This window comes from Gorilla gorilla, chromosome 8 (genome assembly GCF_029281585.2).
Source record: "Gorilla gorilla gorilla isolate KB3781 chromosome 8, NHGRI_mGorGor1-v2.1_pri, whole genome shotgun sequence".
In the NCBI taxonomy this organism is placed as follows: Eukaryota; Metazoa; Chordata; class Mammalia; order Primates; family Hominidae; genus Gorilla; species Gorilla gorilla.
In genome coordinates, this window is record NC_073232.2 from 54639561 (window position 1) to 54917229 (window position 277669).

The window sequence follows — 277669 nt, forward strand, 5'->3', positions numbered from 1 at the left end:
AGTAATTTTTAATTGACGATTTTGCATTAGAAATTCTCTTTGCTGCTAAATTTGCCTGTGAGATTTCTTCCCAGTAGATTCTTGCCTCATACACATGACTAACCTGGAAGCAGCCATGTTAGTGACTTCATCCTCTTCAGGAGTGGGCATGTAACTCAAATAACCCAATCCCTTCCATAGAATGTTAGGACTTGAAAGAGAACAGATTGCAGGTAACGCCTACCTTGGTAACTGAAGGTTTAGGATAGGGAACCAGGGAACTGTCAACAACCATGAAGAGAAAAAGCAATGTCCAATAAAGGCATGATATAACCTGCAGAGGGAAGATGAAATGGGGAATTAGAGGGAAACTAATGGAATTTTAGTCTTTTGCTGAGCCCCAGCCACAGCCTTGCCATTCTTGCAGTTATGTCATATCAATAAAGTCTTCCTTTGGCTTCAGCCACTTCATGTCAAGATTCTGACACTTGTACCTGAAAGATTTCTGACTAATTCGCCATTTTTCCCTATAAATCCTCCTTACTTAGTCTTTTCCTGCTCTTTATTTCCAAATTCAAGTTGCATCTCCCTTGAGACAATCTATCTATATTTTGTTAAACAGTGAACCAAAAGAACCCAGATCAGATATCATAGAATTTTATGTTCAAAAGTATGTATTTATTAAACTTATAGCATTAAGAATCACTCAAAACAAAAGGCCTTCAGTTAAAATTTAAAGGTGTTTTCGTAACAGCATATGACACAAGAGTAATCACTGAAAACATGTTTTCAATTGATCCAATTACATTTCTTATTAAACTCGATATGAATTTTCAATTGGTAAGTTTTGATTTTCTTTCCAACCACAATCCCTAACATTTGTCTAGTCTTTAAAATTTTACAATGTCTTTCCCATTTGTTATGTTTGAGGCTCTCAACAACCATATGAAATGTAGAATAGCTATTATTTGCATTTTTATACTGCTCCTGTTAGGCTAATTGCTACAATTCATAATCCGAAAAGCTCAGTGACTCAAAACAATAGAAGTTTGATTTTTGCTGATGTGGAGTCTGCAAAATCCAGGGAGCTCTCAGATGCCCTTGTGACATCACCATCTTCAATACCAACATAGCAAGAGAGAAGAGCAGGGGAAGGCACGTCAGATAGCCAGCCTCCACATCCCATTGGCCAGAAATAGTCACGTGGCCTTGGCTAAGCTGCAGGGAAGGATAAATGTAGTTGAACAGCAGCTTCCCAGAAACAAATCCACAGTATGGAAGAAAGCATGGATTTAAGTTGCCAACTCTGTCATAATTTTATAAGGGAGGACACTGACAATCACACAGAGCGAGAACTGCAACAGACCAGTTACTCCAGTCCAGGTCTTTCATATTTTAGATGATTTCCACTCACAGTGGCATGCATGTAAAGTTGACATTGAGTTACCCATACTGCTTTCCTTCTTCTCACTCCATTCATTTAGCTTTTCTTTAGATACCCTTTTTAAAAAGTCAGTTATTTTAGAATTTATTTTTCTGATTTTCTTTCTCACTCTTGTCTTGCCCCACCACATTCACCACACTATCTCTGTTTGTGCACTTATTAGTATTTATCTATCTGTACTGTATTTCACAAAGATCTGTATTCCCTAATGGAACATGAGCACTTTGAAAGCAATCTTACTGCTTTAGGTATTTGGTACACGAAAGGTGATCAGTAAATGTTTGGTGACTCGGGAAACACTTTCTTCACATCTCAGTTTATTCAACACCTTGATCTGTCTCTCTCATAGATTAGATTTCATTTTTCCTGTATTAATAGGGAAGATCCAAACCAGGGAGCCAGAGCACACATTTCAGATATAAAAATGTAAGTTTGCATTCTTCTATATTTATCCCACTTTATTGTCATTCTTGTTCAGTAGCAGGAACAGTCCCCCTTTTAAAAATGTTTGTTTAATCCTACCATTCAGCAGCCTTGAGAGTCAAGGTCCCTGTATCAGCTCTGAATTGATGGTTGGATGAGCTTTAAATCTTTGTGTTTTTTGACACTGTGCTGAGACAAACTCTTTGATTCAGGAAAACTGCATACTCCATGGAATAAAACTGCAGCAATTAATCAAATATTTAATTATATTGTAACAGAACACAGTTATCAAGCTTTTAACTAACAATAGTAAAGAGTCCCCAGTGACATAGCCAACAGAAGACACTAAGACACAAAAGGCTATTAAAATCTCAGTTCTTGCCGTCTCGGTGGAGATATGCACGAGTGTTTAGTACGGATCAACACCAAAAGGCTAACAATTTGACAGCCAAGCCGTTGAGACAAGTCCTTTCCCTTGGAGATTGCTTATTCCAGAGGTTCCCAATCACTGGTCTAGACTGACCTGGCAAATTTTTACTGCCTTGCACACCCTGAAGCAAAGCTCCTCATTCCCTTTTCCCTCTTGTCTCCTTTCTCACCCATAGAGTTATGGTCAAAAATCTAGATAGCATAATCCTGACAGTTTGCAGAGCGATGTCTTGAAAAGCATGCAACAACAAAACCATCAGAAACAATCCTACCACTCTACTTTTGACTAATTGAAAATCAATTCAGAATCTAAAAACTAATGTGAAACATTAATTTTGTGTTCTTATTACATGCACCTTACATGGTATCTAGATGTCTCCTCTTCTTGATCTCTTTCCCTCCTTTTCTACCTCTTAGCTTTAAACCTAAAGTTCTGGTTTATTCTACTGCTGTCTTTCTGTCCAAGGACATAGAAGCAGGTTCCTTTCCCCTCCTGCTGGTAAGGCAAGGCTGGAAATGGATATTCTTTAGACTGGAGTTCATGTAAGATAATTCAATTTCTCTCTCAGTAACATTGAGATGGGTTTAAAAAACTCTTCATAGCAGTGTGAGTATGGGGAGAAACAAAAGTGACAAGGGAACAGAGAGTCTCACTCTGCCACAAAAGTTTACCTACACACCACAGTCTGGGATGGGAAACAATTGGTCTATCCAACATAACTTTTTCTCACACATACAGCCCACACCCACTTTTCCAGACCAAAAAGAATTATTTCTGCTTTCCAGTAAATGTGTCAAGAGCTGTCTATCAGTGACAAAGTTCAGATTTAAGGTGAAGGTTTAACTCTCATGAGGCCAAAACTGAAAAACTCTGTGGTGGTTAACTTATTTTTACATTATATTTATGGAGTTGGAAAGGGACATTAACTGGGTTCCTAGTACATGCATGGTGGTGTAAAAAGTCTTATGAAATAAAAACAGAATCAAACTTCACTTCTTGCTTTTTAATCTAGAAGGAGAAAGAAGAAATATCAACATCTTTACATACCTTTGGTAACTCTTCATTTTCTATATAAAGTCCAGACTCCGTAGCACAGTATGATGGAGTGGATTATCATTTCAATTCTTCACTCCTTTTCTATTAAAAAAAATAATGTATCTGCACCCTTAGCCATCTGATTTTCAGTCCCACCTGGTAGAATGAGAAAAAAATACACAACGCTACACTCAACCTGGTCATGTGGCTTGCTTTGAGCAGAAGAATGTGGATGGAAGAGAGTGTGACACTTCTAAACAGAGAGTTTAAGAGGCATTGCTTGCACCCTGAAGCTTAAGCCCCTACCACAAAAACAACACATCCCATATGTTGGCTCTTCCTTTAGCTTGGGTCTGGGAATGAGAAGGCACATGAAACCAAGTCAAGCTGAGACAAATCAAACCAAGTCAAGCCCAGCAAGGGCCAGCAAAAGCCTGAGTGCCTTATGTAACATGAGCAATAAATAAATATCTCTTGTAGTAAGTTACTATAACTTTGTAGTTGCTTATTGCTGCAGCAAAAGCTAACTAATACATATAGTGTCAAAAAATTCACAATCCATCCCCAGCATACCTTCTCAGTTGCACCTGACACCCTTCCACCCTCTACAAACTATGTTTCAGCCAAATGTGCTATTTCCTAAATGTACGCTGTGCCTGTCCTCCTCTATGGCTTGGCTCATGTAGATCCCCTGGCCTAGAATATACATGTTCTAGTGGAAAGAGCAGAGGCTTTGGAGTCTAATAAGCCAGGTTTTCAAATCAAGACCATCACTGTATTAACTGTGAGGTGCTGTACAGATTACTGAACTTCTCAATCTCAATAGCCCTGTCTGTGTGGATTTGGGGGAGATTAGGAAAAAAAAGCATAGACTATAAAATCAGACCAACTCATATTCTCTGCTAATCATTATTTTGAGCCAATTAATTTGAGCCTCAGTCTCATAATCTGTAAAATCATGATCATGGGGTGGTTAGGATGATTAAATTGCATGAAGTTGGGAGATCAAATAGCATAGCACTTGACACTCAGAAGGTCCTAATTAAATTTTTATTGATGGAAAACTTAAACAAATAAGTAAAGTAACAATCCAACAGAATAAAAGATACCATAAAGCAGTTTTAAAATAATTTTTAGATTAATAGATATGCATTTTCTAAATCGTGCTTCATAGAACATTAGTTTTGCTCAAGATATTAAAATGTGTTTCTCCAGAAACGTGTTCTATGGTTAAATAAGTTTAGAAAACCCTGCATAAAATATCTCCCTTTAGAGATTTATAAATGTACATTAACAATTAAAGGTTTTGAGAAGTCATGTGATAAAGAATCCTATTTAAATTAATTCAGTACTTCCAAAATTACTTGATCACTCCAACCTTCCCCTCATATTGCAACACTTATTACCATCTGCTGGGCTACAATATTTTTTAGGACATGGTTTGTGTCTTAGGCTTCGTGGGCTACCATAACAAAATACCATAGACTGGGTGGATTCACCATAAGCAATTTATTTTCTCACAGTTCTGGAGGTTGGAAGTTCAAAAGTAAGTTGCCAGTGTGGTAAGTTTCTGGTGAGGGCTCTTTTTCTGACTTGCAGATGGCTGTCTTTTCACTATGCCTCTACATGATGACAAAGAAAGATCTCTCTCTCTCTCTCTCTCGCTTCCTTTTCTCATAAGGCCACAAATCTTACAAGATTAATACCCCACCCTTAGGACCTAATATAACCCTAATTAACTCCTAAAAGTCCTGTCTCCATATACAGTCAACTTGGGCATAAGGGCTTCAACATATGAGTTTGTAGGGGTGGAGAGAGGGGGATGCAATTCAGTTCATAGCAGTTTGGAAAATGCTGGTAAAACATGGAGTATAATGTTTAACAGGGACTCTTTTACTGAGAAGGTAGGATTTAAATTAGTGTGGGCCCAAGGGGAAATTTAGCAAGTTATTTGAGGGATCTGTAAAATGGTCTATTTTAAGCTGTTGCCCTCATCAAATTTCAGGAGTATGAGCAATTTACTGATTCAGGATGAGTAGATAGGATAGGAGTATTTCATGGCTAAAACCTCCAACATTAAAAATCAGATGTGTTCATTCACTTCTCTGCCTATGTATGTCCTTCCACCAACTTCCAACATTGCCCTACTAAGACATTAGGGAGAAAGATTTACACCATGATAATTATTTTGAAGGCTACCAAACACAGAAAGAGAAAGAAATGAAAAGTAAATTTTATTCTCACCTTTTTGGCTCAAACCAACTTCCTGCCAAGAAATCTTCTGTTTAAAGGGCATGAATTTGGGGAAATGGTCACATAAATGAACTTGAATAAAGGGCAGATAACTCAGCTCCATGGATTAAGGCCCAAGAACTAAGGCAACTAGGATCATCGGTAGCCTCCCTCCATAAATGGTTAACTTGATTAACTCCAATGCTTCCTTTTTTCACACATCATGGTGTAGAAATAAAGCAGGAACTGGAATTAATTATGTCACAAAGCTATTGCATCTCATTTGGTGCTAGATCTCTGTTTTTTTTCAAGCCATCCATTTTTTTTTAATAATGGGAAGAAGCTTGTTTGTTTTAAGCTTACACAGCTTAAGAGAACATTCTAGTACAAATTAACTTAATGTGCTATGAACATATACAGAATTGAAAATGCAAATGTTCACAGGAACAAGCATGGCAAATGCAAATGAATATAATTGGTCAAAAGTACAAATGGTAGGGAGTGGTGGGAATAGTAGCAAACTGGCAGTATGTGCTTCGTCTAAAGGGCCCTTCCTACTCCAGATTTCTAGCCAATATTACCTTGTAAATATGTAAACTTAGTGCTGCCACATCTCCTGATTTTTCAAGTAAAGCTTGAAATCTGGATTTTTATGTGAAATATTCTAACTTTTAAATGTTGGCAACCAATTAGACATTTTTAGACTCTCTCTATACAGATATAAATATAGTCCTGCCCCTGACACGTATACATATACACATGCACGCACATTTGCAGGACAAGTCCAGCCCACAGGTCACCACTTTTTAACCTGTGCCATAGGCAGTAAATACTTACTAATTGAAGACATCAAAACTATCCTAGAATACACTGCTTCTCCCTTCAGTTGAGGAATACATCAGTCCTGGTATTTTCAGACCAGCAGCTGGGATTGTCGGAATGATACAACATTGGTTTTCATCTTTGTTCTATAAAGAGAATTGGCCGCTAAGATTTATGGAAATGACTGAGAGAAGTTGCCATCAAATGTCATTTCTTCTCTGTTATACAAATACTTCATAAAGATCCCTAGTTAAGATGTCATTATAGATGAAATAGGTGTGGACTTTCACCACCTGATTAAATGTCAAATTGGAAACATTACTACCCTTCCCATACTTATGATTAATATTATATTACTTCAAGATGTTGACATTAAGTCATGCATAAAAAGTTATGCACATAATATTATGTCATTAGGATTTAATTGCAAGATGCATTACATATAAAACCCATACCTCAAATAACTAACATGGTTTTTGTTTGTGTATTTTTTCTCCGGGATGGATGACTATCACTCTTAGGAGAAGATACCTCAAGAGCAAAGAAGAAAGCTGATGTCAAATTTCAGAGGATTTGTGAAATTCTGGTTTTTCTATGGAAAGCTGTGTTTCTTGCATTCCTTGTCCAATTCTATACCTCACCTGTCTCCCACCCAAAAAGAAAACAAGATTCAGGGCGTTGACAAGGTATGTTCTGTTCATTTCTTAAAGGATCAACTTTTGGACCATCTTCCCCATCCCTCTTTACTGGGAAGGTAGGAATCTTTTCCTCCCCTGCCGGTTGTACGACCCTCACCCACATCCTAGTTTCTCTGCCTGCTACAGGCATCCATTTGGCCAAGAGACTTGCCCCAGGCTAAATAATTAGATCTTTTTACCCCCATAATTGAAGTGGGATCTAAGAAACAGTCTGAGCTTTTCTTTTAAATAGAGGAGATGTGAAATGGGCACCTGTGATGTGGCTACCTTCCACCAGCCTAAGAAATAGCAAAGAGTAATGCAGAGAGATGGAGCAATCCTTTGAGACAGGGAGAAAGTTCTGGGAACTGCTGTTCATGTTTCTAAATGCATTCTACTGCCTGTCAGCATTCATGCTGTTGGGCTCTTTGTGACAACTCTATACCCTTAAAACAAATACTCCTCTTCCTTTCATAAGCCAGTTCAAATCTGTTATCAAGAACTGATGAGTTCAACAGCAATTCTCTTTTGCAAACCTTATCAAGTTCAATCCAAGACATTGTATAATATAAAAACTAAACAACTTTTTTTACCTCAAAATGGCTGGCTGGAAAATGAAACTCATGGTGTCTCTTTAGAGGTGTCCATCCAAATTTAGTCAAGTTTTTATGGAGAAAGTAAGAAGAAACATGACATGATGAATCTTTCATTGAAATGGGGACCTCCTTAGGCAGAGCACAGTCGGTACAAACATAAAGCTGCCTCTTTTTCTGTTTTCTTCCAGAGAAGTGAGAGACCATAGCAAAAGTGCAGGCAGAGTGGTTGGGTCCGCCTACAACTGGGTCAACTGAAACTTGCAAAACAAGGTAGTAAAGCAGGATTCATTCCATTTAAGGGCATCATTGTTACTGAGTACCAAAATCTGATGGCAAAACCTTGCTATGATTTATTCCACAGAAGAGGGTCTCTGCCTGGTTCTGGGCCTAAACCCCACCCCCACCTCCACCATAGCTTTATAGTTTTACTTTTAATTTCACCCAGCTCAACTCCTAGCTTTATAATGACTTTAACTGTTCAATATTTAATGAACCAATTAATTAAATAACATTTATAATTCCGTAGGACAGTGGTTCGCATATTTTAGTGTGCAACAGAATTACCAGGGGAGCTTGTTAAAAACTCCAGGCACCCACCAACCCAGAGATTCTGATTCAGTGTGTCTGAAGTGTGGAGCAGGGATTTTATTTTTAACAGTCATTCCTGCTGCATCTGATTTTGGTGATCAGTTGACAACATTCTGGGACACACTACTCTAGAAATATAGAATTATAAGACTACATGCTCTGGAGGTGGTAATGAAAGCTGGCAAGATGTTACAAACTCCTGGTTTGTTACTAAATAGCTGTGTGTTTGGGGGCAAGTTATTAAATGCCCCAAGACTCAGTTTTCTTATCTGTAAAAAGAGAAAAATAATAATATCTAAGTCATGGGGTTGCTGTGGACATTAAGTGAGATAGCATAGCTAAAGTTCATATTCCAATCTGCCCTGCTTAAGAATCTTGCTAATTCAAGATGCCTCCTGCCATCAGCCAGCAGTTCAAGAGCAACGCGGGAAAAGGGTCAGGCTCTGCTAAAAGAACCACGGAAAGTTCCAGAAAAGCACATATGCATCCCAGTTTATCTGTGGACTGGGGAAGAAAGGGGCACTAGAGTAGTGTAAGCTAAAATAGTGTCATGAGTGGGAGATGTTCACCCATACATCACTCACCTCAGGGGATGAGAGGCAGTACTATGCAAAGGTAAACGAGGATGATCACTGCTACCAAGGTGACCCCAAGAAAATCCCTTTGGGATGAGTGACACTTTCCAACCTAAATGATCCTGTACCTGGCATCATTTGCAGTGTATATACATAGATGTTACAGTCTTATATTTAGAAAAAAATGGGTAGCTGGTGGCCGCTGACCTTCGCTGGCCCAGGGTGACCACCTTAAATCAAGAGCTTGCTATAACACAGCTGAGCTTAGCGATTTTAATGAGAAATCTAGTCCTGCTGGATTACTGTTCCTGGGACACATCTTGTCAGCAATTCCTCAGGAAATTATTCAACCATCCCCAATTGCAAAGAAACAGATGGCGTGCTGGAAAAAAAAAATACTCTGAAGTGTATGCGCTGGTAAAAAGCAAATTTAAGGACACAAAGGCCAACACTGAAACAAATACTAAAAGTACTTTTTCCCTCAGAAAAATGGTCTTGCAGATATTTTTGTTTTCCCTCCCCTTTTAAACTGTGAACTGTGCCAGTCATCAGCTTGAATACGCAATGGAGAGATTTGTTTGACATTTCAGAGCCATTTAACAGAGACAGCTTGTTTTAATAATATAGAATAATACTGATCAAATGTTCTCATGGAAGATCAAGTTTTAAAATTTGTATTAATGCCCTGCTTTCTTTCTTCTAATATCCTTTAACCAAGACTCTTGGATCACACTCTATTATGCCAACTGCCCATTAAGAAATGCTGAACTATTATTAAAAATTATCATGGCACCTGAGAAAATAGCAGTGTAACCCTCATGAATATTAAATCTTTTCATAATGATCGGTGTTATTACCATGAATACTAAATGTTATGAATTCATTGCAAATTCATAATGCCTAGTGTGAACACTTGGCCTGTAACCAGAAAGTCTGAATTATATTTGGCAAATGTTTGAATCAATTTTAGTTATAAAACCAGAAAAAGAAAAATGGATAAAATTTTTGGTCTTCAGTCTCAGACGCCAGTGGGTCTTAGGACTCTTGCAAAAGGAATGCCAGTTGCAATTTTCAAACATTTCATGTCAGTGTTTAAATCTTTTTCAGAATTCCCATTCCTACTTAATTATATCCCAGAGAAGAAGAGTTGGAGCGTTATTCGGAATGAGAGACTAGCACATTCAGCTCTTAGTCTTTGACAGTACTTAATGGCATTAACTTTGAGAGTTTAGTACTACAGCATAGCATGGAAGTGATTATGACCCTAGAAGAAACTTGCAAAAAATAATCTTGACAAAGCCTGCAATTATTACAAACAAAGCCAACTTTTGGTCCTTACACCTCCCACTGAAGCAAGCATCAACAAGTTTTGCTCCAATAACTGAAATGCACAGCTACACAAAAACAAATATAAGGAGCGTTTGTTGTGATTGACTGATCGCAAACCTTTGACCATGTGTTTTTATAATCACATGACATTCAGGCAAATAAAACTGAATGATTGATTCTCAAGACATTCCAAGAGCAGAGTAACAAACGGCGGCTCTGGCAAATGGATCTTAATGGAAATCTGATGGGAAAGTGGATCTCTCTCACGGGGGTTCCTGCTCAAAAACTGTTGGATGGTTTACAATAAACTGAAAATCTACATTTCATGAGCATCCCTTAATGGAATCCCATACAGTTATCTTTAATAAGTAGGTCTCCCCATTCATGTTGTGTGATCAAAACTCATAACAGCCAGATTTTTGAGTTTGCATTCATGCAAAGGAGCTCAAATTCAAATTCTCTCCTTGAAAAATACATTTCAAAATCCATAGATATCCAATACGTTCAGCATCCTTCAGGGGTTAAAAGCATGTACAATATAGATTTTAAGTACTATAATTTTATCTGAATTAGTTTAAGTGCCATCTGTAATTTTATTGAAAATATCCTAAAATATTCTTTAGGAATTAGAAAAGGTTTTGATTGATGGACAGATTTAAGCATCTCATAATTTCCTAAAACATTTTCTCACAGTCCTTAGCACTAATTCTTTAAGGTGATGAGAAATAGGAGACAGATGCTAATTTTGCCTCCGGGAATTTCTATGAAGTTATAGGATGGCACTGAAACTGCAAAACAGCAGGATTTAACTAAACAGAACATCAATCAGTAAAGAACAGTATGGTGTGCCTGGAATCCATTCAGAACTTCCTCAGGGCAGATTCCAAGATATTTTTTTCCCTCTAAATTTTAAGTCTCATAAGTAATGTCTTAACATTCTTCCAGTAATTTCTTACATTATACAATCACGGCCAACCAGGTGGCTCCCACGAATTACTAAGCTAACAGTACACTAGCAGGAATTATTGGGCTCTTCAGAATAATTACCCTGCATTCTTCTTAAATTTATCCAGATTCCTTTAGCATCCTCTGAATCCCTTTGGTTTCAACAACACTTTCTCAACAGTTTCAGAAGTTCTTCATAGTCTGAAAGTCCCAGAGTAGAAGCACAGGTAAAAATTTTTCATAAGTTCCCAGAGAATCAGGAATAACATTTCTAAGTTCAAAAATAGCAAATGTGAGGACACAAAGGCCAATGCTGACACAAATACTAAAAGTACTTTACTTATCAAGGCTAACAAACTGCGTGAAATTTTAAAGCGGTACCATGGGGAAAGAAAAATTTCAAAATCCCAGTTTACATGAATTCAGATGAAAGAGTATGTTAGAAGGAATAAAAGGATCTGATTTTGATTCCTGAGTCTTTCATGTAAAGTGAAAGATTACTTGACTTTTCTGGGTCTCTGCCTTTATCTGTAAAATGGGGATAAATAATTACATACCTTGCAGGATTGTTGTGAGAATTAAATGAAAAATCATTTGTAAAGCATTTAGCACAATGGCAGACACGGAAATTTGGCTTAATAAACATTTATTTTCCCTAGGATTAGAGGGTCCTCTCATAAGTGTTCTTTTTCTGTATTCTTATAGAGGGCTGGGACAGGGACAGCCATTTTTGTTAATCTCCTTTTTATAAAGCCCCCTCATTAAATGATAGCTTCTCTTCTTTATCAGAAATTGCGGACTGCAAGGAATAGATACTCATTTAAACTAAGCTCAAATAAAGCAGGGAGATTGGAAGGATATGGGGAAAGTGCAAGGAAAGGTCTTTGATGACTTAGGAACACAAATGTCGTGTGACCAAGGCAACTGCTCTGCTTCTCTCTGTCTTTCCCTCTGAAGCCAATTGGTCTCTCTTCCCTGCTTCTCTTTTCTTGTCTCCTTTCCTCGCCTGTGTCACTTTGAGGGCTCTTCTTATTAATCAGGAAAGCATGTGGCTGAAAATATACCCTGTCCCAGCCCTATTACTACGTGGTAGCTGCATGTAAGCATGCACCTTCTTATGAGTACACACTCAGAGTCTTTAACATCAGACTTGCAAGACAAACAATACGGCTTGTCTCTGGCAAACTGAGTTGATCTCTATTCTGATAGATTGTGACAGGAGGGGGAAACAGAAGAAGCAGCTATTCAGACCCATCCCTTCAGCAAGGGCTATGACTCGGGGCAGTTCCCAAGGAAGAAAGTGTAAATTAGGGATGCAACCCAAAGAAGGTCAACTCAGCTTCTCAATAAGATGTTATCTTTGGCTTTGTTTCTTACGCATCAAGAGCCCGGAGACATTGGTAAAGCTGCAGCACAGTGCTGTTGGTCAATGAGCATGCATAGTTGTCATGTCTCTCAAAAACTAAGATCATGAACAACTTTGAAAGTCTGGCCCTAAACAACTGCAAAGCAGGTTCACGTTGCACTGATTATCCCTTCAGCCCATTCATCTTGGGTAGTAATTTCTACCAGTTTCGTGAGTGAGATGGAATACTCACAAAACGAGTTGAGTGAAATAACTTTATTACTCACAGGTAGGCAACAAGGGACAGTAGAAGCCAATGATTTAAGACAAGCCAGTTTTCCAAGGCTCAGGAAAACTACACGGGGCAGATGGAATCTTGTCTGTGCATTCCACATATCATACTTCAGCTGAGGGACCCTGAAAAGTAGCCCACTCTGAGTTATATACCCCAGGATTATGTGACACGCTGAGCTACAGTGTGTAAAATGTCTTGTTCTGGGAGGGACAGAAACAAAGCCCAGGGTGTTTTCAGCCAATTTATCTTTATATTGAGACATTGCATTCCCAGCACATTCTACAGTTTTTCTTGAGAACTATAAATGAGGAAGGAAAAGGAAGTGGGTCAGTCCAAGGCTATTCAGATAACTGTCCCACAACAACCACGGAAATTCTCAAGCAGCTCCAAAATTAGAAAATAGCGCTAAGTCTATTGCCTTTCCCATTTCTTCTCTCACCCATTGTAAATATGTCTAGTCACTCCCACACATATATTACACACAGTCACCCCCTTGCACAGGTGTACCCACAATTCACAGTCCGTAATGAAGCCTTCTCTTCCTCCCTTAACCAAGCATTTTAAATCCCTCTCCTTCTTTCCAACTACTTTACTTAACATTTCTTCTATTCTTCCTTCATTTTCCAGTTTTTCAGCCCTCAATTCCATCCAGAACTAAATTGGGATCTGTATAGAATACTAAAATCAAGTTATAGTAGCTAAGTTTTATTGATAGATGATGTCTAAGGGATAATAGGGATAAAATAGATGTTACCTTGCTTCATTTGTTCTAAATCAAATTTACTCTTGTGCTAAGCCCCTCACTAATCAGAGAGTTAATAAATTGAATCTTAGACATGCAAGTGTTCTTTGTAAAAGTTTATGGAAAATTATGACACAACTATTTATGAATTTCAAATTTTTTTGCACCAAAATAAACTCATACTAACTTGTTATAACATGTCTAAATAGGATTTAGTTTGAAGCACTATGAAGGATAAGAAATCGCTTTGAAAAGAGACCCTATCATAGCAACATTAATTCTGCTAAAATTAAAGCAGAGGTAAACATCAAGTTTATAAGGAAGCTTGGGTGGAAGAATGGTGAAATTGTTGGTGCTTCACAGTTTATGAGGACAATGATCCAAAGAAATCAGCTTACAAATGGATATGCCATTTTAACAAAGAACAAGATAATGGTGAAGATAAAGCCCTCAGTGACAAACCACCTACATCAGTTTGTGAGAAAAAAATGCATCCTGTTTGTGCCCTAATTGAAGAGGACCAACAATAAATAGCACAAACAATAGCCAACACCACAGACATTTCAATTCGTTCAGTGTGCACAATTCTGACTGGAAAATTTAAGTTGAGCAAAATTTCCACTTGATTAATGCCAAAACCATTCCACCAAGATTAGCTTCATAAAAAGAGCAGAGCTTTCAATGGAAATTTTAAACAAGTGGGATCAAGATTCTTAACCATTTCTTCAAAGAATTGTAGCAGGAGATGAAATGTGACTTTACTAGAACAATCCTGAAGACAAAGCACAATCAAAGTAATGGCTACCAACAGATGGAAGTGATCCAGTCAAGAGCAAAGGTTAAGGCAACAGTTCTGTGGGATGCTCAAGGCATTTTGCTTGTTGACTTTCTGGAGGGCCAAATAACAATAACATCTGTTTATTGTGAGAGTGTTTTGAGGAAGTTAGCCAAAGATTTAGCAGAAAAATGCCTGGGAAAACCTTCTCCACCATGACAATGTTCCTGCTCATTCCTCTCATCAAACAAGGACAATTTTGTGAGAGTTTCAGTAAGAAATAATTTAGCATCCCCCTTATAGTCCTTATTTGGTACCTTCTGTTTTTGTTTTCTAATCCTAAAAAAATCTGTAAAAGGCACCCATTTTTCTGCAGTTAATAATGTGTAAAAGACTTTATTGACATGGTGAAATTCCCATGACCCTCAGTTCTTTAGGGATGGACTGATATCATCACTTCTAAAAGCGTCTTGAATTGATGAAGCTTATGTTGAGAAATAAAGTTTACATTTTTGGTTTTTATCTTTTAATTACATTCTCCATGAACCTTCTGAAATCCTCTTATATTTAGGGAGTTCTCCTTCTCTCTAGGGAGTTATTCAGTAGAGCCAGAGGGTATATCCAATCTTTAAATTGGTGAAAGAGGACTCTTTTCTTCAAACCATCATGACTGTCTTTGAGATGCTTGTTAGCCAGGGTACACACATTCATACACAAACACACACATTCACACATAAATACATAGACACACTCTAGGCTCTCTGAAGGCAAGTGTTTCTCCCTATGTCTTGCTAAGCTTGGGCATGGGACATTTTGCCCTGGCTGGGATGCAGTGGAGAGATTTTTTTCAAGTATTTATGTGAACATGCCCACCTGGAGTATCTAGAAGGTAGCCAACCTTGAATAGGAGTGAGGAAATCCAGTTCTCTCCTTTCCGGGTCAAACCACATCTCCTTTTTCTGATGTTCTGAGACCTATTCCCTTTTAGGCAATCCATTCCCTCAGTGAATTTATATTTTCAAAAACATAAAAGTGGTAATTTCCCCCTGAGGGCACAAAATGCCCAACTTCTGGCACTCTCAGCTTGGTCGCTCTGTGGAAGTTAAAAACAAAAAAAAAAAAAGAGAAAAATAACCCTCATTTATTTTCCAACTCTCTTGTAACTGTGAGAACAAAACAGATATTAATATTACGTGTCTTAGCAACTCCTTATAAGTGAAACTTTTAAAATGACTATGTTCTGGGCCTCTTCCCAAGCTGCTGATTACAGGGGTATTTTCCCAGAAGCTGAAGGTGAGCATTTTGACCATTTAGTTGGTCTGTAAGGGGTCATGGAAAGGAGATATTTCTACTGTCTCCAACACTGGTAAAGAGGCCAGTGCCTTCAGGCAGCTAGAGCAGAGTGGTGACTGCACAGATGTTCTAATGTGCCCCTCCATTTCTTTTTTTTTTTTTTTATACTTTAAGTTCTAGGGTACATGCGCACAATGTGCAGGTTTGTTACATATGTATACATGTGCCATATTGGTGTGCTGCACCCATTAACTCATCATTTACATTAGGTATATCTCCTAATGCTATCCCTCCCCCATCCCCCCACCCCACAACAGGCCCCAATGCATAATGTTCCCCTTACTGTGTCCAAGTGTTCTCATTGTTCAATTCCCACCTATGAGTGAGAACATGCAGTGTTTGGTTTTTTGTCCTTGTGATAGTTTGCTAAGAATGATGGTTTCCAGCTTCATCCATGTCCCTACAAAAGACATGAACTCATCCTTTTTTATGGCTGTATATGTGCCACATTTTCTTAATCCAGTCTATCATTGATGGACATTTGGGTTGGTTCCAAGTCTTTGCTATTGTGAATAAACATACGTGTGCATGTGTCTTTATAGCAGCATGATTTATAATCCTTTGGGTATATACCCAGTAATGGGATGGCTGGGTCAAATGGTATTTCTAGTTCTAGATCCTTGAGGAATCGCCACGGTGCCCCTCCATTTATCTATTAACCAGGAATAATACTACGTATGGCTGTTGTAAGAATTGAGTGTGGTAACACTTGAAAGTGTAACTCATACCATGTTGTGCAGGAGTTGACCTAAGAGTAATGCCGGCAGGGTATTTAATGATATTACAGAGGAAGTTTCTTATGCTGTACAATCAGGAAGCCACTGTCTCCTTGAACTCCAAGAACTATCTTTCTGCAAGAGAGTTTTAAAACACCCACCCTTGAATAGTTGCAGGTCGCAATGAATGCTAATCAGTGCAGAAAAAACGTAAGGCTAAAGCAAAAGCTAAAGACCACCTAAAATAAGAGATGGGCTCCACAGTTCAGCAATAAAGCTGGAGCCAGCATTTTTCAAAGAATATCATCCACCTGCCTTCCACCCTCCTCACTGTCTCTCATCAGTGTCCGGGGAGATAATGTTCACATGTGAAAGTACATGAGCTCATCTGTTGGGGTACTTGGGGCAAAAGTAAGCTTTTTTGTGTAAAAACAGGTTTGGGAAGCAAGAAAAAGTTTCTTTTTCTTTTTTTTTTTTAAGTGAAGTTCTTGGATGCAGTAGAAAAGAAATGAAGGAAAAGAGATGTCTTATCACATGACACATGTATGGGAAGGTAAGGCCAAGAACGGGCAGCTAGATAGTATTTGCTGAGCCAACCTGAGTAAAGTTAGAGGGCCTTTAACAGGAGAGCCTGGAGGTCAGGGTGGAATGGAAGATCAGGGAGGGGAATCATACTCAAACACTATAGATAAATGCAAAGCTTTCATTAAGAATAGTGATTTTAACGCTACTGATAAAATACTGCTAACGTATCTGGCTTTTTGTTGCTGGGCATTATTTGAAGCATTTTAATACTTTACTACATTTAATCTCACAATACCCTGTGAAGTAGTTCTATTGTTATGGATAGCACAGCTAGGAAGTGGCAGAGCTGGAACTAGAATATAAGAGGTCTGACTTCACAGTCCAAATGCAGACATGGTCCTTTTTAGATGTACAGAACTCCTTCGGGTATTTTACATATTATAACTCACTCAGTACACTTAGCCACCCTATTACATAAATGCTATTAAAAACCAATTATGTATCTACAGATATTCATGGGAAAAGTACACTACCCAAAGATTATATTTTGGTCACATATGTAAGGAAAACCTAATAACATTCAGAAATTAGTTGTATGAGCCCTGAAGCATGAAGCAAAAATCCTAGGTCAGACCATCTTCTGAGGACGACCTGGACTAGACTGGCACAAGGGCTAGTAGTACAGATTACTAGCATAATCTGTAGAATTATGCTTTCTACAGATTATCACCAAATCCTCTATGAAGATGAATCTGAGACTCAAATCACCATGAAAGAGCATTTATTAAGTACTCCATTAGATATAAGAGAAATTCACTTAACGTATATGACATATATATACATATATGTAGATATATAGATAGATGAATAGGTATCTACAGATAGATACAGACTTATAGGTATCTATAGAAAGATATAAATATATACAAAACACCTGGATCAAGCTAGAAATCCACGTAAGCAGCACATTCTTATAGAATTCAATCTGAGTTCTGAGCAGTTATAAACCAAAAACAACAGCAACACACACACAAATACCCAGCACAGTATCTAAAGCAGGTAGGAGATAAACAAACTAACATTTATTGAGAGCTTAATTCCATGTGAAGAAAACTTTAGGCACTTCATTCTAACTGGTTTAAATTGTTACTTACACAAAAGTGTATCTATTTAAATCTAAGAAATTTTCTTTCAAGACCATCGGCTGGCTTTCCAGGGGCCAAAAATGAATGGCAAAAAAACTACTGAAATTAAGGTATTTTAAGAAGACATAACTCTATGTCAAGGTGTAGCTTAAAAGTGGTAGAGGAGAGAGGATGATGTGCCTTAATGGGGAGAAGGTTTCAGGCATCCCAGCACAAGGAACATGTTGCAAAATTCTGCTTTGGCCAAAGAGACTCAGAACCACACCGGCATTATGGTGACAGACTGTAAGCGCCTCAATAGTGTCAACAGGAGACTAGAGCATTGCTGAGACAGAACTGGGGTATTCTACCTGAATTGGCATGCACAGACCTTCACATTGTCAAGAATGTGCTGGAAGAAAGAAAAACAAAGATCAGAGAAATAGAGTGATGCTCAAAGAAATGGCAACAGAAGAACATCTCTGTGGCAAGGCAATGATGTGCCCTGACAGCTCAAACTTTGGGGTTTTCAGATGCAAATTTCAAAAGGAAATGGCCACCCTTTCAGCTGAGCTGATGGTGAATAATTACTTCCTGTCTATACTTATGCTCAAATTAGATGGTTTTTAAAATATTACGCTGACAGGCAGGTCTCATAGCAATCATCATTCAATATTTTGATGAACAATTTTCTCTGAACATCATGACTACTGCACTGGCCTGTCTTTCTTATGTCACATGGAATCGAAGTGAAGGGAACTAATGTGGAAGTGAATTATTTGACCCACCAGGTGAGCATATAAAGAATACCTTTGCAGAGTCAATCATAAAAGTAAGGTTTTTTTTCTTACCTTTCAGTTCTTAAACAAAGTGAGGGGCCTCTCAAAGAGGCAAATGGTCTGAGACTGCCTGCTGTTTGGAGAATGAAGGCAAGGTAGTGAAAGAAGCTGGAGATGCTGTAGTACTAGATCTTGATTTGAATCCTGACTCTATCATTGAACCAGCATTGATGTTCTTGGCAAAGTGACTTTTCTGGGCTTCTGTTTTCCTTCCTGCTTAACAAGTAGTTTTATCTATTTCACAGGGTTTTGTGAAGAGTTCGAATCTAAACATATTTGAGTGTGACTTTCACTGTCTCCAGAAGGTTTACCTGGGGATCGCATTGCCAAGCCTGCAACATACATCATATGAAAACTGTGCCTATCAGTTCCAATGTCAATAATGAAATATGAAGAGATTGCTTTACAAATCATTCATTTTTCTAAGCATTTGTTCACTTAATTTTTAAAATTCCATCTTACAATTCCTACAACTTGTAATGCTAAAATGTTCTTCCCTATTTTAAAAATAATACAGTGCATAAAACCTGTGTAAAATACTCTATGCATATCTGAGGTCTCATAGGAAGAGACACTTGACAAAATCTACTTTTACCTTACAAAACTTCATTTGTGCAGACAACTAAATACTGCTCTCTCTAGATTTTGATCACTGGATTTATTAAGTGATGTATCTGAAAGAATAAGATTGTTCACTGGATGTATAATGATTTATATTAATAAATAATATATAGCATTAATAAGTAGTTAAAAATTATCAAGATATATTGGAAAGGCATATGTTATACTAGATACCTAGTAATATATGTAAAGTATCTAGTACAGTAGTGGCATAAAGTGAACACTTAGAAAATGATAGCTGGCATCAATGAGTGTCCTATAGAAGTTAATAGTCAAAACAAAGTGCTAGTCTGCTCACTTGGAATATGCTTTGCCTTTTGTAAATAGCAGCAGCCTACATCCTGAAGGAAATGATCTTATCTTAATGTGAGAGCATTTAACTTTTAAAGGGCTATTAGAAGATCCACTATAATAATTGTGCACATTTTGGGGTCCCTAATTATCTTTTTAGGCAACTTTGATGTTTCTCAGCGTTTCAAAGTCTCAGTCAGTATATACTAGTGCATTTTCTTTGTCTTACAATCTATTAAAAATACTAGAATCTGTTATTTTGTTATTAAAAACATCACTTTACCTCTGACCACCTATTTTTGCTGTGCAACATACATCATAATTGTCAGCTATTGCTTTTCTGAATGCATCAATTGAATAGAATTTGTGACTGTGAAGGTCTGAATCACAATCCACCACCTTTCAAAAGCAACAAATCTCTTGTCACTCTCAATCAAAAGTTATATCCTCCTTCCTCTTCTAGGGTAATACTTGGTAGCCTGATGCTATATGAAACCGATGCACCTATTAACTCTTGTATTGTATGCCTCTTGCTAGGATATTGATAGCCTCTAATTCTTCTGAACTTACAGTCCAGAAAATTTCTTAGATGAAATTGTAGCAGGGGCTTATATCTCAATATGGCATCAGCGTTTATCTCCTCTCTCTTTTGGGACACCATCATACTGATACTAAAGGAACAGCAACAACGGCAACAAAGAGAATGAGAGTGAAATCATCTGTAATCAAGACATTTCATAAAATTTTTATAAGACAGAAAAACAGACAGATGAGTCTGAAGACTGTTGGAGAAAGACGGAGAAGGCCATAACCAAGAATACTAGTTAAGTGGATTGCAATCTGTAAGAGAACAAATATGATGGAGGACAGATTCAAAGCATAGGCTTGAAAAGAGAAGAGTTAATTGAAAGCCTATGGATGGAATTGTCAACACTCTTTCTCTCATCTACCCAGGCAGAGCACTCTGAAGTGAGATATATGTATCCTTTCCCCTGGGGGTTGGGAAAGGAGTGTCCTCTGGATATGTTGAATAAATTATCTGTGAAGAGGTAGGGCAGTCAGTGAAGGAATGAGCAACATGGAGCAAATCTCTCGTCATTCTGGTATTTAGGAGTCCCAATGCACAATCTCTGGTTTCCTATCATCTCTTCCATAATTGATTCCTTCCCCTTCAACAAGTCATATTCACATACACAGGGCTTATGGTCAGTTTTTTAATGCCACCAATGATGAGATTTGAGAAAAAGCTGAAACATGCACAATAAAGGCAATAGACAAAAGTGACTGAAGATAAAATAGAAGTAAAGGGGGAGAGAGTGACTTGGTCTTCAAAGAGAACGTTGAGAAGATATTGCAACCATAAGCCAAAAAGAGGGTACCATGACAAAAGTACAAAGACAAAAGAAGACTCTTAGAAATCCAAAATTTCTCAAATTTTGAAAAATTAATAGACATATTGTAATAGTAAATTAAGCAAATCTTCCAAGTAGAACAAAGACATTGAGATGGAAAATACTGTTATATCCTGTTTAAATAATATAAATTATCCTTATTTTAAATTTTTAGAATCATCTTGTAGGCAAAGTACAAAATGCTTTACTATAATTACTGAACAGAATGTATACATTTCCAGCCTTACCAAGAACGGAATAGATGAAGGGAGGATGAATGTGGAAGAAGTGTAGGAACATGGATGCCATTATCTTCATAATAAGAAATCAGTAGATACCGTCAATTATAATGGAACAAGAAATGATGATGCAATATTGTTGAGTGGTGCAAAAATGACTTGTGAAGGACCTATGTGTACCTTTGGATAGAGGTGAGGATGAGACTATAAAGGTCAGTATTATTAAGCTAAATAAATCCTTATCTACTGTTAGTAGACAGAATAGTGATAAATTAAGAAAAATAAATTTGGAAACAGCAATATGAAAATTTTTATATGAAGAAATGGAAAAAAACACATGAATAGACAAAAGCAGAGATAATGATAAGTAGTTATCTCTGAGAAGTGGAAATGGAGTAAGGAAATTACCGGAAGGCAAGAATTACGGCTTTTCCTTCTATGTGTTTCTATACTATTTGATCTTTTAAACCACGAGCATTAAATAAAATATATACTATTATTTCATTTTAACGCAAATGTTAAGAAACCAAATAGCCTCCATAGGCCTCAATCTCAGACCATTTGAGGGGCTATCTCTGTCCTTTTGTATTTCTTTGGTGGCTGTTCAATTGCCTCAGCATTTTAACATCATGGGAGTCGTCTTTCAGCCGTTCCAAACCTCCTTAGCAACCATCTTCTACCTATTTCACAGAGTGATCTATTTCTGAATTAAAAATAAAGTGGTAGAGAGAAACCAGAGGAAATAATCTCATTTTACCTGCAGAGTCCGATATGCTCAGGAAGTATTTTAGTACTTAACCTTTGAAAATATGCTTAGTTTATTACAAAGGAAGTAAATTCTTGATTATTTAGAATTCAGTGTTGTAGAACCCTCGGAAACTAACCAGAATTGTTGCTGTTGCTGCTGCTGTTATTGTTGTTGTTTTGTTGCATTTTACCCCTAAGAAGAAAGGAAATATGCATGTACACATCTCACTCCACTTCCAATCTAGTGCAAATACTAAGTTCCTAAGCATACCAGTATCATTTCATTTCAATCTTCCTTGACTCACTGAGGTTCAGAAAGGTGACTCTGTGGAACTGAGGGACTTTTTTCTGCTTCTTTGTATCTTTTAATATTTTTCTGATTGTGTATAATATAGACATATTATCTTCGGCATTTTAAAAGAAAATAAAAGTCATCAGGGAAAAACTCCAATGAAAACTTGAGAGATCTCAATTATGAAAGGAAGAGGGATGCATTTTAATTACATACAACATATTTATAAGACAAGAAAGGAAGTGCCTACATTTCGAATTTGACTCACATGGTTAGACAGCTTTCTAAAAGAAATTCTAATCAAGGAGCTCAATATCGGTCTCACTCTTTACTGAGCTTGGAAACTGCAAAACACTCTCTCACCATAATTTTATTCTTCATTTTCATGCAGTTCCTTGTCAGAAAATTTCTTTCTTCCAGTATTTTCTGTATTGGATGGGTTTCTTTACATATTATAAAACTAATACATGCTCAATGCAGAAATCCTGGAAAATACTGAAAAGCAAAAAGTGAAAATGACTCATTATTCTACTACCTGGAGACTACCATTATTAACAGTTTGGTGAATATCTTCCAAGTTCTTTTAATATGTATATAATTTTATACAAAAATATGCATATATTGCACATGTAATTTGGTAGCCTGCTTAGCAAATTATTGTAAACACTCTAAATATATTTCTCCAATATATTTTTTAAGACATGAGATCTCACTCTGTCACCAAGGTTGGAATGCAGTGGCATAATCACAGTTCACTGCAGTCTCAAACTCCTAGGCTCAAGGAATCATCCCATCTCAGCCTCCAAAGTAACTGGGAACATAAGTACATGCCACAGAAGTCTGTTAACTTTTAAAATTCTTTGTGGAGGTAAGGTCTTGCTATTTTGCCCAGGCCGGTTCTCAAAAAAAAAATTCTATTTTTCACAGAATATTCCATCTGGTGTCTGTTTTACACTTTTCTCAACCAATCCTTTATTGTTGGATGTTTCAGATGTTTCCAGTTTCTGACTATGATCATGAGTACATTCATAAATGTATTCATACATACATCAATCATTATACACATCTCTGAGAATTTCTTCTGTATGAATCATTAAATAAGAAATTGCAGGATCAAAGATTATACATATTTTTAAGTCTTTCTTAAAATGTATTACTTACATTACACAATTGGACATAAAACATTCCTCAGCAAATGCAAAAGAATAGAAATCTATCAAACAGGCTCTCAGACCACAGTGCAATAAAAATAGAAATCAAGACTAAAAAAGACTAAAAAAAATCACTCAAAGTCATGCATTTATATAACTTTGGGGTAAATAATGAAATTAATGCAGAAATAGAAAGTTCTTTGGAACTAATGAGAACAAGGATACGACATACCAGACTCTCTGGGTCACAGCTAAGGCAATGTTAAGGGGAAAATTTATAACACCAAATGGTTACATCAAAAAGTTAGAATGATCTCAAATTAACAACCTAACATCACAACTAAAGGAATAGGGAAACAAGAGCAAATCAACTCTGAAACTAGCAGAAGACAAGAAATAATGAAAATCACAGCTGAACTGAAAGAGATTGAGACATGAAAAGCCATTCAAAAGACCAATGAATGGCTTTTTGAAAAAAATTAATAAGATCAATAGGTCACTAGCTAGATTAATAAAGAAGAAAAGAAAGAAGATCAAAATACGCACTATCAGAAATGACAAAGTATATGTTACCACTAACCCCACAGAAATACAAATAACCATCAGCGACTACTGTAAACAGCTTTAAGCACACAAACTAGGAAACCAAGAAGAGACGGATAAATTCCTGGACACATACACCCTCCCAAGACTGAGCTAGGAAGAAATTAAATCCCTGAATAGACCAATAACAAGCTCCAAAATTGAATAAGTAATAAAGAGTCTACCAACCAAAAAAAGCCCAGAACCAGACGGATTTATAGTCAAATTCTACAAGATGTACAAAGAAGTGCTGGTACTATTCCTACTGAAACTATTCCCAAAGATTGAGGAGGAGGGACTTCTCCCCAGCTCATTCTATGAGGCCAGCATCATCTTGATACCAAAACCTGGCAGAGACACAACAAAAACAAAACTTAAGGCCAATATCCTTGATGAACATTGTTGCAAAGCTCCTCAACAAAATACTTGCAAACTGAATCCAGCAGCATACCAAAAGGCTAATCCACCATGATCAAGTAGGCTTTATCCCTGGAATGCAAGGTTGATTCAACGTATGCAAATCAATAAATGTGATTCATCACAGAAACGGAACTAAAGACAAAAATCACATGATTATTTCAATAGATGCAGAAAAGGCTTTCGATAAAGTTCAACACCCTTTTATGTTAAAAATTTTCAAGAAACTAGGTATTGAAGAAACATATTTCAAAATAATAAGAGATAAACCCACAGCCAACATGGTACTGAATGGGCAAAAGCTGGAAGCATTTCCCTCAAAAACTGGCATAAGTCAAAGATCCTCTCTCGCACCACTCCCATTTAACATAGTAGTGGAAGTTCTGGGCAGAGAAATCAGGCAAAAGAAAGAAATAAATGGCATCCAAATGGGAAGGGAGAATGTCAAATTATCCCTGTTTGCAGATGACATGATTCTATAACTAGAAAACCCCATAGTGTTAACCCAAAGCCTCCCTCAGCTGATAAAAAAACTTTAGCAAAGTTTCAGGATACAAAATCAATGTACAAAAGTCACTAGCATTCCAATGCATCACCAACAGTCAAGCTGAGAGCCAAATCAGAAAAGCTCCCCATTCACAATTGCCACAAAAAGAATAAAATACCTCCGAATACAGTCAACCAGGGAGGTGAAAGGTCTGTACAATGAGAATTACAAAATACTGCTCAAAGAAATCAGAGATGACACAAACAAATAAAAAAAAATTCCATGCTCATTGATAGAAAGAATCAATATCATTAAAATGGCCATATTGACCAAAGCAATTTACAGATTCCATGCTATTCCTGTCAAACTACTGATGACATTCTTCACAGAACTGGAAGAAAACAATTTTAAAATTCATGTGGAATAGCTAAGGCAATGCTAAGCAAAAAGAACAAAGCTGGTGACATCACATTACTTGACTTCAAACTATATTACAGGGCTACAGTAACCAAAACAGCATGGTATGGTATAAAAACAGACACATAGACCAATGGAAAAAAATAGAGAGCCCAGAAATAGGACTGCACACCTACAACCATCTGATCTTTGATAAAGCTGACAAAAACAAGCAATGGGGAAAGTACTCTCTGTTCAATAAATGGTACTGGGATAATTGGCTAGCCATATGCAGAAGATTGAAGCTGGACCCCTTCCTTACACCATACACAAAAATCAACTTAAGATGGATTAAAGACTTAAATGTGAAGCCCCAAATTATAAAAACTCTGGAAGGCAACCTAGGCAATTCCCTTCTGGATACAGGAATTGGAGAAGATTTCATGATGAAGACATCAAAAGCAATCACAACAAAAGCAAAAATTGACAAATGGGATCTAATTAAACTTAAGAGCTTCTGCACAGAAAAAGAAACTATCAACAGAATAATAAACAAAATGAGAGAAAATATTGGCAAACTATGCATCTGACAAAGGTCTAATATCCCACATCTATAAGGAACTTAAACAAATTTACAAGAAAAAAACAATCTCAATAAGAAGTGGGCAAAGGACATGAACAAACACTTTTTAAAAGAAGACATACATATATCCAAAAAACATGTGAATAAATGTTCAACATCACTAATCATTAGAGAAATGTAAATCAAAATCACAATGAGATATCATCTCTTACCTGTCAGAATGGCTATTTTTAAAAAGTAAAAAAATAACAGATGCTTGGCAAGGTTGCAGAGAAAAGGGAACACTTACACACTGTTGGTGGGAGTGTAAGTTTCAACCATGTGGAAAGAAGCGTGATGATCCCTCAAAGAGCTAAAAAAAGAACTACCATTTGACCCAGCAATTCCATTAGTGGGTATATACCCTAAGGAATTGATATCATTCTACCATAAAGACACGTGCACACACATGTTCATTGAAGCTCTATTCACAATAGCAAAGACATGGAACCAACGTAAATGCTCATCAGTGGAAGACAGGATTTAAAAAATGTGGTACCTCATGTACCCTTGAGCCTAAAATAAAAGTTAAAAAAGAAAGAAAAAAAAAGTTAAAAAAAAAAGAAAATATGTGGGGATAAGATTAAGTACAGAAATAGAGGAATTGGTATTGAAGAAGTGGAATAATATTTTGTCTTCTGAAATGGAAAGAAAAAAGATTAAACATTGCTATTGGGCTATATTCAGAGTTGTAGAGGCAGGAAGTTGATGAGTTTTTATCAATAATCAACTAAAATTTTCCGTTAAAATGTAAAGTAAATTTTTTGTTGGAAGAAAACAAAAGATTTTCTCTTGTAGCATTTTGAGATCTATAAAATAAAGTACTGGAAGTAAATATATCAAAATATTTGCACTGGACTTTGGGTAATGAGATTACGAGTGATTTTGTTGTTTAGCCTTTGCAGAATTTCCCAGACTTTCTTCAATAATCACATATTATTTCTTAACTTAAATTTGTCAGCATTTAAAATAAAAAATATAAACATTAGTATGTGTAGTATATATGATGTCAGCCAATCTATTTCCACATTTAACTTCCCCTTTTGTCTTAATCTAACCTACCCATGGATCTTTGATTACATTACGTTCTGCCTCAACCCAACTCAATCTCTGTCCAGCCATTGGACAGAGACCAGCAAACAGCTGTTTACCCAGGGAAACCAATTCATAGCCTTACCTCAGCCAATCCAGTTCTCTAGAGTGAGATATAGAGACTGCCATCCATTGTTGGTAGGTTCTGGAGCTAAAAAGTCATGTATGTGGAGCAGCATTACCTAGAAATAAAGGAAGCTGGTCTGCAGAGAGAAATGGAGGGGTGTTTCTAGAAAGGCAGAAACACAGGACCATGTGGCTTTAGAAAGACACAGAGACAGATACTACAATTCCCAATTTCTGGTTCCCAGGCCTGTCCCCATGAGCCCTGGGGGTTATTTCTTTCCAGTCATACATAATGTTTATGAGACAGCCAGTTGTATCCTTACTTCCACCCCCCAAAATTACATACATATATATATATACACACACACACATATATTTGAGTTTTGGAACCACAAACTGCTCACTTGAACAACATATGACCACTCACTTCATAAGAAGTTTGGTGTAATACTGACGTTCTAAACCGAAAGGTGCAAACCTGCAAACCTCCATCATTTTCTGCTTGGTCATATCATGTTTTTATGAATCTGGACAAGCATTTATATATGAGGAGATTTTACATAAGATCTGGATCTTCATCTTTTTTGAAAAAAAATTTCCTAGATGGAGCATCACTGAGCCCACATTTCTGCGTGACCTAAATTGGGCACTTTTTGAGCAGTTGCTGACCCTTTGGGGTATAACATGTCACCTTCAGTTCACATCCTGCACCACCCAGGTGGTACTTGCTTTGTTATTTTCCCTGCCCAGCTGTGTTCCTGTCCTTTACCTTTTAGGCCTCCATAGGAGTTAAGTTCCCCACCCTCTCTTCCAAAAGATCTACTCTGAATTTTTTCCCTCTCCTTCGCGTGCTTCTAAAGTTCGGATTCCTGGGTTCTTCATAAGAGATTACAGGCAATCTCGCTCCATCGCCTGTATTTTCACCAGAGCACCACTTTTTAACTGAAGTTAATGGCTTGTCATTAAAAGGTGATGTTGGTGCACCCAAGGAACAAGACATTTCATTTGCCTCAGCAGTATATCCATGGCAAAAGATAAAAGCTAGAAAAATCAAACACTTCCTCATTTCTCCAGAAAACCTTTCTTTTACTAAACTAAAAATACCTCCTTTGGAATATCTTTTATTTTTTCTGCAGAGTGAATCTTTGTCACCACATTATTATCCCAAATCCCAAACACAAGCCATGAGGTTGGAGGTTCTGATGAAGGATTCAATCTGAACATTAAAAGTACTAAACCTCAATTATGAAATTGCCTGGCTTAAAGAACTAATGAGATATGCATTTTTTTTTTTTTTTTGGCCCTGAGAACCTGTTTTGAAGAAGCAAACAATGTGCCATGAATTTCCCTGCTTCAGATGGGAGCAGTGCATGCTGGCCTTGAGCATTGGCTGGCCCGAAGCCCTCTTCACGCTTTAATGTCCTTGGAATAAACCAAGGGCAATATGGATTAATGAGGGGAACTCACAGGAGATCTTAATCTCCAAAGTCTTGAAAATCTGAAGTCTTGGCATCTATTAAACCTCAGAGGAAAACTTTTTGTTAAGAATGGATACTTTTTGAAGACTATGTGTAAAGAAGCAGATTATTTCTTTTACTCTCAAGTTTTTGAAAGCTTTTGATCTGAACCATTGACATCTTTCATAAGGAGCCCAATCCTTGGCCAGCTAGCACATTTGGGAGGATAGTCTTTGCTCTTAAGATCTGAGTGAACTTCTCCAGCTTACCACTTGAGAGCAGGAGATCAAACCCAGAATTGAATGTAGTTTAGGCTAGTGAAGAATGTCCCACCTTTGGCTGGGTACGGTGGCTCACGCCTGTAATCCCATCACTTTGGGAGGCTGAGGCGGACAGATCACGAGGTCAGGAGATCGAGACCATCCTGGCTGACACGATGAAACGCCGTGTCTACAAAAAATGCAAAAAAAAATAATTAGCTGGGCATGGTGGCACATGCCTGTGGTCCCAGCTACTCGGGAGGCTGAGGCAGGAGAATTGCTTGAACCTGGGAGGCGGAGGTTGCAGTGAGCCAAGATCATGCCACTGCACTCCAGTCTGGGCAACAGAGTGACAATCTGTCTCAAAAAAAAAAAAAAAGAAAAGAAAGAAAGAAAGAAACGAAAAAAAAAGAATGTCCCACCTTCTATCTATAAAGCCACACCTCTATGAGGTAGGAGGAAAAGGCATCCACTATGCCACTGCCTTCCATTAGTCAAGGTAACATATTTCTTGGCAGAAATATTCATAGTTGTGAATTTCAAACACAGTCAAAGTAGAGATTCAGCCTAGGCTTAACTGTAGTCAATATGACCCATCTTGTAATCAGGTTATTTTAATATTTTGTTAACAATAAAAATAATATGGATTGTGTATATTTATCCAATTCACCATTTTGAGTCTCAAGCAGACACAAGGAAAGATTGGCGAACTGATCCAGCAACGTACAGTCACCCTCAACAAGAATATTAGATGTTAACATACCTGACTTGAAGCTATAATTAAATGTACATCTGAAAGCTACTGCACAAGAATCTGGAGGGAATCAGACCCTTTCATTCTTTACTGACACCTTAACATTCTACACTGAATATGGAATATCTCTGCTTGTATTCATCACTATCGAGATTTGCACAGAGCTTTAAATTATAACTTCATTTGCATAACCATAGGCTTGTTGCTAGGTATTTGTCTCATTTTTAGCAAAGTGAGAAATTAGGGACTCCAGTAGATAAAGAAGAAAGAGCCAAGAGCCCCCTAGGATATAGCCCTGTGATTTCTGCCTGGTAACAACTATGGACACCCAAGACAACTGGATACAGCTTAGGTCTCCACTGAAGTTCAAACCCCAGAATTCCAGCTTCACCCCACAAAGAAAGAAGTTTCCATTTTTAGGAAGGAACATTTATAATGAAATGTGAAGCATGTTTTATTAGCAGTAAAGACCTCAGTGATAAGCAGTTGATTAAGTCAGTTTCTGATTTGCCGGTTTGCTAGAAAACAATGTTAACTAACAAAATAGAAAACAGATATTTAAAAAATATATATGTATCACTGTTTCTTCCCTAGACATACTCCTTCCTTCATGAAACATTAGATATTGGGGGAGATTAAATAATAAAATGCCATAATGTCTCACTTAACAGAAACAGAATAGTAAGTTACAGGTAAATGAATTTTCGAAATAACTGAAATTTACCGCATTAAGCATCAACTTCTTAGAAATACATCAGATAGAGAAATAAATTTTAAATTACATATATTACAAAAATATAAATTACAACTTTATAAGGTTAATACATGTTATATAATTATATACATACAAATTACAAATTTATGACTTATTTTTTACCATTTAAAGCAGAAGGTATTGACTGTGGCTACTTCTTGATAACACGGGCTCCCTAATCAGGACCATGTATCTCTGTGGCACTCTCAGTATCCTAATATTTTCATTCATTCATTTTGATTTGGCTTTTTATAGTTCTTTACTTTCCTTTTTATTTTCAGCTGTTCAGCATTATTTCAGTCTGATGGTTCTAAGAATCTTTCTCAGCCACCCCAAATGCTCTTGTTCTGAATCGTTAGTTTTGAATCCTGTTCTGAATCCTTAGTTCTATCTAATCTGCTATGTACAAGTAGACTAAATGTTAGGGAGCATGTGTATGTGTGTGTGTGTGTTTGTGTGTGTGTCTGTGTGTCATAGGATTGCAAATCAGCCTTTAAGGACTCTTCCAAGAGTAAAGTCAGGAGTTTTAGTGACTGGGCATGATAGCCACACTTTAGATGGCTCAGAGTTCCCTTTTTTTCCCCTGGCTCTTAGCTAAGCTCCCAATAGTCGATGTGGCTGATTAAGTGGCATTCTGATAAATGAGGTATCAATGGGCCATGATAGTACATAAATTCTTTTCAACTGAAGCTTTAAGTACACAATTCAACTTTCAAGACCAACTCATTTCCATCCCCACATTGTGCAGCCTTGATGTGCGATGTAAATAAAATATTATTGAGCATAAACATCACTTAACACATAAAGAGCAAAGTATTAATTTTGGGATCATAAATGTTTGGAAAGAGAAAAAAAAGGCAGCATATTGAAAAAAAAAAGGCAGCATATTAGCAAACACTCTTCTGATGAATCCTCAAAGAATTATACCAGTCACATGCTTCAGAGTCCCAGGAGGAGCTTGTTGGCTTGTTCACGCCTGTCTGTGGGCCCCAGCTGGAGACTCTGCTTCTGAAGGTCAAGGAGAAACAGTGCCTCCATGAGTTTTTTAATTTTCACAGTTAATTCTGACCATTGTAAACCACAAGAAATGAACCCTCCACATTCTCACCCCAGGGTACTCCTTGTCTCTCTGCATGCTATTATTTTTCTCCTTTCTCTCCTCTTCATCTCCAACTCCGTTGTCCATTTCATCCCCTTTCTATTATATTTCTTGTTCCTTCTGCCCTTGCAGATAGCAGAGGCTCCCATGCTCTCTTCAAGAACTGTGAGATCTTTTGGTTTACTAAGGCACTGATCTATGTTCTAAACTTTTTTTTGCTCAAAATTAATATATTCTAATATTCCTTGCCTTCCCCACCCACATTGCTCTTTAGTAATTATTTCCTCCTGCTTTTTGTTATAATGAATGATTTTTTTCCCGTCAATATCCCCAATACATTTAAATTCATTGAGAACAAGCATTATTTCTTACTCACATTGATATCTTCCATAACACCTACTAAACAGTAGTCATTAGATCTATATACATATACATATACATGTAAATATAAACATATATTTAATTAAATTGATGCTATTAATATACAGTAATAATAATTATATTAATATACTACTTTTATGTGTTGTTTCCAAAGCACTTCAATATTCATTATCTTAATTTAAGTATATAGCAAGCCAATGGTTTTAATGGAAACAAAATAGGCATTTATTATTTTGCTTGCCCAGCATTCATTTACTTTTCTTCTGACACCAATACTCTGATTTCCTCTGAAAAATAATCTCTACCCTACTTTTATTCCAAGTGTTAGATGTGGCACTAACTCCTGCCCTGAATCCAGAAATAGTCAAGTGATGGATGTCTGATCTATCAGAGCACTGCATTCCCTGGACTGTAGTGATTGTTTCAGGGATGAACATCAGGTCCAAAAAAGAAACAAAGGGATTAAATTCTGGGACTTTTGTAAAATTGTCAGTAACACAAAATAGCTCATTTCTAATTGGTGTTACTGTGATTTTTAGAATGTAAGCCAACTTGGCAGTGTAAAGAAAGAACCAACAAGGAGAACAGCAGAACTGAGGGAAGGAGAAAATACAATTGACTCTTGATGACATCATTTGAACCCCATGATCCAGCCATACCTAAAGCCTGCATAGAACATTCATTGCTTTATGAAAACCAATACATTTCCTTTCACCATGAAGCCTTTTGAATAGGTTTTCTCCACTTAAAAAAGGAGTCCTGACTAATCCAAAACTAATATCCCTGAAGATTAAAATTGTCCCAAGATCCATCTAAAATCATGTAATTAGCCCTCTCAGGATCAGAATCAGTTCTTAACTAGTGCTTTTTCAGATACCCTTCTCTCACTCATGGACTTTAAACTGCAAAAGGTTTTGAGGACCATGCTAGATTTTTCCTCTCCTCCAATGCACCCCATACTATTACTTCTCTTTGACATAGTGTTATAAAATACCAACGTCCCTTGGCAACATTCAAGGAGAGTCAGAAAACAACTTTCAAAATAAGTTAGTCAGTGGAGTTTTGAAAAAGTCAATTTCTTTGTATATAACCAGACGTGAGACTGCTAGATAGTATGGTAGTTCTTTATCTGCATTCCCATGTTTATTGCAGCAATATTTATGATAGCCAAGAAACGTACTCAACCTATGTGTCCATCAACAGATGAATAAAAAAAAGTGTCATATATACACAATGAAATACTGTTCAGCCATAAAAAAGAATGCAATCCTGTAATTCACAGCAACATGGGTGAGCCTGGGAACATTATGTTAAGTGAAATAAGCCAGACACAGAAAGATAAATACCATATGTTCTCACTCATATGTGGAAGCTAAAAAAGTTGATCTCATGGAAGTAGAGAATAGAATAGTGGTTACTAGAGGCTGAGAAGGGTAGGAGGAAGTGAGCATAGGGAAGTGTTGGTTAACGAATACAAAATTACAGCTAGATAGGAGGAAGAAGTCTAGGGTTCTATGGCACTACAGGGTGACTATAGTTAACAATAACTTAACTGTATGTTTTCACATAGCTAGAAGAGAGGATATTTAATATTTTCAACACAAAGAAATGATAAATGTTTGAGGCAGTGGTAATGCTAATAATCCTGATCTGATCATTACACATTGTATACATACATTGAAATACCACACTGTACCCCATAAATATGAACAATTATTATGTGCCAATTAAAAATAAATTTTAGGCCAGATGAAGCGACTCATGCCTATAATCCCAGGACTTTGGGAGGCCGAGGCAGGAGGATCACTTGAGCCTAGGAGTTCAAGACCAGCCTGGGCAACATAGTGAGACCCCCCCCCCCGCCCCAATCTATACAAAAATAAAAAATAAAATAATAATTTTTTAAAAGTCCACTGTTGCCACAAATTTATTTTACACAGTTAAAATGAGTCTACCAAATATTGACAGCTTTCACAATTTTACTTATCCATAGTATGGGTGAATACAATCAGCCATGTTTCTTTCTATAGTTTCCTTCTGATCCCACATGTTAACACATGATTTGATCTTTCCCTCCAGATCCAGGAAAGTCACTGTACCATGTGATAAGAATAGAAATTATTCAAGCAGAATAGATTTTTTAAAATATCATGAACTGAGACAAAGGAATGAAATTGATCAAACCCTGCCTATGTGGCATGACTAAATAATTCAACAGCAGATAGTTCTGGCAATTCGGCCGGCTCACAGTAGTTAAGAGTTTAACATCTCTGCCCCAGGCAGAAAGAGGCTTGCTTCAGCTGCTTCAACAATGCGTATCTGATATCAGCCCAAAATATTGGTCACTGTGTACTCATCTGTCTTCTTTCATAAAACAGAACCTACTGAAACAAGGAGAAAGGAAAACAAACCTGGAGGCTCTTGTGACATGCTGGCTGCCATAGCTGATAGGAATAGGAACTGTCCTCCCACTGGGTAAAAGGTCAAGTCAGGCTTGTCAGTCTTTATTCACCTGTGAAGCTGAAGAGGTAATCAATCTTGGGGGATTACTTTTGTTTGCTGTTTGCCCACAGTACATACACACACACACACACACACACACACACACACACACACACACACACACACACAGAGGAAGTCCTCATTATTGGTGGATTTACAGATTCTGTATTTGCAAATTTGCCGATGTGATAAAATCTGTCACTCCAAAATCAATTACTGTGATGTTTTCATAGACATACTCAGAATGAGAAAAAATTTTAGTTGCCTATGCAGTCCCAACCGAGGTGAACAAGGCCACAACACTTTGTCTTCTTGTTTCAGCTCTCATACTGCTACCAAGCATCCTTTCCACAGTCTATTCAGTGCCATGTTTTTCTCATTTTTTTGTGCTTTTTGGTGGTGATTTCACTGTTTAAAATGGCCCCCAACTGCAGTGCTGAAGTGCTGTCTACTGTTCCTGAGTGCAAGAAGGCTGTGATGTTCCTGACAGAGAAAACGTGTGTTAGATAAATTTCCTTTAAACATGAGTTACAGTGCTGTTGGCTGTGAGTTCAAGGCAAATGAATCAAAATATATATTAAATAAATAATCACATAAAACAAGGTTACGTATTGAGCAGTTGGTAAGAATGAATATTGTGAGCCCACAGGGAATCTAACTGTATAATTTTCCTAGAAGTAATGGTTCAGTATTTCATACTCAGTATTTACAGTTACCATACAGAATGTAACTACTTTGAGTAAAGAGACTTGACCGTACAAACATATATAATATGCATATGTGAATGTATATACACATTTTTTCTTTTCTTATATATTTATTTACTTGACAGATAAAAATGGTTTATAATTGGCTGCGCACAGTAGCTCATGTCCTTAATCCCAGCATTTTGGAAGGCCAAGGCAGGAGGATTCCTCGAGGCCAGTAGTTAGAGACCAACCTGGACAACATAATGAGACACCCTCTCTACTGAAAAAAAAAATAGCCGGGCATGGTGGTGTGCGTTTGTAGTCCCAGCTACTCAGAAGGCTGAGGTGGGAGGATCACTTGAGCCCGGGAGGTCAAGGCTGCAGTGAGCCGTGATCATATCACTGCACTCCAGCTTGGGTGGCAGAGCAAGAACCTGTCTCAAAAAGTAAAAAAGAGATTTTGAAAAATTGTATATAATTATCATGTATAACATGTTGTTTTGAAATGTGTATATATTGTGGAATGGCTAAATTGAGCTAATTAACATATGCATTACCTCACATATCTATTATTTTTTGTGGTGAAAACACTTAAAATCTACCTTCAAGATTACAGTAAATTATTATTAACTATAGTCACCATATATACATAGATCTTTAATTGGCATCATGTACAGGCAGACTTTCATTCAAATTCCCATTTCTTAGGAGAAATGCTACACTATCCTTTCTGTATTTAACATGACATTCCAAAAATAGAGCTGTGGTCAGAAAACTCAGGGTCTACTCCATCCAGTGCCAGCAGATAAGAGGTTATAAAATACTCAGTGTGGGACAATCTTGACGAGGGTATGAAAAATGAAAGATCTGACTTTGAACCAGTCAATCACTGCTTCTGTTATTTGTCCCAGTAATGATATTCACTGGGGAACCATGGAAACTGTTTATCTGAGAAATAACAAGAAGGTACAAGTTCTACCATGCTCCCTTTCTCTGGACCTGATCCTAACCTCTGAATCTCCTTCACCACATGTGGCAATTACGGTGGGATCTTTTCGCCCGCTCCCTACCTCCCAAGTTTAAGTGAGGCATTGATTTTTCTATCAAATCTAAGAGATTATAGTCATATTGACCAGAGTTTTATTGTCAGCCTCATAACCACAAACCCATATGGCACACCTGCTAGGGAATGCGTGGTGCAAGGCAGTTTGAGGCAATACAGAGAAGTTCAACATAGGGTTAGTATTTTCAGAAATCATACAATGATCACAGGAAAAAAGCGGATATAAAATTCCAATTTTAAACTTTTGAGGACCTTAATTAATTTGATGTTTATGTGAGCTAATTCAGAGTTCCCATTAAAATAATTGAAAGAGCAGTAGCAGGTCCAATGTCATGACTCAGGCAGAAAGTAGAGTCATGCGCTGATTAGCCATGTTTTGGTTAATGACAGACAGGGTATTCAATGAGGGTTCCATAAGATTATAATGGAGCTGAAATATTCATATTATCTAGTGATATCATAGTCGTCCTCACATCATCATAGAGCAACAAATTACTCATGCATTTGTGGTGCTGCTGGTGTGAATAAAACTGCAGTGCCAGTCCTATACAAGTCTACATACGTATAGTTATTTTTTATTTTATTCTGCTTTAAGTTCTGGGATACAAGTGCAGAACATGTAGGTTTGTTACATAGGTATACATGTGGCATGGTGGTTTTCTGCACCTGTCAACCTATCCTCTAGGTTTTAAGCCTAGATGTAGGTTTTAATGCTCTCCCTCCCCTTGCCCCCAACCCCCAACAGGCCTCGGTGTGTGATGTTCCCCTCCCTGTGTCCATGTGTTCTCATTGTTCAACTCCCACTTATGAGTGAGAGCATGCAGTGTTCATTTTTCTGTTCCCGCGTTAGTTTACCACATACAATTATGTATAGTACGTAATAGTTGATAATGATAACAAACAACTATATTACTGGTTTATGTATTTGCTATACTTTTTAATTATTATCTTAGAGTGTACTCCTTCTGCTTAAAAAAAGAAATGTTAACTGTAAACCAGCCTCAGGCTGGTCCTCGAGGAAATATTCCAGAAGAAGGCATTGTTATCATAGGAGATGACAACTCCATGAGTGTTATTGTCCCTGAAGACCTTCCAGTGGGACAAGATGTGGAGGTGGAAGACAGTGATATGGATAACCCTGACCAGGGTAGCCCTAGGCTAATGTGTGAATTTGTGTCTTAGTTTTTAACAAAAACGTTTAAAAAGTTAAAAAATAAGTAAATAATTTTTAAAATAGAGAAAAGCTCATAGCATGAGGACATAAAGAAAATATTTTTGTGCAGCTGTACAGTGTGTTTGTGGGTTTTTTTTTTTTTTTTTTTTTTTTTGAGATGGAGTCTCGCTCTGTCGCCAGGTTGGAGTGCAGTGGTGCGATTTTGGCTCATCACAACCTCCACCTCCCAGGTTTCAGCAATTCTCCTGCCTCAGCACCCTGAGTAGCTGGGACTACAGGTGCGCACCACCATGCCCAACCAATTTTTGTATTTTTAGTAGAGACCGGGTTTCACCATGTTGGCCAGGATGGTATCAATCTCTTGACCTCGTGATCCGCCCACCTTGGGCTCCCAAAGTGCTGGGATTACAGGTGTGAGCCACCGCGCCTGCCCTGTGTTTGTGTTTTAAGTCAAGTGCTATTACAAAAGAGTCAAAAAGTTTAACAAAATTTAAAAGCTTATAAAGTAAAAAAAAAGTTACAGTAACTAAGATTCACTTATGATTGAAGAAAGAAAAGATTTTATAAATTTAGTGTAGACTAAATGGTTAGAAAGCCTACAGTAATGAACAGTAATGTTCTAACCCTTCATTTTCACTCACCACTCACTCACTCACTGACCCAGTGTAACTTCCAGTCCTGCAAACTCCATTCAAGGTATGTGTCCTGTGTAGCTGTACCCTTTTTTTAAATCTTTTATATCATATTTTTACCATACCTTTTCTTTATTTAGATGTGTTTATAAACACAAACACTTACCATTGTGTTACAATTATCTGCAATATTCAGTACAGTAACATGTTGTATGGTTTTATAGTCTAGAAGCAATAGGCTATACTCTATAGCCTAGGTCAGTAGTAGACTACACACTATCTAGGTTTGTCTAAGTACTCTCTATGATGTCCACACAATGGTGAAATTGCCTAAGGATGCATTTACCTGAATGTAATCTCACCATTAAGTGATGCGTGACTATATTAGCACGTAAGCCTTGTGAGATAGAGTGTACTATTTTATTTTTTATTTGTTTACTTTTCTTTCAGTGGTAATTATGTGGAATGCTAACAAGGGAGCGCAATACATTGTTGTTGAATTAAATGGAAGGTGTCTGATATTTGGTGATATCATCCTAACCCAAAGCTCTGGCCTTAGACAAATATTGACGGTTATAAATCAATTTTTTTTTTTTTGAAACGGAGTCTCACTTTGTCTCCCAGGCTGGAGAGCAGTGGCACGATCTCAGCTCACTGCAACCTCCGCCTCCCAGGTTCAAGCTGTTCTGTCTCAGCCTCCTGAGTAGCTGGGTTTACAGGCGCCCACCGCCATGCCCAGCTAATTTTTTTGTATTTTAGTAGAGGCGGGGTTTCACCATGTTCCCTAGGCTGGTCTCAAACTCCTGAGCTCACGAAATCCACCCGCCTCGGCCTCCCAAAGTGCTAAGATTACAGGCGTGAGCCACCGCGCCCAGCCTTAAATCCATACTGCTTTTTTCCAAATTGCTTGAAATGCTTAAGAAAAACAAATCTTGAATCCCAGCACTTTGGGAGGCCAAGGCGGGCGGATCACGAGATCAGGAGATAGAGACCATCCTGGCTAACACGGTGAAACCCCGTCTCTACTAAAAATACAAAAAATTAGCCGGGCGTGGTGGCGGGCGCCTGTAGTCCCAGCTACTGGGAAAGCTGAGGCAGGAGAATGGCGTGAACCCGGGAGGCAGAGCCTGCAGTTGCAGTGAGCCAAGATTGCGCCACTGCACTCCAGCCTGAGGGACAGAGTGAGAGTCTGTCTCAAAAAAAAAAAAAAAAAGATAAAGAAAAACAAATCTACTGCACAAGTGTCCCCTGAACATGATATGAATATGATAGAAGGAATGAACACAGATAGACAAGGAAGGAGAGAGAGAGATAGGATATCGGTAAAGGGAGGCAAGTTGGAAGACAAGCACCGAAGCTTTATTAGGCTCTGGTAATGTTGCAGCTAGTTTAGAGTATACCAGCCAGAACATCCAGCTAAACATTATGGATTGAACATGTGCATTTACTTTCATTTTTCTCCCCAAATCTATTACAAATAATTATAGACACACGAACTTAGCAGTTCACAAGTTTTTCTTCCTTGCTCATAAACTTTAAAACCTTTTTTAAGTTCCTCATTCCTTATCAGTAAGAGAAAAATTAGAATTACCAAGTAAATAAGAAAGTTCTCTAACATAAAAAGAGGGTGGAAAATACATTAAAAATGACCATCAAAGATGAAAAGATACAAAAATATTATCATAAGAAAACTTAGAAAATTATCATTATAGCATCAGAGAAACGAGTAGATATTGAAACTGAAACAAAGTAAAGATCACAGGAAAAAAAATAGAAGGTAGAAAATTATTAAATTAATAATTTATACCAAATTCCTAGAACTGAAAGACAAAAGTTTCCAGATTTGTTGGACTAACCTAGTACCCAGTATAATGAAAAAGACCAATTGAAGACCCATCACCAGTACACAAGCAATAAAAACTGCTAGAATGAAAAACTGTCATATAGAAGGAATCAGGAGACAAACCAGTATCAGACATTTTAATGCCAACACTAGAAGCTAAAACCAAAAGACAAAATGTCTTCAAAATTCAGAGATCAGAGTGATTTCCAAAATTTTGTACTGCTATGGTTTGGATATGGTGTGTTTGCCCCCACTAAGTCTCATGTTGAAATTTGATCCCCAGTGTTGGAGATGGGGCCTAATGGAAGGTGTGTGGGGTCATGCAGGAGGATGCCTCATGGATGTCCTAGTGCCATTCTTGCTGTAATGGGTGCCTTCTCACCCTATTAGTTCCCAGGAGAGCTGCTTATTAAAAAGAGCCTGGCCTGTCCTCCACCCTTTTGCTTCCATTCTTGCCATGTGATCTCTGCACACACTTGCCATGAGTGGAAGCAGCCTGAGTGCCTCACTCGAAGCAGATGCTGGCACTGCACTTCTTGTACAGCCTGCAGAACCATGAGCCAAATTAACTTCTTTTCTTTATAAATTACTCAGCCTCAGATATGCCTTTATAGCAACACAAATGGACTACGACATTGACATGGTTTTGCTGTGTCCCCACCCAAATCTCATCTGAATTGCAGCTTCCATAATTCCCATGTGTCATGGGGGAGACCTGGTGGGAGGTAATTGAATCATGGGGACAGGTTTTTCCCATGTTCTTGTGATAGTGAGTAAGTCTCATGAGATCTGATGGTTTTATAAAGAGAGGTTTCTTACACAAGCTCTCTCTTGCCTGCCAGTTTGTAATATGTGCCTTTCGCCTTCCTCCATGATTGTGAGGCCTCCCCAGCCATGTGGAACTGTGAGTCAATTAAACCTCTTTTCTTTATAAATTACCCAGTCTTAGGTACATCTTTATTAGCAGTGTGAGGACAAACTAATACAGACATATATCTAGCCAAGTTATCAGTAAGTGTGGAGATAAAGACTTTTTAAGCATGGGAGACCTCAAAACCTTTATCATCTATGCCCCCATACTCTAAAAGATGCAGGACAACGTTCTCCACCAAAAGGAATATATTAACCAAAAAAGAGAAAGACACAGAAACAAGGAAACTCAGGATCCCACATAAGAGAGAGGCAAAGCAAGTCCTAAGATGGTAATGAAGTCCCAAGGTGACCCCTGTGCCCAAGCTCAGAAAGCACAAATCTAGACTGGAGCATGAGCAAAGAAGGCTCCCCAGAAGTTCCCTCTACAAAAAAATAAATTAAAACAGATATATCACCTCATATGTTCCAATGTATTCAGAGTTATTTAAATATGACAGAGACTGGAATACATTTTTTCGAACATAAAATTAAGGATTGGACTAGCAGATCTCTAAGTCTTTTTCACCTCAAACAACCTATGATCTATAACCCGTGACCCTGCATTCTTGCAAGATAAAATTCATATTTTAGAGCCAAGGTCAAAGATGTATGGTTCATGCACTTACCCGGGAAAAGAGCCAAACAATAATATTAAGAAAAACATTTTATTTATATGAGGATTTTAAAAGTGAGCTATTTAGCCATATAAGCTCTGCTTCCTCCAGTCAAACCACAGCCCATTTCCCCACCTTCTTTCATGCACAGATTCCTTTTCAAGCAGTTTTATCATATGTACTAATCAGGGTTCCCAGAAAGAGGGCTGTAAATAGACCACAAGAAATACCTTTACTAATACTGGAATCTCCCATGGACAGACACACTGGTCTGCAGACTAAGAGAATTTAAGGATTAGGAAGCCACTTAAGTATAAGACTCTCATTAGCCAATTTATCCTTCCATTTGCTAATGACCAAAAATAAAACTTTAAATATGTGTGAAGGGTTCTAAGTAACTAGAAATATAAGTCTATTTCCTTAGAAATCATTTTTTTCTCTTTAGCTTCCATATAATCCCAGTTATGAAGATTGGTTCACACATTTCATATCTAGCAGAAATGAATGCCCGACCTTAGCAGTAAGTATAAAAACAGACAAGAAAACTCTTCTTTCTTTTCACTTTCCACTCATTTCTAGCTTCATTTCCACTCTAGTTGTTGTCCTTAGCTGTACCTTTCCTGTTGCAGCCTTGGCCTGATCCTACTTGCCACACTTTCTCCAACCTCCCCACTATCTTTAGTCTGTCTTTGTCCTCAGATCCCCTCTCCTTCCGGGATGATCTCCAACCCTGCTGCTCCTTATGCCAAACCACTGGGGAAGCACCATCAACAAGTCTTAGTGACAAGGACATTGGTCAAGGGCAACCTGTTCAGACGTTTCAGGAAATCAGGACAAAAACCCAGTCAATCCTGGGGTTCCCTTCATACTTCAATACTGTCACCAAGAAAACACAATGCAAATTGCACGTAATCTGAAGAATCAGGAAACCCAGGAATGCACAGGGCACTCAAAAGGTAAATGACCACATATGCCTTGGGTTTAGGGAGATATTCATCTGAAGATGTATTTGCAAGATGTCACGTCTGCATTAAAGCTGTAAATTCTTAAATCTGTCTAAACTAGGATTCTTAATGTCAGGGGGAGGCACCTTCTGCTTTGAGTGTTTGCAGTAGACTAAGGTACAACACAACAGCCTGAAAGTGTTCATGCAGACAGCAGAAGGAACAATTCATTACATTGGAAGAAGCTAATCCTTCTAGATAAGTATACCTTTGTATATAAAACTTACATTTAAAGAAAAAAAAAAGTTAAAGTCCATGAGAGGAATTGCAAATTCACCTGCTTACGGGTAATTTGTCAGGAGGTAACAGAAATGACTGGCTATGGGCATGTGTTATGAATGGGAATGGGGGAACCATAGGGTATTAGAGGGGAAAGATCCTATATAGGAGCAGTTGCTGCTTAGCTCCAGCCATTTGCTGTCATGCAATAACATAAGCCTAGTATCAACCTCTGTTTCACTCTTTAATTGTAAAATTTCCCAGATTTTAAAATGCTACAAAGGAAAAAAAAATCTGTAAACTTGCACCAATCTAACCTGTTACATTTTAGAGAGTCATGCAAATTTTTATCTTTCCCAGCCAAACGGCTCAACAAATGAGCGGCATCAGTAAGGTTTAGATAACCCTCTTGGCAACATTTCCAAATTTCAAATACTTCAAATGTGACCTCTGGCTCTTTACACATGCCCTTCTCTCTCATCGACGTCAGCGGGAGTTAAGAATTTATCAGATCAATTATATCAAGATTTTCAAATGTCAGATCTTCTTTTTATCTACCCTATAGCAAACACATTTATTTCATAATCCTTTGAAATATGGGATTTCAGCCTAAACAAAGAACATTGAATTGTTTCTATTTAAGAAAATATTTATATTAATCAGAGGCCAAAAGAGACTTATGTGAGTTGACCAACGATCAGTTCTTTGTGAGTTGCATTAAAAACGTTTGACATCAAGTTAGGTAAAAGTGTCAGGAAGTATTCTTAAAGCTTGGCTGCTCAGGAAGGATTTAGGGATGTGAGTGTTCAGTTGAGCATTAGGACATTATTGGTGTTTTTCCCCAGCAAGTGTTTGGCGGATACTGTTTCCTCAGGATATGATTGTCCAATTTCTTCTTTAAATTTAAGCTAGTATTTTTATTAGGGCACATGGATTAGAGAGGATCCATGTGCCCTGATAAAAAGAGAAATTGCTTGGCAAAAGATAAAATTCAAACACTAAGCAACATCTTAAATTGAATTGCCTTGAAATAACCTTACAACAAGGTTATAAAAGTTTAAAACAATTTAAGGGTCAAAAGCTCTGAATCCCATGGCATTTCTAATTAGCAAAATTCAGTTCATAGAGGGGAACTAAGCTCTCAAAATTAAATCCAGCTGACACTCCCAACGCTCCTAACTAGTACACCTGACTGAGCCATGGTCTCCGTTTTCTCTATAAGACATTTGACTGATGTTACAATGAACAATTACACTTAGTAAGTTATTTTCTAGAATGTCTACTCACGGGTTTTATGCTTACAATGAGTTGCTTACATTTTTCTCAAGTCAGTTTATGCCAGTTTACTTACTATTAGAATTACACAATTAAATACACACAGACTGAGGAAATATGAATGTGGAAAGAGAGACTGGTTTCTATAAAAACCTAGTTGAGTATATTAGAAAGAGTTCATAAAAGCAAGTTTGAAAGAAAATTAATCAATAAGATGTGGGTGAGATATCCATGAAAGAGTAGGATACATTTGTAAAACTTTAGACAGACTCTGCTTTCAGACAGCTTTACAATGGTCTTTAACTTCAAGTTCTGCTCTTAATAAATGGGAACTAGTAGAAACAGTAGAAAATGTATTGTGGGTATAATTTATACAAGAAAGATGAGTGAGCATTCCAATCAGTGCACCTACACTCAAAGGAAAGGCACTGGCTTTTCATCAGAAAAAATTGACAAATAACATAAATACTTAAAATATGTGTATCTTATTTTCACGAATCTCTTTTCAATTACTGACAAATTTATCCACCAATGGCAATCACATTAGATAAGAGAGCTGCTACTATGGACATTTCAAATAAACCTTATGTTTAATCTAAACAAGGTAATATTTCTACCAAATGTATGATGTTTTAAACGCTTGTCAACATAGAAATTATCTCCTCAACATACAATCATGTCAACCTACTGCAAAGTTTACATTGCAGCGGACTAAAATCAAGGTAATGCCTATGGAAAATTCTCCATTGTGAGGTGGCTTTTTACTCCACGATCTCATGAAAACTTTTATGTTTACAACTAATACAAATTGATTAAATGACTTTATATTTCTAAAATAACTCTGTTATAGAAATCTCTGAAATACTAATAATTAGGGCAAAATTTCAAGATTTGGTCATCATTAGTAATATTATGTACCAGACACTTTGCTAAACACTATCCAAGTTTGTATGTTTGTTTTGCACAGCACTTATTTTATACATGAGAAAATTAAGTTCCAGAGATAATAAAAAGTTGTTCATGGTCGCTGTGTGTGACGTATGGGGCAGAGCCAGAGCTTGGCCTTCAGTCTCTTGAGCTCTAAAGCTGGTGCTTATTATCGTTATGATGTTATCAGGAGTTCCACAGAATATGCCTCTTTGATGTTACTCAACTAAAGGCCCCTAGATTCTTTAGGCTATCCAGATTTTATCTTTAAAAGTTACCGCATACAGTTTTGAAATCACTGGTTGTAATGTGTAATTACATAATTTTAAAATACTAGATAATTCTTCACAAAATTTCTTCAGAACACAAAGGTATTCATACTCATTATTAATAAGAAGTACTTCCAGGGAAGGATATAAAGAGAATAATTCTGGGATTTTATTTTAATTCGTTTATCCACACATCTACTCTGGGCCTTATGCTCAGCACCGAGAACACAAAGGTGTCTAAGACATTGTCACTGGATTTAAGAAACACATGGTCTGAGTGAGGAAGAGACAATGAAGTAGTTGTAACATAATCTGACAGCAGTTCTAATGGAGATTCCATAGTAAATGCAGTAGAAACTAGGAGATAGTGAATGTGCAGGAGGGTCACCTAGGCAGGGGTAGCTGACACCTCCCACAGAGAGGAGTCTTTTGTCACCGACATTCTTTCAGTTGCTGGTACCTGATGCTAAGAAGAAGCAGATGATTTTACTCAATTTTGATATTAACTTTCTACAGAGTGCATTTACTACTTGCCGTCTCTACAGAATGAATTCACTACTGCCCGCACCCAGGTGGAGCATTCCCACCACGCTGCCCTCTCTACCCTAGGGCGCCACTGTGAATTTGAAGTAGGTCTTGCCAAATAGCAAAAATGGGGACAGTCATTTTAGGCAGAGAGAGAAGTCCTATATTTGAATAGGCATGGTAGTATGAAAAAACAACTAGGCAGGGCAAGAAATTTGTTATACCTAAGCACAGGATACAAGGAACCAAATTACTGTAAGGATAACCGAAAGTCAAGCCTGAATCTTAGCGGACTGGCTCAGGAATCTGGATCTTATCTTATAGGCAATGGGCAGACTGGGTGGTCTGATGTCTCTAGAGTCCTAAGTTTAGCTCTTGGCTCTGCCATTTAGCTACCACACAATCTCAACCTGTGAACCTATTGAACCAAGGAAATGACATAAGGCCTACCTCATAGTGTGGTTGTGTGGATTAAGGGAGATGATGAATGCTGAATACCCTGTTTGGTACTTGGAAATGAGTGGACAACACACATGAGCTTATTGAAGGAGTTTAAACAAAAGAATGATGTAATTGGATCGGTGACTTAGGGAAAAAAGACACTCTGGCAACAGTGTGGAGTCAGGAAGATAAAAAAGAGATTTATTTTTGCAAAACTACAAGTAAGGAATGGGGAACGTCTGAATTCTAGGGAACATTAGTGGTACTTGAAGCAGGCAATAGGTTCTAGGGATATTTGGGGCAGAAAGGGTGGACTAAATACGAAGGAGGGAAGAGCTGTTTTATTAGCAAACTAATAATCAAAATGATTCACGTAATGTGTGTGTGTGTGTGTGTGTGTGTGTGTATAAATGATTTCTTCTACATTAAACTCATTTATTTTTACATCTGGGTTGGGAATCAACTATACCAAATCCAGTTCCGATTCAGCGCTGGCTCGCTCTATGACCTGTGCCTCAATTTCTTCATTCATAAATATGAACAAAATGTTCATTCTACCCACACATAGGATTTTGAGAGGAATGAGGAACTGTATTAACAATAATTGCAAGTTCTATAATAGGTATTGAATTAATAAGAGTGCAGTTGTCCATGGTTATATACAATGTTTTGGAGGAAAAAGTTAATAGGAGCTCTATGCTATTTATTGCAACTTTTCTTTAAGTCTCAGATTATTTTGAAATAAAAAGTTAAAACAATGATAAAGGTGTGAATACATCTGAAACCCATGTGTGAATCTTAATAGCTGTCATCAGACATGCGGTTTGCGGAGAAATGGGCCTATTCAAGCTGAGTTTAAATGATGTTCCCCTGGTGGATTGAACGACTGCCCAGTGACACACTGACTCTTGGAAGCTCCCTTTTGGCAGCTTGCTGAAATTTGCTCTTGCCAAACATTTCTTTCTTTTCATGTAAGAATGACAGTAAACAGCCAATTCAAACAAGAACTGTTTGGCTTGTTTTAAAGAAGCCTTTGGAAAACTGCTTTGAGTTGCCATTTGTCATTGCCACCAAATCCTGGGGAAGTGGGGGGTGAAACTGCAGTGTCATTCCTCAGCCCATCTCCAGGAGCTTTTCTTATTTGTTCTTTCACACAGATCAGAAGGTCCATGTGGAATCTTCTTGTAACCGAAATCGCCGGCGCAAGAAGGGCAGATGAACATTTTTTAATTGAAAAGTAATACTGTTTAGCAGCTTCCATTTCCCTTTGAACAGAAGACTTTTTTGAAGTTTTGATTAATAGGGCACATTAGTCAGAAAATAAGATTTATGTGTGTGTTCTACCATGCTGAGGTTATAGGTATGAGCACAGAAAAAAAATAAAAATAGTTGCTGCCTATTGCATGTTTATAATATGTCAGCTACTGGGCTATGGATTTTCCACATATAGTATTGCTTTGTTTCCTTCTAATAAACAAACAAGCAAACAAAAATACTTTACTAAAAGGTAAACAGGAGTTTAGCATGAAGCAACTTACTAAGAGTCTCTACTTTTAAACTCTTAGACTAAGTAGACTCTTTTATTTCAGAACAGTTATTCTTATCTAACACAATATGCAGCAACTAGTTGGGGTAGATATGAGTTGTACTTAACGTAAGAAAATAAATACATACAAACAGCCTTCATCGAAGTCATCTATCATTGCTGTGAAACTACTTCAGATGAGCCCATCTTACAATCACCCACTCCCCCATCCAACAACAGGAAAAATATTTTAAAGCACCAGCACTGACTGAAGCAGAGCCTCTCCCAGCAACATAATCACTGGATTACAATTCTCCTCACACACATGTGCAAAGGAAGGTCTTTCGAATAGAGCAAATACTTCATTAAATACTCAATTAAAGCCATTTCCAGAACGTAAAAGAATGTGATTTAGGTCACACACATGATGTCAGAACTATGGGTTGAATCTCATCAATGCAATGAAGCAGAAGAAAATAAGATTGAAACCCGTTGTTTGGCTTCATGTAGCTAAAACAACTGCCTGATTAACTAAATTTTTCTCTTTCAAACCCGTTGTCATGGTACTGTGCAGAGAGAATCTTAGACAGAGCCTGCAGAAAACAAAAAATTTGTGACATCTTGCCCTGACCCTTATTTTGCAATTATATTAGGGCTGTCATTCTGGGATGACGTAAAATCACTACAGTCTCTTAAAAAATCTCAGAAATTCAGGAGAAAATAGTCAAGGCATCAGTTCAAGGCCATATTTTAAATTATTTTAAAGATGGCTTTATTATTTTCAAATATTGTGTACATTTGAAACTCAGATATATGTGAGTACTAAAAATAAATCCAATTAAGAAAATGAAAAAATGACAAAAGGCATCTATTATAAAGTAATATATCAAAAATATACAGTTATTTCAGTACCCAGACATCGATTGCTTTACTCTGGGATAAATGAACTTCAGGTCAGGCGCAATGGCTCATGCCTGTAATACTAGCACTTAGGGAGGCCAAGGTGGGAGGATTGTTTGAGCCCAGGATTTGGAGACCAGCTTGGGGAACATAGCAAGACTCTGTCTCTGTGAAAAATTTAAAAATTAGCCAGATGTGATGGCAGGTGCTTGTAGTCCTATTTACTCAGGAGGCTAAGGTGGGAGGATGACTTGAGCCCAGGAATTGGAGGTTACAGTGAACTATAATCACATCACTGTGTTCCAGCCTAGGCCACAGAGTGAGACCGTGTCTCAGAAAAAAAAAAAAAAAAAAGACACTTTTACTCAAACAAAATTACAGTAATGATGAGAGTCATTAATGTTTATTGGACATTTAGAGCATGACAGAAGTTTTACATGTATTTTCTCACTTAATCTCACTATAGCAATTTGACATAGGGTCTAAGGTGATGATATTTTACAAATGAAGAAGCTGAGATTGAAGAGAGTAAGACTCCTGTCCAAGATCACACAACTAGCAGTGGTGGGGCCCCTGTCCACTAGATGTCATGGCCTAAAGCCTTAACTCCACCCCGAACCACCTCTAAATGAGCACACTCTAAATTGATGGGTGTCATGGATATAGAGAGGGGAATGACAGACAATGGAGACTAGGAACGGTGACGAGGTGGGAGGGGGGTGGATGATAAGACATTATTTAATGAGTACCCTGTATGTTATTCGGGTGATGGATATTCTAAAAGCCTTGAGTTGATCACTACACAATCTATGCATGTAACAAAATTGCACTTGTATCCTGTAGATTTATATAAATAAAAACAAGTAAACTGGTGGGTATCCTGAGCTGATTCTTCTCAGTTAAGTTTCTCATCCATCTTCAGCCCCTCTTTCCAATCTTACTAAAACTAGAGGGCTCTTTTCAAATAAAGACTCCATGAATGATAATCAATTAATAAGTTTAAAATGTAAAAGCAAAGCTCGAAATCTAAAGCAGCTAAGCTGAAATGCCTAACTCAAAATAAAGGCATTTTACTTCAACAAAAAATTTCAGGATTTTAATCTGCTTTCTCCATTGTTAAGAGACACATTTTTTCCTTGTTCACTGAAACTATTAAAGTGAAGTATTTGGGTGATGGGCACACTAGAAGCCTAAACCTCACCATTACACAATATATCCATGTAACAAACCTGCGCATATACCCCCTGAATCTATAAAAATAAAAAAAAACTTCATAAAAATCTTGTTTAAAAGACAGGAAAAAAGAACACAGTTAATAATTTCTCTCCACCTTGTTTTCTTATTTTGTAGAATAGTAACAATAAAACATAATTTTTTATAAAAAAAGAAGTCTTTAATGAATAGAATTCTTTTTGTTGTTGTTGCTTTACACAGAAAATTTCTAGAAAACTTCACCTTTCTTTGTTCTCTGGGTTACATTATTATAGAGACCATAAGCATGCGTTTATGAGGGTGACAATCTTTCTTGCAAAAGAATGGAGCAGCAAGTCTGTGGGAAATATTAGAAAACATAACTACTTAAACTCAAAAAGAATAACAAAGAATAATTTTTCTCTAAGCCAAGAAAATTCTCATTCTTTAGGATCCACATTCAACTTGATACTTTCTGTAATATATTTTAGCCAGTGCCTTGGAGATGTGGGTAGCGACTGTGGAAGTCTCTCTTTAGTCTCCTTCCCCAGACCCTGCACAGCGAAGATGGCAGTAATCCCATGCCGTCCCATGCTCTGAAGATGCAAATAGACACCAAAAGAGAATTAAATCAGAACACACACTGCTGCCCAGGAACTGTGTTTTTTGCCCCTAGAGGTTCAAAAGTGGAAGATTGACAAAATATGCACCGTGTTTCCGTTGGCAGAAGTGACAACTCATTATTTTAGAACACAATTCCTAATGTTCATAACTTAACAATAAAAGGAAACGGGCAATAATTCCTCATCTGTAATGTGTTTGACAGACCATGACTCTGATTTCCCCTCCCCACTGGATTATTAAGTAGAAAGTCAATATGAATACGCAATAGAGTTGTATCATTCTTTTTTTTTTTTTTTTTTTTGGCAAACTGGTCTTTGCTCCTAATTCCCAGCAGTATCAATTAACAACGCATAATTTTATAATAGAATGCTTGAAAGTACCGGGCTGGTGCTGTAAAAATTAATTGTCTTGAGCTGATTTCCTGTAGACACCATTAATCAATATTATGCCACCTCACAAGCAGCTGCTCGCCTTCTTCCCAGTGATTCAAGAGAGGAAGGAATGTGAATAAGGTGGTCACATGGTCTACAGGTATGTGGGTGACATTTGAATTCTTAACATCTTAGAATATACAATCCTAGCAAGAAAGTGAATATTTTGGTTTTTAAAGCTGTTAGCTAAAGTTCTTAAGAAGTTCTCAGAGTGGACCAGGCGCAGTGGCTCACGCCTGTAATCCAGCGCTTTGGGAGGCCGAGGCGGGTGGATCACGAGGTCAGGAGTTTGAGACCAGCCTGGCCAACACAGAGAAATCCCGTCTCTACTAAAAATACAAAATTAGCTGGGCGTGATGGTGCATGCCTCTAATCTCAGCTACTCAGGAGGCTGAGGCAGGAGAATTGCTTGAACCCCAGAGGCGGAGGTTGTGGTGAGCCAAGGTCATCACGCCATTGCTCTCCAGCCTGGGCAACAAGAGTGAAACTCCATCTCAAAACACAACAACAACAACAACAAAAACAAAAACAAGTTCTCAGAGTGATCTAGATTAAATGACTGAATTAAACAAGGTATGAAGAAAGACTTCTCATAACAATGGGAACTAAAATTTGGTCATTTATTGATGCCAAACTCTGGAAGTTATGCACAAATATGTCAAGAAGTGCTGCATACAATCATTTGGTATATTCAGAAATAAAATGATGCAGTGTATATCACAGAGGATTTCTTTAACTCTCTATATCAGCATGAGTATTTGAAAAGGGCATTCACTATAGAATGAGAAAACATGAATTCCATGGCCCTGCCACCTTCTATGGGGCCACCTACATTCCATAAGACAATGTAGAAACTAATGTTGCCCCTTTCTGGATGAAGATTTTCTCATCTATATTCAGATGGAAGATGGGGGTAATTTCTAAAGCTCTAATTCCTTGATTTGAAAACAAAGGGTTTAGAGTGATTCACACAAGCTTGGTCTCAACCAAATCTTTTCACACATATTCGCCCAGCAAATATGGAATACCTGGGCATGCTAGTTTTCCAGGCCTGTGCTGCCCAGTGCTGCAGCTATGACACACATGTCACTATTGAGATGTGCTGTGTCAAATACACATCAGATTGCAAACAGTCAGTATTTTAAAAAAGAATGCACAATATCTCCATAATTTTATATTGATGACATGTGGATATGCTATTATTTGAGATATATGATTAAACAAAATGTGTCATCAAAATGCATTTTCCTTGTTTTCTTTACTGTTTGTAAGGATTCTTCTGCTATTGGACAGCCCTGATCTAGCTCCCTGCTGCTTAGCAGCAAGTGAAACAGACAAGCCCTCTCTCTTAAAGGGCTTGCACTTGAATGGAAGGAGAAAAGAATAAACAAGCAAGTAAATAATTAATTTTAGATAGCAGTGCTATGAAGATTACAAAATATTAAATAGTGCCAGAATACTTTTCTTTAGATAGAACAGTCAGGATAGATCTTTCGCCAGGTGACATTTAAGCTGAGACCTGAATGATAAGTCATGGCAGCTCTACAGAGATCTGGGAAAAGAATGCCCCGGGAGGCAAGAAAAGTAAGCCCAGAAGCCTTGAGGTGGTTGTGGAAGCAGACTTAGGATGTTTGTTTTTACTGGGCCATTAAATGTTTACATTTGTAACACAACCTTTATCAGAAGAATTATTTAGACTCCATAAGGTATTCATGGGGAAGTAAAAATTGTTTTAGAAAGTCTCATATATATTACCTCTTCATGACTCTTTCTATATATAAAATTGTGGTGACCATTATACAGATGAAGAAATTAAAGCTCAGAGCCACTTAGGGACCTGTCCAAGGATGTCCAACGTGGAAGAGAAGTGGGGATTGAAGCCCCCATCGTCACCCCTTGGATCCAGGGCTCTTTCCTTCTGGCTGCCCTCTTTTATCTTCACCCAAAGTATACAGAGTACATAAGAAAGATCTCCCAGCAAATGGGTGATATCTTTGCCATTCTTTTCCTGGCCTGTTGTTTATTGCTCAGTGGCTCACAGAAGAAGGAGAAGTGGGTTTGGAAAAATACAATCACCACCATCAAATACTTGACAAATTGGGGACGCATATTTGCCCTCAGGTCGTACAATTATTACAACACTGTTCATTTGCAGAAACGAAGGAAGAAACTCTTAGTCCCTTTTCTCCTTCCTCTCCTTTTAATTATTGAATGTGAATCTTATCCATTACGCTTGTTAGATGCCATAGCAAGCTTTGTCATTTGTGGTTCAAGATGGCCTTAGAGAGACAGCTGATCGGTGCAGATCCGAAAAACAAAGAAACCTGGGTTTGAGTCATCTCAGCACCACCACTTACAGCCTGTATGATCTCAAACTACATAACCTTGACAATGTAAGTCTCTGTTTCTTCAGCTGTAAAAAGGCCACAAAAGTACCTGCCCGTAGGGTAGTTGTGAGGGTTAAATTAGAGGATCTGGAGAAAGTACCCAGCCCAGAAGCCCATGGCAACCCCTCAATAAATAAATGCTGCTCAATTCTAAGTATGAACATACTTCCAAGGCTGCTTTTTGGAAGCAAGTAGGTTGTCCTTAAGGCTGTATATGAGGTTCAAGGGAGCTTTAGTATCTCCTTCCCCAGGTTACCTCCTTGCCTTATTTACTGATGTGTCAGAATGGAGGCGAGAGGGCAATTTTTCCAATTTCTTCTTCTGGAATTCTGCAAACTCTTTTGGAAAACCCTTAAGCATCATCTTAGCTCTAGTGCACAGATCTAGGATCCCAAACTTACAAAGGACTCCAAAAATCTAGTACAGCGTCCTGTTATGCACAAGTATGTCCTTAAGATAGCCTTTTCTCATGGAGTGACACAGATTGCAGGGAGTGTGCTGGAAGGCCCATTTGCTTCTCAGTGGATATCTGTTTAGCTCTGAGGAGCATACACAAACTCCAGTTTGCTTAGAATTTGGACCTTATATTTTAAGTAGAATATCTAGCCTGAATTTCCAGTTTGCAACTTTGACATCAAAGACATGGAACTATCATTTCTTCTGAAGGCAGTTGCTCTTCTAGTTTGTGTGTCCACTTTTTTCATTTATCTTTCCCTCTAATGCCTCCACACAATTGGCCCCAAGATGAGTCATACCATTGAGAGATCATTTAGCTAAAGCCTCCTATCAGAGATATTCCTTAAAAGGTAGAGTTCTGGAATACTTAGGAGGTGCTCAATGGGCCTGACTTAGACCATTAACCTTTCCAGTCTTCCTGCTAGCCAGCTAAGAGTTTTCTGCCATTCTTCATCTTTATGTCCAGATAAAGTACCTTAAAATGATTTGCAAGGACATCCAAAAGAAGGCATGGATGGCAAAGAGAAGATAGGATGGAATTTAGAACAAGAAGGGATCTTAGGTTCATCTACTCCAACTTCAGCATTTGTCTGTGAAGGAAATGAGACCCAGACAGATGATGACTTGTCCAGTAACACTCCGCTCACAGCTCAGGAGCACACCCCAAATCCCATGACTTCCAAGCTAATGTTCTTTTCCACTATCCAATTTACCAGCCCCAGGAATAGCTCAGACTCTTATCCTAAGACTATTCTCCAGCTGTCCATGTCACAAAAATTTGGAAGCCTCAGCACTGTGAACTGAAAGGACCACTGCCCTTAGTGTGAGGAGATGGAGAGTCAAATCGAGCTCTGTCATCCCAGGAAGTAACCAGCAACCTCTCTGAGCTCCTGTTTTCCTGATACCTACCTAGCAGGTATCAACTGGGGCTTATACCTGCCTTTGCTGCTTCTCTGAATTGTTATGAAAATCAAATGCTACAAGGAATGTGAACTTGCTGTGAGAAGTGTTAAGTGTACTTATTCTCAAATTCCACTGACCTAAAAGGCAGAGAGCTCTGGATGCCTGAAGGGAAGGGATACAGCATCTGCCAAGAATGCCACCATCCTAACAGACATGGAACTAAGGCAAATGGCAGCTTTGGGGAGGGAGGAACACCAGGAGGGGGAAGGAAGAAGGAAAAGGCCTATGATACATGGTGTTATTAGGATGACTAACTATCCCAGTTATCCTGGTTTCAGCACTGAAAGCCCCATGTCCCAGGAAACTCCTCAGTTCCAAGCAAACCAGGATGGTTGGTCACCATAAAATAAAATACTTTGTAAGACCCTACAGTTTTACTCACTTGGTCATTATAATCACTTACAGGACATTAAAAATATTTTAACTTAAGAATTATTCAATAGCTGTGAATTTTATATTACTTCCTCTTCTCTGAGTTCAAGAATGTGAGGCAAACCTAGGTTAAGATTTTTTAAATACATTTTTCTGCATCTGATGGCCACTGGTTTATCTCCCACCTGATAGAACACTGTAAACAGCAGCAAAACAACAGCAAAGTAGAATGAGCAAGTAAAGATCAGGGTAAGAAGATTAGAAAACATCAAAGAATACTACTGATAGCCATTCTGTTCTACCCAATGAACTACCACCTTGCATCTTGGTTGTCTGTGTACAAAGGTTAAGAAGCTTGTCAAAGCTCAATATCCAACGTGTTATTTAATCTTACATTCCCTTCCCTCTCTACTCTTCTAAAGCCCACCGAGATTCGCAGTTGCCGAGTCCCAAAAACACAGAATATCTCTAACATCTATTGTTAAGTGTGCACTTTCAAAATGAAAGGCAGTAAAAGGTATTGTTTCAACTCTATTTATTCCAATTGGCTTTTCTGGTCAAGGCCCTTAGCGTATGATTTCTCTTGGCCAAGACTGGAAAGAGTGTCATATTCAATATTCTAAACTATTCATCCCAAGTTCTGAATTAGGAACGGGCAGTCTGCCTGAATATATACCAATTCTAAAATCTATTCCAAAGAGGTAATTTTGCAGTGGGAAGAATAACTTTTTTATAACTGTGTGCAGAAAGCGTACCAAGAAAACTGAAGGGCTTTGGAAAACTTCTGGTGTGCAACCACATTTCTAATTTTCACCAAAATATTTATTCTGGTTCCTCTTCTCTCTAGAGCAGATTTTTGAACATATGGCTTGAGGACATTTTCTCTATCTTTCTGTCTCCCTCACCACCTTGTATTTCAGTTTTGTAAGTAGAGACGTATATGAAAATGATGTGTGCTTTTTTTCCTTCAAAATATGGGAAAAATTAGAAAATAAAATATACTAACAAGTGGCATTCCTAAAGAACCTATACGAAATGCTTGCAATGAATGCTATTGCCATACAAGCTATAGGGAGCATTTTAGATTTTGTCCGATGTTATTCTCACCATGATTTTTTTAGATCATATACAATTATGCCCATGTGGAACTAAAAATAGGTTTAAATTCTGATGAGGTACAAAAGCAGGATAAAATGGCAGGCATGGTACACTGACTAAAATAATCAATAGTACCCCATAGTTCTGAACTTTCAAATGTCCTTGAGAAAAAATGTTCTGTATATGTCAGAGTGAATTATTGCGGCGGATGACTAAGGGGGTCAAAGAGGGCCCTATTTGCCTATATAAATATCTGATGAATTCAAAAGACCACAAAAAAGACATCATTTGTCTTTAAAAATAAATCCAGTAATTTGTGCACTACACATTCCATCATCAGGCGTTAGTTTGTGATGTGCCTTGAAAAAAGATGTTCTACTATATTTTATCTTTTTTAATACCCTATTTGTGACTGATTTCTCTGAAGTCCTATACACAGTCTGGGCTTGTGTATCTCTGTGTCTCTCTCTTTGCAATCTCATATTCACAGCACTGGCTATGTAATGAGAGTATTTACTATATAAAAAGTCTTAAGGATTCTGCAAATATTAACTTAATAAATTTAGTTAATGTCAAGAATAGTTGATACTATTCTTATCCCCATTATACAGAAGAGGAAATCAAGCCCTGAGAAGTTAAGGGACTTGCCCAAGATCACAGACTGAATGCCAGAACCATGATTCAAACCCAGATATTTGCTGCTCATACTCCAGATACCCTCTTGTTTTCCAGTCCTTTGATCCCTTAGAGGCTTTCGCCAACCTGGTGACTTTGTACACGGTCTCTTTGCCTGCAGAACCCTTCCCTGCTGGTATCTTCTCATCTTTTCACTCAGAGCCTAAATGCTGCCTCCTTAGGAGGCATTCCTTTTACCCCATTTAAAGTTAAGCATCTCTTCCCTGTAATTCTCTCTCTCTGTTCCTTACTTGTACCTTTCACATAAAATAGGGCATAATTTGTAATTATTTTTTACCTTAGTCAGCTTGTTTGTTTCTCTCAGACTCCTGCACTAGAATATTCTTTTTTTTAAATTTTGTTTTCTTGAGACAGGGTCTTGCTCTGTTATCCAGGCTGGTGTGCAGTGGCGTGATCACGGCTCACTGCAGCCTCGACTTCCCTGGCTCAAGCAATCCTCCCACCTCAGCCACCTGAGTAGCTGAGACTGCAAATGCACACCACAACTCCTGGCTAATTTTTTTTAAAAAATTTTTGTAGAGACTGGGTCTCACTATGCTGTCTAGGCTGGTCTCAAATTCCTGGGCTCAAGCAATCCTCCCACCTTGGCTTCCCAAAGTGCTGGGATTACAGGTGTGAGCCACCACAGAATATTCTTTACACAGGTACATTGCCTGCCTTGCTCACTGCATTATCCCCAGCACTGAGTGCAGTACCTGGCTCATAATAGGAGTCCACTTATATTGAATGAATGAATGAGTATTAAAGAACTCTCTACATAGTCTGGACAGATCACCTACTTGAGGCAACTATCATGCTAAACTGAAGCTGTGTTCAGATTTTGGTTCAGGAAATGAGGTTCTGGATCAGGGTCATTTAGAGAACATGACTCCAGCATATTCCATGAAGCTGGGTCCAATCTGAAGATTTTGTAGATATCCATCTTCCTGCAAACGGCAATAGTCATGTTACAGTACCCTGCATCAAATGCCAAATGCTGCCTGGACATGCACGAAGCAACTGGTAAATTCAAACCTAGAAGTAACAAGGCTGGGCTGGAAGGGAGCCAGTCTTGCAGCCCCTGTCTTCTTGTGATGCCTGCAGATATATGTTTCTGCCTCCAATTCTAATTTCTATATAAAGCCCACCTAAAAGTTTGGTAGTGTACAGACAATTAGGTCCTCAGCTATTCCCCTCAACCTCGGAATGAAGGTAAGACTAAGAAGTCTTACTTTTGAAAGCATTATCACATAATTATCTTATCTGTGCTTCCAAATGGAATAGCAGCTAGTCCAAAGACTTATGTTGGGCAGAAATTACTGCCCCTAATTACTGGCAATGTAGGCCTTGTCTAAGATCAGAGGTTCCTTTTACCTGGCTTCCCATCCAGCTTGAAGAGGAAAAGTGTCCTCAAGTGAAAGCTCTGTTTGCTCTCACAGCATCCTCCAAAGCTATGCCATCACTTTGCCAGGGCAAAAGCTAGTTTAATCCGAACGCGACATTGATCAACCAGTGACTGTCTCAGCCAGGGGTCTGACAGGAAACAGATGGGACTCTCAGACTGGGTAATTTGAAGAGAAGTTAATAAAGGAATTGTTTATAAAATTGTGGGCAGAATCTAAGGAAACAAAAGAAGAGATATTGCAGCATTACATGTCCAGCAATAACAGAAAGCTATTACCACCCCTAGAAATGAAAAGACAAGAGGAACCTGTGGTTACCAGAACCAGAATCCAGGGTAATTAGCTGTGGGGAGTAGCTGCATGAAGATGACCATCTACAAGGAGTTGTGGCCCTCAGAAGAGGGATGCGACAGCTTCTGGCAGCAGTGGCAAGGGGGAAGCAGGAGAATAAATACCCTCACCTCTTCCTAATAATACCACCCATGATCCAGCTCATCTGGAATCCAAAGGGTAAGGGATCCCTTTTTGGGAAACAGAACAGGGTAGAAAAAGGTGAAGAGAGGATTGAGGGGGTGAGGAAGCAATATGAAGTTATTCAGCATAGTGACCCCTCAAGATACTGGGTGAGCAGCCTAGTGAGGGTGACCAACTAGTCCTAGTTTGCCCTAGAATCTACTGGTTTAGCATTGAAAACCTTATACACCAGAAACCTTCTCAGTTGTGGACAAAATGAGAAGACTTCTAATCGTAAGCATAGCTCAGTTGATTCCTCCAACATGGATTGGGAATGCCAGTGGCCAGCCCATTGTGGCTCCCCACTAGACCCGGAAGAAGCCAAGCTGCAGGAAGAAGCCGCATAAACATAAGTCGCTGACATGAGTCGCCCCACTACGAGAGGCCTCTATAGATCCTCTCTGCATGCACAGAGTAAAGCAGTGAGAACCTTGGGCCAGAAATTGGGGAACAAGTCTCCCAAGGCTGCCTCTGCCATGTATTGGTGTGTTACCTGAGCCTCTGCTTCTCTGCTGAGTCTTCAGCTGCAAAATGAAAGGGTGCAACTGGATCAGCATTTACAAAAGTACCTGCTACAAAGCACAGAAATTGACAAAAGAATTCCGTGTTTAAATACCTATAAAGAAGTCTGCATACTGTCTCCTTCTCTTGGAGACACTCAGAGGGCATTGACATCCTATGGTTTTTGAAAAGTCATGTGGTAAAGAAAAGTCATGTGGTTTAAATTAGCTGAACCCCATGACGTGACCACACATCTTTGCCCCGCAAAGTCACACCTCACAGCATTACACAGAAGTGGTGTTCCGCAGAATGGGCTTTGGAAAATGCTGGAGAAGGTGACCCCTGTTGTCTCTTCCAGCTCTGGTGTTTTGTGACTCTGTGACCAATAGTAAGTTGGAAAGTGTAGGATATATGTGACGAAAAGTCAAGTAATGGCATTATCATCTTGTGTTAACTGACACTACTTATACAATTACAGCAAGACCCACAATTCATGATGGACTTCTTGGTTGCTGGATTAACAACCATAGAGAGCAGGGAAAAAGTCTTTTTGGATAAAATAGCTGAAATTCATCCAAATTTCTTTTTTAAATTAGGCTAGAGGTTACTGAGAATTCACAAGAACCTATTAATTGCCTTCCCAGAATCATGATTGTGACAAGAGGTTCATACCAGATGCTCCTAAATATAATGAGACTAATTTGTAAATGTTCTCATAACGCACTAATTCTGAAGGAGCTCGCTGTCAGGGAAAAGTTTCTCCTGACCTCAGTTAATGACCTCCTTACATCGTGAAGCATAAAGATTGATAGATCTTGTAATTTTATCCCTGTTAATTTAACTGCAGATGCTATTCTTGGGCAACTTGGTGATCACAAGATTTGAAATATTGATAAGAGTCTATAGGACAGCAGTAAAGAAATAGCGGTTTTTAACAGACTGTGAAGGAACGTACAGCTTGTTAAAGAAAACTGGCTGTAGCTCAAAAATGCATGGGAAACTGACAGAGTGGGAAGCATTTAAGATAGAGTCAAGGAAGTAAACCATAAAATTTATATTTATGAAGCCAGGAATGCCAAATGAGCAACAGGAACCGATGTGGCTGAGTGTGGAAGAGAAGACATAGACAGCAGCAGGGAAGCAAGGAATATTAGAAAAATAAAAATCACATGTTTACTGTAATATTTCACCACCTCCAAATGTGCAGTTCAGAATTGTTGACAATATTCCCGACTTGGAGGCAGCTCTGCCTGGAAGAGTGATAGACTACACTGCATCCAAGCCACCCAAGCACCTGGGAAGGGTATTTACTGGTGGTCCCTACATTACCTCTGGACCAGCTCCCCTCATTCTGCCACCACCCTGGCTCCCGGGACATCTGTATATTGGAACACCCAGCTGTCACATTAGGAAATTCAGCCGCACAACCTTCTGAGCTGTGATAGATAAACAGCCTTTGTGAGAAGAAAGCCTCAGAGTATAAGGAAATGCACTTTCTGTACAGAATACATTTCTTCTAAGTGTTGTCAGGTGATGCTGTTGTTCTCTTTAAGCTGTAACTTGCCCTTGAAATAGAGAGGGACTGCAGCTGACTGGCCAAGAAAGGAAATACCTAACAATCATCAGTTAAATTATCTGCCCCTCTGCTTAGAGGTACAGTATTATCTCTGTCTCAGAGATGAGGACACCAAAACAGACAGGCAAAGCCTGAGGACCAGGCAGTGAGCTATAGGCAGTCATCGTTGTAGCCAAGAGGGAAAGAATCTGTAAGTTTGCATGATTTCCTCTGAAGTCTTTATCCCTAGAACTTGAAAAAGAGAATAAATAAATAAAAAATGGTACATTGAGCTCTTCTTACATCTTATGTTACCTGTTTCTTGTGAATATGGGAAGGAAATGTGAGGAAAGAAAAGTGGAAGAGGACTTATAAACAAATTTGGAGGAGAAGGGGAAGAGAGAGTTGGTATTAAAATCGAATGGTCAAACTGGTGGAAGCATGGGTTCCGTGGAGAACCCTGTCATTGGAACTCTTTGGAAAAAGGCAAGAAACTCTGAAGTGGTGGAGATCTGCTCAGAAATGAAGACATAGAATGGCGTCTGCAATTAGGCACCATAACACCAAAGGGCAAAAATATTGGACTGAAAGTCCAGGGAGCCTGAGTTCTAATCTCAATCCTGCTCCCCTCAAGAGCTACGTGATCATAGCATATCTCTGAGGTTGTTTGCCAAGGAATGGACGTTCGCTCCTTCTTCTGTCTCTGACCTCGACCTCTGTTCATAGCTAAAATGTATTTAAGCCAAATGGCCAAGCAGAACTGAGCTTCTCCAAAGTCTCCCTTCAGGCCGGACACAGTGGCTTACGCCTGTAATCCTAGCACTTTGGGAGGCCGAGGCAGATGGATTACTTGAGCCCAGGAGTTTGAGACCAGCCTGGGCAACATGGCGAAATCCTGTCTCTACTAAAAATACAGAAACTGAGGTGGGAGGATCACCTGAGCCTGGGGAGGTCAAGGCTACAGTGAGCCGTGATTGCGCCACTGCACTCCAGCCTGGGCAACATGGTGACACGGCTTCTCAAAAAACAAAAACAATGAAAGTCTTCCTTCAGATAGCTGACAAATCAGCTTCCTATGGCTTCTGCTAGCCAGCAGCTATACTCAGCAGTATGATAAGCCCCCTGGATCTTAACTGATGTTCTTCATTTTCCCAGATTTTCTGAAATAACTGAGCTCCTGCCTGTCTGCTGTGCCTTTAGGGACACAAGTTGCCTGAGAATGACCCAGGGTGAGAGTGCTCACACAGCTTGAAGAATCAAGACCACAATGCTACAACATCCACCACTCCTATAATGGAATCCAAACATCCACTCCATGTACCAGAACTCACAATAAATAAAATTGATAGACTGTTTTTGTCAATCTGTTTTCTTTGAGTTATGAATGTCTTGGATTCAATATTAGAGGTTTCCTTTGTTCCTTTGTAAAAGACATTGCCTGACAAGCACAGAGAAAAGTATAGTGACATGTTTTTATAGAACTTATCACCAAAGCCTTATTATGAAGCTTGAAGCATTAAGTTTTTGAATATATATTTTAAATAAATAGAAAAGTAATGATGGGCTCCCAACAATTGTAAAATTAGAGGTTCCAACATTATTCTAACAGATGGCATCCTGCTTTGTGCTATCGTGTTTGAGTTAGCAACAGCCTTCATTATACAGAGATATTCTTCATTGTATGATCTTCATAATAGGGATTAAGGAAAGGATATAAATGCAGTAATTTCGCAGATCTTATTGTTGGAAAGTGCTCATTTACTTCTAACTTGCAGCATGACTCTGTTGCTTAAAAAATGTTTTCCTGCTGTTTTTTAGCAGCAGGGAGAATACAACACATTGTTGTTAAGGTTGTTGATTCTAACCAGCTTTAATTAGGTATAAAAACCCATAAAGAATCAATAAATACTTTGTGTTTTTCTAAAGAGCATTCAAGGGTGGGTACTGTTAATGTGTTCATTGTGTCCAAACAATATTAGCCCAAGAGAAATAATGAGGAAAAACTTGACTAGAAAATGGAAAATATGTTAGTAATGCTTTCCATGCAATAAAACATTTCAAGTCAATAATTGCTTACTACTTACAGGCTGGCACAATATTTTTAAAATTCCCTTACGTAACTAGCCATCGATGTTTAATAAGATTTCTGCACAAATATTATATAGTTCCTAATAGAACTGTTAGCTGTTCATGGCAACTGTCCATCCTGAGGCTATTCCTGTCAACTAGCCTTAGCCACCCCACACGCATTCCCTCATTTAAAAAAAATGCTACCAGCCAGGCGCAGTGGCTCACACTGGTAATCCTAGCACTTTGGAAGGCCAAGGTCAGAGAATCACTTGAACCTGGGAGTTTGAGACTAGCCTGGGCAACATAGTGGAACCCCACCTCTATTTAATTTTTTTTTAATGTTGTGGCTTCTTCAGATCTATCTCAAGATTCCACATTGACCCTACAAGGGCTAGTGCAATGCAATGACCATGTTAGGTTTTCAATAAATGCTTCTTGTATAGAAATAAATTCTCTCAAATTGTTTGTAGTGAAGCTGGATTCTTAGAAATATTATCTGTGGATACTGGACCAAGACAATAAATAATATTTTTTAAATACTTTTTATTAAATTTTTTGTAGAGACAGGTCCTCACTCTTGCCCAGGCTGGTCTTGAACTCCTGGCCTCCAGTTATCCTCCTGCCTTGGCCTCCCAAAGTACTAGGATTACAGGTGTGAGGCACTACTCCCAGCCCAAAAGAATCATTTTTAGTGTCACAGATTCTTTTGCAAATTTGATGAAAGTAATGAACTCTCTTCCCAGAAAAATCTACATGTACACATACACATTTGATATTACATCAATTTTAGGTAATACACCTTTTAAAGTACTTAATTCCAGATTAAGAATTCCTGTACATCCAAAGCAATAAAATGATCATGGAAATGCTGGTAATACACATGACATCAATTTTAGTGGTGTATACGAGACTGGATCTGAGCAAACAATGACGAAATTCTTTATAGTGTTTGACAAAGATTCTCTCCTTGACCAAACTTTAGCCAGGCTCCTTTGAGCTCTCTTCTGAACTAGGCTTCAACCTTGGCCAATAAAGACTTGAACACACTCTAGTATCATTTCTAACAGCTGGAAGCCATATCCGTTAATGACCCTAGGGATGACCCTAGCCCTGCTTAAAGTGCCTGCCTGAGAAAACTCAAGACTGCCCAAAGCATTTACTATTTTTTCCAGCCACCATGTAGATATAAGTCCTGTCTCCAAAGTCTCTGGGGTGGAGAAGCAGGGAAAGAACTGTAACTTGGATAAGCTACAATTACCGAGCCCAAAGGGAATGAACATGGACCAACCTCATGCAGCTTTTTATAATTTTTCACTTCCCTCCCTACTCCCTCATTGTTCCTTTAAAATCCCCAGTCACCCCTGTACAAATTGAAATTGAGTTCAGTTCAGGCTAGGTACTTTTCCCTGTTATAATAGCTATTGCTGATAAATATCTATACTTACCACTTTAAGAAGTTATCCAGTCTTGCTTATTTTTGACAGTTATATAATTCAATTTTTAAGAACATCCAATATATGTATATTACAGAGCATTTGCATGTGAGGGCTGATTATTTGCTTCTCAAAAGACTTTTTCAGTCTACCAAAGACAGTAAAGATCTTGAAGACAGGAGGTCAGTGTCTTTGAATCCACAGCCTCTGCCACATAGTTGGCATTCAGTGCTTGTTATGTTTGTTGGATGAATATATGGTTTTCTTGCAGTTTCTGAAAATAGTTATGCTTCATTTAAGAGTTTGCTTTTAGGTCATTAAATGCTTGCACAGAAGTGCAAAAAGCCTTTGTCAATAGGAGGTTACTCAGAAAAGAAGATAAAGAGTCTCTCAAGTTGTAATGTGAGTCAATGGGAAAAGTGATTTACTTTACAAAAATGAAATTTACACAAAACTAGAGCATAAATCAAGATCTTCTCTCTCTCATGAATAATTTGAGTCACCTAGTAAAATTCATAGCCTTTGTCATGAAACCAATCTAAAGCCCTATTCCAATTGAGTATATATCCTCTGTTGAAGCTAGCACAAAGCCTGATGCAGAAAACTTGTTTGAATTGCAGAAAATTTTTTCTGGAGTAAGGGACACAAGCTCTTTAAATATCAAGGATTTTTTGTTTTGCTTTGCTTTTTAGCTCTTTGCTGAGGCAAATTTTGATATGTGCTAAATCACTGTCACAAACAATTCTCTTTATGTGACGGTAATACATAGCTAATAGTCTTTCCAACTAAAAAAGCAAGTGGCATATTGAGGAGGGTTACTTCACTCTTCTGGAAATAGTAGCAAATTCCAACCTTCTGATTAGGGAAAAATATCCATAAGGGAGAATTTTACTTACTCCAAGCAGGAACACCTTATTAGGGTACAATCCCTTTACTGACAAACCCCTCAGCTTTTAGGTGCCAAACTGATTATCCAGGAATTTAGCATATTCATTTGTTAGCACTGCCATAACAAAATACCTCTGATTGGGTGGCTTAAACAACAGAAATTTATTTTCCACAGTTCTCGAAGCTGAACATCCAAGATCAAGGCATTAGCGGGTTTGGTTTCTCCTGTGGTCTCTCTGCTTGGCTTGTGGATGGCTGCCCTCTTTCTGCCTCTTCACATAGTCACCCTTTTGTGCACCCACATCCCTGGTGTCTCTCTGTGCATCCTAATCTCCTGTTCTTAAAAGGACACCCGGCTGGGCACGGTGGCTCATGCCTGTAATCCCAGTGTTTCCAGAATTGGTGGGTTCTTGGTCTCACTGACTTCAAGAATGAAGCCACCGACCCTCGCGGTGAGTGTTGCCGTGAGTGTTACAGTTCTAAAAGGCGGCGTGTCTGGAGTTCGTTCCTTCTGATGTTCGGACGTGTTCGAAGTTTCTTCCTTCTGGTGGGTTCGTGGTCTCGCTGGCTTCAGGAGTGAAGCTGCAGACCTTCGTGGTGAGTGTTACAGCTCTTAGGGCAGCGCGTCCAGAGTTGTTCATTTCTCCCAGTGGGTTCGTGGTCTCACTGGCCTCAGGAGTGAAGCTGCAGACCTTCGCAGTGAGTGTTACAGTTCATAAATGCAGTGTGGACCCAAAGAGTGAGCAGTAGCAACATTTATTGCAAAGAGCGAAAGAACAAAGCTTCCACAGTGTTGAAGGGGACCCAAGCAGGTTGCCACTGCTGTCTGCGGTAGCCTGCTTTTATTCTCTTATCTGGCCCCACCCACATCCTGCTGACTGTTCCATTTTACAGAGAGCCCATTGGTCTGTTTTACAGAGAGCTGATTGGTCCGTTTTGACAGGGTGCCGATTGGTGCATTTACAATCCCTGAGCTAGACACAAAAGTTCTCCAGGTCCCCACTAGATTAACTAGATACAGAGTGTCATTTGGTGCATTCACAAACCCTGAGCTAGACACAGGGTGCTGATTGGTGTGTTTACAAACCTTGAGCTAGATACAGAGTGCTGATTGGTGTATTTACAATCCCTTAGCTAGACATAAAGATTATCCAAAGCCCCACCAGACTCAGGAGCCCAGCTGGCTTCACCCAGTGGATCCCGCACCAGGGCTGCAGGTGGAACTGCCTGCCAGTCCAGCACCGTGCACCCGCACTCCTCAGCCCTTGGGCAGTTGATGGGACTGGGTACTGTGGAGCAGGGGGTGGTGCTCATAGGGGAGGCTCCCGCGGTGCCGGAGACCACGGTGGGGGGCGGGGGGAGCTCAGGCATGGCAGGCTGCAGGTCCCGAGCCCTGCCCTGTGGGGAGGCAGTTAAGGCCCTGCGAGAAATCGAGCACAGCAGCTGCTGGCCCAGGTGCTAAGCCCCTCACTGCCTGGGGCCGCTCTGAGTGTGGGGCCCGCCGGGCCCATGCCCACCCGGAATTCTAGCTGGCCCTCAAGCACCACGCCACAGTGCCGGTTCCCACCCGTGCCTCTCCCTCCACACCTCCCCGCAGGCTGAGGGAGCCGGCTCCAGCCTCGGCCATCCCAGGAAGGGGCTCCCGCAGTGCAGCGGCAGGCTGAAGGGCTCCTCAAGCACAGCCACAGTGGGCACCGAGGCCAAGGAGGCGCCAAGAGCCTGCGAGGGCTGCCAGCATGCTGTCCCCTCTCACCAGCACTTTGGGAGGCTGAGGTATCACGAAGTCAGGAGTTTGAAACCAGCCTGGCCAAGATGGTGAAACCTCATGTCTACTAAAAATACAAAATTAGCCAGGTGCAGTGGTGGGCACCTGTAATCCCAGCTACTCAGGAGGCTGAGGCAGGAGAATCACTCCAACCCAGGAGGCAGAGGTTGCAATGAGCTGAGATTGTGCCACTGCACTCCAGCCTGGGCCACAGAGCAAGACTCCGTCTCAAAAAAAAAATAAAAAAAAAGACACCCATTTGGTTGTATTAGGGCCCCACTGTAACTTTCTCATTTTAACTCAATGACCTCTTTAAGGACCTTATCTACAAATACAGTTACATTCTGAGTTACTGAGCATTAGAAGTTCAACATTATGAATTGTGGTTGGGGTTTGGGGCACAATTTGTTGCACAACACTTAGAAATCCAGGAATTTGAGTTTGCCTTCTCATGTTCCTGTCAGCACTGACACCACTGGCTAAATCTATTCTCCTAAGGTCAGGCTTAGACTCCCATGACTTCTGTGTAGCTTCTCTGATCCCATGGCCCATGCTGTCTGTGATGCCATTGTGAGAGACAGGACCAGCTGGATTTCCTAGACTGACTAAGAATTCCTAAGCCTAGCTGGGGAAGGTGACCGCGCACCCACCTTTAAACACGGGGCTTGTAACTCAGCTCACACCTGACCAATCAGGTAGTAAAGAAGGCTCACTAAAATACAAATTAGGCTAAAGCAGGAGATAAAGAAACAGTCAAATCATATATCACCTGAGAGCACAGGGGGAGGGACAGTGATCGGGATGTAAATCCATGCATTCGAGCAGGGAGCAGCAACCCCCTTTGGGTCCCCTCCCATTTTATGGGAGTTCTGTTTTCACTCTATTAAATCTTGCAACTGCACACTCTTCTGGTCCGTGTCTGTTACAGCTCAAGCTGAGCTTTCACTCGCCATCCACCACTGCTGTTTGCCGCCATCGCAGACCTGCCACTGACTTCCACCCCTCCGGATCTGGCAGGATGTCTTCTGTGCTCCTGATCCAGCAAGGCGCCCATTGCTGCTCCCAACCGGGCTAAAGGCTCACCATTGTTCCTGCGTGGCTAAGTGCCTGGGTTCTCCTAATCGAGCTGAACACTAGTCGCTGGGTTCCACGGTTCTCTTCTGTGACCCACGGCTTCTAATAGAGCTATAACACTCACCACATGGCCCAAGGTTCCATTCCTTGGAATCCATGAAGCCAAGAACCCCAGGTCAGAGAACAAGAGGCTTGCCACCATCTTGGAAGCAGCCCACCACCATCTCAGGAGCTCTAAGAACAAGGACCCTCCCAGTAACATTTTGGTGACCATGAAGGGGCAGCCAAAGTGGTGAGTAATATTGGACCACTTTTACTTGCTATTCTGTCCTATCCCTACCATGCAAAGGTCTGACCAGACCTGGAACTGGAACTCCCTTCAGGACAGGACGATAGATGGTTGCTCCCAGGTGATTGAGAAAAAAACCACAATGGGTATTCACTAATTGATAGGGAGACTCTTGTGGAAGCAGAATTAGGAGAATTGCCAAATAATTGGTCTGCTCAAACACTGGAGCTGTTTGCACTCAGCCAAGCCTTAAACTACTTAAAGAATCAAAAAACTCTGTCTCAATCCTGACTCAAAAGGTTACCTACACCCTCTCTGAAACGAATTTGCATAAGAACTGTTGTTTGCGGGAATGCATCTTAATGGGGCAACTGGGTTGTTATGAAATACTCCGGAACCCACCCCAGCTCTAGGACTCACCACTGAGCACAAAGGCAATGTTGGGCACGCTGGTAAAGGACCACTGGAGTCCAGCAGCCCAGACCCCTTTCTTTGTGGTCAAGGAAGGTGGGAAAAAGGGTGCAGGACTGCTACATAGGTGAGTGTAACTAATCCGATAAGCAGAGGTCCATGGGTGGTTATGCACCGTGGAAAGGAATAAGCATTAGGACCATAGAGGATGCTCTAGGACTAATGCTCATCGGAAAATGACTAGGGGTGCTGGCATCCCTGTGATTTTTTGTTGTTGTTTTTTTGTTTTGTTTTGTTTTTTTGTTTTTTTTCAGATGGGAAGCTTTCCCCTAAGGCAAACGCCCCTAAGAGGTATTCTGGAGAATTTGGCCCAGTCAGAGTGTATGTACCTTTTTCCCTGTCAGACTTAAAGCAAATTAAAATAGGCCTAGGTAAATTCTCAAATAACCCTGATGGCTATATTGACATTTTACCAGGGTTAGGACAAAACTTTAATCTGACATGAGAGATATAATGTTACTGCTAGATCAGACACTAACCCCAAATAAGAGAAGTGCCACCATAACTGCAGCCCGCGAGTTTGGTGATCTCTGGTATCTCAGTCAGGTCAATGATAGGATGACAACAGAGGAAAGAGAATGATTCCCCACAGGCCAGCAGGCAGTTCCCAATGTAGACCCTCACTGGAACGCAGAATCAGAACATGGAGATTAGTGCAGCAGACATTTGCTAACTTGCGTGCTAGAAGGACTAAGGAAAACTAAGAAGAAGCCTATGAATTATTCAATGATGTCCACTATAACACAGGAAAAGGAAGAAAATCCTACTGCCTTTCTGGACAGACTAAGAGAGGCATTGAGGAAGCATACCTCTCTGTCACCTGACTCTATTGAAGGCCAACTAATTTTAAAGGATAAGTTTATCACTCAGTCAGCTGCAGACATTAAAGAAAAACTTCAAAAGTCCACCTTAGGCCCAGAGCAAAACTTAAAAACTCTATTGAGCTTGGCAACCTCTGTTTTTCATAATAGAGATCAGGAGGAGCAGGCGGAACGGGACAAATGAGGTAAGAAAAAGGCCACCACTTTAGTCATGGCCCTCAGGCAAGCAGACTTTGGAGGCTCTGGAACGCGGAAAGGCTGGGTAAATCGAACGCCTAATAGGGCTTGCTTCCAGTGCGGTCTCCAAGGACACTTTAAAAAAGATTGTCCGAATAGAAATAAGCCACCCCCTCGTCCATGCCCCTTATGTCAAGGGAATCACTGGAAGGCCCATTGCCCCAGGGGATGAAGGTCCTCTGAGTCAGAAGCCACTAACCAGATGATCCAGCAGCAGGACAGAGGGTGCCCGGGGCAAGCGCCAGCCCATGCCATCACCCTCACAGAGCCCCGGGTATGCTTGACCATTGAGGGCCAGGAGGTTAACTGTCTCCTGGACATTGTCGTGGCCTTCTTAGTCTTACTCTCCTGTCCTGGACAACTGTCCTCCAGATCTGTCACTATCTGAGGGGTCCTAGGACAGCCAGTCACTAGATACTTCTCCCAGCCACTAAGTTGTAACTGGGGAACTTTACTCTTTTCACATGCTTTTCTAATTATGCCTGAAAGCCCCACTCCCTTGTTAGGGAGAAACATTCTAGCAAAAATAGGGGCCATTATACACCTGAACACAGGAGAAGGAACACCCGTTTATTGTTCCCTGCTTGAGGAAGGAATTAATCCTGAAGTCTGGGCAACAGAAGGACAATATGAACGAGCAAAGAATGCCTGTCCTGTTCAAGTTAAACTAAAGGATTCCACCTCCTTTCCCCACCAAAGGCAGTACCCCCTTAGACCTGAGGCCCAACAAGGACTCCAAAAGATTGTTAAGGACCTAAAAGCCCAAGGCCTAGTAAAACCATGCAGTAGCCCCTGTGATACTCCAGTTTTAGGAGTACAGAAACCTAATGGACAGTGGAGGTTAGTGCAAGATCTCAGTATTATCAGTGAGGCCATTGTCCCTCTATACCAAGCTGTACCTAACCTTTACACTCTGCTTTCCTAAATACCAGAGGAAGGAGAGTGGTTTACAGTCCTGGACCTTAAGGATGCCTTTTCCTGCATCCTGTACATCCTGACTCTCAATTCTTCTTTGCCTTTGAAGATCCTTTGAACCCCATATCTCAACTCACCTGGTCCACGGATAGCCCCCATCTAATTGTCCAGGCATTAGCCCAAGACTTGAGCCAGTTTTCATACCTGGACACTCTTGTCCTTTGGTACGTGGATGATTTACTTTTAGCCACCCATTCAGAAACCTTGTGCCATCAAGCCACCCAAGCACTCTTAAATTTCCTTGCCACCTGTGGCTACAAGATTTCCAAAACAAAGGTTCAGCTCTGCTCACAGCAGGTTAAATACTTAGGGCTAAAAGTATCCAAAGGCACCAGGGCCCTCAGTAAGGAATGTATCCAGCCTATACTGGCTTATCCTTATCCCAAAACCTTAAAGCAACTAAGAGGGTTCCATGGCATAACAGGCTTCTGCCGAGTATGGATTCCCAGGTACGGCGAAATAGCCAGGCCATTGTATACACTAATTAAGGAAACTCAGAAAGCCAATACCCATTTAGTAAGATGGACACCTGAAGCAGAAGCAGCTTTCCGGGCCCTAAAGAAGGCCCTAACCCAAGCCCCAGTGTTAAGCTTGCCGACGGGGCAAGACTTTTCTTTGTATGTCACAGAAAAAAACAGGAATAGCTCTAGGAGTCCTTACACAGGTCCAAGACACCAGCTTGCAACCTGTGGCATACCTAAGTAAGGAAAATGATGTAACGGCAAAGAGTTGGCCTCATTGTTTAAGGGTAGTGGCAGCAATAGCAGTCTTAGTATCTGAAGCAGTTAAAATAATACAGGGAAGAGATCTTACTGTGTGGACATCTCATGATGTAAATGGCATACTCACTGCTAAAGGAGACTTGTTGCTGTCAGGCAAACGTTTGCTTAAATATCAGGCTCTATTACTTAAAGGGCCAGTGCTGTGACTGCACACTTGTGCGACTCTTAACCCAGCCACATTTCTTCCAAACGATAAAGAAAAGATAGAACATAACTGTCGACAGGTGATTGCTCAAACCTACACCACTCGAGGGGACCTTCTAGAGGTTCTCTTGACTGATCCCAACCTCAACTTGTATACTAATGGAAGTTCCTTGTAGAAAAAGGACTTTGAAAAGCAGGGTATGCAGTGGTCAGTAATAATGGAATACTTGAAAGTAATCCCCTCACTCCAGGAACTAGCACTCAGCTGGCAGAACTAATAGCCCTCACTAGGGCACTAGAATTAGGAGAAGAAAAAAGGATAAATATATATACAGACTCTAAGTATGCTTACCAACTTCTCCATGACCACGCAGCAATATGGAGAGAAAGGGAATTCCTAATTTCAGAGGGAACACCTATCAAACATCGGGAAGCCATTAGGAGATTATTCTTGGCTGTACAGAAACCTAAAGAGATGGCAGTCTTATACTGCTGGGGTCATCAGAAAGGAAAGCAAAGGGAAATAGAAGGGAACTACCAAGCGGATATTGAAGCCAAAAGAGCCACAAGGCTGGACCCTCCATTAGAAATGCTTATAGAAGGACCCCTGGTATGGAGTAATCCCCTCAAGGAAACCAAGCTCCAGTACTCAACAGGAGAAATAGATTGGGGAACCTCACAAGGACATAGTTTCTCCTCTAGGGATGGCTAGCCACTGAAGAAGGAAAAATAGTTTTGCCTGCAGCTAACCAATGGAAATTACTTAAAACGCTTCACCAAACCTTTCACTCTCACTGCACCTCCTCCATGCCGCTGTACTACCAGTAGCTCCCCTTACCAAGAGCTTCTATGGAGAAATGTGGCTTCCCAGAAATATTGATGCCCCATTGTATAGGAGTTTTTCTAAAGGAAACCCCACTTTCACTGCCCACACTCATATGCCCCTGCACTTCAGGCCATACATTTCAATCCCTGTATCTTTAACCTCCTTGTTAAGTTTGTCTCTTCCAGAATTGAAGCTGTAAAACTACAAATGGTTCTTCAAATGGAGCCCCAGATGCAGTCCATGACTAAGCTCTACTGTGGACGCCTGGACTGGCCTGCTAGCCCATGCTCCGATATTAATGACATGGAAGGCACCCCTCCCGAGGAAATTTCAACAGCATGACCCCTACTATGCCCCAATTCAGCAGGAAGCTGTTAAAAGCGGTCATTGGCCAACCTCCCCAACAGCTCTTGGGTTTTCCTGTTGAGAGGGGGGACTGAGAGACAGGACTAGCTGGATTTCCTAGGCCGACTAAGAATTCCTAAGCCTAGCTGGGGAAGGTGACCACACCCGCCTTTAAACACGGGGCTTGTAACTCAGCTGACACCCAACCAATCAGGTAGTAAAGAGGGCTCACTAAAATACAAATTAGGCTAAAGCAGGAGGTAAAGAAACAGTCAAGTCATATATCGCCTGAGAGCACAGGAGGAAGGACAGTGATCAGGATGTAAACCCAGGCATTCGAGCAGGGAGTGGCAACCCCCTTTGGGTCCCCTCCCATTTTATGGGAGCCCTGTTTTCACTCTATTAAATCTTGCAACTGCACACTCTTCTGGTTCATGTTTGTTACAGATCAAGCTGAGCTTTCACTTGCCATCCACCACTGCTGTTTGCTGTCATGGCAGACCCACCACTGACTTCCACCCCTCCGTATCTGGCAGGATGTCTGCTGTGCTCCTGATCCAGCGAGGCGCCCATTGCCGCTCCCGATCGGGCTAAAGTCTCACCATTGTTCCTGCATGACTAAGTGCCTGGGTTCTCCTAATGGAGCTGAACACTAGTCGCTGGGTTCCACGGTTCTCTTCCGTGACCCATGGCTTCTAACAGAGCTATAACACTCACTGCATGGCCCAAGGTTCCATTCCTTGGAATCCGTGAGGCCAAGAACCCCAGGTCAGACTACAAGAGGCCTGCTGCCATCTTGGGAGCAGCCTGCCATCATCTTGGGAGCTCTAAGAACAAGGACCGACCCTACCCCCCCAGTAACAATTGCATAGTTACTTCTGCCAAAGTAATCAAGGTCCAAGAAAGGGTATTCTATATAGAATTCTGAGTGACTTGCTTGTCACTTTTGAGTGTGTGTGTACTCTTCTTAATATGGAAAACAAACCTCCCATCCCTTGTTTGAATTTAAACATCAATAAATTAATGACAATAATTCCACTTACATTTATGTAGAGCTCTACAGCTCTTTAAAGAGAACTATGGAGGAAAGTTGAGCAAAAGATACTGAGAAAGAACAGCCAGGCAGAAAGTAAGAGAACACTAAGAGAATGATATCAAAAGACAAATGAAGAAGGAGAATCAAATATTGCATAGATGGCTTTAGGGATGTGGACCAATAAAAGGTTACAGAGTTTGGAAATTAAGAAATCATTGATGATCTTAAGAACAATTTCAGTGGAGGGGAGTGAAATGTTGGATGCCAAATACATTTGGTTGAGAATTTAATGAGTAGCTAATCAGAATAATAAGTATTAGACAATATCTTCAAGACATAAAAAGATACAGAGAGAAATAAAATAGTAAATAGCTTGAAGGGTGACAACTGGAGCACAGAGTGGAAAGAAATTAGTTGAAAGGATGGGTGAACATTGAATGAGGTCATAGGCCTAGGATGAGGAGGAAATATAAAGAAATTTACTGAGAATTAGATAAGAAAGAATATGAAAAATGAAGCAAAGTTTGGGAAGAAGAAAGGCCATCCAAGGGATAAAGCACATATAAGAAAATCCTGGAATGCAGTATTGAAGACAATAAGGAAGAAAGTCCACACCCTTTCTTAATAGGGCCTGTCAGGGAAGAATGATTGTCAGCATAGCTAAAAGGAAACATATCTAAGGCTCTCCTGGGGTGGGTAACACCCGGCCATTTTAGCAGTTCCCATTCAATGCCCATTTGAGATGATACATGACATGTTTCAGAAGGCAACTTAGAAAAGGAGGCCTTTTGGGAACTGAGCAAGTTTTTAAAAATCATTTTGCTGAAAAATCAATTAAGCAAAGAATCAATTCACCAAATTTATCAATTCATTAAAAATGTTTTTCTCTTAACTATTTACAAGTTTACAGCAATTAGTATTGAATGAGATTCAGCTGATTTTTGAAGATTGGGGGAAGTTTTGGTTGACTAGTTATTTTTTGTTCTTCACACTACCATTTTAAGGAATATTTACTCTGTTAAAAACTAAGTATATTATGTCGTGCTTTATGTATACTTCAATACCAGTAATCAAAATTTCAGTGCTTCCTATGGAGTTTTTATTATACTGACTCAAATATACACTGAATAAGGCATATAATATCAGATTATACTGATTCAAATATATTTTACTTATTTTTTGCCTTGCTCACCCTTTGCTATATGTAAGACTCTTTTGCCAATATATCAAGTGGAATAACTCAGTAATACTGTTATTATAGCAATTAGTGGCCAAAATTTAACTTATGTACATCCCTTAGCTGTGTCACTTGGGCTGTTTGTGGCTGTGGAAGAGGCAAGTTTGAGATTTGCTGCAAGAGTACCTGGGGCAGCATCAGCCATAAGGTCACTGGGGGACCCATGATTTCAAGGATAGAATGTGTAATCAGCTTCCCAGAAAACCAGGACACCAGGTTACTAAAGCCCAGAAAAGACCGGAGCTGGAGTGACTCGTGGAGCACTGTTAGCTAACATATTATTTGATCTCTACATCATAATTTTGTTTTTAGATGTAATATACTTTAAATTTAAAGTCCTAACCACACGATCCTTTATAATAATCCCATCTGAGCAGGCTCACTTTCTTTTTCCTTCTTTGAATGGCTTCAACCTTTCCTTTCTCTGCCACTGTCAACAAGTCTATGCCTTCAGATGCTTTCTGTAGTAGCATCAACATCTTTTCCTAAAAGACTGATATCAGAATAAGTGAATGCCAAAATCAATTTTATTTGGGCCAGAAATAAACCTCTTTAATGAGAGAATAACAAATTGGATTATATAAGCATATTTGTAGAGACCTTTGGGGATGGAAAAGGGTACCTGCTGGCCCATTCGTTTTGAGCATTGGCCCCATGAGGAAGCTGGTGCATGGCCTGAGTCATTTTGCTGGGTCACACTCACAAAGTCAGCCACAAAGTAAGTAGGCAGGGCAGCTGTCCACAATGCTTGGAAAACTGGAGTTGGATTTCCCGTGCTTAAGTTCTGGTCAGTAATAAGTTCAGCTCACTTATTAGTAAATATTCAGCAAATGATTTAATCTCTCTCTGCCTTTTTTTTTTTCATTCATGAAACTAGGTGAGAATTCAGTGAGTTTACATGTGTGTGTATGCGTGTGTTTGTGTGTGTGTGTATTTCATGCTTATGTGTGTGGTACATAATAGACACTGAATACATTTTAGTTGTTTTGTGCATACTGGAAAACAGCTTAGACTCACACTTTACTTTGTAAGTTCTTCCCTTGTTGTTTTGCATGAGGTAAGCCTAAAAAGTGGAAATTAAGTTAAATGCTATTATTTTTCTGATATAGGATTTATTTATTCATTCAAGAAATATTTATTGAAGGCATACCACATGTCATGCTTTGTGTTGAATGTATAATGAAATAATAGAGGAAAATAATTATAGTGTCTACCCTCGAGGAGTTTACTGTCTAGTAGGGAGGAGCTCAAACCATAAATAAAGTGCAGTTAGAATGCATGAGGTGAATGATGTGAAGGAAAAGAACAGATGTAAAACAAATGTAAAATGCAAAGCTTCCATCAGTTTAAACCTGTGCTTATGATAGTGGCAATTGGAATTACTGCTGGCAAGAATACAGGTACTTTATTCTCCTCTTCACTAAAGAATATCCTAGTAGAAAATTAATCATGTCCAGAGTTAGTCTCTTATATAATACATTTGTATCTCTAGATGCTGAGATTGTTATAGTAGGCTTCACTTATATCACCGAAGAGTTAGCTATTAAGCAGTGAATCTTTCCTCAAAAGGAAAATACAGATTGAAAGAGAAGTAGGTAATATGTACCATGAGAGAGGATGCACTTTGAAAGAGGGAGAGAGGAAATTGAGGAGAGGGTGGAAAGTCTCCCTCAGACTCCTCTCCAGGCTAAGTCTCCTCCATCCGAGCCATTTTTTTTTCCTTTTTTTTGAGACAGAGTCTCACTCAGTTACCCAGGCTGAAGTGCAGTGGCGTTATCTCGGCTCACTGCAACTTCCGCCTCCCAAGTAGCTGGGATTACAGGCATGCCACGCCACACCCAGCTAATTTTTGTATTTTTAGTAGAGATGGAGTTTCACCATGTTGGCCAGGCTGGTCTCAAACTCCTGACCTCAGGTGATCCACCAGCCTCAGCCTCCCAAAGTGCTGGGATTACAGGCATGAGCCACCGTGCCCAGCCTGGAGCCATTTTTCTGTGCTATGTTTATGTCCTCATGGACACCAAAGAGGGCTGAAAAGTGTACTCCTTTAAAGGGTCTTGGGTTCCTCCACACCTCTGACTCCTTCCAGTTTGGGCTTCACAGAGATAACATGACAAGGGAGGCATAGATCCCTTGGACATACTGGTGACAGGTTTTTCCATTCCCAAAGGAGACCTAGATTTGCACCAGCAGCATTTGTGACCAGTTGTTTCAATTTGCCTGGAACTGAGATGTTTCCTAGAATGTGAGACATTCAGTGCTAAAACTGGGATGATCCCAGGCTAATCAAGATAGTTGGCCACCCTGATGGCAGAGAAGTCTCACGAAAGCAGATAACCTGATCTGCTTTACGCTCTGGAGCATCTCCATTTTGGGGCCCCTAGTAATGGAGTGTGGTGGTTAAATATGGGGGATTTGGGGATCAGAAAACATGCATCTAAATCTGCCTTTCACCTACAAGCTGTGTAACTGTAAGCATTTTACTGTATCTTTCTGAGCCTCTATTTCCTCACCTGTAAAATCATGACATACTTCGCAGGTTTTTGTAAGGATTAAGTAAATAATGAGTGCAAAGTGTTCCACACACCACCTGACACACCACACTGTCAGCACATTCTGTGTGTTAGTCATTAATTTTACTACTTTGGTAGACCTTCAGCAAATATCTGTTACTTGGCTCTATCATGTTTCTGACAGTTACAAATGCTTCTTTCCCTGGAATTTGGGGGTTAGGGAGTAATGAATATGACACCCCCATTGCCTACCGCTATAGACTGAATGCTTATGTTATGTTCCCCCAAAATTCACATGTTGAAATGCTAACCCAAAATACGATGGTATTAAGAAGTGAAGCCTTTGGAAGGTGATTAAGTCATGACAGTGGAGCCTCCAAGAATGGGATTAATACCCTCATAAAAGAAACCCCAGAGAGCTTCCTTGCTTCTTCTGCTATGTGATGACTCAGTGAGAAGACAGCCGTCTATAAACTAGGAATCAAGCCCTCGCTAGACATGGAATCTGCCAGCACCTTGATCTTGGACTTCTCATCCTTCAGAACTGAGAAAAATACATTTCTTTTGTTTATAAGCCACCCATTCTATGGTATTTTGTTAGAGCAGCCCAGATGGACTAAGACACCCACTCTCCCCAACCCAGACTACCTCACATCACAGCTATGATCATGCCTTCCTACATTCTTTGGAAACTCAGTCATATCCCCTTGGTGTCTCCGTATCTCACCGAGGAGTGTCTTGAGCAGAATACTTCATTGTCCCAGCAACAGACAGAGTCACATTCTCTCCACCTCTCCTTCATCCTGGGACCACCTCCCCAGGAAGACAGGGCTACCTCATACTCATTATTATTGTTAGCGTGGAAAATATTTGGCTGATTCAGCCAGGATTCAGGGGGTAAGCAGAAAGGAGAGGAGCACACTGTGCTCTTTCAAGGGTGTAGGGAAACGTATAGCCAGAAGCCAGGTCACAATCTGTCAGGAGAGAGAGGTTGGGTTTCACTGGGCAGCAGGTTGGCTTTGAACCAAACCCCAAATAATCAATATGGCAAAGGGCTCACTGTATAAATGAAACAGCAACATATATTATATAAAAAGTAAGTCCAGCAAGGAAGCATTTTAGCTTCCCAAGTAAAAAGATTTCTGGACTCCCAAGGAAAAGCTTAGGAGGTATAGAATGAAAGATTTGGGAAAAGCACAGAAAATGCATTAATGCTACTATGATTTTAAAAGAGTAGGGGATTTCTTGGAGCATTTTAAAACTACACTCAGTAACCCCACCAAAATTCTGAGACACCCCCTTTGAAACATCCCCTCCAACACACATGCACATGTCCCATGAAAATCTCTAGAACTGTGATATGTGATTATCCATGGAGTGTGTCTCATCCTCACATCCATGATGCCAGTGGGGAAGCAAGACTGAGACTTCATGGCTGGTGAATAGAGCACTGGGCTAGGAGACCAGAGATCTTCATTTCAACCCAATCCATTTGTGACAGTGGCAAATCAACCACTTCTTTGTGCTTCAGCTGCTCCAGCAGTAAAAGGATCACAGCCATTTCTGTTCATTTCTCCTGCAGAGGGTACTTGTAAAAGGGAATAAGATCTCATGTGTGGAGACACTCTTCAGAAGATGAGAATGTGTGCATACCTTATATTATTAATAATAAAAATTGGATTCAAAAATTCTGCCTAGACACTTTTGTCAAACGGCCAGGCGTGTGTAATTCCTCTGTAATGATACCAGTTATTTGTACTACCTAGTCTTTGGAAATTTGAAGGTACTTTTTTAAGCAACAGGAGATCACTATATAATCACTTTATACTAAATATCGTAGAAAGAATTTATTACATTCTTTTTATAATAGAAAGAATATACTATATTCTATAGTATAGAAAGTAGTAAAGAATACTACTTTCTACTATATATAGTAGAAGAATATACTACTTTCTACTACATATATATATATATACTATATTCTTTCTACTATAGATTGCTATATAAGCACTTCCCACTGAATATTTCCAATATGATCTTTGTTCAAGGGAGTTTTAACGTTTTTAAAATAACAAGTTAGAGCTTTATAATAGATATTAAAGAAGTTTCATCTTATAGCATATGTTATATGTTTATTCTTCCTTTATAAAACATTTAGTTCACATGGAGAGAAACAAGTGGTTTCTGACTATAAAACATATTGAAAAACACAACCATCTTCAGATGGTGTATGTTGGATAAATAACAATCATGGGAGTCACCAACTACTGTGGATACAAATATATTTTTTGAGTCATGCTGGCTATTAGACAGTGGTAACACCAATGAACAGAATGAAAAATTTTACCCTAAGCTGACTATTGAAGTGTTGCTTATAATACTGCCCATTCATTCTCCATGTAATTAGTCACATTGCTAGTTTTGATAAAAGAACTTAGTTTCCCATATCTTTTCTGATTTCTTGGGTATTGAACAGTGTTCTATGAAGGGATAAGGACAGAATCTGATATCAATTCCACTTGTGATTTGAAACCTTGTGCACATCAAAACCACACTTGGAATAGGTGGAGCCATATTCTGAGTCTTTTATACACCTATCCGTTCAGTTATATCAAGTAAATATTGCCATTAGTAAAAAGTACACACTGTTTTCTGAATCACTGTGCCTGATGGCATTCTTTTGTAAGAATGTCAGCAGCCTAGGATCCATATCTTGACCTTTCAGAGCAAGAGCCCAACTTACCACCTGACTGTGCTACTTAGACTTAACTACCTACTCAAGTCCATGTTCCTGAATGGTTTCCTCCTCTGAGTCTAAGACCAGACAGAATCAATGATCAATTAGTAATTGACAGAGCTCCATATTCACAAGCTGAGTACTAACTTTGGCTATGTGGATTTTGATTTGGCTCCTCTCTGAGATACAAGATACTGTTTCTACTTTCAAGAAAATTACAACCTCCTGGGGAAGTCAACACAAATACTTGGAAAGTTAAATAACCATGCAAAATATAATAACGAGGTTGCAGTGCAAAAAATATCAAAGGACAGTAACAGGTTAAGTGTTAAGTGAACAATATTGAGATCAGTAGTTTGCAAACTGTGCTCCAGGTAACCCCAAGTGTTGGGGTGGGAGTAGGGTAGCTCTCAAAGCTGCACAGAAAATAAGAGAAGTATCAAATACATCGAGTTTCAGCCCAATCCCACATCCTGGCTTCCACCTCCACCACGGTCACTCTCAGGTTTTTTTGGTTGTTTTTTTAATTTTACTTTCTATAGTGGATCTTCACACACACAATTTCATATCAGAAAAGGACCTTGAATTTATTTTTTGAGCCACAGATATATTTTTAAATGCTATAAGTTTCAAAATTACATAGTATAATCACTATGATCTGTTGTGGTGTAAGATTTCTTAGTGAAGGAGCAGTGAAGACTCTGCAGATGTAGATGATTTGTGTAGTTAGAAAGGTTCCAGTTAAATGATTTCATAGAAATAATAACAATAAAATAAGAAGGGTGACTTAAGAGGCATCATCTTGGAGAAAAGTCAAATCAAAATCCACACTGTCATCATTTTATAGGAGAAATCCATGTACAAATACATGTATAAATATATTTCTCTAGGAAAACTCGAGGAGAAAGAGAAGTTTCCTAGTAAATGAACAGAGATTTGACTGGCCCAACAAAGAGCCTGTGTGGGTGCAGTTCCTGGCTCAGCTAAGGCAAACATGACAGCTAGATCAGTTTCCGAAAGGACGAACAGGTGTCCTGGCTTGCCAAAAACCACTGGAATGGCAAAATAGGAAAATTGGGTCTTCTCTCAAAAACGTTTTACTCTTGAATTGAGTAGGCACCCTCCAGACAGAAAGGTAAGCCGAGGACACTCTATGAGGCACCATTTCTCTCTTCAGCTGACATCAGGACCTAGGAACAAATAGAATATCAATTCTGCTGTCATTGACTGAAGAGACAGAATGGGAAGAAGTCAAATTCATTCCTCTCAGCATTTGCAGTCAATAACAATGGAATTCATGTGTATTATTTGAGCATAGGTAATGTGTTGTTCCATTATACAAATAGAGCAAAATAATATACCAAGTTATCATCGGTATTTGTTATGGACCACATGTTTTTGTTCCTCCAAAATTCATATGTTGAATACCCATTCCCCAATGCCATATTATTTGAAGGTAGGGCCTTTGGAAGGTGAAGCCATCATGCTGGGATTAGTGTCCTCATAAGAAAAAGGATAGAACAGCTATCTACAAGCCAGGAAGAGGATCCTTATCAGAACCCAACCATCCTGGCACCCTGATCTCAGACTTTCATCCTCCAGAACTGTTAGAAATAAATGCTTATTGTCTGAGCTAACCATTCTATGGTAACTTGTTACAGCAGCCCGAGCTGACAAAGACAGCGAGCATTCTTGGGCTGCAAGCACAAAACAGAAAATGCATAATTTAAGGCAAAAAAAGAAGAAAAATAGAAGAATGCAAGAGTTTCTTGTAGAATTAAAGATGATGACCAACCAAACCTCAGAAAGGACAAGAATAGCGCTGAGATTTGGGGAATCTCAGCCACAGAAGCCTGACAATCTCCTCTCTAGCAAGAAATCCAGGCCATCAGCGATCATCCTTAGAGGGTATTGATCATGTGCCCTTGTGGATCATACTCATCTACTGAGAACTCTTAAGGCAAAGGAACATAGGTTATAATGAGCTCTTTGTGTAACTTCTTTAAAAAATTGCTCTTTCTAATTAATTGTTAGACTGTGAGCAAAGCCAAAGACCCCTAGTGGCCACAGTAAAGGCCCACAGCGGTTGCAGCAAACAGTGCCTAGAGCCCAGAAGAAATTTGCTCTGTCCTGGTATGGAAGCACAAAGAGGGAATCTGGGTCAGGAGGCAGGCAGTTCCTGATAGTCAAAGAAAAAGATGAGAATATTATTAAATATAGTGTGAATACATAAAATGTAACAACACTTGAAACCAAATAGCAACTCTCTCCTTGAAAAAAAAACTATATTGCTTTCTTGGGAAGCATATATCTAAAATTATAATTCAGATTGCTTTAGGTTCCACTCAGAAACATTTTGTTAAAAGATTGCCTTACATCAGATTTGAAAAACATAAGCAGACTTTTACCAAATATAGACACAAGGATCATAAACTGAAAATAGAAACCATAAGACAGACTCTGGAAAGGAAGGGAATATTGACATTGTATTATACTTGGCAGTAAAAAAATAGAAATCCGTAGTGATTTACAACCTTTACATAAGAATAAAGAATTAACTGAAAAAATATTCAAACTATCAGAAATAGTAAGACACTTTTTAGCAATAAGTAAGAAAGAAGATTTATTTAACTTTGGAGGGGGTTGGCAGAAAAGGACTAAAATGAGAAACAATAATATTACATATTAACTTTGTTCTTAAACATCCACATTTAATGTATCAACTTTGGCTGTTGTTATATGCCTTGGCAATTCAATAAAGTTACTGAAATGGAAAATTGAAAAATTTTATTGTGATTTTTCCAATTTCTCCACTAGTGGAATAGTTTAATAATAAACCATTGCATATGCTTACAGCATTCTCATTAAAATGAGTGAGCTATCATTTTTCTTTCTATTCTTAGTTATCAGCAACTTTATTTACCAGTGTGTATTAAGTAGAACACAAAGCTCAGCTAACCGTTTTTGGAGGTACCTTTTGAACAAGCAACTATTATCTGCCGAGAAGACATCGAGTTTTTAAGCTGGAAGGAGCCCTAATAGTTTTATATTATATATGTCACATTATAAATGAGGAAATTGAGGCTCAGTGAGATTTAGTAACCTGTCCTAAGTCAACAGCTACTCGAGGGCAGAGATGTCACGCTTCCAGACTGTCTTATTACAATAACTATCCTAGAGTCCTAATATTTTTCCTCTATCAGCTGTTGAATATAGGCCTACAGATTCCTGTGTGGCAAAAGGAGAAAAAGGTCAAGAAAAAGAAGACAAAGACATCCTTAATTTATTAAGAGCCTACTTTAGCCTTATCACAGGGAATTGTAGTTTGAAAAAAAACAATTCCATTTGTATTCACCTCTGACTAGGCATGGAAATTTTCCTATTGGATTTATAAAACTGTCCCCAGTTTTTACATTTTTTAACATTCTACAAAATGTCTCTCGGCATTCACATCAGATTCATGCAGAATATTGATGACTCTCTAATTTGTAAGACAATATCTTCATAGAGTTGCATTAATTCCTTTGTTGGTCTTTGCAGAGTAAGTCTATTTCTAATCTGGTACCTGCTATTAAGCTGCTCATATCACTAATTTATTTTCCTTTAAAATAGCCATTTAGGCATGCTTTCTTTGGCTCAGACTCTACATAAAACATTTATGTTAACTATTAACCCTCCTGAGGCAGTGGGCTTGATCAGAAGAGGAATGGCTTGGAACTGAAAGAGCCAAAGGTGGATCCAACTTTCAGTTCAGTTGCCAATAACCCATGTGACATTGAGCAAATCATTTATCTTCTCTGAACATTTTGTCTTGTGTAAAATGAAGAAGGTCAATTTTATGACCCCTAAGATTTAAATCTCTGTATTTCTAAATTGATTATTTTTAAGCCAAGCCTAACAACAATTATTATGCTTGTACCCTAAACTTACATCCCATTTGCCCCTATATACCTGGTTCATATTTCAGCTCTAGCACTGAGACAAGGAAATAAAATACAATATAGTGTGATGTCTCTGTTACTACACTATGAACCCCATGAAAGTTTAACTCATTTTTATAGGCTCAATGCCTGGCAGAGCAGATTTTCTATAAATGTTTGATGTATGGACGAATAAAGGAATTATTGCTACAACGTAATAGTAAGAAGAGCTTAAGTGTATGAGTTTACATTATCTCTGTAAATAGCCCAGAGATCATAATCCTGAATCTTATCAGAAGAACTAGCACTTACATATAATTTTGCCTGTTCACAGCATAATGGACTTCACAGTACATCTCTTAGAGCTTGATCTCTTCCTGCCTGATCACATACTCTTAACCTTCCTTCTTGACCATAAGCTTTTTGAGAACAAGATCTGTGTGCCTGATTAATCCTACAGTTGCATACCTATTCAAAGCACTTATGAAGTCTTCCACCAATTTTAACTGATTAAGTGAATTTAAAATAGTGGTCAAATAAAATAAATGATGTATTTGTAACAAAGTACTTTTTTCAGGGAAAAAGGTTTGGAACAAGTTATCAGTGACGATAAAATTCTGACTTGTTACCCTTTCACTCTATATTAATCTCAAATTTTCATCTCTGAAAAGAAATCATTTATTCCTGGTTACTTTATTTTTCCTTCATATATGGTCAGTTCATAATGAATGTATCCAATAAGGTCTCACAGAGCAGAGAAAGCATGAAGCCTGTGAAATTTCAGTTGTGATTCCAAAAAATAGTCTTAATAGAATTGTATTTTCATGTTTTCATTTTATATAAAATGCAGTGTTGTGGCATAAGCATTTCTCCTGACTTGCATGCAAATTATCTCTGTGTTGCTTCAATAGAGTCTTTGTCAAATGTTAATAGTCCACTACTCTGCATGCTATGAAAGAATAGCACAATATTGAGTCCCAGTGAGATGTCTTGCCCTCTCTTGACTTACCATGTGATTCCATTTTCTTAAAGAAAATGTCTTTTTATTTTCAGGCGTGTCTATTTCTCTGGTCGAGGGTTGTTTTTCCTACATGCAGTTCTTTTTTCAGGCAACATAAGTTCCTTGAGTGCTATCTCCTAGCTTTCACAAATTTGCAATTCCATATTGGCATAAACAATCTATATTAACATATATATAATGTTAATATTTTCTAACTCACTTTTAAATAGTTACCACAATTCTAATTATGCTATTAATCCATTATAATTAGACTCATTATTACAAATATGATTTGTTAGTAGGGATCTTCATTATTGTAAGCAATATTTTATATTACTGTTATAAATGCTACCAGTAAACCACAATTGTTAGAAACATCCTTAATGTATTTAATATTTGTTTTATCAGGTCCCTCATAATCAACATGGACATATTTATGTCTATATAAACTTCAAAAGAACCAAATGATCTTTTACTCCTTAAAAGTTCCTGACATGTTAATAAAAATAATAGCTAAGATTTATTGAGTTCTTGCCATGTGTCAGTTACTCTTCCAACACTAAATGCATTAAGGTAGACTACCTCATCAATGTTCACAAAGTTGCTAGGAGGTAGAAGTTTCAATTACCCTCATTTTACAGAGAAGAAAACTGAGGCTTAGACAGGTTAAATAATTACACAAACATTTAAACTAATAAGTGATAGAGGTAGAAGTCAAACCCATACCCTTTCATTCCATGTTACTGTGCTTTGAGGGTGAGGATGAATCTGCCTATTTTGGAAGTTATCCATCATACTTCTTGTATCTGCATAATTATTTCTCTAAACTCAAGTTTGCATATCATTTTAAAATTCTGTCATAAAACCAAAAGTATGTAGAGTGCAAATTGAAATCTTTGCAATAGAAATTATAGGCTATCAAAAATATAATGAATTATTATTACTGAGAAATTAGCAAATAGAGTAAATCAAATAGGAGCATAATGTAAGTATTATATAATTATCAGCATAGTTTCCTAACTGTGAATTTGCTAGTGTTGACTGATTAATTTTAAAGTGAATAAGCTTATTCACTGTGTACCTTGGAAGCGTTTTCTCTTTAGTGTGTAAGGTTTAAAGTTTAATTTCTTTTCACAGAGATTAATCAAAGGTTTTCTAGCCGCCAAAAGATAATAAAGCAAAAAGATTAAAAGTAAATTTAACCACAAAGGTTTTGATAGCACCACATTACATTCCATCCATTTCAGGAATTGATTTTTGTAAAGAAGCAAATATATAAAATCTGATATTCATTGTTTCCTTTATTATTTTCCATTTGCTGTAGTCCAATTAGTATCATATTCATGAGGATTATGTGCATAAAATAAGTATGAAACTATTTTCTCTCTGAAAGTTTAAAAACCTATGAGCCTTTTAGAAAATATGACTAACATATTATCTTAATAAAGATAGCTTACAATTCAGGAATACTTCCTGGTTCACTATCTGAAACCAAAACTATATGACATTTAGCCAAAATACTCCTTGCTTTAATTTTGCTTTATGAAAATTAAAAAATTTAAATATTTACACTGGGGAGCAAATTAAGTTACTTGAGAATATAAAGATTTCACCCAAATAGACTTTAGAGCAAAACAATGCATTATCGTCTATTTCAAAACCACTGTTCTAGTCACGCATCAAAAACTTACCGAAGGTTTATCATATTCAAGACCCTATGAGGCATACTCTATGGGATATGCCTTCAGAGAGCTCATCTTTTAGACTATTTTGTTTATTTTGTTTGTTTTCGTTATGAAAATAATAAAACAGACATCGCTTCCACAGCAGCTAGATTTAAGAAAGGTTAAATATTTATTAGCTTATTGTTATTATGTAAAAATCCAGTAGACATATCAACAACTCCATTTTTCACTTAGAATTCTGTACACCCAAGCCTTCTGAGACATATGGCACTACAAACATTTCTGGTTTGCCAAACCGTCCATTAAGACTGCCCTTCAATTGAAATAGAAATGATACTTATGTACAAGGGTGATTTTACAGGAGTACATTTTTAAGAATTGTATTGCTTTTTTAAAGAAATGGAAGGTGAAGGAGAACAGGGATAACGTGCTAAGTGGTTATGAACTAGTGGACTATAGGAGACACAGCTGGATCCAATGCTAGTTTTTCCCCCTACCAGATACATAGACTTAGATGTGTTTTTCTCATCCATAAATAGACATAATTGTACTATTGCCCTAATAGAGTTTTTGGGAGAATTAGATGATGTAATTGAAGCACTTAATACAATGATAGGAACAAAGAACTTATTCAATAAATGGTAGTCATCTTCATAATTATTGGAAATGAAGTAACCTGGAGAGGAAGAGGTAATATGTCATTTTTCAGGGATGCCGTAACAATAATTTTTTTTTTTTTTGGGATGGAGTCTTGCTCTTGTCACCCAGGCTGGAGTGCAATGGCACGATCTCGGCTCACTGCAACCTCCAACTCCAGGATTGAAGTGATTCTCCTGCCTCAGCCTCCCAAGTAGCAGGGATTACAGGCGCCCACCACCACACCTGGCTAATTTTTGTATTTTTTTAGTAGAGATGGGGTTTCACCATGTTGGCCAGGCTGGTCTCAAACTCCTGACCTCCTGATCCACCCGCCTCGGCCTCCCAAAGTGACAACAATTTTTAAAACTGCAACAACAAGAATTTACATCACTATCTATACTTCCTTGGTATATTATTGTAAAGCAACTAAGTTTGGGTTGGGCTGAAGAATGAAGTGCAATTCCTTCATGATTAGTGATTTTGAGGGCCTTTTCATGTGTCTGCTGGCCATTTATATGTAAATTAGTATAGCCATTAAGGAAAACAGTATCGAGTTTCCTCAAAAAATTAAAAACACAACTACCATTTGATCCAGCAATCCTACTTTTGGGCATATGTTCAAAGGAAATAAAATCAGAATCTCAAAGAGATATCTGCATTCCCATGATCATTGCAGCATTATTCACAACAGCCAGAAACATCGTAAGCATCCATTGAGGGACAAACAAAGAAAATGTGAAATATATATAAAACACAATATCACTCAACCATTAAAAAAAAGAAGGAAAGCTTGCCATTTTTGACAACATAGATGAACCTAGAGGACATTATACTAAGTGAAATAAGCTAGACACAAAAAGACAAATAATGTATGATCTCATTTATGTGTGGAATGTAAAGAAGTCAAATTCATGGAAGCAGAGAGTAGAATGATGGTTGCCCAAGTCCAGGAAGAGGGAGAAACAGGGAGATGTTGGTCAAAGGGTTCACGTTTTCAGTTATAAGTTTTAGGAATCTAATATACAGCATGATGACTGTAATTAATCATACCATATTGTATACTTGAAATTTGCTAAGATAGTAGATCTTGAGTGTTCTCAAAAATAAAGGTAACTGTGAGGTGATAGATGTGTTAATTAGATTCATTGTGATAATTATTTATTGACATATATATCAAATCATCACATTTTTTCTTAAATATATAAAATTCTTATTTGTCAATTATATCTCAATAAACCTGGGAAAAAATAAACTTCACGCATCTTTTATTACTATAAGCCACGTAGTTAAGAGATGTGAAATGAGTAGTTGACCTAAGGAAGAACCACATGTTCTGTAGAAACTGGGGATAATTAACTTGTTAAATAATTCACTAAAAGTAACCATTGGTCATGTTGTGAACCCTTTGGTCATGGTTGAAAAGGTTATGTAAAACAGTGATGCTTACAATACAAAATTCTGTGTATAAAATTCCTTGCTTGAGCTCAAAGATCCCATTATAAGACCCAGATTAGTTACACCAATGCAAAAAGGTAAAATAAGGGAAATGGCAATGTTCTAGTTATTTTTCTACCTAATATTAACTATAAAGATGAATCATAGAAAATTGCTTTTGGTAATAAAAAATAATTAAATAACGGTAATTTCATAAGGCAAACTAATAGTTTGGCTGGGCTTCTTCATGACATAGTCTGAGTTCAGCATAGCATTGCAAGTCTACATCACAGACCAGAATAACTTAAATCTATTCTTGTAGAGGCCATTGCCCAAGTGAAGAGGTTAGACAAAATAGCAAAGAACCAATTTTCTGAAGGAAGCTGAAGAACGTAAGTATAATAACATTATGAAAATGTAGTTGGCTATGTCAAATCTGCTATAAGAATGTATTTTCTTTAAAGCAATCCTTGCACAATCCTTAGACTGTCAATTATCCTCAAGTGGCCAATAATCCAATTCTACTGGTTATAAACTTGTATGCGTGTCAAACCCTCTTTTTGAATAATTTTGAGCTCTGAGCTAAATCCTTTGCTTTAAAAAATTAATTTGAGGAATGATAGACATAGCTAGCCTATATATTTCAGGTTCCTAGCTCCTTCCACAGCACATGGAAAACCTCACTTCCCAATGCACTTGCAGTTAGGCAGGACCACGGGGCCGAGTTCTGTCCAGCGAAATGTGAGCAGGGCTGAAAAACTGAAAAGGCCCATATAGCCCCCTTTCTTCACTGTAACAACCAAGGAAGCCTTGAATTGAGATTTTGAGTTTACAGAGAAACAAAATCAAAAGACCTTAAATTGCCAAGTCACCTTGTGGAAGACAACTGAAGAATCATTCAAATCCCCTGGGTCTGCATGAGGAAGAAATTAACTTTTATTGTGTAAAGGCATTGAGAGATTGGAGTTGTTTGTTACCTCATAATAACCTAATCTATCCTGACTACAACTAACTTCAAAAACATACAGGGCCCAAACAACTGGTAATTCCTCAAATACTCTGCTTATTACTAGGCTATTAAAGAAATGCATATAAAAAGAATATTGAATGGAACTACAGTAAAATGACATCAGAAATTAGAATATAATCTTTTTAATTTTTTAATTCTTCAAATTTTCTCTACTTCAGAGAGTTGTTTAAAAAATTAAAAACAGAAAATTTAAACATCCCTCCCCACAGCATATGCCCTCTTTCCAGAAAAGTCTTGGATGTGTAGGTGTTTGGTTTTGTTTGTTTGTTTTCATCTTAAGGAAGAGTTAGTTAGGGTTGGAGACTGAAAATTTGCAACTGGGACCTGAAATTTGAGATCTAAAATCTTCAATCCTCAATTTTATAAAAATGTGTCTAGAGAGGATTGGATTAAAGCCTTTGGAGAACCAAGCCCTGGAGATATTTTGTTTGGCCCTGATCCCTCTATCTATATGTAATTCAATATGGCAAAGCAAAGTCATAAATATGAGTAAGGAATTCTAACCAAGTTTAGATGTTTTTTCCTATAACTACACTGTTGTTCCTTATTTCTCTTTCTTTTTTTTTTAAACCATCAAAGATTAAACTGTTTTCAAAAGAGATTTTTTTGTCCATTATTTTGCTATAGCCCTAAGCACTGTGACTATATAACTTAGAACAAACTACCATCAAGTGATCAAATAAGGTTTGTGTAGTCACTAAATTTCAGTATGAAATTGAGAAGAGTCATATACATATAAAAGAGGATAGTTTACCTCACAGAATAATCAAATTAGGCTCTTCTTAGTTATTTAGAACAAGATTGATAAAATATCCAAAATAGTTTCAAAAATCAACAAACAAAGTAATGTAAGTTTCACCTATACAGAATCAGTTTCTAGCCTTGCTTCTGGAGTTTTAAGCCAAATAGAGCTACTCATGTGCAATCCTGTCAATAAAAATGGACTAAATCCCACTAGCAAACACTGTCTTCAGTGTTCTCCCTTTCCTTCATCCTTGCTTCTTGCTCTCACCTACTCTACCCAAATTCTGAACTTTGGATGTTTGCACTTTTGAACTTAAACAAAAAGAATTTGTTCTCTGGTTTTTATGCCCTGGCATGCCTCAGGATTCTCAGTGTACATGGCCTGCAGCCCATCCTGTTCTGCTACTGTTTTGCAGAAAAACTATTATAGCTACTATTTAGTGAGCAATTGCTATATACTAGGCATGTGCTGAACACTTAATATATCATCACCTCAAAATAATATCCACCGTAGCCTGATTGATGAGTATTTTTACCATATTATCATGATTGGGGCAGCGAAGAAACTTGAGAAAATTAAATGGCAAGAGACCAGGATTTGATCACAGATCTCAATTCTATACTTTTAACTACTACTTACATCATTTCTGCCACCATATTTTCATTAAAAATATATACTTACCAAGCACCTACTATGTTCTAGGTTCTGTGCTAAATAATGATTATAGAGATGTGAACATATAGAAAGGGTCTCTAGTTTCATGGCAATTGCATTTTAATGGAGATTATCTCATAATATGTAAATAAATAAATAATCCCATTTTCAAAATTGGCTTTTAAAAATAGGTTAAAGTGATGTGGAAGGACTGGAGGGGTATGTGGCCACATTAGATGGGTAGGGAGGAAAGGAACATTGAGAAGGAAACAGTCATTTGAAATTTTGGGCTCTGAACATTCCAGAGAGAATTACAAGTTTACAGATGCAAGGTCAAAAGTGAGCAAGCTATCTTCAAGAAATGAAAAGTCATCTAGTATCACCAAACTTAGTGATAAGAGAGTAGATAGAGTTAGAGTTGGTCCTACAGGGCCTTGCCAGCTATGCTGAGAGAATTTAATTCTAGGTGCAATGGGAGCCACATTTTAAGGAGGGAAGTGGCATAACTGTAACATAATTTTTTAAGTATAGGTAATGCATCCTTTTTAATAATGGAGAGAGGCGCAAGAAAGATATAAAAGTATAAGGTAAAAAGACCAAAGCACGAAAGCCTAAAAACAAACAGATTTTTGTACCCTTAGCAATCCGTTCTATCCTAGGAAATAATGGGGTAAGTGGGAGACGAAGGATCAGATTTTAATTTACTAATATTTAATGATATTAAGATATCTGGCAGTCATCTCTTCAAGCTTGGATATCCTCTCAAGGTCAAATACTTGCTCTCATATTGGCACTCTAACATTATGGTTTCAGAATTCCAGGTACTCCCTGCAATAAATTCCAAGGTCTACAGTTTCTACTCACAAAGCATGTTATAGGTGGAAAATGAATACATTACTACCATAAAATAATTTATTAGGCATTGCATATTGAGAAAGCAAAACAGACAGAATCCTTATAATCAAAGACTTATCTTCTTTTATGGGATGAAAAAAGTTGGTGCCCACATGTACAAAATCCACCTGGACAGAGTTTATAGAGATGTCATTTTACTATTCAATGTTTTCTTTTGTAATAAAACTCAGAAGGCATAGTACTGTAAAAATATGTATTTTTTAAACTCTGAGACTTTGTTAATAAGAAAATGAAATGAATCTTCTGCACAATCCATGGGAATTTGGTTTCAGAATTTACAAGTCACCTTTGTAACAACTACAAATAAATTTCCAAATTCCTTTCAGACATACACCATCCTATTGCAGCTTCCAAGGCTGAGAAAAAAAAAAAAACTATCAAAGTTAAGAAGATAAGACTACAACCAAACCTTAACATTTTTTTTCTTTAATCCATGGCATAAAATCTCATATTAACTAGCCTATGAGGAATATCATGAGAAATAACTATCAAGCTTAAAATCCGGAGTCTGGAGCCAGAAATTCAAATGTAGAGGGAAAACACAGGAACTAAGGTGACTTCCAGAATAAATATGAGTGTCCTAGAAGTAACAAAGAAAAATATTCAGTGTATTTTAACAACTAAACTGCAGGGTAACTTCATGCCCCTGGGAAAAAGAAAATCTTTATTTTTTCATAAAAGAATAAAGAACACACACATTTTGAGAACAATAAAAGCTGTAACTATGGAAAGGCCATCTGGGCAACTAGATTATCTCTGCAATACACTCTTCACTATTCTATTTAGTCGTATTTTAAGTACCTCAGTAAATTAGGTTTCCATTCACTCTCCTTAAAAATTTTCTACCAAACCATTAGGTATTATTGCTAAGCAGTAACCAATAATCCCTACCAACTAGTTTAAAGTATGCCGCATGCCTAGGTCTTACTGATATTCTTATTTCTATTTTTTTTCACTAGGACCATCTTATCAAAATAATGTTTTTTGTAAAGGTTAAAGTTCTAATCAGGAAAATAGAAGCTGGCAGCGGCTTAGCAGTGAGTTAATTTCTAAGACTCCAAGGAGAAAAATAAAATAACCTATAAGGTCTCCTCTCATTTTGTATTAGTTGTAAAATAAACAAAATCTAGGAGAGATCCCTTTTCCTTCGTGGGCACCTTTTGGGGTTGGGATATTTGGGCAACTGGAATTCCCTGGGCTGCCTAACACACCTATGTATGAGCACAGTGAGGCACAGCCGAAGACCTCCCACTTTCTCTAACTCATACTTGACAAGAAAAACAACGTTCTCATCAAGCTCACTCTGCAGCAGCGTGTCGCAGTAGAAAATACGCAGAATGAGAAGTCAGAAAGCTTGATATCTAGTCTCAGTTCTGCCAGGATCCAGTGGTTTGACCATGAGCAAGCCCCTTGGGCATCTCGAAACTCAGCATCTTCATTCACACAGTGAACTGTAGCCAAGGATCCCTCCAACCTCAAAATTTTATGATATGATGATACTCAGCTAAGAAACTAGAACTAGACAGTCCTAATTAAAATATTATGCCAATAGTTACACAATCCATGTGGCTGAATATGAAAATGTAAAAATTCATGCTGCCAATGAACATGTAAAATTTTAGAGTGGGAAGAAGGGAGTTTTTGAAAGCTTGAAAAAGTAGGACAAACCTTTCTTGTATGTGAGAAGGAACAGTGAGAAGAATTTGACCATGTATGAATATTACTTCAAATCTCAAGTCCTATGGGTACATTCCATTGTAAGAGAAAAATCAACAAATTTAAAGAAGATGGGTGAATCTCAAGTCATATTATTATCATCCGTAAGAATTCAAAACTGAAAAACCCCTAAATAGATCTCAAACTTCTTTTATTTGGCAAATTAAATTTCCTCTCCAAATATCATGGTAAATTAACAAACTTTCTTCTCTTCTCATTTTTCTTGAAATTGAGAAATGATTAAAAGGCATAGGAGAGAAGAAAGATATAGAAGGGTGCTGAATCATCCATACCCTTAGCAGATATCCTGTAATTAAAATGTTGGATTTGGGCTGGGCACGGTGGCTCACGTCTGTAATCCCAGCACTTTGAGAGGCTGAGGTGGGCAGATCGCTTGAGGCCAGGAGTTCAAGACCAGCCTGGCCAACATGATGAAACCCCGTTTCTACCAAAAATACAAAAATTAGCTGTGCCTGTAGTCCCAGCTGCTCCGGATGCTGAGGCATGAGAATCTCTGGAACCTGGGAGGCAGCGATTACAGTGAACCATCACACCACTGCACTCTAGCCTGGTCAACAGAATAAGACTCTGTCTCACCAAAAAAAAAAAAAAAAAAAAAAAGTTGGATTTGTTTGTTCTTCTCCTTCAAGACCAGGGTTTTGTGTTCTAATAAATTATTTTACCCCTGTATATGTAAATCCGTGGTTTCCAAACTTTTACAATACTACATCAGTTAGAAATGTTCATTATATGTCCCCAATATTTATTTATTTGTTAACTTAATAATAAGATTGCTTATTTATTACACACACCATTGTACATTATAAAACATACACACAAGTAAATTTGAAAAATCATTTAATGATTAAACATATCATATTTATTAATATTTTGCTTGCCACAATGTTTCATATTATCATTGGCATTGGCCTATGCCTCGAAATACAATAAATATATTCAAGGCAAGGTTCATCATTAATAAAAGTAAATGTAAACCTATATCTCAGTGGAAGGGAGGAGCTGACTTCTTGTAAGTCTGAATTAGATAGATCATCAGTGTTGCTAACCTCTCCCATTAGGCTAAGAATACAGTAGGAAATCTGTCAACTGCACTGATTTCCTGTTGTTGCTTAAACTTATATTATTAGTATTGTCTTCTCTGCAGAAATCCTTGTAAACCACTTTTCTATTCTGATACTTCTACTTGGTTAAAATTGGAAAATAGAATCTTCAGTTCCTTAAGTGAACATACATACACATCAATAAGAGGCAACACAGTGGAAATGAAAGAAGTGTAAAGACCACATGGTAGCCCCTCCATACTGTGACCCTCCCAATATTTCCTCAGGATATCTCTGAAAGGGAGGACAAGAGACCAGCTGACCTCTGGGCAAATAAGGGCACCAATTTCAATCTGTTTATTGCACATTTGCAGAGGCTTAGTTTCTTTTATAATAAAAAATGTAAGTGGAAGCTCTAATACTTATTCCTCATGGCCTACTTTGGAGACCAAGAGTAAAAACAGTTGTGGTAGGTAGCTGTAGCTGTTATTGGAAGCATTTGATATTTTGCTTGAATAGCAACAGGTCATGGCTATGTTCTAGGCACCCAGCTGCATGTGACTCCTTCACTGTGATCAGTTGGGAACTTTCATAGAGCATTTTTTTTCCCTATTGTAACTAGATAATTCTTTCTCCTCTGAGCTTCAAGCATTCATGACTTTAGAAAAAATAACAAAAAAAGCTGTAAAAGGTATTCGTTCATCTTGAACACCTATTGTACTCTCAGGTTAAGATAAGAGTATTCTTGAAGCCTCAATTATTCTGAGAAGTGCTGCAAAGGGTTATTTACTGGTTAAAGGTCACACCATTACACCTTTCAATTGCACGAGTGATCCTGAAATGATTTGTGACACAATGTGTGTGTAGATTCTATCTAAACTCCTTGTTTCTTTTGTACTATATTCTTTGTAATTTGTCTTAGTCTGCTTGGGCTGCCATAACAAAATATCATACACTGGGTGGCTTACATGACAGAAATTTGTTTCTCACTGTTCTGGAGGTTGGAAAGTCCAAGATCAAAGTGCCAGCTGATTCAGTTTGGGCTCCCTTCCTGGCTTGCAAGTGACTACCTTCCCAGTATCAGCTCTCACCACCTTTCCTCAGTGTATGCATATGAAGAGAGGGAGTGAGTGCTCAGATGTCTCTCCTCATAAGGACACCAATACTATCAGATCAGGGCCCAGTTACTTCCTTAAAGGCCCTGTCTCCAAATACAGTCATATTTGGGGATTAGGGTTTCAACACATGAATCTTGTGGTAACACAAACCTCCATTCTATAATATAATTTATATGCTTGCTTTCAACAAATATTTATTGAATGCTTTCTATGTTCCTGGCACTATACCCAAGTTGCTGTTCTCACTGTAGGGGGAAAACAGCAGACAATGCACACACACATGTTAACTTATGTATTAAAAGGGAAACTAAATTAATTAAGGAGACAAAGAATGAGGAGGTTGAGAAAGGGGGCTATTTGTAGAATGGGTGGTGACGGATTGCTTCTCCAATAGCAGACATGGGAGTAGACATCTGATGTAACTAAGGAGCAAGACTCTAAATATTTACAGGAAGAGTTCTAGCTCAAAGGTCAAGAGACAGGAGAATGAGGTTGAAAGAGCAAAAGAAAGCCAGAGAACCTGTGACAAGATGTAGGAGAGGACAGTGGTGGAGAAGGAGGTAAGAGAGGTGAAGTGGCAAGCAGGTAAGGCCTTGACAGACAGGGTCCTGTTGTATTGTATTCTGAGAGCAATAGAAAGCCATTGAGGGTTGTTTTTTTTTTTTTTTGAGTAGAGGACTGACAAGAATTATGATATATACTTTCAAAAACTGTCGCATTAAATGCTATCTGGATAACAGACTATGGGGCAAGACTAAGAGCAGAAAGACAAGTTTAGAGGCTTTTTCGCAAATCCAAGTAAACAATGCTAGTTTGGAAGAGAGTGGACCTAGGATTTGAAATACCTTTGGAAGATGGAGGTATCAGGATTTCCTAATGGATTAGATATGGGATATGAAAGAAAGGATAACAACAACATCAAAATCTTTGCTGGCTTGAAATAATACCACCGGGTGCGGTAGCTCACACCTGTAATCCCAGCACTTTGGGAGGCCAAGGCTGGTGGATCACTTGAGGCCAGGAGTTTGAGATCAGCCTAGCTATCTTGGGGAAACCCCATCTCTACTAAAAAATATGAAAATTAGCTGGGCATGGTCATGTGCCAGCAGCTTTGTCTCTCTTGAACCTGAGAGGCGGAGGTTGCAGTGAGCTGAGATCATGCTACTGCACTCCAGCCTGGGTGACAGAGTAAGACCCTGTATCAGAAAAAAAAAAAAAAGAAAAAAAAATAATTCTAGGGTTCAAATCAAAAGAGGAATCTAAAATTAAAACCATGTAGAGGCTGTGCTCTCCTACCACTCCATTTCTCCACACACAACTTTTCAAAGGTGCAATTGGTCATTTTTGTACTTGTCTGTTTAGCAGATGTCTCCTCTCTCATTAGAATGTAAGCTCCTAATGTCTATCTGGTTCCCCCTTATATTACCTGCACCATGCTCAATGCCAACCATTTGCTGAGCCCTCATTACATTCTTTAAAGAATGAATGGGACCAGCCGGAAGAGGTGGCTCACACCAGTAATCCTAGCATTTTGGGAGGCCAAGGCAGGCGGATCACCTGAAGTCAGGAGTTCGAGACCAGCCTGACCAACATGGTAAAACCCTGTCTCTACTAAAAATACAAAAAATTAGGGGAGCGTGGTGGTGCATGCCTGTAATCCCAGCTACTTGGGAGGCTGGGGCAGGAGAATCACTTGGACCCAGGAGACAGAGGTTGCAGTGAGCAGAGACGGCCACTGCACTCCAGCCTGGGCAACAGAGCTAGATTCCATCTCAAAAAAAAAAAAAAAAAAAAAAAAAAGACTAAATGGGACCAGGTGTGGTGACTCATACATGTAATCCCAGCACTTTGGCGGGCCAAGTTGGAGGATGGCTTGAGGGTGGAAGTTCAAGGTTATAGTGAGCTATGATAGTGTCACTGCAGTCCAGCCTGGGCCACAGAGTGAGACCTTGTCTCTAAAAAGGAAAAGAAAATGAGTGAGACCTTGTCTCTAAAAAAGAAAAGAAAAAGGTCACTTCCAAGATGGCTGAATAGGAACAGGTCTGGTCTACAGCTCCCAGTGAGATCAACACAGAAGATGGGTGATTTCTGCATTTCCAACTGAGGTACTTGGTTCATTTCACTGGCACTTGTTGGACAGTGGGTGCAGCCCACGGAGGGTGAGCCAAAGCAGGGTGGTGCGTAACCTCACCCAGGAAGTGCAAGGGGTCAGGGGATTTCCTTTTCCTAGCCAAGGGAAGCTGTGAGTGACTGTACCTCTAGGAATGGCACACTTCTGCCCAAATACTACACTTTTCCCATGGTCTTCACAACCAGCAGACCAGGAGATTCCCTCCCATGCTTGGTTCGGCAGGTTCCATGCCCACAGAACCTTGCTCACAGCTAGCACAGCAGTCTAAGATCAACCTGGGACACTGGAGCTTGTGGGGGAGGGGTGTCCACCATTGCTGAGGCTTGAGTAGGGGGTTCTATGCTCAGAGTGTAAACAAAGTGGCAGGGAAGCTCAAATTGGGCAGTGCCCACCACAGTTCAGTAAGGCCTACTGCCCCTCTAGATTCTACTTCTGGAGGCAGGGCATATATGAACAAAAGTCAGCAGACAGCTTCTGCAGACTTAAACATCCCTGCCTGACAGCTCTGAAGAGAGCAGTGATTCTCCCAGCACAGCGTTCGAGATCTGAGAACAGACAGACTGCCTCCTCAAGTGGGTCCCTGACTCCCATGTAGCCTGACTGGGAGACACCTCCCAGTAGGGGCTGACAGACACCTTATACAGGTGGGTGCCCCTCCGGGACAAAGCTTCCAGAGGAAGGATTGGGCAGCAATATTCGCTGTTCTACAGCCTCTGCTGGTGATACCCCGGCAGACAACGTCTGGAGTGGAGCTCCAGCAAACTCCAACAGACCTGCAGCTGAGGGGCCTGTCTGTTAGAGGGAAAACTAACAAGCAGAAGGAATACCATCAACATCAACAAAAAGGACATCCACACCAAAACTCCATGTGTAGGTCACCAACATCAAAGACCAAAGGTAGATAAAACCACAAAGATGAGGAGAAACCAGAGCAGAAAGGCTGAAAATTCCAAAAACCAGAATGCCTCTTCTCATCCAAAGAAACACAGCTCCTCACCAGCAAGGGAGCAAAGCTGCATGGAGAATGAGTTTGACGAGTTGACAGAAGTAGGCTTCAGAAGGTCAGTAATAACAATAACTAAAGGAGCATCTTCTAACCATTCTAACCCATCACAAGGAAGTTTAAAACCTTGAAAAAAGGTTAGACGAATGGCTAACTAGAATAACCAGTGTAGAGAAGAGCTTAAATGACCTGATGGAGCTGAAAACCACAGTACGAGAACTGCGTGAAGCATACACAAGCTTCAATAGCCAATTTGATCAACTAGAAGAAAGGGTATCAGTGATTGAGGATCAAATTAATGAAATAAAGAGAGAAGACAAGATTAAAAATAAAAGAGTGAAAAGAAACGAACAAAGCCTCCAAGAAATATGGGACTATGTGAAAAGACCAAATCTACGTTTGATTGGTGTACCTGAAAGTGATGGGGAGAATGGAACCAAGTTAGAAAACACTCTTCAGGATATTATCCAGGAGAACTTCCCCAACCTAGCAAGGCAGGCCAACATTCAAATTCAGAAAATACAGAGAACACCACAAACATACTCCTTGAGAACAGCAACCTCAAGACACCTAATTGTCAGATTCACCAAGACTGAAATGAAGAAAGGAATGTTGAGGGAAGCCAGAGAGAAAGGTCAGGTTACCCACAAAGGGAAGCCTATCAGACTAACAGTGGACCTCTCAGCAGAAACCCTACAAGCCAGAAAAGGGTGGGGGCCAATATTCAACATTCTTAAAGAAAAGAATTTTCAACCCAGAATTTCATATCCAGCCAAACTAAGCTTCATAAGTGAAGGAGAAATAAAATCCCATACAGACAAGCAAATGCTGAGAGATTTTTGTCACCACCCAGCCTGCCTTATAGGAGCTCCTGAAGGAAGCACTAAACATGGAAGGGAACAAACGGTACCAGGCACTGCAAAAACATGCCAAATTGTAAAGACCATTGACGCTATAAAGAAACTGTATCAATTAACGGGTGACGTAACCAGCTGGCATCGTGATGGCAGGATCAAATTCACACATAACAATATTAACCTTAAATGTGAGTGGGCTAAATGCCCCAATTAAAAGACACAGACTGGCAAGTTTGTTGGAGAGGCAAGACCCATCGGTGTGCTGTATTCAGGAGACCCATCTCACATGCAAAGACACACATAGGCTCAAGATGAAGGGATGGGGGAAGATCTGCCGAGCAAGTGGAAGGCAGAGGAAAGCAGGGGTTGCAATCCTGCTCTCTGATAGAATAGACTTTGAACCAACAAAGATCAAAAGAGACAGGGAAGGCCATTACGTAATAATAAAGGGATCAACTCAACAAGAAGAGCTACCTATTCTAAGTATGTATGCATCCAATACAGGAGCACCCAGGTAAGGTCATGAAGCAAGTTCTTAGAGACCTACAAAGAGACTTAGACTCCCACACAATAATAATGGGAGACTTTGGCACCCCACTGTCAATATTGGACAGATCAATGAGACGGAGAATTGGCAGGGATGTTCGGGACTTGTACTCAGCTCTGGACCAGGCAGACCTGATAGACATCTACAGAACTCTCCACCCCAAATCAACAGAATATACATTCTTATCAGCACCACATCACACTTATTCTAAAATTGACCAAATGGTTGGAGGTAGAAAACTCCTCAGCATATGTAAAAGAATAGAAATCACGACAAACTGTCTCTCAGACCACAGTGCAATCAAATTGGAACACAGGGTTGAGAAACTCACTCAAAACTGAACAACTACATGGAAACTGAACAACCTGCTCCTGAGTGACTATTGGGTAAATAATGAAATGAAGGCAGAGGTGAAGATGTTCTTTGAGATCAATGAGAACAAAGACACAATGCACCAGAATCTCTGGGATGCATTTAAAGGAGTGTGTAGAGGGAAATTTGTAGCACTAAATGCCCACATGAGAAAGCAGGAAAGATCTAAAATCAACACCCTGGCATCACAATTAAAAGAACTAGAGAGGCAAGAGCAGACAAATTCCAAAGCTAGCAGAACATAAGAAATAGCTAAGATCAAAGCAGAACTGAGGGAGCCAGAGACACACAAACACACAAAAAAAACCCTTCAAAAAAATCAATGAATCTAGGAGCTGGTTTTTTGAAAAGATCAACAGGATAGATAGACTGCTAGTAAAACTAATAAAGAAGAAAAGAGGGAAGACTCAAATAGATGCAATAAAAACTGATAAAGGGGATATCATCACCAATCCCACAGAAATACAAACTACCATCAGAGAATACTATAAACACCTCTATGCAAATAAACTAGAAAATCTAGAAGAAACAGATAAATTCCTGGACACATACACCCTCCCAAGACTAAACCAGGAAGAAGTTGAATCTCTGAATAGACCAATAACAGGTTCCAACAAAACAGTCCAGGACCAGACGGATTCATAGCCGAATTCTACCAGAGGTACAAAGAATAGCTGGTACCATTCCTTCTGAAACTATTCCAATCTATAGAAAAAGAGAGAATCCACTCTAACTCATTTTATGAGGCCAGCAACATCCTGATACTAAAGCTTGGCAGAGACACAACAAAAAAAGAGAATTTTAGGCTAATATCCCTGATGAACATCGATGCAGAAATCCTCAATAAAATACTGGCAAACTGAATTCAGCACCACATCAAAAAGCTTATCCATCACGATCAAGTCAGCTTCATCCCTGGGATGCAGGCTGGTTAAACATACACAAATCAATAAACATGGTCCATCACATAAACAGAACCAATGACAAAAACCAGACGATTATCTCAATAGATGCAGAAAAGGCCTTCAACAAAATTCAACAGCCTTCCATGCTAAAAACTCTCAATAAATTAGGTATTGAAGGAATGTATCTCAAAATAATAACAGCTATTGATGACAAATCCATAGGCAATATCATACTGAATGGGCAAAAACTGGAAGCACTCCCTTTGAAAACCAGCACAAGACAAGGATGCCCTCTCTCACCACTCCTATTCAACATAGTATTGGAAGTTCTGGCCAGGGCAATCATGCAAGATAAAGAGATAAAAAGTGTTCAATTAGAAAAAGAGGAAATCAAATTGTCCCTGTTTGCAGATGACATGATTGTATATTTAGAAAACCTCATCGTCTCAGCCCAAAATCTCCTTAAGCTGATAAGCAACTTCAGCAAAGTCTCAGGATACAAAATAAATGTGCAAAAATCACAAGCATTCCTATACACCAAGAACAGACAGAGAGCCAAATCATGAGTGAACTCCCATTCACAATTACTACAAAGAGAATAAAATACCTAGGAATCCAACTTACAAGGGATGTGAAGGACTTCTTCAAGGAGAACTACAAACAACTGCTCAACAAAATAAAAGACGACACAAACAAATGGAAGAACATCCCATGCTCATGGATAGGAAGTGAAAATGACCATACTTCCCAAGGTAATTTATAGATTCAATACTATCCCCATCAAGCTACCAGTGACTTTCTTCACAGAATTGGAAAAAACTACTTTAAAGTTCATATGGAACTGAAAAAGAGCCCACATTGCCAAGACAATCCTAAGCAAAAAGAAAAAGCTGGAGGCATCACGCTACCTGACTCCAAACTATACTACAAGGCTACAGTAACTAAAACAGCATGGTACTGGTACCAAAACAGAGATATAGACCAATGAAACAGAACAAAGGCATCAGAAATAACACCACACATCTACAACCATCTGATCTTTGACAAACCTGACAAAAACACTATTTAATAAACGGTGCTGGGAAAACTGGCTAGCCATATGTAGAAAGCTGAAACTGGATCCCTTCCTTATACCTTACACAAAAATTAACTCGAGATGGATTAAAAACTTAAATGTAAGACCTAAAGCCATAAAATCCCTAGAAGAAAACCTAGGCAATACCATTCAGGACATAGGCATGGGCAAAGACTTCATGACTGAAACACCAAAAGCAATGGCAACAAAAGTCAAATAGACAAATGGGGTCTAATTAAACTAAAAAGCTTCTGCACAGCAAAAGAAAATATCATCAGAGTGACCAGGCAACCTACAAAATTGAGAAAAATTTTGCAGTCTATCCATCTGACAAAGCGCTAATATCAGAATCTACAAATAACTTAAACAAATATACAAGAAAAAAACAAACAACCCCATCAAAAAGTGGGCAAAGGATATGAACAGACACTTCTCAAAAGAAGACATTTATGCTGCCAATAGACATGAAAAAATGCTCATCATCACTGGCCATCAGAGAAATGCAAATCAAAACCATAATGCGATACCATCTCACACCAGTCAGAATGGCGATCATTAAAAAGTCAGGAAACAACAGATGCTGGAGAGGATGTGGAGAAATAGGAATGCTTTTACACTGTTGGTGGGAGTGTAAATTAGTTCAACCATTGTAGAAGACAGTGTGGTGATTCCTCAAGGGTCTAGAACTAGAAAGACCATTTGACCCTGTAATCCCATAACTGGGTATATACCCAAAGGATTATAAATCATGCTACTATAAAGACACATGCACATGTATGTTTATTGCGGCACTATTCACAATAGCAAAGACTTGGAACCAACCCAAATGTCCATCAATAATAGACTGGATTAAGAAAATGTGGCACATATACACCATGGAATACTATGCAGCCATAAAAAAGGATGAGTTCATGTCCTTTGCAGGGACATGGATGAAGCTGGAAACCGTCATTCTCAGCAAACTAACACAGGAACAGAAAACCAAACACCGCATGTTCTCACTCATAAGTGGAAGCTGAACAACGAGAATACAGGGACACAGGGAGGGGAACATCACACACCAGGGCCTGTTGGGTGGTGGTGGGCTGCGGGAGGGATAGCATTTGGAGAAATACCTAATGTAAGTGATGAGTTGGTGGGTGCAGCAAACCAACATGGCACATGTATACCTATGTAACAAACCAGCAGGTTGTGCACATGTACCCTAGAATTTAAAGTATTATAATAAGAAGAAGAAGAAGAAGAAAAGAAATGAAGAATGAATGGATGTCCAAAGCTTTGAGCAATCTTTAAATTATATCTTATTAGAAAGAGAAACAGTTGAAGGAAATAGAGATACTGAAAAGGAAATAATTCATTAAATGGCAACTAGGACTATAAAGGTTCTGTTTTCTAGCATAACCATTTGTATAAACTCCAAGACAAAACCAATTTTACTACTTCAAAGAGTTGTTGGTTCTCCTATACTATCAGCTCGTTTCGTTCGTTCTTCTGTCAGTAGAGTTTTACCCTGGTCTGACATCCCAGCTATATCATACTTTTAATCTACTTAATTCTTAGAAAAGCATTATTTCTGCTAAAAATAATAGCTATCTCTAGCCCTTCATTACGCAAGCTCATGCAAAAAAAATGGTAAAACTGAAGTTAGGTGTACAGATAATTTTCTAATCTTATTTCCAATGATTGCAGACTGCCTCTCCCATAAAGTTTTACACCAGCTGTTAAAAGCTCTTCAAACTGATTTTGTTGCATCTTATTTTTACCTCTCCTTAATATCAAAGGGAAAATGAAAAAGAAGAGTAAAAAGACCAAAAGTTCTGGAGATGAGGAAGTGCAGGATAGTGATTGGCCTAGATCATCTTGACCACTGGAAGGTCTGAACTATTCAAAGGTGACCACACTTAGAGCTTAGTGCACAGCAAACGTATAAATGTGCGGGTTTCTAATATTAATTGTTTATTTAAAAATTAAGTTCCTTACACCCTGTCGCTGACATGTCACTAGCTTGGGGCCTCCAAAGGCGAACGTGCAGAAGGTTGCAGTAAGGATGGAGAGTCTCTATGTGAACGACACGACAGGACCATGTGTAACGACTATGTAACGACAGGACCATTAGTAAACGACTAAGCCATGTGTGATTTGTGATGTCAGCAGAACCCCCTGATGGAATCCTTGAGTTTCCATCAGTTGGCTAGAGAACGTCCCTATAAGAAAAGGCTGACCCTTGACATCGCCAGAAACTTTCCCCAGACTTGGCGTCCACTTGCAGGAGATGCCCCCGCAAGTCCCAGAGGTGGGTGGGTCCCGGGGAGGCCTCCAGGAAGGGCGGCCCCTCGGGCCCTGAGCGGAGAATGGCGAGGCCGCAGGCACTGGGGCCACAGGGGCCGAGTCCAAAGACCGGGGTCCCAGTAGGAGCCCCACGCGCCAGCGGGTGACAGCCCTGGGGGGCGGGGGGAGGCGGCCCAGGGCTCCCGGGACCGCCTAGGCGTTGGGGCCCCGCCCGCAGGACTGTCCGGCAGGCCGCGAGGATGGGGAGGGACCCGTGGTCCCCGCCCCGCAGGGCGGCGGCTGCCGGGCCGGGAGCGAGGTGGCGGAACGGGGACTGTGGCCCGGGATGCAGGCAGGGGAAACGGCCGAGGTGGGAGAGGGCGGGGTCGGCGGGGCGGGGTCGGCGCTGTCCCGGCGGCTTTACAAAGCCCGCGCCAGCCTCGGCCGCCCGGCGGGACCCAGGGCCGCCGCGGGAGCTTCCAGCGTCCCCAGGTAGCGCGGGCGTCGCGGGGCGTGGCGGGGCGGGAGCGCGCCCGGGAGGAGCCGCGCCAGGGTGGGCGGGATTATGGGGGGTCTCTCTGCCCACCCGCAGTCCCCACATCCGCAGGCTCATGGGGACGCGAGAGCTTGGAGCATCCCTTTGCACCCTTGAAAGGAGGGTGACCTGGTTACCTTTCGCTGACCTCCTCACAGCTAGCCCAGCTGCTCTGACAAAGCACAGGGCCCCAGAGGGTGCTTGCTTCCAGAATACTTTGGGTGTCTTGAGCACCCTCCTAACCTAAGCGTCCCCCAGCACACACACACACACACACACACACACGCGCGCGCGCGCGCACTCACACACACACACACACACACACACACACACACACACTGGCGGAGGCGGGGGTGGCCAGAGGGATTAGAGAAAGAAAGTCACTGTCAGTCAGAAAAAATAAGAATCTGGGCTGGACGTGCCACACTGGGGTCTTCTGAAAGCAGGCGCAGCATCTGCAGCTCCTCATGCCCGGCCCTAAGGTGATGCGGGATTGATTTTTCTTGGTTTGTTAGCTGTGAAAGCCCCGGGCTGTAAATAGGTTTGGGTCAAGAACTAGACTTTGATTTATTGAGGCTTGCTTTGCCCTGCTATGCCACACCTTGTGGTATCTGGAGATGGGGTATTTTGGAGCACTCATACAAAGTTTGAACTGGTATTCAAGTGAGCTTGAATACTCACTTGATTTTTAACACTTGGGAATTAAAAAAAAATGAAGATATACATTCTCTTAGTTTAAATTGAGTTTTATTTTTCAATACACATGCATGTATTTTAAGAGAAGTAATCACTGGTGATGTCACTCAAATAATGAGTCCAGCAGGTGTGGCATTGTTAGAATTTGAATTCGAAACTAAGTTTACCGTATAGTTTTAGAGAAATTAACTGCTTCTTTATGTGCCTTTTTATGCGCTGTGTTACTGAGAGGTGTGTGTGCTGAGAATCCTGTCGCATCATCTTGCTCTTGGTGAGAAGGTCTCCCCTGGTGTTGGCCACCAGATCTGGGAAAAAACCAAAAATATATATTTTTTATTACTAGTGTTTCAGTGTGTGCAACTCTGCTTCTTGGGCCGCTAGCCTTAGTCTCTGGTGAGAAGAAGTAGGTATCAAAAATGTGCCCTAGACACATTTGGGAGCAAGGAGGAAGGCTGTAGATTTCTTTTTCCCCATTAAAGTTTTCATGTATTGGCAATTTAAACCCCAAAGCATTGTTTACCACCTGTCAGATGCACTCGGAAGTGTAAGGATTAACTAATAAAAGATTTGTAAAATGCTTCCTGAGTCTAAAATTCTATAAATATGCTAAATAGTAATAATCCACCCATTGTTAAATTTATGTAGCTGCTTATGCCATGCATGTAAGATGATTTAGATGCATGTTTCCTGTCAATTAAACAATGAGTTTGGAGCAAAATAACGAGTTCAATTCACATCCTATGAAACTTTGAAATAAAATTTCTCCCATAAAGCAACAGCAGAGAATCATAAAATAAGCTGCATTTCAAAAAGCTGTATATGAAATGGCATTTACCTTATGGTTGGGTGAAGAGGGACCCAGTGAACTTCTGAAACTAAGAAATATTCAGCCCTGGTTCATGTGTGTCTGAACCATAAACATTCCCTAACAGGGAGGGCATGCAGGTTTTTGTGGAATAGCCTCATAGCTTTCCAGTCTAATCCATGAAATATGCCTCTTGGCATTTTAAGGTTGAATTCAACCTGTGGTTTTGTTCACAGACAATGAAGAAAATCTGTATAGTTACTTGGATTAATTATTGATTCCTCCAATATCATGGGCTTGGTTTTGAAGCATCCTTAACACCAGCTATCATTTTAATATCCTGCAGATAATTGGTTTGTTCCCAGTTGATTTAGTGGCATATTAACATTTTTCTCTTAGCATGGTTTGAATAACAAAGTGTGTCGTTCTTCTGTTTACTGACATCCTAGAGTAAAACCCGTTTCTTATATGCTACTTTTAAGTATAAATACTGATACAAGGGATCTTTTTTGTTGTTGTTTTAGGTAGACAACTCTAGATTTACCACTAGCAGGTTAAGCTGTGACCTTAATGAAGTTGGGGATGTCTTTTTTTTGACACTTGTCCATTTTAGTGGACTTTTCTTTTCATTTCCTCCACTAAAATTTGGATGCGCAGTTGCTAAATAGGCTCCATTCCAGTATTCTACAACCTTCCCTCTGCCGCCACTCCTCCTTTATCCAAGTAACTTAACCTCTGCTCTACTTTGTCTTGATTTGACAACAAGTTGGTACAGGTGAAAGTGCACTAGGTGAAAAATAAAAGAGCTTGCATTTCCGGAGCAGCTGTGATATACTAGGCACTGTGCCACAATATCTCATTAAATTCTTGTAATAATCTGGTGAGGCAGGAGTTGTCTGTGTTTCACAGAAAAGAAAACTGAGGCTCAAAGAAGCTTTCATGCCCAAGGATGAGCAGTTTATGAATAGAAAAGCCAGGATTTGAACCACTACAGTCTGGTACTTCCTGCTGTGTTGCAGTCTCTAAGAAGAGTTCACATTCTGCACTGAAGTGTGGAAGAGTTCTTCTATTAATTAGCCATTTGACCTCAGAGAAGTCCTTTAAACCCTCTGGGCCTCTGGTTTCCTTTCACTAGCTTTGGATTAAATTATCTCTCAGAGATAGAAGAGACAGTTCCAGGATTTTGGATGCCAAGCACATAAGCTATTTCTCCCACAGGATCCCATAATATGCTCTCCCTTCCCCTTTTTCCACCCCCTTCCTTCCTGTTTTTCTTCTTTCCTTCCTTTAGGTCTAAGTAAATTGCACTTCCTCTAGGAGGCTTCTTCTGAGCACCTTTCTGTTCTTCTCCATCTCAGCCCTCAGTTATCCCTCACGGAGCCAATTACAAACCGAAGTCTCTTATTTATATTTGTTTAATATGACTGTTGTTTTTATCTTCTTCCCCATCACTCCTTACTTCCCCATCAGAATGTAGGCTGCATAGGCCAGAAATCTATTTTCTGACTTTTTTCATTACTGTATTCCCAGGGCCTAGCACAGTGATGAATAGCACATAGTTGTTGGTCTGTAAGTATGTTTGAATAAGTAATTATCTCTTATAAAAGACATGCGTGAATGGCTAATATATTGTCCCTTCCTTGGGAAAGCCTAAATGAAGCATCATTGATCTTACAGTGTTAGAGAGGGCGAGCCTGAATTATGAATGGAGATCTGAGTACCATAATGGAGACGACAGGGCCGCCCTCAGACACACAGGACAAATGGACACACTGCACCTAGTACAACCCCATATTTTACGGCAGAGGAAACTGAAGCTGAGAATGATAATAGAAATTTAGGTCTAGACAATACCTTAGAGATCAGCTAATAGTCTAAGCCATTGTTTTATTGATGAGCAAACTGAAGCCCCCAAAACAGACCATAAACTATAGAACCTAAGCCTTCTGACTTATAAACCAGCATTCTTTTCACTCAGATCAAAAATAGTGAGGACCACCCAGTCAACAGCAGTAAGGAGCTTTGGACAATGATGCTTTCTTTCAGAAATTCAAAAGAGCCTTAGGTTGCTCAGACCAATCCTGAGTAGCAGCATTAGAACATCTTAGTATGTATAGCCTATTTTTAAATTTCTTCTGGTCTCTATAAACTTCGGTGACACATTTACTATTTTAATAATCCATCAAGCAGCCTTTTAATACTTATCATTAGTTTACCAATTCTATTTAAATGCTTGGACAGTCCAAATAGAAAATTTACAGGGCTGAGCATTTAACACTGGTGTGATAGATTAAAGATACATTTAAAAGATGATTGCTAGTTTGAACCTCAAAATATTGATGGCTTATCTTTAAGCACCAAAATGTTAACTTTTCTTCTCTAACATAGACAGCAATCCTTGCTAAAGTATTACATTTTATAAACAAACAGTTCTTAAAGTTTAGAGGGCATAAAAATCATCTGGAAGGCTTTTTAAAATCACAGATTGCTTGGAGCCATTCTGCACAGTTCTGAATTAATAGGTTTGAGATTGCACCCACACAACTGCATTTTGACAAATATCTTTGGTGATTTCTCAATCAAATGGTCCGAAGATCTCATTTTGAGATCCAATCACAATTTTGATATCTTTTTAATTTCCCCAGATTCTTCCTAAGAGGATATTTTTAAAAAAGATATTTTGGGAGGAACTCAGTGTGTTTGAATCCAGCTAATAGCAGAGATGATTAAAATTGTTTGCTAGGTATGATGACATTTGTTTCATTGTAGCAAAAGCCGTGTGTGTGTGTGTGTGTGTGTGTGTGTGTGTGTGTGTGTGTGTATGTGTGTGTGTGTACATAACCATGCTGTGGCTACTAGACTTGATATTGGTTCAAATCAAGCATGTTCAAAAATGTTTCTATTGGACCACAAAAATAAATTGATAAGTAGTAATAAGAGTTGAGTGTTAAGTTTCATGAGGAAATAGTGAAGTCCCTTGTTCTCCAGATGGTTACATTCTGTACAGCTGAGAGATAAGATTAATATCCACAAAACATTCAGGATAAGTTTGCAAATCAAATACAGGATGCCTAGTTAAATCTGGATTTCAAATACACAACAAATCATGTTTTAGTAAAATTGTGTCTCCCGTATAATATTTTTATTTGCTAAATCTGGCATTCCTGATCAGAGAACATTAGTGTTCAGTGTCATTAGTTTCTAGAAGTAAGGGTGCTGAGTGGTGGTTGTTAAGCTTAATGAAATTGATAAAAGCTCTGGACGTGCTCCTGAGAAAAATGCCCCCATGGCACATTCCAACAGTCCTCGCATAACCATCCCTTGGGTTCCAGGCTGCCGAAGCTCTCAGGGACATCAGGTCATCTACAGTGGGGGACATCAGGTCATCTACAATGGTGGACAGCGAGGTTAATTCCTCAGGCTATTTTCTCTGGGTTGGAAAGGTCTGGAAGGTGACTGTGAAAAGTATAGTTGAACTAGGCCTTAAAGAGCAGTAGAATTTAGCTGGATTGTGGGTGGGAAGACATCTGAAGCTTTGAAAGGAGACAGATTCCCTCAGGCCTTGAGGGTATTTAGTTCAGAATAGTGATAAATCAGCTTGGGCAGGTAAAAAAAAGAACTGAATTGTGGACAGTCTTAAGTTCTGAAGGGTTTAGACTGCCCATGTTGGAAAATAAAGAGTCTTCATTGATATGTAAGTGGGGAGAACATGATCAAACTAAAGGAAAGAATAAGAAAAATCATAGGAAGCCCAAGCTCCAGAGTCAATCAACCTGGTACGAGCTCCTCCATTTACGAGCTATGAGTTCTTTGACTTGTGAGCAACTTCTGTGAGTCCCCATCTCTTGAGTTGTGAATTGGGAATAATAATGGAAGCTACTAATGGGGTTGTTGTGAGAATAAAATGAAGTTGTTTGGTGCTTAGCACAGTGTGTGATACTGCATAAATATTCAATTAATGGTGCATAAATACTATGATATGCTCCTGCTGCCCCTAATATTGTTCAAGAAAGGCAAGTCTCAGCAACCTGCTTGAACCTGATTTTTTTTTTATTTTGGGGGAAGTGAAAAAAAGAGGAAAATGATTGATTTCTGGATTTGAATATAGCTTTAAAATCTCCCTTTTCCAAGTTGAAATTGCATTAACAAAAAACAATAAGGGCAGAAACAAGTGAGCAAAATGCTGTGTGTACTTCTGAGATTTTTTAAATAAGTACATTCAACCCTTTATTATTTCTCCTAAGAGGAAATATTATGGATAATTCAAATAATTTACTCTGATCCAAATAAACATTTTAAAATTGTATGTGTTATGCTTAATAGCAGGTTTGCCATCTTTTTTGGCCAATATTTAAATTAATCAGCGTGTGAGTGTTGTTCCCCAAAGCCTTTTAAACAGTAAGATAAAATGAGGTTATCAGAGATAATTTGCAAAGCAGCCAGGTTTCCCTTGAGTAGGTAATAAGGCTGACCACTAATTTTGGAAATGATATCTTGGGTGCTCTGGAGCCAGACTGCTTAGGTTCCAATCTCTGATGGTTCCTCCCCCAGGCCAGTCATTTTGCTTCTCTAAACCTCAGTTTCTTCCTATAGGTAAAATAAAAGTAGTAACATCCCTTCCTCAAAGGTATGTGCACTGAGTCCTCAGTAAGGTGCCTGGTACACAGTAAGCATTTGCCAGCATGTAAGAATTTCCCAGCATGGAATTTTGTGACCAAAGCAATATAGTCCTCTTACTGGTATAATATTTTCTTTAATATACTCATAAATAATTTAGTTCAAGAAAGCATCTAATAATGTGGGAGCTATTTATGATCTTTAGTCACAGCTTAATGTATTGATGTACGCAGCCAGGGTTGTTTAGACCATTTTCCAAGCCATGGAGTACAATGTTACTCCATGGCTTGGAAAATTTGAAAGAATTTTTAGCCGCATCTTTCATTATGTGCTTTGTTTTTTGTTTTGTTTTGTTTTGTTTTGTTTTTTTACTTATCTATCTTCAACTGTGACAGGGTGATTGGTGCCTTTCTAAAGAGCTTTGGGTTTCTTGTGCATTAAAGTGTCTGGGCCCTAGAATTTACTTGGCTCATAAGCTTATGAGATGGAACAATACAAGATTGGTTTAAGGTACATTATAGTTGCATGTATGACAGTTATTTTTTATTTAGTTTATGCTAAGCACCTGGAGAGCATCTCCCACAGTGCCTTAAAGATAGTAGACTCAAATATTTATTGAATGAATTTAATGTATAATAAAATGCATTGCATTTTTTTTCCTGAGGATATCTTTCCCTCACATTAGAAAATCTAACTTTTAAAAAAAAGAGAAGGGAAACATCATGCAGATATTTCAAGACTGAAGTATTATGGAAAATGTGAACTTGGAGATCTACCATTTGTATTTTCTGGAAGTGCTATCATTTTCACAAGCCTTTTTCTCCCATAGGGTCTTTGCATTATTAGCTGTTACGTTTCTCTGGAATATTCTTCCCTCAGATGGTGCTTGGCCCAGATAAGATGTCACTTCCTCAGAGAAGTCCTCCCTGACCACCTAATCTCACTCACTTTCTATTACATCACTTTGTTTTATTTATTGTAGTATATTACCATTTGATTATTTCATTTTTTTAATTGCTTATCCTCATCCTTACTGGACTAGAAGTACCCTGAGGTCAGAGGTCAAGCCTGCATGTTTACTGTTGTCTTCCCAGGATCTATTATAGTGCCAGGCATTTCATAGATACTCAACAAATATTTTGTCAATTCGTTGAATTAATAAAGATCAGGATATGGTTTTTTAGTGTTATCCTAACACATAGCAATAATTTCTAATCTTTTGAGTCACATTTACCTTTCAGAATTGGATTAAAATTTTGAAACTCCTCCTCAATGAAAATTTACATACACAATTTTTTGCATATAATTTAAGTTCATGGATCTCAGGCTAAAAACCTCAGCTCTAAAAGTGTATATACAAATATTAAGAAAATCTAATTGCACTATTGAGCTAAATGTCATCAAAAATTAATTACTACAAAAGAATTATAAATTTTAATGCTCATATTTTTACAGTAATCAAGTACATGTTGCCTTTGGAGAATTTTGCAACCCTCCAGAGGAATAAAAAAAGACTACCTATAAATGGTATATATTTTATTTATATGCTGGAAAGGATTTAGGGCCTACAGAAAAAGGCTAATAAAATATATACCGTACAGCAATATAAAATGTATTTCAAATAGGTAAGAAAAAATGAGTCAAAGGAAAAAAATAAGGCTAAGAACATAAGATAGGGCCATGAGAGAGATTCATACTCAAAATTTATGCCATGAAATTCAACACTCTTGCTAGAAGATAGTAACAAATTTTGTTCTCAGTTTTTGAGCAGGCAATGCAAAGGAGAAAAAAATCAGTTATGCCTTGCAGAGGGTCATATTTTATATATACTTACACATGAATATATGCATATGTATATAATAGAAACTACCTCTTAAAAGAAGAAAGCTTGAGTATTGTAATAAGGAATAAAGAGATATATTTCTGGTGTTTTGTTTTTGGCATGTGCCCTTGTAGCTGAGCCTGAAATAACCCATTAAAAAATGCTTTAAAATGACTAGCACTTTGAATGTTTATAATTAAGGTTTTATGGCTTATTATAATTTTTGTCAGCAGTAGACCTTTGGAAGGAGGCCTCATTACACCAGTAAGAAGAGATGGAGCTGGTGCAATGAAGACAATGGGTTTTCTCCATTTTCTTACAGCTCCTCTTTTCACCTAACCAAGCAGAGAGACACGTCCCCTCCATCATTCCACCATTTCCATTGTTACACACTATTTAATAAAATGCCCAAAGCCGTTGTTCTCTTCTTAAAGAGGCATGCACCTAAGACATTGACTAAAGCAAGTTATTCCTGCTAACCTTAGTTTCCTTGGATAGGAGTCTATCTGGGACTTCTACGCTTTCTTCCTTTGAGAGAGCAAATACAATAACTAGCTTCTTTAGAACATTATGTGGATTTGTGGCATTCTCTGAGGGGCTATAAATGGATCACATTGACAGCTTTATTTGTCATTCTTAAATGGAATGTGTTTTTTTCCCTTTGTGTTAGATCAAAATCAGATGGCATTTCTTATTTCAATGTGGAATGTTTTTACTCTCATAATTGCAAAAGTGCATTCATAACTGATACTATTCTAATTTACAAAATTTGTGTTTCATGATTTGGGGGCATGAGAAAAATGTGACTGAGGGAAAACATCTTATGCAACATTTGAGTTTCGCCTATTTATTGAGATCCTGATACAGTTGCTAGAATTCTGTCACCATATGGAAGCAGAGACAATTATATTGCATTTGATGACATAAATTTTAGAAGCTAAGATATAAAAAGGCATATCCAGCAGAATATCTACAATCCAGAGACTTAGGCGTTTTTGAAATATCTTCCCTCCTTTGTGTCCCCTCCAGCATGTCTGTGGACTTTGTCCTTCATTCCTCCCCTTGCAATGACTCCTATTCAATATATACAGTAGCAAAAATGAAGATAATAGGATTGGAAAATACTACCTTCATATCTTAGCACATCTTATATCATATATCTTATGTCATAAAACCAGTTGCATCTGCTCAGGTGAAATGTTTCATTCAAAAACCTCTATTATTCCCATTCACCCACTACTAAGCGTGAATGAGAAGGGAAACCTTCCTACTTTCATTTCTTATATCCATTCAAGGCTTTCAATGCTCTTGTGACTGACCCCAGTTCTGTGCAAAATGTACCCCAGGATTTAAAAATCCTGAGTTGGATTTTTAAATGCCAGCCTAGGGATACATGTTTCTCACTGAATTTATGTCTTTTCATACTGATTTCACACACTCACACTTTCAAAAAAGTTGTCTTTATTGATAATCTACTATGTGTTAGACACCGAATTGCATCAGATACTCTCTGCCTCCATTTAGCCTATGGACTAGAAGGGGAAGACAGACAATAAAAGAATGACACACATGAATATGGAACCGAAACTGTTCTAAGTGCTACAAAAGAGAGATAGAAGGTTCTGTAAAATGAGATCCAAATGATGCACAGGCATCAACTAGACCGGGCATACACGCAGAAGGCATGCTACATGTTGAAGTCCTCTAGAAGGAGACAGAACAGGCAGCATGAAAGACTGAGGGAAGGTCGGGCGCGGTGGCTCATGCCTGTAATCCCAGCACTTTGGGAGGCTGAGGCGGGTGGATCACAAGGTCAGGAGTTTGAGACCAGCCTGGCCAACATGGTGAAACCCCGTCTCTACTAAAAAAATACAAAAATTAGCCGGGCATGGTGGCATGCGCTTGTAATCCCAGCTGCTCAGGAGGCTGAGGCAGGAGAATTGCTTGAACCCAGGAGGCAGAGGTTGCAGTGAGCCAGGATTGCACCACTGTACTCCAGCCTGCGTGACAGAGCAAGATTCTGTCTCAAAAAAAAAAAAAAAAAGTACTGAGGGAAGGCCACACTGTCTGGAGTGCAGAAGAGGAGTGAACTGCTTAAGTCTGGAGATGTCATCAGGTCCATCACCATGGGAGCCTTTTTAGCCATATCAAGAAATATGCCTTCATCCTAGGACCAGTGAGAAGATTGAGGATTTTTGTTGTTTTTGGTTTTTTTGGTGGGGGTGTGGGGAGTGCTGTAGTTAGTTACATCATCAATTTTACATTTTGAAAATATATTTCTGGCTACCATGTGGAATATGGGTTGGCAAGGGGGAAAAGTATGCAGATCAGTGAAATATTTCAGTAGAGAGATAGTGATACCCTGGCCTAAAGGAGAAGGATGAGGTGTCAGTGACTTCCAAAAGGTGAATGGATTCAAGAGATATGTAGGAGGTAAAATTGACAGGCCACCTTCTGTGATATCTATGTGCACCCCATGAGGAAGTGTCAGGGAACAATGGTGGAGGAACATGTGTGTGAAAACAGATGCTAAGTTCAGTGTTGGATGTGTTGAGTTTGAGATGTCTTGAGACATCACGGGAGACAGCAGACAGACATTGGATTATGGTTGTGGGGCTTGTCAGAGATATAAACTTCTGACTCATTGTGACATTCATAGGTCTGGAGGCAGATAAGATTGCTTAGAGAAAGATAATGAAGCAAGTTATAGAAGAAAACACTGAGACCAAAATGCCTGGAGGAAATCAAACCCATAATGGCCCAGTAGTGAAAGATGAGCCCACAGAGGATGGAAGAATAGCAAAAGAAACAGAAGGAAACGCAGGGATTCCTGGGTCATGGGGGGCAGAGGAGCAAGGGTTCTAGAAAAGTAGCAGTGGTCAGCTGAGTTGAAAGAAGACTGAGAAATGTGTGTTTTATTGAGCACGGATGGAGAATACTGGTCAGGAGATAATTATTTTTGAATTAAAATAAAGAGAAATTGCTAAGTGATATGTACAGGAAATACAGTTGTAACTGGTTCTGTCTGTCGTCCTGCCTGTTTAAGAGTATTTTACATGTTCACGTCTTGCATCTGTCTCAAAAAGATTCTTGGGGAGTAGACAAGATAGAAAGAAAAATCATTGGCCTATTGGTGACCACTAGAAAGAGAGAGAAACTAGGATGGAGTTTGAGCATAGAACAGTCTGAGGTTGGCCGGGCACGGTGGCTGACGCCTGTAATCCCAACATTTTGGGAGGCCGAGGTGGGCAGATCACGAGGTCAGGAGATCAAGACCATCCTGGCTAACATGGTGAAACCCCGTCTCTACTAAAAAATACAAAAAATTAGCCAGGCGTGGTGGCGGGCGCCTGTAGTCCCAGCTACTCGGGAGGCTGAGGCAGGAGAATGGCGTGAACTCAGGAGGCGGAGCTTGCAGTGAGCCAAGATCGTGCCACTGCACTCCAGGCTAGGCGACAGAGCGAGACTCCGTCTCAAAAAAAAAAAAAAAGAACAGTCTGAGGTTCTGAAGTCTGAATTGGAGAGAAAAGATTGAACCTGCATACCAAGAGTATTGTATGAGCATAGCCCCACCTGTTTCTCCCATCAGTGGTGCTCCTACAGCCAGGGTAAATAAATGTCACGAAGCAGTGCTGGCTTGCCTCTCCCACCTGCTTGCATTGCTGTGTGGGGAGAGAGCAGGGGTGGAGGGAGCCTGGGACATCACAGAGCACATGTCTGGGGACTTCCCTGAGCTACAGCCTCAGTTTTCCTTCCTGCTTCTGCTTCAGCACCAAAGTTGGAACCCCACCCAGAGTAGGGGCAAAGTGGACCTCACTGTCTCAGCACAGGAAACAAGGTGCTAAGGCAGAGGTTAGACTGAACTGCTGTGAGCTGTCACTGGGAGGTAAGAGAAGAAAGATGAGTGTCTATGATTATTTGCAGTAGTTTGCCTATGAAGAGGAAGTGAGAGATTAGCGGGCAACTGGAGAGAGATAAGGCTGAGTAAACATTTATTCGTTCAACAATTATCAACGTATCTTATATGTACTAGGCATTAGGACTAGGACAGGCACCAGGAAGACATTTTCCGTCCCTCATGGAAAATCTACCATAAAATATACTTACGCCATGAAATAAATTCATGTGATAATCTCAAATGCATTTTGTAATCTGATGCCTTAAAACAAGTGCAACATTTTTCCTCAGATTTAAATACTTACTTGATTTTTATAAAACAGTCAAATTTGTGTTTTAAGAAAGAAAAAACACATCAACTTCTACTTTTTTCTCTCTCTCATTTTCTCTTTTCATTCTTTTTGTCTTTCAAATCAGACAGTCTTGCTGTTGTCACTTATTATTAAAAAATATTTTCTAAAATGGTGTCCTTAACCCAGTGTTCAGAGCCTTTCACAGTGATATTTGACTGAAAAAAAATCCTTTAATCTCCTATAATTTTTAGAGCGTTGAATATTATCCCATGGAAGTTAGAAATGTGAATAAAGCAAGGTTTCCCTAGCTAGACTGTAAACTTCTTGATAGCAAAGGCACTGCTGGGTGTATAGCTATCTAGAATAAAGCCAGAGTACTATAAATGCGACTTTCATAGGAAGGGTACAATTAAGGATCCTTGGTTTGTAGAAGAGGAGGATACAATGAATTCTTAACCAAGGATTCAGGAAGACCCCTGAAGGAGGTGGCATTTAAACTTGCTATTAATTCATGTGTTCTTCACATCACTATTCACAATAGCAAAGACATGGAATCAACCTAGGTGCCCATCAGTGCTGGATTGAATAAAGAAAATGTGGTGTACATACACCATGGTATACTTTGTAGCCATAAAAGTAACAAAATCATGTCCCTTGCGGCAATGTGACTGCAGCTGGAGGCCATCATCCTAAGGGAATTATCACAGAACTGGTAAACCAAATACTGTATATTCTCACTTATGAGTGGGAGCTAAATGTTGGGTACACATGGACATAAAGATGGGAACAACAGACACTGGGGACTACTAGATAGGGAGGGAGGGGCAAGGGCTGAACAACTACCTATTGGGTACTATGCTCACAACCTGGGTAACAGGATAATTTGTACCCCAAACCTCAGCATCACACATTATATCTATGTAACAAACGTGCACATGTATCCCTTGAATATAAAATAAAAGTAGAAATTATATTTTTTAAAAAATAAAATCTTAGTTCTTTGAAATAAATAAATATAACTGTGTGTTAAAAGTTGAGTATTTCAGGCCGGGCGTGATGGCTCACGCCTGCAATCCCAGCACTTTGGGAGGCCGAGGCGGGCAGATCACGAGGTCAGGAGGTCGAGACCATCCTGGCTAACACAGTGAAATCCCATCTCTAATAAAAATACAAAAAAAATTAGCCGGGCGTGGTGGTGGGCACCTGTAGTCCCAGCTACCCGGGAGGCTGAGGCAGGAGAATGGCGTATCCAGGAGGCACAGCTTGCAGTGAGCTGAGATCGCGCCACTGCACTCCATCCTGGGGGACAGAGCGAGACTCGGTCTTAAAAAAAAAAAAAAAAAAAAAAAAAGTTGAGTATTTCAGACAGCAGACAGCTACTAACCAAGGTCTCAGAGGCAGGAAACAACTTTTGTCAGGGGTTAGGGGGTGGAGAGCATTTGATAGTGAGGGGAGATGGTTTAGAATGTCTGCAGAGGTTATGTGGAAAGTGGTAAAACATATTGATCTCAGATCTTGGAAAGCTGTGCTTGAAAAGTTTATCCTGTTGAGGTCTGTTGAAGAGCTGTTAGAAGTTTTCAAGCAAGGGGAGAAGCATGAGGTTTAAGAAAAAGACTAGAAGCACCCGGAAACCTGGGAAATGATGGGAGATTGGAAGCAGGAATGCATTAGATGAGAGGTCATTGCCTACATGGGAGATGGAGGATGGTGGGTGAGTTTCTGAACTATGACAGTGACCTTGGATATGTCAATGGGAAATAGGGCTTTTTGTATGCAAGGTGGCCATAATCTAATCATTGGATATGTGTGTTGTGGGGAGTAAGAGAATGAAGATGATGCCAAGTGTTGAACCAGGGAGAGTGGCAGTGCCACTGATTTTAAGGAACAGGGGGAAAAGGCAAATTCAGGAGAGGATGGGGATGAAGCATCCAAAAAATATAATTTAAGCTCTAGATGTGAATAAAATTGCTGCCAAGTGGAGCACCTTGTGGAAGGCCCACGTTTAAGGGAAGGCAGAAGAGAAGCCAGAAGAAGAAAATTCAGGGGAGTTTCTTGAGATGGGAATTGAGGTTTCAGGGAAGTCAAGAAAAAGATGTGGATTTCAAGGAAGAGGCCTCATGCTGTGATTTGTTTCACTGATATAATCACTAGGTTGTGCCTTTTCTCTTTCTCTTCCTTTCCCTGTGGCACAGCCCCACTGTGCAGCTGTCCGTTTTGTCTCACATCTGGGTCCACACTTCATTTTTGCAGCTCTGCCGTTACTCATTAATGAGCAGCAACTGGCCTGGAGCCACCGGCAATCAACAATTTCCTTCAGAAACTCCTCCTTACTGTTGAGAAAATGACTTAGTAAGGAAGCTGCTTGTGTCTTTGTTAGAGAGGCACAGAAAGGGAGGGGAGCTGGATGATTTGCTAATTGGGAGTTATTGGTTTTGTATTTAAGGTTTCCTGATTCAAGCTTCAGTTTTGTTTCTAGGAATAATACAGTTTTTACAGTGATAATAACTACCTCCAAGCAAAAGTACTGTTTTGCCCTTCAGTTTTTATATTAGGTAGTCAGTCGTACTCATAAAATAGTCCATTTTATCTCAATGCCTCTATTTCAGGTTTTACATGAAAAATTTCTCAATGAATTTTTTATTAGGAGGATAAAATATTTGGTTTCTTTGGAGGAAGTGATATGTTTTCTCCTAAGAATAGGACTTACAGGGTTTCTCCTAAGAATAGGACTTTGTTTTCCTTTCACCTAAATTACCAAGAAATTCAAATCCATATTATAACTTCAATCACTTCAACTGTGTTGACCAGTATATATGGCCTATATATATATTATATATATAATATATATTATATATATATAATATATATAATATATACATTATATATATCTTTTATTTATATTTCATTAATTTCTTGGAAAGCACCTCAAATCCTCAAGGTAAAAAGAAAGTCATGGCATAAATAAATAATTTTACTGTTAACTAAATTCCTTTCCAAACATTATCTCATTTGACTGTCAAAACAGTCCCACTGAGTAACTGGTATTATTACTTCCACCTGGAAGATGAGGGCAGCATCACCAGGAAGTTAAGGACTTAAAGTTCACTCAGATGGAAACTATGAGTGCGATTTGACCCCAGATATTCTGTCTCCAAAGGCAGTAGTCATTTCAGCCTTCTTTGCTCTAACTTTTGTAAGCAGCTAGGAGACTTGTAAATGGCATGTAGTTGGCTGGCATACTTCTCATTCTCATGAGAAATAATCACTGACATGAGAAACTAATATTGTTTGAGTGGTTTTCTTCTTGATAGTGAAACATTCCATGCTTGTATATATCTCTTTCCTAGGTTTTATAATAATCAAGAAGCACATGAAAGAGGCCTCTTCATCAAGCATTCTTGACTAAGTTATGAAAATGGAATTGAAGTTTATTTTCCCCCTTCATATGGTAAGTAACTACTAATTTAGGTAACAGAATTGGCTTTCCCCTTTCTTACAATATTTAACAAAGAAATGGAAAAGCATCTTGTGTAAAGATGGCATGACTTATGAATAATATCTAGATTGTCTTCATTATGTTTCACAAAAAATAGAAATATTTCATTTTTTAGTTCAATTATGGGTTTTATAAATTCTAGTTGAATATATTTTATCTGGTTTAGAATTTGAGTCATTTGGACCTACATATCAGTTTTGATTACTAAAATAACATAACTCTTCTATCCACTTTATACACAGTTAAAATTCTTTAGTGCGTAGCATTTTGTACAGGAAATTGACATGTGGACTCTGAAAAGTCATGGCCATATACAAGGAAGATTTAGAAATGACCAGATTGCTGTGCGTGGCATTTCTCTTTTTCCCAGATGCCTTAGCTTGGAGCATCCGCCCTTTTTGGCCTGGGCACTGAATGTCTTTAATTAGAAAATCTTATTAGAACTAGAGTCATCCCAAGTGAGTAAAATCAGCTTTTGAAAAAAGGTCCACATTATTGAGTTTTTTCCCCAGAGTATTGTGCCTAAAAAACATAGAATTATTTGAAATGGACAGTTTACTCTCCTTTGTCCACCCATAAAATTATTTGTTATTTTCACTCTTCATTGTATTTTATTTTTCTTCATATGTTTATATGTTCTAATGCATATTTAAAAGGAAAACTCTCTGTATGTAGCTGCAAATATTGTAAAATTTCATTTATTCCAGAGAATTAAGATGGTGGGCATATCTGAATTTGTGGGAAAGCTGAATTATAGATAACTCTTAAACAAATGTGGCTTTTATTACCTTTAACTACATATAGTAACTTCAACAAATCATAATAAAGTAGAAGTCCTTAAGGAGACCTGTTATAATAAATCATATGAACATTTTGTTATTAGCATATAGATTGGATGTATGTAGGAACTTGTAAAATGCCTGAGGTTCCTTGAAAATTGTTTATTCTGTGTCTAAAAAGTGTACATAAGACTGAAAATAAATGTTTAAAACACCATGTATTATCCACCTATAAATAATTTACAAAACAAAGTAAATGTCCACCCAGCTCATGAACAAATTATCAAAAGATTTTAAATTTACTGAAGTCCCAAATTAATGAGATATTACCATGTGTGCATAAATAACTTAAAGAATAAAATTTGCTGATCCTTCTCTCATATGGGTATTTGTGCTAATGAACCAGGATCCTATTTACACTATTAGTCCCCAAAGTAATTGCTTATTTGAAGAAGTTCTGTCTTATGGGTTTTCAGTTAATTAAATCTATTTGCATTTTATGCACACATTTCAAATTCTCAAGCCCTATGTTTCATAAGCCAGATTCAAATATGTTCACATAATAATATCTCTCATTAAGGCTGTAGTCTTTCATTTTTAAAGGAACATTCAGAATAGCCATATGCATAAAACACTTATTAATAAAATCCTTTCAATATTTTAGAAAAGTCAATCCATTAGATGTTATTTTTTTAGTTTAAATTTTCCTATTTGTAATGGTGATTACTATGCTGAACAGACTTCCAATCTCTAATGTTTCTGTTAACTTAATTTATTCAATGATTTTTTTCCTTTGATTTTGCATGTCAGTTTTTAACTTCTAATATGCCTTTAGAATTACAAGCACCCTTTACAAGGTACGTGCATATTAACTGGTTGATATTGCCTACCCAATTGGAGCAAATATATGGAGCAAAACGTTTCTAATTTTAATACTGAGGAACAGAGTACAATAATTCAGAAAGTTAGAGAGATTTTAAATGGTATAGTTTTCAGGTAGTTGTCAAATATTTGACCAAGAAGTTGGGAATTAAAGTACGTAAGTGATAAAAATTATAAACGTCTTCATTAGATCCAAACTATGGAAATCTTTCATTGCTATCCTACCTGGGAAGCTTGAAAAAGATACTGAAATTAGGAGGTAGAAGAAGTAGAGGGACAGGCCAGAAGGAAGGAGGGCCGGGAAGCTCTGCAGGGTCCATGCTGTGTAGCAAGGCAAGGCCAGACATTGGGGAAGGTACCCAGGGGCACAATTCGGAAAGCAGGTTTGAAATCTAGTTTTGAAATCATGCCTTACTAAACTATCTTTAGGGGGTTATTACATTCTCACCTATTTCAGTGTTTAGGTGTATTAGAGTGCATCTAGGTGTATTCCTCTTTGCAAAGATGTAAAATGCAAAATCTGAATACATTTAGATTCAAAAATTCCAGCCTAGTATTATATCTGAATCAATAAAGAGTGAAGTATCCAAGAGGAAAAAAGAAAGAAATGATATCCTAAAATCAGGATAAGCATGACACTTATTTTATTCTTTTACATAGAACAATATTGGACAATAATGTGCTTTTGTTCTCATCTTAACAAGGGATTATACTATAACTATAAGAAGAAAAACAATTGTTGATACCCTGAAAAATCATATGTCTTATAATAAGCAAATTTCATTCAGTTAATTGTTATTTATTCATTTAAGCAATGATCTATGTAAAGTGTAATACCAATAGTCTCCTAAGAAGATATCATTTTCACTGGAATCGCCCTAAGGAAGCATTTCTTCTCATTTAGAGAAAGTAGGGATAAAGCACTTGTATTACCATTTGTATGAATTTTTAATACTGAATAAAATATTAGTATTTAGCTTAATATTGATTCCCAACATAATATTCCTCCATAATGGCATGCTAATTGGTTAGAATTAAATCAGACAGATTCAAGAACACTGAGAATAGACCATCTAGCACTTGTAATTTTTTTTCATTAGTTCCCAGAATTCCAGTTAAAATGGAATTAATCTGTCGATTAAAAGACCATGGAACAATAAAAGTTCTGTGCCCTATGTCATGTGCACCGCCTTTCCCTCCCACTGCTCCATGCCCACCATAAGAAGGAGCAGAAGAGGAAAGAGGGCAAATGAAAAGCACATGAAATTCACATGTGAATTTCAACCTCAATGTCATTGTGTTCAAGAGTGAGACAGTCTACATGCATTCTAGCCCTGTAACTTACTATCTGTGAGAACTTAGGCATTTTACATAAGTCTCTGGGAGTCACAATTTCCTCATCAGTAATATTAGTCTAACAGTATCAGCCTCTTAGAGTCATAGAGGAAGTAAAACAGACGTTCCCAATAGGAGGAAATTTTGCCCATCAGGAGGCATTTGGTAATGACTGGAGATCGTTTTGGCTATAACGATTGGAGGGGTTGAGTGTGCTACTGGTATCTAGGGAGGCCAGGGATGCTTGCTAATATCCCTAGATGCATAGGATGGCCCCCAACAACAGAGTCATCTGGCCAAAAAAATCAATGGTATCAAGGTTGAGAAACCCTGGAGTAATGTGAAGTAATATATACAATGAGCACAATGCCTGATACACAATACACCCTCAAAAATATTAGTATAATTATGTTGTTACTGTTGTCATTTGAGAAGGAACTCCACATCACCCAAATGGTATCAGTACTGAGTACGGTCAACAGTTCAGCAAGCCCATCCCAGTACAGTTAGTCACGCCTATCTGCTAAGTTATCTACTTGAAGTGGCCAATATATAGGTGCCTTTAGGAGTAGAGTGACCCACTTAATACTTGACTAGTCTAGAAGGCACATAGATATGATTATAGCAAAGTTCATGGGCCGCCATTTAATTTCTCAGAAAGTAGTCATATAATCTTCTTAGAAACTGGAATAAATAGAAAAAGACAAATAAAAAGTAACTTACAGGCCAGCCGCAGTGGCTCACGCCTGTAATCCCAGCCCTTTGGGAGGCCGAGGCCAGTGGATCACCCGAGTTCAGGAGTTTGACCAGCCTGGCTAACATGGTGCAAACCCATTTCAACTAAAAATACAAAAAATTAGCCAGGCATGGTGGTGCACACCTGTAATCCCACCTACTTGGGAGGCTGAAGCAGGAGAATCACTTGAACCCAGGAGGCAGAGGTTGCAGTGAGCCGAGGTCACACCATTGCACCCCAGCTTGGGCAACAAAAGCGAAACTCCGTGTTAAAAAAAAAAAGTAACTTATAGTACCAAGTGACTGTTAATTTTTTAACTTCTGCTGTTAGTAATGCATCAGGAGTCTCCTGATGATCATGTTTTACTTTATAAAATAAGCTAATATTTGGACAAATGGCTCAGAAATATGGTCTGATTAATATAAGATCTTGATTAATTGGTTATATGATACATGAATATTATCAATTTCAAAACCAGTTGAATGCATCAAAATAGTTTTGACTTGATGCTAAACCATTTTAAGGGGGGAAAAAATCTTGGTTAATGCAAGAGTTTTGAGGTCAGACGTGAGTCTGCATTTCAGCTTTACAACCTTCAAGCTGTGTGACCTTGGATAATTTACCTAATTTCTCTGCACTCAGTTTCTTCGTCTGTTTAATGGGCATAAATTTACCTCGTAGGGCTCTTGAGAGAATTGAGACACAAAATATTTGGCATATATATGAGAAGTGAGTAAATGAAAACAGTTATTATTTTCATCATCTTTATTATTTTGACTCTAAAGTAATTTTGGGGACCTCGCATTGCCTTGGAGTTCTAATTATAGCCTTCTCTTCTCATTGTAAAGAATGATAACTATGATGTTAAGTACTTTTTACTGACAGAGAAACTTCAAATGACATTTGTTACCTCAATAAACAAAAATCTTAGACTCATTTCAAAAAAATGCATTTCTGAAGAAAAAAGAAAACTTACATATCAAACATGGAATTTCCCAGTAAGGATATTTTTAAGGAAATGGCAGATTTCCAAAATTAAAGAATGAATAATGTACACATCTTTCTAGCATATTTTAATATAGTTGATAATCCACTTTTTAATTAGCCACCTAATTATAAACCATTACAAATTTCCCCAGGTGAATGTAGTAACCTACTTCAGAGAGGGAAGTGGCTCTTTGAATGGGCATTCCTACTGTGAAATTTGACACTTTTTCAGTCCCAATTTGTTCTAAACTTACACAGCTCAGGAGAGATGGGAAAGAGCTGTGTTTCATAACCTAATCATTTCTACTGCCAGGAAGGTTGAGTAGAAGGCTAAATTCTAAATTCACCTTTCATCAATGTTTAGATTTTTCCTTTTTCTTTATTCCCCAGAGAAGACCCCACTTTTTATGTGTGTTCCCATCATTCGTATGTTCTAAGTTTGAAAATAAAACATTTACAATTAATCCAAACTCTGGGTTCCTTCATTTTTCTTGGTGGCGTGCTTTCTGCTTAGCTCATGTTTCCCCAACTTAAAACTCTCAGTAAGAAAAGGACTGAAAGGTACCTGAGAAGAGCATCTCAATGTCATAATAGACACTTGTTTAATTCCACAACCCAGACAATGTTAAGGAGGGACATTTTTAATCTATTCCTTAGCATTCAATGCTTGAAGTTCCCAAAGTTTAATCATTTTTTTATCGTATATTCATAGCCTTAGTCAAAAATGTGTTCAACTTACCAATTGGTCCAGTGGACATTTATTGATTTTTGTATTGAATTCTCTCTTCCAGCCAGTTTTAGTTTTGTGTAGTTACAACTCTAATATGTTTGCATTTAATTTTAAACTGTCACCTATCATTAATGTCTTGCTCATATTCATTAAGCTAATGCAAAGCGGAGAGTTGAACTATTAATTTTAATGAATTTAACTGATCACTTTGCTTCCACCCTTGCCTCCTATAGTCTTTTTTCAATAAAGTATAAATCATATAATTTTGCTCCTTGACTCAGAATCCTCCATTGGCTCCCTGTTTCACGCAGAGTCAGCCAGCAGTGACCTGCCTGACCTCACTTCCTTCCGGTTCCTCCCTCTCCCATTCTACTCTATTCTAGCCACCCTGCCAGAACATATAGTATGTTTCTGCCTCATGACCTTTTCACTTGCTGTTTACTCTGTCTGGGACACTTTTCTTCAGTCACACATCCACGACCTGCTCTCTCACTTCCATGAAGTCTTTTGTTCAAATCTCACCTTCTCAATAAGACCTTCACTAACTACCCTTCTAAAAATGTAATCTCTTCCCACACTTCCTAGTTCCCTTTTCTGATTTATTTCTCTCTTTGATACTTGCCAACTTCTGACAAATGATGTAATTCACTCACTGTTACAGTCTTTCTCCCTCATCTAAAACATAAGCTGCAGGCAGGCAATGATTGTTGTTGACTTTCACCAGTGTATCCCAACCATGTACTCCAGTGCCTGGTATTGGTTAAATTGAATTGAAGTCGAATTGCACCCTTATTCACCTCATTTCTTTTCCCTCAGAGCCATAATTTGCCATTCTGCAATATAGTGATTGTATATTCTGGTGTTCTGCCTTTATTATAGTTTGTTTAGGAAAACTTTGATCCCCTTACCCACAGCTAGACTTATGAGATGGAGGGCATGGTTTCATTGTATTTTCTTTTTGACCATTGATAAACTTTAACTAGGTAAGTTTGCATTTTAGCCATATTCCTTTCCTTATTATTTTTCCTATTGGGCAAGACACTGTTATCACCAAAATGGTAAATTTACTGGGATAAATTAGAATCATGATCAAAACACTCCTGGGTAAATTCTTAGGCAAAAAAAGGTAGATACAGATGAAAATAACAAGCTCCACAAGCAATTAAATGAAAAAACAAATGAGGATTAGTTTCCTTTGAACCTAGGCACACTTTTCCTAGCATACATATTCCTAGCATAAATATTAGAGCCTTGAACCTGGTTCGAGAAAATACCTACCTACTGATGACAAGGAAGCCATAAATATAATTTATGACCAAAAATTAGTCACTGTTTATTATTGCTGGTGACACATGATACACAGGGGCTGATTTGGCAGTGTTTCAGACATCTCCAGCCAGCCATTTATCATATCACAGAAGAAGAGGAGGTATTTCTATATTAATGGCCTCTATAAAAGGAAGTGAGTAGAGGAACGTCTGATATGTTTTGTCATTGAGAATCAAAGGGAAATTGACAATGTTAAAAATGTGCTGAGTGGCTTACAGGTTTTGTATAAGTAGTTCTTCAAAATAACAATGCTCTATTAAAAAAAGAAAAAGAAGAAGAAGTAGAAGAAGAAAGGAACTATGTTCTATGTTGCTTGGCTCTCTCTTGTGCCCTTGAATGACATTTCTGGATGCGAGCTGAGAAACAAAAGCTTGATTTATCTCTAGAACCAGCAACATTTTGAGCAGCTTGATAGCCTTGAGACCCTGCTGACTCACAGCCATGCTGCTGTCCCAGCACGGGTTTACACTGCAGATCGTTTTGATACAATACGCAGAGACCCAACATACCCACTCTCACTCCCAACTTAGCATTAATTCTCTATCTCAGTCTATAATGTAGAATAAAACAAAGCCCAAATCATGTTAATAACTTCCACTTGATTGGGAAATGCAAACCCATGTTCCCTTTGTAACTACTATGTCTATGCAAGTGGAGACATAAAGCCCTTTGGGAGAAGACTTTAAATATGGGGTTGGAGATGTGAACAGCCAGGAACTTTGTCTCAGAAACAGTAGGAATAAGCCACTAAAAAGTTGTTTTAACATGGCCAATAACTTCTGTGATGCTTTGCAGAATTCTGAAGACGCCATTAAAAATTAAATAAAAAGCCTCAGCTCAGTTTTGTGTATGCTTCAATAGGCAAAAATATATATTTAATGCAGAGGGTGTTGAATCTGAATTAGTACAAATATTATTAATTTAATGTTCATACTGCATTTTATGGTTTATAAACTGCTTAGCAATAATTTTATACATTTTTCCTCACAGCAGCACTGTAAAATATATCGGCATTTTATTTTCCCATTTTATAGATGAGGCAACCTTTAATAAGTGATCTATTTCTTTCCTGTGCATATCGGTTAACGGGTAAATGATTAATTTATGTCTACATGAACTTCATCATGCAGAGTATTTATTTTAGTGTGAGTTGGTATTTATTTTACCCGCAAAGCATTATAGTATCCAATTATATATGCATGTTTTAAAGGCAGTAAAGCAGCCACCAGTAGTTAATGCAACATTAAGTCAGAGATTTGTAAATCTACATAAATTCTGAGTTAGGGTATTAAATCAACCATCCCTTTTTCACCCCCTTGGTTCATGTGGGTGAGAAATGGTCCTTCTATAAAATGACCACATGGCATCTGGGGATTGGGACAGAAAAGATGTATTGAGATTTACAGAATTTACAATATTAACAGTAAAATAAAGAACCAAGTGGTTTATAATTACATTTGGTGAGAAAAAAGTAAACAAATTTTATCATTTGCCTCTGCCTGTGGAATAGCTTGTGATTGTGAGGCAACTTTTTTGGTCTCTTTCTTCTTTCACTTTCTGCCTTCATTTCTTCCTTTTGTTTTCTTTATTCATTTTTGCATCAGTAAAATTGTTGTCTTAGCTGCTTGTATGGAGGAGCATAAGCAGCCATACATAAGTGACATGTTAAGGTTTCATAAATAGGGCAACACCCCATGAAGCTGTCGTTGGCATTATTTCTCCATATTGCATTATATTATATTGAGCTATAAGTAAAATTGCTTCTTTGAAAGTGTATGGTACTTAAAGGCCAAGGATCTCAAAATGCTCCCTAAGCACTGACTCAGCTAATACACTTCTAATATCAATCTACTACTCTAATCCTACAATTTAGAGAGGAAAAAGCACCAAAAATTTCAGTCATTTTATTCTAAGTCAGAATTTGTTTAATTAGAAACGTGCCTTCTTTCCATGACAATTTATAATATATAATTCTCCTTCATTTACAGATCTCAAGACTCTTAAATTTAGCCAATGAAGCTAAGATTTTAAAAAATTTATTGCAAGGAGTCCCTGCCCTAATTCCACATGCAAAAGTTTCTGATAAAGTCTAAAGATTGGCTTGTTAGCTGAGCTGTCAAAGGCGCAGATGATTTAAAACACATTTTGTGTGTTAAATATTAAACTCTTTCTGAATCCAGAAATTCTCTCTCAAATTTAAAATGTATTTTTGAAACCAAAAAGTACTTACAAATCCAGAAAGTGCTCTTATGTGAATTTAAAGGAAATATTTTTATTATTAAAAATTTTGTACATAGTGAAATATAAAACCCATTACATTAGATCTACCAATAAGACAACATATTATGAGGTAATATTTTTAAATGTGTGATTTCCTATCGGGTCTGTTGGACAATATCTACTCAATTGGGCATAGAAGTTTTAAAAACTGAATCTTTAAAACAAACAAGGGGCATTACTACAGAGGAATGTCACTGAAATATTCGTTTCAGACTTCTTGCATAAAGACTGGCTATAAAAGGAACAAGACGGGGCTGTACTTCAGTATACAGTTTCCTAACTCGGAGTTAGATACACTTGACCTGTGAGTGGGCACTGTAGATTATTTTTATATAATGAAGGCTTTTACTATATGAATATAAATATGGAGATTTCAGTGATCTTACTCTCTGTGATAAAAATAGAAAAGAATATATATATAATATATATACATATAGTCAAAAGAAGCATTTCAAATATTCGAGTACAAATTAAATATATGAAGTACATAAATTTTCTCCTTTAAAAAATCCTTCCAGGTAATAAAATATCCTAATGAAATGCTGTTACTGCTTTCCTTATGTGCCACCGTTGCAATATCTAGTACCCCTGGGCTTTTCCTAGTCCAAGACTTTTTCGATGGCATTTATTATTCCCATTTACATTTATTTGACCCATATTGCAGCTTCTAAATTGGATATATCATTTTCCCCTGAGAATTTCTTGTCCTTACCTAGCCTTACAAGAGAACTGTGAATTTATATCACTTTCTAGTGCAACAATGAACTGACTGGGCAGAGAACCAGATAAGACTCCTCCCTTCCACTTCCTCATTTTCCACCATCCCCTTATAGATCATGAGGTGCAAGTAAGCATCCCATTATTGTAAATGTTGAACTGGGCTTGATTCCCAGGTTCTCAGTTTTGTAATCTCAGAACCCATTATTACAGTGTTTCTGTTTTCATTGATTGTCATCTTTGTATATATTATTCTGTTAGCTTTTGCCAAAATGAAACATTTCGAAGAGAGATGCTTATATGGAAAAACTGAAAAATCATTTTTGTTCCTGCTAAGTAAAAGCACTGTATTCCCTTTCAAAGAGAATTTATGTATAATCAGGTATTCATGATTTTTCAGAACAGCACGTGGAGAATGTTACTGAAACTCCATCTTGCTTCCACATAAAGTCAGCACAGCACTTAGTCAGTTATTACCTAGTATTTCCATGCAAGCGAATAAGTAGCATTTTAGCTTAAAATTTCAGCATTTAGTTTACACATCACTTAAAAACTCTTATGAGTAAACATGCCTATCCATTAGAAATTGTTTTTATTTGATAGTGCAAGTACAGAACAGAGAGAGGCAAAAGGGCAAATGCAGGCAGTGTCTTTCCAACAATTGATAGGACAAGGAGATTCTGGGCCAGGAACACAAGTCTCCGGACCATGTAGCAAATGTGTCCCTGGTGAGAGAAAAATGCATTAGGTTGTCATGGCCTAAAAACACCAGCCATTTACACATTCTGACGAATTCCCCTGATTCTGAACACAGACTAACTTGGTAACCAGTTCATTGATTATGATTCTCCTTCCCATATACTTGGATTTATATCTATATCTATACCTTTAGAGAAAAATACAGCAATCAGTCAATATAGTTCATTAGCTTGATGGACATATTTTTATTGTAAATTAGTATATTGGCATGCTGCTATAAGGAAGCATTTTAATTAATGTGGTTGTTATCAATGAGGTCATTTTAAGATCATACAGCTCTCAGCCACACATACAGAGGTAGAAGTTCCATTTCTGGAACAAGAGATGAGTCATTTCTTATTCACATTTGCTTATAAAAAATACAGTCATCCCCATACATGCCATCATGGTGCCTTCTCTACCCCACAGAAAAGAGAACTAATGTTTGTAAGAAATTACAGTCAGTTTGCCACTATCCTCAGAGAAATAAAGTCTCTTCTGCAGGTTCCTGCAACCGGTAAGTAATTAGAGGCGACATTAAAACTCAGTTCTGACAGACGTCCTTTCAACTAAACTTGTGTCTCTGCCTAGAATCAACTGCTAGCAACATGCCCTGACTAGGAGAAACAGATGAGATTTCTTTGGCTGCTAGAGAATAAACACTGATCATATTGGTTACTTCTTCTAAACAAGTCTAAACTCAAATCCCATGCCCAAGAAATGGGTGTTCTGTACCGACCCCCCAATCTCGATGGATGTGTAGAAAAACCTTGTCTAGTCATTTAGCTATGTATATTTTTTGGAGTCTGATTTTAAAATGAATGACAACACAAAGGCATTTTGTTCGTAGTGAACTTAAGTATTCATTGTATTCTCCTTATCTTGAAATTTGAAAAACAAAGAGAAACGATAGTTATTTTATCAAGCAGTTTGATAGTTTTCTTTCATGTCTATTTATATCTCTTGATTTAGTCAGAGTATGTAATTAGTCATGAACCCAGTTTCCATTATTACATTTTGTCAATTGAAATATTGTTTTGTTTCCAAGTATACATTTATATTATTTACCTATAACTAATTTGAAAATGGTTTTAAACATATGTATTTGAAACTGCTGGAAAGAGGTGTGGCTACACTCTTAACTGATTATAAACTTAGTGATGCACAGGTAAAATATTTTAGATTTGCACCACACACTTTAGATATTAGGAGTATTATATTTCATGTTATGGAGATAGAAAATTCTGATGACTATTTTTTATCCTAAAGAATAACAGACACCAAATGGCATTTATTCAGTCATTTTGATTTAGTTTAATAAGGTCATTCTTCCATCTTCAGGTAAACTATTTGGCCTAAACTACTTCAAACATTAGAACCTTTACTTTGAGAAAAGATCATCATCAAAGATAAAATTGTATCACCTACATCAGGAGCTCATTTCAGTGTTTAGTGTCCTTCCTCACTTTGAAGAAATTCTTCCTAACATATAACTCAAGTCAGCCCCCAAATGGCCCATATGTTCTCTTCTGCAAGTAATGTAATAAATACTTAATTATTTTGCTTATTCTTGATTTTTCATCCTTTTAATGCTCAGTTTGAATCTATGTTCTTTTCCCATTATCCCAGGCCACCAGGTTTCTCCTAGTCTAGTATTGCTTCATGGGCCTTCTGTGTTACTGATGGCATTATCTCAGTTGTTGGTGTTGTTTCTTTTGAATATGAAACTCAACAAGCGTTGCCCTCCTCATTTAGTTCTGATGTTTCTATGATGTAATCCCTAAATTACTTTTTTCAGAATTCCTTCAGAAATGAAGTGGTAATTAAAAACAACAACAAAAAAGAAGGCTGTTAAGAAGGCTCAAATACAGTTTATGCTAAAAATTTTAAAGAAGACGATGGACAATTTTCTCTCTTGGATGCTGTTTTGAATGTAGACAGAAAGATAAACTAAATGACCCCCTGATGATCTCCTAGCTCTGTGATTTTGTAATAATCTTAGCTTGTAACATCTCATTTTCTGCAACCACTAAAATCTTATCTGCCCTGAGATATGTGAGTGTTTAACAGATGAGAACCTTTTGATAGAGGAAAGACGCTGCTTGTTTTCACAGAAGTAATTTTCTTAATAATTGCTTACCTTTATATTTGAGGCAGTCCATACTGAATCCTTAAATCCAGAGAAAATCATAAAAAAAATTAACAGACATACTATATAATGATATGCAATCGGTCCTTGGCTTTTGCCTTTGTTGCCCCGGCATTAGAAATATTTACTTCTATAGTCACGGTTTAAGGATTCATGAACCCCATTTTTTCAAACTAAAATCATTCTTGCTTTCGACACTGCACTTGTTTCTATTTAAATGGGGAGTTTTGTTAACATCAGTGGATATTTTGCCTCCAAGTGAGGCTACCTTCCGAGCAGGGTTGCCATAGAGCAAATTGCATTTGACAAGGCTGTCTGGGGAAGATTTAGCAGTAGTTAGATTAAGCTTGAGCTTGCCATTTAATCCACCACTACTGGTATTGTGTACTAAGCCGATGATCATACTTAGAAGCACAACAATTAGGTTATTAGTTTTCTCTCTTTTTTTCTTTTTTTTTTTTTGTACTTTAAGTTCTGGGATACATGTGCAGAACATACAGGTTTGTTACATAGGTATACACGTGCCATGGTGGTTTGCTGCAACCATCAACCTGTCAACTACATTAGGTATTTCTCCTAATGCTATCCCTCTTCTAGCCCCCCATGCCCCGACAGGCCCCAGTGTGTGATGTTCCCCTCCATGTGTCCATGTGTTCTCATTGTTCATCTCCTACTTATGCATGAGAACATGTGATGTTTGGTTTTCTGTTCCTGTGTTAGTTTGCTGAGAATGATGGTTTCCAGCTTCATCCATGTCCCTGCAAATGACATGAACTCATCCTTTTTATGGCTGCATAGTATTCCATGGTGTATATGTGCCACATTTTCTTTATCCAGTCTATCATGATGGGCATTTGGGTTGGTTCCAAGTCTTTGCTATTGTGAATAGTGCTGCAGTAAACATACATGTGCATGTGTCTATAGTAGAATAATTTATAATCCTTTGGGTATAAACTCAATAATGGGATTGCTGGGTCAAATGGTATTTCTGGTTTTAGATCCTTGAGGAATCGCCACACTGTCTTCCACAATGGTTGAACTAATTTACACTCCCACCAACAATGTAAAAGCATTCCTATTTCTCCACATCCTCTCCAGCACCTGTTGTTTCCTGACTTTTTAATGATTGCCATTCTAACTGGTGTGAGATGGTATCTCATTATGGTTTTGATTTGCATTTCTCTAATGACCAGTGTTGATGAGCTTTTTTTCATGTTTATTGGCTGCATAAATATCTTCTTTTGATAAGTGTCTGTTCATATCCTTTTCCCACTTTTTGATGGGGTTGTTTTATTCTTGTAAATTTGTTTAAGTTCTTTGTAGATTCTGGATATTAGCAGTTTGTCAGATGGATAGATTGCAAAATTTTTCTCCTATTCTGTAGGTTGCCTCCTCACTCTGTTGATAGTTTATTTTGCTGTGCAGAAGCTCTTTAGTTTAGTTAGATCCCTTTTGTCAATTTGGCTTTTGTTGCCATTGCTTTTGGTGTTTTAGTCATGAAGTCTTTGCCCATGCCTGTGTCCTGAATGGTATTGTCAAGGTTTTCTTCTAGGGTTTGTATGGTTTTAGGTCTTATGTTTAAGTCTTTAATCCATCTTGAGTTAATTTTTGTATAAGGTGTAAGGAATGGGTCCAGTTTCAGTTTTCTGCATATGGCTAGCCAGTTTTCCCAACAGCATTTATTAAATAGGGAATCCTTTCCCCATTGCTTGTTTTTGTCAGGTTTGTCAAAGATCAGATGGTTTTAGATGTGTGGCATTATTTCTGAGGCCTCTGTTCTGTTCCATTGGTCTATATATCTGTTTTGGTACCAGTACCATGCTGTTTTGGTTACTGTAGCCTTGTAGTATGGTTTGAAGTCAGGTAGCATGATGCCTCCAGCTTTGTTCTTTTTGCTTAGGATTATCTTGGCTATACAGGCTCTTTTTCAGCTATTTTGGAACCAGTAGAAAATTTTATAAAGAATTTCTACAAATACAAAGTGAAAAAATAGACCTCATATATCAGATGGATAATTTACTTAAATTCAGGTGCTCATGTTATTATTATTAATTACATCAATAATGATAATGATAATGGTAAGAGTGTCCCATAAAAACTAGCTACCCTGAGCTAATCTGTGGCAAAACTTTATACGTATGATTTTCATTGAATCGTCACAAAAGTTCTCTGAAGTTTTACCAAAATAAAAATGGTGAGTTATGCATATATTCTGGGACGTTTTTTCTGATACTGACTTTGACTCTCCATGCATATTTTTACAAGGAGTTGTGTAGCATTCAGTTGATTATTTTTTGTTATTTGGTCCAACTGCAGTTTAGATGATACAGAATGAACATAGAAAACCATAGCATTAATCTTGCACTGTAAAAGCCCTATTTGTATTGTGACAAAAATATAAATGTGAAGTAAGCAGGAAAAAAAAGCTATGTAAGCTCTTTTCTGACCACGGTACTATTAAAAAGTATTTGAGTCTTACGTTGTTTGGTAACGTTTCTATTGTGCTTACTATAAATGCGAAAATAATTATGCTACTGTCCAAAATGATTCTAAAGTTTCATAGTGAACTATTTTTATCAAAAATTTATTAGTTCCTCAGGTAAATGTGAAGCATTGAACTTAATACAATTACCAAGATCTATGAAATACAGAATTAATATTCAATACCAATCTGAATTATATGGATCAGTAAATATTTGATCTAAGGAACTAAAAAGGGAAAATGCATGTTATTATTAATATTCCTGTCTCTTGAATAAATACATGACTTCTGGGTGGAATAGTGAGTTTATATACCTGAAGAGAGTAGGGTTTAGTTATGCTGAATATAAGCTGTGACTACCACTCAAATCACCTAAGCCCCACTGTACTCAAAATTAGGAAGCATTTTTAATATAATAAGCAAAATTGGAATAGACTTGTAACCACAAATAACCTATTTTTTTAATTATAGCATTGACAGAAAAGTTGCTATTAACTATTACAGGCAAACAATCAGTGATCACTATGACATTTTGCTAAATGACAGCAGGCTTCATCCACAGCATTGGATGATGCCCTGACCAGATACAACTGGAGAGTGCACTGGAAATACAGTCTTTGAGTAATGATTTTACCCAGTTGGCCTTCTATGTGTCAATCAAACAGTTGGCCCAGTTTGTCAGTTCTCTCCTTGCTGACATCAGAACTGAAATGGGTTGATGTTTGAAGTCCTATAGTCTTCTCTTAGGTGTCCACCTGAGAATGGAGGAAGGGATTATAAGCCTTATATTCCATTATCATCCAAGGTATTATTATTCTATTTCTTTAAATACTAAAAGCATAGCCTAAAAGTGATCCAAAAAGCTAAGTCATATTATGATGTAATAAATGCCTAGTAAACAACTCTAGAACTGAAGACTCTCAAGATTGAAGGTGACTGCAAAGGTCATAGATGATGATCCTAAACTCTTCTGACAACTGAAGTGATGCTAAAACACACAGACAATAGGACTCTCTTGACCTTCCAAATTCAGGCTGTTCTGATTGATGGAAAATCCTAATTGAGCCATAATGTGTCTCTCTATAAATTCCCCTTACTGGTCCCAGATGTAACCTTTGGGGCTAATGAACTGTTGACTCCCTCTTTGATGCCCTGACAAGCTCCTTTCCAACACTTCACTATTTCTTCTGTTTTCCTTCCTTCAACACCCTACTCACTTTCCCCTGAACATACTCTGATTTTTAATGTTTTACAAACCCAGGGTATTGCAAAAACAGGATAAAGCACAATTAGCAACAGCTCATTCTAAGCACTGTCTTTCTCTTAACACCAAAGTTGCTTTTGTGGCTGCTATATCAGAGTGACACCTGAAATTCCTAAGTGCTTCTCAAATATCTAAGCCAAGTCATATGTGCCCCACCCTGTATCTGCACAGTTGGGTTTAGGCTTTTTGTTTGTTTTGGACCTCCATAGGAGACCTCACATCTATTTCCATTAATGTTACCTCATTAAATTTTTTCCATCTCACCTCAATTTTATTTTCATTTGGAATGTAGACTGAATTCTAATTCTGTCATCTCACTTACTCACTAAGTGAAATCCTAACTTTGCATCAGCTGTAAATTTAACTAGCATACTTATACTTTCTATTTATTCAAATACCTGATTTTTAAAAAATATTGACAATAACGAGAACACGGGCATCAGCATTAGAAATGTCTTTCTAGACTGCCATCCATTGCCATCTCTAGCTGTGACCATTCAACAAACTGCCAACACCCCTGATGTCTCGCTCATATTTTTTCATCTTAGCCCCAAGGATGCCATGTGATGCCTTGGCGAACATCCTGTAGAAATCCAGATACCCTAATAACCACCATTGGTTAACCTAGTAACTCTTTCAGGGAAAGGAAATGATGTTTGTCTACAAGATCTGTTCCTTAGTGAATCATTTGGTGCCCGGCTGTCAGTCTCACCATGGTTTATTTGAGGCTTACTTATATGTAGGTTTTGAGAAACTATCTCCCTCCCCATTTTGAAAATCAGATCCACATTCAACAATCCTTTGCTTGTGTACACCTCTCCTGCTTTCTGCAGCTCCTCAAAGACGGTCAGCAAGGGCTCAGTAGGTTTCATTGATAGCAGGGACCTCAGCTTACTCATTGTCCCTAGCACCCAGCTCTGTGTCTGCAACATAAGAGATATCCTGCTATTTTTAAGAATCAAAACACTAAAAACGTGTTATTTTGGTGCTCATACTCCTGTTTTAAAACATTGAACTAGGAATTACATATGTCTGGAAACAAAATTCATTTACACACTACATTTGAATTTTGAATTGAACAAAGGAACACTCCAACACCTGACCACATGCCACACCCACTTACCACCCTTCCATGTCATCTTTCTGTGGTTTTAAATGACATTCTCTGGGTTTCCAGAAAGATAATTTACATTTCTCCAGAGACACATTGAGCACCAGTTTTCCTGTAGAGGTGCAGATGGAGCTACATTTGAATTGGCTGGTGAAGAGGTAGGAGAGAAAAGCATGGGGCACTGAAGAAAACAAGAGGAAGGCAGAACAGGGTTCAGAGAAGTAGGGTTGTGGGGAGGTTTCCAATTTGGTCCCTCTGTCCTAGGACTGCAGTCCCTCTGCTCCCTTCTTTCCCTCCAGCGCTAAATTCTCCTAGGACCAGACCCCTTTTCTACCAGCATAATGGAACTTCTCCCTTCCTAGTCATCTTAAGTAAATTTAAGCCAGAACAGGGACATTTTGAGTGGAACAACTTCTGAACACAAGTGAAAGGGTAATATGACCAAATCTCACATTTCAATAAAATTCTGGTAATTTATTTGGATTAATCAAAATATAGAAACACCAGCATTGTCTCTTTGCCCTGGGGTTGCAATCATTTCTAAGGAATAAAGAAATGGATACACAGGGACACAGCTCTCACCCCTGAAGGCATTTAGAATGCAAAGTGTCCTCTTACCCTCTCTTTATTCATCTTCTCTTCCCTCTCTGCAATAGTAGTCTATCGTTTCCCTTCCAAACATCATTCTCTCCTTGACATAAACAACAAAAAGAAAAAAATCTTACAGCTCTGTTCTTTTTCTCATCCATCAGGATTGCCATCCTCTCTCAGCTGCCGGTCTGTTTTTTGAGGGAACGATGTGTTCCTTGAACCTGAAAAGCAAAGACTGGACACACTGGCTCACACCTGTAATCCCAGCTACTTTGGAGGCTGAGGTGCAAGAATCGCTTGAACTCAGGAGGTGGAGATTGCGGTGAGCCGAGACAGGGCCATTGCACTCCAGCCTGGGCAACAGAGTGAGACTCTGTCTAAAAAAGAAAAAAGAAAAAAAAAAAAACAGGCAAACAAAGAAAAACCTAAATGTATTCTGCTATATTTTTTTTTCTAATTGGTCTCAGATCATTTGAGAATTTTCCTTTTTACTTGCTATTCCCTTGCCCGGACTACTACTCTTTACCTGGATTTTCACAGGGCCAATGCATACCGTTCAGGTCTCCGACCTAAAGTCAGTGCCTCCTCAAACCCTGACTGCGGTGTCCGAAACAACCATACTGCATCGCTCCCTCACCCCCACCCTGCTTTATTTTTCCCAAAAGCACCATTGTTAACTGGAATTAAAGATGTGCCTTGTTTATTTATAATATTTCTCCCCAAGAACTTTGTCGTGCTTACACTTGTATCCCCAGTGCCTGGCGCAGTGCTGCTATATAGAAGTTTCTTAATAGAACACTTAGACACAAGAAGGGGAACATCACACACTGGGGCCTGTTGTGGGGTGGGGGGAGGGGAGAGGGATAGCATTAGGAGATGTACCTAATGTAAATGACGAGTTAATGGGTGCAGCACACCAACATGACACATGTATACATATGTAACAAACCTGCACGTTGGTGCACATGTACCCTAGAACTTAAAGTATAGTAAAAAAAAAAAAAAGATTAAAAAAAAACCAAAAAAAAAGAAGTTTCTCAATAAATGTGTGTGCTCAATTAATGAAGCAAAATAGATGGTTTAAAGATTATGTAAAGCAGAGCTACACAGAAACTAGAAAGAAGATCACATAATAACCACTGTAGTGGTTTCTTCATTATAGTTTCCAACTTTTTTTTTTTTTTAATTAGAGATAGGGTCTGGCTGTGTTGCCCAAGCTGATCTCAAACTCCTGGCCTCAAGTGATCCTCCCACCTTGGCCTCCCAAAGCGCTGGGATTACAGGGATGAGCTACCACCCCTGGCCTCCAACTGTCTTTCACTTCAGAATTATGTGCAACTACATGGTAGAACTTGCTATTTTAAAGTAACTTTTGCTTTTTTTTTTTAGAATGTAATCAGAATTGCTTTGATCACCTGAAAAGTCACTTTGTAGACAGCTAAAAATATAGACAGATAAACTTGAAAAGAAATTACTCATAATCCTAACATCAGAGAAAACTAATATTAAAAGTTTTTTTGGTATGTTTAGAATTTTTGCAAACATCTCAATCTTTTCAAGACATTATTCCTTTCAAATTCTTATGCTATAGAATTCTTCTAGTCTGTTCTTCGAACTTTAAAAAAATCTGTTCTCATAAATTTGCCATATTTATCTGATTTTTTCAGACCTATCCCCATCATAGTTTTTAAAATTATATATTTATTGTCTGTAAGATTCCTGTTATTTCTGCATGGCCAACCACTTCCCCCGATGAGTTAGAATTTGATTTTTTTTTTTAATATCAGTTCCTCCCTTTATTTCCTCAAATTTTCGAACAATGAAATTGCCAACAAGGCAAGACAATGGCCTATCAGATGTCCTGAGGTTAGCAGAAAATGAATTCTAGGATGGATGGTTAGAGGTTACCATCATAAAAACACTTGTCTCATTTAGTCTTATGACTTTATTCCCCAACTATGGATAGACCATGAGAATTAAGGTAATGGAAAAATCCTGAAGAATTGCCAAGAAACCTGTATTCATTCATTCATTCATTCATTCAGTTATTAATTTTTGAAGACCTATTTTGTGTCAAACATGGAGGCACTTGAAATACTACCTTAGAATCAAAGAGCACATTACTCACAAAAGGCACACCAATTAATTCTCTTACAAATATCTATTGAACACCTACTACATGCCAGGCACCATGCTAGGCACACAAATAGGGAAGAATCATGATACCAACGATACAAACACACTTGAGTTTAAATCTACTACATGCTAGCTTATAAATTGCTGAAGCATTTTTTTCATCTATAGACTGAGGACTTAGTAATAGTCCACTTAAAGGACTATTATGAGACTTTAAAAAACTAAGTCATCCAAGAGTCTAGTGATACAGAGATGAGCAAAATAAATGCTCTATTCTCAAGGTACTAGGAGTTTAGTATATAATATATATAAAACCTAAGCATTTCAATAATACTTATTGAATAGAATTAAATTTAATACATGGCAAAATATGCTGCTATAATATTTGTCTTCTCTACTGAATGGTAAGTTTCTTTGTATATGTACAACCCCTAACATAGTATCTGATAAGTAGTGGCATACTCAACGAATGTTAAATGGTTGAACAAATAGATGCCTTATAAGTAACTCACTCTTCCTGAGTATCACCCTAAAGTTGTGAAATTCTCTGCCAAAGGCAGAGGGTTTATTTCCAGAGACTTCGTTTTAGTATTACTAATTTAAATTCTTCCTTAAGACTTTAGGAATGAAAGAGCAGATTAATTTCTGCCTATAAGGTAGGATTACATTAGATATTATCCCTAATTTTTATAAAGAAGGTTGAAGTTTAATCCACCCTGTAAAAATCACAAGTTGATCTTTGCTCTCCACTTGAAATTATTGAAGCTTCTGTTCCCAGAAATAAGTAACAGTTTGGAAATGTTCGCATACTTTTCTCTGTACAAACTAACTTCATTAAGAAAGACTAAAAGAGCTGGAGTTTCTGGTTTCTGGGGCATTGAAAATGAAAAGCTGAAAGTCTAAACAATGACTAACACATTAGTCATAGTAAGCAGCTGTTTTCTAATAGAACAAGAAATGACATGTTTAAAATGCTGCAGGAAAATTAGGATAGACATAATAAAGAAATTTTTATCTGGCAAGAGTGACTCCAAAGCAGGTGGCCTTAGAAAAGCATGCAGTGTAAAGTTTTTAAGGGTTATACAGCAATCCTTGAAGTAATTGTAATTTTAAAATTGTCTTCCTTAATACAAGTTGATTGGATGAGATGATTTCCCAGTGTCTCAAATTTTTGGCTTGAGAGACTTTGCTTATTTTCCATGTGTCCCCTAGAGGGCAGTGGTGGCTTAAAACCCAGGAGAGGGTTTATAATCAGTTGTATCCTCTCTGGCGCCAACCTTCTCTCCAGCCTCTTTGCTAATTCACCTCACAAATCTGTCTTCTGTCAGCAAATTGGCAGTAACATGTTTATTCCTAAGTACCTAACAAGCAAAACCACTACATATTAGAAAATAACGTTGCATGCATTATATTTTTACAAAGATGGAAAAGAAAAATCTCATTTTGCTAAGATTATATTTTATGTTTGCATGTATTGCCTGCCTTAACACATGCACCAAGGTTGGTAGGTCTTTTTTGTGCATTTTTCATGAATTTGGGGGTAGAGAATGTTGTGAGACAGTGGGGAAAGGTGACAAGATGTGTCAAGGCAAACAAATCAAGGTTTTTTCCCTTCATTTGGAAATTCATTTTGAAACAATCCTTAAGTATTACTGAATGACTACTCACCCAATCATTTATTCACTGAGGAGTTACCTAATAGTCTAAGAACCATTATTAGATGCTATCGTTGGTAATGTGTGGAACAAAGAAAATATTTCAGGGAACTTGTAATTTGGAAAGTGATACTAAATTACTTGATACAGGTATAAGGAAGGATGACACAGGAAGGTATCCAACTTGTGAATTTTAGTAGCAACATAACACAAAAACCATTACTCCTTTTACAAATGCTTTGGATATCTTTTGGAGGACCACAGATCTGAAATATTTTTCCTGTTCCGATGGAACACATGACCTCATGTTTTAAAGGTGATGACTAACCACAGGAAGCTTCCTAGATAGACAAAGGGAGAGCCTGAATATGCATTTTTCTAAGGCAGAGGCTTCTGTTGTAATGTTGCTGTCTAAATATTTTATTCTTCTGAGAAACATTTTTATGCAAAGGGTGCAACTTTCAAAGGAACCTTTTTGCAGGGTTGCCCTAAAAGCCTCTTCTAATACCTGAGAATTTATCTTTCAGGATCTCTTTTATTGTAGTCAGAATATTTGCTGATTAAATTCACTTTCATCATCTGAAATTGGGAGCAAGATACAAACCTCAAGTATGCAAAGAAAAAGATTGATGACATCAAAATTATAATTCAGTCAATACTTCCTGAGCCATTTGGGTTTCTGTATGGAGCGGAGGGCAATGAAAATTACCTACCCATACAGCAATGAGTGGCTTTGAGAACATTCCTGCCATAACTTTTGGTCAAACCAAATGGTGTGGTTTGTTTATGTGATCACTTGTTTATGCAGATTGCTTTGGTTGCAAATTATACATATTTGCAATACTTCTTGGAAGAATTCTGCCATCACATCTGTAGCCGTGGTCTGTATTACAATCAAGACTATTTAGATGTTAGAAAATAGATTTTCAGTCCTAACAACATGGCTGGGGATTATTTATGATATTCTAACTCTAGATTAGGAATGGCATACATTGAAACTGGTAGATATTTTAAGTGGCATTGCTTTGAAGAGTTAAAGTAGTAAAATCACAGTATTGTCAGTGTACAGGTTATGCTTGGGAAACCAGGACTGACTCAGAAAGAAGACAAAATTGTTACGATGGGACCAGAAATCAGAACATTTTAAAAAACTATTTCTACTTCCCCAAAATTGACTGGGCCAGCAGTTTTTTCCAAGATCATGGTAAATTGTTTTAAGACTTTACCGAAGGACAGAAGCTTTAAATACTTCTTAAATGGAAAACTTCTTTAGAGGAAAACAAAATTATGATAAAGACCTAGAAAATTATTTTATACAGAAAAAAATACTATATAATTTGCTTCTTCCTGAAGTATGGAAATTTCCCTAAAAAGCAACAAATATTATTTTGTATAAAGAGCATACTTTATACATAAGATCCAATTTGGACTTTATAAATACTTTCGACTTTATTTTGCATTTGCAATTTGAGACAAACCTGTAAATGGTTACTGTTAAATGATCATTCTTCCTCCCCTGTCATGTCTGCGCACTTGTATTTATTAGTCATTGGGCATATTTTGATATATTATCTATTGTAGGTAAGTATCTCTTTTTCTGTTGGGAAGAGTTATATTGGTGGTCACAGACAACCAGATTATTTTAATTTTAGTTCCAACAAAGAATTACAGACTGCTAGCTGCATATAAACTTTATAATGCATAGACATTTTCTAATTTGTGGCTCATTATGAAAATTTCCACTTACAACGATCCTATCATTGGATCTCAGGTACAAAAAAAAAGCCATTATAAATGGGCCAGGCGCAGTGGCTTAGGCCTGTAATCCCAGCATTTTAAGAGGCCGAGGCCGGCGGATCAATTCAGGTCAGGAGTTTGAGACCAACCTGGCCAACATGGTGAAACCCCATCTCTATTAAAAATACAAAAATTATCCAGGCGTGGTAGTGCATGCCTATAATCCCAGCTACTCAGGAGGCTGGAGCAGGAGAATCATTTGAACCCAGGAGCGGAGGTTGCAGTGAGCCAAGATCACCCCATTGCACTCCAGCCTGGGTGATAGAGGGAAACTCTGTCTCAAAAAAACAAAAAAAACAAAAAAAGGTTATAAATCACCACTGCATTAATAGCATTGCAATAACATATTCATAGAAAAATAACTTATCTTCCTTAGAATGTATAGCTTGTGAAAGCACTTTCATATATACAGCAATGCATTTGAACTTCATGCTAATCCTAGGTGGGTATGGTTAAGTCCCCCCATCTCTAAGAATTTGAGAGGATGGGGGAGCTTCTCAAGGTCACATAGTTTGAAAATTGTTAAGCTGGTTCTCAGACAAGCTTTCATTCTGAATCTAGATCCATGTGACATTCTTATGAGGCTGTATTTACTACATCATTGTATTCATTTTATTGTACAAGGCAGCCTACTTATATGTTGATGTAAAATATTCACAATGGTGTTATTATTGTGTGAATGGCAGTATACTTAATGCACCGGTGTTATTTGCCCCCCTTTTGGAGAGGAGAAAGCAGAGCTTCAGCGAGGTCACATAATACATCCATAATTGTACCGCTAGTAAGCAGTGGAGCCAGGGTTCTAATCCAGATGTGTCCAGCTCTAGGCATACTGTGTCTCATAGTATGTTCTTCCTGAATACAAGGTTTCCTATGTGTTCACAAGGACATTTTTGTGAGCTCTATTTTGAGTGTAATTTGCATGGCATGCCACAGTGCCTCTTGAACATCAACAGAAGACCAACTGAAGTCACCTGGGAAGCCCCAGGGTCCTTTGAGAATGACAGCCCCACACCCCTTTCCTTTGGTTGGTTGAAGGGCTAGAAGAAAAAGAGGGGCTGGGTAAAGCACAGTTGACTCTCTGAGTGCAGTACAGATAGAGTTAGTGAATCCCCATACTTAACCACCCTCCACCCCCACAAACCCCAAGTCAATGAAAAGATAAAGAAGAGCTTTAGAAGGGGAGAGTTTGACAATGACCACAATCCTGCTATCAGCTCTGTGGACATGATGGTGACAAAAAAATCTTCCTGAAGTGGTAATAACAAGCTCATGGATATTAGCAGTGGTAAGCAACAAGGTAGCTGCCAAGAGGCAGCACCCACTGACATCAAAGGGTGCAGGCCAGTAGGGGTAGCTGCCAGGGCAGCCCAAGAGGCTACAGAAAATGCAATCTAGTTGTAACCATTTCAAGTTCCTTACGACTTGGATTATGATCTCCCATAAATAAGAAAGCATCAGATGTATGGTGGGGACATGATCCAAGAGGAATATAACTTAAACCCCACGCAAGAATATGTCCAGTATTAATATTCCATCCAACTAAATAGTTCAAACTCTCAGACAGATACTATGAATATGACTTTCAGATAAAACAGTCATTTATTTGGTACAATATATTATGTTACAAATACAGATTATTAAATTTCTAGTTCTCTAAGGGGGCATTTTGTTCATGTGAGTAGTTTATTTACAACTGGCAAGATCCACATGTCTGACTAGACGTCAGACTCTGTTGTGTTACTTACGTAAACATACTATTTGATTAAATTCGCCAGCATAATCAATAGGGGGTTCTGGTTGTCACATTAATTACATTCTATGGAAATTCTATGGAAGCATCATTTAATTAGATTTTTCACTTAGTACTTAACAGAGTATAAGAAATGTCATCATAGTTTTTTGCACATGGTAATGAAATCATTGGTACATTACCAAGATTAAATCATACAAGAATGTCTACCCTTCTGTTTTCCTCTCTGCTAAAATTATAAAGCTTCTTACAGTACCACCTGTGATGATAGGCAGGATACACAGAATTTCAAAGCTTTCTACAACACCTACCAATCTCCATGTCAGAACAAATTAGTGTTTCCAGCCTACTGTTTATTATTATGGCATTTTAGAGCTTAATAGCTCAATCTTAACATTAATACATCTGCCTTTATTGTGTGTTTAATATGTGCAGTGAATATGTTAAGTGCTCCATTTACATAACTGTATTTAATCTTCAAAGAAACACTTTGAGGTTTCTTTCCCATTATACAGAGGTGGAAACTGAGGCACAGATCACTTAGATGGTAAAGAATAGAGCCAGGATTTACTCAGTTCTGATTCATTCCAAGTCCCATCTAGTTATTTTTTAGTTGCAGAAACAGGCCCAGAGAGATAAAGTGTCTTTCCAAAGTACACATAACTGGAAAGTGGCAGAGACAAAACTAGCACTCAGGTTTTCTGACTCCTGCCTGTTATTTTTATTGCCAGAGCCATCACTATAGGACTGAGAAGTTCAGCTATTTGTTTGTTTGTTTGTTTCATTTTTGTTTCAGCCAATAGCAGCCAGGCTCAGAGACATGTGAGCAACATCCATTAGCACTGCTGCCTGTGATGTGTAGAGCAATCACATTTTTAATGGACTGTGTGTCTGAGTCCTTTCTTGTCCACGTAGCTTTTAAAGTGATCTGGAGTAAATCTATTGCTCGCTTGGCAATCAGTATTTGGCATTGTTCCTCAAATGGTGGAGTTAGATATCTGGATTTTGCTTTCTCCTACATCCCTGGAAACTTTTTCCTGAGAGTGCCATACTGTAGGTCCGTTTTCCAAGAGCAAGAACTGTGACTGTTTCATAAAGAACCTTTCAGTCTAAGCAGCAAATATGTGGCCATGTCTTTCCCTTGCTTTAAACACTCAGATAAGAGTTTGTTTTGTATTTTTTTAGTCACAGATGGGTGTTACATTTTACCAGTTGCTTATTTGTATCTCTTGAACATATGGTTTTCTATTTTACTAATGTGGTGATTTATGACTGATTTTTGAATGTTGAGGCAACTTTGCATTCCTGACCACTTAGTCCTGATGTACTATTGTTTGTATATACTGGGAGGCAGGGCTCACTGGAGACCACCAAAGTAATAGTTTACCAAAATGAAGATGCCACTATATTAATTACAAAAACGAAGTCTTTTTATTTAAATATCCTACTCTGGGCCAGGTGCGGTGCCTCACACCTGTAATCCCAGCACTTTGGGAGTCCTAGGCAGGAGGATCACTTGAGCTGAGGATTTGGAGACCAGCCTGCACAACATGGCAAAATCTCATCGCTACTAAAAGTACAAAAATTTACTGGGCATGGTGGTGCACATCTGTAATCCCAGCTACTCAGGAGACTGAGGTAGGAGGATCACCTCTTCCTAGGCAGTCAAGGCAGTGAACTGTGATCATGCCTCTGTACTCCAGCATGGGCGACCGAGTGAGACCCCTTTTTGAATAAATAAACAAAACAACAACATAAACCCAAAAAGCTTCTACTCTGTCTTCTGTGTTGAAGATGTGGTTGATAGTTGATATTTTGTGAGATTCTCCTGAAAAAAAATGTTTTGGAAATCCATATCTATATAGTGTTTCAATTCCAAGTTTTGCCCTATAGATCCATTTATTCCTACTCTTCAAATAAATAAGAAAAATTTTAACTTCTCTGACCTGTGCAATATTAAGATCCCAAACCTCTTAAAAACTAAAATCTGTCAAGTTCCTTTTGCAAGACGGTTGGCTCAGAAGTTTGGGCTTCTAAAGAAATGAGAGCTTAACATTTTTATATTGGCCATATTTTCAGAAAATTTAGAATCCCATTAGTGTTCTTTGTAACATGCTGTGCTCAAAACTAAATTTTTTCAGGCTTCAACCTTATGCATATAAAAATGGGTTCACCTCAAGTTCCTTATGATTTCTTTCCTTTAGAGGTGCTTGACTTTTCTACCTCCTTTAGTTTGACATTGGCTGTTTTGTGTACTGAGTCTTTTCACCACATGTCCCGAGGACCCAATTACTGGCTTTTTAATGAGATTAACTGTGGGGTCTGTATCTGTTCTGGCAGACACTCACAAGTGGTGTCTGCTCACAGTAAGTCATTCCACTTTTCAGTAATATTGTATTATGGTTGTGAATTTGAGTTTCATTTAGACTTTCAGTTTTAATCCTTGAACTCCCCTTTCTAGGGATGTGGTATTGCACAAGTGACTTAACCTCCCATACCTCAGCTTTCCTGTCCATACAGTGGGAATGGTAAATGAGATACAGTGGGAAAAGCACTGAACAGTGTGTCAGCTATGGAGTGAGCATTCAATAAATATCATTACCATTGGACAAGTTATGGATCTCTTTCAGTTATTCAGAAGCAGGTTATTAAATTTCCAAGTTATCCAAAAACCTTTTTTTTTCTTTTACCACTACTTACTCACTTGGATCTGCCTTTTAGCACTTTCAATATCATTTTAGCATTTGATTCAGATTGGTTGGTTTTGAGGATGGGAGAAGAGGGGAATTTGTATTGACCATAAGGCTTAGTGGTGGCTGCACCACTGCACCAATTTGGGAACCATTTAAGTCCCTCGGAAGACTACAGTCCTGCACCATGTAATGACACTTCAGTCAACTGTGAACAGCACATACGACAGCGGTCCCATAACATTATAATGGAGCTGAAAAATTCTTATTGCCTAGTGACATTACAGCCATCTGAACACCACACATTACTCACATTCTATGATGCTGCTGCTGTAAACAAATGTACAAAGCTGACAGTCATATAAAAGTATAGAACATATTAATACAATTAGGTACAGCACATAGTATTTGATAAGGATAACAAGGGACTCTATTACTGGTTATGTGTTTACTATCCTTTTTGTCGTTATTTTAGAACGTACTCCTGTTTATATGTATTTTAAGTTAAGTGTCAAACAGCCTTAGGCTGGTCTTTCAGGAGGTAGTCCAGAAGAAGGCATTGTTATCATAGGAGAGGACAGCTCCATATATGTTATTGCCCCAGAAGACAAAATTGTTATAAATATAACAAAATGTTTAAATGAAAAATACTTCATCAATCATGATAGCACATTCTTAGTGTTCAAGACAGCGATATGTTCTTTTTTCAAGCTGTAAACAAGTTTGATGCACATATGGGTTCCTGTTTCCCTTGCATTCAAACTCTGGACCCTTCTGAGTATCTGTAACTGACACACTGTAGACCACAAATTTAGATTGAGGGAATGCTTTCTAATACTGAGTCAGCTGCCTTTCTGCTGCCCTAATTACTCTGTTTGATAATAACATGTTCCAGTGGGACAAAATGTGGAGGTGAAAGACAGTGATATTGATGATCCTGACCCTGTGTAAGCCTAGGCTAATGTGTGTGTTTGTGTCCTAGATTTTAACAACAAAAAAAAAGTCTAAAAAGTAAAATCATGAAAATAAAACACTTTTAAAAATAATAAAACTTATACAATAAGGATATAAAGAAGATATTTTTGTACAGCTAAATGTGTTTGTGTTTTAAGCCAAATGTTATTATAAAATAGCCAAAAGGTTTTTAAAAATTAAGCTTACAAAATAAAAAAGTTATAGTAACCTAAGATTAATTTATTAATGAAGAAAGAAAAATATTATCTTATGAATATAGTGTAGCCTGAGAGTACAGTGTTTATAAAGTCTACAGGAATGTGTAGTAATGTCCTAGGCCTTCACATTCACCCACTATTTACTCACTGACTCACCCAGAACAACTTCCAGTCCTGCATGTTCCATTCCTAGTAAATGCCCTATACAGGCATACCATTTTTTTAGTCTTTTATTCATATTTTTACTGTACCTTTTCTGTGTTTAGATACACAAATACTGATCATTGTGTTACAATTGCCTACAGGATTCAATCCAGTAACATGCTGTACAGGTTTGCAGCCTAGAAACAACGGGCTATACCATATAGCCTAGGTGTGTAGTAGGCTATGCCATCTAGGTTTGTGTAAGCACACTGTATGATGTTTGCACAATGATGAAATTGCCTAAGGACATGTTTCTCAGAATCTATCCCTGTTGTTAAGGGATGCATGACTGTATTACCAGACTATTAACAAATGAGGCCCCCTGTAATATTTTTGCAGAATACCACATGATAGTAGTTCAATGTGTTGAGTGAGAAAATTAATAATTAAAAGTTGTTATAAATGTAACAAAATATTTAAATGAAAAATACTTCATCAATCGTGATAGCACATCCTTAGTTTTCAAGATAGTGATATGTTGTTTTTTCAAGCTGTAAACAAGTTTGATGCACATATGGGTTCCTGTTTCCCTTGCATTCAAACTCTGGACCCTTCTGAGTATCTGTAACTGGCACATTGTAGACCACAAATTTAGACTAAGGGAAGGCTTTCTTACACTGAGTCAGCTGCCTCTCTGCTACCCTAATTACTCTGTTTTATAATCAGCATTGCTGGTACACAATAGTCTGGCAATTCAAATGGAAGTATTTGTGCTATGTAATGATAGCTAGCAACTCTCTGTGGTTTGGGATAGCTCAGGACAGATACTCCTTGAATAATTACCCTGCTCAATCATAAGGAAGCATTCTTGTTATATTGCTATGCATGATTGATCCATATCTGTACAGCATTTTTTTGTTATTTACTCTGATGTTCACAAAGTGTGTTCAGTTAACACATGAATTGAATTGTGGCATTTTAAAACCATAAAGAAGGTTCCCCTTGCTGGCCGGGTGTGGTGGTTCACGCCTGTAATCCCAGCACTTTGGGAGGCCGAAGCAGGCGGATCATGAGATCAGGAGTTCAAGACCAGCCTTGCCAACATGGTGAAACCCCATCTACTAAAAATACAAAAATTAGCTGGAAGTGGTGGTGCACGCCTGTAATCCCAGCTACTTAGGAGGCTGAAGCAGGAGGATCGCTTGAACCCAGGAAGCAGAGGTTGCAGTAAGCAGAGATGGCACCACTGCATTCCAGCCTGGGCAACAGAACGAGACTACATCTTAAAAAAAAAAAAAAAAAAAAAAGAAAGAAAGAAAGAAAAGAAAAGATTCCCCTTGTCAAATAAGTATGGGTAGCTCAAGGTGGACTATTTCCCTCTTATAAATGCATAATTTACTTTCACATATAAATGCCCTGAGAACCCTTATTAGAAATTATAATTTTCTTTAAGAAGAGGATAAAATATGAACTATTTCCGAAACTTGACCATTTATGTTAAATAATAAAAGACTATTTCCCTTTTTTTAATAGTTTCACTCAGGGCTGGTACAACAGAACACACTTTGGGAAACGTTACTTGACCAACTTACCTCCTTTTATTTATTAAATTCACTATTTGGGTAATTCCAAAAATCATTTTGTCACATTTCCTTCCATCCAATTTTCCTCCTCTTTCTCATCCTTTTTTTCAAGTAGGTTTCCAGATTTAACAAATAAGAATACGCGACACCACTGACACTTGAATTTTAAACAAACTGAATAATCTCTTGGTACAGGTATGTCCCAAATATTGCATGGGATATTTGAATGTAATGGGGTGTCCTCTATTTTATCTGGCAACCCTAAACCCAAGCCAAATGATAGCCATCAGTGAGTAAATAATAAAACTGTCAGTTTAATTTAATAAGAACATGGAAAGAATTCATTCAGTGCTCATTGAATATGTTTTTAAATATTTCCAAAATAAAAGTGTAAAGCCTTTTTGAGACTGCTATATCTTCTGTATTTTTATAATAATTTCAACATGAAGAGTGTAATAACCCTGGTACTCTGGTCTGTCATAAACTCTTTTACTCCACTCAGAGCACTTTCATTTTACAAAGGAGGAAACTGGACTCAGAGAAGTGACTTGACTTGCCCAAGGAAATTCTCCCACAGGAGCTGATAACTGCCAGGCTTGAGGCATTTTCTACTTTCAAGCCAATGGTCTATATTCTCACCAGGCTAATGTTCATTGTATTTGTAGAGCCAAATAAATAAATAAATAAAACTACACACAAACACTCACACACATACACTTTTTAAAAAGGTAGTGGTTATAATTAGCCAAGTTCACCACTTTCACTGATTAAACCACAATAACATGGAATAGAGTTAAAGTAAATTTAAAGCTTAAAATTACACTGGATATAACTTAATGTTTCTTTTAACAGGACATTTTACTATCTCCCAATATCTCAGTCCCTCATTATTGTGTAGTAGGAAACAGTATAAACTGAAAGTGAATTTCAAAGGGTTTTTCATGTGTCTTTGTGTTTCTATTTATAACAGGATATATATGCTTTTTCTTTTCATCATTAGCCACCTCAACTGTTTTATCGAGAAGAAACATCAAGCCCAGAAATATTACAGTATAAACAAGATACTGTTATGACACTAGACTATACTGTTATCACTGTAATAACAGTATACTGTATACTGTAATTACAGTATAAATGATAATGCTTATAAAAACAACAGGTGTGATAGATTTCTTTCTATAGAAAACAGAACTCCTTATCTTCACAGTACATGGCATATCACCTCTGTTATTAAAAAGAGGAATTGTTCGGATTGAGGTATTGAAAACTGTTAAGACAAAAGTCGCTTAGGTACTACTTTTCGTTTCCTAGGAGTGTCTCATTTGGTATTCATCCCACACAAATGCCACTGTTTCTTCAGGTGCCATGTAACTTCAGAGAAAGGCATGAGACAAGCCGGGCCTTCAGCAAGGATATGGGATTGGCTAAGAATTAAGAAGAAAGAAGCCTCACTTTAGAACTAATGGAATCTTGTGTGTATAGCTTATTCCCCCACTGGATAGATATGGATACTTAAACATTGAGAAATCTTTATTCTCTACTTGAATAGTTGAGAACAAACGATACACTCACGAGGAGGCTAACCTTACCCATGTTGTCCATATATTTAAATGAAATTTTATAATAACTGCATCTGTTGAAATGGGCTGTGTGTTTTTCCGCATGACTTTCCCATTTTATCTCATCAACCTGACCTTGCTGGCACAAGGTACAATCACTGTAGTATCCTGCTTGTTTCATCAGGAAGTGGAGCAATAGTTTAATTTGTTAAGGAAATCCCAAGGAATGAACTAAAGCTTGCATTGTGTGTTTTCCCACAAATTGTGTTTTCTTTGAATTCGTGGTTGTGAGGGCATATCGCTCATCGACACCTGATCCACAAGTATTGGCTGTTTGTCAAGGACCCCGAGAATCCTGAAGTTGTCACATCACAGAGATCAGTTCTCTTCAACTCTACTCAACCTTTAATCTACATGAAACTTTGGGTATATAAAATACTAAGGTAGTTTACCTGAGTTTAATATCAGAATTTAAGATGAGCTGTAGCCCATTAGTCTTTCAAGTATATAGGGTGATGTCATGCATTGTAATCAGCAATACTTTGAATGAATAGGGAAGGGTAAATATGAAATGCTAATTATATGAAAGTAGAATCTTTCTCTGTCACTAGTACCTACTTTAAGATGAATAATACTTTCTAAGTATTTGACCTGTGGCAAGTGACTTGCTCTTTTTGATCCTCGGCTTCCTCATCTATAAAATGGGGATAATAGTGGTGCCTCCTTAAGTCATTGTGAGGAGTTAATGAAAGTGAGTGTAAAAGCATTTGGCTCCATGCCCAACACATAGTGGGTACTTACTAAGTGCTAATTAGTATTATTACAGCTTAAAAAGACAGGTGGTGATCTTGGTGTTTATTATTATCATGTGCACTAGTCCCATACTTGTTTATGACACTGTAATCTTTGTGAAACATTTTTTATGATCTCAAAGTGCCTTTTCATGGGTGATCAGTGTTGACAGTGATCACAGTAGAACAGATAACACCATAAAAGACAGTTTTAAAATTCCAGCTTTAAAATTCCAGCTTTGTCATAAATCATACAGCTGGCCTTTATATATGAGTGATTAAAAGAAATTATAACTAACTCATCTTATAAAAGTTTTATCATGTACCGTTCTTTTTTGGGGGGGTGGGGGGCGGTGACAGAGTCTCGCTCTGTTGTCCAGGCTGGAGTGCAGTGTCATGATCTCAGCTCACTGCAACCTCCGCCTCCTGGGTTCAAGCAATTCTCCTGCCTCAGCCTCCTGAGTAACTGGGATTACAGGCGCCTGCCAGCATGCCCGGCTAATTTTTTGTATTTTTAGTAGAGACGGGGTTTCATCATGTTGACCAGGCTGATCTCAAACTCCTGACCTCAGGCAATCTGCCCGCCTTGGCCTCCCAAATCACTTACCATTATTAACAACCATTGACTATGCACTTTCCTGCCCAAAGTGCCATTCAAAGCACCATGGGGATGGAGAAGCATGAAGCTTCCGTGCCTCTCACCAAATCTTCAAGCTCCTCTAAGATGGATACCGTGACAGGATGTGAGCCTTAGCCTCTGATCCCTGGAATCATCGGCTTATGTTTACAAGCTAAGTGATTGTGCACCTTCAATGCTGATCCTGAAGTGTTTAATGGCTTATGTCACCCACATGTGATGCAGTTAACTACTTGACCATAAAGGGGGAGTTTACCAAATGATAAATTTAGGTCATGTGAAATATTAAAGTAGGCATAAATATTTACAGAGCTAAGGATACTCTGAAATTATGTGCAGAGAGAAGGATATTATTGAGTCAAGCGCAAGAAGTGAGGTCATCTTTGCTTTTAGATTAGGAACCATTATGAAAGGAGTGGTGGTGCCAATTAAGGAAAGCCTCACAATTCAGCTTCTTTCCAGGAACTGATGGGTAGGTCTCCTTCCAGGACACTGGTGTTTCTAAAGCACTTGTATTCCTTTTGAAGTGGTATCTATATACAAGTTAGTGTACTATACACTAAATTACTTCAAAAGCTTTGCATCCACATAGTCAGAAGATCAGGGTTAGATTAAATGACATGTATATTACAGATGCTTGGTATGCAGGAAAATGTGATATGAACATAGGGGAAATTATTTTTCTGAAATAGGGTGTTTGTGTATGTATTTGTAGTCCACTTATTTTCCTAGTTTCTGCATGTAGTTTACCTAACTTGTACAGATGGGAGAAGACACAGCAGTTCCAAGTCAACGGCAGAGCAAAACATTCAAACCTCAAATACTAAACTTTCTACCTCATACAATTTGGTGGAAGCTTTTATGTATAATACTTACAGTCAGCATTTGGGGAGGGAGGAATTGGGGGAATGATACAGTTGCTATATTATTAATCTTTGGCACTCCTAAATCAAATGATACCCTATGCTGCACAGCATTGTTTAAGGGGCCTCATAATGAGCCCATTTTTACACTTACGAGTAGGTATAGAGCTTTACATCTTACAAAACATTTTCCACAAACATTATTTCATTTAGTCCCCTTAAGGACTTTTTGGAAAGTTATTATTCTTGTCCCCATTTGACATGTGGAACTTTGCGGTGTAGTGGGTTAAGGAAGTAGCACAGAATTACATCCTAGTTAGTGAGATGGCCAAAATACAATGCCATTTTCTCTCTCTTTCTTTTACCCTCTGATCCCTTTAATCTTTGTTTCGTTTTTGGTTTTTTAAACTTATTTCATAAAGAGAAAGTTATATGAAACAGGTGGTCAGGCAAGATAGCCTTAAATGTGCTATGACACATAAATGTAATTTATTTTTAATTAGGTTAAGTTGAAATCCAGCATTAACACCTTTTGTAATATTAAGAATGTAGTTCATGAAATAAATTTCTCTCTCAAATGTAGATTTTTTTCCAGTACAAAATCATATTTTTGCTTTTTAAAATGTCAAAGATACACATTATATATTAAATTGTTGTCTTTTTCTTTTCTAGACTTGTGACATACATGCTTTCCAATCTGCTATGCCATGCCTAAACAAAGTCAGACAGATGACCATAAAAACTGTTTGCTACCTCCTCTTATGCATGTTGAGCTAGACCAGTGGAACACCATCTTGGTAGGACAAATTTTGACAGAAAGACTGCAGTTAGAGTTGCAGAATTTGCAAAATCACATTTTTACCAAACTCACCCTACCCCAACAGAAAACCTAATGAATGAATCCACACAGAGAGGACTTTAGGCAAACCTACACAAATAATGTAACATGCTATAAGAAAAGGATACCTTTTGGTCTATTTTCAGTATGTAGCCTACATTTCATTGGTGCCCAGTAAAATAGAAACTGCAATGGAAAAGATACTTTGTCTTCATAGAACTAACAATGAAAAGTACACAGTATCTAATGCTTCTGTCTTTAAACGGGTAATCATAGGAAATGCCAAGAATAGATCCATTAGGTTAGCCTGAGTATTTATCTATAAATTTGTTTCCAAAGTTATGCTTTAAAAAAAAAAAAAAGCTTCACCTGGAAACCACATCAATACCAACAGTCATAACTGGACTGCAAACCTAAGAGTTAATTTCCACCTGTAGCTTTTAGGAAAAAGACATCACTTTTTGGTTGATTCCTACACCAAAACTTGCTCCAATTTTCCCCAGAACAGTGGGAAGAAAATAGGAGCTTTAGAGATCTGAAGAGTTGGTCTGAGTAATACCTGAGATAATTCCCAAATAGTCAAAATCCTGCAGAGCTGGGCTACTCACGCTGAAGGGTCTTTCACTTTTACCCAAGTGCAAAAACTATGAACACACAGATTCATTCAAAGACAGCCCGTGGTATTTGGGACAGAAAGGGTTAGTGATGGTAGGTTATGCCTTGATGTTGACATATCCATGACATGAAAGCTGGGGAAGGGACCCTAGATGGAAGGCTGGACATCATCTTTGTTTGAGATTTGTCTGACTCAGAAGCACCTTGGAGAAGCATCTACTTTAGCAGGAATACTTGAGTGACTGAACGCAATAAGGTATTTTAGGAGAAACAGAGGTCCCAGGAGGTCAAGTCATTTTCTTTATGACCCATCAATACTTAGCATTAATGAAGAGCCTCAGAACAGTCAGTCTTTCCTGTTTGTCATCACTAGCTGGAGCCCAACAGCCTATTAGACCCGTGCTGTCCAGACTGACCTCATTGCTAGAAGCTAACATGTAAAATGATTTGTACAAGGAAGTTGCCACTAAACCACTGCTAAAGGCCAATGCCCAGCCTTCTTATTCTCCTGTGTAGTCCAGAAGTATTTCCTTAAAAGTCAGAAAGTCCATAAGCATAAGCAGTATAAATATGTCACCAGCCTCTTCCTCTTTAGGATGCCAAAAAGTTGTTGGGTGTTATTAAAGCCACTGGCTTAACTGCAAGAATCTACTCCAACAACTGTTTCTCAATATACCTTTCTACCAAACACTTATTCTTTAAAATGGGCCATACATGAGCTTATTCTCTTTCGTGCTTCAAACCTCTGTTAGTACTAGTCCCCAAAATTTCTCTGTAACTCCTGGAACTCATCATCCAGGATAATTTCTCCTAAATAGCCAATGACAGCATCACATGCTGCATCCAGAGCAGAGAGATGGACAGCATGAATCTCTCTTCTTAGGTTAGTCCTGATTGGACAAAGCCACTGCTGTGACCAGCTGCATTGGCCCCAGGAGGCATCTGCACCTGTCACAAGGCTCAGCCTCGGCTACACGTGGCTAAGGTCTCCCTGTTTCTTACCAACCACTGAAATGCAGTCTTATAAAATAAACCTGAAAAGACCCTTTCTATAGGAGTTTTATGTAAGTACTTCTCTTACCTAAGAATGTTCTTGATAAAATTGATGGCAATAGAAATGTTGAACAATATATTTGAGTTGAAAATAGAGTTCCCTTGGGATGGTAGTACTTAATTTGCAATTTGAGAATTCTACCACCCCAGAATGTATTTTTTTAAACTCTTAAAAACTCAACAGTAAAAAGACAGACAATCCAATTATAAAATAGGCAAAAGACTTGAGCAGATATTTCAGCAAAGAGGAGATAAGAGTGGCAAAAAAAGCCAATGAAAATATATTCAACATTATTATTCATTAGGGGAATGCAAAGTAACACTACAATGAGTTGTCTCTACGCAACTATTATAACAAGTGAAACTTTGTAAAAAATGATAATACAAATGCTAGTGAGGATGTGGAGATCTCTCATACATTACTGGTGGAAATGTGAATGGTGCAGCCATTCTGGAAAATGGTTTAGCAGTTTTTTATTTAGCATACGACCTAGCAATTGCATTCTTCAGTATTCATCCCACAGAAATAAAAACTTATGCTCACACAAAACCTATACACAAATGTTTATGGAAGTGTTTTTCATAATATTAATAGCAAAATACTGGAAACTACTCAAATATCCTTCAGTGGGTGAATGGATAAACAAACTCTGATACATCCATGCAATAAAAATTTAATTCAGCAATAATAAGGAATGAACTATTGATACATTCAACACCATGGATGAAATTCAAGAGCATTATGCTTAGTAAAAAAACAAACAAACAAAAAAAGTCAATCTCAAAACATTACATACTTACGTTCCCATTAATGTAACAGTCTCACAATAAAAAAACTCTAGAGATGGAGAACAGATTAATGGTTGGCGATTGGGGGTGCAAATATGAAGGGTAGTATGAGAGGATTCTTTTGTGATAGTGGAACAATTCTATGTCTAGATTGTGGGATTTTTTTTAATCCTATGACTTTGATAAAATATTTGCCATAAAAGCTAGTCAAAACTTTTAAAATCACCTTTGTGCAACAGAAACATGAAAAGTGTTTAAAGATACAATGTTGCTTGAATTCCATTTAGGTACCATTTTTTATGTTTACTTAAAGGAATGGTACTGATTCTATCAGCAAGCAATGATTTGATGAGAAATGGCTTGCAATGAAGAGGACTGATTGCTAGGAGTGAACAGGGTTAATTAACTTTTCCCAAGAAATTTGTACCTGAAAAGAATGTATTTTGTTTAAGCCTTTCAAGATGGAGTCATTTTGCAAAATACTAAGGGAAGTCAGTTTTTTTGTTTGTTTGTTTCTGAGAAGGAGTCTTGCTCTTTCGCCCAGGCTGGAGTGCAGTGGTGCGATCTCGGCTCACTGCAACCTCCGCCTCCCAGGTTCAAGCGATTCTTCTGCCTCAGTCTCCCAAGTAGCTGGGACTACAGGCGTGCGCCACCACGCCCAGCCAATTTCTGTATTTTTAATAGAGACGGGGTTTTCCCATGTGGGCCAGGCTGGTCTCGAACTCCTGACCTCGTGATCCGCCCGCCTCGGCCTCCCAAAGCGCTGGGATTACAGGCGTGAGCCACCCGCCTGGGCCGGGAAGTCAGTTTTATGCCAAGTAAATGATCACTCACCTCTTGGATGTGTTCTTGGAGTAGACACCTGTACTTGACTTTTCACTACCCTCTCTTTCTGATATCAAAGACTAGGGCCTTGGTAACTCCATTTTCAAAGATACTGCCGTGGGAATGGCTTAAACAAATGAGGTTGCCGGTGATAACTTTCCTTGTAAAACCATTGGATTCCACTATTTTCTGGGGTCTCTGGGGGATTCAGAGAGCACCAGGCAAGCCTTTGACTTCAAGAGAATACAAGCAAGTGAGGAAGAGTAGAAATATCCACTGGACTGGAATTCACCTGGGAAGCTTGGCTGGAGGGTAATTCATCAGGAAACTGAAGATGGTTTCCTGGAAGAAACTGAGGGACCAAGAAGTGTGTTTGCTTTTAGAATTTTTTCACGCATCCTGTTTTTTGGGGGGATAAGCCAAAGAAGCATCCCTTATAATAGGATGGACTCTCTTTTCCCAGTCCTTCAGTATCTCAGGAACACATTACCTGAGAACTGGTGAGGCCAAGAATGACATTGTTTCCATCTTTGTATCCCCAGCTCTCTGCACACAGCCTACTCAATAAAGGTTTATTAAATGAATATATTCATTCCTCTGGGTAGCTGAACACAGTTGTGTCTTTATTCCCCAATGATCTCTTTACAGGCTAGGAGTGATGGGTTTTATAAGGCATACTAATTTTAGCAGGCTGACTGAAAGCTCCCTGATGGCAGGGACCCGGTTGTTTGCTTTCACTGTCACCTCCGTAGAGCTTGGCAAGGCACCTGGCATCTTGTCACTCTATAAGCATTTATGCGAATGCATGAAAACTACCCCTGGTTCTGTCCTCAGAACTCACGGTCAGCCTGGAAGAGAGAAAAGTTTCTGTTGAGGAGGCATGGGCTGTCTTGGAAGACCAAGACAGCCCATGGAGGCCACAGTCAATTTCACCTCCTCACTCAGCCATTTGCAGGAGGTTATAAATCACCTCTGCACCCGGGTCGGGGTCAGCGGTCCGTCCCTACGCCCCCTGGGGGGACCCCTCCCGCCAAGTCGCGGAGGAAGGTAACCCAGAGTGGAGGAGCCAGCCAGCACGTGCAGCCGCCCAGGGAGGAGGAGGCTGGGCTAATGCAGCCCTTAGTCAGCAGCTGGGCTCGGTTTTGAAACAAAAGCCAATGTCCTCCCTCGGAGTCCGCGGCCGGTCAGCTCCTAGGGGGAAGAAAGCCATGCTGCCCAGCCGGTTAGTGGCCCAACTTACTTTTCCAGAGCCTGGGACAAAGGGCCAGCAAAGGCACGGGAGTGGGTGGGATGTTGGGGCTGGGGTACGGGGACACAGATGGCCCAGACTTTCCCCTCCCGGCAGCGCGGGGAAAGGGCCGGGGTCTCCCATGCTCTGTGTCGGTTTGTCCCGGGCGATCCGCCTCCGTGCCCGGGCCCGTCGGGTCTGCGTAGAGCCGAGGCACCTTTGCCACCCGTGTCCCAGAGCACAGACACACCAGGCCCCGGTTTCATGAATGAAATCCAATCGTGTGGATATAAATAGCCGCGAAGGCTGCTAACGTCACAGTGCGAGCGGCGGCCGCCACGGCGGCGGAGCGAGGTGCCGGGTGCTCCGTTCCGCCTGGCTGCCCCGCCTGGGAGCGGGGTGGGGGCAGGCGAAGGGGAGGGCTGCGGGTGGAAAGGGGCGAGCCCCTCTCGCCCGGGACTGGGAAGAGCGGCCACGGCGCCGGGCGAGGCGGCAGGGCGAGGCAGTGCCATGCTGCCTTTGTGCAAAGTTGGGCGGCGGGAGGCGCGCCGCGCGCAGGGGCCCCGCACACCCGCGACCGCGCGCAGCCGTGGCTGCTGCTGAGTGGCGGGGGCCCCCCCGCTCCCCCCGGCCCTTGAAGGCGGAGAGAGCTCGCGTCTCGCTCGGCTTCAGGGTAGGTTCTGTGTCGTGAGTGCTCTATGCTATGAAACTTCTCCGAGCAGCCGCTGCGGAGCCCCCACCGCCCCGGCCCCAGCGGGTGGCAAGTGGGGGCCCCGGGCCGTGCCACGCGGCCAGCAGCGCCCCGAGAGAGAGTTGTGGGACCGAGCTGCTAGGGGGGCCTCCCTCGCCTCTCCGAGAGGCCAGGAACCCTCCCATCAGAGGCAAGCACAAGAGATTTCTAGGAGCGCCCGCACAGCCGCACCCCTAACTTGGAGCTGAGAAAATGTACAACAGGCACCCTTAGCAGGCTGGCTGCGCCAGGGAGGGGGTGGTGCCGCGCCGACGAGAAGGCGCTTCCCCTTCGAAGGCCAGTATGGGGAGGCCGGGCGGGGACCGGAGGACCCGGACAGGGGAATACGCTAGCCCCTTTGGCGCTTGCACCCTCTTGAGAGTTGAAGGGCCAGCCCACAGTCGCTCCCCTCCCCTCCCCCGCAACCCCGTGTCTATGGAGTCTGTTGTGAGTTGCTGTGACAACAGGAGGAGCTGCCATGAGGGGCTTGCAGAGCACCTTACCTTGTCTGTGTGTGCTCAGCTTTGGGGAAAACAACCAAGGGGTGATGTGCAGACAGGAGAATCCAGCCCTCTGCCCCCCGAAAAGAAGTGGAAGGCAACTATGTAGAAATATATCATTAGATCCTACTGTTAGCTGCACCGTTTCCATCCCCAGCAGTATCAAACATCTCAACTGAGGAGCAATGTCAATATTTAGACTTGGACAAGCCAGAAAGTTAGAAGGGAGCGCCAAGCACAGGGTTTTGACTTGGCTTTGCACGTTAGCACACAAGCTGTGCCTTTGGAGCTGACTGTACACAATTGCTGGGGGCAAAAATGCATGAAGGTTAATATATACACAGAAGCACCCAGATCTAGGAAAATCTAGGAAGTTGAGACCAGAAGAGTCGCCCTGACTTTGAACTTCCCCATCCTGTGCTGTTCACTGAGCCTTGCTGAACTCCAGCCAGACGCTCAGCTTGAGATTTCACTGGTTTGGGGCTCCCCCACCCCCAACCGCTGTGGTGGTGTACGTTCTACACTAACATACTCTAAACAGAAAAAAAAAAAAATACCGTTATCAGTGGTTTCGTCTTTGTGTAAATCCTCTGACGAGCAGCAGATAGTAAATAGTCAATAGGCTGTGTTTGTTTGGTCTTAGCAAGCCTTAGACCTTTTTAAACATACTCTGGTAAGTTTGTTTACAAACCCTATTTAGAAATTTGGAACTACGTTTCATTTCCAGTAACCTTGTAGATGCCTAAGAGAGTCACTGGTTGCTAGAAAATAAACACAAGCTCTTTTCAGTATAAATAATGTCTGCATTCTGCTCCACAGGTGGAGTGGGCAGTAAATTATTATATTAAACACGGTTTCCTCTGAGATTCCTAAATCATATTTGGACATATTAATGGGAAAAAGGTTTAACCAGTTGATCCCAGTGCAGAAGGCTTTGGAAAATCATTAGGAAGCAGGAATATCATAGTCAATATACTAATTTTACCCATTATTGTTTTCCCAGAGTTTGAAGGTAGTGTAAAATTTTTTAAGTGCATAACACAGGCTGTGTGATCACACAGGTGGAAATAGAAACACATGTAACAGTTTGATGTTATTGGCTCAATAATACAAATTATAAGCTATAGAAATACAACAGGAAAAGCCAAAATTGTTTGGTCTTTTAATTATGATTATATTGTCTAAAAATGCTATTTTGAATAGGATGACCACATCTGTGACTTCTGTATTGTAAAATGCCTGTAAGATTTTCATTGTTATCTATCGGTTTGTGGCCAAATGTTTTTAGGGTTTTGTTTTGTTTTGTTTTGTTTTGTTTTTTGGTATTGTCCCAAGAGCTCAAAAATATATTTTCGCAAATCCTGCAAAATGTTAACCTAGCTATTTCAGGATGTATTTGACCCAAAGAAATGCCACATTAACACTGGCACTTAGCAAAAGTAAAGCAGATTCTTCCCTTTCTCGGGGGGAAAAAAAGAAAACAACGTATGTTGAAAATTTTAGTGGCTCCCCATGTACTCCTGGCAGGCAGTAGAATTTATAAAGTATTTCTCTCTTTTATGTAGGTAAGTCCAGCTGTGAGCAGAGTGTTCTGTTCTTCACTTCCAGCAAGCCAGGTCAGTGTCTTTGTGCAAACCCATGACTATAGGTTGGTAACATCCTGTGTCTAATTTTGAGCATGCATTTCAGAACAGGTTTCTTAATCATTTGTCTTTTAAAAATTTTGTCTTTGACTTTTTTATGGACTCAGTTATGAATGTCATAAGTTCAATGATTATTAAAATTATTGCTTACTCTGGGAGTACAATGGTACAAATATGGGCCTCAAACCAGTTTGTCCTTCATACGACTTTTTATTTTTCACTTTAGGCATCAGAATGGTGCCCGCGGTTGAGAATACTGGGGATCTGGATGCTTGATAATTGAGGGTTTACTTCTATCCTAATCTTAGCACTCTGGGGCTGGAAGAAACTTGATATAGTAATAATTGACTTATTGAGCATGAATCACGGTTCAGGTAATGTGCTGCATTCTTTATGTTAATATTCTTATTCTGCTTCAGAAAGAAAAAAAAAATCTCTGGGAGGTGAAACCACTGTCTTGAGTCCCAAACTATAGGTGAGGAGTTGGAAGTTTAGAGACATTAGATAATATGTTCAATTCTTACTTCTATTAAATGGCACAAATAGGATTTTTAAAAAAGTTTTTGTCTTACTCTAAGACCTAAACTCTCTAGTTGAAAAATTGTTTTCCAGTAGGGAAACTGAAGACAAAGAAGGTTAAGTGACTTGTCTAAAATAGCTTGGTAATTACTAGCACATATAATAACAATGGCCCAGTTGTTGCAAAATAATAAATTCTATTCTCTTAAGTAAATTAGTGAAATTATAAGTATTCTTGTGTACTTTCTGGCATGACACTGTCAAAGATATAAGAAAGTTTTTATTGTGGGGTCTCTGGCCTTGAAGATTTTATGGAAGATTTAAAAGGCAAGATGTTAAACATTCAGGTATGCAACAATAGAGAATAAATCAAGATTATACTTGCCAGAAGGCTGAATTGGGGATCAATGGTACATTTATGAGAAGTTCAGCATTTTCCACTCTGTGGAATTACTTTGCAATTCCATATATGCATGAAAAAAATTTCCAAGCACATTTTTTTGTCTGGATAGATGATTAATCGGTGAGAGTTTGGGAAAGGACAGAATGTAGAATTTCAACCCAACAGGGAGAGATGATGTAGTCATCCAGAACCGCTAAATTGCAGTATCTCAAACTCAAAGATGTTATTGCTTCACAAGCATGGTAACCCAAAATTGTGAGCTGTTTGAATCTGCACAGCATCTTTGAGAAAGCATAATTTGGCATGACATTTAAAAGTACTGGATTTTTCCTGGAACCTCAGTTTGTCTGAAAGGCACCACGTAGATGGATTTGGATACATAATAGATAAATCCTAACCAAAGTCCTGATAACAACCAAATATTAAGCAAGACTTTTTCAGGTTTTGCCTGAATTAACAGCCTCCTCTCTCTTCTGTTCCCCTACTTCCCTTCTCCCCTCTTTCTTTTCGTAGAGTAATTTGTAACAGTTGTTAATCCTTCTTAGCTAATTTTATATAAAGGGGTACTAAAAAATGAAATGAGGAACAAATTATTAAAGCAAACCTTAGGATATCATCTTTTTTAATGTGCTGATAACCCCCACTCAAGCTAATAGCTCTAAAATCTTAATTAGTGAAGATATTTTTTAAGCATTTAAAAGGATATTATAAGCTGTCCTATAACACGTCTGTCCTGTAAAAGTTGTTATGTAATGGATCATTACAAAATAGGTCACATTCTATAACAGCAGTATTATTATTGGGAAGATCCCATTACAGGCCAAGACCTCATCAACATGATTAGTTGTGATAATGGTACATAATAAAAATATCAATAAAGCAACCATAAATCTATAAAGCACTAAAATTATACTTTGAATCATATAATGTTATGAACAAAAGAGATCTAGGAATTAGCGTGGCATCTCTAATAATAATCATTTAGCAATCATTTGTTTTCTCTTTTGAACTTCATAAGGCTTTGGTTAGTATGCATGACTTACCTCTTTAAAAATGGCTGGAAACATTTGAAATTCTGCCATTTTTTGCTCAAGAAAACAGAGAAATGTTTAAAACTTTCTCTTGGTCTTCCTTTTAGAAAACAGGCCGTTCACGTTTCCCTCTGGCTCCATGTTTTAGGGTTTAAAGAGCATAGGTGATTTGAATGTGGTTCTTTTGCTCCTCTTTTCTTCTCTGCCAGGCTTCCCACCAACATCACAACACCAAAACAAAACTTGGAGAGGGAGGGAAAAATGAGTTCCAAAAAGTGTGTGTAGACAAGGGTAGGAGATGGGCGAGTGTGTGGGCAGCAGGGAAGAGGAAAAGGAAAGGGAAAGCTTTTAAGGGAAGGGTCAAGAGGCAGTCACTCCAGTGGATGGGATATTTACAGATTAGTTATTTGTTAGCATCATAATTTTTTTATTTTTAGTTTGTAAACAAATAGAACCCACTTCCTCCTCTTCCTGGCACCTTTTGTTTCTTGTGCCCATAGGACAGAAATTGGAAAATTGGCAAAAAGACGCCAAAAATGATGGATGTGTGAGTATGACTGCCACTTTTTCCAGATGTCCCAGGACACTCCTGTCTTCAGATACTTTCTTGAGCTCTGTCATCAAATACATCAGCATGCCTCTGATCAGGCTTTATCCACTAAAGAACGAATTAGCAAGTTTTACAAAGAAAGCGATGCCAATAGGTCTAGAAGAAAGCAATTACATGTCTCCACTCTGCACCTGAGTTTACTTATTGCATAGACACAGGTTAATGGCAAGTTCCCAGCGTTAATGAGGTTATGATCTCAGGTTCCGTCTCTCTGTGGAGAAATTTCCTTTGAATTGGTACCCAACTGTAGACCAAACTCCTAGTGACTGCTGTGATAACAATAAACTAGCATTTATGCCCCTACTAGATGCCAAACACGTTAACTAAATTACAGCTAATATTCATTATCAATTCCAATTTTACAGAGGCAAGAAATGGAACTCAGAGATTTTAAAGAACTACTAGGAAACAGAGCTTGGATTTGCACCCAACGCTGTCTAAGAACTTGAATATATATTTGCTCTAAACAAACCCCCCCACATAAAAACAACACTTTAAACCATTTCATTCCAGGTTACTCTTGCAGATGTCGGAGTATAGAAGTTATTCTTCTGGGTTTGTTTCTACTTTGTAAATTTTGTATTTAAATTTGAACTAGACAACATTTTTGCCTGGATAAATTGGCTAACTGCTTAGGTCATTTTAAATGTATTTTGATGGAAGTTGTCACAATCTTAAACGGTTGAGTCATAGAGAGTTGAATCATGGAGCCAGGAATGTCCTTATTAAGGATACTTAGCCCAACCTCATGTGGATTGAAAACACTGGCACCCAGAGAAACAACGTAACTTGACTACTCTCATAGTTAATAAGTGACACAGTCTGAACTGAACCCAGGCTTCCAAGTCCCAGCCAGAGCCCAGTTCCATTACATAACACTGCCTGAAAAGTGCCAAGTCTTCTAAATCTTCCAATGTAGCCTGAAATACAACTAGCAAGTATGATATACATCTGAAACCCAAGGTACATCCAGAAATGCTGATAAGAGAATTCCAGTCGTGTAAAGATATGGTGGGTACTAGGAGAAACCTCACTTATCTTCAGTGGTGCTGAGATAAAATAGTCTTTTTCTCTTATTCAAAACATAACACCCTTCTAAGCTGTCTTTGTTACATAAACCCTTCCAAGCTGTCTTTCTTAAGTGATCTGTTCGACGCTTTTTCATTTTGACCAAACTCTGGCATTTCATTAACTATGCAACTTCGGTGAAATATGACCTTACTTTCCTCAACTGTAAAATGGGAACAGCATCCCCTCCCCCCTCATGCATGTAAAGCACATAGTAGGTGCTCAATAAGGGTTAGCTCTCTTCTTAGCCTTCCTAGAATATCTCGAAAGAAAGTCTTTTAACATATTAGGCAGTTGTATCATTTTTGTCTCTAAATTTACTGGAGTCATTTGAATTCTGATATTGTAAGGAATGGTTATAGGAACCTTTTTTTCTTGAGCACAACAGGCCGAGTGGTCTCTCTGGGTTCCAGTGGCCCAGTCTCCATTACACTTGTTTTCTTCACACCCTAAGGTTGCCAAAGTTTACTTGCATTGAATTATTTTATTGCCTTAGTTTCTGCTGCAAACGAATACCAAGCTTCTCTTGCAGATTTGTGGCTCTCATTTTCTTCCAGACACTGTTCCTAAGTAGCTAACGTGTTTTCTACATGGAACTTTGTATCTCAAAGCCACTATTTCCAGCCAGATAACTAAGAAATATTTCCAGAGAATATTATTGCCAGTAGAAAATTTTTGCTTTCAATTTTGAAACGTGAGACTTTCCTACCTTCATTTCAATTCACTGTAGTATTGAGTATTTGAGGTATGCTGCTCCTGTTTTTTCTTTTGTCACGTGTTGCTGACTGATATATTGATAGGAAAAGCATAAACACCACAATTTCCCCATTTCATCTGCAGCACTTGATAACTACCCTGGCCTAAATTACATCACTGGGAAGTGTTTTGTGCACTCCTCTCCCCAGCTGCCACATTTTGTCATGTGGCACTTGCTGCCCTGCTTTGGACTTTTGGAACCGAGTCCTTGCCAACACATCCAATTCATCACATACGCGGAAGAAAGCTACTGCTTTGATATTTTTTTTAAATACGTGTACCTGTTCTTCCTTTTTTAGTAATAATCCAAATGGCCTAGAATAGACTATATTATCCTGGTGGTGCAATTTCACTTTTAGTATTTGGTAAATGCATATTGCAAGATGGATGTCCTTCTTCAAATTTAGAAGTAGCAAGTATATGTCTTTCCCAGTGCTATGAAGTGGCTGAACTGGGGCTAGGTGCTGAGAACTCACCAACTGCTATATTGACCTTAACCTTCTACTAATCTCAAATTGATTATATGTAAGTTTTTATTTTTACCAAGGAATTAATTGCTTTTAGAGCTGTGCTCAAGCTTTCATGTGCATACAACAAAAATGGGCATCTTGTTAAAGTGCAGATTATGATTCAGTAATTCTGGGATGGGGCCTGAGATTATGCATTTCTAACAAGTTCCCCATTGATGCCAGTGCTGCTGTTCCGTGGACCACACTTTGAGTCATGAGGTTCTAAAGAATAGTGGTTACTATATCTTACGCTGAAATTCATGCTTAATAGGCCATAACCACACCACCTTATTTTATTTGCTTGTTTCTTAAATCATAATAGAGTCATGGAATCTTAAGCATAGGAGGGATGTAGGCGGTGATGACCTGGTAAATAAACCAGCTCTCCTGGAAAAAAGTAAAATGCATGTATGTGCATACGCAAATTGACATAAATTTTAATCACATAAAGAATGTGTAGTACACACTTTACGAATAATAATAAACTCTATAATACTTGATATTATAAATTCAATATAGCCAGTTGGGTCTCACAGAATGCCTTTGTTGTTTTTTGCAGAACTCTTCTATCCATAGGCCAACCTATGTTGCAGTTGATTAAGGGATGCAGCTCCCATATAAATGCTGGCAGGTATTTTCCTGTATGTTAATCAGTAAGACAAAAGTGAAACATCAAAGACATACGTCAGAACTCTACTCATTCATCCATGGTGGAAATCACTTCCTTGCTGAACCGGATGATAAATTTTAATACTGAAAGAACATTTTTCAAATGTACTATTCATAGTGTAACACCTACACATATAGCACACTTTAAAGTTTAATCTCCATTATTAACACTGTTAAATTATTTTCTTAGATCTAGAACAATAAAGCAAGCACGGATTGGTAGTGGCTGCTGATTTCTGTGGTGTAAATATTCTCACCATGACCAATTTCAAGCTACTGATGTGGCTGAGCAGAGTTGGAAAGAGATGATGCAGTGTCACACCATTATATTGTACTTTCACCATATAGATAAAATTGGCATGAATAGCCTCAAAATATAGTTAATAGTAAATAGAAATAACTAGAAAGTGATGCATTTTGAGTACTTATTATCTTTGTTTTTAGTGTAGTTTAATTGTAAATTTATATAATTTAATTTTTAATACTGGCACTAATGGGCCTGCAAAATTCCTAAAAATTTAACAACTAGTTCTTGTGGGCTAGTAGGGGCTGGCTTCTGCACAGATCATATAGATCATCTGGTGTAGTGACTCCCAACCTTGCTTTACACTGAAATACCTCAAAGAACTTAGAACCTACAGTTTTAGTAGATCCATGTTAGGGCCCAGGAATCTGAACTAAAAACGTTTTTATTGAAGTATATCTTATATTTTTTAAAAAAAATTATAAGTATATAACAAAAAGTTTTCCTAAATTGAACACACTCACATAACCAGCACCTAAATACAGAAACAGAACATTACCAGCACCCAGAAGCCCTTCTCAAGCCCCTATCCAGCCACTACCCAATCAATGTAACCCTTGTCTTGACTTCTAATACCTTAAATTAGTTTTGCCTGCTTTTGAACTTTGTATAAATGAAATCATATCCTATGTATTCTTTTGTGCCTGGCTTCAATATTATGTTTGTGAGATTCATCCATAATGTATGCAGCAGTACTTCATTCATTTTTAGTAGTGTATAATATTCCATTGTATAAATAGTCTTCAATTTATTGTTTTTAATCCATTTTACTGTTGATGGGTTGTTTCCAGTTGTTGGCTGTTTTGGATAGTGCTGCCAAGAACATTCTTGTACAGATAGCAGTATGCAAAACAAAATAAATCCCCCAGTGAGTCTAATGAGCAGCCAATCTAGACTGCCTTCTCTATATCTTCCCCTCCTCTCTATGTCTCATATAACATGCCCACGGCTGTTGATCCTTTCATGTGAATGTACTTTTAAAACATAAGCAATGAAGCCCATGTGCTTCCATTCATTAAAGTATGTTCTCCTGGCTCTTTACAATACATGTTCACCAGCTCTCTGTTTCATCAAGATATCTGCATTTGTTCTCTCTAAATAGTGATGAGATTTGGCCTCACTTCAGTAAGCATGGGAGAATAATAGACACAGTGGACATGGAGCCAAAGGCTAAATTTGGCAGCTGATCATTAAGGCTCCTGGAAAGAGGCTTCAAGTAAAGGAACTTGTTTCCCTTTGTGTATATCAAACAAAAGTCAACAATGAACCGTTATATCAGATTCTAATATTCTTTAAACTCTATTTATTTGAAGTAGACCAGGGACTCTCTTCTGACATGACTACTGAAATCTCTCAAAGTCTCATGTCTTGATCTGGAAAGATTAGAGAATGTTTTCCCATGGTCTTGTTCCTGTACCTAGCATTCAACAGGTGTATCCTTGTTGCATTGTTCTATGCTGAGGGGCTATGTAGGTTTTGTGGTTGGGCCTATTGACGTATTAGTTCCTTTGATATAAGTAAAGGGAGCTGAATAACCAGGAACTCCAAGATGATATATTGATGAGTGGGACGTCTGCTCAGGATTGAAAAGAAGGTTTCAGGAGCAGCAAGCCTGTTCCCTACCATATGAAAGGCAGTTCACATAAAGTTCTTAAGGTACACAGAGAGAAGGTCAAGAGTAGATGTTAATTTCACATAATGAAGGAAGAATGTTTTCTCACACACGAAGATATTTTATTTCCTTGTTTTCCTAACTCCTTGCCCTCTTTTTTGTAAAATTTCTTTATGTCACAAAGAACACATGTTCACTACAGAAGAGATGGAATATATAGATGAGAAAAATGAAAAAAATTAAAATGAATTATAATCCTATCCTATAAAAAGATGTTGGCATTAATATTTTAGTATATCTCTATCTCAATCTCTTTGTGTGTATTTAGGCACATAATTTTTAAGGAGTGGTGTTATTCTGTAAATTTTTAAATCTTTTTTAATTTAAAGATTGTTCATGAACATCTTAATATAACAATGAGTGTACTCCTATAACACATTTTTGATGGACATATATTAGTTTTTCTTTAATCCATCTCCTGTGTTTGGACTTCTAAAGTTATTTTTGTTTCCACAAATAGTGATATGATGATGAACATTCCTTTTTTTTTTTTTTTGACAGATTCTCACTCTCACCTAGGCTGGAGTGCAATGGCGTGGTCTTGGCTCACTGCAACCTCCGCCTCCTGCCTCAGCCTCCCGACTAGCTTGGACTACAGGCACGTGCCACCACACCCAGCTAATTTTTATATTTTTAGTAGAGACTAAGTTTCACTATGTTGGCCAGGCTGGTCTCGAACTCCTGACCTTGTGATCTGCCTGCCTCAGCCTCCCAAAGTGCTGGGATTACAGGCGTGAGCCACCGCACCCAGCCAATGAACATTCTTTAAATGAAATCTTTTTCTATACATTTATTATTTTTCCAGGAATAAAACCTTAAAATTGGATGAAAGTTATGACATTTTAAAGTCTTTTGCCTTAAAATTTCTAGTCGCACTCCAGACTGGTATCATTTTCCACTTCCACAAACAGTGCTTCATCCTGCTTTTTAAAATTGTACAATCTTTCGTGTAATAATTTCTACCTAAAGTTGGAAGGTATAGGAACATGCCCTGAAAAATACTAGCTAGAAACTATTCATTGTTATTAGCCAATAACTTCAAATAAATAAGAGATCTTAAGAAGTCTGGTTAATTTTCCACCAGCACTTTTGCATTTATGGTCTAACGTTGCTGTGAAAACCTGAAAAAAGTTTCTTGTTTGCCTGAATCAAAGCATAGCCTAGTCCTAACGAGCATATGATAGTCTCATAAATGTTTACATACAATTGCTTGATTGTCATTGTATCAGAAGACCACAGCAGGTGGTCATGCTGCTGCTTCAGAAGCTAACCTGGTAACATCTTTAGAGAATGCTTTCAATGAGTAACTTACTACGGAAGGTAGTGGAGACTTTTCTTCATGAATATGGGTTTTTAAACACCCATAGTCTACAGCCTTGATATTAGCTTTCTCAAATGAGTGCTTAGTATATCTCTATCTCAATCTTTTTGTGTGTATTTAGGCACATAATTTTTAAGGAGTGGTGTTATTCTGTAAATTTTTAAATCTTTTTTAATTTAAAGATGTATAGTGAACATCTTTGCCATCTCTAAAGACTTGACCAATATTTTGATTATTAATTCTTGACAAAGCTTCTCGATCCAGCCCTTAGCTGAGCCCCACCCCCATGAGGACGATAGGGCCTCCAAAATCCATGTGTAGAGTTTCTTGTTTCTTTCTTTTTTTTTTTTTTTACTTTAAGAAAGTATTGAAGTATAACACATAGAGAAATGTATGCAGATCGCAAATGTACAGCTTGATGACTTTTTGCAAACTGAACATACCTATGTAAGTGGCACCTAGATCAAGAACCAGTACACCACCAGTGCCCTACTTCTGGTCACCACCCCACTCCACCCTCAGTGTGTTTGAAACACCTCACATTTTATGTCCAGGGTAAGTCCTTCATTTACAGAATTCTATGTTTGCCTGAACCATTACTTTATATGAGCTAGCTACTGTTAGCTTACATCAAGGTGTCTCCCTTGCCACTGAAAATGTGTAGAAGTCTGCCTAAGTAAAGATTACAACGTTAAATTTGGGCACTGAGTGTACATCAATATTTATGTGTTTGTGATTTCCAGGTACACAAATACATACATGGCATGCATACCAACAAATCTGGAACTACTTTCTTCTTAATGAATGTAAAACTGAATTATGCTATATTGATCTAAGCTTAGAATATCTTTAACTACAATTGATTGCCACAGAATATTTCATGTGCCCTGTTTCCAGTTTTTTAAAATTGCTCATTTCAGTTACCATAAGTATTCCTTTTGAATGCTCAAGATTTCAAAGCCAAGAATTTTTCATCTTCTGTTTGAGATAGAATTGTATGTGTTTGTCCTGAATATCCACAGCTGTCTTTTTATATGGTTCAATTTCTGTGTCTGATACTCAGAAAAACATCATTTTGATTCCTGTGGGGGTTTTTTTATGTGAGAGCTTGAGTCAGAGAAAGAAACAGGTTTAGCAGGCTCTCTATGCTTTATATATACATACAGTTTTGAAAAAACAATTTATGTGTTATCAAAAATCATGTATTATTATTGGGTTGTATAAGTGTACTCTTAGCAAAAGTGACAATCAAGGGTTATACTTAATATACCCATTAGTTTTTTAAAAAGCTAAAACGTCTTTCTCATTATAGAAGTAATATGTCTAAGAATATTTTTCAGCCATAAAAAGTAATGGAGTAGTGAAAGGTGCTACAATATGGATGAAAATTGAAAATACTATGCTAAGTGAAAGAAGACAGACACAATAGGCCACATATTGCATGATTCCATTTATATGAAGTGTCCAGAATAGGAAAATCTGTAGAGACAGAAAGTAGATTCGTGGTTGCCAGAGCTGGGGAGAACGAGAATAAAGAATGACTGCTAGTGGGTACAAGGTTTCTTTGGGGGATAATGGAAATATTCTGGAATTAGATCGCAGGAATGGTTGCACAACCCTGTGAATATCATAAACACCACTGAACTGTATACTTTAAAAGAATGAGATGTGTAGCGTGTGGATTTTATCTCACATTTTTTTTAAAAAGTAAGACGTGCATTGTAGAAAATTTGGAATCAAAAGAAAAGTAGAAAATGGCAGGAGCAAGTTATAGCCTCATTGTCCAGCAACAATTACTGTTGCTTTCTAGTGTATTTCCTTCCCGTTTGTTTTGTTTTTCATGTATTGTTGTTGCAGAGGGAAGACGTCAGTGTTGCTTCCTGTTACATGACAGAGATACAGTTATTAAATGTTAAATAGTCACATATTAAAATCAACCCAACCCCCTTAAAAAAGGGCAGGTCCCAAGAAAGATTCGTTTATTTGTCGGAGGGAATAATGGATGGGAATGCAAATAAGACAAGCAGAGAATGATGGCTAGCCCTGTAAGAAGGGATGAAGAAGAACCTGAAGGGAAGAGATCCCAGGTCCTGAGAGGCAGAAAGACAGATTTGAGCAGTTGCCATGAAAGGTGAGACTCCAGAGGGAAACATTTCAAAGAGACTTTTTTAGGAGGTTCACTGTAAGATGCATAATAGGTGAGGTAAGCCATGCCTCTCTATTCATAAGCAGCTACATGGTTCACAGCTTTCTAAGAATCAGTTTGTGTTTCTTTCTGCTATGTCACTCTGCTAAGACAGTGCTTCATGTGAATGCATGAGGCCCAATTTTATTTGGGTTGCACATACTTATTTACTGTTGTTTCAGTCGAATGTATTTCACATTACTATTCCACACTTTCCCCTCAATAATATCAGCATTTCTCTGGATTATTGCAAACTCATCATAAGCATAACTTCTATGACAATCTTAATAGATAAGACTTACTGATGTTCTCTTGATACCAAGCACAGAGATTGAAATATTTCACAAGCATTATCTAATATAATCTTCACAACAACCCGTGGAAGGAGATAATTATCCCCAGTTCACAGATAAGAATATAGAGGCTCCGACAGATTAATTTGCCTAAAATCACTTAGCAAGTATCTTAATCATTCCCTCACTTGTCATAGGTTGTTTTCATTTTTTTTCTTAAAGATGTGGTAAATATATTTGCTTTTAAAACATTTCCCATTTATAAAATTATTACCTTAGATGGATATATTAGAAAGTATTTTTTTAATTTCCAAGGGTTGAGATTATTTTGTTCATGTTATAGAGCTTTTCCTTTCAACTGTTTCATTTACTTCATTGCAGCCAGAGAATTTGGTTGACAACAATTTACACTTTGAGGGATTTGGGGCCTTATGGCCCAGTATGTGGTCAGCTTTTTAAATGTGCCAAGAACACTTGAAAGAAAGCTGTCTTTTTGTAGGTTTAAAAAATGTGGGATATTTATTAATTTAGCCTTAGTATTTGTTATTCAGATCCTCCATGTGTTGTTTATTTTCACTTTCTTAATCTGACATTGGTTTATTCTGATTTTTTGTTCCATATATTTGTTATTGTTGTGAATTTCTCCTTATACTTAAAAAGTTTTCTTCATTTTATTATATGCTTTTTGGTCTATGAAGGTTCATGTTACTTCTATTATGAATTGGCCTTTTGTAACCTTCTAGATTATCTCTGGCAGATAATTTTTCTATACCATTTTGTATCTAAATTCAAAATAACTATGTAGGATGATCTTACATTTTTATTGGCTTTGGTTTGCATAGTTCTTTAAAGCCTGGGTACCTTTTGTTTGTCTGTTTTTAGTATTTAATTTTCAATTATCTCTAGGTGTTTTCGCTAGTATCTTTGAGCAGTTTCCTTAAGGGAACTTGGGTTTTTGACCTGAGTCTTTGATATCTAAGAACAACTTTATGTTGCTTTCATATAAATATCAGTTTGGCCCAAATCAGAAATGTATTATTATGTCCTTTTTCTTTCAAGAATCTGTTTTTTTAATTTTTCATTTTCAATTATTATGGATGCATGTTAGTTGTCCATATTTATGGGGTACATGTGATATTTTGCTACAAACATAAAATGTGTAATAATCAAATCATGGTAATTGGGTGATATGGTTTAGTTCTGTGTCCCCACCCAAATCTCATATCCAATTGTAATCCCCACATGTTGAAGGAGGGGCCTGGTGGGAGGTGATTGAATCATGGGGGCAAACTTCCCCCTTGCTATTCTCATATTGGAGTTCTCAGGAGATCTGGTTGTTTAAAAGTGTGTAGCACTTACCCCTTTGGTCTCTCTCTCCTGCTGCCATGTGAAGACATGGTTGCTTCCCCTTCACCCTCCACCATGATTGTAAGTTTCCTGAGGCCTCCCAAGCCATGCTTCCTGTACTGCCTGTAGAACTGTGAGTCAGCTACACCTCTTTTCTTTATAAATTACCCATTCTCAATTCTTTATAGCAATGTGAGAACAGACTACTACATTGGGGTTTCCATAACCTCAAGCATTTATCATTTTTTTGTGTTAGAAACATTCCAATTCCACTCTTAGTTATTTTGAACTATACAATAAATTATTGTTAATTTACTATAGTTGCCCCATTGTGCTACCAAACACTAGATCTTACTCCTTCTATGTAATTGTATTTTTTACCCACTAACCATCCCCTTTCTACCCCCTTTCCACTACCCTTTCCAGCCTCTGCTAACCACCATTCTATTATATTCTCTACCTCCATGAGCTCAAATTTTTTGGAGCTCCTGTATATGAGTGAGAACATGAAATATTTGTCTTTTAGTGCCTGGTTTATTTTATTTAACATAATATCCTCCAGTTCCATCCATGTTGTTTCAAACAACAGGATTTCTTATCCATTCATCTGCTGATGGACACAGGTTTATTCCATATCTTGGTTATTGTAAGTAGTGCTGCAATAAACATGGGAATGCAGATATCGCTTTGATGTACTGATTTTCTTTTTTTTGTTTTGGATATATACCCATCAGTGGGATTACTGGATCATAAGATAGTTTGATTTTTAGTTTTTGAGGAACATCCATATTGTTTTCCAAAATGGCTGTGCTAATTTGCATTCTCAGCAACAGCTTGCAAGGGTTCCCCTTTCTGTACATCCTCACCAGCAATCATTATTGCCTTTTTCATAAAAGCCATTTTAACTGCGGTGAGATTATATCTTATTGTAGTTTTCACTTGCATTTCTCTGATGACGAATGATGGTGAGCATTTTTTCATATGTGTTGGCTATTTGTACATCCTTTTCTGAGAAATATCTATGCAGTTCCTTTGCCATTTTTAAATTGGATTTTTTTTCTGTTGAGTTGTTTGAGCTCCTCATATATTCTGGTTATTAATCCCTTGTCAGATGGGTAATTTGCAAATATTTTCTCCCATTCTGTGGATTGTCCCTTTACTTTATTGACCGTTTCCTTTGCTGTGCTTGATGTAATCCCATTTGTCCATTTTTGCTGTGAGATCTCAGGAAATCTTCATCCAGCCCAATGTCCTGGAGTGTTTCCTCAATATTTTCTTATAATCGTTTCATCGTTTGAGGTCTTAGATATAAGTATTTAATCTATTTTGATTTAATTTTTGTATATAGCATGAGACAGGCATCTAGTTTCATTCTTCTGCTTATGGATAGCCAGTTTTCTCAGCATCATTTATTGAAGAGACTGCCTTTTCCCCAATGTATGTTCTCAGCACCTTTGTCAAAAATAAGTTGGCTGTAAATGTGGGAATTTATTTCTGGGTTCTCTATTTTCTTGCATTGGTCAGTGTGTCTGTTTTTATGCCTGTCCCATGCTTTTTTGGTTACTATAGCTTTGTAGTATGATTTGAAGTCAGAAATGTGATGCCTCCAGCTCTATTCTTTTTGCTCAGGACAGCTGTTATGGTTAATACTGAGTGTCAACTTGACTGGATTGAAGGATGCAAAGTGTTGATCCTGGGTGTGTCTGTAAGGGTGTTGCCAAAGGAGATTAACACCTGAGTCAGTTGAATCTGTAGATTGCGTTGGGTGGTATGGGCATTGTAACAATATCGATTCTTCCCATCTATGAACATGGAGTATCTTTCCATTTTTTGTGTCCTCAATGTCTTATAGCTTTCATTGTAGGTAACTTTCACTTCTTTGGTTAAGTTTATTCCTAGGCATTTTGTTTTATTTGTAGCTATGATAAATTGGATTACTTTCTTGATTTCTTTTTCATATTGTTCATTGTTGGCATATAGCAATGCTACTTATTTTAGTATACTGATTTCATATCCTGAAAGTTTACTATTTATCAGTTCTGATAGTTTTTTGTGGGATCTTTAGTGTCTCCTAAATATAAGATATCATCTGCAACCAAGGATAATTTGACTTCTTCCATTACAATTTGAATGTCCTTTATTTCTTTCTCATGTCCAATTGCTCTGACCAGAATTTCTAGTATTATGTTGAATAAAAGTGGTGAAAGTGGGCATGCTAATCTTGTTCCAGATCTTAGAGAAAAGGCTTTCACTTTTTCCTCATTCAGTATGATACTAGCTGCCAGTCTGTTATATATTGCTTTTATTGTGTTGAGATATGTTCCTTCCATACCCAGGTTTTTGGGAATTTTTATCATGAAGGATGTTGAATTTTATTGAATGCTGCTTTGGCATCTATTGAAATGATCATATTGTTTTTTTCCTTCATTCCGTTCAGATGATGTGTCACATTTATTGATTTGCATATGTTGAACCATCCTTACATCCCTGGGATGAATTTCACTTGATCATGATGAATAATCTTTTTAGTGTGTTGTTGAATTTGATTTGCTAGCATTATATTGAGGAATTTTGCATCTATGTGTATTAGATATATTGGCCTGTAGCTTTCTTTCTTTGTTGTGTCTTTGTCTGCTTGTGGTATCAGGATAACACTGGTCTCACAGAATAAGTTTGGAAGTATTCCTTCCTTCTTGATTTTTTGAAATAGCTTGAGTAGGATTGCTATTAATTCTTCTTTAAGTGTTTGGTAGAGTTTAGCAGTGAAGCCATCAGGTCCTGTCCATATTTATTTATTTATTTATTTTGGACAGAGTGTTGCTCTGTTGCCCTGGCTGGAGTGCAGTTGTGCGATCTCAGCTTACTGCAACCCTTGCCTCCCAGGTTCAAGTGAGTCTCCTGCCTCAGCCTCCCGAGTAGCTGAGATTACAGGCATGTGCCACCACACCTGGCTAATATTTGTATTTTTAGTAAAGATGGGGGACGGGGTTTCACCATGTTAGTCCGGCTGGTCTCGAGCTCCTGACCTCAAGTGATCTGCCCGCCTCGGCCCCACAAAGTGCTGGGATTACGGGTGTGAGCCACCACGCCCAACTATGTCCTGGCCATTTATTTGATGGGAGACTTTTTATTGCTGCTTCAATCTGGTTACTTGCTATTGGTCTATTCAGATTTTGTATTTCTTCATGGCTCTTTGTAGGTTGTATATGTCTAGGAATTTGTCCATTTCTTCTAGGTTTTCCAGTTTATTGACATATAGTTATACATAATGGTCTCTAATGATTCTTTGAATTTCAGCAGTATCAGTTATAACATCTCTTTTTTATATGTGATTTTATTTATTTGGGTCTTCTTTTTTTTCTTAGTCTGGCTAAAGATTTGTCCATTTTACTTGTCAAAAAAATTCATTTTGTTGATTTTTTCTATTTTTATCTCAATTTCATTTATTTCTTCTCTGATCTTTATTAATTCTTCTACTAATTTTGGGTTTAGTTTGCTCTTGCTTTTCTAGTTCTTTAAGATATATTATAAGGTTGTTTATTTGAGGTTTTTCTACTTTTTCGATATAGGCATTTATTGCAATAAACTTTCCTCTGAGTACCATTTGTGCAGTGTTCCATAGGTTTTGGAATGTTGTTCGTATTTTCATTTATTTCAATAAGTTTTTAAGGTTTCTTTTTCATTTCTTCAATGACTCAACGTTCATTCAGGAGCATATTAGTCTTTTCTTGCATTGCTATAAAGAAATACCTGAGACTGAATAATTTATAAAGAAAAGAGATTTAATTGGCTCATGGTTTTGCAGTCTTTACATGAAGCATGGTGCTGGCATCTCCTCAGCTTCTGGAGAGGCCTCAGGAAGCTTATAATCATGGTGGAAGGTAAGAGGAGAGCAGGAATGTCACATGGCCAGAGGAGGAGCAAGAGAGAGAGAGAGCATGGGGTAGGGAAGGAGCCACACACTTCTAAATGACCAGGTCTTCTGTGAACTGAGAGCAAGAGTTCACTTATCACCAAGAGGATGGCTCAAGCCATTCATGAGTGATCTATCCCCATAATCTAAACACTTGCCACCAAGCCCCAACTCCAACATTGGGGATTACAATTTAACATGAGATTGGGTCAGGGAAAAGTACCCAAACTATATCTAAGAGCATATTGTTTGATTTCCATGTGTTCATAAAGTTTCCAAAGTTCCTCTTGTTATTGATTTCTAGTTTTATTCCATTGTGGTCAGAAAAGATACTGGATATAATTTTTTAAAAATTTTTTAGACTTGTTTTGTGGCCTAACATATGGTCTATCCTTCGGAATGTTTCATGTGCTAAGGAGAAGAATATGTATTCTGCAACTGTTGGATGAAATGTTCTGTAAATGTCTGTTAGGTCCATTTGGTCTATAGCGCAGACTAAGTCTGATGTTTTTTTCTTGGTTTTCTGTCTAGATGATCTTTCCAGTGCTGAAAGTGGGAAACTGAAGTCCCTGGATCTTACTGTATCAGGGTCTCTCTCTCTCTCTCTTTAGCTCTAATAATATTTGCCTTATATATCTGGATGCTCGAGTGTTGACTGCTATATCCTCTTGCTTAATTGACCCCTTTGTCATTATATAATGACCTTCTTTGTCTCTTTTCACAGTTTTTGTCTTGAAATCTATCTTATCTGATATAAATATAACTAATTCTGCTCTTTTTTGGAGGGTTTTATTTGCGTGGAATACCTTTTTCCATCCTTGAGTCTCTGTTACGTGTTTTTAAAATCGTCTTCAAATAGTGTCTTGGTGAAATTTATAGTCATTCGTATCATTATTTCTTTATGGAGAGGGTTTGTGTCCATTAGTTTTGGAAGACATTTTGATAAGATACAATGGGATTCTTATACAATTTGTTTGTCATTGATATGTAAACATTTTACTGAAAAAAAATACACAGATTTGGAGTCTTCCATTGTTTTTCTCCTCCTTCTTCTCCTCCTTGCTTTTCCCTGCTCCTTCCTCTTTTTTGTAGTGGGAACATTTTGTTCTATTAAATCACACTTCGCTCCTTAGTTCTTCAGGAACACATACTATATTAATCCATTTTCACATGGCTGATAAAGATATACCCAAGACTGGGTAATTTATAGAGAAAATGAGATTTAATGGACTCATGTTCCATGTGGCTGAGGAGGCCTCACAATCATGGTGGAAGGTGAAAGGCAGACAAGGAAAAAAATGAGATCCAAGTGAAAGCAGAAACTCTTTACCAAAACATCAGATCTTGATCTTGTGAGACTTAGTCACTATCCCGAGAACAGTATGGAGTAAACCACCCCCATGATTCAATTATTTCCCACTGGGTCCCTCTCACAACACATGGGAATTAGGGGAGCTACAATTCAGGATGAGATTTGGATGGAGACACAACCAAACCATATCGCATACTATTCAAGAGATTGCATTTTGACAGTCAGTCTCTTTATTGTCTTTGGTCAATCATGAGTAAAGACGAAGAAAGATTGTCTTTACTTCTGTATTTAGAGAGAACTTCTTATGCTTGACCTGTACCTCACTAATTAATTTTACAACATTTTCAAGTCTACTATGTACTATTGCCAGCATGGCTTTCAATTTGGTGACCTTATATTTCATTTGTACTTGGTCTTTATCTTGTCTCATTAACTACTTATAATTTCATTTGCTATTAGTTTATAAATGTACATTATCTTCTTTTACATGATTAAGTACATGAATCAGATGTTTGAAGTTTTTTTTCTGCTGTTTTATATAGCATGTTTATCTAAGTGGAACACCTTTTTTCTGTGCCTTTAGGTAATTGCTTGTACATGTCTATGCTTCAAGGTTTTTAATAGGTCATATGTTGAATGGTCTCTGTTTACACTATCCATACACAAAAGGATTCACAAAGGCCAAGGATTGAAGTATATTCCAAATGCTTGGATAACCATACGCTCTGTGAAAGATCAAGGTAGGGCTCTATGATAGCATCCCAGGAAATCACCCAGTTCCAGAGCAGACAAGCAAAGCTACTCAATATAATGTGAGTTGAGAGAACCTTTGAGGGTGAATTAAGGACAACAGTGAGGAATGTGACCATGGAAGTTATACTAATGTTCAGTCTTAAGAGGCAGCACCCCCTCACCTGACTCCCTCTTGGATTAACCCCACAAGATCAATCAGTTCTATCATAGGGTCAAAACTGAAAGGGTCTGGTTGAGTGGGCTGGAGGAAGCAAAAGCAGAACAGAGAGAATCTTTTTCCATACTTTGTTCTCTCTACCTGGTCCATCCTCAGCAAGGGATGGTCAGCAAGCTTACTCCATGCTGATAGCAGCAGGCTGGTTTCCTGTGGGAGCCACTGGGAAACCTTCTTCCTCCACCCTTCTCTCTTCACCCTGGTCCCAAGTCAGTGTGGCTCTCATTACTCCAGATTATGGGCATCTGTGGTGAAGAATGTCTGCCTACTTCCTTGGCCAATTCTTTTCCCTGTGGACATGGCAGTCTGCTGGTCATCAGTGGTGTTATCATTTGGCTCCATGGAAGTGAATTTGGCAGAAATTCTTCCAGTTTCTGGTATGTGGTTACTTTTCACCCTTAGTTTCTGGTACTGTTGTAGAGGCTCCATACAGACTAAGGCTACTTGCAGTGAGATGATGGTAGAGGAGGGTTCAAGGCATCAGTGCCTTCATTGCCATCTTGCCTTGAAGTGCAGCTAACTGCATTTTGTGATGTGGCTCTTTTGGGCATAGAGTGAACTCGTTTATTCAAGACTCACTTTCATATTAGTTATAAATCATTATCCATATGTAATGGGTACATGTGCCTTCCTTTTTTCCTTTCTTTTCCAGCCAAGTAGTGACTCACCAAAAAGCGCTGAGAATCCCTTGAATTAGGATGTTTAAGTCTAAAAGTGGATGAGAACTTTATGAGACCCTTATATATAAATATTATTAAGATTTATAAATCGGCTCTAGAAACTAGAACAAAATAAACAAGCACTCACTTGTTTTTCTAAATCCAATCCAATCCTAAGCCCCTCCTGCCTGCAATTACTGGGGCTCTCCTCCCCAAAACCACCTTCCCATTTGGTGAAAGGGTGTGGTCCTTGGTCTCTGGTGGCTCCCATGGTTACTGATGCACTTCCTGTTAGGAAGCAATGGTTGGTGCAATGCCATCTGTCAAACTCTGCTCTTGTGATGGGCCACACAGTTGTCCCTCAAGGTGTTCCTCTCACCAACTGCAGGCTTAGCCACACGCTGCTGCTTTCAAGGCCACAGGGCTTAATGATCAGTCACCAGAGATAGCTGCATGCAAGTTCTCTGCCAGCCCCAGGTGGAAGGTTTTCTAAGAAAGGTAGAGTGGCTGTATTTTTATATTCAATTCAACAAATGTTTATTGAAAGCTGCCTATAGGCCAGGCACTGTGGCAAGATTTGAGGATTTAAAGATGAATAACAATTTCTGTTGCCAAAAATTTATAATCTCAGTGGGGTGGAAGTGGAATGCATATAAACATAATAATCAGTATTACAAATCAGAATTTGATAAACCCCCTTAGAGACAGTGTAAAGGAAGGATATTTGCAGTGTGTCTTCTTCCAGAATGTAACTTGAATCTGTACTTGGCTGCATCTCTGCTGATTCTGCCCTGTCAGAGGCACCATCCCTTCTCTCCTGGAGAACTTAGGGTTTCCTCACCATTCCTCTGCCATTGCACCCCTGCCCTCATGACATGTTCTCTGTACATACAGCAGTCTCAGTGATATTGGGGATTCCTTTAAAAAGCAAATCAGGATCAGGCATGGTGGCTAATGCTGGTAATCCCAGCACTTTGGGAGGCCAAGGAAGGAGGATCACCTGAGATCAAGAGTTCAAGACCAGCACGGCCAACATGGTGAAACTCCATCTCTACAAAAATACAAAAATTAGCCAGGCACGATGGTGGGTGCCAGTAATCCCAGCTACTCAGGAGGCTGAGGCAGAGAATCACTTGAACCCAGGAGGCAGAGTTCGCAGTGAGCCATCACGTGATTGCGCTCCAGCTTGGGCAACAAGGCGAGACACTATCTCATAAAAAAAAAAAAAAAGAGCAAATCAGGCCTGTAATCCCAGCATTTTGGGAGGCCAAGGTGGGAGGATCGCTTGAGCTCAGGAGTTCAAGACCACCCTACAGTGAGACCCCCATCTTTACCAAAAATACAAAAAATTAGCCGGGCATGGTGGCACATGCCTGTAGTCCCAGCTACTCAAGAGGCTGAGGTGAGAGGATGGCCTGAGCCCGAGAGGTGGAGGTAGGGGTTGCAGTGAGCCGAGATTGTGCCACTGCACTCTAGCCTGGGTGACAGAGCAAGCCTTGACTCAAAACAAAACAAAACAAAACTTAAAAAAAAAAAAAAGCAAATCAGAACCTACCACACTTCTGCTTAAACACTGCTGTGGCTTCTCACTGCATTTAGAATAAGATCCAAACTCCTAACTATGGCCTGAAAGGCTGAGTATGATCTATCCCCACCTACCTTTCTAACCTTCCGGCTTCCCCACTTCCTATCCCTTGGGCTCTTCAGGCCTGTTTCCTCTCCCATCTCTTGAATGGGCCCTTCTCATTCTCCAGATGGCAGGAATGAGGCCTCTTCAGACAGGTCACCCAGTCTGCCCTTCAGGCTTCCCATCCATTATTTTTTCTCGACATCCTTTGGTTTTTTTCAAGGACCCCCTCAAATTTGTGATGATGTATTTGTCTACCTGTTTGTTTCTTTCCACCTGACTGTGAACCACCGCTGGCTTGCTTTTCACTGTACACCTATAGGCCTGGCACTCATTCAGTGCTTAGCATGTAATTTTTAAATTAAGACTGCCTTAGTCCCTCAGGTGGAGAACAATTTCAGCAGGTGAGTTAAGGGCATGAGGAAAGGGCCTTTGTGCAGAAGTAACGACATAGGCAAATTGTCAAAGGAGAGGTTCCCTGGTGTATTTGTAGAAGAAAGTAGACCCATGTGTCTGAACCCAGTACACAGTTCACTTATGGTGGTTTTGAAATCTGCCCTGGAATTTTCATGCACCTTTTAAATTTTTGGTTTATTTTTTCAAGAAATAAATGAAGTCTTTTCTTTATTTTTTCAATGAGGGCAGTGTTTATTAAGAACAGCACATAAGGTAGAAAAGAAGGTTGGTTTCTAATCTTGGTTCATCTCCCCCACTGATCTTGAGTTTTAAAAGCATAGAGAGCACGATCTTCTGTGGGTCTCCACTGTCAGAGAGCCCTGGTGAGAATCATGAGCGGATGTAGCAAAAAGTGCTTCTTTCATATCAGCAGGTGGTTCTGTAGTATTTGCATCCATAGACTTCTATGCAGCATCCTTTCTGTTACTTACTCTTTTCTTTTTTAATCAAAACAGTCCATTGAAAAAATAATGTTGATTACAACAATGAATTCTGTTGATTTAAATGGTGGAAGGCAATGTTATCCTGGAGATATAATTCTGTGAAGTTTTGATTCAGGGAAGTCCAGCCCAGCCCTTGCATCTCTTTCCCGGCTCTGGGTCTATTCTTTATTCCAGCTGAGATGTTTATTTTATGTATGAAACAGCTCCCACCTACCTACAACTGCTGATTAAAAGCTCAGAATAATGAAATCTGCACAATCGAAACTTGGCTGTTGGCTATAGTTATTATGCAATTTTTAACATTTTCCTTTTGTTCCTGTCAATAATATAAAATTCTCAGTTTTTTATTTCAGGGCTAACTCTTTGAATACACTAAAATTTGTTGCACTAGTATTTTTTAATGGCTGAGCTAAATTACTTCTTAAAGTTCAGATTATATGCTTTTGGGAGGAATAAGAAAATGTAGTGTCCGTGCAATAGCATCATTCAGACTGTCTGTGAACAGCTAAATGGAGATAAGAGTACAAAGGTCCCTCCATGGGCCTTCAATTTTTGTCTTTAAGCAGACTGCTCACCATGCCTTGATAGAAATAGCAAATATAGGGCCAGGAATGTTGGCTCATGCCTGTAATCCCAGCACTTTGGGAGGCCGAGGTGGGTGAATCACCTGAGGTCAGGAGTTCGAGACCAGCCTGATCAACATGGAGAAACCCCGTCTCTACTAAAAATAAAAAAGTAGCCAGGCCTGGTTGCAGATGCCTATAATCCCAGCTACTCGGGAGGCTGAGTCAGGAGAATTGCTTGAACCCAGGAGGTGGAGGTTTGTGGTGAGCCAAGATTGCACTATTGCACTCCAGCCTGGCAACAAGAGTGAAACTCCATCTCAAAAAAAAAAAAAAAAAGGAAAGAAAAGAAATGCAAATATAACAAGAGACATAGTGTAAGTGATAAGATGCAGCATATTCCAATGGCGGGATGATTCACAGCAATTAGGAGACCCCTAGTGGGGTTTCTTAGACAAATGATAACTCTCTTCCTACCCACTCATCTTAATTTCTGAATTTCTAATGTTAGAGGAGTCTTGCACGCTTGCCTGAAATCAATTAGTGGCCCTACACTGAAGTGCGCCTGTCTGAGCAAACAAGTACATCAGCCACAGTGCCCTGAGTTATTGAGTTATGGGGGCAGAACTCTAGAGGTCTTCTAGGTGTCTTGTGAGTGAGGGAGTGGGCATGCGCAGAACTTCCTGGGAATCTCTTTCATAAGAGAGGGACAGAACACCATGAAGGTCATCAAGGCAAAGACTGAAGGTTGGGTTGGGGTACCACCAAAGGAAGGGAAATGATTTGAAGAGGAGACCAGGCTAACTAAGGTCGCATTTGGCTCTGTCCCTATTTTTCCAATGGGTTGCCCTCAGAGAGAGTCACCATTAAATTAGGGGACCTTTGGACCAGAGGGGTAGTCAAGAAAGGCTTTGCAGAAAAGGGGTGTTGTGTAAGCATATATTCCCAGCACTGTAGCAAATAGCTATACCCCACAAACACTTGATGATTCGTTCAGTGTATGAAATGGGCACTTTGAAGGTATAACCACACACACATGCACACAAATTCACAAGCTACCACTCCATGGTTTGTTAATATAGGAAAAAAATGTGTGTATGGATGCGTGTACATTTGTTTTTGTTTGTAATTGCTTCTCCTAGAACTCTTTATTAATACAGAGAAAAAAGTAAATTAATTTATGAGGCGGAGGGTTAGTTAGGAAATCTTTCCAGGGGAGGTGATGTCTGGGTAAGGTTTTAAGGAATGACTAGAATTTGCAAGACAGACAAGGAGTGGAGGAGGGTTGGTAAGAAGGAGTGCTGTGTGTATAGGCACTGAGATAGTGCTACAGGGTGAATGTCTGCCCCTCCCCCAATTCATATGTTGAAGCCCTAACCCCCAATGTGATTGTATTAAGAGGCGGGCTGTTGGAGAGGTAATTAGGTTTGGATAAAGCCATGAGGGTGGAGCCCCATGATGAGATTAGTGCCCTTTTAGGAAGAGGAAGAGACACCAGAGCTTTGTGTCTCTGCCTGTCATGTGAGGACACCACAAGAAGACAGCTGCCTACAAGCCAGGAAGAGAGCCCTCACCAGAACCTAGCCACACCAGCACCCTGCTGTCAGACTTCCAGCCTCCAGAACTGTGAGAAATGAATTTCTGTTGGCTAAGCCACCTAGTCTATGGTATTTTGTTATGGCAGGTGAAGCTGACTAAGGGGGTAGTTAGAAAAGCTTTTTAGAGGGTAGTTAGGAAGGCTTTTGTGACAGAGCTGCCACAGTAGGATATCTGAATAAGGTTTTAAAGAATGAATAGCATTTGCCAGGCAGACAAGGAATGGAGGAGAGTTGGCAAGAAGGAAAGGTGTATATAAAGGTAACAAACAACATTTAGAATTTGAGAAAGCCATTTTGTGTGGCTAAAGTGTGCTACGTTAGTTTCTTATTGCTGCTGTAACAAACTGTCAAAGCTTAGTAGCATAAAACAAAGTTTATTTTCTTATAGTTCTGAAAATCAAAGGTCTGACATGGGTCTCACTGAGCTTGAAGTGTTGGCAGGCTGTGTTACTTTGGGGGCCTTAGGGGAGAATCTGTTGCCTTACCTCTTCTAGCTTCTATGGGTTACATACATTACCTGCCTTGCAGCCCCTTCCTTCATCTTCAAAGCCAGCAGTATAGCATCTTCATATTTCTCTCTGACTCTGATTTCCTGCCTACCTCTTCCGCATTTAAAGGACCATCGTGATTGTGTTACACCCACATAGATAGTCCAGGATAATCTGCTTATGTTAAGGTCAGCTGACTAACAACCTTAATTCCATCTGCAACCCTATTCCCTCATGCCACACAATGGAACATATTCACAGGTTCCGCGGATTCCGTGGACATATTCAGGGAGGCTATTATTCTGCATACCTCATATGCAATGCAAGAAATTGAGGGCGACCGTAAAGAGAAAAGTTGGCATGACCCATCATCCCTAGGTGGAAAAGATCATCCATTCCAAAGGGACCTATCATCTGACATTTAAAAATAAATAGAGGAGTGAAGGTACTGGAGATTTCCCTAAGGTATAATGGGTATGTTTCTGTTGACTATTGGTTCATAAACCCAAAACTTGGTGGCTTAAAACAGTAATGATTTATGATTTCTCATGATTCTGAGGGTTAGCTGGTGATTCCACTGCTGGTTTCACCTGGGCTCATTCATAAACTACATTCAGCTGTAGGATTGGCTGAGCTGGAAGGTCCAAGATGGCTTTGCATTATCCAGCACTTGGTGACAGCCATTGGCGGGGCTGCCTCAGTGGTTTTCAATGTGAATTCTCATCCCCTGCTGGGCTAGGCCACTTTCCTCACATGGCGGATTTGTGGCAGCATTCCAACAGCAAGAAGGTGGAACTGCAGGGCCTCTGGAGACCTAGACTCTAGACCTCACACAGCATCACCTCCACCACATTCTTTTGGGCGAAGCAGTCAGAAGCTTAGCATTAATTCAAGAGGAAGGGAAATAGATTTCACCTCCTGATGGGAGTTGCTGCCGTGGCCTTATTTCATCCAGCACAGGCTGTAAAGGTAGGAGTTTTTGTTCTGAGAGTGGAATTTTGAAATTTGAGATTTCAGAGGCAAAATGTTTCTGGATGACAACAATATCCAGCACGTGTCCAAAAGGATGGATGGCTCAAGTAAAATGTGGTAAAGATCACTGGCACTGAAGGAGAGAAGAAATGGTGAGACTAGGATGTGGGCTGCACCATCCTGTAGGCCCAAGAACACTGTGTGGGCAGGGAGTGTGGAGGAGTGGCTTGAAGTCCAGGAGATGACAGCAATAATAGTGGGCAGGTATAGGATGATCAGACCAGATGGGGTGATTCTGTAGACCATGAAGGGCATGATCACGCTTTTCTAGGTCAGCCTTGTGAGTGGTGGGGACCAGAACCACTCCACCATGCCCTTCACTTCCCCACCTGCACTGTCTTGTTTATTTAACAATTTTTCAAATAAGCTTGTCCCTTCTGACTTCTGAATACTGTGCAAGTGGATTCATCGGGTATTGGTGAAAATATGAAATAACGTTCAAGTCAGTTTTGAGTAAGATGACAGAGCTGCCATAGTAGCAGATTACCAGTGTCCATTCTTTCAGGCTTTTCTTTTTTTTTTTTTCTACCTTCCTTGTCTCCTCAGGTATGTATCTAAGTATGAGAGGGTCTCCACATCGATCAGCAGGATTTATAGTGGTGACATTTATTAATAGTGTTAAATGAATAATACTTATTACTCTCATTCTAGGTAAATAAAAATCAGAAACCAGACAGTCATTATCCAGATGGTCCTAAGAGTACACTCAACCATCAGAATGCTAGATATGAATAAATTAGAGCCTATAACAAGCGGAGAAGGATAAAATTGCATATTTTTATAATTACTACCATAATTTAATGTTTCTTTATGTGTAACAAATGAACAAATGATTTACAACAATGCAACTGTAGCATGAGTAGCATGAGTTTCCATCCTTGGCTGTGATTTCACACTCTCAAAATGCTTTTTAGAGTACCACAGGAGAAATTTCTACTCCAAATAAAAGATTTTCAGTATTTGGAAATTCAGTGAATGCTTCCTGGAAATTCCATATCTGGAGCAAGTGATCTGGGCCCTGAATATTTAACTCTGCCCTGCCTTTTATTTTCCCTTACATATTATCCCTTTTGCACAAGGGTCAGCACCTTCGGCAGTTACTTTGGTCTTGAGCGGACTGCTAGGGATTAGAGGACCCATAGATGTTATTCTCACCTTTGACACAGAAACTCTTCTTAGGACTACTCATGAAATGTGTCTAAAAATAAGTGAAGCAATGATAGTTTTTGTAATCATAGCCTTAATACAAAACTAGAAGGGCTCCTGTTACTCTCAAAGTAACCTTCAGTGAAAGTGACACAGCCATTCCGTCAGTGCTGCTATGATTCAACTTATTTGGGGGATTCCTTCTTGGGGGCTGCTATCAGGGCTGGTTTGCAAGCCTACCAGAAAACTAATTCTGTATTATTAGTGTCCCATTCTCCATTTTTACTAAGTCTAAACATTCTCCCAAATTTTAGGCATCGGCTCTATATGACATTTATCTATCAAAAATAAATAAATAAAAAAAATTCACCCTTAAAAGAGTAAGGTTTCCCACCACTGGGGACATTTAAAGTAATGAACCTCCATTTCCAAAGTTGGGAGACTCCAGCTAGAACCTGTTTTTCTGATTCAGGCTACTACCCCATGCTAATGTAACCAGAAACTTGTCGAAGAGGGTTAGGTATTACCATTTTTATTCTGGAATTGAGAAATGCCTCAGACAAGCATTTTTAACCCATCTTTCCAACTCTATTATCTTCTCATTAACTGTGACCTCCTCCCTGCCCCCTCCACACCCAAAACTTTTTCTGTCTTCTTTGCTTAAGATCAGCTACACCACATCTTGTTTCTGTATTCTTTAATTTTCGGTGAGTTACTGTTTGGTTAATTCTTCCAAGTTGTATCCTTTTTATAGATCTTTGTCATTATTAGGTTTATGAGTTTGCATCTAATTCTGGCCTTCCACCTGACTCAATTTTGTTGTCATCTGAAGGCATTCGTCTTCAGCATCATGATTATAATTTTTGAAACCATCAGTGTGTCAGTTACGGCACTGAGGACTTAATTCATCAGTTCACGTAATCCTCACAACCACCTTAGGAGATGAGTATTTTTATGATACCCACTTAACAGATGAGGAGACTGAGGCTCAGAAAGTACAAACAACTTGCCCAAAGTCCAATGACTGGAAAATGGGGGAGCTAGGATTCAAACTCACATCCTTCTAAGGCAGGGTTTCACAACCTCAGCCCTGTAACATTTGGGGCTGGGTAATTCTTTGTTGTGGGGCATTGTCCTGTGTACAGCAGCAGCGTCTCTGATCTTTTACCCACTAGAAGCAGAACTCTCTCCTCAACCCCCCACCAAGTGACAACCAGACACGTCTCCAGATACTGCAAAGTGTTCCCTGGGATTTGTTTAGGACCTACCAATCTAACACCAAATTCATGCTTTTGCTATGTTATACTGTTAGATGGGTAACTAAGAAAACCATAGAAGTTTAAAACTGAATTTTCAAGAAATCAATTTTAGGAATCACCACGCCTGGCCGATCATCAGAATTGGAGATTTTTAAAGACTCTTTTTCCTCACCCAGGATGTTCAGGATAAGTATGTGTCAGGTGGACAGGTATCTGACTGTTTTAAGCCTCTCCACAGTGTAGGAATTACAGATCCAATCCTAACCTAAGCACACATCTGTTCCTTGAATCACTCTACTCCATTCCTGCCAAATCGTTCTCCAGCCTCAGCTTTAACACCTCCTGTGATGGCGTTACAGTCGACAGTTCCATACCCTTCACTTCTGAGACAGTCCATGTTCCAATAGTCCTAACTGTGAAAAAGAATTCTTCTTAATATTCTTTCTATATATCCTTGTCAATGCCCTTAATCTCATTATCCAAGTTATCATTTTTCTCAATCAGATGAATTAAACAAACACTTGAGTCCCAATTATGTATTAGGCTTTACTCTGAACAGTTTCTTTACCATAGCCATTAAAATCATTACTGACTCCTTAAAAATGACCGCCCACCCACTTTTCTCAGTTTAACAATGGACTTCCATTGCTTGTCAGCCTTTTGGCTAAGATCGAGTGTAGCATCTGTTCTTATTAGTTTAACAATAGACTCCCTCAAAAAGGCAATTACAATTAATTAAAATCTTAAAATCATACATGGCTGGCCTCCTGTCCAGCTGCTACTGGTAAGCAGCCTGCACCCCTGTTTGTGGAGGGTCCTGTCCCTGTGGAGACCAAGCTGGCAGGTGCTTTTTTTCTTCCTCTTGGCCTCTCATCAGCAGCCCTGTTTAAACCTTCTTGGATGGTCTCAGGAAGATTCCAAAGTAACTCTCCTGGTAAAATTATTCTTTGCCATATGTTCCAGATTTCTTGATGAAAACACAGAAGATAATTTTTTTGAATCTTGCTTTATTATGGGCCCTCAAGAATATCTTTTTTATGGCTAGGCATGGTGGCTCATGCCTATAATTCCAGCACTTTGGGAGGCCAAGGTGGGGAGATCACTTGAGATAAGGAGTTTGAGACCAGCTGGCCAACAGGGTAAAACCCCATCTCTACTAAAAATATAAAAATTAGCCGGGCATGGTGGTGGGCACCTGTAATCCCAGCTACTCAGGAGGCTGAGGCAGGCAAATCGCTTGAACCCAGGAGGCGGAAGTTGCAGTGAGTGGAGATTGCACCACTGTGCTTGTGCTGTAGCCTGGGTGACAGCGTGAGATTCCATATACATATATATGTGTGTGTGTGTGTATATATATACACATATATATACACACACATATATATATTTATGAATTATGAATTTGATTAATACAAATAAATGTAAGTTAATTTGATTAAATTTAGACTTAGCAGTTTACTCTTCTTTGACATCAGGTAGTCTTTCAGCCTGCACTTTTGATTATTCTCTAAGTCCCCATAACAGTTTTGAACCTATAGAAAACTGCTTTTCAACAACAGATATTGGCTAATGAGCGATATTGTGATGAAGTAGATGCTAGCATTGCCAAGGCTACCTATTGCCCAATGTTGAAGTTCAGCCCTACAGGTGACTGGACTTGCTAGCAGGCCAACATGAGTATCCAGTAGGCTATAAATGTGTGCCAGCTGTCCCGACAGTGGCTGAATGGAGCTCCAGTAGGCAGGTTGTGTTTAGAGAAAACCAAGGAGAAAATAACAGTTAACGGGAATAAACTGTTTGGGGTCAAAATAACAGTCCCATGTTTTTGTATTTGTGTGAGATATAAAAAGAAAACTTGAGTGTCAATTAGGCTTAGTATGAACTTCCAAACATTCTTTCCTGTGCTTGTGCACCTCCAAGGAAGTGGCTGGACGAAGGCAAAACTCCCTGAACCTCTCACGTCTTTGATTGCTCTGGAAAGCCTTGGTGTCCTTACTGTGGTGTTCACTCTCTTCTTACAGAGTTTTATAAATGGACGCTGACATGGACTACGAAAGACCCAACGTTGAAACTATCAAGTGTGTGGTCGTGGGTGACAATGCCGTGGGGAAGACGCGCTTGATCTGTGCCAGGGCGTGCAACACCACACTCACGCAGTATCAGCTGCTGGCCACCCACGTGCCAACAGTGTGGGCGATTGACCAGTACCGCGTGTGCCAGGAGGTAAGATGCACAGAGTGTCTTCAGCATCCCTAGGGCACATCATTGCTGGTTGCCAGTCTGATTTTTTCTAAAGGAGGAGCGTGGATAAATTACACATTCAAAACAAAACTAACCTTTTTAGTGCCACAAGAGAAAACAAAAGCAAAATGCAAACCGGAGACTGTGGCTCTGGTATCCTGAATGAGGGTTGAGACAGGTGATTCCAGGAAGGGAATTAAGACTTAGCTTAAATCCTGTCAGATAGAATAAGGAAACTTAATGCAAGTGAATTGATGGCACTGAGGGTGCTGACTTGAACACGCTTCTCCTGGGGAACTTCTGACTGACAGCGAGCACAGATGCTCTCTCTCTCTCCTGCAGGTCTTGGAGCGTTCTCGGGATGTTGTTGATGAAGTGAGTGTTTCTCTCAGGCTTTGGGATACTTTTGGTGATCATCACAAAGACAGACGCTTTGCATATGGCAGGTAAACCAAGACTAGTACAGCGTGGTTGAGCTTGAATGCAATTTCCTTTTCAAAACCAGCAGCTGGTTTACAAATCAACAAAAACCACATCATATGGCCTTGAAATGTGCTGGGTTCTGCACTGTGTCTAAGAAAAGGAAAAGAAAAAAAAAAATGGTATTGTTTCCTGATGTCAAGAAAAGAAGCGTGCCCTGCCAATGAGGAAGTACTGTGTTGAAAACAACCAGTGGTCAAGCTGGAAGGTTTGCTAGATTAGGATTCTGTAATACCCTCCAACTGCGGGCTGCTTTGATTGCTGGTTCTCTGAGTAACACTTCACTTGCCTTCTGTTAGAATGTTTTAAGTTATTTTGGCACTTGGTCACCCTACTTCAGAAAGACTGTTTGGTCTTTTCATGACCATATTGGCAGAGTCTAATGTTATTTGCTTTGGATTTTGTGTTATCTGAAAAGTCTATTATTTTTATTAGAAGATCATTTTTAAAAAGAAAGAAAAATATCTCCAAAGTCCTTCGCAAGATATATTTCCAAAATGAACAGAAACACTAATGTTTATTTTTTAAAAAAGGAGAAAAAAATCTAGTAATGGGAAAACTCCTCTAGAAGGACATTAATATGGGTAGGAGCATGGTCAAAGTGCCTTAAAATATTAGCAACCTCTCCTTGCCACCATAACTTAACGTCTCTCTCAATGAATGGGTTATAGCTGTTAAATTCTGGATTAATGGAGACTTTTTTTTGTACCACTTAATTATAAATGAACACATTTCATTTTAAGTGTAGAACGTAGATATCATGGCCTTGTTGTCTCTTCTTAACATCAAACATCATGTCACCTTACAGGATTTCATTAGTTAGGTACTCCAAGCACATGAATTACTCCTTGGTATTGAGATAAGCATTTCTGAAGATTCTTCTATTTCTCCAAGCCAGTAGCTCTCTGAACAGACTTTTATTGTCATTTATCTAAGTGGCCTAAAATAATGAATAAACTGCTGAAAGAGTTTGCCCTATTCCCAGGAATTATTTCACACACTGAAAGAATCTGTGACTTAGACCACTTTCTTTCAAGGGGACTCAGAGAGTTATGGAAGCAAAACACGATTTTAATGTCCCCTTGGTAACAAGGACTTTTGAACTTAATATCCTACATCATAGATAGTTTTCTTTTCCTTGAATTTCCTGGATTTTTTTTTCTTTCTATAATGTTCTTGATTGTTATCTTAGGTGCCATTTTGCTTTTTTTCTTTTGTCCAATTGTTCTACATGTAAAAATAACAATTATAAATGAACCTGCTTGTAACTGCTGGGCAGTCAGGTTTGTAACACCTATGGTTTTGAGGAAGCTTGATTTGATGACTTTAGGCAGTGTAAGGATAAATACAGTAGATTTCAAAGGACTTTTTTATACCCCCACTTCTAAAACAGTGTCATGAAAATGATGAGCCTGATGATGAGTTAATGGAAATATTTGGGTTTAGAATCTAGAGACTATTTCAACAGCTCAGTGGTTTGTTGCCACTAGAAATTTATGCATTTGTCAATACCTGTGAAAAAATAACAGAAAAAAAAGAGAAAACAACAACAATGAAATGTATTCATTTCAAACAATGAAATTTAACATGACCCCTCAGCTTAAAGCTGGTGTGGTGGTAATAAAAGGGCTGCTACATTATCTTGTGAGATTCCTGCATAGCGTTTGTTTAATGGCACGATGGCCTTCGTAGATCCACACTGGGCCCCGTCCAGCTCTCTGACATAGCTGGAGTCATTTTACAATACAACATGCCATACCTGCGTGTGTGTTCCCTCCCAACAAAAATAAGCTGCTCTTTCCTGTGACTCCATCGGTTCAAAGTGCATTGTTCTGCTCCCTTGTCTGTAACATTTGGTTCTGTCAACTGTAACCCATTATCCCTTTGATAGAAACAGGAAGTGCTCCCCCAAGCCAAGTTTGATTCTCTGAGCAACATAGAGGGGCTTCAGGAACACTCCCGTGTTTCTGGCCACGTTCTCCTTAGGGCCTTGCTTTGTGTGCATGTTTGTACCTTGTATTTCCTCTGCCTTTTCCAATTCCTCACAGCGTCCAGGCGTCCTGACACAGACCCCACCTCTAGTTAAAGAATAAAAACCAGAGCTCCTATCTTTTGCACTCCAGCATCTTTCTGTAAATGCTAAATATGTAATATCCCATTGACGTAATGCCAAAAAGTTACATTTTTATGGAAAAAACTGAGAGAAGTAGGAGTTTTTTATTCACTATAGGTCCCTGACCAGTACATTTCCCGGCTCTGAGAGAGCTGTTTAATTTCTTAATGACTTCAAGTTTTACCTTTATATCATTCATGAAGGAGAGGAATCATAATTATAGCTTTTACAAACCTTTTTTGTTTTTGCAAAACTTGTTTGGTTTGCAAACCTGTTTTGTGACTGACATTTTTACTGTACTTAGTGAGAATTACAATTCAGTGGGATGTACTCAGACATAAACTTTGAGGCATGTGAAATACATTCCCTATTCTTGAAAATGTATTTGAAACCTTTTTAAAATAATTAATTTGATTCTTGTGGTGACAGTGAGAGAAGCCAGATTTAAACCAACATGTTTTAGACCTTGCCTTCGGTTTCTTCTGCTTCATAGCAAAAGGTAGTTAATAAGTTGCCCCTCAAACATTCTTTGGCATGGACAAGCTCTAGTTTGCAGAGAGGATTCTGTGGGATGAGGAGTTGTCAGTGGTAGGCAGTTGGCCAACTTGAATTTGCAATGTTCCTGATGTGGTATAACCACAGTGTTGTTGCTCTCTTATGATTTAAATGGAACTATTCTACCCATTTTTTTGCCAATTAGAATAAAAGCTCCAATTTTTCAAAAGCCTACTCTGTGCCAGTCAACACATTAGGTGCTTTGCCAACATTAGTTAATCCTTTCAGGAACTGTAGGAGGCAGAGATGATCTTGGTGCTACCATTGAGTAAAAGGTTGAGTTCTTTTACTACCATAAATTTGCCCAACAAGTGAGTCTCAGAGGCAGATTCAAAGCCACTCTGCCTGACTCCTGGCTCTCACTCTTTCCACTGTGCCAAGCTACCTCAACCTACTGGGACCCTACATTGGTGAGCTGGATTTCTATTTGCTCTTTTGGATTTGTGCAAAGATTGGAACTAGAAGAGATTTCAAAAGGTCATCTGGTTGACCCCATGTCTTCAGGAAGGGAAATCATCCATCTATCCAAAAAAAAGTATTGATAGGAGCCCTTCTATTCCATGGAGATGAAGGAAACAGAGTAGCATGAGTGTTGTAACGCTCTGCACTTTGAAATCTGTCGACCCTCTCTTCTCTGGAGTGAATAACTCCAGCTCTCTTATGGCCTTTTTTCCACCACCTACTTTATATCCACTTTTGGATGAACTTTTGAAGCTCTTTTCTGGATCTTTTAAAATGTCAGGAACAAAACCGTACATAGTAACCATGACTTTGATCAGCTGCTCTTTTTTGGCAAGGAAAGCGCCTCTTCTTAAAGGGATGTCGCTCAACTCAAGAGTTGTCTCCTGGAGCTCTTATAAAAATGAAATGTCCACATTTAGGGACTTAGCACTGAAAATATAGACAAACAGGATGGGCTCTGCCTTTATCAGGAATCTGGCCCTTCAGTCCCTGTATTAGTCAGTTCTTACACTGGTAATAAAGATGTATTTGAGACTAGGTAATTTATAAAGAAAAAGAGGTTTAATGGACTCACAGTTCTGTGTGGCCGGGGAGGCCTCACAATCATGGCAGAAGGCAAAGGAGGAGCAAAGTCACATCTTACATGGTGGCAGGCAAGAGAGAGAGCATGTGCAGGGGAACCGTCCTTTATGAAACCACCAGATCTCATGATACTTATTCACTGTCATGAGAACAGCATGAGAAAGACCTGCCCTCAAGATTCAGTTACCTCCCACTGGGTCCCTCCCACGACATGTGAGAATCATGGGAGCTACAATTCGAGATTTGGGTGGGGACACAGCCAAACCATATCAGTCCCTTTTGTCTAGTGACACATAGGTAAATAATTGCAGATTCTATTGGGTTTTTTTCCCCTAGAAAATTTCCTTCGTTGATCTGTCTGCAGGTCAGAGAAACTTCAGACACTGAATAAAGCCTATGTTGCTGACAGTGATAACAACTACAGTTTAATCAGGGTGCCCCATGCACCAGGCCTGTGCTATGTGTCCTGTACTGCTTCATTCTTGTGGCGAGCCTGCAAAATAGGCTGATTTCACAGTTGGAGAAACAGGCACAAAAAAGAGCCAAGGTCAGACAGCCAGGACAGAGTGCAGCTGGACTTTCCTCTTGAATCTGTCTGACTCCAAAGCCCATATCTTCCCCATCCACCATGTTGTTGTAGTTTGTGTTGATGATGGATGACAAAATTACTTGAAATTTCCTCCTGGTACAGTCTGAATCTTACACAGTACTGTGTGGAACCTGAAGACCAGCACTCACCATCTATTACAAGCTCTGATATTCCAGTGTTTCTCTTAAATTCTTTATTCCACAGCAAATAACTTGATTCTTTATATGCATCCATTAAGTAGCTGAGCATGAGTCCTTTTGCTTTCAGTAAAAATGATACATCCAAGCAAACCTTCTGAGAGTGAATGGGAATCTTGGCATGTTTTCCCCAAATCATTTAACTAAAACATTCAGAACCACTGTACTTGCCCTTATACCCAGCAATTTCTGGGCTTATTTTGAGTCCAGTTAGAACCCATTTATTATATAGTTTATTCTTACACACTGATTTTTCTCAAACGTTGTTGGTTCCTATGAGAAGTAAAGTACATGTTTTAAATGATAACATTAATCAGAGCTATGGTTTCTGTATGTCTAGTTTCATGTTGAAGTTACCTGTAATCAGACATGAATGAACACACCCCATTCTCAATGCACAGTTGAGGCCCTTTAAAAAATTCAGGACTGTGGTGACTGGTGTTTGTATCTTTGCCTGAGATTTGTTGTGCTTGTGTTTTATGGCAAGGGAAAAAGTAAGGATCAGTGAGTGTGTCTAGATAGAGCATTTTGAGTTAGCTCTTAATGTTCATAGCACATTCTAAAGCCTGGGCCAGAAATAACATTGTAATGATGATGTTAGGATGGCAAGCAGCCCGTTGCACAGTGAAACTTCAAGTGGACCAGGAGGTGGACCAGGGCCAGGACTAAGGCATACTGAGGGAGTCACTCGCTTTGGGCATAAAATATAAATAATAATAATCTTAAAAAGACAGGATCACAATTGCTATTTTGTTTTTTTTTTTTTCCTTCTGCCTCAGACACAATATGGCACTGTTACTCATGCTGACTTTATTTAAAATTTTGATACTTTGTCCACCATGGATTTTTTTGCCTTAATTTGAATTTTTTTTTTTTTTTTTGAGAAAGAGTCTCTCACTATTGCCCAGGCTGGTGTGCAGTGGCGCGATCTTGGCTTGCTGAACCTACGTCTCCCAGGTTCAAGTGATTCTCCTGCCTCAGCCTCCCAAGTAGCTAGGATTACAGGTGCCCACCACCACACCCAGCTAATTTTTTGTATTTTTAGTACAGCTGGGGTTTCACTATGTTGGCCAGGGTGGTCTCGAACTCCTGACCTTGTGATCTGCCTGCCTTGGCTTCCTAAAGTGCTGGGATTACAGGTGTGAGCTACCATGCCCAGCCTGAATTTTTTTTTTTTTTTTTTAAGTATTATCTGGATCACTGAAGTTTTTTTGGTACCCTCTTACATTTTGCACTTGAAGAAGTGCTTCATTTTCTTCACTCAAGTACTGGCCCTAATGGCAGACTTTATAAATAGATAGCAAAGTAACTAAGGGAAGAAAGTTAGTAATGCATGTGCTTTTTATGGAAAAGTAATCCAAACCACACTTTTAAATATATGGTACCAAGAGGTCTTGGAAAATTATTACTGGTTGTGTCTTAAAGACATTCAGTTCAGTGTGCTGCTGTAACAAAAAGAACTAAAAATTGCTCAGGTTATAGAAAAAAGTAGAAAGGCATGAAAGAAAAGCAGCAATTTGAACCAAGAGATAGAAATAGTTGTTCCCTAAGAGGTTAGGTTAAAACTGTTAGCTCCCCTATTTGAACAGAGCAGTCATTCGGATGTAAGAGTTCTGGAAGAGGTGAATCAGCCAATTTTAGCCAGTACCTAGAAGACTCTGAGGCAGATGGTCCTCTGGCCCCACTTTGGTAAACACCGTCCTGGAATTTTCTGATACTCGTTACCAAACCTCAGCCAGAAGGGAAGAATTTTTGACGATTAGAGAGAGAGCTTCTGAGTAAGGGACGCCAAGCAAAAAAGAGCACATACTGTGTGATTCCATTTCTGTAACATCCTAGAAAATGCAATCTAATCTATAGTGACAGAAAGTAGATCACTGGTTTCCTAGAGAAGAGGATGGAGGGGAGGGATGGATCACAAAGGAACACAAGGAAATTTTAGGGGTGATGGAAATGTTTGCCATTTTGATCATGTTGATGGTTCATGGGGAATACATATGTCAAAATTAATCAAATTAAACAATAAATATGCAAATTTGGTATATTTCCATTATATCTCAATAAAAATTCTTTAAGAAGAGAAATAGGCCAGGTGCAATGGCTCACACCTATAATCCCAGCACTCTGGGAGGCTGAGGCAGGTGGATCACTTGAGACCAGGTGTTTGAGATCAGCCTGGCCAACATGGTGTAGCCCCATCTCTACTAAAAAAAAAAAAAAAAAAAAAAAAAAATACAAAAAATTAGCCAGGTGTGGTGGCTACTCGGGAGGTTGAGGCGGGAGAATCACCTGAGTGTGGGAGGTGGTGGCTGCAGTGAGCTAGGACTGCACAACTGTACTATAGCCTGGGAAACAGAGCAAGACCCTGTCTCAAAAGAAAAGAAAAGAAAAGAAATATCCTTATGGACAAAGTAGTCTATGATATATGAAGAAAGGTTTGCGTGTTAGACTATATATGTTTTAATTATTTATGGAACTTTAAGTTAGTCTCGTTGAAAACGTAAATCACTATGTGAACTTAAAAAAACGGAACCAGATCCTTAATAGCTGAATATAACCCTGAAACTAACGATGGGACACTGTCATACTGTCACACAAAATCATGCTGGTTCCCTTTTCTCAGAGATAGAACCCTCCTGCCTCAGTGGCTCATAGTCTGACCCAGGGGCCTGTTTCTCAGCCTGTGGTTATGTTTATATCTTTTTCTAACAAGAAACGTTTCACCAGATACCCTGTGATAGCCAAATAGAGAACACCACATTCTGTGAGAGTTTTCCGTTTCTTCATCAAATAGTAACAATTTTGTCTTTTGTAGCTGGTTTGTTCTGGAACTGGTGAACATGGTGGTAATCTCTGGCAGCATGCATGTGAGCTCCATTTTGTACCCAGTCACTCTGACTGGAAATTGGGTGCCGAGTTGAGTGATCAAGTGCGTCCTCTCACTGGGGTTGGTTACTAGACTCATGGGCATGAGACTCCATTCTTATTTGTTTCTCTGGATTGAATCCCAGCCTGCCTTCCCAGCCTCCTGTCTTGGTCCAGACATAACAAAGTATTTGCAGTTCTGTGCCCTTTGTACCCTCCAGGCCCACAAACATGCATTATGTTAGAATTTAGGCCCCTATCCCACCTATTCTCAAGCTAGCTAATCACTACTCATATGCTAAGAACTAGAACAAGTGTTCACGTACTCCTAGAATTCCTCTCTGCACTCTTCCCACCCTCTCTGTCACCTTCGGAATCCAGGTGAGGTGTCTCTCCTTATGTTCCCATAGGACAGCTTTGCAAATCTCTATTGTAGCAATAACTGTATTGCGGGAAAATTGGCTCCTTAATTTTCTCCCATTCCCCTTATCCTATTATCCTAGTATATTTAGGACAGAGATTTTGTCTTTCTATTCTCTGTCCCCGATACGTGGCCTGGTGTCTTGTAGGAGCTTGATCAATGTTAGTTGAATGAGTTGACAAATCTCTCATGTGTTCCAGGATCTTCTAAGGCATAGACAAGGAAATAGTCTTATAACAAATGCCAAATTATTTTACTAAGTTGAATTTTATATATGCCCTTTTATAATAAGAATAACAAGTGATGGATCAACCTGCAGGTGAGGAAGATGGAAAACACTGGTGCTTAGCCTCTCCTTAGTGAATTAGCAAACGGAAAGATCAGCTGCCCCCAGGAGAAAAAGCAGAGAGTCACACTCAGCCACACCCTCAAATCCTCTCTTGTTTTCCCCAAGTTTTTGGACTTGTAAATTTTTTTGGTAATGCCTTTCGTGAATGAGTATTCTTAAACAGTGAATTACTTGTATGAATAATAACGCTTTTCCAATTATAGGTTATTTCTCCTCTGGGTATCATTTTCAAGATCTTTATAAGAATAATTTTTAAGAATAATTATATAGAGAAACATTTTTTAATCCATTTGCCTAAAGATGAGAGCATTAAGTAGAACAATTAAAGGTAGATTATTGCTGTTATGTGATCATCCAAAACAAACAGATACATGTTAGACTACATGCATACAAATAATTCAAAAAATTAAATCTGTGGTGGAAGTTTAGGGATTCTGTACTAAAGAACTCAAGCATAGAATTGCAGTGAAGCTGAATCATCTGGCGCACAGAAAATACATGTACCATTCTCTGTGCCACCCTCAGCCTGCTGTCCCACACTGTCCTTCCCGCTCTGGTACATCTTACAATTCAGTGGGATGTACTCAGACATAAACTTAATACATAAATACATCTTGTATTCTACCCAGAAGGGAAAAACAGAAGAGCTGGGATTCCTATGCCTGACCCAGCCTTGTCCCCAGGATGAAATTGTCCTTGGAAAGCGGAGTGCCAAATGAGATAGCAACAGGGCTTGATTGATGCCTGGGGCTCACCCGTGTGCCAGGGCCAGGAAGGATTTTGGCTGCTGCCCAAGCACCAGTCACATGGCTGGGTTCTTTGTGGCTCAGCCCAGAAAAGCATTGATGGGCCCAAGAGAGTCCACAGGAGTGCGATTAATGAGGCCACTGCAATGGGCAAAGAGAATAAGGAATATATGCATTGTTCAGTACATTAATGTCTTATGTTCTGCGTTCCTTTTGCTTTTTTTCTATTACTGCTTAATAACAGGAAGCTTGACAAGTTGGTCAAATACAACTAAGTGTGTTGACTTTTCATGATGAAAGAAGAAAAGAAAACATCAGTTTGTGATGTGTTTATACTGGAACTTTCTGATGAAGAAATATATTCCAGCCCATACAGTTTTTCCTTTCAAAGTAGGTGGTGAAAAGAAAGAGACTGTTAAATAATTCTCCATATCTTCAGTGGATAATTCTGTTACCTATCTTTCAGCTATTCCATATCAATAAGGACACAGCTGGTAATCCAAAAGGAAAGGATCTGTTGATAAAAGTGTTCTGCCATTCTTATTAAAGTCAACATACAAGATACACTCTTAGTGATTTTTGAAACCATAATTATATTTGTCTGATAATAATTGGCACTTAATGGTTTATAGAACACTTTCACTGATATTTTCCTTAGTGAATCTTAACAACAATTATACCAGTAATTTCTAATATTGGCCATGATTAGACTTTCAAAATTAGTCCACCACTTTATTCTCCCCCAAAAATGCCTCTGCCCTCAGCCTAGAGAGAATAAGTCAGAAGGAGGAAGTTCTGAATTGCAGACACAGAAAGCACATTAGTGAATTCTTTTTTCAATTTATCATCTTGACTATGCTTTTAGTGATTTGCTTGTTTGTTTTGTGTGTTTTTTAAAAAGCAAGATGGTCTGTGCGATAGAGGGCTTTCTTAAGCCTTAATTCTGTTGTAACTTACCTGGAATTAATCCTGAAAGTAACCTGTCCATTTCTTTACATTTCCTTTGCTTCTGGAGATAATCTAATTCCTGGAAGAAATTATTAATGCATTATTATTCTGATGTTATGAAATTATCCAATTACATGGGGTAAAGAGATTTTTTAGAGAAATTCAAATAATTAAAATATATAGAGATTAACCGGTTAACCTCTGCCGTATACCAGAGGTATTACATGGCAGTCTTTCAGCATTAACAGTCTGAAGAACTGTAATGGCTCACATTATATTTTCATTCTTTATTAAAGTTCCAAGTGATTCTCTGACTTACTTTAAGCCTAAATTCATCTCTTTTAGACTTTGAGTCTGCAGACACATTTGTATATGCAGGTTTTACTTTCTGATATCCATAAGGCCTTTTAATTTAATAAAAATTAATTGAGGGCCTGTTTCCTTACACTGTGTGTGCACAATGAGAGAGAAATCAATAGGAACAAGACAAAATCCCTGAAAATGACCTCATAGGATGGTGGAAAAGACAGCTACATAAACCATTACAATTCAGGGTTAACAATGCTGAACTAAAGGTGTCAGTTCCCGGAACAGGGAAGCAAAAATAAATAGCTCACGAAAAAGCTTATCATTATTCTGAACTCTTTTGGTTCACGTCACACATCTGGTCCTCAGGCTATACCTTCAGCGTGTGTATACAGAATGCAGCCACTTCCACCTGTAGGGGACCCCTCCTAGGCTCAGCAGAGTCACCATCCTCTCTCTCGGAATTCTTACCTCTTAACTGGTCCTCTGCTTCTTCCTGCCTTTCTCTCCCTATCCGCTGACCCTCCCAGTCCTCTCCCACTCTTACCTTGCCACCAATTTAGTCCATTCTCATTAAAGCAATGGACTGACACTGTTCAAACATAAATTATATCACTACGTTCTGCTCAAAGACTTCAGTTTCCCCACTCAACTGTGCTCCAGCAGAATGGCATGGTCCCTTCCTCCAGGAGGGCACCACAGGCAGGCTCCTACCTCGGGCCTTTGCTCTGTTTCCTCTTCTGCTAGGTTCTTCCCGCAGATACTGGCATACTGATTCCCTCCCTTCCCCGAGGGCTTCTGGAAATGTCACCTTCTCAGCGAGGCCCTCCCTAGCCACCTCATTTTCAACAGCAATTTTTGCTTCCCAATATCTCTGTCCCCTTTCCCTGCTTTATTTTCTAATTGGCACTTAGAACTACCTGTTTTTAATATTTTTCTTCTTTATTGTCTGTCTTCACTAGAATGTGAACATAATGAGATCAAGTGTGACAAGGACAGCAGTTTGTGTCTTTTACTAATCACTCTATCCCCAATGTCTAGAAGAATGCCTGGTACACAGTAGGTTCTCAGTTACTATTTCTGCAAGAAATGATTAGATGGTTGATGAATAATACTGGATAAGTGACTTGACCATTCCTGATACCTTTACTGATTCAAAGAGAGTTGCCAAGGAGGCTGGGTAGAGTGCTTTTGTCATCGTGGTCAAATGATCGTGCTGGTTTACCCAGTTTGGTCTCAGAAGAGTCAGGGAGGTTAATCCCAGAGACCTCCCATATAGCGCAGTAGCTGACACTGAAGTTTTCTTATGCGTGCAACTTGCCCTCAGAAGAAAACATGAAAAGTATAGGAAGGAAGTTCCTCAGTCATTTAGCTTCAGGGAATGCCAAAGAGGAATGTGAACTCCAGATGGAGTTGAAAGAGAGTTTATTACCACAATTTCACCTTTGTCTGTTTAGCAAGCCTTCTTTACTTCAGTGCCTCCTGCATTCGTTGACCAGGAGTTAAGTAAGACTGTTTAAGCTGTTTCTTTTAATAAATTATTTGTGCTTCACGCAATTTCACATGCATTCAACTTCTGATGATTATGTGAGGTGTAAGAATAAACTAACGGGAATATGATTTGCCAAGTATAGAAAATGAGATTTTGAGTGGAAAATGGCCTGATTTCATTGGATGATAACCCACAACCTTCTTTGGCAAGGCCATGGCCCCCTATGATATTTGTACTATGATGGTAGAACCAACCATTTCTAAGACTCAAGTATTAGGTTGGTGCAAACGTAATTGCGGTTTTTGCCATTGCTTTCAATATTATCTACCTTAGGGTTTGGTGGCATTGCTGGGATGTTGATGTGACTTCCCTGCACTTAAGAGCATGCATTGCTTTGGCCCCACTTTCAGAGGGTGGTGGAAGACTGGTTTAAAATATTGCTTCCTACTAAACATGCAGATACGGGCTTGGAAAAAAATAGTTGCACAAGCTAATCACTCACAAATCTGGATATATTTCAGGATGTTTTGACAGTTTTCCCCACATAACATCTGTACTTAAGAAGCCTCACGCTATTGGTAAAGTATTAACTTGATTTCTCTGCTCACATCCAGGGCACTGCATGGTTCTGCCCTGCTATCCCCAGATCCCCTGCCAGGCGCTCCCCTACAGGCCTCTCCATCCTCCATGAGTATGAGCTTACACGGCCATTCATCTCCTGGTGGTTATGTGCACCATCACTGACAACTCCCTCTGCATCTCATACACACTGGGCTGCTCCCCTACTAAAATTTTCCAAAGCCACGTGTTACACATTCCTTTTTCTCTGCCATGCTCCCAGCTGTTTTGTGCTGTTTTGATCTGTCTGTTTGCATAGCCCTGTCAGACTATATGCATGAAAGATATGTTGTCGACATGAATGGTTTTGAAAATGTTTCTGTAAAGAACCTACCTCAGTTACCAGCAGGGAAAAAGAAGCTTGAAGCCCTGAAGAAGGTCAGACACTCCTACTTGAGTCTTTGCCAGAGGGGGACTCATGCACAGTGACAAAGAAAAGAAGCCCATTAAAATGTGACCACAATGTCTGTCCATATACTGGATATGGGGAGTCTCTCCTAAAAAAATAAGTAATAATAGTCAATGATGACATATAAAGAGGTGGGATCCTACCACGGAACAAAAGAATTTGTACAAATGTACATTGAAAGGAGATACTTCAAGCAGAACTTGGGTAAATATAATTATTAGCGGCCAGGCGCGGTGGCTCATGCCTGTAATCCCAGCTCTTTGTGAAGCCGAGGTGGGAAGATCACAAGGTCAGGAGTTCAAGACCAGCCTGGCCAACATGGTGAAACCCCATCTCTACTAAAAATACAAAAAATTAGCCAGGCATGGTCATGCGCCTGTAATCCCAGCTACTCGGGTGGCTGAGGCAGGAGAGTTGCTTGAACCCGGGAGGTGGAGGTTGCAGTGAGCCGAGATTGAGCCACTTCACTCCAGCCTGGGCAACAGAGCAAGACTCCATCTCAAAAAAAAAATTATATGTATATGTATTTAATTGTTAGCTTATTCTTGGTCACCAAGTGTTAATGTATCAAGAGACCCAACCAGACTCAGACAAACTGGAGAAGGGCGTTTGGCTGTCTCACTCATAGCTTTCTGGAGAACTTGGTGGAGTCCACTGTGCTTCTCATTGCCCGTAAAATTTACCTGATCTGAAGCTTCTAGATAAAAAGATATCTAGAAGCTTCAGAATTATTCTTTCACTTAACCAGGTAAGAAAACCCAAGGCCCACAGCTCCTCAGCTGGATGATAGTGGCAAAATAAATGAGACTAGAAAAGAAAAGTCAAACTAAGAAGACAGTACTTTTGTGATGGGAAAGAATTTAGAAGAAAATTCATTTAACAATAAAAGTTTGTTACTGATTATCAGTTCTTTTCCGACCATGTCTTCAAAGGATGAATCTGGTATTTCAGATTGGAAAAAAAGTTGAGCTTCTGGTTGCTTCTCCGATCTTTTCCCACCAACTCTGCTATATTTGACTGTAGACATTATAAAGATAGTCTCTGAGAACATGTGTGGTATTTTGCTGTTCAAAGTCTAGCTAGGGCCAAGATATGTGGGTAAGATGCACTTTTTTTGGATTTTTTTTTTCCTTTAATCCTCCAACAAAGATTGGTCCCAACTTTGCATGTACTCCTTATGTTATTCAAATTTCCTTGCCAATCTTTCACATGCTATCTTTGGCCAGTGTTCCCCTCGAAAGATAACTGAAAAAAAGAAATGCTTTTTTTTGTTTGTTTAATATCTGAAGTAAAACTGATGCAGCTGAGCTTGGCTTTATCAGCTCAGGCATTTTTGGATGACTTGGTCTCTCTGATTCACTCCCACTCCTCTATGAAACAAGATCTCCAATTGTTTCAACATTTCGATTTATTTCAGATTGTTTTTGATTTGACTAGTCAAAACATTATTTCATGGACGTTATTTGATGTCTTAGTACCCAGCGAAATTTTTATATTGATATTTTCTCCTTAGAAAGAAGAAGTCATTTTTCCCTAAGATATAAACATTCCATGGGCAAGGGCAAGCAACTAAGACCATATATCCTTAAGTCCTTTGTAATTCTGGCTTTCTCTAATAAAACTGTTTAGCCCAGTGAAACATAAAATATTTAATAAAAGTAAGTACAATAAACATTCCAAACTCCTTCCTACCCCTTCTCAGTATTCAGGTTCTGGAGTTTACCATCTCATGTACCCTGTACTCTGCCTCTGCATTCTCGAATTCTTATGCTTTTTACCCCAAATATCTGTAGGACTCCATTTAAATCCTATTTGATTCTTTTTACAGCTGAAACAGGACCCCTGAGGTCATTTCTAGACTAACCCTACTGCCTGATATGTGAGAATGTCCTCATCACACTCACCACTCCCAATTATTTTTAAACTGACTCTTCAAAGTTAAAAAATGTAACAGAGCCATAGAAATAGAAATGCTAGAACTTGCCTGTTTCTTTTTATCTTTCAGAGGAATGGTATTTTTTAAACACAAGCTTATGTCAGACATTGAACAGTCTCCACATGGGAATGAATGTTTTGATTAAAAGTTATTTAATATCTCTAGTTCCTTGGCATTCTGCCTAAAGCTGGAGATATTCTTAGCTGCAGGTCTTGTGCCTTCTTTGACTAGATTAAAAAAAAATGGCTCGAAATCTAGAGGGAATAAATGGCATTCTGAAAATAGTTACTTGATTGTATATGTGTTTATATCACAGAGGATACTGGTGTGTTGAGAATTAGGAATTACAAAAGAATGTTGGTAAGGAGAAATGCATCAAAGCTGCATCTTTCTATAGCTCTGTCACTGCGTCCATTGATTCCTAATGCTTAGCCTTTTGGTTAAACCTGGTTTTAGGGAGCTACGTTCATATGGCAGACCTTAAGAATAGAATTCTGTGTAATCTTTATGTAAAGTTTTCTTAAATTGCATTTGTATTTAGATCAACAAGGGTTTACCACAAGACATTTAAGCATTGTGATACTTAAAATATGATCTTGGGCCGGGCGCGGTGGCTTGCACCTGTAATCCCAGCACTTTGGGAGGCCGAGGTGGGTGGATCACCCGAGGTGGGGAGTTTGAGACCAGCCTGACCAACATGGAGAAACCCCATCTCTACTAAAAATACAAAATTAGCCGGACATGGTGGCACATGCCTGTAATCCCAGCTACTCAGGAGGCTGAATCAGGGGAATTGCTTGAACCCAGGAGGCAGAGGTGGTGGTGAGCTGAGATCATGCCAGTGCACTCCAGCCTGGGCAACAAGAGCAAAACTCCGTCTCAAAAAATAAATAAATAAAAAATAATCTTATTTTTTAACTGCTTTCAGTGTAAAATAATGAGCACAGATTCTCATAGCACCTAAATGTGAATATGAAAAAAAGAAGACCTTTTTTCTGATATACAGATAGAATTTTGACTCAATAAGTTATTTTATCTTCAGAGGTAGTATTGCTCTCAGCACAACCTCTTTTCTTTAACTATCATTATTTTGAGGTGAAATATTTACAGGACATTGAATTGTTTTTCCAGCTTTCCAATGGCATTTCATGCATTTAGATATTGATGTGACATAGTTAGAAGTTGGGCCCTCAGGACCTGTATTGTGTGATGGCATTGTGCTGCTATCATCACAAGATTCCTTTTTTTCCAACCCCCAAGGTCCCGTCTGTACTTGTTTACAGGTCATCTGGATAGCAACTAGTATGTGTTCAATACCATGAGTGTTATCATGGTAACCTTGACAACCAAGCTAGCTCTGATTTCAAAACCTCACATGCTGTATCATAAAATTAGAGAACAGAATTGACATTTAGCTACATGTCTGTCATATAAATTAAGCTCTGAGAATGATTCACCTTAGAGCCATGTGTCTTAATAGGGAAATAGAAGGCACCAATTAGAACTATTTTATACATATTATAACACATTTAGGTGCTGGATATATTTCCTCAATTCTTTTTGTATAATTTCGAATCTCAGATATTCTCATTCTATTCTCACTGTGCCAAAATTCATGGTGGCTTTATTTTATGTTCAGGATGAAGCTTATAGCAGAGTTTCATCAGATACCTGATATAAATAGGATTATGAATAATAGAAAACTCAGCCCGTAAAAAATGTAAAATTCAAAGCATTCTTGGCTTTACTGGATACTGTTATTTATGCTGATTGTAAGTAAGACTGAGCGCAGAATATTTCACTAAGTAAATCAGAATCCCAAAGACAAGACACGTTTCCTTTTCATTTATATATTTATGCATATTTTCACTCATATTATCCCAGCATCCAAAAATCTTGATATCTTTATTCAAGATGATTCTGAACATTCAGATTAATACTTTAAGTCCTAGGTCCTCTCTTATAATTTGGAAATATTTTAATCTCAGGATTTTCTGCTCTATTTGTTGTGGTCTGGTGCAGCTTTTCTGGGATATAAATTTAAAGACACAGCTTGTGAATTACATTTAATGTAAGCACCCTGCAGTTTTCCGCATTGCAAGTGATTATTTTTAGAAATTTTATGGTTGCCTGCATATATTTGTTTGTCTTCATTGATATGTAGGGGGGAAGCTCATTAATGATTTAAAAGGAAGGTGTTTTGATTCATCGACTTGACTCTTCTCATTACATAAACAATAAAGGCAATAAATTAACATCTAATGAAATTGTAAGAGTTTATTTCTGAATTTAGCCACAAGATAGTCTTGAATCCTTGGGCGTAACTTTTCTTATTCTTTGTATCCTTTTGCCTCAGTGTTTTGAAAGTCATCATTCAGCACATTTTAACCTAGAATGATGGTTTATAATTCCTATGAAAGATTCCTTTTAGCAGCTATTTATCAAACACCATAGTTGGACAACTATTTTGTAAAATAGTTCTTTGACTCCTAGAATGGTAAGTTATTATGTAAAAATGGAAGACCCTTATGTCAAAATTTACTATAAAGCAGTTTTTCTTTTCCCCATATACCTGCTTTGTATCTCATGTAACATTTGATAAATCTGCTTCCAATATTTTCTCATATTGTTAGTCATCAATCTAATTCTCGCCTAGTTATATGTTAAATATTACCTTCTTGCCTTACTTAGTAAAGAGTCAAAATTCCTGCAAATTCAGGATTTTTCTTTTCGGAAGCAGATAAGTGGCTATGCTGTCTACATGTGTGCATAAGTGGGAAGAAGGGCAGAAATCCTTCTGTGTATTTGCTGACCCTGTACAGCAAATACTTGTTACATTTTCAGTAATGTTTAAATTGTTTGCTTTATCTCATTGGGATGAGTCATCATCACCTTTATGTTGTTTAAACTGGTGAAAGGTAGTTTGTATTTTCTTTTCTCTTGAAACTATTTCTTGTAATGAAGAGAAATAGTTCAGCATGTTGTGGTTCCAGGACTGAGACAAGTTTGGGTAATCATCTCTACCATAAAATAACTTCATCGGAAACGTCAATGCATCAGCATTCTGCAGTGCAATATGGAAATGAACTGTTAGGCTGTGTTGGTGCTGGAATGTGGGGGCTTATCAGGCTGTTTGCATGACTCCAAGATGTTTTTTAATATCTGGTCTTTTTTTTTTAATTGTGACATGAGATGGCATTAGAAGGATGGGGTTTGGGAGGAACCATAATGGTAAAAGAAAAAAAAATGTTAAAAGGCAATACAAGCTTTTTTTATGATTTCCTTTTAGGTCTGATGTTGTGGTCCTCTGTTTTTCGATTGCTAATCCCAATTCCCTAAATCATGTGAAAAGCATGTGGTATCCAGAAATCAAGCACTTTTGCCCTCGAACACCCGTTATCCTTGTTGGGTGCCAGCTTGATCTCCGCTATGCTGACCTGGAAGCTGTTAATCGAGCCAGGCGCCCGTTAGCAAGGTAAGCCAAGGGACTCAGTGTTTCCCTGTCCTGACCAAGTTAAAATTTACAGGCAGCAGGTGTCTCTGTAGCCTGGTGTTCTGCTCTTCAACACTCCTGGATCCCATCAATCAGCCATGGGTTTTAAGTCAGCCCATAAATCATGAGGAGTGTGCCCTGAGCCCTTCTAACAGGCACCATCATCTCTGGTGTCAGAACTCATTTTTGTCAAATGATTGGACGGCACTTGAAGTAAATTCTCTAATTATGAAAGCGTGTGATTAAAAGCACTTTGAAAAGTATAAAGTATTAGACAAAATGTTGGTTACTCATAATAATGTCATCCTTGAAATTATAATTATTACAATAAAATTAGTTAACACTTAGAGGTATCTGGGCCCCAGAGAACATCAGATTCATACAAACACACATATTGAAGGATTTTTCATCTTCCTTGTATTCCTCAGTCCAACCTGTTACAGTATTTCATTTTCAAGATGACAGTGTCCACTTTTTGAAAATCATTCGGACCTATAGTTGCAAAACAAACAGTTACTACTTTTTAAATGTCTCTAGTGGTTACATTTTTAAGTGTCACAAATGTAAAATACAACTTGAAGGAGAATTTGTTTCACTGTATATAAAATGTCGATATTGATTTTGGTGGGGTGTATTAGTCCATTCTCATGCTGCTAATAAAGAGATAATTGAGACTGATTTATGAAGGAAAGAGGTTTAATTGACTCACAGTTTAGCATGGCTGCGGAGGCCTCAGGAAATTTACAATCATGGCAGAGGGGAAGAAAACACATCCTTCTTCGCATGGCGGCAGGAGAGAGAAGAATGAGAACCGAGCAAAGGGGGATGTCCTTTATAAAACCACCAGATCTCATGAGAACTTCCTCACTATTATGAGAATAGCATGGGGGAACCGCCCCCATGATTCAGTTACCTTTCACCAGGTCCCTCCTGTGACACATGGGGATTATGGGAACTACAATTCAAGATGAGATTTGAGTGGGGACATAGCCAAACCATGTGGAGGGAAATATGTTTCTTTTAAAATGTCAGTTCCCTCAAATCCCCTGTATAAAAACAACTTTTTATGTTTTTTTTATGTTGAACTTTTTGGCTGGAGAGTACTCCTTTTCAAAAAATTTTGATATTAATACCCTCCTCTAGGCTGGGCACAGTGGCTCATGCCTGTAAACCCAACATTTCAGGAGGCCAAGGTGGGAGGATCGCTTGAGGCCAGGATTTTGAAACCAGCCTGGGCAACATAGTGAGACCACGTCTCTAGAAAAATAAAAATAAAAAAAAATCAGCCAGGACTGGTGATGCATGCCTGTGGTTTCAGCTACTTGAGAGGCTGAGGTGGGAGGATCACCTGAACCTGGGAGGACAAGGCTGCAGTGGGCCATGATTGCACCACTTCACTCCAGCCTAGGTGACAGAGCAAGACCCTGTCTCAAAAAAACAAAAAAAAGCAAACAGCAACAACAACAAAAATCCCTTATTTTGACATTTACCTAATAGGCTTATTACAAAATTTTATATTGACACAACTTTTTATGCTCTCCAAGCAATAGTAAATGGTACTTTCTTTAGACAATTTCTGATGTTCTAGGTATGTTTCGCATTAAATTTCTGAAAACACTTTATATTCAGTTTCCACAATCCTTCTGTTCTTCAGTGCATGGACTAGGAATTGAATATTAGGAGCCATGTAGAGGTTAAGAAGTCCACAGTAAATGAGAGACTGTCCTGGCCTCAGCAACTTTCTGTATAAAAATAGGTTATGATAATCAGTCCTCACAATCATGGACTGGAGGAGAGTTGCAGAGCTGTAGAGAACAGTGGAGGGGACAGTGCCTTCTACAGAGCAATTCTAAGATTTTGTGAAGGAGTTAGTATTTGAGCTAAGCCTTGAAGAGTTTCGTCAGTTGGTAAATTTCAAGTCAGTCTTAAGAACAAGGAACACAATGCTCTCAGGAGCGAACTTTTGAGTTAAACCTTCTTCCCTGCACTTCCCTTCCACCTTTGTCAACACTCTATAATTTTCCCTCCTTTTCATCTAAGTCGTCAAATCCAAATTCTATCCAGTGTCATCTTTTTCCTCCTAAGACCAGTGTCTGTCCTATATATTACCTTTGGTGTTAAAGGCCAAATATTTATATAAGAAGGTAAGTTCCTAAGGGTGTGTGTTAGAATCAACACTTTGTGATGAGTGTCACAATAAAGCACTTCCTGCCTGTGTTCTGGAACCCATCTATGCCTTTACCATGGTTATGCCATAACCCCAGCACTGTACTGCGTCTACTGTTTCCAAAGATTTGTCCTCCCAGGGTTTGATTAGGTTGTAAATGGGCCTTGTGTGCCAGCCTAAAGGGTATGGACTTTATTCCAGGGGCTTTGTGAAATCAGAGGAAGTTAAAACAGAACTGCCGCCAGGTCATAGTTGTGTTATGTAAGGACTTTTCTTGCAGCAGTGAGGACTGTGGACTAAAATGTGAGGAGTGGGTGTGAAGAAAGATTAGTTAAGGGGCTAATGCACCAGTCCAAGCAAAAGAAGGCTTGAAGAAGGGATTGGAGGAAAAAAGAAGGCACAGATTTGAAAGAGAATTCACAAATCCAACAGAGAAGAGCTGTAGGAAGTGGATCATTTAACTAGGAGTGGGAAAGTCTTGACTCCAATTGCTTAATAGAGGTCTCTCAGCAGCCTGAAAATGTGACTTCAGACAAACCCTTTAACCTTTCTGCCTCAGTTTCCTCAGAATGTAGAACAGAAATAATACCTCACAGGGCTATTGTGAGGCTTACATGAAAAATGTATATGAATGCATTTTAAAGTTATAAAGTAAAATTAAAGTATAAGATGCTGTTGATAAAGATGAAGGTGATGAAGAGAGTAGTGATAATGGTGATAACAGCTAACATTTATCAGGCACTTACTGTGGACAAAATACTATGCTTAGCATAGCCTTGCTAATAATTTAAACATTTCAATAGTCCTTCAAGATATAATTACTCATTGTTATTATTATTCCTGTCTTACAGATGGAAAAACTAATGTTTAATGAGGTTAAGTAACTTACCCAAGATTAAATAGCTAGTAAAGTGATGATCCTTCAGTTACTGTGGTTACTGCTGACAGCATTTTTTTTTAAAGAAGTAAAACTCTCTCTATTTAGGCACATGGTCATGTAAATGAAAAGTTCTAAGGAATCTACAAAAAAAGCTATCAGAATTAACATATTAATTTAACAAAATAATAGGATAAAAGGTCAATACACAAAAATCAATTTTATTTATATAAACTAAGAAATGAACAATTGGAAAATAAAATTTAAAAACAATGCCATTTATAATAACATAAAAACATGGAATATTTATGGATAAGCTTCACAAATTATGTGCATTGAAACTCTGAAATATTTGAAAGCATTATTTTTTCCTTCAATCATAACTCCTTTATAGTTCAAAGACTTGAGGTGGTGGCAGATTTTTCCAGAGACTAAAAGCCTGACTGGAGTTTTCAGTGTATAGTTCCATTAGGTGCTTAGATAGGCCCTTGTTACTGTTTTTTTCCTAAAACAAGGCTGATTATAATTTTTAAAATGTTCTATTTCAGGCCCATAAAGAGAGGGGATATTTTGCCCCCAGAAAAAGGCCGAGAGGTAGCAAAGGAACTTGGCTTACCATACTATGAAACAAGCGTGTTTGACCAGTTTGGTATCAAGGATGTGTTTGACAATGCAATCCGAGCAGCGCTGATTTCCCGCAGGCACCTGCAATTCTGGAAATCCCACCTAAAGAAAGTCCAGAAACCTTTACTTCAGGCACCCTTCCTACCTCCAAAAGCCCCTCCACCGGTCATCAAAATTCCAGAGTGTCCTTCCATGGGGACAAATGAAGCTGCCTGTTTACTGGACAATCCTCTATGTGCCGATGTTCTGTTCATCCTTCAGGACCAGGAACACATCTTTGCACATCGAATTTACCTCGCTACCTCTTCTTCCAAATTTTATGATCTGTTTTTAATGGAATGTGAAGAATCCCCAAATTGGAGTGAAGGAGCCTGTGAGAAAGAGAAGCAGAGCAGAGATTTCCAGGGGCGGATATTGAGTGTCGACCCAGAGGAAGAAAGGGAGGAGGGCCCGCCTGGGACACCTCAGGCTGACCAGTGGAAGTCTTCAAACAAGAGCCTGGTGGAGGCTCTGGGGCTGGAAGCCGAGGGTGCAGTTCCTGAGACACAGACTTTGGCTGGCTGGAGTAAGGGGTTCATTGGCATGCACAGGGAAATGCAAGTCAACCCCATTTCAAAGCGGGTGGGGCCCATGACTGTGGTCAGGATGGACGCTTCAGTCCAGCCAGGCCCTTTTCGGACCCTGCTCCAGTTTCTTTATACGGGACAACTGGATGAAAAGGAAAAGGATTTGGTGGGCCTGGCTCAGATCGCAGAGGTCCTAGAGATGTTCGATTTGAGGATGATGGTGGAAAACATCATGAACAAGGAAGCCTTCATGAACCAGGAGATTACGAAAGCCTTTCACGTAAGGAAAGCCAATCGGATAAAAGAGTGTCTCAGCAAGGGAACGTTCTCGGGTGAGTGGGCCACGGGGCAGAGCCATTAATACCTTTGATTGTGTTTCATTGAACGTTAGCCAGACATGAGCAGGAGAAAGAAGAACCATAGCTAACATTTATATGTACTTATTTTTTCCCATGTACCTTTCTAAGCTACAGGCATTAACTTCTTTAATCCTCATCAGACTTAAAGGTTAAATATGATTGTCTCCATTTTGCAGGTGGAGAAACCAAGGGACAGAGAGGTTAGGTAATCTGCCCGTGGTCACACCAGCAATAAATGGTAGAGCCAGGATTTGAACCCATGCTCTTGTGGGTATCAAAACCTGTTCCATAAACCACCATGGTACCACACTGCTCCTCAAGAGTGGATCAGGGACCCCAAGCCTATCTCCAGTGGGCTTGTTGCATACAATTCCCCTTCAGAATCTATTCTCTGACCAATTCTATTCTCCATTGACCCTTCAGCACTGACCCATGACAAAAATCAGTGATCTCGAGTCCTGAGGCCACTAAAGTCCTTGAGGCAATTTTGGTGGCCCTCCATCTTCCTACAAGGGGTGTCTCATCTGTTTCCATCCCCTCTCCTTTTCCGTCCTCATGCTCCTTGGCCCTGCACTTCTGTAGTTTTCTTGCACCTCCTTTGCCTTTGATAACTATGCCATATGCTGCCCGCAGCACCCTTTCATAATTGTTAAGCACGCTGGTGGCCCGCATCCAATATGGGTTATTGACCCATGCTTGTACTGTCTTACACTTGGACTATTTTTGTTCTGAAATTGTCCTCTGGGCTGGTGTGTGGGTGTGTGTAATTTCATTGTAAAATGTTGACTTCCTGACTTCTATTTATATGGATACCTCTACCTTTGTCTTTATCTTTTATAATCCCTGCCAGGGCACTACACATTTAGTAAGTGGTTCCTAAAGACTCAGTTCATTCATTTTAAAGCTTATGAGTAGTATTTACTTCAAACACTGGCCATTGTGTTACAGAAATAGTCTTGAAAATTAATGAAAAGAATATGTTACAAACCTACAGTAACTTAAACAGTGAGCTTTAGGTAGAGTTGATTAAATCACCCCCTCCTTACTGGAGAGGCATAATAATCAAATACAATGTGGGAGTCTCAGTTGGATTCTGTTTTTTTTTTTTTTAAAGCTATGAAATACGATTTAGGGATAATTGGAGAAATTTGAATATGAACAATATAGTGGATGATAATAGGGAATTATTTTTAATTTTCTTAGGTGTAATCATAGTATGTTTATTTAGGAGACTGTTGTTATTTTGGGAAAACTTGTGATAAGGTAGTTAGGAGTGAAGTGCCATGCTATCTGTAAAAAAAAAAAAAAAGTCTATACACATATACAAAATTATACAAAAATACACATATAGCCAGGCATGGTGGCTAATTTGCCCACAGTCCCAGCTACTTCAGAGACTGAGACAGTAGGATTGCTGGAACCCGGCAGTTTAAATCCAGCCTGGACAACATAGCCAAACCCCCCCGACATCTCTTAAAAAAAACAGTAATTCGGTTACATTTCGGTATAGCATACGAGTAGAGCATATTATAAATGTAAGGTTTAATTGAGTATTAATAAGTAAAATGGTGTAAATTAAAAATATATGTAAAACAAACATGCCAAAATGTTAACAAGGATAAATGAGTGGTCATCATACTGTTCGTTCCACTGTTTTATATGCTTGAAGTTTTGCATAGTAAGGAGGAAAAAAATTCCCTCCTTTCTGTTACTTCCTGGTTCAGAGAGTTTGTGCCATGACTTTATGTGTGATGGTGTTAAATGCAGCATGCTGCCTTAGGTGGGAGCTGGGTGTGCCAAAGCTCAAAGATGGGGATTGACATAAAATCAGTAAGTAAAGACATGCAAGAGAGAGTAAGGGAGACGCAGTTTGGTGGCTATGGGAGCAGAAGCCTTGGTTGAAGCTCTCAGCAAAGTTGGCTCATGGTTGTGTTTCCTCAATCCCTTGGCAGATGTGACATTTAAATTGGACGATGGAGCCATCAGTGCCCACAAGCCGCTGCTGATCTGTAGCTGTGAGTGGATGGCAGCCATGTTCGGGGGGTCATTTGTGGAAAGTGCCAACAGTGAGGTACGTGCCTTCCTAAAAGCATAGTGGTGTCTTTATGAACGTGTGTGTGCCTGTGTATTTATATAAAGTGGGTAAATAGCCAGATGACTTTAATCTTTAAACTGGCTCCATGAGTGGTCATCATACTGTTAGTCATAATCATAAGGAGCTATTGCTCCTTAGTAGTGCTTGAGGGTTTGCTCACCTTTTTCTTAGATCTGCAGTTTTGAGGAGCTATTGTTTATTGGTCACTGGTGTGGGGCACCTGGGTGCTTTACATGCCATATATCTTTTCATCCTCAGAGCCGTCCTCATCCATGAAGACAAGATCAGCTGTACGTCTTGGCAAATGTCACCAGGCATGGTGCTATCAAAACCAAGTACAAGAGGAGCATGTCTCCCAGTAGTTCAGAAAGGGAAAAGAGTTCTTCAGCCACCTAAGTCCTGGGCTTAGCTATGCCCCTAACCAGACAGGGGACCTTGAGAAGCCGCATTCTTGTGCCTCAACCTCCTCATCTGCAAGCTGAGGGATGCACTAGATTGTCCTTCAGGTTACCATGTGCTACAATACTGTCTAAGGCTCTGCCCTGACTCTGCCTGTGTTGAGGGGATATGAGGGTTTGTTAACTTTAGGGCAACAGTAATGGAGCAAATGTTTACTCCCCTGAACACACCTCTCAAGGTACTTAGGTCTAGCGGAAGCAGCTGCATCACTTATCAGCCACTGGCTCTATCTCTAGAAAAGACATATTCTTAGAGCAGAGCAAACAGCATCTTGGAGACCCTGTATCTTTGTCTTTCTTGTTGTTTTACTTTTAACTGACAAATAATAATAATTGCACATAGTTATGGGGTACATGATGTTTCAATATACATATACTGTGGAATGATCAAATCGGGTTAATTAGCCTATCCATCACCTCAGATGTTTACCATTTGTTTGCGATGAGAACATTTAAAATCCTCTTTTAGCTATTTTGAAATATACGATACATTATTGTCCACCATAGTCACCATACTGTGCAATAGAACACCACAAAAAAATTACAGGTGCATTAGACTATATGCAACTGTGGTCCTAGGTACTTGGGAGACTGAAATGAGAGGAACACTTGAGCCCAGGAGTTCAAAGCTACAGTGAGCTATGATTGTGCCACTGTACTCCACCCCAGGAGACAGAGTGAGACCCTGTCTCTAAAAAAAAAAAAAAGACAAAAAAAAGTACACTAGAATTTATTCCTCCCATCTAAGTGAAACTTTGTATATTTGACAGATGGCTTTCCTTTCCCCATTCACCCCCTAATCCCAGCCTCTGGTAATCACTCTTCTACTCCCTACTTTGGAGTTCAACGTTTTTAGATTCCACATATAAGTGCAATACTGTGATATTTGTCTCTCTGTACCTGGCTTATTTCACTTAACATAATGTCCTTTAGGTTCATCCATGTTGTCTTGAATGACAGAATTTTCCTCTTTTTTAGGGCTGGATAGTATCCCATTGTGTATAAGTACCACATTTTCTTATTCATCCATCTGTTGATGGACAGTTAGGCAGACTCCATATCTTGGCTATTGTGAATAGTGCTACAGTTAACATGGGATTACAGCCTCTTTGTCTTTTTACAAACTGTTGGAAAAGAAAAAAATTCAATTCGAGCACTTCTGACTTTAGGAGTGAGCAAGCATTTTTGTGGAGTTTTGCAAGTATTTTTAACATCTTTTTTAAAAAAGTAAAAATAAAAACATGGGTACACCCATCCAGTTTATTGTCCTAAGAGGCTTGTTTTGCTTGTCTCAGCATCTTTCCAAACTTTTCAAAGAAATGCAAAAAACAATAGCTAACTTTTCACATGAGGCACTAGCACAAGAAATTCGAGCACTCCCATTGTGACCCAGGGGCCTGCATTTGCATCCCCAAGTAGAGAAACAGAATCCTAGAATCACAAGCCTTGGATAGCAGGGGCTGAGAAGATCACTAGGCCACTCTCGTGCATCCATAACAAACTGCAGCTGCTCCTAAACCAACCCCCCAGCAAAAGCCTATCTGCTTTTCAGGGAAAAAATACTAGAGTTATCCTGATGGCCTCTTATGGTGTCTAACAGCCTTTCTAAACCAGGAGACTCTCACCTGTGACTAATGAAAATCTCTCCTGAGCTTGGGTCAAAGGTGTTTTGGAGCATCATTACTGAGACAACTGCAGCACATGGAATCTGCACAGTTACAGGACTGTGGGACTCAAATCTCAACTCCTCCACTTACAAGTGACTTCGGCAAGTGACTTAACCTTTCTTGGCTCTAGTCTCCCGATCTGGAAAACACAGTTATAACCCATACTGTGGTTGTGGGGTGTAAGAGTCATTACTTGCAAAGCAGTTCAGAAGCATTAAATAAATAGTAGCTGCCGCTGGACTTATTCTGATGTTGTTGGTAGTGATGGTATTCTTTACCTCTTGTATCCAGAAAAAAGTTAGGGTAGCCACCAATTTGTAAAACCTCATCCAGTTGGTATTTGACTGACTTCAGCAATCTCTGGAGATAAAGAGCTGGGAGGATTGCTCCCCTTCTTTGTCCGGCTCACTGAAGTGCATGCTGATTGTGCAGCAGAGGACCTGCTATTCACAGAGTAGGGAGAAGTTGATCGGGGTCAGGAACGCAGGCACAAAGGGACACTGTCAGAGCTGACCTCACGAATGCTAATCTCCTTTATCCCTTCCAAGAATGGACTGTAATCGTCTCCAGATTAAAATGTGCAGTAGAGGTGACCAAAACAAAAACTTGGCAGCAAATGTGAATGCACATGTATATGGTTGTTTGATAGCCTCTCCTGGAGGAGGCCACCTGTTTAGCACACCCTGCTGGAGAGATGAGGTCCCTCACCACTTAGAACTGGAGTTGAGGCTAATAGGTTTGTATACATTCAGACCAGCTCAAAAGACAAAGACCATGGAACCAAGCCACTGAAGACCTGTGCCACAATTCCTTTAGCCAGTATATTGAAAATGCAATGAGCTGTCGACATTCTCGCCCCTTCCCGTCCCTTCACTTTATTTCCTGTGTAAACTATAATATAGTCTCAGCTTGACCTTGGGGAAGTGGCTCACTCTAAACCTGTTTCCTCATCTGTAAAATGGGGATAACAAGAGAACCTTTGTCAAAGGGCAGAGAAGGCATGAGAGGACATGTGTAAAGCATTGAATTTGATGCCTAGAACATACAAATGTTCAATAAATGTTAGTGACTATTATGCTAGAGTTTTCTTGTTAAATTCTTTCCATACGGGGTTAAGGGTATTTGTCCCCGGAAGGCTCTAAGTTAAAAAGCCCCCAGTTCCCTTTCTGAACTAGGAAAGTACAATACAGGTGGTTATAGTTGTAGGGGAAAGGCACTCAGTTAATGCTCCATGATTAACATAGGTCCATGTTCACACTTGGGATTTGGCTGTTGTAGGCCACCTTTTTACTTTCTATTATCTTGAGAAAATCTGAAAATCTGATGCCCGCCACCCTCCCACCCCCCACACCATGAAAATCAGCCTTTTTTGGAGAATTAATAAAATTAATGTGCATATCCAGAAAAGAGTGAAATATGCCTATGTCCATTGATTTTAATTTAACTTTTTTGTCATTTAATATTCAGGAAAACATTGTATCTTACTTATATTTTTTCTCATTACTTTTAATGTAGCAGTAAGCATAATTCTCTCCCCAGAGGTACTCAGCAAGTGGTTCATTAAAAATGCATGCCTGGGTTGTTGTAAGCAATGCTTTGGATCTAGGATACTTTCTCATTCTCTATGAGACTGCCTCTAATTATAAGCCTAATAGTCTCAGCTAATCTTCACAATTAAAATTTTAAACCAACTAAACTGCAAGATAGATCATTGTTTAGGGTAGCATTGTATTCTCTTTGATCACTCTTTTTTTTTTTTTTAAGAAAAAAGAAACTATATCCAGCAGGTAGGATAGAAATTTTTTTATTCCATTATTTATGAAGCTTTGCTTATATTATTTTTAAAGTGCTATAAATAAAGGTCTTTCTGTTGTCATGCAGTTAATTATAAATGTTGAAATCACAGAAACAGGCTTTTTAAAAAAATCAGCCATGAGGGGAAAAAATGCATGTTCCAAAAGTGTTCTTAGTTTATTCTAATTTTATGTTTTTTTCTAAAGGTCCCTAATGTTGTTTGCCAAAAAGAGCCATCACTTCAAAAAATGTTAACGTTATATTCAGCAAAAAGAAGATAGCAGGTCATAGGTGATTACAAACATCAGAACACTTTGAGGGCATTGAGGGTGTTTGGGCAGGGCTGCTCACTGGAATCTGTCATCTGCTGCAGCCAGAAATAGTTTCTTTTTATTTAGGATGTTCATTTTGCTATTTCTTCTTTAAGCAATGACTTAGAACACACTCTTGCCAAAAAACGCTAAGGTAATCTGAAGATTTTCAAAACCCAGAGTTTCCGTGAAGAAGAAAAAACTTTTAATAGCATCTATTCCAAATTCCTCCCATGTAACGGATGACGAGACTGAGGGTGAGAGAGGGTGAGAGATGTATCAAAGGTCACACGGCATTTTAGTGATATATCCCTGGGCCTGCCCCAGGCTCTTGCACTATCACGAGAGGCATTGTTTTCGGAAGCACCAGACATCCCCATCTCTGAGAGAGCAGGTCTTAACAGGAAGCTCTGGGACTTGGTATATTAACAATTACTAACATCTTAGAGCACTTAGCGCTTTGTAAAATGTGGATACTTTCACTATTAAAACGGTTCAAATTTTAAAGTTTCACAACTTAACCTTCAATTATCTAAAAAACTATACTAATTGTATTAGTCCATTTTCACGCTGCTAATGAAGACATACCAGAGACAGGGTAATTTATAAAGAAAAAGGTTTAATGGACTCACAGTTCCACATGGCTGGGGAGGCCTCACAATCATGGTGGAAGACAAAAGGCACATCTTACATGGCAGCAGGCAAGAGAGAGAGAACCAAGTGAAAAGGGGAAACCCCTTATAAAATCATCAGATCTCATGAGACTTATTCACTACCACTAGAATAGTCTGGGGGGAACCACCCCCATGATTTAATTATCTCCCATCAGGTCTCTCCCACAACACGTGGGAATTATGGGAGCTATAAATCAAGATGGGATTTGAGTGGGGACACAGCCAAACCATATCATTAATCCAAACATTATTTCATGAAAGAAATGAAATGTTACATGTTCCTACACACAGAAACAAATTTGTATGGATATCTGTAAATAAATCCATTATTTGTGTAAGATAAATGCATATGTATGTAAACATATATGTATGCGAGCATACACGCAGTGTAACTGGTGCTAGATTTAGTTGAATAATTAATTATTCATATGTACATACAGCTGGTTGAAGGGAAGAATAATATTCCAACATCTGTGTATTGCAGATGATCTAGCATGCACAACAGCTACTTTATTTTAAAATAATCCCAGTAATAGTTTCAACTCATTGAGTTCTATTTGTTGTCGAGGTTGTGCTGGAAACCTAAAATGATCATGTTTGTCAAATCGTTTATGGTAATGACTTATGTAACTTATTTATGGAATCATAATTGTCATTTTCACCAACCATGTCTGAAAGTGGGGGATAAATTTCTTATTATTTCTAGGAATTTTTCTAAACCTTCCCTATGATACGTTAAGGGACAGGTCTACCTATCTGAAAGGATATTCCCTCTCTGAGGTGTCTGGTGGCTGCATAGGAGAATAACAAAGAAAGTTTCTATAGCTTAAACAGCTCTGGAGCCACACTGCCAGAGTGCATAAGCCATAAGCACCTTGTAGATTGTGGGGCCATTATACATACATACACTCTCTCTCTCTCTCTCTCTCTCTCTCTCTCTCTCTCTGTCTCTCACTCTCTCTCACTCTCTCTCTCTCTCTCTCTCTCTCTCTCACACACACACACACACACACAGTCATCCCTCAGTGTCTGTGAGGGACTAGTTCCAGGACCACCCCCCCAACTCAGACAGCCAAATCCATGAGTGCTCAAATTCCTCATATAAAATGGCATCGTATTTGCATAGATCTGTGCACATCCTCCTGTATACTTTAACTTATCTGTAGAGTGTTTCTAGTACCTAATACAATGCAAATGCTATGTAAGTAGTTGTTATACTGTACTGTTTAGGGAATAATGACAAGAAAAAAGTCTGTACATGTTCAGAACGGAAGCAGTCATGCCTTTATTTTCCAAATATTTTTGATCTACAGTTGGTCGAATCCACAGATGTGGAACCCACAGATAGAGAAGGCTGGCTCCATGCATGTGTGTGCCTGAGTGTGTGTGTGTGTTTGCGTGCAACTGCATGTGTATGGAGAGAGAGGTGCAATCATACAAAATATATAGATGTAACCATGTTATAAAGATGTAATCATATATAATATATAGATATATATCTTTATATGATGTATAGATGTTTATTAAGTACCAGAATTAAGAAGTTCATAACTGGCCAGTCACAGTGGCTCATGCCTGTAATCCCAGCACTTTGGGAAGCCAAGGCAGGAGGATCACTTGAGGCCAGGAGTTTGAGGCCAGGAGTTTGAGACCAGCCTAGGCAGCATAGCAAGCCTGCCATTTCTACAAAAAAAAAAAAAAAAAAAAATTAATAAAATAAATTAGCTGGGCGTGGTGGCACTGCCTGTAGTCCCAGCTACTAGGGAGGTGGAAGTGGGAGGATTGCTTGAGCCCAGGCCCAAGCTATCATCAAGCCACTGCAGTCCAGCCTGGGCAACAGAGTTAGACCCTGTCTCAAAAAAATTAAAATAAAAAAGAAAGAAAAAGAAGCTCATAATTGTTCATCCTTTTGAAGTAGAATTCTTACAAACCATTAATAAAATATGATGCTTTATTGTTCTGTAACTCAAACCTTTGTTTCCTTGGCATTAAACATTTCCAGCACCACAGAGAAATTCTGAACATACACTTTCGCATCATACTCCCTGGGTTTAAATCCCAGTCACTACTTCCTAGCTCTGTGACCTTGGACACAAGATTTAAATTAACCTCCTTGAACCTCCATTTCCTTTTCTGTAAAATGGCAAAAGTAAGTCCCTTCTCTCTAGGGCAGATATAAGCATCAAATTAAAGAATGTGTGTGGAAATCTTAGTGCAGTGCCTGGTGCATAGGATGCCTTCAATTACGATTAATGTTTATAATTGTCAATGTTCCAAAAATCCAAGTGGTACCATTCCGAACTACTCCAGGGCCTGTCTCATGGAGTTACAGACCTAAAATAAAGAGTAGCTGCTACACAGTGTACATCTCCATTAATCCATGCCCACCTCTACAGCTCTCCACCTCCCAGGCAGTGCCGGCTCTCTGGCGAACTCCAGCATGCATTTATATGGACAACTACAGGCATTCAGGAAGGAGACTGTGGGAATCCTACAAGGGACAGTTCACCTATACCCAGTCATACTCCCCTGGAAGTCCCAAGCAAGGAGTCCTTTGGATTCTCTGAATCTACTGATACCTGATAACGTTCCAGTAGTTCTGAATCCATGTGGTTGTAGTAAAAAATAATGAAGTGTATACGTTGTGTAGTACATTGTAATATATTGTGCATATACTGACAGAATTTCGAAATCAAGCTGGTCACTGTGGCAGCTAGGGTGGTTGCTCATCCTCTCTTTTGACATCTTGGAGAGCTAGGCTCCATCATGTCAGCAACAGTGTGGTTTGCAGCTCCCCCCAACACCTGTCATGTTGCTAGGAGATTTCTTTCCCCACAGTAGAGTATTATAAGGTGCTTGGCATGAGGGCCCCTAATGTCATCATACATTTCCAGTCCATTTGTCTGATTTAGAAGTCCAAATAGTCATTTAAAAATTCCACATCAGGCTGTGTCAGGCAGCTTCACTCTTTTGTCAACTACAAATCAAACCATTATGTTTAAAGTCATAAATACTGAAGGATTCCTATGCACAGCCTCAAAGCAGGTGTCCAACACTCACCAATATCAAGTCACACAGGATATTTATAAGCAGCATAGCCTGAAAATGTGCCCACTCCCTGCTTTCTGCAGCAGAATTTAGCTTTTTGTATAACATTTCAGGTGTATCTCCCGAACATAAACAAGATATCAATGCAAGCAGTATTGGATTATCTCTATACCAAGCAGTTGTCTCCTAACTTGGACCTGGACCCGCTGGAATTAATTGCCTTGGCAAACAGATTTTGCCTGCCACACTTGGTTGCACTTGCAGGTAAGGATGATGACTCAGGGCCATGCAGTGTCTGTCATATTTATCAAAATCACATTTAAATAAAAATATTCTTACAGAGAATAAAAATTGATTTTTTATCACCCAAAATAGGACTGTCTTGTGTAGAATGATATGAATTAATCAAATTGCATCAGACAGCCCAATTCAATTCAACATATATTTCTTAAGCACCCACTCTGTGGTGGGCCCTGTTAGGTGATACAGCTATGAAGGTGAGTAATGCATGACCCCTGCCCTTGAGGCACACGCTCTATGCATGCTGAGTCATTTGTGCACCCCAGAGTTTGAAATAAAACTATTTTGTCAACATTATCTCCATAATAAGTGCACAGACACAGTCTTTAAGAAGGCAGTAGATGCACTGTTTAGGAAAACAGATGACAAAGCCAGATTGCCTAAGATCAAACCCTGACTCCACCATTTACTGACCAGGTGACTTTGTCCTGTAACCTTAGCTCTGTGTCTCAGCTTTCTCGCTCTTTAAAATGGGGCTAATATTATTCAGCTATAGAGCTGTTATGGAGATTAAATGAGTTAAAATATAAAGTCCTTAGAACAGCGTCTGGCACATAGTAAGCATTATGTAAGTGGTTTTCTTAAAGCTATTTTAGAAAATGTTCTGACATTGTCAAGTTCATTTCGGGAGAAAGAGAAAAAAGGGAAACTTGGCTTAACTTCACAAAATCTTATGTATGATTTCTAGATTTGTTCAGTTGGGAAGCTGAAGCAGGTCTGCATAGGATATATGAACTTAAATGCCTCTCTCTGGAATTCAGATCTTCAGCCTCATTCACTTTACACCAGAGGAGTTAAGTTGCAAGCTGGGTGTTTATCACAATGTTTAGTTGATTCCTATTAACCACCAAAGCAGAGATAAACAGTGCATGTCTTGTTCACTGGCCTTTCTTCTGAGTGCCTGAGCATATTAGCTTTCGATAAATATTTGTTGAACAATTGAATGAATGAAGATGAATGTATGAACAAACCAACCAGTCCTATCTGCACTTGACTTTCTGGCAATGTCTTTAGAAAAAATAAAAGATTATTTTCTCTGTCCTCCAGATTTCTACTACACACAACCACCTGGAGATCAAAGTCCTCTCTTTGTCCTACTTCCTCCCCAGTTAGATAGAAAGAGCGAGTTGAGGCATCAATATTAGATTTATTTTTAAAAACTGTTTTTAACCAATATACTTAATAGATCCAAATGAGTGCACTAGTTTTTTAAAATACTCACTCTGGGAGGCTTCCGTGGGCAGTTACTTTTTTCAGAAACATGAGTTCCAAGCCATCTAACTATCCACAGGTTTTATAAATTATTCCTGAGGATACATTTTTATTTATTTTTGAAACTGTCAAATGTAATTTGGAGCCAAATCTGCCCAACAAGGTTTGTGATCAATCTCAGACTAGTACCAGTTTTGCAAATATTAAGTCTGGCAATGAAAACATGGGATTGATTTCTCCATGAAAGTTTTTTTTTTAACTGACCCAAGTAAAGCTTTTTGTGTGAACTCTAGACTTCCATGAACATTTAGTTTAGTTATTAAATGCTATTATTACTGTTATGATTATTTAATATACAGCTTCCCAAGATGATTCCTTTAATCCTTTATAGTATTTGCTTTGTACTGTCTAGTGTAGAGTGTTTAGAACATGGTGTTTAAAAATCAGTTTCTAGAGTGACAATGCTTTGCGAGCCAGTGTTAAATAAATGTCAGGAAATGTAGCAGTTACTTAAAACGACAAAGCCCAGATGACTTCTCTGGGAAATTTAGTTCCAAATAGTTCAATCCAGTTGAGGAGGTTTGTGCCAAAGAAATCATTCCATTCCCGATACTGTATTGACCAGATATAGGCATACTGACCAATAAGCGTGCAGAGCTGGAGCAGAAAGTAAGCATGATTTGGACAATGTGCTGGATTAGAAGAACAAATGCAATGCTACAGATGACATCGATGTCAAAGACCTAGAAATGCTGAGCCGAGGCTGTACCCTCACACGTCAGTCTCAGAGGCAGGTGACAGCCCTTACAAAGGCAAGAGATGGCCTAGCTTCAGCCCATAATGTAAATTCAGCTTGGAAGCCTTGGACTCAAGCTCCCAAGCAGAAATGGCTCTTCCTACTGCATTTTTGTTACTTCTAACTGCAGGTCTCCCCAGTCTTTAGAATCCAAGAGGCTGAACAATATGTTATCCATCTGTAGCTGTTGAGACAGACGTACGCAATCACATTTTTAATTCCTCAAATAGACTCATTCCTCTGTCACTCAACCTCTTCACCATCAGGGGTATTAAGGATTGCAGTGATGTGAGTGGGGAAACTGTCAAACAGGAACGTGTCTAAAGTCTAGAGGACTCTAGGAAGGTGCTAGACTGTTTAGAGCCACTCCATCCAGTAGAACTTTCTGCAGTGATGGAAACATTTCATATCTGGATGGTCCAAACAGTGGCCACATGTGGCTGTTGAGCACTTACTGTGGCTAGCGTGAATGAGGAGCTGAACTTTTAATTTCATTTAATTTTAAGTAATTTAAGTTTAAATAGTCTCGTGTGGCCAGGAGTTATCATCCTGCACAGAACATTGCAGGGCTGGAGGATTCTGGCTATTTCAGAGCCATGAACTAGAGTCCCCAGAGGTGTGGGTGAAGTGGCTGGCACCAGAACCCCAAGTAGTGAAAGACCACACATCAGAGCAGCTTCTGGATTTAATTCAGATGCCTGCCCAGAGCTGTGTCCCACATTTCCTCCCTTCTTAAGTCGTCCCAGACCAACCCTCCAGGCAAGTTACCTCGCTTGCAGGGCGTGGTTTAATGTTCTCCGGCCCCCTCTCTCTTCCCCAGAACAGCATGCCGTTCAGGAGTTGACCAAAGCAGCCATGAGTGGCGTGGGCATTGACGGAGAAGTGCTCTCTTACTTGGAATTGGCTCAGGTTTGTAACAGTTTGCTTTTCACCTTTTAAGTGTGTTCAATCAGTTCATTTAATGCTGATAAAACATTCCATTGTTGCATCTGTCTAAATAAAGATGTCACCACTGAGTCACAGAGGCCCCCTGTGTACACTAAGAAGATCTGAGAGTTTTACCTTTTATGTACCATTCAGCCTGCTGGGCTTCATTTGAATAAACAAAACGGTCCCCACCCCCATGCCAGTCCCATTGTCCCCTAAGGCACCAGCTTCACATGTAGAAAAATCACTTGGGGGAGGTTTTGTCTCTCCTCCTTCTTTGAATTCTTGGACATGTATTTGGCCAAGAAGAGACAGTTTCTGGAATTCCATGAAGCCCCGTAGTGCCTCCCCTGTTAATGAACATCTCATTGCAGCTGTTCTGGAGTTTTCTAAAGTCAGAAGTTGCTAATATTGAGATTGTAATAACATAATCCCAATACAGACTTGCCCTCTTCTTCCAGAGAAGGTCCAAGATTCAGCTTCAGCTTCACCATGGAGTAACTTCCCCAAAGCACAAGCACTTTCCTTATCCACAGGAAATGGGATGACAATTTGCATCCTACCAACCTTACAGATTATTCTGAGAATGAAGTGGGAGAGAATGTTCAAAAGCGAGCACTGAAGAGTGTAAGCCCTCTTACAATGCCAGGTACATCTGCAGAATTATCTAGTCCCTGGCATAGGCTGATTAACAATGAATTTACACTCTGAGGAAACTAAGAATAAATTCCTCAGTCTTTTCTTCAGCCTGTTGGGTTTGGCTTCCTGTGCTCCCTCTTTCTGTTAAGACAATGGCTTACTAAGTCTTAGGTCAGTCCATTTAAATCAATATTTCTCAATCAAAGGAAAGGAGGTGGTTTCAGGGAGAGGAGGTGGCATCCAGCAGGTGCTGCTCAGGCCCTTCCTACTGTGGCCAGAGGAGATTGCTCTGGTGCAAAAGGGGGAAAAGGTGGAATTGAACTTTACAGCGACCTATTCATTTTGACTTAGCATTCAACAAGTATTTGTTATTTTTCTCCCCAAATACCAGGCACCGCCCTAGGCAAAGGCTGTGTACATATAAATGGTAGATCCTCTGCCCCAGGGCAATCATAGGCAAGTAAGGGAAACAGACACAAACACAAATTATTAAAATCCAATTAGGGATTACAGTGAAACTGAGAATAGACATCTAATGCAGTCGAATCAGCAAGCCCCCATCAAAACTGGTTGTTCACACTTGGAATTTGGGGTCTTTTGAAACAGTTCCAGGGGATGGTTTATAACCTGTACTCTCTCCAGCAAGTATTCCTCCTAGAGAAAAATGTAATGATCCAGAATTTCATATTTGGACCATTCACTTGAGGGAATGATTTGCAGTTGTGTCTGTTTGTTGCACTGTGTTCCCACCTTACCCCCATACACACCCACTACAAGGAAATAATATGATTATTGCTAAGCCCTGACAAGCCTTGGAAGGAAGAGCTTAGGATGGATTCTCCCATGCTCATTCATTAGACCCTAACCTAGTGATGTGCTGGTAAGTCAGCTTGGGGGCAAGTGGGACCCCAATCTGTTGCATTTGCCTATTTCTATGATATAAATACTCCCATCGTGGCTGATGATAACATATGAAGTCACTAAACTCAAAGTAGGGAAGAAATGCACACAATTGGCTCTCTCAAGCTGGAACAAACCCACCTGGCAGAACACTGCCCCAGTCTTGTTTTCAGAGAGAAATCTAACAGCAAGAGAAGTTGGAAGCACCAGCTAAAACTGTCTCTGATGTTTGGGTTGTGATTTTCAGTGAGTCTCTTGAGTGGGTTTCTGAGGTCTCTGGCTTTTCTATTGGCCTCACAGTGGAGATATGGGGCCACAGAGGAAGCATGCTGTAGGTTCTAGGGATCCACCTGACCAAAGAAACATCAAGAGCGACAGACAACAGAAGGGAAGTCAGAGAAGGGCACAGACAGAAAGTGAGGGATCGCAGCAGGCCCACCAGGTCTGGGGAGGGAATGGGGGAGTTGATAGTTGATTTTTGAGGATCTAGTCTTTTTTAATCATAACCACCTCAGCTGCCACCTTCCTGAGCGTTGCTTAGAATGGAAGGGTGGAGTATCTGGATCTCTCCACCCTGCCCATACCGCCTGCTCTTCTTATGCAACCAAAGGAGAGGTATAGGACAGTCACACATTCTGCAGTCTCCTCTTTCGGATCTTGGCCCCAGCAAGCTGAGCTCTGACATGCGACACGAAGTATTCCATTGCCGAGGCTTCCTTAAACAGAGATGACATCGCTGCTTTCTGCTGTGGGCTGGTGCCTTCCAGAGGCCACGGTTGTTTAGCACTAGAGGGCCAGGTGGCAGGGGAGGGCGGGAGAGCGAGGCATACTTTAAGCTCGTGATTCGATATTAATTATTTTTGGTGCACCTATGACAGCAGGGAAAGGAGGGGTGTGCCCAGCACTACATTGGCTGGCACTGGAGCCATGGCCAAAGTCAAAACATTGAGGTCAAAACAAGAGGTTTACCGAATTAGTTATATAAGCCCTTCATTTCTTTTCACCCTTAAAATGGCTTCCCCAATTTCTTTGTAGCCCCTCTTTAGAAAATAGTCTTACCCTCCTTTTGCTCACTTTTCTGCAGTTTCACAATGCCCACCAGTTGGCCGCCTGGTGTTTGCACCACATCTGCACCAACTACAACAGTGTATGCTCCAAGTTCCGCAAGGAAATCAAATCAAAATCTGCAGGTGAGACTGTGTGAGGCCCCCATTCATCCAGCTCTCCCCACCTCTCATGGAAGCTTTTATCTTCTATGTCCCTGGAAAGGAACATGGTCAGCAGGCAGCTCATGGATAATTCCTTGAGACTGGCTGGTGGTCACATATTAATGTGAGATGACATAAGGAATTGAAGGCTGGGAATTCTCTTTGGAGAACTTGATGATGAGGGGAGTTGGGTGGGCTAGAGTCCAGGGTGCCCTGTTGCAGAGAGTGCAGAGGTGGTGGGCTTCCCCTTGTTTAGGGAGACAAGCTTAGGAGCAGGCTTAGACTCTGAAATCAGGTGGTCCTGGGTTCAGGTTCTCTGTGCCCAGCTGCATGACTACAGGTAAGAGATTCTTCCTCTCAGAACGTTAGTGTCACCTTTTGCAAATGGCCCTAATCACAGTCTCTGCCGCATCACGTTTTTGAGAGGATATTTGAGAAGCTTTAAGCTAAAGGCCTAGCACATAAAAGGCATCAATGAACCACAGGTCTTATGGTCTGCATCTTTCCTTCACCAGACAACCAGGAATACTTCGAGCGGCACCGCTGGCCCCCTGTGTGGTACCTGAAGGAAGAAGATCACTACCAGCGTGTGAAAAGGGAACGAGAGAAGGAAGATATTGCACTAAATAAGCATCGCTCAAGACGAAAGTGGTGCTTCTGGAATTCATCTCCAGCAGTGGCCTGAAGAGGAAGAGAAAAAAAACAAAAAACAAAAACCAATTGGTAATCTGATCCACCACTTTTCAAAGCACTACTGTAAAATTCGTCTTGTTAGAGATACGACATAGTTCAGGTTTCGGGCACTGACCTTCCTCCACTTTTGTGCATTTATCTTTGTTAGGATCAAAGCACAAGCTCACCATCAATGAGCCTGGACAAAAAGGGAAGCTGACTCTCACTGCATTCCTTAAACTGATATGTATATTTTTTTTGTTAGGAGGCTTAATAAACTTTAGTCTGTTATTTTGTTTCTTTTTATACAAAGAAAAAAAATCCAGCTTTCATGTTTCTGATTCCAAATTGGAAAATATTTTTATATGGTCTGTTGTATTTTGTTGAAATGAAAATACTGTGTATTACTTTATTTTACAGGCCACAATTGACTATGAAGTCACCCTGTGATTCTCTTTGCCCACATGACCACCGAGCATTATTACGTAATTAGAGGGTTATCCTTTTGTTGTGAAAGGAAGGAGGGGACTGAAATCTCCCAAAGTGCAAATTGGAGAGTGTTTAATCTTTGTTCTGTTGAATAACATCGGTGTAATTACAAAGTCAATTCCAAGAATGTGTATTTACAATATTTGCCGTGTTAAGTGCTGGTAATTATATGGTTATATGTGCCATGTAAAATATAGTGATATCAAATATTCTGTTGTTTCCAATGTCTAGTTTCAAGAGGACAATCTTTATAATCATTAGAAGGGCTTATTAAATCCCAGCATTATCCAGGGCAAACTCACTGGTGGACCTGAATACATAAGATACAATTAGTGCGCTGGTGTTCGGATTGCTGTATTAGGGTTTACATCTCTCAGTATTCCTTGAACTTGCCATGCTTCTGCATGCAGATTCTTCACTGACTTGAATTGAGATGGGCAGGGGAAAAGGTCCCTGGACTCCCTCCTGCCGTCTACAGGCTTGTCACATCTCACCACCAGAAACAGGCTTCCTCAGGCTTCTCACCTGTGGCCAACTTCACTTTGTAAGACCCATATTTTTAACTCTTCCCAGGGAAAATTCATGTTGCTGCAGAAGTAGGCTAAGGCAGACCACCCACTTCTGCTGAAATGCATTGGGAGCCTGTGAAAGCACAAAGCTGGAGGCTGGGCGCCTGCGTTCTCCTACACGGAAAGGAATCTAATTCCAAGAGTCTAGGAAATGGTGCTATTGTGAGTTAGTTCTGACTCTTTCTCATTCTGAGTTTTCAGTGTTAAACTAGAAAGTGTGACAGCAGGGGAGCTTTCGTGAGGCAGTCAGTCATTGCTTCTCTGTAAATTAAAATGTTACAGCACACACATACACACACAGAGAGCATTTCAAGGCCACAGCTCCACACCTGCCATGGGATGTTAATGTGGCAGGGGGTGGGGCTCATTCTGTTGGGAGGTCAAGTTACCAGTGCCAAGGACTGTTGATTTTGTTTTTATTTTTATTTTTTCTTCTAGCTTTTCAGAAGATGGAAATGAGACAGTTGAGTCCAAACCCCAATGCTGACAGCCATATGCATTTGAAAATCTATCTAGATTACAGATGGGCATTTGTTACTGGCAGTGGAAACACCAGATAGAAGATCTTAGGAGAGGCCCAGAAATGCATCACCTTGTCATGACAAAAGAGGAGGCAGTAGAGTAGGGATAGTTACAAATGCATCCATCTTAATTTTTTTCAATAGGCTTGTAAATCTTATTAATGGAAGGGGAAAGGAGACAGGAGAGGATAAACGTCAAGATGCAGAAGAATTGACATGTATCCCATCATAAAATGGTAGAAGTTGAGTTTTCAATGAGTAGTCATAGTTGAAATTTTACAACCAAAGCTCCCATTTGATTGTAATCTTGCCAAAATATAATGGACGTATAAATGAACTTGGGGTATAAGCAATAATATCCACTAGTGTTGTTATCAGCTACTGTAACCAAGTGGCTGGTTCATTTGGTTGATGCTGATTATGGCCTTTAACCATGGTGGTTTGTTGTGTGTTTTTTATTTCACAAAAAGCCAATAAAATTGTTTAGCTATAAAATGCCTCCAGTTTTGTTTTAAGGACAGACATCATATTGTGTGTGTGATTTAACAGCTTTTTTTAAACTATAAAAACATTAAGGGTGCCGGGTCATGGGGGCTTGTGCATGCTCCAGTAACAAAGCAGCTTGAATGACTTGTCATTTTTGTATTGGGTATTGTCAGCAGAGATTCCAGTGTCATAATGTAAATGAAGTGCCTGGTGCTTTGCTCTTGGCTAATACAGTATGTCACTAGACATAGTACTGCCTGGGGCCAGAGAGCGGGCTGGGGAGAAACTAGAACTATCCTAAAAGACTTAGTATAATCTGGGTTTGGATAATTTCTGCCAGCAGTTAAGTGATAGGTCTGAGTTGCTGAGTTCATGAAAAGTTTCCTGCAAAGGAGGTCTGAGAAAGCCTTTGTGAAAATGTCTGGACAATTTCTGGACTTCTAGGTAATACAATGTTTACCCAAGCTCAGAGGGAAGAAAGTCTCAGTGAGATGTCATTGACTTTTCTGAGTGACAGGCTACCCATAACTCTATGGGAAGGTGCTGACCACTGTAAGAAATAGCTGTGAAAAGAAAACAATGAGATGTCCAACACATTTCCACCTTTTAGAGGTGGATGGTCCCAATCATGGCACCTTTTACATAAAGTATACCGGTTTCTTCTTACCTTTAGAAAGTCTTGGTCTAAGTTTCTGGGAGTAATGTCTGGCAAATCGTCAGGGATGTCAGCACCCTTATGTTGGCATTCTTTTTCTTTTATACAACTTCAGCAAAGTTTCCTATACTGGCATTTTGAGAACCACAGACCCTACTGGTCTAGCTGGAACTCAAATATTTTCATTATGGACACTCAGAAGCAAAAGTCCAATGTTTCTAAGAGATTTTTTCGTGCTTGCTTCCAATATATGGTACATTAGTTGTCAAAATTCAGTTTTTCATCACTATGACATTGGCTAGGCAGAAGAAATACTACTAGTCAGAGGAAAAAAACAAAGTGAATCTTGAGTTTGGAAACAGTTTTATGAGTTCAGCACTTCTGAATGAATGCTTGCCTGCAAGCTGAAGATTTGCCCGCCCTTTTCATGAATTGGATTTTTTTTAATTGGCACAGAGATAGATAGATGATAGATAGATAGATAGATAGATAGATAGATAGATAGATGATAGACAGATAGATAGATGATAGATAGAGATCTCCTAGTTGGATGTTAGAGGGCAAATAGCAATAATTTCTCTTTTCTAGAAGAATGTGACTATTGCATAAAAGTCATAGAGGTAAAAGTTAGCCAGAGAGAATGCATTTGTGTTGTATGTCTATGTGTGTGTAACCAGAAACAGCATAATGAAGAAAAGGGCAATTTAAAAAGAAAGAAATAAAAAAAGAAGAAAGGGAGGGAGGGAAAGGGCCACTGAGGAAAGACACAGAATTGAATTAAACACTGTGAGCCACAGATATATTATTTATTTCAAAGTGCTAAATTAAGTCGAGAGATTACTGCATATCCCTCGACTTAATTTATTGTATGATGAAGACAGCTTTCTTGAATTTCCAATTAAGAAGCAGGTGATATATGCATCATGAAAGGTTTAGACTTAGAAGTGAAGACACTGGTCTGGCAATACTAGTGACCTCCTTTAAAAGCTACACTTCTGTAGAAGTAATGCTATATCCCTTGGCTGCATTAGAAAATTCTCCCTTGTGCTGACAGTGCTTCTAAATTGGATATTTTTACTTGAGCCACTTAGATGCATAGTTTTTTACTGGGCTAACATACAGGTGCTCATCAGTTAGATATTTATAGACTGTAGTCTATGAAATATGAAAGTAATTTATGAACTGATAACTCTTGGGTGGAAACCAAGCGATCATGCAGTTGCATATCCACAGACATGAAAGAATTATCAACAACAGTAGCAGACGTGAAGCGACTTGCCTCTCCTGTCGTTCAGTTTCCACAGCGACATGGATTTACAACAGAACATAGATGAAATGGGTGCTACCTAAATGTGGCCCCATGCTTCGAAGGAGTATTTAAGTTCTTTGAATATGTTCTCAATCCCAAATACAAGAATGGTTAGATATTACAGGCAATCGATGAGGACAGAACTTGATTCATTTCTTTCCACTTGGAAGCCAACCAAAGTTTGACTATTCTTAAAATTCCCTCCCAATATGATAAAAAATAAATATATCCTTTGATTTGATGATTCATGGTAGTCCCAATTAGGGTGATACTCCCCTGGAAGGTTAAGTTCAACTGTCATGTGAAAAGATACACAACTTCTCTAAGCTTTAGTCATCTAGAAAATGGGAACAGATATCACTGAGTTTTCAGTACAAGTTAAATGAGATGACTTAGGTAAGGCACCCATATACCAAGTACCTTGGACATAATAAGTACTTAGTGAATGGAAGCGAAACACAAATGAAATGGAACCTGTGTGCTCAGCATTTTTGACCTTGGTTTTCAAGGCCAAAACCAAGGCCAAAAATCCAAGAGAGAAGACAATCATGCATGTTGCAGAAGAGAGCAGTGTGGTCTTTTCCTGCCAGTCTCTTCAACCAAATGCTGACCTTGCTGCTTAGTGCTTCATGACAGTGGTTTAACAATTAGAAAATAAGAGCTATGGTAAAGTAAATAATAATAATTACTAATAATAATGGGCTGGAGGGAAAGGTGGGTGGTGGGAGAAAAGAAGAAAGGGTGACCCTTTCTAAGAGAACATTTCCCCTCACTAGGGCCTCCATGTTTTCTATTAAGTAAAGTCAGCCCACTTCAGGGCTGAGCTTGGCTGAACCACTGATTCACTCAGGAGCAATTCGTTTTCATTGCTCCCAATCATTTTTTTCTTGCTTTTCTTGAAGATTGGATGCAAAAAAGTCTAGTTAGCCATGCTTCTCAGTGCTTGTCACATGGTCATCCTCAGTCAACGCAAGGCCCTCTCTTTTTATATTTTCTCTTTCTTCCAAAATACCCACTCCCATCTTCTGTTCAATGTATGTCTTTAAACATGTGGGTTTCTTTATATACAATGTTGTTTCATGTGCATAATTGTTACACAAATGGTGTTACATAGCAAATTTCCTTCTATCTACTTTTCTGACTCCACACTGTTCTGGAAATCCAGCCATTTTACAATGTGTGCATCTAGTCCATGGCTCTCCAGGGCTGCCTAGCCTCCCATAGGCTGCATCCACCCCATGTGGTTCCTCCATTCCACTGGTGATAGAACCACTAGCCAACTCCCATTCCTTGGCGCTACAGTGAGCCTTCTTGTACATGCCCTGGGTCCAGATCTAAAAATGAATTCCAGGCTGGGCACAGTGGCTCACTCCTGCAATCCCAGCACTTTGGGAGACCAAGGCAGTCATATCACTTGAGGTCAGGAGTTTGAGACCAGCCTGGCCAACGTGGTGAAACCCTGTCTCTACTAAAAATACAAAAATTAGCCGGGTGTGGTGGTGCACACCTGTAATCCCAGCTACTCAGGAGGCTGAGGCAGGAAAATTGCTTGGGCCCGGGTGGCAGAGGTTGCAGTAAGCCGAGATAACACCACTGCACTCCAGCCTGGGTGACAGAGCGAGACTATGTCTCAGAAAAAATAAAAATGAATTCCAGGTCCCTCTCCAGATGTACTGAATCAAAGCCTCCCAAGGTGATAGGCATGTGTGGGAAGGGAACACTGAACTCAATGACAAAAATCTTTCCCTACCTTAGCACTAAGACAATATGCAAAGAATCTGAAAGGCTATGGGCCAGCCTGGAGACTGGTTCCTCTGACCAGCAAGAAGAGAAACTAGGTTTAGCTTCCTGCCATCTGAGAGGCTTCAAGAGGCTTCCCTGATTGTGAAAGTTGTTACCTATTACAATGAGTTATTCCATCCCATCTGGCCTTGGCCTTTTGTATCATCTGACCTTCGTGAAAGGCAAGAGGCCAAGATGACTTCTAAAGAGTTCCTTGAATACTAAGATGCCTGTTTTTCTGCATTTAAAAAACTTCCCTAGCTTGATTTAATCATGTCACAATGTATTCAGATAGCAAAGCATCACATTACACACTATAAATATGTACAATTTAATTTGTCAATTATACCTTAATAAAGCAGGAGGAAAAATTCCCTAGTGAGATTGTGCACATGTGTTGAAGGATATCTTGTAATTTTATTTTACATATGAAATCTGAAGGAAAAGTAAGCTTCCAGTACAAATTTTGGAGGTTGTTGAAACTGCCTCTGAAGTCCTGGATAAATTATTCATTGGACATAAAACATCCCTATCTCCTAGTTTCCTGTCCCCCCACAGAGCATGCCACCTAATTAGATGGAGAGTGCTGAAATCACTATGCTTTCTCTCTCAGCCCCTCTCCCATTACCAGGTTTGGACCCCTTTGCAACTGTCACCAAGATATCACTTCTCTTTATACACCTGAGATTTCTTTTAAAATAAGTAGTCAAGCCGGGCACAGTGGCTAAAGCCTGTAATCCCAGCACTTTGGGAAGCCAAGGCAGGCAGATCACTTGAGGCCAGGAGTTCAAGACCAGCCTGGCCAACATGGTAAAACCCCATCTCTATCAAAAGTACAAAAATTAGCTGGGCATGGTGGCAGGCACATGTAATCCTAGCTACTTGGGAGGCTAAGGCAGGAGAATCACTTGAACTGGGGAGGCAGAGGTCGCAGTGAGCCGAGATCCCACTACAGCACTCCAGCCTGGGCAACAGAGTGAGACTCTGTCTCAAAAATAAATAAATAGAAACAGATAAAATAAAATAAGTAGTCATCTGAAATTTTTAACTCTTAGAGAAATGGGCTTAACAATCCAAAAAAGAAAAAAAAGAAAGAAAGAAAAATTAATGTGAACTTTCTCCTCAGCAAATGCTGTTCCGCTGGTTGCTTTTGCTCTTTTTTTGCTTATATTTGCATAGTTACCCCAGTGGCAAGGTCTCAGGCATGTTAAGATGCACTTTTATATGCTCTTTCAGTTTTATTCAAATGTTCCTGTTTTATTCAAATATTTCCATGGCCAACGGGATGGATCAATGCTATAAGTCTTGGCACCACTCTACCAGAGTCCAAAAAACTGACGTGAGACTCATCATAATAATAATAACATTTTTGAGTCTATGTTATGGCCATGCCTTGTGATAAGTGCCTTGTTTGCATTTGTCTCATTTAGTTCCCACAACCATGCCTTATGGGGAGGATAGTGAGTTCCCCAGAAACAGAGCCTGAGGTGAAGATTCCCAAGCAAGTGGTTCACTTAAGAAATGCCCTTCCATGAGACCAGTAAGGAAGGGGGCGACTGGAAAGGGTGAGAAGTCAAGCCAGGAAGCCCCACTCAGTCTGGTCTCAAGGGGTGATCTGGAGTAAAGACTATGCCATAGAGGGGGCTTTTATATTCCTGCATCAGTGGTCGAAGGCTAAGTGCTCAGGCAGTGGAGGGGGAGGGGATAATGGAAACTCCGGGCATTTCAGGCCGGAGGCAGGGAAAGCAGCTGCAGCAGCATACGAGGAGTCCTGCAATGGGAGTCTCCAATGTGGACTCTTAAAGGCAAACCGAAGAACACAGAAGCTGGAAAGGGGCACCCAGACAAGTTTAAAAGGATGCAAGGGACCAGCCAGTGGATCATGCCTGTGGTTCCAGCACTTTGAGAGGCCGAGGTGGGCGGATCACCTGAGGTCAGGAGTTCAAGACCAGCCTGGCCAACATGGTGAAACTCCATCTCTACCAAAACTACAAAAATTAGCCAGGTATGGTGGCAGGCACCTGTAGTCCCAGCTACTCGGGAGGCTGAGGCACGAGAATCACTTGAACGCGGGAGGCAGAGGTCGCATGAGCCAAGATTATGTCACTGCACTCTAGCCTGGGCAACAGGGCAAGACTTCATCTCCAAAAAAAAAAAGCGGATGTGAGGACCCCACGGAGGAGCTCAGATTGATCTGTGCACTAACCACTATTTTGAAAATCTGAGAACAACCTAGACTATTTGATGGGACACACTAATGGAAGTTTCGTGTGCTATCAGCAGACAAAAAATAAATACGGATGAAAAAATTGCATCCTCTGTTGCCGCTGTGTAAAAACAAAAAAAAAACAATTTAAAGACCAAAAAATAAATTCATTGCAATTAATGTCTCAAAGTTATAGAACCTAAAACATAATTATTTGTACTCCCCCCAAATAATGTACATAAGGCTTATTTGAAAGGGCCTCATTAAATTTCCTCTAAATTGTGCAAAACAAATTTCATGATTTACTTGAACCTAAATGAATTTCTGCCACACAGCATTTTATAGATCTACAGCAATTTCTTTCTAAAAAAGGCCAGGATGGCAATTCTAGTTCTCCACCACCCCCACCATCACCCTACACATGCACAGAATCAGTCCAGGAGAAATGAATCAAAAACTAAAAATGGGAGGTAGACTTTTAAAACTTGTATTTAAATACCAACAGCCTGATTTCCATGAGTTTTTCTGCCTGATTTTTATTTCACCCACCATATGACAAAAGAAGAAAGAAGAAAAGAAAGAGGAAAGGGAGAGAGAGAGGAGGGAAGGAAGGAATGAAGGAAGGAAGGGAGGGAGGGAGGGAGGTAGGGAGGGAGGAAAAGAATGAAAGAAAGAAAAGAAAGGAAGAAAGAAAGAGGAAAAGAGGAAGGAAAAAGAAGGAAGGAAGGAAAGGGAAGGAGAGAGAGAAATAGGAAAGAAAGAAAGAAGGAAAAAAAGAAAAGAAAGAAAGAGGAAGTAAAGAGAAATAGGAAAGAAAGAAAGAAGGAAAGAAAGAGAAAAAGAAAGAGGAAGTAAAGAGAAAGAGGAAAGAAAAAAGAAAGAGAAAGAAAGGGAGAAAGGAAAAAGAGAAGGAAGGAAGGAAGGAAAGGGAAGGAGAGAGAGAAATAGGAAAGAAAGAAAAAGGAAAAGAAAGAAAGAAGAAAGAGGAAAGAAAGAAAAAAGAAAGAAAGAGAAAGAAAGGGCGAGAGAGAGAGCCCTTTCTTTCTAAAAGGCTGAGCATGGTGGCTCACACCTATAATCCCAGCACTTTGGGAGGCGGACGTAGGCGGATCACCTGAGGTCAGAAGTTCGAGACCAGCCTGGCCAAAATGGTGAAACCCTATCTCTGCTAAAAATACAAAAATTTGCCAGGCATAGTGGCAGGCACCTGTAGTATCAGCTACTAGAGAGGCTGAGGTGGGAGAATCACTTGTATCCAGGTGGTGAAGGTTTCAGTTAGCCGAGATCACGCCACTGCAGTCCAGCCTGGGTAAAAGGGTGAGACTCCATCTCAATAAAAAGAAAGAAAGAAAGAAAAGAAAAAAAAGAAAAGAAAGAAAGAAAGAGAGAGAGGAAAGAAAGAGAAGGAGAGAGAGAAGAAAGAGAGGAAGGAAGGAAGAAGGGAAAGAAGGAAGGATGGAAGGAAGGAAGGAAGGAAGGAAGGAAGGAAGGAAGGAAGGAAGGAAGGAAGGAAGTAATTGCTTAGAGCCCATGTAGAACCCGACCTGACTCCTAGTTTTAATAAACTAACAAAGACCTTCTCCAGCTCCAACTGCCTAAATTCTAAGCAACCCTGCCAGCTGCAGCAAGGAAAGGCAACATCTTTCCTTGGATCATCTTTCTGGTCTTATTCATGCATTTATGTTGGGAATAAAATGGTTTTATTGACCATTAGATCTTGCAGTTTGCTGGGGGAGGGGAGGGAGAGTAAACATTTGAACTTATTTTAGTGGGTATCTTTTTACGTTCTTTCACAGTTTGGGTGAGTGATGGATACATTGGTAATATGGGTGAATGATGTTTCTATATGTAATAGTAATCTTTGTTGAAACTAGCTCTTTCCAAAAATGGCATTTATCTCTCAGTTTCAACAGGGATGTTCGTCTCGACTAGGCATGTTCCAAAGGAGAAATGATTGCAATCACAACCAATTAGGATCTCTGTCCTGTCTTAAAAACACTCAGCATGAGCGAGGCCTTCAGATGAAAGCCATGAAAAGATTAAGAGGTAGATTCCATTGAAATCTACCCAGGAAGGGAAAGCCTGCCAGGTTAAAGATAATTTCAGATCTCATTTCTCCTAAAACAAACCACCTAATAACAGGCTCATTGATCTTCAAGTCTGGAGAATACATTACAGCTGTCAGTTTCCCCTTCCCACCTTCTCCCTCACCCCAAGCATCTAGGCCTGGCCCTAGAGAAATTCCATTTGACCAATATCGGAACATATGCAAACAGATGATGCAAATGAAGTTCTAGATGTTTTGTGGCAGGATAAACTGAAAACAATTTCCAAATCTTACTGAGGTTCAAACAGAACGTCCTATAACCTAAAATCTCTGCCTTCCCAACTGACTTTCTCATCTTCACCCTATTTTGCAGGGAGGTAACCAGTTCCGTCAGTTCTGGAAATTTCTTCCACCAGTGTGGTGCCAATTATCTACCTCTTATCTTGGGAAGCCTGGTAATCATATCTTGATTCAGCCTTCCTCCTGCCTTGCCAAAGGCTTGATCTGAAAATTATCACAAATAATTTCAATTCATCTAGGACTTTTTGAACTTCTATATGCCAAAAATAGTATGAGACTCAGTCTTTGGCCTCACAGAGCAACTAGTATCTGATTGTACACACCCAAATACCAATACAACAATAAATGAACATACCCAAATTAATGCTATAGACCAGGTATGGAAAATTGGTTTCATCTCATCTACTGACCCAGATCAGTAATGCATGATTGTGTTATGAGGGATTCTGAGGCACAATCCAAGGTAAAGTTTAAGGGCAAAGAGGGCTGAGATTGTACAATAGCATCTGATGTGGCTCTGAGAAAATGAATTAGTGGCATAATTGTCAAGTGTTTATTCATTCACAAATATTTATTGCACTGATACCTGCCTAATATGTGTTGGGCACTTTTCTAGGCACCAATGTTCCTATCATTATGGAGTTTACATTCCTTTGTGGGAGGTGTGCAATGAAAACTAACAAACAAATATGTATTTTTATCAGGTAAGTGCTAGAAAGGGAAAAAAAGAAGAGGATAGAAGATGAGTAAGAATATCATTTTAAACAAAGGTAGTCAGAGATATTCTCTCCAAGGAGGTATTATTTGAATAGAGACCTGAATTAAGAGAATTTGGAGAAGACACAGTGGCGATAGTTGGTCTGTGCTCCACAATGTTTGTAGCCTCAGCTAAGACTTGAAGGCTCTTGGCTGAGACTTCAGCAGGGCTGTTGACTAGAACACCTGTATAAGTCTCGCCACATGAATTAAGTGAAGAAGTGAGTCCAGCAAACAACTAGGAAAATGGCATCTGTAGGCTAAGTATGTGCAAAGACCAGAGTACAAGACCCGACTTAGTATATTAGAGGCTGGTCAAGAAGACCTGTGGCCTGGAGATAAATATGAGCAAGAGGAAGAATGGCAGACATATTTAAGGAGGTAGTCAGGACAAATCATATCAGACAGTTGTTCTCAATCAATGTGCAATGGAATTGCACAGTATGTTTTAAATGTATGGACATCTTGGCACCATCCCATCTGAATTTTTTATTGGCTTTAGGGTCCCCGTTTCCTTTACTGAATATAATATTGTTGCTGCTGCTGCTGTTGTTGATTATAAGGAAATTTCTTTTTTTTTTTTTTTTTTTTTTTTTGAGACAGAGTCCCACTCTGTTGGCCAGGCCAGAGTGCAGTGGCACGATCTTGGCTCACTGCAACCTCCGTCTCCCGGGCTCAAGCAATTCTCCTGCCTCAGCCTCCTGAGTAGCTGGGATTACAGGTGTGTGCCACCACGCCTGGCTAATTTTTGTATTTTTAGTAGAGACAGGGTTTCACCATGTTGGCCAGGCTTGTCTCGAACTCCTGACCTCAGGTAATCAGCCCGCCTCAGCCTCCCAAAGTGCTGGGATTACTGGCATGAGCCACCATGCCTGGCCAGAAATATTCATTTTTTGAACTTTTACTGAACCAAAGACCACTATCTCAAAAAGTTAAATCCCTCTCTGGAGAGTTTATATAAGGATAAGAGAGCATGGCCTTTAAGGTGGTTGTTTCTCACCTGGGAGATATTATAGAGAAACAGCTGGGTTGGTTAGGGCCGATAATCTTCAAATTGTTGAAACTGCTAAATCAGGAGGGTGCTCCACCTGGAGAGGTGACCATCTTAATGACCAAAACCTTGGGTGAGGAGGTCAAAGTTTCTTTTGGTTAAGTGGTCATAGGTCAATGCAAGAACCAGGGAAGAAAGACCAGGCAGTAGTTCTGGCAGTCACATTTCATGTGAAAGAAGACGTCAAATAATAAAGTATGCAGTGGCAGAGTTCTTTCTTGCTCTGAGCCCTGACACCACCCCAGGGACTCTTTTTCTCCCTTAGGACATAAAGTATCCTTCATTGCCTCTCCATCTCCTTTTCATCCTTTCTCCAGTAAAAAGCAAGCTCTAGAAAACCATCAGACTCGGCCGGGCGCGGTGGCTCATGCCTGTAATCCCAGCACTTTGGGAGGCCGAGGCGGGCGGATCACGAGGTCAGGAGATGGAGACCATCCTGGCTAACATGGTGAAACCATGACTCTACTAAAAATACCAAAAATTAGCCGGGCATGGTGGCGGGCACCTGTAGTCCCAGCTACTCGGGAGGCTGAGTCAGGAGAATGGCGTGAACCCGGGAGGTGGAGGTTGCAGTGAGCCAAAATCATGCCACTACACTCCAGCCTGGGCGACAGAACGAGACTCCGTCTCAAAAAAAAAAAAAAGAAAACCATCAGACTCTTTCACTCTAAGGTGTTTTGGCAGGTGGTGGCAACAATATCTCCCATTGCACATGTTCTTCTTACTAGGGGACTTTGACACTCCTCCCATTGAGTTACGGAGTCACTGGCCCTTCCTTTTGAACCTGGATGGATCTTTTCTACTACCTCAAGCAATAGAATATGGTAAAAGGGACACCACATGACTCCCAAGGCTAGATCAAAACTATGCCATGTGCTTCCACTTTCTTCTCCAAGGACACACTCTCAGAATCTAGCTGCCATTCTCTAGGAAAGCCCAAATGAGCCCAGGCGGAGAGACCACACAGAAAGATCCAGTGTAAGTGTTCTTCTAATCAATAGTCTCACTGCGGTCTCAGCCAGAAGCCAGCATCAGTCACCAAATATATGAGTATAGGCACCTGCAAACATTATGGAGTAGAAACAAGCTGGTACTGCTATGTCTTCTCCAAATTTCTGACTAACAGAATCCATGAGAATAATAAAAATGGTTGTTTCATGCCACTAAATTTTGAGATGTTGTGTTATCCAGTGCTATAGTTTGGATAATTGTCTCTTCAAACTTCATATTAAAATGTGATCCCAGTGTTGGAGGTGCAGACCTAACAAGAGGTATTTGGATCATGGGGGTGATGATCCCCCATGAATAGAATGAATAGAATATGCTCTCCCTGGGGGTAGAAGGGTACGAGTGAGTTCTCACTATTAGTTCCTGCAAGAACTGGTTGTTAAAAAGAGCCTGACTCCTCCCCCACTTCTCTCTTGCTCCCTCTCCTGCCATGTGATTTCTGCACACATTGGCTCCCCTTTGCTTTCTGCTATGAGTGGGAGCAGTCTGAGGACCTCACCAGATACAGCTGCTGGTGCTACGCTTGCTATATTTCTTGTGCAGCATGCAGAACCATGAGCCAAATAAACTTCTTTTCTTTATAAATTACCCAGCCTCAGGTATTCTTTTATAGCAACATGAAATAGACTAAGACATCCAGCAATAGTAACTAGAACAAGTATTAATGACTAATGAGGTTTGAAGTGTCTTCCCTTCCCATTGAATAATAATAGGAAACAGTGTAGTTGGTGTAGAAGCTCTTAGAGTCAGGTTTGGGGTTAAATCCTGGCTCAGGCCACTTAATAGCAGTATAAGTGCTGGGGCAGGTGATGATCTCTTGAACCTCTGTTTCTTTACCTGTAAAATGGTATTGGAGGCTGAAGTGAGGGATGAGTATATAAATGAATATGTAAAATAAGCCCTCAATCTCCCCCTTTCCCTGCGCTCCTCTCCCATCCCCACCAGAAGCATGGGAGGGTTCATGGGTTAGTCCTTGCCCCTACACCAGGGCCGTAAAGCTTTGAGTAGTAGCTTCCTCCTCCTTGGATGTCCCACCACAAGGATCTCTTTGAGTTTCTGTCCACTTATATAACCATCTTCTCAGGGGCCCAAAGGGCTGGTGCACAAATAGAAGCAGCCATCTCAGCTTAGAGTTGAAAAGAATTCAGCCTTGAAGTTCTACAATTACACACATCACTGCTTGCTTGTCTATTTCACCATCAAAACAAAGAAGCAGCAACTTGGTCTCCTACATGTCTCCTTCTCTGAAAATTGTCTCTCAGTGATTTCTGGGTAATCTCATTGTTCTGCCTTTGAAGCAGTCCTCTGGCCTGACTGCAGTCCCAGCCACAGTCTGGTGGCTCCTTTTCCCTAATTCTAAGGAGGCTGGATGAGTATGCAGAGGATGCAGGATGGGAAGACACGGCCAGCAGGGACACCAATTAGGAAGCCTCAAAGCAGTGATGGGGGCCAGAAGAAGGGAGTATTGAAGGAAAAAAAGTCCCCCTTTCCCAGGGTAACCTTTCCAAAAACAGGCATCCTGTTTCTTACTATCAAAATCATATATATTCTTGGGCATCTGGCACTATAAAGCTTCAGATGTTCTGCCCTTGGCTTTTACAGATCTCAACAGGAACTGATATTCAGATCATTCAACGTGAATGAGAACAGGACAGATTATGCCTAAGACAGGTGTTAGATTACTCATCCAATAGAATTCCTAGAGCCACCCAATTGTCTGACTTGGAAATATTTTGAGCCCAATCTCTTCACCATAGTATAACTGATATTTTCATCACAAGAGGCACAGCCATTTTAGGAGGGAACCCTCAGCCACCTGTCCATGCTTCAGCAGAGAAGTGTTTTCACACCTGTCTTAGTTGGCTCAGGCTGCTATAACAAATTACCACAGACTGGGTAGCTCAGACAACAAACATTTATTTCTCAGAGTTTTGGCAGTTGATAGCCCAAGATCAGGGAGCCAGTGTGGTAAGGTTCTGGTGAGGGCTGGCTTCCTCGCTTGTAGAAAGCCATCTTCTCCTGGTATCCTCAGCCAGGAGAGAGAAAGAGGAAGCAAGCTCTCCTGTCACTTCTTATAAGGGGACTAATCCCATCATGAAGACTCTACCCTCATGACCTAATTAACTCCCAAAGGCTCCATCTCCAGGTACCATTCCCATTGGAGGTGATTCGGGGGTAGAGGGAGCCACAAATATGCAGTCCATAACAACACTCCCTCCACAATTGTGGATTACTAAAACTACAATTCCAGAGCCCCTCCATATATACTAAGCTTGTCCAACCCGCAATCTTTGGGCTACATGAGGCCCAGGACGGCTTTGAATGCAGCCAACACGCATTCATAAACTTTCTTAAAACACTATGAGATTTTTTTTTTTTTTTGCAATTTTTTAAAGCTCATCAGCTATCGTTAGTGTTAGTATATTTTACGTGTGGCCCAAGACAATTCTTCTTCCAGTGTGGCCCAGTGAAGCCAAAAATTGGACACCCCTGATTTACACTTACTCCTCCCTATGGAGCAGCAGCCAACCTGGTTGGTGTCAGCAGGATACTCACTGGACCAGGTTGCTCAGTTTCTCTCTCCCTTGCCTTGAGGAAGTGCAGAAAGGGCCAGGACTCTCTGGGTTGGGACTTCAAGAGGTAACCCACAGGCTGCTATTCTCTCACAGGCCCTTCTCTATGTACCAGATGTGTGAGAAAGCCCCGGCCCTCCCTGAAGCCAGCTAGGTAGGGATGCTGGGAGCCCACTGTGCCCCAATACCCCGCAGGCAGGGGCTAAGGCCTGGGTTTGAGAGGCAGCAGGAGGCTGTCACTTGGCCCAGGGCCCCAGGCCCAGGTCTCCAATTCACCTTCACCAGAGAGTCCTGAAATTCAGGATTCCAGGGCACCTTACACCACTAGTATCGCTGAAACAGTGATCATGTTTTGGCTGCTTGTATCTTTTCTCCTCCAGCTAGAACCTGAAAGCAGGGAGAGATAACTAGGTGACTTCCAGAGCCCAACCATCTTTTTCTTTTCCACTTACTATGACCCTAACACTGTCCTTACAAGACCCTGGTGCTAACCCTGCTTTGAGTGGGGAGAGGGAGGCTCCAGGAGGATACATCATTTACACAAGGTTACAAAGTTAGCAAGCGGCCCAGATTTCTGTCTGAATGTTGGATCCACTCTCCAGTGCTCCGCTATCTAGCTTCTCTTTTGTCTAACAACTGACAAAACAGACCCAGAGAAACTAAAGTACTTACCAATTTTATGCAACTAGCACCAGAGCAGGGATTTGAACTTGCTTCAGTACTCACTCACTCTTTCCTTTGCACCCCACACTTAGTATAAGGATCCTGAGGTCTGGAGAACGTAAGTGACTTGCCCCAGGCCACATAGAGTTCATGTGGGGCTACTGAGTCCAAGGTCAGTTTCTTTGGCCACCTACTCTTAGGAATTTCCGTCTGCTGTCCGCCCTAATTCTCTTCATTACTGAAAAACCCTCCTGTTCTCTACTTGAGTTGGTACCTGCAAACTGTCTCTCACACCCACAAATCCCTCTTATCACTATGTGCACAGAGCCTGGGTGTTAGGTCCTGGGGTCCTTTTAATGAAATGTGCATCTCACTTTCCCTTGGCTAGTTGACTAAAGTTTAACCTGTGATGGGATTCTGGAGTCGTCCAAAGTTCACCAGCGTTGTAATCTGCACTTACAGTTAGCGAGTAGATGAGCCCTGAGTCTAGCACCGGTGGGCTCTGAGGCTGCATCTTTGTTCTCTAGGGAGGCAAGAGGCCAGTTGGATGTAGGTGTTTCTTTGATAATCCCAGTTTAGAAGATAGATCACTAGGAGAGATAATAACATAGACAACCTATTCCCTGCCCTCAAGTGTCTTGGCAGCAAATGCAGAAATTGGGAGGATAGAAGGCACATTTGAGCTCATGTAAAGCCACCCTTATCTTTCAGGAGGCATCAAAGTGAGCACCGTTGGAGATCCTAGGTAATCAATGACAGCGTGTTTGGAACAGAACATACTGGGAGTTCAGGGAAGGGCAGATTAGAGACAAAGAGACTGAGGCTGGAGAAAGAGTGTTACCCAGGCTCCATTCAATGTTTACCATCCCTACTCCCAGCCCCAAGCCTCTTCCTGTACACAGTATTGCTATTCTAAACCTCATTGCTCACAGCAGGGCCTATAGCCTGGGTTGGCACTTTGAGACTCCCCCTTCATCCTGGTCTAGACAAACATGCCCTCAGGCACTGTAGGATTGGAGAATTCGGGAGTCAGCATCATAATACTTGGCTGATGAGTTAAAACTAGGGGTGAGTATCCAGTAATTTAGTCAAGTTCCTCAGGGTCACAGGGCAGAAATGCATTTAGAGCCTACAGATCCCAGCAAGCAGTGAGAGTTTCCTTGCAAGGATCCTTAGGCACACCATATAGGAGGAGAATGGATGCAGTCATCCCAAGTCTCACTTTCAGTTCTGGATGCATGTGGTTCACAGCACCAGGGAGGGGCACAGCAGCACCAGAGACTGACCTCCAAGCTGAGATGCCCTCTCATTTTCCACTCTACATTTATCTTTCCCAGATAAAATACAGTGGAGTTAGTTTAATGTCACCGGGTACAAAGCACCTCTCTTGGGCAGGGCCAAAAGCCATTTGCTTTTTGTTTCATATGACAGTCTCCAATTCCAGCCACAATGGCCAAGAGAACAACTGATTTCATTTCCACAACAAAGCATTCTACATGAATTACAGATACCAAGGCAGGAAAGCAAAGCAAAGCAAAACCGATGGGTCCACTTATGTCAAAAGTTGACTGTGTATGTCAGTGAGGTGTCATGAACCCCTCCCTCTCTCTTCCCACTGCAGCCACCTTAGATCTTTTGCTTGTCTCTGAGGTTATTTTCTCTTGGGCCAGGCTCAGAAGAAAATGCCTCTTCCCTTTGGAGAAACCTAGTATCCAAGGCCTGACTCTGAGCAGCAAGCTTTGCAACCAGGATCCAGTATAGAAGACTTGGGGAGAAAGAACAGGGGAGAACGGCAGGGTTAGCAGAGCCACGGGCTAGTCCGGCCACAGCCCTTTGGCACTGGGTGTTACATGGCTCAGAGCTACTAATTTAGGCAGTTGCCACACTCGGGCTTGGCAGCTGTCTTGGGACTGTGGTGTGTTGACCACTGGATTCCTAAGCCTGCCCTGCTGCAGGGAGAAAGAAGATACGGACATATCCCTTGGATTCGCTGCTTCTCTTCTAAGGACATCACCCCCAGATAATGATAGGATTTGATGGCTTTGACTCTTCTGGAAGGGCCATTTAAGTTTATCCTCTCTAACCTCTTTGTGAAAGTAGCAAGGTGTGGTGACTCCCCAAAATGTTTCAACATTAGAATCACCCAAGGAACATTTGAAAATTACAGATTTTCCAAATCAGATTCATTGGAGAAAGAGGCAGCCCAGGATTCTATATTTCTGAAAGCTCTTCATGAAATTCTGATGATCAGCCACTTTGGGGAACTAGCTAAACTTAAAGTGAGATTGGAGGAAGGATCTGGAGACTCCACCAGGTATCTATTTGCCCAAGTGATATACACGCGGGAAGTTTTCTCCTGAAATGGTAAGTTTATGGTCAGATGCTCAGAGGCAGGAAGCACTGCCCCAGCCTGCCCCCAAGAACTTTGCTGTGGGCCACTAGGGAAAAGAATGCTTCGCGCAGAAACCAAGTGGCTGCTTTCACAGTGGACTCTGGAACACACAATAGGGCTCCTGAATGTCAAATAGGCGCAAAGTGAAAACTTACTTTCAGTGGTGTGCTGGTGCTCATCTGCACCAGGTTAAGAGAATAAACTGTTAAATTGTCAGGAATTTTGCAAGCCATTTGACATCAAGTTGGTAGTTTGAAATCAGCCATGATGAGAGCATTTGCACCATAGAATTTGGAAAACACTACAAATCACGGCCTTTATTCTTTTTTCTGGAGAACCAGTGAATCTTACTACTTTCTTCCCATTCTTTGGGAATACAGTGCATTTGGCACATTGAGTGTTTGGCAATCAGCCACATAATCACAGAGCCACCAGCAGCAGTGATGGGCTTGAAGTGTCTTCCTCAAGTAACTTGGAGGTAGGTGACATCAACAAGCAGGGTGATTCCAAAGAACATAAGAGGACTGATGTGAGTATATGCGAAGCACTGTCCCCTGACGGTGCAAGAGCACCTCCATCATCATCACTTCTGGGACTTCTGCCCTGCTCATAATCCCATCTGGGAGGGCCTTTGCCTAGGTTTGTTTGTTTTCTTAAATGTTCCACTTCCAAGGGCTATGGTGACGAAAGAGTACTTTTACCAAACCATGTTTCTCTCTCTCCTGCCGTTTAGTGTGATCTCCATTATTCATGAACTCTTCTAATTTTCTTAATGCCAAAAGCTTTGCTGCCAGAGGCGTAGAATTGATTTTGTAGAGTGGTTTGCTCACTTTGAGATGCTCTCATTTACTTATCTGAAAGGATTCTGCCCTGGGCTGGACATCAAACTGGGCCACATAGTACAGGGCACTGGGTTTCTGGGCCACATTACCTTGGAAACCATGGGGCTCTGAGATGAGGCCCTAGAGGGGCCCACAGCAAACTGAGACCTCCTCCCCAGGGTGCTCACACAGCCCTCTCTTGCCCTAGTTACATGAGACTCCAAAGGCTACTGACAAATTCTGCTCTGGCCAGCTCCCAGCTGCAGAAATATTCAAACAATATTTGTAAAAATTGATTATATTGAGGACATTAAGCCTTCTAAACAGTCATGCCCCTCTGGGCTCTATTTACTCTAAATGAAATGCATGTTGTGGTGTGAAAAGGATGGGCTTTGCAACCAAATACACTTGAGTTTAAATACCAGCACTACTGCTGGAGTAGCATCCTCATCTCTCTTGGCTTCTGTTTCCTCATTTGTAAAGTGGGCTTCTATGCAAATTAAATGGTAAAAACAATGGGAGGTACCTACAGTAGGGCTCAGCACAGATAAATGTCGGACATTTATCCAAGAGCTTCTTACCAATCTCTTTTGAGCATTAACAAAGGCAAAGTAAACTGCTACTAAGTCTCCTTGGCCCTTGTAGTAGGCAGAATAATGCCCCTCACCACAAAATGTCCACATCCTAATCTCCAGAATCTTTGGATGTTACCTTACATAGCCAAACAGATTTTGCAGGTGTGATTAAGTTAAGGATTGTGAGATAGGCAGATGATCTTGGATTAGCCAGGTGGGCCTACTGTCGTCACCAGGGTTTTTATAGGTGAAAGAAAGAGGCAGGAGAATGAGAGACAGGAGAGGAGGGATTAAGACCAAAGCAGAGACTGGATGATGCAGCATAAATTTGTAGATGGTAGGCTGCTGGCTTTGAAGCTTGAGGAAGGGGCCATGAGCCAAGGAATACAGGCAGCCTCTAGAAGATGGAAAAACAAAGAAATGGATTCTCCCCTAGAGCCTCCAAAAGAAATTCAATCCTGCCAATACCTTGATTTGAGCCTAATGAAACCCATCTCAGACTTCTGACCTCCAGAAATGTAACACTGTAAATCGATATTGTTTTAAGTGGCCAAATTGTGGTAATTTGTTACACCAGCAGTAGGAAAGGAAAGCAGCCTTTAATTCCTCTCCAACCTTGGAGATCTGCCAACTCCCTCTTCAATTCTGGGGACATCCCTGGAATCCCCAGCTTAGTTCTGGGCCTCCTGAATAGCACAGCCATCCAGCCCTACCAGGATGAAGGAGATGTGAACTCTGACTTGGGACAGAACCACAACAATTGGTAACATTGAGTGCATCTAGGTATGTTACACATATTAATTCATTTAATCCTCACCACACATCTATAAAGTAGGTACTTTATATGTCCCTTTTACAGTTGGGAAAACTGAGGTACAGAGATGTTAAGTAATTTATCCACGGTCCATACAACTGGCAAGTGATAGACACAGGTTCGAACCCAGGAAGTCTTTCTCCAGAGTCCAAAATCTAAACCATGGCCTGATATGGCCAAAAGTCCACACCCTGAGAGTGGACTTAGATCAGAAATCTCAGATCAGGCCAATGGGTGAGTCTCTGGCATAGAAAACCTGAGCAGGCGGTTTTCCATGCCAGAGACTCACCCCATTGTCCTGATCTGAGATTTCAAACAGCTATCTTTCCCCTCCCTCTAGAGTCCGAAGAATGGCTAGAGAGAAAGAGAGGATGAAAGCCAATCTACCAACCCATTTCTAGAATGCAATCACTATCAGAACCCAGAACGCTTTCCAAGATGCCTAGAAAGGATGATTCCACAAAGACAGCCCCTCACATGCAAATCTCCCCCATAGGCTGTGCTTTTTGCTGAGCCCCAGGAAGAGCCTGAAGTCACCTCCCAGCTAGCCAGGCAGGTGCTAGAGTTCTACATGACAGGACACCTACTGCCCTCCTGGACACTGCAGTGTGGCTGTGACATAGGCTTCAGGCAAGAGAAGGGTGCAGTGATGTGGCTGATGGCCAACTACATGAGTTAATATTTGAAAGGTGCTTAGAACATTGCCTGGTCCACAGTAAGGCTATGTAAGCACTTGTTTAATTTATTAATTTTCTTTCCCTGGCCTGAAAAGTGCTGATGGAAGAGTTATGTGAGGTAGTACTTCTCCAACTTTAATGTGCATGCACATCACTTTGGAATCTTCTTAAAATGCAGATTTGATTTAGAAGCTCTGAGATGGAGTCAAAGATTCCGAGTCTCTAACAAGGTGATACAGACATGGCTGGTCTGCAGACTCGAGTTTGAGTATCAAGGGTGCGAGATGCTGATAACACAGAACAGAAAGCCAGCCTCGTTATGGGAAGGGGCCCTGAGTCCAGTGTGTACCCTGACTGTGGCTAGAGGTCGGGCTTTGCAAACCTTTCTCCTTTTCTGGGCAAGTGGCTCTGGCCAGGAAGTGTCCCTCAACTGGGCCAGGATGGTGGCAATGGGCCATTTCCACTGAAGCTTCCAGCTATGTCTCGAGCATGCATGAGGCCCTTAGCCAGCAGGCTAAGGAATGCGTTGACCAGGAGAAACTTAAACCCTTCAAAGCCTCCTGTCCCCTAGAAGATAAACACCAAGCTCCTTTGGATTCACACTCATGTCAACGTGACTCAAAATCCTGATCTCTACTCCACCACACCACAGGGCTTCCGAAATACTACTGGCTGAAAACAGATGGCTTCCCTTCCAACCTGATCAAATGATTTTTGCTATCACTAGGAAATCCTTCCCCAACCGGCCTCGTGTGCTCAGACAACAAGGTAAACTGCACTCCTCTCAGCCCCTCAAAGCTCTTTTCGTGTCCCCTCCCAGCTTTTAAGCCCTCACTTCTCGAAGTGTGATCCATGGACCAGCCGCATCAGCATCACGTGGGAGCGTGCTAGAGATGCAGCTTCTCAGGCCCCACTCAGACCTGCTGGACCAGAAGTTGCGTTTAAGGTCCCAGGTGATTTGTGCACATGTGCAAATCTGAGAAGCACTGGCCTAGGCCACTTTTATTTATGCACTGGCCTCACAGTTATCACTCAACCCTCCTCTCAACTTCCCTTTCCCAAGCAGGTCAGCATGACCTAGATGCCGAGTATAAATTTAGCCTCCACCCCTGCTCTCCTAGGTCACCTCGGCTTTCAAATGCTCCCAGTCCATTCCTCATCTTCCTCTAGCAGGGGCAATTTTGCAACCCCACCCCTTTTTAAGTTAGCCTCAACATGGTTCACTAGCCCTCATTTAAGAATCTTTGCAATAATGTTTTCCTTTCTATAATAAATGAGAAACTTTTGCTTGAAAGGCTTTTGAACTGTGACCAGACAGACTGCTCTGCACAACACATGGTTGTGTTATATTTTCTGCCCCGCTGTGAGGTTGCCCACACCTCAGGAGAAGGAATCTGCCTTGGTGGGACAAAGAGAGGGGGCCACCCCTTGAGGACACCTCTGCATAGAGTTCTTTCTTTGTAACACCTTGGCTTGTAACAAGAAGAACACAGCAAAAATTGCAAACAGCTGCTGTCCCTCATGAGGCAAGAGCCAGACTGACCCAGGTCATCCTGGAGCAGGTGGCATGATTCCAAGGAATCACTTTCAGAAAGGAGCCAGCAGAGGGTTCCTTTAAAGCCTGGAGATCCTGAGGACAAATTTCTAACTTAATCTTGAAGTAATAAATGATCTCGTCCGTCTTTTTACCCTCCCCCACCCCATGAGAACAGCCTTAGCAATGCTTCACTAGGCTTTCTTAGCTTGTATTTTATTTTTTAAATTCCATCTCTCGATTTCTCTCAGAACATAAAAATACGCGCATACCTCTCTACACAAATCCACAAAGGAAAAAAATACATGCAGAAAATTTGTAAGATAAAATACCGCAAAGAAAATAACAACTAGTTTACCAAGCAGAGATGATCACCAGTAACATTGTTTTCCTTTCTTAGACCCCTACATCTAATATATACACACAATTATGTTTTATATACTAACATATGGGATGACACCACAGAGTTTTGTACACTGCTTTTTAGCTTAATAGATTAGTATTATCTTGTGTCATTAAATATTTTTGAAAACTTTATTATTCAAATCATGAAATTCTGTCACATAAGTAAATCTTGTCATGATTTACTTAGCCACCCCTCAATGTTGATGATTTTTTTGGTTTCCATTTTTTTGCTATGTTTAATTTTTGATATCTTCACATGGTTTAATAAAAAAATTAGTTACTTAAATCTTTTATTTGTTTTGCAAAGTTTTATTGAGCACCTACTAAGTCCCAGGCACTGTGGCAGGTGATGAGCTGTAAAGATGAATCCTTAAGGGCCTTGCCACAGCCCTTTGAAGGGGCAGGCAAGTAAACAAATGCACAGTGTAGTAGAGACTGTAATAAAGGATATACAGAGTAGGAAAAGAGAAGTCCCTGTCACAGATAGCAGGATTCCCAGAGAATCCTTAGCAAGGATAATAATTGCAGAGAGAGCTGAGTAATATGTCTCCTCTAACATAAAAATAATTGTCCCTTACATATATGTCTTGCCTTATGCACTTCTGTGTTTGTGATGGCAATGTATTTTCATGACATTTTCCATATCTATCAATACACACATTTTTAATATCAATACACAGCTTCCCAAATCTCTTGAGGCACCAACCACCCTCTGCAGTTCCCCACCTCACTTACCACCTTTTTTGCCAGTAAGTTTGAAACTAGTGCTGAGACACCAAGGATAGGATTCATTACCCTAGAGAGCCAGGCTGGAGTAGCCTGAGTGGCTGGGGTGACTTCTAGCCACATGGGCAGGGCCCTGGATAGGACTTCAGTTCCAAAATGGAACTAGCATGCGAGTCAAAAGCCGCAGCCCAATGCTATGAATTGGACAAATGGGATATGATTAAGGGGGAAAGTCTACAGCTCACCCCGGTGCTTTGAGTTACCCAGGGTCTCCCTGTGCATCTGCAGACCAACTCAGACTCCACCACTGCAGCTATAAGGAAGAAACACCCTACCACTGTACCTCCTATGCTGATTATAGACACATGACCTTATACATTCTAATATGGTGTTCTTGTTGACGCTTTAGGGTAAGTCCATACCAAACTGGATGAGGAGTAAAGAGAAGGTTTAACTTGTCCAATGGCAAGAGTTTGTATTTGAAATCAAACATGTAATTCCTACTGTAAATCTCCTAGAATGAGGTAGCTCCTTAGACAGAAACTGGAATTTAGACATTAAACCTTAGATGGGTAGGAAAATAATCATGTTAGCAATAACAAGATTGACTGAGAGACTGATATGTGCCAAGTACTATCATAAGTGCTTTAAATGTAGGAACTCATTTAAAGCTCACAAATTTAGAAAACAGCTCTTATTACTTTTATAGGTGAAGAGACTGAGACCCACAGAGGTTAAGCCCACAGTGAGCCAGCTAGCCAGAGGCAGAATCCATTGCTCAGGCTCCCAATCATTACACCACACTGCCACCCTGGGGATTCTCAGGTCTTTCTAAGACTTGGAGTCTAGAATCTAGACCTCTAGGAGTCCCAACACGAATGAGAAAACCCCTAGATAGAGTGGGACAGATGCCTTCTGTCACTAGGAGGAGCTAAACAGGAAGTGGATGATAAGCAAGCTACATCCCCTACATTCCTGTTTCCTGAATCACATGTTTCTGTGCCCAATCCCAGGCATGTTGAATCAGAATTTCCATGGATGGAGCCTGAAATCAATATATTTATTCCCCTCAATGATTGTGTTGCACCCAACTCATGAAGTAGTATTTAGGGACCATATTATTGGATTGCTTTTCTGTATATCTGCTTCCCTTCTGGTTTGTTTTTATTTGTTTATTTTTTGTAGAGATGAGGTCTCTCTATGTTGCCCAGGCTGGTCTCAAAACTCCTGCACTCAAGCAATCCCCTTGTCTTGGCCTTCCAAAGTGTGGGGATTATAGGCATGAGCCTTTTGTTCTCAAGCATATCATAAAATCTTCTCAGAAAAATTGGGGACAATCTAGAGGCCAACATAGAGGAAGTAGAAGGAGTTAATATGAACTCCCCAGGGGGTAGGTAAATCTCAAAAAATAAGTCTTAGAACTATAAGAACTAGTTGCCTGGAGCTGAGAGGATTGGAGTCATCTGAACTAACAGAATCAGATGGGAAATGTGCCCTTCCAAAATGGTCAGAATCCATGAACAATACCATGCAGGAGTGGCGAGCTCAGGCACAACTCAGACACCACCAAATAGAATTACAGACTATTGTGTGGTCACCGTCAAAATCACATCAATACTCACTCTTTATCTACATGGAATTGCATATATAAATGTAATTACATATTACAAAATGGTCCCTGTAAAGAAGGCAGATTGATTAAGTCTAAAATATAAAATATTGTAGCATAAAATCATTGTAGATCATGGTGGCATTTGTCAAACCATCCTTCCATCTGCCAGCATATTCTAACCATCTGCTACGGGTTGAATTGTGTCCCACAAAAAGATGGTGAAGCCTTAATCCCCAGAACCTGTGAAGATTATCTTCTTTGGAAATTGGGTGTTTGCAGATGATCAAACCAAGATGAAGTTATTAGGGTGGGCCTTAGTTCAATATGACCGGTGTTCTTCTAAAAAGGGAAAATTTGGATAGATGCAGGGAGAAAAACATATAAAGGTGAAAGCAGAGATTGGGGTGACGCATCTACAAGTCAAAGAATGCAAAAGATGGCCAGCAAACTACCAGAAGCTAGATGAGGCACCAGGAAAAGATTGTCTCTAAGCCCACAGAAAGAAGGAACACTGCTGGCATCTTCCTCTCTGGCTCTAGCCACCAGAACTATAAGACAATAAATTTCTGTTGTTTAAGCCACCCAGTCTGTGGCACTTTGTTGTAGGAGTCCTAGCAAATATACCATTAAATGACCTAAGAGAAAGTTTTGCATAAGACTGTGTGTTCAGGATCTAAAGGGTAACCTCTCAAACATGGACCTAAATTCAATTGATGACAAGTTCATTAAAAGTTCCTGAAAATTTGTTAGATGAAAGTAATTACATGCCCAACTCAAGTGAATGAAAATAAACTTTTAGTTATATATGAATCAGAAATTAATATTTCTGGCCAGGCACGATGGCTCATGCCTGTAATCCCAGCACTTTGGGAGACCTAAGAAGAAATAAACATATGCAAAAACATTTAACTCTGCTCACAAAAGAACAGAAAGGAGAGCTGTATTAAATTAGAGACAGAGAGAAAGGAGGGAAGGAAGGAAGGAAGGAAGGAAGGAAGGAAGGAAGGAAGGAAAGAGGGAAGGAAGGAAGGAAAGGGAGGGGAGGGGAGGGGAGGGGAGGGAGGGAAAAGACAAAATGCTAGCGAGTACAATGATGAATGTGCTGGTCTGAAACATTGTAACATTTTATTTCATTGTCACTACCCTTTAGTAAAAAAAAAAAAATTAACAATTCATATCCAGAGCCAAGAAAATGTCCTATCCCCATTTTTACCCACTAATCCTACTTCATAGAAATAATTCAAAACTTGGAGCCAGGACAAGAGATGAAAGGGGGGCATTTCCCATATGAGTACCTTCATTGCATTTTTATTTTAATAGCAAAAATTGAAAACAATCTAAGTGTTTTACCCTAGAGACTGCCATTGAGTTAATTTTGGCACAGTTCCTAAAAGGAATACCATGCAGCCACTAAAATTTTAAATTAAAATATGGGGTATGTAAAAACATAAGAAAATGCTTATTTTATAATAAGGGAAAAAAGAGCATGATACAAAATTGCATAACAATATGGAAACCATATGCCCACAAAGGATTATAAAAAGAAAAGATGAGTTCTTGTAGTAGGCTGGTAAGATTACACATGACTTTTTTCTATTTTTCTAAAACTTTGTAATGTTGTTATATTACTTTTAGCATTTAAAAATATTTTTAAGAACATAAAAACAGTTTTCTGCCACTATACCACTAAAGAAACATCCATATACACTTTAAAACTCAAACGTATTCCTGACAGGGTACAGAACACATTTTTCAAACATTATTTCCACTCATCTGTAGATGCACTGAAATTCTACTAAATTTTCAATGATACAAATTACATTTCAACTTGAAAGTTGTGCTAAGGCCTTTAGATAAATATAACTATTGCTGGTGCCCAACACAATTATTTTAAGTAATTTTACAAAATCTATTCTGCCTTTGCTGCACCTGGTAATTAAGTTCAAACATCCTGAAGAAGGCCGCCTCATCTCCCTAAGGCCCAGAAAGAATTTCAATTGCCGTTTTAAGCTTCCAATTAGTTCACAACATAAAATTACAATTTACTTTTGATATATTTTCCTCTGGACCTAACTTTTTTTTACCACTCTTCTAACCCATATTGTAATTATGCCTGCTCAGTCTTATGCAAAACATTCTCTCTTTTCATGCTAGGCTCACCCATATATAACCTGGCTACTTCAGCACTGTCCTATTTAACAATACCTGTTTCATGGAGACAACTGTCTCTCTACGCTTCTGGAAGAAGTTCTAGGACGGAAAATCTCCAGGTCTTGGCCCCGCCCCCGCCCCCTGCTCCTTGTCAGCAGGCCCTTAATGAAGCTGTATTATTCTCAGGTAGGACTTTGGAGTCTTCTCTCTAATATCTGTTCTCATTTCTCTAGCTGGTTTCCAGAATGATTGGCCCCTATTGAGATACAGGGGATGAAAGAAACAACTAAAACTTATTTTCCCACCACTTGGAAAGCAAGTCGCCATTGTCACTGTGGCAGGATAATTTATTGATATATTAATTTCTGTTCGTTTTTCCTGAATTATTCTCTTTTCCTATTTCATTTTATTTTATTATATTATATTTATTTTTGAGATGGTGTCTCTGTCGCCCAGGCTGGAGTGCAGCGGTGCGATCTCAGCTCACTGCAACCTCTGCCTCCCAGTTCAAACGATTCTCCTGCCTCAGCCTCCCGAGTAGCTGAGACTATAGGCGCCCGCCACTACACCGGGCTAATTTTTGTATTTTTAGTAGAGATGAGGTTACCCCATGTTGGCCAGGCTGGTCTTGAAACCCTGATGTCAAGTGATCCGCCCAAAATGCTGGGATTACAGGCGTGAGCCACCGCACCTGGCCGTCTTCCTTTTTTTTTTTTTTTCGAGACGGAGTCTCGCTGTCTCTCCCAGGCTGGAGTGCAGTGTCTCGATCTCAGCTCACTGCGAGTTCCGCCTCCTGGGTTCACGCCATTCTCCCGCCTCAGCCTCCCGAGTAGCTGGGACTTCAGGCACCCGCCACCACGCCCAGCTAATTTTTGTTTTTGTATTTTTAGTAGAGACGGGGTTTCACCGTGTTGACCAGGATGGTCTGGATCTCCTGACATCGTGATCTGCCAGCCTCGGCCTCCCAAAGTGCTGGGATTACAGGCGTGAGCCACCGCGCCTGGCCCTCTCTTCGTGTTTTAAGCAGATTGCCAAACCTTCATAATTCCTTGACTCGGGGATTCTTAACCCCTACGAGGGGCAGAACTCTGAAGCTAATTAGAATCAAAGTCTTTTTTAAATACTTGTCATGAAAGAGATTAGACAAATAGTGAGAGAGAGAAGAAAATCGCTCAGGAAGCATCCTGGGTGAGGGGTAGGATCGCCTTCCCCATCCCCTCAATGGAGAGAAGAAGTCACCTAGGAGACTGAGCCCTGGAAATTCTGCGTAGCAACAGAATGGTCCTGTAGGGTATTATTTCTTCCCTGGGTCTCCTGGTTTTAGGCTCCACTTGTCATAGACACACACAAAACTGTATACTATGTATATATTCATTAGAGAGTGTCTTAAACATCCATTCTTATCAATCACAACTTTTAGACACCCGGGAAATGCTTCTCCCCATCTCTCGTTCTGTGTCCTCAAATTCACCTGTGTCTGAACACCATGGAATCTTGTGAGTTATCCTGCTGACGATGTCAGAGACGGACACTGATTAGAAGTGTGAGGGGATTTGAGAGGAGGAAGAGTTGAGGTACAAAAAAAAGACAAATTAATTCATTTGTCCAGTCCTTTCTATCAATTAGCATGAATGCAATAGAATCTTGCAAACGAAATATTAATTCCCAGTACTGCCAAGTACTCTTTTCTTGTGTGTTTCTTCATGTCCCAACTTTGGCTACAGAGCAAGCCAACAATTAGAGAAATATTTCTAATATTTGCACATTATAGCTGAGAGACATTTTATAACACTGAAGAATTCATATCAATCTTACATTTTTTACAATGTGTCTAGATTGCTTTGTGTACAAGATGTGATCCTGATATAATACCATGGCAACTAGAAGAATATTGAACACTGGAATTGTGAATCTTTTTTATTTAATAAGATTGAATTTCAATTTCAAAATTATTTTGAAATTTAAGCTATATTCATATATCTTTCATTTACACTTTTATGTTATCTGTAATATGCATTTTACATTTTATTTTAATAGACATAGCTTAGAAGCAAAACAACTGAAAACAGAAAAATATTGCTAATTCTCTAAAATGCATTTACCTTAATTCTGTATCTTTTGATGAAAATATATTCAAATTTTAAAAATTCATTGGATCTTTATTGTAATATTGTAATAAATAGAACAAAGTATGTAAAATCTTGAGTATAAAATAGTTATTTTTGCTGTTATAAATTTTAAAAATACATTTTATGAAATAATTACATAATAATTTGAGATATATGTGTGTGCCCATGTGTGTTTATTATCCCTCTAATCATTGCCAGCCTACTAACAGAATGCCCAGTCATGTTCACAAAATTTTAATTCATTTGTCTTTGACTATTTGATAATTTTCAATCATATAAAAATCATGACCTTAAACATATATTTTGATTCTGTCCTTATGAAATTATACTAGTCACATTAGAAAGATTATATGTTGATTACCAATTTGGTATCTTGCTCATTTTTAGACACATGGTACAAAGCCTCCACCTGTGCCCTGCACATTTAGGGAAGGGTCTGCCTCCCAACAACTGGCTTTCTGGCACAAACCAGAGAACTGAGTCTCTGGCTCTGATCATGTCACGTGTCCATTCCTGACTCATTCTCTCAAACCAGCTGATTGCAATGCTCCATTGGCCAGCTTGGAAAGACTTACCCTTCCAGAACCTGGGATGGAATCAGCCCCACCTGGACTCCACCATGCGCGATGACAAGGACCATTCCCAGAGGCAGATCAAGTTTTGTGAGTTCTAAAGCTTTTTCAGTTTGCAGAGCCCTTTTTAAGAAAAAGAATAGAAAACAACAAATATAAAACTAGATATTGTAGGCAAATATTTCAAACAAGAAAAGAAATAACAAATCACAGATCCAGAAAAGCTAAGAAATACCACAATCATCACCAAATCCTCCCTGACCTATGTCCATAATGGCTTTTTCTTTCCCCCGCTACATTTTTTGGCTGAATACTCTTCAATCACTTCTTCATACAACAATAACTTCAAAGTATCACATTTTAAGGAAAATAGATAATTCAGTCCTTCCTCTACCACGTTGATCAGAATTCGTCAGGGCCTTTTGTTTGAGGTTTTATTGGTTACTGATGGCTTTTAAATGTTCTTTCAGCTTCACAACTTGTTGTTGATACTTTTCTGTGTATTTTTATCATTGCTGCCAAGTTTGGAATCTCTCAAATTTCTTCTCCATATGAGCTGGAAGATTTCCAGACATGTCAAGTTTTCTTGTCCAGGGACTGATATTAAATATTCTTAGAATAGATGATTCTCATTAACCAGTTTGCTGTCGGTGTCCGCTCGTCACAACAACAAGGCAGTCATCACAGGATAACAGGGGTATTTCTGGAAGTCAGGAATTACATTAGGATGCCAGCACTAACTGAACTGTCATAGAAGTGACTGTGAACCACATAAATATATCCATTAAACTGAAACTAAATGTATGATTCCCAACTCAACTTCCCTCAAATGGATTCAAAAATAGGCCAACAGCCCTTCTAAATATCTCAAACACAATGGAAGTGTGAATGAGGAAAGGTCAGAACAAAAAGAGACAGTGGTCTTAACCAATGGAGGATAAAGTATCTCACTTTTGCCCATTTTACAACACAAGGACTTTGTTTGAAGTCTTAGCTGCAGCCCTTTCACAGTATATCCACCTCTTCACCTCTAGTGTTTCCCCAAGGAAATTCTGATGCTGCTACCCGAAGAAGGGGGAAAACAGTAGCTATTCACTGCAATCATTTTGGCTTCTTTCCTATCCATCAAGGAGACATTTTTTTTTCCCCTGGGAACAAATATAACTTCTACAAACTATTTTTGCTGCTCTCAATTATAATAACGTTTTGTTTTTTGCTTTTGCTCTTTTATGCTTTGTACCCCAGTTTTAGTTGATCAAGTCACTTCCTTCTTACAATGCCCAGCTCAACTGCTGTCTTCTTTATCTCTAATCTTCCTGTCCTAGGGTTTTCAAGATCTGTTCCTTAGAACACGAGCCTTTGAGACACTGTATTTTTTTAAGTGTTTGAAATAAATTGCATGATTTCTCTCTCTCTCTCTCACTTTTCAGTTCAGAATGCATATTAGCACTTTGGGTTCTGAGAAGTCCCACAATCAAAGAATAATTTTTTTGTTGTTTTAAAGAGTTGGGGTCCCACTTTTTCACCCAGTCTAGAGTGTGGTGGCATGAACATGGCTCACCGCAGCCTTGACCTCCCAGGCTCCAGCGATTCTCCTGCCTCAGCTTCCTGCCAAGTAGCTGGGACTACAGATGCGCACCACGATGCCTGGCTAATTTTTGTTTTTGTTTGTTTGTTTGTTTGTTTTAGAGACGGGGTTTTGCCATGTTGACCAGGCTGGTCTAAAACTCCTGAGCTCAGGCAATCTGCCTGCCTCAGCCTCCCAAAATGCTGGATTACAGGCGTGAGCCACTGCACCCAGCCAGAATACTCATTATTGAGGGCATACTCTATAGCAAGCTCTTCTAAATGTTTTACACGTCTCATATAATCCTTTCTACTACTTATGGAATAGATTGTTTTCATAGATAAGGAAATTCTAGGGTTAAATAACATGACCGAAATTTCACAATGGGTAATTAAAAAATAACAGGATTTAGGCCGGGCACGGTGGCTCACGCCTGTAATCCCAGCACTTTGGGAGGCCAAGGCAGGCAGATCACAAGGTCAAGAGATCAAGACCATCCTGGCCAACATGGTGAAACCTCATCTCTACTAAAAGTACAAAAATTAGTTGGGCGTGGTGGCGCGTGCTTGTAGTCCCAGCTACTTGGGAGGCTGAGGCAGGAGAATCGCTTGAACCAGGGAGGCAGAGGTTGCAGTGAGCTGAGATCGTGCCACTGCACTCCAGCCTGGGAGACAGAGAGAGACTCCTTCTCAAACAAAAACAAAAAAAAAAAAAGGAAAGATAACAGGATTTGAACCCAGAACCTCTTAGCCACTCCCCATTTGATTTTGTTTAAATCAGTGCTTCCTGGCTGGGCATGGTGGCTTACGCTTGTAATCCCAGCACTTTGAGAGGCCAAGGCAGGCAGATCACCCGAGATCAGGAATTCAAGATGAGCCTGGCCAACATGGCAAAACCCCGTCTCTACTAAAACTACAAAAGTTAGCCGGGTGTGGTGGCGTGCACCTGTAATCCCAGCTACTTGGGAGGCTAAGGCAGGAAAATTGCTTGAACCTGGGAGGCAGAAGATGCAGTGAGCCACGATCATGCCACTGTACTCCAGCCTGGGTGACAGAGTGAGACTCCATCTAAAAACATAATAATAATAAAAATAAAAATAAAGGAATGCTTCCTAACATGTTCAATCACAGACTCCTTTTCCGCACAACCCTTATAAAATCACCCAAAACAATACAGTCATGCACCACATAACAATGTGTGTAACAATGGACAGCATATACAATAATGGTCCTATGAGATTATAATGGAGCTGAAAAAGTCCATCGGCCTAGTGACATCTTGATGATATTGACCTTATGTAGGTCTGGGCTAATGTGTGTGTTTTTGTCTTAGTTTTTAACAAAAAAGTTTAAAAAGTGAAAAATAAATAAAATATTTTAAAAATAGAAAAAAGCATATAGAGTAAGCATATAAGAAAGAAAATATTTTTGTACAGCTGTACGATGTGTTTGTTTTAAGATAAGTGCTATTTCAAAAGAGTCAAAAGTTTTTAAAAATGTTAAAAGTTTATACAGTAAAAGTTACAGTAAGCGAAGATTACTTTCTTATTTAAAAAAAAAAATTTTTTTTTTTTGAGACGGAGTTTCACTCTTGTTGCCTAGGCTGGAGTGCGATGGCGCGACCTCGGCTCACTGCAACCTCTGCCCCCTGGGTTCAAGAGATTCTCCCACTTCAACCTCCAGAGTCGCTAGCATTACAGGCGCCCGCCACCACATCCAGCTAATTTTTGTTATAGGGTTTCACCATGTTGACCAGGCTGTTCTCGAACTCCTGACTTCAGGTGATCCACCAGCCTTGGCCTCCAAAAGTGCTGGGATTATAGGCATGAGCCACTGCGCCTGGGCAAAAACTTTTTATACATTTAGTGTAGCCTAAGTGTACAGCATTTATAAGATCTACAGTATTGTACAGGAATGTCCTAGGCCTTCACATTCACTCACCGCTCACTTACTGACTCACCCAGAGCAACTTTCAGTCCTGCAAGCTCCATTCATGCTAAGTGCCCTATACAGGTGTACCATGTTTTATTTTTCATAGTATATTTTTACTGTACCTTTTCTATGTTTAGACACATAAATATTGACCATTGTGTTACAATTGCCTGTAGTATTCAGTACAGTAAGATGCTGTACAGGTTTGTAGCCTAGGAATAATAGGCTTTACCATATAGCTGAGGTGTCTAGTAGGCTATACCATCCAGGCTTATATATGCATGCTCTATGATGTTTGCAAAATGATGAAATCGCCTAAGGTTGGATTTCTCAGAACATACCCCATCATTTAGTGTCACATGGAAGTAGTCCCAAAGGACTGCTGTCACTGCTACATCCCTATGCACTGCAACTGTGCCACTCCCAGACTTTGCCTTACTGTCTCACAGCAGTCATTTGTGCATGTTTCTCATCTCCTCCAGCAGGTTGTAAACTCTGTTAAATGGGCCTTTATCTTTGTCATCTTGACCCCCATGCCTCCCATAGTATCTGACACTATATCATAGTATACTGATACCTCTGTGGTATCTGATACACACAAATCAATACATATTTGTGGACTGGATGTATGTTGATAGTGTTTTAAACTTTCCCAACTTCTATTTCATTTCAAAAGGAAGGAAGCAAGTCCAATAAACTAAATGCTAGAAAATAGAAGGCTTTAGGCCGGGCGCGGTGGCTCACGCCTGTAATCCCAGCACTTTGGGAGGCCGAGGCGGGTGGATCACGAGGTCAGGAGATCGAGACCATCCTGGCTAACATGGTGAAACCCCGTCTCTACTAAAAATACAAAAAATTAACCGGGCGTAGTGGCGGGCGCCTGTAGTCCCAGCTACTCGGGAGGCTGAGGCAGGAGAACGGCGTGAACCCGGGAGGCGGAGCTTGCAGTGAGCTGAGATTGCGCCACTGCACTCCAGCCTGGGCGACAGAGCCAGACTCCGTCTCAAAAAAAAAAAAAAAAAAAAAAAAAGAAAATAGAAGGCTTTATACAACTTTTCCAAATCCTTTCATACTGCTCCACTTCTGATGTTTACCAAGTGAGTTAGAAAATTAAAAAGCAACTATAAGCTGTTTTAATAGTAAGACAAATTCAATTTGGAATCAGCACAGAGAAATATTATTTTTGAAGGCCCATAACTGAAAAAGACTGGAAAACATATTAAATAAAACTCAGAAGAGAGTCATAGCCAATATTTGCAGCTTTGAGAGAGGAAATACACAACATTCTTAATAGTATCTAACAGTTCTTATACCATAGGGACACAAAAACTATTCATTCCAGATGACAGCTTCTCAATTCAGGTTCTTGTCCTACAACCGAGAATAAACAAGGAGTACCTTCAGAATATTCTCTTGTAAGAGCTGCCAATGCAGAAGGAATTTTAATTTCAGAAAACTCAGGTTCAAATCATGAGTCATCTTCTCCATTTCAATCACCATTCTGGTAGACTTTTTATTGGTTGAAATGAATATTTCTTACTGCAAAAAGTAAAAATAAAAAAGAATCTAAGCAATTGGCACACTCATTTTCAAAAACTTAATTTAAACACATTTTTGTACCAACATAAATAAAACTTGCTCAATTTTGCAATATCTTTTTAGAAAACAAAATGGTTTAACTTAAAACTCCCTTGCCCATGTTATAAATACATCACATATCATAAATCCATATTACACTATTTTGATTACAAGCAGCCAGTCCAAGTATTTAAGGTGGAGCGCTCTGAAGAGTAAAATTCTCTGCGGGTAGCAAGATGTTGACCAAAGCTGCCTGCCAGGAAGAATCCTGGCTGTGGAACCAAACCCACCCTCTACATGATTTCCAGAGTGATCTTGCCCTGCCTTTCTTGAAAGCATTCAATGGCTCCCTAGTACCTTCCAAAGAAAGGATAGGCCAAGAAGCTCCTCCATGGCCTGAACTCTGCTTTCTTTGTTAGCTTTATTTCTCACCACTTTCTCCATACAGAACCACTATGAGTTTCCTGCGTATGCCTTTATATTTTAGACCTCATGGTTTTGCTAAAAATACAAAACATCCTCCCAATTCTAACCCCTTTTTTCTCCCTCCTCTGACTTTCCCTGCCTCTTCAGCTTAAAAACTCCTATTTATTATTCAAAACAATGCTTAGCCCAGCAATCCCACTCCTAGGTACATACCCAAGAGAAATGAAAATATCCACACAAAAATTTGTACATGAATGTTCATAGCAGCATTATTCATAAACGGCAAAATGTGCAAGCAACCGAGTTGGTCAACAGCTAATAAACAGATCAATAAAATGTAGTATACTCGCATAGTAGGATACTATTTGGCAATGTAAAGGAATGAAATACTGATACATACTACATGGATGACTCTTGAAAACATTATGCTAAGTAAGAGAAGCCAGTCACGAAGGACCATATATTGTATGATTTCATTTGCATTAAGTGTCCAAACAGAAAGTAGATTTGTGGTTGACTGGGGCTAGAAGGACTGGGGGAAATGGAAGGTGACTGCTAATCTGCTAATGTGTACGAGGTTACTTTTCAGGGTGATGAAAATGTTTGAGAGTTATTTGTGGTTATGTTTGCACAATTGTATGAATATAATAAAGTTATTGAATTGTACACTTTAATGAGTGAATTGTACGATATATTAATTATCTCTCAGTAAAGCTGTTACAAAAAACAGTGCTCAGATATCACCACTTCTGGGGAACTTTCTCTGATTTCTCCCTGAACATCTGTAACTCCATCATCTGATTCCTTCTATCCTTGACACATGAATTTTATCACCAATTTATAATTACTAACAGCAATCATTTTGTCAAATACTTTACACCCAATATCTTAATATAGTTAATAAACCTGTGAGCTAGGTATTATTATATTGATTTACAATTAGACAGATTATCAGTGCTTTGTCATTCAACAAGACAGTTTCCCAAAGACAGAAGTTGCACAAATGTGGCCCACAGTTCTTTAATTTTTAACTTTTATTTTAGGTTCAGGGATACATGTGCAGGTTTGTTATATAGGTAAGTAGCATGTCATGGGGGTTTGGTGTACAGATCATTTTTTGTCAACCAGGTAATCAGCATAGCACCTGACAGGTAGTTTTTTAATTCCCTTCCTTCTCCTATCCTCCACCCTCAAGTAAGCCCCAGTGTCTGTTGTTCTCTTCTTTGTGTCTATGTGTTCTCAATGTTTAGCTCCCACTTATGAGTCAGAACATGCAGTATTTGGTTTTCTGTACAGGCGCATGTGTCTTTATGGTAGAAAGATTTATATTCCTTTGGGTATATACCCAATAATGGGATTGCTGGGTCGAATGGTAATTCTGTTTTAAGTTCTTCGACAAATCGCCATATTGCTTTCCACAATGGCTGAACTAATTTACATTCCCACCAGAAATGTATGAGTATTCCCTTTTCTCCACAACCTTGCCAGCACCTGTTATTTTTTACTTTTTAATAATAGCCATTCTGACTGGTGTGAGAAGTATCTCATTTTGATTTTGATTTGCGTTTCTCTAATGGTTAGTGATGTTGACCATTTTTTCATATGCTTGTTGGCAGCATGTATGTCTTCTTTTGAAAAGTGTCTGTTCCTGTCCTTTGCCCACTTTTTAGTGGGGTTGTTTTTTGCTTATATATTCATTTGAGTTCCTTATAAAATCTGGATATTAGACCAACCTTTGTCGGATGAATAGTTGGCAAGTATTTCCTCCCATTCTGTAGGCTGTTTGCTCTGTTGATAGTTTCTTTTCCTGTGCAGAAGCTCTTTAGTTTAATTAGGTCCTATTTGTCAATTTTTGTTTTTGTTGCAATTGCTTTTGGCATTTTGTCGTGAAATCTTTGCCAAGGCCTGTGTCCAGAATGGGATTCCCTAGGTTATCATCTCGGGTTTTTATAGTTTTGTGGTTTAAGCCTTTAATCCATCTCGAGTTGATTTTTGTATATGGTGTAAGGGAAGGGTCCAGTTTCAGTCTTCAGCATATGGGTAGTCAGTTACCCAAGCACCATTTATTGAATAGGGAATCTTTTTCCCATTGCTTGTTTTTGTCGACTTTGTCAAAGGTCAGATGGTTGTAGATGTGCGACATTATATCTGGGCTTTCTATTCTGTTCCATTGTTCTATATGTCTTTTTTTATACCAGCACCATACTGTTTTGATTGCCATACTCTTGTGTTACAGTTTGAAGTTAGATAACGTGATGACTCTAGCTTTGTTCTTTTTGCCTTGGCTATTCAGTGACCCAGAGTTGCAATGTAGCCTAATGAAATTTTTTTTTAATCCAAAGTCATGGTATTTTTTAAAACTTTAAATTAGTCAACAGCATTTTAAAATCAGGAGAGTTAATGTAAAAATTCATTTTTTAGCGTGTCTCGAAAGTTAGAGGACCCAGTGATAAGATTTGAACAAAGCCTTTAAATCTGGAAAGCCCTCTCCTGCTTGCCATAGTCTTCACTATGCCCTATTGTGTCATATTCAGTTCACTTAACTAAATTATGCTACTTGCTTAAGGCAGCATGGGCAAGAACCATGTCCTATTCATCTTTGCATCCCTAGCACCTGGACAGCACATGATAAATAGCATAGGTACAATAAATATCCCTAAACTGTTACCTCTCCCCTGCTATAGAAAAGCTGTGTTTTGGAGTATGTTCCTTATCCTTTTTTTTTTTTTTTTAATAATTTACAATAAATCCCCAGAGTACAGCCCTTGCATTGGGCCCATGGTTAAAATTAGTTCAACAAATGTCTATCAAACCCTGGCCTTCCAGAGAAACAGAAAGAGGTAAGATCTCACTTACTCACAAAGCCATTAGCAAATGATACTAAACTGCTATGGTTTTAATGTTTGTCCCCTCCAAAATTCATGTTGAAACTTAATCCCGAATGTGGCAGTATCAACAGGAGGCACCTTTAAGAAATAATTGCATAATGAAGGCTCTGCCCTGATGAATGGATTAATCCATGGATGGATTAATGGATTAATGAGTTAATGATTTAATGGATTAATGGGTTATCATGGGATTGGGACTGGTGGCTTTATAAGATGAGGAAGAGAGACATGAGCTGGCATGTTTAGCCCCCTTGCCATGTGATGCCCTACATCACCTCGGGACTCTTCAGAGAGCCATCATCAGCAAGAATACTCTCACCAGATGTGGCCACTTGAACTTGAACTTTTCAGCCTTCATAACTGTCAGAAATAAATTCCTTTTCTTTATAAATTACGCAGTTTCAGATATCCTGTTATAAGCCACAGACAATAGACTAATATACAAACATAACTAACAAAATTTAAATTAGGTGTACAGATTATAGAGTTGGGCCCCCTATAGCCACCCTAAGAAAAGATTCAAGTTTAGTAAGCAAGCTTTAAACAAAAATACTGTATATGAATAATAAAACCTTACTAAGTTTTAATTATCCAATTGGAACCAATCTGGTCCAGTCTGAAACTGACCTGAGAGTTTTCTGTGAGGGTATATTTTGTCAAGCAAAGTAACAACATAAGTGGAATTTGCAGGAGTTTACCATTCTTAGCAAAGGAGAAAATTCTTAGGGCTTTATTGAATCTGTTATTGCTTATGTGAAACTTGCGCTGCTTAAAATGAATCTTTAATTATTTAAAATACTTCCAACAGGACCCCTTGAAGCATTTTATTGACTCCTGGTACTGACTTTAGCGATTATATAGACTGAGCTCCAAGTCAACCTCTCACTAATTCACTAGTGGTTCAGAAAATTAACCCATTTTTTTCACACATAGTTATATTAATCATGTACATACGTTGAAATGCAATTAATCATGTATATATTATATATACATGTAAAGTCCTTAATCTACTAATGTTTTTAGATAAATATATCTTTAATTTTTAAAAATGTATACTCACTATAAAAATTAGAAGAAAAAGATACTAAATTTCTCATAATCCCAACCACCCAAAGACTAACATTTAACATTTTAGTAACTTTCATTAGAGTTTTCTAAGCGTATTTTTTGCATAATTTAAATTATAAAGCAGATACATGGGTTCCTATTTTAAATTATAACTTGAAGTTGTTGTTTTTTTTTTTCAGACAGGGTCTTCTCTGTCACCCAGGCTGGAGTGCAGTGGTGACCATAGCTCACTGAAGCCTCAAACTCCTAGGCTTAAGTGATCCTCCCACCTCAGCCTCCTGAGTGGTTGGGACTATAGGTGTACACCACCATGCCAGGCTAATTTTTTAATTTTTTTGTAGAGACGGGGTCTCACTCACCAGGCTGGTTCAAGAAATCCTGACCTCATGCAATCCTCCTGCCTCGGCTTCCCAAATTTATGGGATTACAGGTGTAAGCCACCATGCCCAGCCAACTTAAATTTTTAATGGCTGCATAATATTGTATTATGTGTATATACCCTAATTTATATAGCTATTTCCCTGTTACTAAACATTTAAATTATGTCTTAATTTTTAGATTCATTAATAATGCTGTAATTATTTTGGTAAACAACTTTTTTCATATTTCAAAATATGAAATATGAAAGGTAAATTCCTCAAGGTAAATTCCCAAGAATAAAATTGCATTGTTGGAATCTTCATCTGTATTAGCAAACTGCCATCCAGGTTGGATTGATTTTAACTCCTATCAGCAGTGGAGGCTCAATTCATTCTTTTTTCTTCTTCTGTATATAAACTTTTTAAAATGACACATAATAATGATACATATTTCTGGGGTACACAGTGATGTTTCAATACATGTGTATAGTGTGTAATGATCAAATCAGTGTAATTAATTTCTCCACCACCTCAAACATTTATCATTTCTTTGTGTTGGAAACATTCAAAATCCTGTCTTCTAGCTATTTGAAAATATACAATAAAGTGTTGTTAATTATAGTCACCCTACAGTGCAGTAGCACACTAGAACTTATTTCTCCTATCTAGCTATAATTTTGTATCTGTTAACCAACCTCTCCCTATCCCACCCCTACTCTTCCTCACCTCTAGTAACCACTAATATACCACATTTTCTTTATCCATTCATCCCTTAATGGACACTGAGTTTGGTTTCATATCTTGGCTATTGTGAATAGTGCTGCAATAAGCATAGGAGAGTGTATATCTCTTCAACGTGCTGATTTCCTTTCCTTTGTGTATATACCCAGCAGTGGGATTGTTGGATCATATGGTAGTTCTATTTTTAGCCTTTTGAGGAATCTACATAATGTTTTCCATAATGGCTGTACTAATTTACATTTCCACCAACAGTGCATGTGAATCACCTTTTCTCTACATCCTTGCCAGCATTTATTTTGTGTTTTTGATAAATAGCCATTCTAAGTGGGGTGAGATGATATCTTGTTGTGGCTTTGATTTGCATTTCCCTGATGATTAGTGATATTGAACATTTTTTCATATACTTGTTGGCCATCTGTATACCCTGTACCCTCACTTGCACCCCTGTAGAGGCTGCTGCCCATGGGAGAAGCTGGGTCCTGCTTATTTCCTTTTGATCAGCTCCCAGAAACCTGCACTCAACTAGGTCACCAGAATTAGAACCAGAAAGGCAATTTTATCCCACATAAGCTCAGAGGGCTTTTAGCCTTGCAGACGGCCAGTTCTTCCCCTTTGTCAGAAGATAACACATTTCCTGTCTGTGTTTGGACTTCAGTGGTATTTCCTGGAATTCAACTACCTTCCTTTCTCAACAAGGGAAGAGAACAGTTTAGAAACCCAGGCTCCCCAGAACGAGGACTGAGTCATTGGCATAAAAGTCTTGATAAAATTTCCCTTGAGTGTCATTATCAAATACCTTCTGTTTTGCTTCTGGTTTCTCGTACTTCTGGCCAGACATTTGACTCAAGGTCAAGTTTCTGACCTTTTCTTACATAACTTAGTTTTCACTGGATTCACGCAGCTTTCCCACTAATTTGTCCTCGGGAGACGGTATAGTGCAGTGGTTAAGGGCATGAGTCTTATGAAAGAGCACTATGGGAGTGTGACCATGGTGAAATAGGCAATGTGCTCTATAGCTGGTGGAGATGGTGAAGGGTAAAAGTCCTTTGAAATGCAGCTTGGCACAATCTATCAAAATTACAAATGCACATGGCCTTTGATTCAGCAATTCCACTTCCGGGTATTTATTTCACAGATAGACTGCACATGCAAGAAATAAACATGTACTGGATATTTATTGCATTTATTTTATGACATTATTTTATTCTAATTATAAATTATATTTTAATTATGTTATATATAAGTACATAATTACTATATTTTATGTTGTTATCATTGTTACTATAGCAGAAGGTTTGGAAACAACCAAAATGTTCATCAATAGGAGACTGGTTAGATAAATTACACAACACTGGCATAACAGAGTACTATACAGATGTTTAAACAGATGTTTAAAAAGTGAGACAGCCCTCTATGTACTGACAGGGTAGGCATTTAACATTCCATACAGAAGGTATATAATTCACATAATATAAAAGACA

At 39.3% G+C, this 277669-nt stretch overlaps 1 protein-coding gene and 1 pseudogene across 10 annotated transcripts; both read left to right on the forward strand.

Annotated features, from left to right (window-relative positions):
* Window positions 1-105215: 105215 nt before the first annotated feature.
* RHOBTB1 (Rho related BTB domain containing 1) lies at window positions 105216-236881 on the forward strand. 10 transcript variants are annotated; one of them, XM_055352046.2, is made up of 12 exons: window positions 105216-105314; window positions 121302-121402; window positions 164484-164534; window positions 194733-194934; window positions 195295-195398; window positions 213310-213495; window positions 217106-218079; window positions 220059-220177; window positions 228267-228417; window positions 231282-231370; window positions 234012-234117; window positions 234651-236881. In XM_055352046.2, exons 4-12 carry the CDS (start codon window positions 194743-194745, stop codon window positions 234818-234820), a joined length of 2091 nt encoding a protein of 696 aa, XP_055208021.1. In that variant the 5' UTR covers window positions 105216-105314; window positions 121302-121402; window positions 164484-164534; window positions 194733-194742; the 3' UTR covers window positions 234821-236881. The 10 variants fall into 10 exon arrangements, with proteins under 10 accessions (XP_055208021.1, XP_055208023.1, XP_030871293.1 ...); XM_055352048.2 differs by lacking the exon at window positions 105216-105314 and adding an exon at window positions 105675-105781; XM_031015433.3 differs by lacking the exon at window positions 105216-105314 and adding an exon at window positions 105961-106306.
* On the forward strand, window positions 193356-193515 carry LOC115936159 (uncharacterized; annotated as a pseudogene).
* Window positions 236882-277669: the final 40788 nt, after the last annotated feature.

What these genes read in the sequence shown, in the direction of transcription:
- RHOBTB1 (XM_055352046.2), top strand. Translation starts at nt 194,743, where the DNA reads ATGGACGCTGACATGGACTACGAAAGACCCAACGTTGAAACTATCAAG. An exon ending in AGACGCTTTGCATATGGCAG is followed by an intron (nt 195,399 to 213,309) that starts GTAAACCAAGAC and finishes ATTTCCTTTTAG; the next exon opens with GTCTGATGTTGTGGTCCTCT. An exon ending in CTTACTTGGAATTGGCTCAG is followed by an intron (nt 231,371 to 234,011) that starts GTTTGTAACAGT and finishes ACTTTTCTGCAG; the next exon opens with TTTCACAATGCCCACCAGTT.